The sequence below is a fragment of the Denticeps clupeoides genome, chromosome 11 (genome assembly GCF_900700375.1).
Source record: "Denticeps clupeoides chromosome 11, fDenClu1.1, whole genome shotgun sequence".
Classification (NCBI taxonomy): domain Eukaryota; kingdom Metazoa; phylum Chordata; class Actinopteri; order Clupeiformes; family Denticipitidae; genus Denticeps; species Denticeps clupeoides.
The window spans coordinates 13,151,288-13,439,645 of record NC_041717.1 but is presented as its reverse complement, the minus strand read 5'-3'; the positions used below and the strand labels follow the sequence as shown (position 1 = coordinate 13,439,645).

Genomic DNA, 288,358 nt, shown 5'->3' with positions numbered 1-288,358 from the left:
GATTGGGAGCTGGGTCTATACTATGCAAGCTATTGTGCCGGAGTTAAATGGTTACACTAGACTTATAAGTATATTTCTTCTTTCTTGTGTCTTATGTTCTTATTTTCTAAAGACTTTTATTTTGTTTTTGAGACCCGGTTCAGGTCTCTTGGACACATGGCGTGAGCTGTGAGAGGTGCGTGGGGTTTGTGTGCAAAAAGTTATTTCTTTCATTTTAATTTATGTACATATTAGGAATATTTTGCATGTGTGTCATTTTGTGAATATTTTTTTTATGTTCTTTTAATACTGTATATTGTAGAGAGAGGTGCAGAAAGACACGATGTGTGACGCGATGTTCTGACGTGACCTTGCTTTTTGTACAGGAATGGAAACAGGAGATGAGCCCCTGGTCTAATGCGCCACCTGGCTTGAGAAACCCGTTCTCAAAGACTTACTTTTAGTCATTATTTGGGTAGCACACATATTCTGAATGCCATCGGCAGAATTCAAATGAGCCATTTTAATCTAGATAAATCTAGATAAATCAAAAATATTGATTAATCTAGATTAATTTAGGTTACTCTAGATTAATCTAGATAATCTAGATTAATTTTAACATAGATTTAACATTTAACATAGATTAATTTTCTTAATTAATCTCCAGCCAGGGCTCCATTGTTTACAGCCAAGAACAGCACCGTCCTTCTAGAACACTGTTGTAGGGTATTTTATTCTATTCTGTTCTAGAAGAATATAATTTATTGTTTTTCAATTTCGCTACATGTATACATGGCACGGCTCTGAGCACTCACTATGGAGGTCTAAAGCTAAACAGGTCTTATATGCTCCAAGAGTAATTCCATCTTTAATTCAAGCACAATACATACATGTAAAGCCAATTCATTTCCTCATTTGGATGATTATGAAGACAAAGGGTCACACTTTCCGGGTACAGGGTGTGTTAGCTAGTGTCCCATTCACTTGTTCATCCATTAGGATACTGGTACTTTGGATGTATGTTGTGGAAGTGGAAATTCTATTTGTAATGTTAGAGGTGGACCAGCGGTAAAAGAAGCGGCCCTGTAGTCAGAAGGTTGCCGGTTCGAATTCCGATCTGCCAAAGTGCCACTGAGGTGCCACTGAGCAAAGCACCATCCCCACACACTGCTCCCCGGGCACCTGTCATGGCTGTCCACTGCTTACCAAGGGTGATGGGTTAAATGCAGGGGACAAATTTCACTGTGTGCACCGTGTGCTGTGCTGCTGTGTTTACACAAGCTCCATTACCAGAAATTAAAAGGCTCCATGAACTGAAGCCTTATTTTCATTTTAGTTTGCTTCATTTGTAATAATTTGTAATTATTACACTTTTCATGCTGGTTGCTGGTTTGTCTCCTTGAGCAAAATACTGTCTTTACAGATTGCTTTCCGGTTGCCAACTGCTCATTAAAGCTCAAATACCTTGATCTCTTGACTCCTGGCACAACATTGACTCTCTACAGCACTGAATGACACATTATTTATGTGCAAATAAATAGGCAGATTTTGGGACATTAATGAATATCACATTTTTGCTGTAAAAGAAAATAAGTACCAACTATTTAATACATTTATTTTTAAACCAAACTGAATGGAAAATTATTGAAGGATTATTGCACTGAAAATCAGATTCTTTTTTACCATGAGCTGCGTATTTTGATACAACTGTGAGATGACAAAGCTACATTAACCAAAGCAACGATTGCATGAATTTTCATGTGTGTTGATGTAATAAGAAGGTGGGGAAAAAAGGATAAAAAACAAACAAACTGATGACTGGAACCAGTCAGATCTCAAAAAACAAGGTGCAGCCTGGTCACAACAGTCCTTTTGCTTTGGCATTTCCAGCCTGTCAGCGCCTGCCATGTCCCTCTTAAATCCTGGCCAGAGAGCGGACAGTTGCGCCCTGTCTTGTCACTGCTGGACACAAACCAAGGCACGAACTACTTCTGTCACGAGAGCAGTCCCTTTATCTACCATCTTGGCCAGATTCAGATTCACCCAACACCAGCATGCGCACAGATCAGGTCACGTGTGTTACGGGAAATTATTGCTACACTGCCACTCATTTGAACTCATTGTGTGCTCATCCACACATCATTCTACATTTGTAATCCTTAAAACTACTTAATCTAAACCCAACCCTTTTCCAAGGGATTTATATTCAGATCAGTGTTTTACTAGGTGTGTCTGGTTTTAAAAGCTGATGTTAATAAAAATGTATTAGCCATGCTGCTGTCACGCCGACGTGCTGACGGGGGAAGGAAGCGCAGAGGCAGGACATGCTGGGAAGGGGTTTTATTATAAATGAACAATAAATAAATACAAATAAACAATGGCGCGGTGGCTGAAAAGGGAAATAAAGGGGAACAACAAAAACGAGCCAGCAGGCGTGTGGCGATTGCCAGAACTCAAAACATAGAACAGAAACTCAAGTTTGTGCACCAAGTCCACGAAAATGCCGTAGCTTCTGAAGGGGCGGAAATCTCCGGCTTTTATGTGCGGTCAGGATTGGGTACAGGTGATGAGCCCAGCTGCAGTCAATCCTGACAGCTGCAAAACACTGCAGAGCTTGTCACTTCTTTGTTTAATACCTGGTGCCATTTTCAGCACATATTACAGGGTCACCATAGATATGATGGGCAATATAGTAGGTGTCTGTGTGTTGGTTGGACATGACTGCACATTTTCGGGCCTCTGTGACTCCAGCACTGCAGTAATGAGGGGAGCAACAGCCACAGTTGAGGTGGGTTAAGATGGAACGCAGAAGATGACCAGATGTTGATATGCTGACGGTGCATTTTCAATTGGTTACCTGCAATCTGGGAGACACCGTTTTATTTGTTTATAGCTTTATATAAAACCTCTGCATCATATATTGGGAATCTCTCTCAAAAAAAAAAAAAAAAAAAAGAGTAAAAGAGAACAGGCCAAAGGTGGCAGTACAGTGAAAAAACTGGCCTGGTTAAAGGAGAAGAAACCTTGAGTAAAAGGTGGTAAAAGGATTAACCTCAAAGACGGCGTCTCCATACATAAATGTGTACGTTCTGTTAATATGTTTTGTTTTACTGTAGCATTTGATTAATTAGCAGAACACTTCTTCTGCATCCATAGATAGTTAAAGCTATTGAAGCTATCACATCCTTTGCAAATACAATTACGACAATTGGTATGTTGTAATTTGACGCTGACCATCTTTTTTAATACCATAAGTACTGTCACACAATATTAATTAATACGGGCATATAGAAATCAGTACATGCATAAGTCAACTGTGTTTCATTTAAAAACCTTATCTGCAGCCTACACCGTCAGAAACCAAGGTGAATCTGTGTTTTTGGATTTTTGAAGTCTTTAGAGGGTTATTTTACATGAGTAAGTGAGAGAGTTTTCATGTATGAGTCTGCACCAGGCAGAGTCCATGAAACCTTTCACGCTTTACTCTTCTTTCTGTGGTAGCTTTGTAGAAACATTTGTTGAATCAACATCAATGCAGAATTTCACAAACAAAACCAAAAACAGTAGAATTTGACATGGAGCATAACCATTTCCACGGATGCATACAATCATGCAGTCTTCAATTATAAACATTACAAACATAAGGGCAGGGCGCAGTCCCACCGCAGGGCTCACACCTAGACACACCGTTCACTCACCACACTCACACATACAGACAATTCAGAGTTGCCAATTCAGCTAGTATGCATGCCTCGGGATAGCAGGAGGAAACTGGAGCATCCGGAGGGAATCCACGGCAAACATAGGGAGAGCATGCAAACGTTGTGCATACTAAAAGCCAGATACTGGATTTCATCTTAGATCCCACAGGACTTAGTCTTTTACCTTAATCAGGTGCATATGGATTAATACATTAATAATTCAGAATAAAGATATCGCTTATGTACTTTATTATTAATGGGTTTTTTTTGTTTATTAATGCTATTTGTAAAGCACAGTTCCTGACTGTGGCTAAATATCATTGGAAATATGAAAAAAAATATATTTTGCTTTATTGTTTTTGTTTTATTGGCACACTTGAGTTCTGCCAAGAAAAGTAATGTAAAGTAATGTGTTGTTCAAACCCAATTTAGTTTCTACTGGCACATGTCAGCCCATTTTGACCATTCTAATGCATGAAAATATTAGCCTTATTAAGGAATGTTTTGTAGACAAGGCTCCTCAAGAAACTGACAGGGTCTGTACCAGTCCATGTTCTTCTAGCATAATGTAGAAGGTGATCCTGGCTGGCTCTTACTACATGGACTTGGTATGACATACCAAGAAAAGTCATTTTTCAAAAAAAGAGGCATATGAAATGGCATTGAGGTGATCAAAAAGTGTCACAAAACCAGACTCATGTCTCACAAATGTGCCACTGAATGTCACACATCTCATTAAATCTCAGAGATTTCCACCACAGACGGTAAAAAAATAAATAATTAACCCCATGTCCACCAGTATTGGGGCTGACAGGGGAGTCTAATGGATTTCAGTCGTGTTAACATTACCTATATGGATGATGTGAGCTGTTGGGAGTCATAACTAAATGTGAACTTACAAGGAAACAAAATATTTTGTTACCCTGCTGGACGAGACAAACAGTGTCACTGTGTGCGTTAGTCCTGCAGATTAATGGTCACGACATGGCGTGTCAGGCACTTGCATTTGCACCTTTCCCTGGACTTTGGTGTCTCCATGAAACTTTCTGTCTAGCTCTCTGGCACCATATATTAAACATTTTCATCTGACTGACATGCTGTGTAGAAAAGAATGTGATAGACCTTGTCATTTTCCAAAAAACAAGCAAAAATAACCATGTTCCTAATTTAATCATAAAATGTCTCAAATTTGGCTTCGGTCAGGTTTAACAGTGAAGAGTGAACAATTACTTTACATCGCAAAACCCATTTCCAAAATTATTTCAGGAATGTGAGTCTGCATATATATTAATAGATTAAAAAATAATAAATTATTGTCCTCTGGATGACAAAAATGGAAATCTATTGAAGCAGATTGCTGTTTTTAGCCTACTCTGGAAAGACTATTAGCGCAGGCGACCAAGCACAGCATGAGTCTTCTTCACGAGAAGCATATACTTCAGTTTAATATGTTTTCAATTTCAGAAGCATCCATCCTCAAAATAGGTGCCGCTGCTTATTCAACTTTCTGCCTTGATGTCACAAATCCCTTTTTTTTGTCTTGGCTTATCATGTTTTGAATAGGCATGTAAAGCTGCTTGCTTATCTGCATGGTTGCAGATAAACATTTTAGCTATTTTTGTGACCCAGCAATCTAACAAAAACCTCATGTGCAGATGCCTCTCCTACACTTAAATAGTAGCAAGGAGGTCTAAGTACAGTTCGATCAAAGTGGTTTCCAAAAGGGAACAATGCAAAATGGATTATCTCTCTTGGTTGTAGGAGCACATAGGATAATATCATTACATAAACAATAATTTAGCTCATGCTTTTTTCCTTGAATTTTTTATAATGATACAATCAAATACAATCATATGTATAAATATCAAATGCCATTAATCTGCTTACCTCTAGACCTTTTTTTTAAAAAAAAAATAACATTCCAAAAATAAATGGAATACATCTCAGCATCTACAAGGTGCTTTTGTATTATTTTTAATTTGTCCCGTTATGTGACTATACAGCATGTTTATATTGCTATTTGTTTATAATAAAATACAATTAGCATTTTTTTGTGGCTGGCCCCCAATGCTGGGGTACCTAATTATAGGACAGTTATATTGACATTAAATTTATTATTTCAGCAGTTACAGTGGGTACAGAAAGTAATCAGACCCCCTCAAATTTCACTATTTGTTATATTGCAGCCTTTGCTAAAATCATTTAAGTTCATTTCTTAATAATGTACACACAGCACACCATACTGACATAAAAATAGTTGACATTTTTGAATTATTAACAAAGGAAAACTGAAATATCACATGGTCCTAATTATTCAGATCCTTTGCTGTAACTAATATATTTAACTCAATTTCTTATGATCATCCTTTAGATGGTCCTACACCTTCATTTGAGTCCAGCTATTATACAGACTTGATTAGGAAAGCCACACCCCTGTCTATATAAGACCTTGCAGCTCAAAATGCATGTAAGAGCAAATGAGAATAATGAGGTCAAAGGAACTGCCTGAAGATCTCAGAGACAGAATTGTGGCACAGATCTGGCCATGGTTACGAATAAATTCTGCTGCACTTAAGGTGCGAGAGGTAATGAAGAACCCTGAGCAAAGGGTCTGAATACTTAGGACCATGTGATATTTCAGTTTTTCTTCCTTAATAAATAAACAGCTTTACGTGCTTTTACATATTATTATGAACATATGTGGAAAAATCAGCTGCAAAGCCTGAAAAACTAGAGCTGCAGATTTGGAGTACGTTTGTAGGCATTGTCCACCAGGGCTTGTTTTGGCCTGAGGCAAGGCTCCAATACTGGCTAGTGTGCAGCAGACAACCACAACCACAAGACAAATGACTGGCAGCGAGTGCTATTCCCAGCATGAGCCACTGCTGCCTCCCCACAATATATCCTCTGCAAGCACAACAGGAGTCTTTCTAATAGGTTTAGTGAAATAGACTGGACTGTAGGCTGTAGACTGTGCAATGCAGAGGAAATATGGACAACATGCAGTGTGCAGCAGTACATTTTTTAATGGTAATTGCGTAGAGAACCTACAGGAAGTCAAATTTCAGTTTTCTGTTATCTGAAAAGGAACTCCTGTGTGGTTGGACTAATGAAGCTGTACATGATACCTTGTTGTTGGAATTGACAAAGTAAATTTGCACAAGATAAAGAGCAGGACAGCTGGGTGCCATGATGCACCCTTAAGACAAACTCACAAAGAAAAGGAGAAGGTGAGAATTTACGCGCAACCATTACACTCAGTGTAGTAGAAGATGGCCACTTCCAAGAAACACACAAACTAATATCAGTGTTTTCGTCCAATCTGTGTCATGCCAAGTAGAATGCAGGAGGCACAAGTGCACGACATATTGAATACAATTATGAAGAAGAAGCAAACTGACACAAGGGTCGAACATAAACAGTAATACAGTCTTTGCGTAGTCTACACTAAAAACATCAGGACGCTTTACTGTTGGCACGAGACAGGACTGAAAGTAGCGCTCACCTATTTCCAGATGCCCCAAACAACTGGAAAGGGGCTTCATCAGAGAAAATGACTTTACCCCAGTCCCCAGCAGGAGAGAAGTGGTTTCTTTTACTGCCCTTCTTGACACCAGGCCATCCTCCAAAAGTCTTTGCCTCACTGTGCGTGCAGATGCACTCACACCTGCCTGCTGCTATTTCTGAGCAAGCTCTGCACTGGTTCCACCCTGTTCCCAGAGATGAATCTTTAGAAAAACTTGGTAGACTTTCTTGGGCACCCTAAAGCCTTTTTTAGAACACTTAAACCTCTCACCTAAACCTCTCACCTAATCCTATATATGGTTGATTTAGGTGCAATCTTACCATACCATATTTATTATATTTACTGTAATTACCAGGGGCAGGACAGACAAAATGTTCAGTAAAATTGCAAAAAAACAATAATGCAGCAATTTAAATTAAACAAGAGGTAAAATAAAACATTAAACATTTAACACAAAATAGTAAAAGTTATGAAAGGACTCTGTAAGAACCGCATAAAACACTGCATAAACACCGTATAAGAACCACGTCACACTGGGTTAAAAGCCAGGATGCAAAAGTGAGATTTTAAATGAGATTTAAATGCAGCATTTGATGGGGCCTTCCTGACACTGATAGGTAGGTCATTCCATAAATGTGGGGCAGCCACTGCAAAGGCCCTGTCACCTCTGAGCTTGTAATGTGACCTAGGAACAGACAATAGTCTCTGGTCTGAATACCTGAGAGAATGGGAGGGGTGGAGTATAAGAACAGAGTAGGTCTGCCAAATAGGCTGGAGCAGAGCAATTCAGTGATTTAAAGACAAAAACAAATTTTAAACAGACAAGGAGCCAGTGTAGTGAAGCTAAGAAGTATGTACCTGAAATGACAATAAAGCTCAACTTCAACATGTTAGACAGTACACAGTGAAATGAAACAGTTACATACTGGCAGTGCACATGCATAACATCAACAAACCAAAGTACAAACAAGGGACACAGGCAGTGCAAGAGTGACATTTAACCAAAAAACATATAGACAAAAATGAAATAGACAGCTCTAAACCAGTAAAATGAATAATAAATGTGCAAAGTAAAAAAACGCAAATGCTGCTGTGGAAAATGGAATGGTGTATTAATAGATAGTTACAGATAGATAATATTACTCAATATAACGTAGGTAGTGTGTGTGTGTGTGTGTGTGTGTGTCAGTGCAGAGTGGAAGGTCCCTGAGTATTCAGGTGTCTGATGGCCTGTGGAAAGAAGATATTGCATAGTCTGGCAGTGAGGGCCCCTATGTTTTGGGAGTTTTTTTCCAGATGACAGGTGGGTGAAGAGTGCATGTGAGGTGTGTATAAAGTCCTTCACAATGCTGGTGGCTTTCTGGATGCAGTGTGTGTTGTAAATGAGACTCCAGTGATATTTACAGCTGTCCTCAATATCTGCTGTAGGGTCTTGCGGTCCAATACGGTGCAGCTCCCAAACCAGACAGTGATGTGGGTGGTTAGAATGATCTCAATAGTCCTCATATAGAAGGTTGACCTTACACCAGTCTGTCAGTCATTGCATCTCCTCTCTGTATGCTGACTCACTGTTCTTGCTGATGAGACTCACCACAGTCATGTCATCGGTGAACTTGATGATGTGGTTGGAGCTGTGTATTGCTGCACAGTTGTGGGTCAACAGTGTGAACAGCATTGGACTGAGCATGAAGCCCTGAGGAGCTCCAGTGCTCTAGTGTGGTGGTTCTGGAGAGGCTGTTCCCAATCCCAATCCTGAAGTCTATGAACAGTATTCGTGCATTTGTGTCCTTATTGTCTGGGTGGTGGTGATGGCAACGTTTGTGGAGTGGTTTGGATGATAGGCGAATTGCAGTGGGTCCAGGGTGGAGGGCAGCATATGTTTCATGACCAGCCTCTCTAAGCACTTCATCATTATGGGTGTATGTGCGACGGGACGGTAGTCATTGAGACACGACACTGAAGACTTCTTCAGCATGGACAAGATGGTGGTGGCCTTGAGACACGTTGGAACAAAGGTGGTGCTCAGAGATGTTAAAGATGTTGGTGAGACAATCTGTCAGCTGGTCTGCAGATGGCCAGCTGACCGGCTAAGATTAGCTCTTAGCCTAGCATGGACCCCCCCCCCCTCCCCCCCCTCACATTTACTGCAGCATTTCATTCGGGCTCCGGCATTAGGCGACACTGGTGCGTGGAGAATTTGTTCTCATATGTCATCCTGTAGGTCAGCCGGATAACAAAGCTGGAAGATTCGGAAGTCAAGATCGAGTTTATGTTCTAATTTTGTACTAATTGAAGGCAAGCTAAAGATGTCTGGCTGATGCGAAAAAGCTATGAATTACAAAAGTCAATGTGGATTGTAATCAAAGCATGAATCACTGTTTCCAGATTTCATTTTAAAAGAACTGACTTGAGCTTGACCAGGCTAAGTGAGGTTAATACTACAAAACAGCATACATTCCATCTTACTCATTACATTATTTAGGTTAAGAGGAAGTAAGTACAATGAAAATAAAAGAGGACCCAGAATGGAACCCCGTGGCACCCCCCACAGAAGCACCATTGAGGATGAGAAAGAGTCCTTAATAGAGACACAGATATGTGTCACACAGATATGATTTGAGAGTTGGACCCCTAATACCCAACCAATGGTCCAGTCTTGAAGCAAGAATAATATAATAGCTGCAGTTGAATTGGGAATCACAAGTAATGCAGAGTCCCCAGAATAATTTGCTAAGAAATTCATTAAAGACTCTTAACCGAGCTGATTCTGGATGTCCTCGAATTCCAGATTAGTCCTTGACCATGGCCTTGTCCTAGCAGCACACATAAATATTAAAATCTCCCACGATAATCACTTTATTGTGTGTGGGCATGAAATCTGACAGGAAGTCCAAAAATTCACTTAAAAAGTCCTTATTGTATTTAGGCAGTTGTTCAGAAGATTGAAGGGAATGCCCCATTCTGAAGAGCGAAATTTCCAATGACATAAAAAAGAGGCATGTTTTCGATTGTTTGCAATCGAAATTTAATTTAAATATAGTCACTAAGCCTCCTCCATGACCTCCTCCAAACACTGCAGGGAATTAAAATATAAACTGTCATATGGCAGCAGTTCGGCTGCTGGACTCGCCAGGAGACATTTACTGTAGGCTTCTGTCAAGCAAAGAAAGTCCAGTTTGGGTGAAGCACACAGGCGCAGGTTCTGGTGATCCACTCCCCGCCAACCTTGGGATGGATAGGATGAAGTGAGTGAAAGTGAAGTAATTGTCATTGTGATACAAAGCACAGCACATGGTGACACAACGAAATGTGTCCTCTGCTTTTAACCAATGATCCTTAGTGAGCATTGGACAGCCATGACAGGCTCCCAAGGAGCAGTGTGTGGGGACGGTACCTTGCTCGGTGGCACTGTTACGTCCCTGGTCCAGGGTCAGGGACATAGCAAATGGGAAAAACTAGCAGAAACTCCAAATGATGTGGTTGCAATTAGGGTTACAGTTTATTGCAAAGAAATGTATATTAACAAAGACAAAGCAGTTTTCTTGTCTTCTGGTCACGTTCCTTCACTTCACACCACTTCCTTCTCACTTCACACCGCACTTTCCAGTTGTACCAAACAGACGGCATTTTGAGCCCTTTGCACTATTACAGCCCACCAATCACGACAAAAAGTGGGAGGAGTCCAATCATGGGCTGATGAGAAGCCACCCTGCAACATTACTGAGAGAGAGAGAGAGAGAGAGAGATACAGACACACAAACAGACCAAGCACATACTCCGCCACGGGACATCACTGAAACTTCAGTGGCACCTTGGCAGATCGGTATTTGAATTGTCAACCTTTTGATTACAGGGTCGCTTCCTTAAACACTGAGCGCAGAAGTTGATACACACATCCTAATTACACTTAATGGAGAGCCCCTTTAGGTAATTCGTGGAAACAAAGAAACTGATATGGTGCCACCTGGTGGGCCAGAAGCACCTGAACATTACACTCTGTTGAAAGATGAGTCCATTCTCATCTTTCTCATCTAGGACAAATAATGAAAATAGATTCAGTCCACCACAGTGGGCGGACCCTGCACCTTTTCCCATGGGTGGAACAAGGAAGGAGTAGATTATAGGCAATGTGGTGCATGACTCGAGTCTTGTTCACATATCTTAGGTTAGTGTCCCTAAGTAAAGGTAAGCCATGTATGCCAGCACCACAAGATCTGTGACCTTCTGACCAGCACAGTAGAATGATCCAGCTGGAGGGTAGGTAAAGAGTTCTGGGCTGTTACTCCAGAGGGAGTTTACAGGATTCTTGATCAAGTCTGCAAGACGGATGAGGTCACTTTGGTAATTGATTGGCCAGTGAAGGGCCTGATTGGTTAATTGGTTGAAGCTTTGAGGATCATGATCTGAGGTTTTCCATTTGGAGTATGATGAAAGTGGCCTCAGGGCAGTAACACTGTCCTGGCCAAACTCGGAATGACGGGAGGTCGGATGGCAATGGTGGCTAGACTGATTAGCCAGAGGACCCTCTTTTACTCACCCAATTTACTGTGAGACTTCCAGGCAAACTGGTCTAGCCAGGTCATTCATCAAATCTCAGTAGGTCAGTGGGAATATGGAAATTTTTTTGTGAGTAGTGTATGTGTATATGTTGTAAGATTGGGTGTCGCTGGACCATGCTTTTGTCTTGCATAGCAGCTGTATACAAGAAGATATGTGACATTCCTGTGTCAATGGTTGTGCGTGAAGATTCAAAAACTCTGTTTTACATGCCTTTTGTCTGAGACATTCCTGTGTCAATAGTTGTGCATGAAGATTCAACACCTCTGTTTTACATGCCTTTTGTCTGACGGCAACGTGGGAAGTGTCAGCCGTCAGGACCGCCCACTCTCTTTGTCTTCCCCAAATGGGAGGCACCGGGGGCGTGACATCAGAAACAACAGGTTCTGATTGGTCAGTGACAACTTCCTGTAGGCCAGTGACAACTTCCTGTAGGCCAGGGGTATAAAGGTCTGCTCAGCTTTCTTGCTCAGGGGTTTTTCCATCGGAAGCCAGAAGGCTTCTGAGTCTTTCTCTCTCTCTTTCTCCCCCTTTACTCTTTCTTCTCATTTTTATTTTCTCTGTAACCTTGGTACCTTTTTACATTCAATATTCACATGTAACTACAATAATTATTTACCGGTGTTAATAAATTAGAAACTGTTCATTTTTAACCTTTATTGTGCCATGCCTCTTTCTGCCAGGTAACATCAAGTTGGAGTGGTTGAATACAGTGCTTTTGTGTGGAGGGAGAAAGAGTTTTTCTACACACTCTGTTCTCTCTCACACCACATGGCCTTTTTTACAATGTTAGAACAGAATATTTTGTGTATGTTCAGAGTAGTGGAGAGTTTTGTAGGGTTTCCCGCTCCCCTCCATCTGATGGTCAGTTGGTAGATGGGGACAGTCGGGTCTCATGATGATTAAGAAACTCTGGTGTAGCACTTATGACTGTGATGGGTACAATAACCAGCACGGCTCAGAGAATGGCCAATGGGGTAAATTTGGGTTTTGCAGTGTACCTGAATATGTGTAAGGAGAGTAGACTATATTGAATGTTTTGGTCTTGTATGTGTTTGATCAACGAGGATGGGGAAAATTGTTTCTGGTTATTAAAAAACATCACCTCTGATCCTGACCTTTCCAGTGCTTCTCTCTTCCATCCTCACTCTGCTACCTCACACCATTAACCAATTTCAGAGAAGTTTAGCTAATTTTTTTCAACAACATTTTCCTTGTGTCATTTCAGCAAAAATGGCAACTCCATTCACGTAGAGGAAAAGCTATTGCGCTGTGAATGTTCTTTGGAATGAATTATGTTTGACCTGAAGTGTAAATATCTCTTCCTGACAACTTGTTTGTACCAGGCCTGCACGCAACCTAATTCTTCATGTATTGGCACTGACTCTATGCCAGAAGGAGTTGGGTTACCTTGTGGCTGAAAATGTGAGGAGGAAAGGAGCTTTTAGAGCTTGCAGTGATCCTGACAAAAAAAATTTACAAAAAAGCTAAAGTAAAATACATACCAGCAATATGGATTTGAGGGCAAAAGTGCATTTCAGTTCTTAGAGTGGAAAACAAATAATTGTGATTATGAGAATGAATGTGTATTTCTGTATATGTTTTTTGTATCTGTATTTATAGCTTACTTTTTGTTGAAAGGTCAAATGTCTCTTATCTGTCTAATGTTTAAGCTATTTGCCATGCTCCAGAATGATAGCTGTTCTGTAGTTTCTATTCTGTATGGATGGGCACGGTATTTACTCAGCATTAAAGCAATCAAAGTGAACACCAAGGGTAATCAGCAGTGAAATCACTAGGCCTCACCTCAGTGGAATATGGATAAGCAGTCATCTGTGAAACTGTTTGCCAAACATGTTTATGTAAAGGGCGTTTCAAAGGGCACCAGAGACGCCATCTCCAGAGACTCCCTGCTCTGACTCGCTTTATTGTTCAAAAACACGTGCTCTTTTAACAACAGGGCTTGGAAAAATTTTGCCAGGCCCTAAAGCCTCTGTCAGTTAACTGAGATGCTTGCATTTTCCATTGAAATTTTGCAGAACCAATTTTTAAACTAATAGCATTTATTTTACAGCTTATTACCCAACTACAATTTTTGGATGAATATGGATTAAGATCCGTGTTTATTTGTGCTGTGAGATACAGTGCATCTAGAAAGAATTCACAGCGCATCACTTTTTCCACATTTTGATATGTTACAGACTTATTCTAAAATGGATTAAATTATTTTTTCCCCTCAGATTCCTACACACAACTCCCCATAATGACAACGTGAGAAAAAGTTTTTGAGGTTTGACTAATTTTCTAAAAATAAAAAACATGTACAAAAGTATTTACAGCCTTGAAGCTCTTTCCAGCCTGTTGAGCTGAGGTGCATCCTGCTTCCCTTGATCATCATTGAGATGTTTCTGCAGCCTAACTGGAGTCCAGCTGTGGGGAAAAAAAACAGTAGATTAAACCTAAGTTGGAAAGGCACACACCTTGTATATAAGGTCCACAGCTGGCTGTTCATGGCAGAGCACAAACCAAGCATGAAGTCAAAGGAATTGTCTGTAGACCTCTGAGACAAATCTGGGGAAGGTTACAGAAACATTTCTGCTGCTTTAAAGGCCCCAATAAGCACAGTGACCTCCATCAGCCATAAGTGTAAGAAGTTCAAAACCACCAGGACTCTTTTTAGAACTGGCCGGCCTCGAAAACTGAGCAATTGGGCCAGAAGGGCCTGTGGACACACCACAGCACAGCACACAGTGAAATGTGGTCTCTGCATTTAACTGATCCCCTGAGGGAGCAGTGGGCAGTTTCCCGGGGAGCAGTGTATTTTTCACACACACAGAGAGTTGATTTTCTAGACAATGTTTGTTTTATAATGAGTGTTTTTTTTGCTTATACAGATGTACAACCCCAATCCAAGAAAAGTGGGGATGTTCTTCAAAAAGTTTGAATACACCTGGGCATGAGAAATCTTTAAAATTAGAAACATTGAAAATCTTATTATTATTTTTTTTTTCTGTTTTTTGTCTGTCCTATTTTTCATTGGATGTGGCACCAAAAGTTCTCTTTAAGTGAAAGATCTGAAATGCAGGCAGGTGAATTCAGGACCCAGACACACTGGTTTTGCACTGTCCTGCTCAAATCCTGCTCAAAAGTCTTCCCTGAAATACACATTGTAACAGATGGGGGCAGATGTTACTCTAAAACCGTTATATACCATTACAAACCATTATATAGCATTTATATTTCCTTCCAAAACATGCAAGCTGTCTATACCATTATCCCTTTTGTAACCTCGTACCATCAAGCATTCTAGATTTGAACTGAATGCTGATAACATGCTGGAAGGTCTCCCCAACATGGTGTCTGTGATTTCCAAAAATAATGTTAAATTTAGATTTGTGTTTGGACAGTCGTTTTATGAACTCTTTCACTGCCTTGCCCTACCAGGAAAATCCAAAAAAAGGGATCACTTCCGGTTCACCTTCCTTCACCCCAGGAGACCAATGGAAAAACATTATGAACATGCAAAAAAAATATTTTGCCCAAGTTCATGTTTTACTAAATGCTGAACTTGTTTGCCCACTTTTGAGGCCATATTAGCCTAGAAAATTACATTTTAACATATGGCCTCCATCAAAGCAAGTCAATCAGAGCTGGTAGATTTATTATGCAATGTTGATGGCTGATCCATTATTTATGCTGTCTCCAACGTTTCGCATGCTCTTTAAAGGGCAAGGTCTTGCACTGACCAAGAACATCCATCTCATGGAAATTTAATTTCCATGCTGCCACAAGGTGACCACCACAATTGATACAGAATCCTGTTGATGTTGTAAATCTCTGTGTTCCCAAGGACTGCATTTGTTCTTCATTTTCTTAAATAATTCTCTAGTAAAATTTTGTGTGCTGTCCTTTAGGTCAGCTCTGGCTCCTGTCTTGCCCTTCATAGACACATTAGGGAAGTCTTCACTGTGGACTGTTGGAGGAATGTATGTGAACCCAGGTAGAACATGCAAACTCCTCACCAAGCTGTTCATCCCAGGTCTTCATTGTGCCACCATTCTACCTAATAATAAGAATAAGAACACTGACCCGCAATGTCTCAAACCAAATTAGACAAAATTACTACATTTGCAAAATAAATAAATCTGAAAATTACTAAACATGTAAGATTGGGCGTCGCAGGATCATGCGTTTGTCTTGCATAGCAGCTGTCTACAATAAGAAATGTGACATTCCTGTGCCAATTGTTGTGCATGAAGATTCAACACGTCTGTTTTTCATGCCTTTTGTCGGACGGCAACGTGTGAAGTGTCGGTCGTCAGGACCGCCCACTCTCTTTGTCTTCCCCAGATGGGAGGCACCGGGGGGGCATGACATCAGAAACAACAGGTTCTGATTGGTCTGTGACAACCTCCTGTAGGCCAGTGACAACTTCCTGTAGTCCAGGGGTATAAAGGTCTGCTCACATGTGGGCATTAGGTGTTTGAGTTATTCACTTGAAATCACTAGTATGGTTGTTAATTTATGAGTAGTGTTATTTGTGTTGGTAAGGCGTAGGGCATGGCAAGTTTTTGGGAGACAACAATTAAATGTATGCCTTGGAGACCAAAATATTTTCAAAATATTTCCAGAATTCCATTAAATCCCATGACTGCCACTCCACAGCCGGGCCCACAGGGGGTGAACAGACAACCCAGAAGCAGACAGGTCGGCGTTGGGTATAAAACTTCCTAGTCATCTTGGACGTTGTGAGATCATTGGTTTCTTTGTTAAGGGACCAACTGCCCATGACTCTCCTTTTGAATTGCCCTCATCTGTTCCTATTTTGACTCTGATGCTGCCAACCGATCTCGCTCGTGACCATTCTTCTGCCACAGCCTCTGATTCACCAGTTCTTCCTGTTGCCAACTGCACCCGTTTGACTATTCTTACAACAACACCACGGTAGACCCAGTCTCCTACTCTACACTGTGCATTTCTCCTGCTGCGGTAAAACTGATTCGCACTCCCTCTGGTCCTTCTACCCTGCTGCCTTTCTGCTGCATCACTCAGGCAATCCCTTCTGGCCTCGACACGTGCACCACAGGACGAAGTGTGACTTTCATCAATGCATCATAAAAATATAATCATATTTACATTAATATAAAATGATGTACACTTTATTTGTCTGGATGCACAAGTGCTGCCAGGTCACAGTCTTCCCTGGACATGTGGGCTCAAATCCTATTTCTGCTTTTTGGGCAATGGCGGCCTAGCGGTTAAAGAAGCAGATTCATAACCAAAGGGATGTGGGTTTAAATCCTGAACTGTCAAGGTGCCACTGAGGTTCCCTTAAGCAAGGTACCATCCCCACACACTGCTCCGTGTGCACCTTTCATTGCTGCCCACTGCTCACAATCGTTTAAATGCAGAGGACAAATTTCGTTCTGTGCACCAAGTGCTCTACTCTGCTGTGCATCAGAATGAAAATAACAATCACTTTCGATTTTGAACTTAGAATTTTGGAATAGGGCTCATATATTTGGTATATTTAGCATTTTGCTTCTGCAGTGGTCACAAACATTATATATAAGACCTGACTCTCCAGGGCACTATGGCAGGTGGATTGCCTAGCTGGGCATATGGCGGTGTGGCCTCACCATCTGTGCCAACTGGGTATTTCAGACTGATGATAGAGGGCATGTATTCTTGGCTGATCCTCCAAAGCGACGCACAGGCTGTGAAGAATAAACTTGTTCTTCCCTCGCTGTCTGTCCTTTGTTGTTGTGAATAACCTCACATCCATCACAGTGATGCACGACACCAACAGGCCGTACATGCCTTGATGCCGGGGTAACTACTCTGGATGGCAGCATCCTTAACTGAAGACAAATGCTCTTTAGTCTGTGAGTTTCAGATCAGCAAACACTAAAACACTGGATGTCTGTTAACTGGGCTACAACAATTTTCAAATTAATTCACTTAATAATTTGACTAGCTGCACTTGAGAGAAAAAAAGGATCGGGAGTGGACTTTTTTTTTTTCTTTTTGAGGAAGATTTTTAAAAGGAGAACCTTCTATTCTCGTTTGACACACAACCTACAACTAATTGGCTCACACAATCTAGCATCAGAGTAAGTAAGAACAACCATGTGACAGATGCAGAAAGGAGACAGAGACATGTACCCAGATTCCAGTCAAACAAATGAATGTGTATTTTGTGCAATTTAACAAATGCTATGTATTTTTCCCAAATGCTATGTATTTGCTTAGTGAAATCTAATGCAAATGCTCTCGTGAATAAAATCACATACACATATTTATGTAATAATGATGTAACAATATCGTACTCACTAGATTTTAAAACATATGCCTGCTTTCTATTACCAGGAGACATCCTAATTGTGCCCCATGGCTCAGTATTGAAAGTTTGTGTATATACACACACACACACACACACACACACATTATGCCTTCAGCTGACTCAGTTTCGGGGTCTATTCTTGAGATGTGTCATGGCCAACGCGCCTCCAGGCCGCTAGAGGGCGCCTCACCAGCCTGGGAGACGACGACCCGGAAGAGGAAATGGAACCACGTGACCCGGTCTGCCTCTCTGTCCCCGCCTTCCTGGACCGGCTCCAGACTGTGTTTCAGGGCGAAACCGGGCTGCGCGCTGCGTCGCTGCGCCTCATGTCGCTGCGCCTCATGTCGCTGCGCCAGGGAAATCGGAGCGTAAGTGATTACGCAATTGAATTCCGAACCCTGGCGAGCGACAGTGAGTGGACGGACGCCGCACTCCCCGTCGCGTTCTACCAAGGCATCCGTTCAGAGTCCCCTAGTGAGCACCAAAGCCTCCCCCTGCTCCACCACCCGCTGCTTGTTTCCCATCACCATCTGCTGGAGGACACCCAGACCTGGCCGTTATGAGGGACAAGCCCTGGTGGATTCTGGGGCAGCCATGAATCTAATCGATATCGACCTGGCCACCCAACTCCAGCTCCCGGTCACCCGGTGTAACCCACCACGTGCAGTCAGGGGGCTGGATGGAAGCCCGTTGGGCTCGGGTCCTGTTCCAAACCAAACCCCTACTAATCTGCCTCGAGCCCAACCATATCGAAACCATGACCTTTTATCTGACCATGACTCCCCATGACCCCATCGTGCTGGGTTACCCCTGGCTGACCGCCCACGAACCCCACATTGACTGGACCACAGGCACCATTAAACAGTGGGGACGCCAATGCGTCCGCCACAACCCTCGACATTAATTCCCCCTGTGATAAGATGTGATAAGATGTTATTTAAGATGCACCACCTTGAATGTGTTCAGAAATGTTGGACTTACTTCAATAACAGTGCTAATAATGTTTAATGAACTTTTTAATTTGGTAGTTGATCAGGTCTGGAGATGACAGGCCCTTCATACTTTTTGACCACCCATTTTTTTACTATATAGCAAGCCAAAAAAAAATTATTTATATTACAAAATGTGCAAAAGCTACTAAAAAGCACTGGTGAATGTTTGCTTATCTCAAGTTTCATCAATGCTGCAAACATTGGGAAGACGTTTTGGAAAATGTTTCATAATTCAAGGGGAACTAATAATTTTGGCCTCAACTGTCTATGCAGACTATGCAGAGACATGCTTTCAGTGTTTTCATGTCATTTGCTGCTTTTATGTCTTTCTCTGTGCACTTTTTTCAGCTTGATTGTAATCACTGTTTTCTGTCAGCATTCTGGTTCATTGGATTACTAATGATAGTTTGAATGCTTATCTCCAACGAGGTCTAACTGGGCATCTGTCTGCTGTCAACATTAAGGCTGCAGATGAAAGGGTCATATCACAGAAGACAGCTTCATCCCACATAACCAGGGCCGTCACCAAGAATTCTGTGCCCCTTAGCCTATGTCCTATTAATAGCCTGTTTTGATGTGCCCCTGTCCAGCTGTGGGCCCTTAGCTTCTTTACAACCTTTCACTCATTAGTGTTGGCCCCTGCTCAGCACATCTGCTGTAGAGAGACTATGCCTGGTGTATATTGTACTTTTATTAGCATTTTTAAGATCAAGTTCCCTTAGGAGTAGGGTCAAAAGTCAATGTGAACTCTGAAAAGTGGTGAAAATTAGGTCTTTGATAGAAAAAGTGCTTCAGAATTTTTTTATGTTTTTTTTTATGAGATGAAGATTGCAGGCGTTTGGCAATTGCCAGAAGCTGAAAACATGCATATAGTAAGTCACAAAGTCCACTTCAATGTCGCAGCATTGCCTGCTGCGTTCCAGTTTTATGGATCCCAATCCATTAAGACTAATTGGTCCAGATCCATTAAGCATCATTGGTGGCAGGTGCAATGGACCAGGACTCCCTAATGAGGAACATGGGCACCTGTTGTGACAGCACTCCACCCTCAAGGGTGCAGCGTCGAGGGGACGGCAACCACAGGGCTCCGGCACTGCTGTCGCTAGTGATCCTCCTTCCAACCGGAGGACCTGGATCCTCTGGTTGGCCCCTATATGTCATCCAACATGGCGGCATTAGCCCCTCCAACCTGAACACAAGAACCAGGTACCCTCTGACATTGCTCCCTGCACCTCGCAGGGAGGTGGTCCCAGACCCTCCGGTGACTGCTTAATGTACTGTAGGGAGGTGCCTTCTGAGCATGTGCAGACCCTGCCCCTGCACATCTCTGCTGGTGTTTCCCAGACCCTCCGGCGACTGCTTACCGTACCACAGGGTGGAGCTTTCTGGCAACATGCAGCCCCTGCCACTGTATATACCTGTTGGTGTCCCCAGCTCCTCTCCCTGCAACCACTTAGCCACCTGCAGGGCTGTGCCATCAGGCAACGTGCAGCCCCTGCACACCCCTTCGCCAGACCCCTCATGGCTTAGACCCCATCCCAGCTGGATCCTCATGCCACCCAGGGGACCCATGCCTGGCCCGCCCTGCTTACCGGCTACTGGAGGGTCCAGCACAGTTGCATCCCCACCCACCACCCCCTCAGGAGGTGCCTCCAACCCGTACTGTGCCCCCTCAAAGAAAACCTTTGGAGAGAGCCCTCCTGGCTGGACAAAGGGGTATTTTTGGGGTCATCCACCTCACCCTGGACCAGCACAATTGGGTCAGGAACTTCCTCCCTGGGGTTTTGCTCTGCTGCATTGTCACCATCTGGTGGACACAAAGAAGAGAAGGGAGGGCAACATACGGCCATGACACAAAAACATATAAACAGACAGAGAGACAGATAAAAGAGAGGGTCTTATGGCTCTGTTACAGGGTTCTCCGGGACTTCCCCTGTAGGTGGGATTGTGAGAGTGGGAGCTAGATCCCTCAAGCAATCACCCAGCACTGGTCCCTCCCTTAAATCTGCCACTGTCAGGTGGTGCTGGTATGTGAGGCAGGCGGCTTGGTGTGTCTCTTCAGGTGGTTGGGGTTGAATGTTGGGTGGAGGCAGCAGCAGGCTGCTCCTTCAGCACCCCTGTAGATGGTGGGAGGCAGCTGCGTGGAGCTGGTACCAGTGGCTGCCTGGGAGAATGGGCATTCTCTGCAGCTGGTGGGGGTGCCTGGGCAGAGGGGTGTGGAGTCCAGGCCTGGAACTGGAGGGATGAGTTAACAGTGAGGCAGGATTGGAAGCAAAGGTTGCTGGTTGGCAACTCCCCATCGACATCTTTATCCTCCTTGCTTCTCACCACCTGGAAGTGGTGGGGAAAGACAAAGAACTCCAGTTCCATCAGGAAATGCGCAGTGGGTGGTGCGCATTACGCGCCATTCGCCCACCAATCAGCCTCGTCTTCACTGACGTCTTCTGGGTCTGCATTCTCCCAGTCCACTTGGGTGTAGGCGAGGATCCAGCAGAGGTCCACGCTGGTAAGCACATGCGCAGTGGGGTACGCGTCTCTCTCACTGCTGACAGCATCCTGTCCTTCCAACCACTCACCCACAGCAAACCCCACATCTGGCTGTCTGGGATCACCACGGGGTCAGTCGTGCGTCACAACACGATCCCCTCAAATGGATGGCATCGCTCTGTCTGGTCGCAGGGTTCGTATCCTTGAGGACCACACGGGCATTCCTCCAGCACTCCTTGCTGGCGCCCACACTCACCATGACTGACATTCTCCATTGTCTTCCTCTGCCTTTTAATTCTTCTGGTTAGGGTTGCGACATTGTCACGTCCACGGGCTGATGGGGTAAGGAAGTGCAGAGACGGGACATACGTGTAACTGGGATTTATTAAATATAACAAAGGAAAAATTGCACAAGGTCCAAAAGCATTGGACTGCCTGCTCCATTCTGGTTTTATGGGAGTCCCGATCCAGTAAGCCCAATTGGTGACAGGTGCAATGGATCAGGACCCCATAATCAGGTGCATGGGCACCTGCTATGACAACCCCCTTGTCCATGGGGAATCTCACTCACCATAAAAGCAATTGAAACATTTGGCCAAAATTAATAGAAATGCCAATCAATCTATCCATTGTTTGTTTAATGAAGCATTTTAGGTAGATGACACAGTCTGAAGTCAACACTGAAGACCATGAAAATCTATTGATCTCATAATAATCTCACCAGCTTCTACAACAGCTAAACACAGTAAATGTAGGAGCCTATCCTGGCTCATCAATGAAGTACTCACTTTAGGCGGGGGCCAAAAGTAAGATGATTTAATAATCAACATTACTGGTTCACATATCAATCCTGTTCAATATGTAAGCATGTGATTTCAGTTTAATGTAGTCAAAATTATAGCTTTTGGGGACTATATAGAAGTGATGTAAGTCATATAAGCTAAATGACTCATTTACTCAGGCAGGCTTTATCTAGTGGTGATTCCTAATGTGATACTGAACATTGACAAGTTATATAGGCTTATTAATGTAAGTAGTCAGTCTGTCTACTGTAAAATTGTTTCCAATTATAAAGGCTTAAAAAGGCAGTATATTGAAAAACGAACAGATTAATAGATCATCTTCCGTCCAGAAGCAATTTACACTCAGTCTAGGTCCAGCTGCCAGTCAATGAGACCGTGGGTGTCATTTTAAGACCCGTCAACCTTGGCCTTTATCAGGATGCTTTGAATGCCTTGTCCTTCAATAATAATGTGAGCTTCTGTGGAGTGGTTCACAAAGCAAGCGACCCTGTGCAGAGTTTTGGTAAAAGTAAGGTGGCACATCTATATTTTAAAAGAGTGAAGTTCATGACTGTATCAGGGAACGCACATGTTGGGAGCTATGGATTCAGTGTGCTAAGTATAGACACAGATTTATCCTTGCTTTTAATTTGGCCACTTCCTTTGATAACAGGGCTTCTACTTGTTAATTAAAAGGGCCACAGAGCAGAAAAACTTTGGTAGCATGTTTAGACTAATTTATCCCCCTCAGAACAATGAAATGATAGCAAAAAAAAAAATTATTTGATGAAAAGAGCAGTCGTCATATTCCGGGGTGCTACCCTGACCCAGAATTCTAGGGTTTCTATAGGTCTCTGCCATTTCTTATATTTTTGTTTCGCCTTGTGTGCCCTCCTGAAGCGTTAAAAGACATTCCTGAACTCCACACACGAGCGCATGCACAAATGTAGCAATGACAGCCTCAAGCCTTGCAATGGTGTAGTTGTGTATATTTTACAGGCTGAAAGGAAAATCCTGAGGCGTTTACCCCTCATTGCCATAAATAAAAAATAAAAGATAACAAATCTTAAAAAAATCTTAAAATAGGAGCAGGGATTTGGTCATTTCTATTCAGGAGATATGAGATGTTAGGTAAGATAACCCATTTACTGCCACTGTACCGCTGGGATGCACTCTGTTCTATAAATACCTGAATAATTTCACAGAAATAAGCTCTACTTTTCAGTATCTCCAAAAATCTACCTTGGGGCAATTTACTAATAAATAGACCAAATAAAAAATTCAGCCTGTCTGTCTTGTCAATGGCAGATCTTCAGCTGTGTGTCCTGACCAACTCCTGGCACCCCCAGGTGTTTATAAGGACTTTCCTGTATTCAGTGTTTCTTGTAGCTTTACAGCAGGTCACTTCAGCGGCAATATATTCTCCTCAACCTCTTTGCAGCATTTGATACAGATAACCTCAAGACTTTCCTGTCTCGTCTTCTCTTTTCCTCCCTCAAATGTACATACCGCTTCCAAAATCTCTGCATGTCTAACTGACATTTCCTCTTAGATAAAGTGAAGTGACTGTCATTGTGAAACACTGCAGCACAGCACACGGTGACACGACAAAATGTGTCCTCTGCTTTTAACCATCACCCGTGGTGCAGCAGTGGGCAGCCATGACAGACGCCCGGGGAGCAGTGTGTGGGGACGGTGCTTTGCTCAGTGGATTGGGATTCGAACCGGCAACCTTCTGATTACGGGGCCGCTTCCTTAACTGCTAACCACTACCCCACTGCCCCCCAAAAAAGAAGGCAGCCCATCACCTGAAACTCAGTCTCACCAAAACCAAACTAATATTCATTCTAGCAGATTCTTCCTCACATCATGATCTTACTATCTACTTACACATCTCACAGATCTCTCCGTCTACAACTGCATACAACCTTGGAGCAACTATAGACAACCAACTCTACAAGACTCACATTCCTTCTCTGCAATATCAGACGGATCCGCCCTTATGTGGATTTTTTGTCTTGTAAAACAGATGCCTTACTGAATATTGACTGAACTATTAATAATCACTTTTTACTTCCTGTCCACCATTTGTGGAAAGTTTGAAATATGCATTACAGCAAGATTTAATCTTCAGCATCAATCATGGAACATTTAATGCAATTAATCAGATTATTTATTTACTGCTGACAGGTTTTATCGATTGGCAGTCATTCTTGATTATATTCCTGATTAGTTGTATTAAGTTATTGTGAATGTTTTACGAATGCTCTTCATTACAACATCTATGTACTTGAATGTTCTATGTAGTTTTCATGAAATTTTATAAACATAACACACCAAAAATGCTGAGTTTTAAATTAGTTTTAAAACTGCATTTTACTCCTTTCAAGAAAAAGCTGTTTTTTCCCCTCTGTCTTTCTCTTTCTTGAAGTAATTCACCCAGAAAAGAAGGTCATCACATATCAGGAGCCCTTTAATCCCTCAGCCCAACACAGCATTTTATTCATGGCTTCCCAGGCGGTAGCTTCGCATGGTGGCTGCCCACCGCTGCGCAGGAATGTGTTTGCTGAAGTGCTTGCCCGCGACAAACTTTAATTAATATTGGGATGCCGTGCGATGAGGTGGTGGGGGCATCGGCAGATGGGCGTTTGGGCCGATAACGGCACTGCATGGTGGCTGAGTAGACACGCTAAGCGCCGCCGAGCCACTGCCTCTTCTCCTCCCCTCTGACTCTCCGACTCTCCATTTAGAGTTCCTCACCCTTTGTCCAGCAGGGCAGCAGGCCACAGAGTCTCACAGTCTTCTCCTGTTAACCAAAAGTTCACCCTCAGACAGAACGAACACTGACCAGGTTGCTTCAGGCCTTGAATTCCCTCTTTTGTTATTCCCCCGTTTTCTGTAATTACTTATTCTGTTGTATCATTTTCCGTTCACTTGATTCTATAATATGCCAGGGGATTAGCCTATGCTGAGCAGTAGGTACTTGTGCTATAGTGGATCAGCCTGGTTTCCCAAGGAACTGAAGTGCGTGAATCTCATGCCGGTCAGCTGGCTGTATTATACAAGCTCAAAGCAAGATATTATAAATGGAGATTATTGTATATAAAAGCTGTATAGTTTTTTTATTGAATCTGAGGTTTTTAAAAGGAGATATCAGCACCCTGGCAAACACATATAACAAAAAAGTACATTGTCATTTTTTCTTATATTTTATTGCTCTGTCTTACTAAGTCATGTCTTGTTTTATTAGATTGTTTATTTATGTATTTTTAGCAACTGTCATTGTGATGCACAGCAAACACAAGATATGGTTTACACAATGAAATGTGTCCTCTGCATTTATCACATCACCCTTAGTAAGCAGTGGGCAGCTGTGAAAGGGACCCTGGAAGCAGTGTGTGGCAACAATACCTTGCTCAAAGGCACCTCAATGGTACCTTGACTGTTTGAAAATGAATCCACTTTCTTGCCCACTAGGCCACATGTGACCCTGTGCACCACTTTGGTCAATTAAGGTAATATAAATATGCTCTATAAATGAGACTAAAATAATTTTTTTAATTTTGCAAATGAATATAAACAGTAATTAATCGAATTATCATTTCCCAACGGTCATTGGCTTGTGATGTGAATGTTGACAATTTGTGACAAACTAAAAAAAGCATTTTACATTTTACAAGTACATGATTGCTTGAACCTGTGTAATAATGTGTTATTATACTGTATATGTTTTGATAAACCATATGAGCATGTGTACTACAAACAATGCAGAAACATTTTAATGAGTTTTTCTTTTTTATGTGTTTTCCTACAGCATTAATACATGGTTAATACATATTCACTTATGCCATTGACCCCAGTCTACAGTTCTATGATCATTGTGCATGTAAAGTATTTAAATATAAGCGATATACATGATGTTGTTGATACAATATTATTTCTACATACATTTATAGTTGTGATGTCTGTCTTTGGATATATTCTTTCCATGGATATAAATTTCCTCTGTGTGAGTCTGTAAATGTGTGATGCAGTTTTGCTTTCATTCCAGAGGGGAGATTTGCTGGTAGCTGCTTCTGCTTTCCATTCGCTCTCTCTTCATTGTGCCATACACTCTTTATGCAGAATAAACACAGCACAGACCCAGGAGCTAGTGATCATTCTGTCACTGCAAAGCCCATTCAAAGCAGCAGGAGAGTTCAGGGTCACACCAATGAAAGAAAAAAAAAAAGAAACAAGCGTTTTCTATTTATGCCACCAATGGATGCAGGTGAAAATGTTTCATGGAACGGCCTGCTTTTTGCTGTCAGCTTTAACAGGGCCCCATTTGCATTTTGTGCAATGGGAGCAAATACTGAGCAACTTACAAGCTGTTCTTGTGGTGCACACCAAGGAGGAGAAGAGTTGTCTTCATCTTACCTGATCACACTCCTGAGGATGATTTTGGCTTCTGCATGATTCCTCTTCAAACTGGAGTAGCAGCATTTGACCCCAAACCCAAGGTCACAACACACAAATGCAAGTAAACAGACCAAATTCTCTCAAGACATGATTGCCTAACCAGCAATGAGGAAAATTAAAATATTGGAAATGTTAATCAAGAATAATGTTCACAGGGGGGCTGGTATTGCTGCCCTTTTTCAGGACTTAAAAATTCGGAATCCTCTCTGAGCGTTTTAAATGTTGCTGTGTATCCCTGGAGCTTGGAGCTCTCAGGTTATTTCCCCAGAGGGTTACCGGAAGAGAAAATAAGGGGGGTGGAAATGGAACATTGTGTGCTACCCACACAGTGCTTGACTGTACCATCACTGCCAGGCTGTAGAGATGGGCTGTGGCTGGAAGAGAGGCTGAGAGCCTCTACTCTTCTACCCCCTGCTGTTCTGCAGTGATACAGGGCATGGGGCTTTGCTAATAAACGCATTACCACATCAAGAAATGGCCTGTATTACCTCTATTTTTACCATTTATAGTTGCATTTCCTTTTTATACATATGATGTTACATAATTCTAAAAACATTATCATATAGTATTTCTATTTTTTAGGGTCACTGGATGAGTGTATGGGTACATGACCACCAAGACCCTGAGACCAGTTCTCTTAATCTGCATTTGTACAGTCTATGGAAACGGAAGCACCACCCTATTATTGTCTATAATTAATTTCTTTTGATTTATATTATATTTATAGTATTATCTGATGGTGTTTGAAATGTACCTATACCTTCAAACATAGACAGATCCTATTTCCAATGCACAATTTTGGAATATTCTAATACCAATCTTGCCATTACCACAATTGCACTGTTCTCTTGACCAAATCAGTATCAACCCTGCTCTGAGACATATTGCACGCTGACTCAGTCAGAGTCTTGCCCTTCCAGGACAAACTCCTTCCCAAGATTTCTATTTTTTTTGGTGAAGTTTTTCCCAGTGTGCATAAAAGATTATAATAAAAAAAATTCTCCCTTGGTCACCACTGAATTGTTAACACATATTTATATTTGTGGGTCTCTGCAGCCTATAGAAAGTCTGACCTTATAAGATGATGTCATGATCCGGACCGGACTCCATCTGAACTTGAACTTGCAATGAGCTGCAGTGAACACTGTAGAGGTTGAAGGCCAACGAGGGCCCTCTGAATCCTAGGAGGTGTGGGACAACCAGAATAAGAAACCTGGGCCCAGGGGAAATGCCCACCTGTCAAAGCTGAGCGTGGCTCATAACCATTGCCAAATCATAAGATAATGGCTGGGCGTTCGCAGCCAGAGATTTATTTATGATGATAACTGGTCAATTACATTCAATGAACATACACAGACACTTAAACTTAGTTTTTTCTATGGGTCACACTTTGTATTTTCATGAAAGAGCATATACCAATAAGATATTTGTTGGGTACATATATATTATGAGTACTATATACATACATGCATGTTGAATTTTTGAGCTCTAATACACAATTTGTATACTGTAGTTATTGAAATGTATTATGCTGCCACAGAATGCCTAAGTACAGACATGCACCCAGATGAGACAGGGCCCGGCCTTTCATGGATCATGGGAGAGAAAATAAAGACAAGCGTTAAGACATTTAACACATTTTAATTAGTCATGCAGATGAACATAGATAAACACACACAAACATGCAACCTGGGACAAGAAAGAAAGGATAAACACACACACACACTTATTTGCTTTGGGGCCTAGACAGGTTGAAATGCAATAAACTTCTGTCTACTATACTTTTTTGTTTTTCCTAAACAAATGTCCAGCATCCTCCATGACATAAAATACTGTATGTCATTTAAGCAAAATGTGTGAGTGTTATATGCAAACGTTCTTTAAAATATAAAAATTATCATACTTGTACACATTTATAACTAACACATTCAGCTAGCTCCATCAGATAGCACCATTAGATGGTGCTTTCTTAAATGATGCTGAGAATCTCTGCTAATGAGAGTTATGGTTTGTCTATGGTTTGTCTATTAAAGCACATTGATATTTATCCTCTGATATATCTCATTATCGATGTATGAAAAATCTATCCTTAATAGTCATGCTTTTTTCATGAGTTTGCCCAATTGCCCAACTTTACTTTTATTAAAAGCATATTCAGATCTCAAATAGAGAATGATGATTTTTTATATATATATATTAAAAATGGTTTTCTTTAACTTTAAAAATAATGTGAAGCATCATTCTCTATTAGAGATCTGGATTTGCTTTAAATATATTACAGTTTAGAGAACTCATGAATTAAGGCATCTACAGTGGTCTACTGCAACTTGCTCAGCTACTTGAAAAGTCTAACAAAGCATGAGTTAGAGTTTACCTTCTCAGATGTCTTGTTTGCATTATTCATTATATTCATATCTCCTCTGCATGTTCACCTCTCCACAGTCACAGTTCTCCACTGCTGCAGGACGCTAGCCACTGTGCCATCTCATGCCCATTGTCCAGAACCATTATTATGAATTATTCTGAAAACTCGATACATGCTTGACAAAGCACTGGTTCACAGTCCCCATCTTACTGTACAATTCCTTTTAAAAGAATTTCATATTTTTTAACAAATCCTGGACAGAGTCGAAAGTAATAAATGCCATTACTTTTCATGCCTTTTGTCCATCAAGAATGTCTACAGCAGAATTAGCAAAGAGGCCTATTTCTTTGCAATTCTGCATTCAATTAGTGTTGGAAGGCAACTACTCAAGAACTCAGACCTCAAGATATCAACCTGGAGGGGATGTCATTCGAACTGGACTTCTTCTGTAAATAAGGTAAATATGAACACACTCTCAGTCTGGGATTGGTAGGTCTGTACAGAAAGGTGAGTGTAGGTGAGTCCAGTAGGCTGGGGGTAATCAGGAAGTGCAAAACAACGGATGAGCAGGAGGCTATTCAAACTGCACTGCATAAGCAATTTAAATTGATCCAAGCAACCTTTGCCAACGTTAAGTTGCATTTTCATGTTGGTCATGTTGGTCTCACAGCAAGAATAAGTTGGGTTCTATGATAATCAAAAGCACACTGAATGACCTTTGTTCTATATAATTAAGATGTTTGTCACCTGTGACCACAACACATTATCGCTATTAAGCTCTATAAAGTCGATTTCAAGGTGATCCTGATATAGAGCTGTAGGAAGGGACTAAAATGGCAGTCATGAATGAAGACCCTGAATTTTATTCAGGGTTGGAGTCATCCTCATCATCCTCGACCTCGAGAAAACAGAAGGCATGGGGCTTCATTACGTTGCAACGGGGCCTTCATGGGCTGTCAGCAGTAGATGATGCCATGACTCTGGAAATTCAGGTGTCTTTGACCGACTGTAAAAAGTTCTGCATGGTGACATAAACACCGGGCGGGGTATACAGCAGCATCAGTACTTTACAAGCATCGCATAAACCTGCATGATGTATATGTTTGTGTTTTCCATTTTTACTTCGCTTTTATGAAACTTTATGGAAAAAAACTATTCGAAATTCTGAAGCCTGTCTCCAGAAAAGAAAGAAGACTTTGAAAAGCTCTGCCCTGCTATGTTGCTTTGGTGATTTTTTTTTTGCTTTGGCCCTCTTTAAACACTTTCCCTATCTGATGTTTTACAGCGTTGATGTCACAAGTCCCAGAGGATCAGCTTCTTTGAGATCCAGCCCTGACAGAGTTCCCACTCATGCTTGTTTGAAACGCACTGTGAAAGAATCTCTCCACAGATCGAATACCGAGTTGTCCAAAATTAACCACTCATTAGCTATTTTTTCATTTTCAAAATTTGAGCATCACAGATAACTGTGTCTGACTGGGCTGTTTAAATGGTGATTGCCTTTTAATTGGAATTTCAGCCGTAATGCAACAGTTGCACTCAAGTGGAACTTCACCCAAATCCCAGTTGCATAATAAAAAATTTATAATGTTCTTAAAAGAAGTCAAGGAGCTGAGAGGTGTTTGATTAAAGGTCATTATTATACCCCTTTTCTTTTTTTGTTGTAGAAACAGTTTGCTCAACACCAGGTTCGGGTGATTTTTAACATTGATTGGCACTTGATCAATCTGTTTAATATTAACTAACAATTACTAACAACAACATTGATGTCCTTTGGACTTAACTCCTTTGAAATACATTTAATTGTGCATGATTTGCTTGGGTTAAATTGGATAGTGAGTGTAGACAGCAGACATGTCCTCAGGTAAAGTCTAGCTGGATGATCTCCTGTCTCCTCTTTTCTCCTCAATCCTTTTGTCAGTCTGCTTGTGCTGCAGACATGCCAATTCTGGGTTTAAATATAGTGTCACTTCAGAGGTGATATAGTTTCTCTGCCTTATTTGATACTTTATTTTGTTTCCATAGCTCGTTCTCTGTGAGGCACTGAATGCAAATAGATTATAGCAAACTATAGCAATCATACATTTTATCACCACTTTTGTGAGAATATTATAACGAAAGTAAACTGACTGTCTTTTTGATATACTGCGGCACAGCACATGGTGACACAACGAAATGTGTCCACTGCTTTTATCCTATGAGGGAGCAGTGTGTGGCATTGTTACCTTGCTCAGTGGCACCTTACTGCCCTAATGCACTGCCCTAATGGCATACATAGTATCGAATACGTAAATTTCTAGGATTGTCTATTTGCATCTGTGTATTGTGCAAGATAACACCTCTGCCAGGATGCAAATGTTTTGGTCAAGTTCAATCGGTGAAATGTCAAGGTTGGTATTAAAATAGTCCAAGCTGTTTTCAAACTGCCGCATCTCAAAGACCATGATTCTTTCTTGTTCTATACAGGTATGTAAATTAACAAATGTTGTGACCTTACACTTGTGCAGTTTAGCGCAGTCAATAGTGTAAATATAATCCATCCTGGACCTGAATATCACTGAAATGGGTGGATGTACGATAATGAATAACATCCAACTCTACAATAACTCCAAATGGTACACAGTGTGAGTGACACCAGCATTTTAATTTTGTACAAAGCTACTCACACCAGGATGGGAACAGCAAATATTAATACCAAAAGTAGGCTAGAAGTAGTGAAATGTGCTATGTGGACCAGGATGTAAAATAATATACAATACTAAATCACACCAGCATGCAAACAGTGTTGTTCATTTAGAAGTTGCAGTTGCCTAGCAACCCAATAATAAAAGAAGAAACAGAACTTCAATGATAAATTCAAGTGAAACATACCCACAGGTGTGTAGCTTTTCGAGACCAAATTATTGATTGTGCAGCCATTATCATGCATTCAATAACCTTTAATAGAGGCTTGAACTAATGACTGCTAAAAAACAAAACACAACAGCATCAAATGCTTTCACACCAATTCACTCAAGCAAGTCCATGGCTTATTTACTTTATTCAACACAGAAAGAAAATACTCAAAACTGAAAGCAATCACTGACCTTTGTTAAATAATGATTAACATTTCAATTAGGGGAGCAGTGGTAAATGGAGGCTAGAGAATAAGTACAAAAGTGAATTCTGGCCGGTTCACATGGTGGAAACAAATGTTTCTAAAAGCCCATAGATCAACTTAAATGTTTACATTTACAGCATTTATGAGACCCCCTTATCCAGAGCAACTTACAATCAGTAGTTACAGGGACAGTCCCCCCCTGGAGCAACTTAGGGTTAAGTGTCTTGCTCAGGGACACAATGGTAGTAAGGGGGATTTGAACCTAGCAAGTGTGTTACCCACTAGGCTACTACCACCCCCCGTAAATGTACCTTGAAGATGGACCTTTGAATGCAAATATTGTTGTGCAATAATTAAACAATGGTGGCAAAAAATTCTGAGACAGAGAATTTGCAGATGGAAAGGTTTGATGAACAGATTGACATTTTCATGTAACGGTCAGATTTCTTTTCATCATGCCTCCTGGATGAAAGCAAAACAAACAAAAAAAGACAAATAATCCCAAGGATACTCACATGCATCCTTGAAAAGTATCCAAAAACAAAGGGCTTGGTCAATGGTAACATTTAAAGGATTTCAGATCCTAGAACAGTATTTTGATTGGTTCTGATGACATGGCAACCTTGAAGCACAGCAAAATCCAAGACTCCTTTCCAGCCCAGGTGTTGGTTTTTGGTGCACTGGGAACATTGTTACAGTAGAGGTGGGCCCTAAAATTAGAGGAATGGTAAACGTTGTAATACGTTGAACATTTGAGAGATACAGACACCATAATTACAACCCTGTGTAGCTGGTTAAAAAACTCCACACAGCCACACTAGCTTTACCTGTGTTCATATCATATCATTTATCACTGTTCAGACGTCTGAATTTCCGGGTCATTCTGAGATTGGTGCAAAATAAATCCACATGCAGAATCACATTAGCAACCTTCTGGCACAATTCTTGCTGGACTTTTGACCACTCTTCTTAGGAAACATTAATGGAACATTTTTTTGTCTTTTTCATGTTATACAATCATTCCACCGCAATACAAATTTCATGTTATACGATCATTCCACCGCAGACAAATTCAGATACAATGTAAGACAACTTGAGATTGGAGCAGGAACAAGGTGCAGAAGCAAGGTATTATAATGACCATGACCAAGCTGGCATGAGGGCAGGGACGTGCCATCTGAACATGTGCAGGCCCTGCCCCTGCAGGTTTCTGCTGGATGTTCCAGCTCACCTCCCTGAATTGCACAGGATGGCGGTCCTGGACCACCCAAAGTCCGATACTCATACCACAGGCTTGACGTGTCTGCGTGTGTGCAGCCACTGCACGCTCCATTTTCCGTCTCCAGCCCTCCTCTTTGCTCCATGCATGGAAGCGGTCCCGGATCACCCCGGACACCGTACCGCTGGTCCAAACCTTCCTCCCCTGAGCGGAGCAAGAGACATTCAGGCACGAAGGCCAAAAACAACAGAAAAAGAACAACTGAAACCAATCCAAAGGCGTGTGGCTTTTGCCAGGAACAGAAACATAAACAAGGTACGTCAATGTTGCAGCACCTATTTGATGTAACTGCTTATCAAGGAGTAATCCTGCTTCATTGGCTCAAGCTGAGATTACTCAGGACCCTGTCAATAGGTGCCTTGGCTCCGGCTGTGAGGTCCCAATGGCCCTGGGCCGTCATACTATGACATTTACATCTAGCAGAAACCGTTATCCAGAGCGACTTACAATCAGTACTTACAGGGACAGTCCCCCTGGAGACACTCAGCATTAACAGTCTTGTTTTCGGGAAATCACTGGCATTAAGTGAAGTTTGAAACTGTGAATTTTTGCACATGATGAGTGAATTAAGACATTTGACTGCTCCTGTGGTTCCAACACTTTATTATGACTGTGCTAGAGAGTGAAAAGTAAAACATCTCTGCCATATGATCTTCACATTCACAACCCAAGTGGAACTTGTGCTTAGAGGACATCTGACAATGCAAAAGGATGGATGTGAGGAGCAGATGGCCTGTATAATTGGTTATTATGAAAGTGTGTGTTGCACCGGACACTAAGAAAAAAGCACAAAAATACTTTATAGCCACCATTAGGCAAATTAGGGGCTAGACATTTTAAATGGCATTTGTCGCAGTTCTGACACTCAAACTAATTTACAACACCTCCTGGGTAGAGAAAGAGTATGAAATGAAACCTCTGCCTTCCCACACACACCATCGATAATGTTGGATAAAATTAAATTTCATTATTGGAATAAATGTCACATATTCCCTTTTGATTATCATAGCATTGACTGGATAGCAGGAGCATTCAGGGCTGATTGATAATGCAGGTTGTGCGAGTTACACTGGATATTTGCCAGCACATCACATTCCAAACAATCAGCAATATAGCTTCAGAACAATTTTTGGGGGAGAAGCTGTATCACAGGCTACATCCTCCTATTTCTGCCAAAAATGCAGAAACCAAATATGAACAGAGTCTCCCAGTGGAGTTAGACAAATTTAATGTACAGCTTTAAATCCATCACATCAGGTCACATTCTAATTTCACATTTCATTCTAATGTGGGGGAAAAGCAGACAAGCAGTAATGCAACATTAATTGCAAAACAAAACCAGGCACAACCACGGGCTGATGGGAGAAGGAAGTGCAGAGATGGGACATCTGGGCAAAAGGAATTTATTAAATAATACAAATGCAAAGGCAAAAAAACAGGGAAAAAAAGGGGAAGAACAAAAACATACCTGCAGGTGTGAGGCAATTGCCAGAACTGGAAACAAACCACATGCAGAAAGTGTCCAGAAAACATTGATGCAGCAGCGATGTCTGCGTTGCTCTTCAAGGGTTTAATGGAGTCCTGATTGACATTATTGACAATACAATTTTATATATCACTTTATTTCAATATGTTTTTTCTCAGTATATTTCAGGCAGAACTGAATTTATGCCTGGTTGTTTTCTTTCTACAGTGTGTGCTTTTTCACACTACTCTGATTCAAATGTAGAACATCCAACTGGCCTTTGACTGAACTTTATGTTAGGCCGGTAAAAGCTTAAACCCCTCAGGAAGTATCTTTCAGGAAATTCAGGATCAGTATACTGGCATAACATGTAAGCACATATATAAAGAGTTATGTTGGTGAACATTCATGCATCGTATTGCACAGTCAGTGGTGTTTAAAGCCGAATGCTTCATGCCAACCCCAGAGCCGGCCCTCCTGATCAGCTTTTCCAGACTTGATGAGGTTATTTTTGCTGTGCTGCTCCACCATCACACCACACTGAAAAAATTGTTGACTTGCTTTGGCCCTTTTGTATGAGAGCTGGCTGGTGAAAGTCCAGTCCAGTTTATATTCGACCCACAGAGATACTTGTAGGTGTTGAACACCACCAACTCCTCTCCTTATATCTGAAACGGTCACCTACGAATAGGTGGAGTGTCATGGTGGCCTCATAGAAAAGTTATGTATCATTATTATTATTATTACCAGAGGTGTGGACTCGAGTTACATGACTTGGGCTCGAGTCAGACTCGAGTCATTAATTTTATGACTTTAGACTCGACTTGACAAATTGTAAAGAGACTTGCAACTCGACTTGGACTTTAACATCATTGACTTGTGACTTCACTTGGACTTTTGACTTGACAAGACTTGCTGTTTCCCAGAAAACCCAAATATTAAAACGTATGTTATTACCAAACGCTCTGTATCTTTCAATGTCTGTGTATATGTGTGTATATCTGTGTATATGTCTGTGCGCGTATTTGCTGTTGGCAAGACATCCAATCAAATTAGATCCACGTTGTTTTGAGCCAACAGCATCCATCCAATCAAATTACAGGACAACCAATGCAGTGGAACTCTCAAATAACGCGCCAGTTAGACAAAATGATACTATCTTTGGTATCATTTTGTCTAACTGGCGCGTTATTTGAGAGTTCGGATATAAAAACTACGAGGTGGTCAACAAAAAAAGAATAGCAGTATGCAAAACATGCGGGTCGAAGATTACAGACGGAGATACAACAACTTCCAACTTCGTTCAACATTTGAAGTTGCACAAAGAACGGTAAGTTCTGAGTGAATGCTAACGCTTATTTGCTAACTTTTCTTTGCTGTGTAGTTAAATCAGTGAGGCTGTAAACTCACTGTTAACGTCGCAACTGGTAATCTGTCCACTGCGAGTTCACTCCCTTAATTTGTACACTTATTAAAGTGATTTTTTAAAACCTGGTAGGATGAGGTACTTATACATAACATAAGTCAATGTACAGTATCGCACACAGTAGACGGCGGTCAGCAGCAACGTGTATTTTAGCCACCAACAAAGACATACAATACATACATATTAGTGGTGGGCCGTTATCGCCGTTAACGTGCTGTGTGAGACTCTTATCGGGTGATAAAAACGTGCTGCGTTAACGTGAGACTCTTATCGGGCAATAAAAAAAAGTATCGCCGTTAATCTATTCACAAAGTTGTGTTGGGAGCTGGATCTATACTATGCAATCTATTGTGCCGGAGTTAAATGGTTAGATTTCTAAGTATATTTCTTCTTTCTTGTGTCTTTTATGTTCTTATTTTCTAAAGACTTTTATTTTGTTTTTGAGACCCGGTTCAGGTCTCTTGGACACATGGCGTGAGCTGTGAGGTGCGTCGGGTTTGTGTGCAAAAAGTTATTTCTTTCATTTTAATTTATGTACATATTAGGAATATTTTGCATGTGTGTTATTTTGTGAATATATTTTTATGTTCTTTTAATACTGTATATTGTAGAGAGAGGTGCAGAAAGACGCGATGTGTGACGCGATGTTCTGACGTGACCTTGCTGTTTGTACAGGAATGCAGTATTGTAAATTGTGAATGCTTTTTTGTTAATGTTCAGTTATCTTGGACACATGGCATGAGTTGTGAGAGAGAAAGTGCAGAAAGACGCGATGTGACGCGACCTTGCTTTTTGTACAGAATACACTTTGCACAGAAAATCTCTTGGGTGTCAGCTCATCATTTGTGGTTCAAGAAACGAAATCAAAAAGTTCCACAGCGCAGAAGAAGAACCGCTACACTATGATGACTTTCACCTTGATATTTTAGCGCGGATGTATACCTAGCCGAATTGCACTGTAGGGGGCGAGAACGAGTCTTCGAACTGTGAAATTACCACATCAAACGTGATGTGGTAACATGGATTGGATGCAGCTATTTAACTGAATAAACAGTTGAGTACAGTACATAAGTACATCTTATTTTCCACTTCCCGCGGTTAAGTCTGTTATGTTCATGTATTTGTTACAGGAGAGGACAAACTGCTGTGGAACTAATTGAAATGCAATATGTCATGGAAATACAACGTTAGCACTTTTTGTTCAAATAATTACAGTTGCACTTGTTTTTTCAGATGCGTTTATTCTGTAAAGCAGTGGTTTAAAATGAAGAATATTCTTAAAAAATATGAGTTAAATGTTAAAAATGAAGTTAATAGTGCAATGTCAGCACTATTTATTTCTGCAGTTTCAATTGCACTTGTTTTAATAAAACAATAGATTTTAAAAGCATACACGATCGGTAAAAATATATTATTATTCTGCGGTTGAAAAGACTTGAAAGGACTCGAAACTCAAACTGCAGGACGTAGGACTTGACTTGAGACTTATCAGTCTTGACTTTGGACTTGACTCGACACTTGCCTGTCTTGACTTGGCACTTGACTTGGGACTTGAGGGCAAAGACTTGAGACTTACTTGTGACTTGAAAAGCAATGACTTTGTCCCACTTCTGATTATTACTCTTTAATAGGCTTTGCTAAGCAGGAACATTTACGTGAGCTTGTTCTTTTCATATAAAAATACATTAATACCAACTACTGATAAGAATAGTGGAATGATACACTTTTTCCCCCTGTTTGTAGCGCTTCCTGGATGGATTGTGCCCTTTGCCTATATTGCCTAAGCCATGGGCTGGCTAGAGTTGAAGCAGGTGTTCAGGTTGAAGAGGAGGGAGACAGCACAGTTCCCTGTGGTGCTCCTGTGCAGCTGACCACAGTGTCAGATGTGTATGAAAATGAATGAAATGAAAATACAGAACAACAAGCAAGGAAAGGCATTCCTGAAGGCAGGTGCTGAAAATGCAAGGGTGTGGTTATGAGGACGACTCGTCAAGCAAATGCAGTGCCATTAGAAATTAATGCAAGCAAACAGGAATATGCTGCCGGGAGGTTAGCTGTATAGTGTACTGCAGTTATGAAGCCTGACAAATTTTTGTGTTTAATTCTGAAGCTCCAGAAGATGCACTGATGTGATGTTATGTGCCCCCCACACTGCATCCTGACCCCAATGCTTCATTTCATGTTTGCAGTCAAAGCTACAAATGGTGGGATGCTAACTGAACTCATAAAAATGCAAGGGCCTGACAAAAGTTAAGCTGTGTTCTGCAGATATGATATCAGTAGTTGCAAATGCAAAAGGATTCCTCGCGGCGTTAATGAGATTGTGCCCTTTAATTGCTTTAAATCGTTTAGACAGCAAGTTTTTATTTAATCAGATCCACAATGCACCCCTGTCATTCCTGTTTTCTACAAGAGGGAGCAGGTTGACCTGAGGCTGAGACAGCACATTATACATTTCACTCACATCACCACGCGTGCCACTGATTCCATTGCTGACTTCTTCGTGTCTAATATCAGCTGCATGTTCAGCTTTCCTCCAGCGGAGACATTTGCTCACACCACAGGCTTCTTTTTTAAGCCGGTGTTTTAAAATTCATTGTTTTGGGCTACCATAAAATCATTAAGAAAAAAAGAGATAGCCTCATATTTTTTGTAAACATTTCCCAGATGTCTTTTTCTTGCACTTTAAAGGTTATCCAGGGAGACATTCTTCCCTTCGGGACTGCATCCATAATTCTCCTGGCAGCACCTTCTTCCAAAATGCTAATATCTCATGCCTCAGAAATATGAACAGTGAGGAATTGGGGGGAGGAGGCAGAAAATTATTGCATTTTTTGCTGGCCTCTTTAAACAGGACTTCTAATGGCATTTTGTGTAAGAAGCAATGGGTAGTGGGCATTTTACACCTTTTTTTTAATCATAATAACACTTCCTGAAAGCACATACAATCTATCTCTGGATGAGGGGACTTTTAACAGTTCTCAAAATTTCTCAGCATCCAAGGGATGAGAAGGCGCAGAAGCAGGACATTATGGAACTCAAAAGTATTTATCATAAATGCAAACAAAAATGACACAAGGGCCAAAAAAGCAGGAAAACAAGGCAGCAACAGAAACTGACCCAAAGGCATGTGGCAATAAGGCCAGGAGCTGAAAGAAAAACAGGTTAGGTTCTGAGTCCACATCAGTGTAGCAGCTATGTCTACTGAGTGCTGCCGACCTGCTTTTCAAGGAGTCCTGAGTAATAACGCTTATGCAGTCCCTAACAAAAGTCTAGTTGCTTGTGTACAAATTGACATGAAAGTGTACAAAGTGCCGCTGAAATTGTCACGTCAGCTAGCTGACGGGGGACGGTGTCGGGACATTCTGGGACAGGGATTTTATTTATAAACACAAAAAAACAGGGCGCGAAACATGGGCGAAAATGGGAAATAAATGGGAATAAACATAAACAAGCCCGCAGGTGTGTGGCGGTTCCAGAACTGAAACTATACACATAAGTTGCCAGATCCAAATATAAGATCAAGTTCACAAAACGAGTAACAGGCTTTTAACAGCTTTCCGGATTGGCTACAGCTAGCAACCTCACCTGGAGCCAATCCTGACAGAGCCCCCCCTCCAAGGGCTACATTCTCTGAACTCCAGCAGTATCATCAGTGGCTCCGGACCCTCTGGCTGGCTCCCAGACGTGGTCCTGCATGGCAGCCCCGGTCCCTCAGGCTGGCTCCCAGACGTGGTCTCATAAATCCCGATGTGCACACATAAATCAGTACTGACCCTTTCGGGTACATGCGGGCCCTATCTCCGCACATCCCCTTTGACGCCTCTTGCGTTGTTCCCTGCCCCGCGCAGGGAGGTGGTCCCGGACCGTGCGGTGGTCCCGGACCGTGCGGTGACTGTTTAATGCACCCCAGGCTGGTGCATTCTGGGGCCATGCAGCCCCTCTTGCTGCACGTCCCCACTGGCAGAGTGGCCAGCTTCTCTCCCTGCTCCATGCAGGGAGGCTGTCCTGGAGCCCCCAGCTCATGGCTCCATCCAGCTAGCTCCATCTGCGTCTGTTGGGACAAGCAGGCCTTCTTCCTGCCTGTTCCTGCTGTGTCCTCATGCCTTCCAGGCGGCTCTATGGTGCTCCACCCCTCTGGAGGCAGACACAGGCCCATGCCTAGCCTGCCCTCCTAACCGGCAACCGGAGGACCCAGCCACCCTCCCCAGCTGTTCGGCTCCGCAGCTGGGTTGCCATCTGGTGGACAAAAAGAGGGGACACATAAGCCACACACACAGAGACAGAGAGAAGAGAGGGTCATCTGGTTCCATCTCTGGGCTCTCCGGGACCTCCTCAGGATCACGGGAGGCGTGACCCTCTCGTCGCCCACCAGTGCTGGGTCTTCATGCACCGGACCCTGACTGGCGCTGGATGTGGTGGTGGGGCAGGGTTCAATCCCTGACTCAGGCTCTGGCTGATCGAGCTCTGCCCTCAGTCTCTCCAGGAAATCCAGAAAACTCAGTCCATCCATCTCCCCCTGCTCCAAAAGGGCTGTGCCCCAGCCCCATGCTGACCCAGTAAGACACGTGAGGATGGTTGTGATCTTCTCTGCATCTGAAAGGGAGGAAAAATCAGCAAAGTCACAAGATGTTATGAAATACTGCCATGTACCTGCTGCTCCACTAAAGGGTCCTGGGACCAGTGGGATGTCCCATATGGGGCTGGGCGCGTAGCTGGAGATGGTGGTGGGCGTGTGGCACTGGTGCTGCACTGTCGTTCAGCTGGGGAACGTCCGGGTAGAGGGAAGGCGGGTCGGCGACGGGAGCTAGAGGTGGATTCCCTGAGAGGCAGTCCTGGCAGCGCAGTTGCTTACCCCCACGTCGCAGTCTTCCTGCTCACTGTCCTCACATCACTGGGAGTGACGTGAGGCTCCACGGACCTTGCGACAATCCTGGACCGCCCAATCTGCATCATTGTCGTAGTCCGTGTCTCCCTCGTCTTCCTCGTACCCCTGGAAGTCACATAGGGCGTCACGAACTTCATGACGAACTCGGATGCCCACGATGGCCGGAGCCATCCCGGCCCCAACCGCCCTCCAATCCAGGTAATCATCGCTCTCGCTGTCTGTGTCCTCCCACTGGCCATCCCGAGGGTCGTCCAACCTTCTGGCATTCTGGACCCAGGGCGCGATCAACTCCCACGGGCAGCACTCCGACCATTCGGTCTTGATCCAGCCCATTTCTCCGCTGTTGGAAGGCCTCCTTTGCCGCTTCAAGGTTTTGCGGGGTCTCCAGGGGTCAACATCATGAAGCGGCGCAGCTCGCCGCTAGACCCCTGTTTCGTCGGAAAGAGAGCGCTCTACCAGATCGGGTGGTTTGTATCCCCATCCCGGCGCATCTCGTTGCAGATCGTCCCGACCCCATGGGTGTCCCTCCAACAAGATCAAGTTCAAAAAATGAGTACACTAAAATGCCATCGCTGCAGAGGGGCAGAGTCACAGGTTTCTAATCAAGAATTTCTTTAAAGAAATGGCTCATTTTATTCCCAACAGCTTTTGTAATAATGTTTCAGTGCTAAACAAAATTGTCAAAAAGCATTCTAATATTCCCGTGGGAGTTGATCGCGCCCTGGGTCCAGAATGCCAGAAGGTTGGACGACCCACGGGATGGCCAGTGGGAGGACACAGACAGCGAGAGCGATGATTACCTGGATTGGAGGGCGGTTGGGGCCGGGATGGCTCCGGCCATCGTGGGCATCCGAGTTCGTCATGAAGTTCGAATGGTAGTAGCCTAGTGGGTAACACACTCGCCTATGAACCAGAAGACCCGGGTTCGAATCCCCCTTACTACCATTGTGTCCCTGAGCAAGACACTTAACCCTAAGTTGCTCCAGGGAGACTGTCCCTGTAACTACTGGTTGTAAGTCGCTCTGGATAAGGGCGTCTGATAAATAATGTAAATGTATTCAGAACTTGGTAAAGCCCATTGAGTCCATTTTTGCAAAGACATAAGTGTTGTCACCTTGTCATATGAGCTTCACCTGTGACTAATAATGGATCAATTAGGTCTCAGGTGTGTATAAAAAGACCCCCAGTACATTTAACCTTCACATCAACTGCAACTAGACCTCTGCAAAAATGCCTAAGTTTCATCTTGAGTCTAAAGTGTTGATTATCAAGAGGCTGAAGACCAGATCCACTGCTGATGTGGCAGACACCTTCAATGTGTCTCAGCATCAAGTACTGAGGATAAATAAAAGATTTGAGGAGACTGGAGACGTTTTTGATAAGCCCAGGTCAGACTGCTTGAGAGGTCCATTTGTTGGCTCAAAAATCCAAGGCCAGCCCATTTTCCACTGCAGCAAAGCTCCATGAGACCTGGTCACCTGAAGTCCCTGTGTCAACCAGACCATTTGTCGGATTCTGTTTTGAAATGGCCTCCATGGTCGAATCAGTGCCCAGAAGGCAGTACTAAACAAAGACAATTGAAAAACTGTGTGGCATTTGCCAAGGCCCAAAGTCTGCTAAAAGGATGGACGCTGGAAAAGTGGCAGAAGGTGGATTTTTCAGATGAATCTTCTGTTGAATTACACCACAGTCACCGCAAATATTGCAGGAGACCTACTGGAGCCCACATGGATCCGAGATTCACCCAGAAAACTGTGAAGTTTGGTGGCAGAAAAATAATGGTTTGGGGTTACATCCAGTATGGGGGTGTGTGAGAGATCTGCAGGGTGGAAGGCAAAATCAACAGTCTGAAATACCAAGAAATCTTAGGTACCTTTTGTATTCCCAACCAAATTCTGCATGGTGCTCAATCACATGGTTCCATCTCCACATCAAAGTTCTTCAAGGCGAAGAAGATCAAGATGCTCCAGGATTGGTCAGTCCAGTCACCAGACATGAACATCATTGAGCATGTGTGGGGTAGGATGAAAGAGGAAGCATGGAAGACGAAACCAAAGAATATTGATGAACTCTGGGAGGCATACAAGACTGCTTTCTTTTCTAGTCCTGATGACTTGTATGAATCTTTGCCAAACTGCATGGATGCAGATCTTCAAGCTCATGGAAGTCATACAAGATATTAAATTTGGATCTCACCTTTCTGTCTTGATAGTGTCTGTCTTTAGCTCTTCATATTAGCTATTTCTAACACCAATTGATTAATTAAAATTCAGGTTAATAGCAGGTTTTTCTACAAAATAAATAAGCGACAAGACTTTTGTCAGGGACTGTATCTCACACACACACATATAATACATATATATTAGAGAGATAATATATATATATATATATATACACACACACACACTTATATATATATATATATATATATATATATATATATATATATATTAGAGAAAAAGAGAGAGGGAGGGAGGGAGGGAGAGGCTGCGCAGCAATGCAGCACAATAGCACGTTTCTAGTCAGCCCCACAAGGCAGAAAAAAAGGTGTAACACAAAATGACAAAGTGCTGCTGTGAACTGAGCTGTGCTCATGCTACAGCAGGGGATTTGATTCAGTGGGAGGCCTTATGCCTTCAGGTAAGAAAAAGAAAAATATATAATAATTGGGGGGGGGGGGCTGAAATATCCCTTGTAAATGTCATCAGTTGTCTGTCCCAGTGTCACACAAAGCAATGGGTAAAGTGCCGTGCGACTGTGGTGTTGCAGGTGCAAAACGCTCATTCCCTAACAGCTCCCCCAGGCTTTCTAGGCACATACATTTTACATTTACTGCATTTATCACATGACCTTATGCAGAGCGACTTACAATTAGTAGTTACAGGGACAGTCCCCCTTGATCAATTTAGGATTAACTGTCTTGAACAGGGAGAAAGACAAAATGGTAGTATGTGGGATTTCAACCTGGGACTTCTGGTTAATAGGCGAGTGTCTTAGCCACGAGGCTGTGTCCAGCTTACAGGCGACTTCAGCTGTGAAGAGGCTCCTCATGCAGTTTGAATAGGGACACTCATTTTTCAAAAAATGACTAAGAATGCAAGAGATCCTGTTCTCCCTTTGGACCTTTGGCCCTAAGCATGTCATAGGAATTAAATTTTGATTCATTAAAATTAAGATATTTTTAATAATAATTGCATATAACTGCATATAACGTCAACTTTTGGACTTTTTTTTTGCACTATTGAAAGGGTAAGATAATAAATAGCCAGACCTTGAGTACTAATGAAGTCATTGTTGCCACTGGTTGGACTATAGAAGAACATATGGAGCTTCAAAAACAACCTTGAAGTATATTGTGAGAATCCCTCCTAATAAAATATTCTCCCTAAAAAGTATTTCAATAATCCCATTCTGGAAAATGTTGTTTAACGGTCTCCTACCCTTGAAATCAGTTTTGAAAAGGAAGTGTTGTTGATCAAGGGGTTTGATCAACGTTCACAAAAAAGTTATAGATCAAGTTATATACATTTTATATTATAATCAACGTATATATATATATATATATATATATATATTTTTTTTTTTTTTTGCATAAGAAAACGGTGTATATATTCAATAAACCATGCATAGAAAATTACACATTTTTCAATTAAATTATTATTTGCACATCGTTGTATGGTATATTTTTTTACCACATTGTATGTTTGTGGGCCTTTGCAGCCTGCGCAAAGTATGCTGAGCTTTTTATGCCCTTTCAATGGAGATCATGTGCTCACATGCACACCTGCAGAAAACTCCCTAGATGTTGGAGGCCAACCAAGGCTTGGGTGGGTATCGGAAGAGCCCCATAAGGCTGACCAGAAGATGGCCGGCTATCATAATCTTAATTGTTCTTAACTGTTAACTGTTTACCAGCCAGGCCTCACAGCCAGGAAATGAATTATGATGAGAAAGAAAAATTAGGTTTTGTTATGGGTCTAACTCTGCGTGTGTGAAGGAGCACAGATAAATAAGATATTTGTTGAAGACTTATATAACACTGTAAGCACTATACATTAAAGCATGTAATATTTTGAACACTTATTTGTAAACTGAAGTTATAGAAATGTAACATGAATTGGTCGTAGTTGTATGCACATGCACACAGAGGAGACAGGGTCTGTGCTTGGTGCCTCCCTGAGCAAATCCCACAAGAATCCTGGGTGTGAACGCAAATCATTTAAACAACCCCCTGACATAGATAACACAAACAATCAAACCTATTATTGAGACAAGAAAAAGGTTAAGCACCCAGACAATTACTTCAGTCTTTTTTGTCTTCTTGGTGTTTTTTATGACGTGACCAAAGATAAGAGAAATGTATAAGAACAAAAGCCTGGATGTGGTGCAGGGCAGTTCTGTTGACTGGCTGGCTGTGTCTTGTTGCATATTGCAATAAAGAAAACTGTCAACAGTAGTTTACAATTTAGGCCTTATCAGGGCTCTTAGTTTTGTAACTCCGAATGTGAATTGCTGGTGTCTTCTCCTTGTAAGTCGCTTTGGATAAAAGTGTCTGCCAAGTAAAGTAAAGTAAAGTACTGTTGATTGAATTTATTTATCAAATCTTCAGCAAATCCTCCACCACAATTGCAGACTCTTATTGCGTATTTAATCACCTGTACTAAAGTGAAGAACCACTCTCCAACACCAGCTCAACAGCCAAGAAAGCCCAATCATGTCTCTCCTTCTTTTGGAGGCTGAGGACCACTATCCATTCTCACCACCTTCTATTGAGGTACTATTGAAGGCATTCGGACCAGCTACTTCACTGTCTGGTTTGGGAACTGAACCACATTGGACTGCCAGACCCCTAAGCGTTCAGGCCCTAACTGCCAGCCTGTGCAACAGCTTCATCCCACAGGATGACGGTTTCATCCCACAGGCCATCTGAAATAACGTTGAACAAAGTCACTATATAACATGTGTTTGGAACATATCTCTATAAAACTTCTACTATAGCAGTTTTGCACATTAATACAGCAGCATTTGCACATTTGTTACTCTGCACTTTCATTACTTATTTTACTGTTTTGGCACGGTCTGTCTTCTTTTATATCTCCTTGTTTTATTTGATGTTACTCCTTCACTGCTGTTTTGCATTACCTGTGTCCCATGTTTTTGACCTTTATGTAGCCGGTTTGTCTATGTCGCACGTGTGCGCTTTATGTCAGTATGTAACTTACTGTACTGCCTTGCATGTATGCATCTGAAATGACAATATGAGCTACAGGGCAATAAACAAACAAAAAAAGTTTTTGTGATAAATGTCTCTAAGACTAATTCAGATGATTAATTGCTCCTGTACTACCAGTGGACTCCAGTGTTTATTAATTTTGACCAAAAGTGAGAAATCTGTTTGTAGTGGGCACTTGACTCAACTGCATTTGAACTTCAGTAAGCTTGGTTCCCTCAGCATTCTGATGCTATCATTATTTCATGCTCATCCTAACTTCAGTGGATCTGACAGAGAAGCTGCTGGCGATGGCCATTAAAGTGTCTACAACACTTTTAACAGGAATTGCAGTAAGTCCTTGCATCATACACTACATTATATAACTCAGTATTGTCTCATGGCACTCAGCTTCAAACTGCTCAGGATTGATAAAAGAGGTGTAATAATGATTAAAATCGTTAAAGAAGATTACAGTGTTTGTTTAATTTAAAAATAATTTTCAAATAGGCAACAATGCTGCTGCCTCCAGCATCTTGTGCTCCACGGCCAAACCCTGGGACTATATTGTTAAGCCAAGGAATGTGGTGAAGCACTGGTAGAAACGCATACACCCACTGTCCCAGCATGTCATGCAGAATGTCGTTGACAAAGTCCAAAGGGGATGAGTAAACTCTCATAATGACCAGTGGGGTGATGAAGGCAGTTTTCCATTTGTCGCCCTCTTTCAGATTGTATGCTGACCTGAGGTCGAGTTTGGTGTAGACCTTGGCACCCAAGAGGGCATCGAGGGAGGTGTTGGTGAGTGGCAGGGGGTTCTGCGAGCGCATTCACGTACACTGCAACCCCCATGGAGGTTGACGCTCGCATAACAAACACAACAGAAAGCAAAGCAGGGTTGAGGAAAGCAGAAGAAAGGATCAGGCTTGCTGGAGATGCAGTGAGTTGGGGTGAGATGAACAATGACTGAGCGCCGGCTGACAGTCAGCGTGCTGATTTAATATGAAACACGTAACCCGGTTCCGCGTTTGTACTATCATATGACCAAAGTCACGTGACACTAACACACTTCAGATTCGTGCATTTTCACCATTGCTACATGGTTACCAGTTTCACATCCTGGGAGATCAAACCAATTTTTTCATCCAATATTAGCAATATTTTTTTACAGGTTCTGGTGAAGATGGATAAGTCACTTCAGATGGATAAGTCACTGCATAGTGTAAATGTGTAAACATTTTTACTTTTCTTGTGTCCTCTGGCCCAGCAACATACAGTACTGTATTTTACAGTAATATCAGAAATCGTACCAAAATGAAGATGTAGTTGCTGGGATTATTATACTCACTTTATTTTGGGTGTGTCATTTTTAAGCAGGGATCTCTGAAAAGGGTTCAGGGTTCCCAGACTGCAAGTTTTCAGATCTCATGATGACAATAGTTTTCTACCAATGACATATGGCAACAGCTTCATTTCATTAACTTTTAGAGTCCCAATGCAGTTTATACACATGTACACAAATATGTTCAATTAAAGCAAGCACAGTCCTTTCTTTCCCTGATGATTCTCCTGATTGTATCTTGATGCAACAGACCCCACATACACATACTGCACCTGCACACTCATATTCATGAGCATGCAGGACTTTGCTCATTTATTGTTTCACATGACTTTGAGCATTAAGCAAACATCAAACTTAACAGGAAATCCACAGAATGTTTGGCTCCTCGCTGAAATTCAGTTTGTTCATCTGTCTAATTGCTTCATGTCTGATATTTTTTCAATTTCGTCAAGTGCTTAATTGAATATTCATGCAAAGAGTATGCATAGAAGCATTAAGAATGCAATCTTCTTTATTTCAAACTAGTTCTGCACAGCTGGACCACTCACAGTCCTCAGACAGCCACATCATTTTCTTTAGCCTTGAGCACATGCATGTTGCTATAAACCAAATCAAAATTACAGCTCTCTGAGGATAAGAATTTGTATTTTTAAATTTTTGGTCCAGTCAATAAATAGAGTGTTTGTAAATATTTTTGAAGATTTGACTTGCTAACATTTTCAGATGAATATTATGAATTTTTCAGATATTTTCTGAAAATTGAACCGTATGCCCCTCCAAGAGGCAAGAAAATGTAATTATTGAAAAATTTAGCTATGTGTGTTTGTGTATGCAGTTAAACGGCTCTTATGGGTAGACTGTCATCTGCAAGAAGCACAATGTTAAGATTAGGAGGACATGTCATAATGAAAATAAAGACATCTGCATGTAACTGTTACAGGGCTATCAAGATGTGACACAGCTACATGAGTCCACCCTCGGGTGTGTCTTTTTCAATATTTACCATCTAGACTGAGCTAGCCATTTGTTCTAAACGTCATTGTCACCTGGCAGGCATGTAATTAGTTTCAGATTATTAGACCATATGTGTGACTGGCCCAGCAATTAGCATCACATTAGACTGGTAACAAACCTAAAAATGGATAGTCAGGAGATTTCTGGACAAAAAGGAGTCAGAACTTGATGGGAGCAAATGAGAGGGCAGTCCCAAATCAACCCAATTCAAACCTAAAACACCTCTGGCCAATTTGGTCAGACAACAACGAATCTGTGCCACCTGGTAAGCCAGTGCCACCGTGGCAATAATGTAAGGTGAAAATTCAAGGTCCATGGCATTTTCTGCTTTTGTCTTTCGTGAAAGACTACTGCTTGTATCTTTGTCACGCCGTGACCTCCCCCAAACAAGAGGTATCAAAAGCCGGCTTGAGGTGTCATGACGAGAAAGACTTGGCAGAGACATCAAAGGACAAATCCTGATTGGTCTGTGGCAACTTTTTTGGGAGTCAGATGTATATGTGGGTTGCTCTTGCTTCATTTCCTTCTCCACCGGGGGCTCTTTTTCCCCTTTCTCTCTCCCTTTTTCTCCTGGACCAGGCGGCCTCTCTGAAGCCTGGTTCCAGGCTTTTCTCTCGCTTTTTTTCTTTATTTCCTTTTATCTCTGTATCATTGGTACCGTTTTTTACATACAGTATTTCCATGTAACTACAATAGTAATCTACTGATGTTAATAAAATTAGAAGCTGTTCATTGTGCCACGCCTCTTTATGTCCAGGTAACATCAGATGAGTGTTTTTTTTTTTTTTTTTTTTCTTTTTACAGCACAATAACTATGCATTGTACCTCTATTTAGAGATTATATAGCATTGGTCTAACAAATAAATGAAGAATAAAAGATAACTTCTCTTATTTTGGTTATTTTGGAGATAAATGTGATGTTTTTTTTTTATTGTTGGATTTGGTAATCTTGATAAGAAACAGGCTATGTATTACTGATGAATAATTTTGGGTGCACTTTTTGGCACTTTGGGAAACTGCACTGCTTTCTGCTGAACTTAATTCTGCAGTAGTAGTAGTTAAATAGTATGACTCTCTCATCAACAGACATCGATAAACAGGTGCAGCCAAGCCCATTTCTGTGAGGTCAGGAAACACTGTTGTTCCTCCAGGATCCCATGTCACTTTTCATCATCTGCACCAGCATGATTGTCATACAGGGAACTCTTGCTGGTGATGCAAAGATGTGCCAGCAGGTTGCTGGAAAGTTTTATTTTTAAAGGGCAAACTATTTTTGGAAGCACTTTGCCAAAGTACATCCCCTGGCACGAATAGTGTAGCTGTGACTGTGATTCTAGAAATGACTGCCTGTAAATGTGCTGAAAAATGAGGGTGTAGCAGAGATTGTACTTTCCGTGCCAAATGAAGGGAAGAACACAAAATATAGCGGCGGCTCCTTGAATTCAGATACAGAGACTGCACCGAGACTACATTTTCTTTCTTCCACAGTTGGCAAGATTCAAACTGCAGTGCATTATTTGTTTTGCCGGAGGATGTAGACTGCCATCTGCCATCTGCCTAGGGTCCACATGATAAACTGGGCATAGAAAGTTCTAGATGGCCGCTTCCTATTCAGGCCAACACCTGTTTAATGAACTTGCCTCAGGAAGTCACTAATTGTCTATTTAGCAGAGAACAAGCTTTCTCAGCTAACTTTTGTTATGTTTTCCCATATGCACTGTGACATAATGACACGATATTTTCCCAATTCTTCTATGTGGCAAATGTTTAGGCCTGGACTCAAATAATACTGATATTTTGTTATTGTAAAAATGCTAAATGCACACCAATTGTGTCAACTGATAAGATTATGGTAGGCTGGGTACCCATTAACCACACTTAAATACCTGAAAAACTGGTGGCCCTGGCTAGCCAGATGCTGCCCATTCACATGAGAGCTTGGTCCTGCTCAATGCATTACTGGTTTACCTCATGTTATGCTGTGCATTTGTGGTGTATGTGAGGAAAAACTATATATCTTTCCAGGAAAACGTATGTTATCCAGGAAAGTATATTTCTGACCACAGTTTCCAAGACCTAGGACTCAGGTCTTATGTAATTTCAGTACAATTCTGTGGGCTTTGTGATCTTATATTGCCACTTTGTGTTTACCCCAGATTTCCAGGAAAGAAACACAATGATTGATTTTCAAAGGAGACCAGGTTCACAAGAAAAGCAAAGTTGAGCAGTGTAGATATTCAAGTGTTCATTTTTCAAATCATATCACATAGTTTACAACTTTTACTGTGAATTTTTACATGCACATTACAATAAACCCAAAAAGTGGAGACCTGGTTTGGGATGAACTGGACTGCAGAGCGAAGGCAAAGGGGACAACAAGTGCTAAAAACCTCTGGGAACTCCTTCAAGACTGTTGGAAAAGCATTTCAGGTGACGACCTCTTGAAGCTCTTTGAGAAAATGCCAGGAGTGTGCAAAGCAGTAATCAGAGCAAAGGGTGTGTGTGTCTATATATGCCACCTGTCATTGTGTACAACATCCTTATAATTTAAGTCTGATGTCATATAACTGCTTTCCTCTAACTCCTACTTCAGAACTTCTGACCAGACATTAAGGACACCAGCATCTCTACATTTAAATGCAGCCCATCATGGCAGCATGGGGATGAAGCATAGCAGCTTCTGTCTGCTGGAGCCGACACAGGGTGATTTGAGGCTCTCTCTGACTTTCATGCCAGGAAGCTCTTCATGTACTCTGAGCTGCTGGCACAGGTGGCCCACCAGTTCTAGCGGCATTGTGCAAGAAGGTGCTCCAGAGCCCCTAGCTTCGAGCCATTTTCCTTTTTTGGCTCTTCAGACCTTTTCTGTCTGATTCTTGGAATTTGGCAGCACGACAAGATGCTTGGTTTACTTTCATCTAGTTAAAAGCATTTCCAAAGAGTGGCAGAGGGCAAAGAAAGTGGTAAAAAAATGAAGAGTTGAGATAAAAATAAAATTAGAGCATCAAAACTATGAAAAATATCAAAAGATTTAACATTTTTAACAAGAATGAAACATATATTCGAGGCCTATAGTTTTGTACACTTTTTAAATGAAACTGTTAATTCATTGTGAGTTTTGAATTTGGAGCTTTTCTTATGTATAGTGGGCCTTATATTTAATTAAATATAGTGACAAAAATATCTGTTGCATGAATATGAATTTTGAGATATTATTGGATACATGCCAGTCAGTAAACTTGAAGGAAATAAATCAAGAAGCAGGTTTCTGTATTTTGGTGTGAGTACACACACCCTCGCCCTTAGGAACAGGATGGTAAATTGCAGTAGGTGACACTCTATTAGTGGTCAAAAATATGAAGAAGGTAACAAGAACCTTTCAAATTCCATTTAACTGACAAATAATGTAAAATCATATGTTGTTTTCATTGCTTGATTGAAACAATCACAGTTTATATTTACATACAATCAGTCCACACATGGGATTTTGTTGCATATGAGATGATTCAATGATATTGAATTTACCCTGTAGAGCTACATTTTAATGAGGCTGTGTTTTGTGATTTCAGTTTACAATACAATGCAGAGTTCTGGATTCATTTGTATGTGTAATAACCCCAATTATGTAATTTATTAAATGATAGAACATTACATATTTCAGGGATACAATTTACAAGGGGCACACAGTGTAAATAGTGAGTGATGTGGTCTCACACCTCCAAGGTTATAAGTTTAAATCCCAGCTCGGTCCTTTGAGTTGCATGCTCTCCCCATGTTTAACATGGCTCCCTCGGGTTCTCCAGGTTCCGCCCACACGCCAAAAGCATGCTCACTAGGTGGATTGGCGAATCTCTGTTGTGTGACTGGATGGAGTGTATCTATGTGCCCTGTACAGGGTTAGTCCCCATCCTGCACCCGGTGTCTGGATGCAGCAATTTACATTGCTATTTGAGCTTGAAAATGAATCACAAATATACCAGTAAGTGTACTCAGCATTGCAGTGCGATTTGCAATTACATTTACAGATATCTTGCTTGCTGTAAACTTACTGATATGAAATGACAGAATTTCTTCTTTAGTGATGTGAGGTGTGGTGCAAACCAGTGCCTGGCTGACTCAGCAGCACATGGAATACCCAAGAGCATCTGCCGAGTCCTCATCTGATGCGTCTCCAGTAGATATCAAGTCTGGACTGCCTTGTCACAAGGAATCTATAGACGTTATGCTCTGCGCATTCTGTTTGAAAGAGCTGGAAAAGACAGTCCATATTTTATGTAAACGTTTTGTCTAAATGTCGCAGTGTCACGTTTGATCCCTTACTTGGTACACATTTTTCTTTGTATCAGTTGCTGCATCCTTTCTAGAAGCTAGATTTATTTTCAATACCTAATCCATGCTGTAGCCTAAAGAATTCTGATCAATGCAGTGCAACAAATTGAAATTGTAAGAGTGTTCAAAATTCCCTCAATGCTGGTAACATGATTAAAATGTAGGCTAAAGTAATCACATCAAGGCCCACTTATTAACCTCAGGTACATGTAGATGTAACGGATGCACACCAGCATCCAATCACCCATGCACATCAGTTGGTGTCAAAAGAGAGATTTTATTTCTGTGGGAACACAGCAGGGTACAGTCAGTGGCTAACGTTCACGCCAGGAGCTGGGGTGGTAGTAGCCCAGTGGTTAACACACTCGCCTATGAACCAGAAGACCCAGGTTCAAATCCCACTGACTACCATTGTGTCCCTGAGCAAGACACTTAACCCTAAATTGCTCCGGGGGGGACTGTCCCTGTAACTACTAATTGTAAGTCGCTCTGGATAAGGGCGTCTGCCAAATGCCTTAAATGTTAAATGTACAAATGTACGCGCGTCACGGCCCTCCTCTCATCCCCTCTCTGCTCCCGCAGCACACTGAGGTAACTGCACGTGAACGTGAGCTATAGAGTGCGCCATTAATGTAACCCTGACCACACAAACAATGTGGAACCAACATTTTCGTTCCCACCCACAAATACACAGAAAAAAACACATGAACCCCGTAGCTTACAATTAAAATAAGTTTTGTTGGAGTTCACGACATACATACAATTATCTTACATACCATCCCGGCCACATAGAGAACGCTGGACAAACTGTTGTGTAGAGATACAGGGCTGAGATCCAGTTGAGAGAGGTGGGAGACAAAGCGGCATTTACTTCTTCAGTCCAATAACGCTCAGTCCTGAAATTTTACCTTCCCTTGGGTGCTGGATGCTGTGATCTGTATAGGACGGGACAAAGTGATTCTATGTGGACAGAACAGTGGAGTCTATAATTATGTTTATGCCGTTTATACTAAACATCATGAAAGGGATAGCCATTTAAAGTCCACATGTGATGACCCTGAAGTCTTCAGCAACTTTAACTGATCCTCTGGCCAATCAGAATATCTCAGATTGTGATTGTGAGATGCAGTTGCAGATCTTGAATGACAGTTTTCATACTACTGCAATTTGTAATAGCATATCATAAAAGTAATAAAACATTTTCTTAGTAGAATGGAGGGAAGAAAGCACTGTGACCCTAGGTGTGGGGTTGAATGTGATAATGCTCTCACTATCAGGATGTGTGGGTGATTCCCACGAATGTGTTCACATTTGCAACTAAACACACATTTTGACATTCTAAATTAATATTTTTCATGAAAATTAAAAGATCTAAACGGTGGAATGCTACCACTAGTGGAACCAGGGCTGCCTCTAGACGTACATCAGAAGACCCTGAGGGAATTCATATTCACATGTGTGTTTAATGTACTGTGCTTATCAACCCTAATGTCTTCGATGTATTAATATCATCACTTGCTATGTGACAGTAAATAAACAGCCAACAATAAGCAAATGGACTACTGTAACTTACTTCTGGCTGATCCTGTCAGGATTGGCTCCAGGTGATGGATACAGCTGAAGCCCATTCTGACAGCCATTAAAAGCCTGTGACTCCGCCCCTCTGCAGGGACGGCATTTTTGTGGACTCTGTGTGTGAATTTGACCTGTTCCTGTGTGTTTTGAGTTCTGGCAATCGCCACACGCCTGCGGGCTTGTTTATGTTCTCCCCTTTATTCCCCTGTTTTCAGTCATTGTGCTGGTTTTGGTTTCAGTTATTAATAAAATCCTTGTTTCAGAATGTCTCGACTTTGCGCGTCCCTCCCCCGTCAGCTCGCCATCATGACAGAATGCCGTCCTACCAAAAGCGAAGAGGAAAAAGGCAGAGAAGGAAGAGCTCAGCCAGGCATGGTAAGCGCAGGTGCCAGCGGGAAGTGCTGGAGGGATGCCTGTGGAGTCGAGATCCGCGGCAAGACGCACCACCCATTCTGGTGGAGAGCTTTCTTACCGGCGAGACATGGCGCGCGGCGCCACTTGATGACGTTGACCCTCCTGGTGGGCTCCTGCCGGATTGGCCAGAGTGCTGCCCATGGGAGCTGATCGCGCCCTTGGTCCGGGATGTCAGCAGGGTGGACGACCCTCGGGATCACCGGTGGGACGACACGGACAACGAAAGCGACAATGACGTAGATTGGTGGGATGGCTCCACCAATCACACGCTTATGAGATCGTCGCAAAGTCTGTGACGGCTCATGTGACTTCTGGGGGTATGAGGAACACAAGGGAGACACGGACGGGATGGCTCTGCCCATCGCACACATCCAGGATTGTCCGTGGAGACCCACGTCACATTCCGAGATGTGTAACAAAAGTGAGGAGGAAGACGGTGATACGGGGGTTAGATGGCGACGGGAACAGGGCGACGGGAGGTCTTCGTGGGGAATCCGCCTCTCCAGCTCCAGTCGCTGACCCGCCTTCCCTCTGCCCGCACGTTCCCCAGCTGAACGGCAGCGCAGCACCAGTGCCCCCGCCTGCTGGAGAGGAGTCCACCACCCCTCAAGCCACACACCCACCACCATCTCCAGCTACGCGCCCAGCCCTGTGTGCGACGCCCCTCTTGTCCCAAGCCCCTTAAGCAGAGCAGCAGGTAAATGCCAGTCATTTATAACATCCTGTGGTGTGTACTTTGCTGCTTTTCCCTCCCTTTCAGACAGAGAAAATCACCAACATCCTCACACGTCTGACTGGGTCAGCATGGGGCTGGTAGCTCTGGCAGCAGGGAGAGATGGATGGAATTGGTTTTTGGGACTTCTTAAAGAGACTGAGGGCAGAGTTTGATCAGCCAGAGATTGAGCCAGGGATCGAACTCTGCCCCACCACCACATCCAGTGCCAGTCAGGATCCGGGGCAAGAAGACCCAGCACTGGCGGGGAATTTTTTGAGGGGGTGCAGTTCGGGTTGGGGGCTCCTCGTGACGGGAGGGTAGGTGGGGATGTGACGAAGCTGGGTCCTCCCATAGCAGGTATGGGTCCATCTCCAGAGGGGCAGTGTGCCATAGAACCCCCTAGTAGGCATGAGGACCCAGCTAGAACAGGCAGGAAGAGGACCTGCTTGACCCAACAGATGTAGAAGGGGCTATCCGGATGGGCTGGCAAAGCCCCCACCTTATCACCAGGGACATGCAGCGAGAGGGGCTGCATGTGGCCAGAAGACATTAGCCAGGGGTGCCTTGAATGGTCGCGGAGGCTCCGGGACTGCCTCCCTGCGCGGTGCAGGGGGAGACGCTGGCCGCTCTGCCAGCGGGGACGTGTAGCGAGAGGGGCTGCATGATCCCAGAAGGCACCAGACAGGGGTGCCGTGAACGGTCGCCAGAGGCTCCGGGGCCTCCTCCATGCCAGACTACGCTGGGGAGCCAGCCCGAGGGACCGGGGCCGACATGTTGGACCTCATCGGGTAGCCAGCCCGAGGGACCAGCAGAGGAGGACACAGCAGGGCAGGAGCCTACTTCAGATCTCTTATCTATCCTCACTCCTCACCTCAATTTTGTTGATCCTCCGGTATAAAAAGTCCACCAGTTGGCCCAAAAATTGAATCCAACTCTGTGAAGAGTGGAAATCAGAGATTGGACTGACCTTGTTAGGCTGACTACATTAATGTAGTCATAATGTAATGTTTAATGTTTAATTCGTCTGATGTTACCTGGACACACAGAGATATATTACAGGAAGTTCCAGGAATGGACAGCTTCTGATTTATTAACACAGGTAGATTATTATTTCATTTACATGAAAATATTGTGTGTAAAATGGTATTAATGTTACAGGAAAAATTTCAGACAATGAGAAAAAGAAAGAGCGAGGAGCAAACCTTTTCTCCTTTATACTGGATATTGGGATCCCAAAAAAACTGGATTGTCGTTAGACATCCTCCCTCCTCAAGACTCTCCTGTTTTGGCACTTCAGGCTATTTGTTGCCCTTTTGGCCACCTAGTGAAAGTCCTTGTTTGTGGGGGAGGCCAGAGCTTGGAGAAAAAGTTAGGGCTTTCATTAAAACATTACGCCATGGACCTGGAATCTCCCATCTTACAGCAGAACTGCTCGACTGGTACAACCATCTCTCTGTACTATGAAAACATTCATCTCGACTCTTCTCCTAGATGGTGGAATGAACTTCCACTGGAGGTTTGAACAGGTGAGTCACTAAAGAGAAGCTAACAAAAGCAAACAAAAAGCAATGGTCTTTGCAGATTGGGTCCTAGTGAACCAAATGATATTTGGGATATCAAAGGGTGGTAGTAGCCTAGTGGGTAACACACTCGCCTATGAACCAGAAGACCCGGGTTCGAATCCCACTTACTACCATTGTGTCCCTGAGCAAGACACTTAACCCTAAGTTGCTCCAGGGAGACTGTCCCCTGTAACTACTGATTGTAAGTCGCTCTGGATAAGGGCGTCTGATAAATGCTGTAAATGTAAATGTAAATGTAAATATCAATGAAAGACATGGATTACAATGATAGACAAAATTGCCTACTCTGCTGCATTTTAATGCAGATCATAATGGCGATACTTCGAGTTTAAGAACATTTAAATTAACATCATATTTTTATTGTTTATTATTATTAATGTTGTTGTTGTTATATATTTATTCAATAGAATTTTTCATGCCAGAATCATCACCCAGTGACAGGAACCTTTACAACTCACCCACAGAAAAAAATATTGGCAGGTGAACATCACATTCTAGAGTCTGTCCCTTAGGCCCAGAGAAGCTGTTCTCCTTCCACAAAATGGAGCAAGAGCAGATGGCATTTTAACTTCAGACCTTTTGGAGCCTGCAGGGTGGAGCAGCATGGCTTTGGTACTCACCAAACCAGAGCCTAATGCATCTTCCAGAATCCTAACAAGATGAGGAAGATTACCCAGGGCAGTGTGTTTGTGTGTGCATGTGTGTGCACATGTGTGATACGTGATGTGTTCAAGTCCAAAGAATAGTTTGAAATGGTACAAAGGTAAGCAGCCAGTCAATAAAAAAAGTTGCTCAAATCTGTAAAATATTTAGAACAAATCCTTTTCAGCCAAAAATAAACATGTTCAAGCGTTAAGCTTTTCTGCAGCAAAAGAGTTTGTTCAAGTCTCTGGTATGCCCCTACTTTGTCACGATTTCATCCTACAGCAAGATAATGACCCAAAACATACAATCCAAGCCATTATCTTTGATGTGAAAAAATGATAAATTGGTAGATAGTAATATTGAAAAGAAAAGTAAACTCACAACAGTGTGGTCTACTCTCAGTGTTACGGCTGCCCTCATCACATAACGAATAATCAAACAAATGTAAAGTAATTATTTAATGGTTGGCATTGTGATAGTTGCTAATGTAGTTTGCTTTAAGGAAATGTATTCAGAATCTTGAAATATTACAAATATTACTAATTTAACAGGCCTGTTCTGCACTGGCTAAACTAAAAAATTGAAGTAATCTGTCAATATTTTAGTGTTGACGTAATGTAAGTAAACCAGGTTAAAGCTACTTTTTTAGTCTATCCTTTGCAAACATGTTTTGACCTTGGCTAATTGTGAACTTTTGAGGGACAACAGCAGCTTGCCTGTTTAATTAATGGCAGATTAGAAACATTTTAAATAAAATCCAGAAAGGGCCATGGCAGTGTTGACTAATTCATCAGCACCACGGCACAGCAGCGTCACCCCAATGGAATGGTAATGCAGCTCCAGATTAATGTGCGCGCAGACATATTACCATTTTCTTAATTGACACACAATGTTTTTCTTAAAGAGAGATGATCAAAAAGCTCATAACTCATAGTTCACACGTACCTGCACACTGAGATTAAACAAGGCATAATTAATAAGCCGGATGACCTCGTGGTAAAAGTTTTCCTTGTTTTTTTTAATCGTTAATTATGCTAACACCATGAGGTGTCTTTTGTGTTACAATTCTCTGCTTCTTCTCAATTTAAAGTCTGATGAGTATCCCACTTACTCTGCTTGTCACATAGTTCCAATATAAATGCAAATTTTAGCACATTGGAGCACTTTTATGAAAGTATGTCTTGAAAAAGTATAGTTCTAGAAAAGTATAAGTTCTTATAATGTGTTTGTATATTTGTGTGTGTATATTTGTTAGTTAGTTGTCAAAGCTGAAATTAATTTGTAATTGAGAATGGAAGATTCCAAGATTATTGTGAATTCATGGTCTGTTTTTACAGAGAGCTGGGATGAGAGTGGCTGAGGATGCACTCACTTTTCATAATTATGAATTAGGCATTTTTCACTGCATTTGTTCCATAAGTGAGTGAGCAGTCCACAAATGTTTATGTTTGTGGAGCTTTTCCCTAAAATATTGAATAACAATTATTACTACTACAAATAATAATAATTTCCCTTGGCTGCTCTACCAAGAGATAAACTGCATCCCTAATAACTGGGTTAATGACTCATAATAATAGTTAACAGCATACAGGCATAAATGATAAAGTTAATACTTTGTTTTAAGTGCAGATTGCAGTAGACCAGTGTAACTACAGAGCTAGTTAATGTAAATGGGAAAACAATATAAAAAAAAACTCTGGCACTGAGCAGAGCTGATGCTATAAAAGAGCTGATGCTTTAAAACTTAACTTTTTTTTATTACAAAATTTCAGTCTCCTTCGTACACCAGGTGAACTGAGCACAGTGCCTCTGGGTGCATGTGCAACTGGTGCCAATATATGGCTGCAGGGATGGAAGAGAGTGTCTCAGATGCCTATCCCTGCATTCCTGTCCCTCACTTACTGAGCTACTGAGTAAGGGGGTTTCCCTCAAACAATAATATTTCTGTTTTTTTTTTGTTGGTTTGTTTACTCAGTTGCAGTATGGGACAACATGTAAATACAAGTTAAGTTAGAGCATGTAAATAGCATAATAACTACGTGTGTGTGTGTTTGTGTTGGATGGAAGGTTTCGCTCAATCAAAAATATTTCTAGTTTGTTTTGTTGGTTTGTTTACTCAGTTGCAGTATGGGACAACATGTAAATATATTTGTTTGGTTTTTATTATTTTCAGTTATTTTATTTGTTTAAAAATGTAAAAAGCATAATAACTGTGTGTGTGTGTCTGTCAAAAGTATTAATTTATTTATTTGGTTGTTTTTGTTGGCTACTTCTAAGCAGAAAAACATTAAATAAAAAACTAAATTCTTAGCAAGAATTAGCAAGCCTCGTTTAGAAATGAACACACTATAACCAGTGAAATACTGGTTCAACTTAAATGACTTACTTTAAAAGCCACAAATTTGTTCAACATAAATGTTTAAGGCAATAAACAAACTTTTTACACTGCAGAAAAATAAAAGATTATATGGTGTGAGTTGTCATCACAAAGAGAAGAGACACTTCAGTCATCTTGCCAGGAACATAAATGGCTTTTTATTGGCACTGGGGCCAACATGTGGCACCAACAGAAACTCCTACTATTCAAATCCACCTCAAATATAACATTAGCATATTATAAATGTTTATAATATTTTTAAAAAAATCTTATTTTATGATAATGTATGTTCAGAAGTGTCAAAAATGTCTCGCCAGGTCTAACTCGGTCACCAAAACCATTAATTAATGGCTAATAAGTGACATTAGCAACCATGTTGCCTGTGGCCATGGTGTAATTAACAAGTGGCTTCCTAATGTGTGTCATGCAGATGAGCCCAGTCACAAATTCAAAACCTCCACATTTCAGTGACTAAGACCACAGCATTTCCACTCTCCTTGTGTGCTTAACAAGGTATCCAACAATTGTTAAAGTCAGGGTTATGAACTCTAACTGTAATTAAATGACCTCACTGAAACCAGCACACATACAGTACAAAGTATAATACTTCTATTATTAATATGCATAAGAACAAGGAGTGAGAAATGAAAACAACAAGGTTTCCAGTTCTGAGGTTTCATCTTTTAAATTGTAAAAGGATGAACTCTCACATATAATGCAGCCTCTTTGACGTGATTAGGGGGAAAATGCACATGGTGAGGCATACGGCGTATATTCACCTCTGCTTTTATCGATCTGGCAGAATTAGCCACTCTGTTCTACAGCTTGTCTCGCTGATTTCAAAATCTCTCCCCTCTCCCTCAGTCTTTGACACAATTTCAATTGCCTCTCCTCTTTAGCACTTGACATTTTGTTTTTCAAATAGATGCTGACACCCCACCACCACCACCACCCCACCCAGCACACTGCTTTCAGGATTTATAGAAAGACACAGACAGCTGGAGTTCAGCCATGTCTATCAGTGGGATCTTACCTGTTCCTGTTTCATCAAAGCGTGACAAGCATTTACACAGAACAAAAAAATCCTGTCTTTCCCAAATTAGACCATTACTTTCTTCAAACAGGGGCACCTTCATATATCAGCGGCAACACTTACACAGATAATGTTCTGCAAAACAATGTTTGATAGTGATTTGATTGACGGAACAGGGAGCGCTCCTGAAATTAAAGTTCTATGCTAAAACCTGTGCCTGGGTCTGTTCTGCTGAGTGAGTCTCCTGCCTGGGTCTTTTCTACTCAGGCACTAGAGAGAAAGGTGTTCTCGCTTTTCTTAGAGAATTTTCTTGTAAGAACACGACGTTGCCAGTTGCCAAAAACTGTGAAAATTTCAAATTTACACAGGTAGACTACTATGGCAGTTACATGTAAATATTGTAGGTAAAATGGTACCAATTTTACAGAAAAATTCAAATTAAAAGAAAAGACATAGAGAGAGAAAGCTGGGAGGGCTGGACTTGGGGAAATAGTGGGGAGCGTCAAAAGCCTGATCTGAGGCGGCACGAGCCCCGATGGAGGAGGCAAAGAAGAGACAGTAACCGTGAAGAGCACCTCTTTTATACCTGACACTTCACTTGAAAAAAGGTTTCCACAGACCAATCAGTTTCCTTTGATGTTTCTGCCTTGTCCATACAGAACTCCTGATACAGGAGCACAGTAGTCTTCCACAAGACTTTCCCGTCATTGCACCTCAGGTCATTTGTTGGCTGTTTGGCCCCCTGCTGATGTCTTCTGCTCACGTACAAAAAGTTACAGCTTGGAGATAAATTGGGGGGGTAATCATTAAAGTTATGGATCTGGAATTCTCTGATGTCCTCCCTGTACCGCTGAAAGTTCCATTGTTCCAGTATTTTACAGCATCTAAGACATGAAAAAATACGTGTTTACCCATATGCAGTGCAGTCTCGCTCATTGCAATGTCCAGGCGCTGCTGGGCTCATTATGATTATGGGATCCTGATCACTCACAGCTTCTGCTTATTAGGCAGAATGTAATGGCAGCTTTTGCATGTAAGAACCTGGAGGACAAAAACATATCGCACCTTTGCATACAGACCTGGTTTTTGAACTGAATAAAATGAACCAGCACACAACTATGTGTGTCATGTTAGAGTATTGATTAACATTTTATCGCAGTTAATAGAAAATGTAAAACTAAGTACAGTACACCAAGTTTATGAGGAGAGTTGTATGAGTTTATGAATGTTTTGTATTTTAATGTGTTTATTTATTTATTATTCTATTCTAATATTCTTTTTGTTTTGCTAGTAGATCTGAAAATGTCATCTTCTCCCATTTGAACCATTAGATGTTTTGACATTTTGTGATATGGGACAAGTAATGACTTTCAATGACTTCAGGCCCAGGCCCATGGCGCACTGCAGTGCACTCTGGGAGAAATGTAGCACAAATTTTAACTTGTTTGTTTTGGGAGACCTTATGATGATAGAATGTCTGCCGTGGCAAGGATAAATTATCCATATTGTGAGTTACGGGCGCCTGCATGAGCTGATTAACCTCAAATGGCTTCAAATGAAAGTTGTTCACAGTCCAATTTATCTGAATGGTAACGGCCTCGATGAGCCGGGAAAGACAGGGGATGGATTTCGGATCGCTCATTATGCGTAATAACACTGAAATTAATTTTGCCCCAATATTTGGGTTAAAAAAAATGTCTTCCTCAGTTCTTTAAGCGACTTTGGCTAAAGCCATAGCTAATCAGCAGAGCGTGCTCGCACGTAGCGTCTCTGTCATTAATTACATATCGCTCGTGTCCGATCGACCGTACTACGGATAATGACAGTCGGGGCTGGAAAATCGAGTGCTGACTTGGTTCCAGCGAGGGCTGATATTTGCAAAAAGGCCCCCTCGGGATCATTGAGGTTATTTTGCCCTTTGTCATTTGTATTTTTAGCTGTAGCATCTACAGCTCTTTAGCTCCTTATTTAAAATCTTATACTGACAGGGGGGGGGAAATAAGCAGTACGAACACTGGATTATTCTTTTTTTTTTCCTGAAATAAACCAAGAGGTCCTGGGACAAAATAAAATTAAAATAAAACCAACCAACCTATCAACCCCAACAACAACTTCATTTCCTGAAGTTGAACGGTGAACATTTATGCGCTACGTTAAGGCAGCCCGGGATCATTTTGGTAACCTTTAACCCGGTGCCGACTCAGGAAAGCTATCTCTTTTTTGTGTGAATTCCCCCCTTCAATTTTTTTTAACCAGCAGTGTGAAGGTCATCCCGCGGTATTTAGACGGTATTAGCCCCCGAACGATATTTTTGAGGCGTGTAGTGATTCCACGGGATGGAATGTGTGAATTACTTTGAGACAGCGCGGGTTCCGTGCAGTGGAGGAAATATGAGGTAACGCCAGTGATCTTTGACTTAAAGTTAATATGTGCTGCCGTAACCTTTGACCCTTGTGAACAAACCCAAAATTGGTACTGCAGTGAGGACAGGAGCCATTATTTGATGCAGTTGGGCTTTGACAATATTCTCCACATGAGGTTGTGAATGTATAATAATATGGAAAAAACTGACAAATTATGTGTTTCATGCTTTTTTCGTGTACCCATGTCAAATGGTAAGATTAACAAATGTCAACCGTGACCTAACCACCTTGATAACACAACGCATTCAACTTGCTGGAGCACTTTTGAGACACGTCGTCTCCTCAGGTATACAGTTAGAAGCCGTCTTTACTTTCCTGTTTCCCGGGAGATGACCAGAGCACTGATGTCTGGTACGGCTGAACAAATAGTGGCTAAGGAAAAATGTGCTTGCAGTGGGCAGCTGGGTGAACGGGTTTATTCCATGCGTTTTGTGGTCAACCTGACCAAAATGGAGCATATTTCATGTAGAGCTCAAAGCACAGACTGCTAGTCAGTGGCCCAGCATGCATTTATGTTACATTTATGTTACATTGGTTCAATGTTTTTGTGTTGTTTTTTCAGTGTTAATTTGGTGTATGTCATGTTTAATATAATTTTTCTGTAATTTAAGAAAAGTAGGCCTTGCAAGTCAACTTGATTCCATGCGTTCACACACAAGTTTTCTCTATTTGAAAATACCGATATATTATTTTGTACGTTTTTGTTTTTGTATAATCAATGAATACAATTTGCGGAATCAGTACCAAACCTACTCATCAAATACATAAATAGTACAAATATATGCATTTGTGTCATGCACATGGCCAAAAAAAAGCAGTCATATTGTGCACTAAAGTCACATGATAATTTCATTTGAAATAGTTTCCATTTGCTCATTCCATTAACATATATATTTATTTTATTTTACACTTTTCATATTTTAGTGAGGCAGCACTAAAAATAGTCTAGACTCCAGTAGAGAGAATTACAACAGAATGCGTGGGAGCTCCAATAGTGTTGCTCCCTGAATTAAGTCATGATCAAGTAAAGCAAGGAGATCATACAAAGTGGATGATTAATCAGATCATTAGATCTGATTGCTTATGAACCTGCTACCCCATATATAAAATCCAGAGCACCCTGCAATGTCAGTCCATGACACATGGACACTATGGCTAATTACTTGTGACTAATTTAAGATTAGTAACAATCTCATTTGGATCCTTGTCAGAAAAAACTTGAACCAAAACTACACCTTGACATGTAGAGGAAATGAGCAGCACGGAAAACAATTTTGAATTTTAAATCCTGAGATTGTATGTTCTGCACCACCCTATATTTTTTTAACCTCTGTTCTGTGGGCTTAAAAAGAAATGCACAGTCACTCCACCACCATTCCCCTTTCCCACCATCTCCCCGACACACACACACACACACATACACACACACACACACACACACACACAGCTAGCGTGAAACTTTAAGCTTATTGTTCCACCAGCTAGACCATCTTGAGTGTTTGGAGCGGGTGATAGATGCACTAATCCATTTCTCCAGCTCCAGATCGAGCCTGCTTTAAAGCTGCCCTCATGGGGTGCCTGGGCAGCAGACACATGGCGTACGTCTCTGCCTGCTCTGTGCTCACATATATATAAAGGATTTGGAGCCAAAACATGGTGTTGGTCCTGGAGAGAGCTGTGAGCCTCGTGATGGGTCCTACACGTGACATATGAAGTGCAGATAATGACATTGAGAGACTGTACTTCACGCAAGCTTTTCTATCCAGATTGAACTGCGATGCCACAAAGCTTATAAAATAAACATGGACTGGTGCTCCTCTGCTGCCAGTTCTGTGTGTAGGTGGAAATAAGAGGTTTGGAAGCATCAGATCTCCTGGGATGAGAGAACATTATATTAACAAAAAATGGTGCTTCATTTAGTTTGTAAATAAAAAAAAATAAAAGTGTTGCAATCAAGTGAATACAACCTCATTAGATTATATAAAATCTGTACATTGGAATTACAGACAATGCAAATGTCTAAACTTATTCCTTGTGAAAGTGAAAAGTGAAGTGATTGTTATTGTGAAACACTGCAGCACAGCACATGGTGACACAACGAAATGTGTCCTCTGCTTTTAACCATCACCCTTGGTGAGCAGTGGGGAGCCATGACAGGCGCCCGGGGAGCAGTGTGTGGGGACGGTGCTTTGCTCAGTTGCACCTCAGTGGCACCTTGGGAGATCGGGATTCAAACCGGCAACTTTCCGATTTGCGGGGCTGCTTCCTTAACCGCTAGGCACCTTTGTGCACATGTGCGTCAAATTGTTAAGATAATATATTATCTAAATTTGAAAAGGCAAAAAATATTTTTGTAGATGCTGGGGTGTAAAGAGTTACTTACTCTAGCACTAAAATGATTCTCATCTGGATAAAAGTTATGGGTAGAGCTTCATCTAAACAAATTTTGGGGCTATTTTTGATGTATTATGTCAGCTTCAAATGCTTTGAATGTAAAATTTTAATCCACCCCTCCAATTTCAGTTTAGGAAGATATGCTGCAATTATTCATTGTCTCACAACAGCTTTATAATGTCATGAAAGATGATTCACTCTTCAGCAGAAGTCATGCAAAATTGAACCGGCCCCTCTGCAAACACCCACCACAGACAGGCTGTCCTGTGAGCTCACGTTCTTCTCTGTCTGATACATTAACCTTCTGCCTTCGAAAGGTCACCTACCACACTATGGAGCAGAGCCGCACTGCTTTTTTCCATGGCCTGGTTCCATCAAGCTACTCACAAAGTCACAACACTCTGACAAACGCGCCTAAGAGTCCCCGATAAGTGAAATAATAACTATCACAGCATTTACGTGACAGACTCTCAGCTTCACAATTCCCTCAAATTGCCTCAAAGTAATTAAATGTGAATGAGTGCATCTGTAAATCTTGGGAAACCTTGAGTGGGCTTTATGCGTCTTGATGGGTTGACATTTACAATCCACAGCAGTGTGTGGAGTCTCTAACCTTTCTCCATAATATATACCACTTATTGATTTTTTTTGCCTCATGTGACTTTGGGGACCAGGAATGTGAGCTATTTTCAGCATTAGTCACAAAAAAAAAAACTCAGCTTTTGCTTTCAGACGCTTAATTTTTGTGATTAATTTTTCACTGACAAACGGCTCTATACATACCGACAAATAAATGGGAAAAAAATACCTGCCTGCATTTTCCTTCACGCTTTGGGAATAAAGCATTTCATTTATGTCAAAAATGTCTCATTAAACAGCAATTTATGGTGCCTTTGGCTTCTCTTTTGGGGGTTTCTTGTCAGTCTGAGGAAGTGTTTCAATGCCCTTAACTGAAATGTGCATGTGCCAGAAAAGGTAAACAGTTCATATTGGCACATTTGTGCAGAAAGTGCGCCTTTCAAACGACTGAAACAATACACAACACTGTGTACATGCTTTTTATTTACACAATCTCAAATAAAATAGATTTATTACAGTTGGCTGAATAAATGTACTACAAAATCACCGTTTATTGAATAACTGAGTAATTGAGTAGCATATTATTTTATTTCTCGTCGTCTCTAAAATTAAACAAAGGAAAAATAAGAACAGTGGGGTTAATTTTGTAACCATTAATGAGAATTTTATAAAAAAAAAAAGCACTGTTTTCAATATCCAGATCAAGTGCTGTACACATGTAAGCACATAGATGCATATTGCAAAATAACTGTTTTAATTAATGTAATTAATACTACTACTACTAATAATAATAATAAAAATAATAATAATAATAATAATAGTCTTTATTCAGTGAAAACACCTATAACACTGGCAGGTTGGTGGTGCCACTCAGGATTTGGATCAGTATACAAATCAGTACTCCTGCCGCGACTAATTGCCTGGCCGCACCCCATTGTCCCCTTCTTTTCTTGTGTATATTCTGTACAAGCCTGCCATTTTTATGTCTGTAATGAACACAACTCTCATCTAATAGAACTGCCCTCACACCATGACACAAATAGTTCAAAAGTGCTACAGATCAGGTCTAATTTGTTGGGCAATCATAATGGATGTTTGTGTGCAAATCAAGTACCACGCAGTCATTTTAGAATGTGTAGCAGTGGCATTAATTTCATTGAAACACATTGAAATCGCAAACACAAATATGTGTGTGTATATATGTCTGTTTTTTGTTGTACACACAAAAACAGCAATCCACGCAAAGTGTTCCGATGAGGTATTAAATCTGGATCAAAGTTTACACCAAATGCATTCGGTTCCCTTTAGCAGAGCACCAATCAGGAGCTCAGCAGGACTTTCAGTGGTGTGTAATTAGGCTCATTGTATTTTTCATCTCAATTAATAGTGTAATTTAAGCATCAGAAGGCTTGAGGGTCCATTTGATTTAGAATATGTTTGAGTCTGAGGCAAAGCACTGTCCCCTGGGTTACCAAGGCACTAAAACAAAAAAGGTACAGGGCAGACAGAAAGTAAGCTTGTATTATTATTACCATGAATAATAATTGAGTACACAACATACCTTGAAATTTTTTTTTCAGTGGGGGGAATTCTGAGTAATTAGACATGCTAACGATTCAATTAGAGATGGATAAGCTAAATAAGAAAATGAGAGCCATTCGTCTGAAAGGCCCTGCCACTTTGGTGCAGCTTTCCGCTTTAACAAATTGCAGAGCTCCAAAAGGGCACCTGAGGTAATTGGCTCGTTGGATCAGACATTGTTTTTGGGGCCAATTTCCGAGGTTTCTTCACCCCTGCCGTCTCCTTGTTTGCATCCAGCCGCACTGGGAATTGGTTTTGCCACGTTAACAGTGTGGCCTTAGTGGCGCTCCAAAGAAACAGAATGACTGGACAGCTCTCAGGTTGTGCTGGACAGAATCTCTCAGCGTTACTCCTAGGGACTGCTTTACAAAATCCAACACCGGTCGCAGGGACTCGCTGAAAGGAAAAACCCACCGGGGAGCTCCGCCGAAAGGCAGATACCAGCATGGGCTGCTTTTTTTTCTGTTTCTGTATTCATACCACCAGCAGGAATGAAGTGATGTAAAAAATAGCCGACAGCTGGTCTAGAAGCATCACAACTACCCAATGAGTAGCAATAGGATAGAGGATAGAAAGATTGGGGCTGTGTGTTGTGGAATGAGTGTTTTTTTTTTTACTACACCACCAGTCTTGGTCATAGCCTTACAAGTTTGAACTGCTGACCACTGTTATTGCATGTGAGACATGAGGAGAAGTAATGTATTGCTGGGCTGGTCAGTTTGTGAATGCACTGGACCAGTCAACAACTTACACTGCTGTCTGGACCAGTTTGCTCAGGTTCCACTTCCACAGTTTACTTGGAGGGTACCTACCATGAAGGAGTGAAAATAATAAGTAAATAAAGTGAAATAAATATTATTTTTCCCCTCAACAGATTAAAGAACAGCGAACCTGTTTCACAACATCTGTCCAGTATCTTACTAATCGTTTCATTATCAATACGCTGTGAATCCCTGAAGCTTCCCGGTTGATTGCATCAAAATGCTTCTTTAAAACATATTTGGTGGTCAGAGGTGTTCTGTAGCATTGGGATCTAATGAATCCAGTTCTGTTCTTTTCTAATATATTGATCTCTATCTCTCTTTATTATTGCATGTGAAAAGTGGACGCCATTGCGGCTTTAGCTGTTTTTATAAAAGATCAAAATAGAAGGAACAGCCGACAGACTTTGAGACGTGTGCTCACATACAAGAACAGCTGCCACAGTGACTTTAGGAGGAGGGGGGGAGGGGGTTGCAGATTTTATGTGACAAAGCCTCCACTCAAATATCACTCAAAGCACCACAGCATGCTTGTTTAACAACTTAGGGTTCAGAGGATTCTGTTTCATTTGCACGATTCAACACACAGCCAGATCTGCGTTCTTCTGGCATAATTAACGATTTGGTTGTCCTTTCCACGCACCATTACTGACAGGTGCCCTTGGTGACTTGCCCAATATTTTTCATCTATAATTAATTTGAAATATGAGGAGCCGCAGCACTAAATATTGCATAGAGGCGTGGGACTGCGGGGGAGACGGTAGCAGCTCTAATTACAAAGGAGCATTTAATGAATAATTATTACAAATGTTGCCACAATCACATATTTAGACATTCAAACTTAAAATTTCTGAGTTCATTATGGACTGAATGGCATTCGTTACTTGGGACTTGCCTTTGAAGCATAAGGCCATTTACTATGCATGACTTTGAAAAATGTAAATATGCCATGCTGCTAGAGAAATCCTTCCAGGCCAGATAGTCATTAGGATGGGTTGGGTTCGACGGATCAGAGTTAGCCAGAGACAGAGATAAGTAAAAGCCCTGCCTCTGACAAGGTCCTCTCCTCCCTCCCCTCCTCCTGCATTATATTCCGGTGCCTCTTCCCCACTCCTCTCCCAGCTGCCAGTGTCACGTTCCAGATCACAGCCCGGGCCAGATGGCTGGAGAACACGGGTCTTTCTCTCGCTCTCTCTCGTTCCCTTTCTAAAGCCCAGAGCTTTGCTGTCAAGTTCTTCCCAGACTCTGCATCCCATCCTTGACACTGGTCTCTTTGGGCAGTTTTTAGGACTCCGGGCCTCTCGTCACTGCGCACCAGTTTTCTTTTCCGAGCCTCATCCCTTCACTGAAATCCAACGCTTGTTCCCAAAAGACTTGCATAACTACATATAGATAGAGCACTATATGACCTCTATGTATAATGTCCAGTAGTTATAATTGAAATAATTTGTCTAGGAAGTAAGGCTGCAACAGCAGAAGCGATGAAGAGGCAAGTGAGGAAAATGCTGTCATCTCCCTGCTTCGCCGAATTCCACACCAGTGAGTCCCTTCACTTCCAGCACCAGTGTGTTTCATTATTCTCTCAGAAAAAAAAAGATTTTCTTGCAAGTGCAGTAATAAAGAATGTAGTCGTATTAGTTGAGGAACGATCAATAAATCATGAGCAATTACTGAGCTTGGTGCCTGAGTTCACTTCTAGTGCCTGTGACGTGCACGTCCGCACCCCTGTATGCAGTTATTAAAGAAAACAGCATTTCGCCATAATTCGTCATCATTCATTGATCTGAAACGAGCCAACATCACCTCTATGTTCAAAAGGCAACATGGGCTAAACATGTTACGCAGAGTAATGCATTAAGTGGAAGAATTTTGAGTAATGATTGTGTGTGAGTTATTGATTGAGGTGTTATTGGGTTCACCCTCCATGTTCTACCTGCCTGTGGAAGGGGACATGGCCACGTTAGTCTTCGTGGTGTCAGAAATAATGACATCAAATAACAAGGGCAGTACGTTCACACTGTAGCACAAATGCAGTTTTTTACGTAGATTAAATTATTTTCCCGACAGTGGGACAGCATGTATTTTTTTATTCTGACATGGGCCATTTACATGGTCTGTACATGGGCATAAACCGGCTACAGATCAGACAACTTTACTCAGAATTCATGCAACTTCTGCATCAATACAGTGATGAACTGTTCACACTGAAATCTGATATTGGCCAGAGTAATGTGACCATGGAGTTGTGTAACTTGCTCCTCTCCAAGATACAGATACTGCTAAAGATAAATTCAATAGACATACTAAATGTGACATTAACAAAACACTACACACCCTCATTGAAGTCACTTTAAAAGCATTAAAAAAAATTCACAGACAAAATTGAATAGAAGAACCCTCACTGATGGGATGTATTCTTTAATGCTGTTCCAAAACATAACCAATTTTTATTTTGTGTGATCAATGAGTCTAGTCCTACAGCAGAAAAAAAATAAATTAAACTGGTCAAGAAACACATTTCTTTGGAGTTAATTAAAACATAACCATTAGGGCATGCTCCACACTGGTCTCAGTTGGAATTAAATTTTAATTGGCTGCCCTTAATTGGCCGACTTAAATAGAGTCAGATAAAATCCAGAGGCAGGTGGTAGTAACTGGGTGGTAGTAAACACACTCTTAACCAACTTAACCAACTGAGATTTATGCTCATCTCTCCTGGGCAGCGGCTCCCGTCTCTTGGCCGCGTGGAGCGGATGTTCTGCGTGTGTTCTTTAATGATCCAGGTTCATCCCACGGGTCCAGCTCTGAGTTAGCAGAGTTCTTTGACTTCAAGCACAGCTGTGCGGTACCTAACGCGGGATCTGAGGGAGACTTGAATAAAACATAAATTGAAGCAGGTCAATTGATCGCACTTTTAAATTAGCCATTAGCCATCCTCATCACCAACAGCAGAGTCTATGACTCTGGATTTGCATAGCCTGCATTCTGACAAATGATGTCAAATTGCAGAAAGACCTACGGGTAAACAGTGATCATTTTGAAAAGCTTTGTGGTACCTGGAGATGTAAACAGGACAGATTCATTTTCCCAAATAAAAAAAAAAGCATTTGAGTGTAAATCTTCAACTATAATAGCTCATGTCCTTTCTTTCACATACCGCTTTAGACATGGTACCCCAAGGACATATGTCTGTCAGTTATTTGTACATTTTAATAGCTTGCCATAACATATTCCTTGGAGACGTTCCAACAAATTTTCTTTTGATTCATCTCTGACAGCACATCAGAAATCTGCTGGCATCCCTTTTGGTTATTTGACATATAATGGGCTAAAGATGGTGCTTGAAGAAAAAAAAGACCCTTAGTTCATGAAAATCAGTAGTTCAGTATAACATGCATGCGGTACATATTCATAGCAAATGAAAATAAATTTATCATCACACCAAGCAATGTGTGTATAATAAACATACAGATACAAATAATGAATTAACATTCAAGTGTTTATTTTACAGGGTGAAATATTTTGTCATATATGTGTGTGTGTGTGTGTGTGTGTGTGTGTGTATATATAACAAAATGGATGCCTTGATGTTATTGGCCCTTTTTTTTGGCCGACCTGATTCTAGTTCTTGAAAAACATTGCACAGCTGAATACTAGTTGCTGCTTCATTGTTTAATTAAAGTAATAGGGTTGTTCATTAGCATAACTTATATCTGCTGAAACTGTATGGTTTGCTCTACAAGGGACCCTGTAAATAGATCAGCCTCAGGAGACGGAGACATCTGTGGACTAATTAGAGAGCTGATCCAAGTTGGTGCCACTTGCCCTTATCTGCAACCTGCTGTTCCTCTGCCTCACAGCAACTTTTAAACACATGGGAACCTTCACCTGCAACAAGCAAAATGGGTACAAGCTACTAAGCAGCAAGCCCTAATTTCACACATGAAAAACATGGAAACATAAAAATTCATCTTTGCATTAAATAACCTCTATTCTGAACTGTACACATTAATCCAATTCCACATACTGTATAGTGCTGCTGCACAGGAGGAAAAAAATTCTTCCTTACGTCCTGTGGGTGGGTCTTTCATTCAAGGCAATCGAGAATAATAGTTTTTAGATATCAGAAGTTGGCAGTATCAAATCGATAACCCTTTTACTCTGATTTACACATTGACAATCAGACTGGTACTTTCTTATATGACAAAATTAATTCTGTATTTGCTCTATTTATTTCTGATCCAGGTAAAAAGAAGCTCTGTCACATTTGTCCTGGGTGATCCATTAGTACCAGCGGGTTAGCACTGAGCAGAGGTGTAATTTAGTTTAAATTGTTCGACAATTAAAATGATTCATCACCACTCTTTCCACTTTGAAGGTTTTGATTTAAGAGATTATTTTAAGATTTTTTGTCAAATAAACTTATATTTTAGCGAAGAGCTGCCACTGCCATTAAAAAGAGACTTTGACAAACAATTTGATTTCTGGAGTTTCCAAATAAGAATGTCCAACTTCCTCAAGCATGCTATGCTGTGGGAGAGCAAAGAGCCAAATATTTTAATCACATCTAAAGGTACAACCATGTGTTATGCCGACAAATTTGCTTGGCTGGTGGATTCCTCCAGTATTCTCACTGATGTGTCCAGACAACAAAAGGTGCAAGCAATGTCATTCATTCCCTCTAAATGTGTTCTTAGATCAAAGGTATGCAAATGCTGCCAATAGTCTATTTTGGATGTACTTGAGATTGAAGTCAATATTACAAAGCACCATGTCTATTTGTTGCACGAGCTGGAGTTCTTCTGTCAGTCCTGCAGCCTATTAGTCATCCCTGGAATTGTCACTTGAGTGTTTGAAAACTTCAGATCGACATGAGAAGAAAACTATTTTTTTGTTGTTGTTGTTTTCACCTGAAATACAATTGAAATAGCAAAATGTAGAATGATTTTTGCAAGTGAAGTGGGAAAGGAACGGAAGAAAGATAAACATTTTAAATTTCTGTTTTTGCTGTTGTCATGGTTGGTTTCTTACCTGCCAGACAACAAAGTTATTCAGCTTCTAAATCAGGCTGAACTTGGAGATTTGGAGATACTTCACACTCAACCACACTCAGTATGAAAACACTTTCAAAAGCACCCCACTGAAGAAGTAAGCCAAAGGCATTAGTCCAAGAGGAGATCTATTTAAGGATGACTAGTTCAATCTTTCCATGCCATCTTTCAGAAGTAATTCTGTGAACAGGGAGATGTGAATTAATACTCTCTGCTGATATATAGTGACACTTTATTTTGATCCATCAATCCATCCTTGTAATTCATCAATAAGCCATCTATCTGTAAATAATATAAAGATGGCAACAGTTTAAAGTTGGCAATATGTCAGAAGACCATCTGTAACATCTTAAGTAGAGCATCTGTCATGAATCACAGCATTGTGTTAATTATTTTTGATGATCCAGGGTTGATTTTGTTGCCATCTCAATCATTACATGCTGTTAAATTAGGATTAAGATGGAGGATGCCGGTCATTTTAATAGGCCGACTCAGGTATCCATTCCACAAAGTAGCCGCATTAATGAAATTTTGCATGGTGTCGATTCCTGAAGTGTTTTAAGGGTTAATAATGGATCATAACCTGATGATGAGCTCAAAGTGCATGGAAAATATAGCTCAAGCATGAAAATTAATGAATGACATGAAACTTGTGTTTGTGTGGATACCAAATTATAGTGAAAAAGCAGAAGTGTTGCCTGGATTGTAGACCTTTGCTTGTTTGAGATCAATTTTAGAGTTGGGAGAGACCAACCTCCAGTTCTTGTGGCACATCTCTAGTAATTATTCTAACTCTAGAGATTATGAACTCTATGAAAGAGTAACCCTTAGGATGTTTCTGCCAAAAACGTTTGCACATTACTATATGCTTTTCCATTACATTCTTCTGTGTTCAAGACCAGTAAATCTTATTAGAGTCACTACAACTTTCATTTATATTTTGCAAAACCTTTCATATTTTGCAAAAGTGTCTGGTGTACCCTTTTAAAGCATTTCAAACACCAAAAAGGTGCTTGAATATTGTGCATACTTGGGTGCAACTGGAGATGGACCTGGGACCAATCTGGAGGGCGGTTATAAGGTGATGTTGAGCAGCCCATCGGCGGCTGCAAAATTTATGTGGACTGTACGACTTACTTGTGTGTACAGTTGTGTGTGTTTAATAAATCACTGTTACCAGAATGTCCTGCCTCTGCGCTTCCTTCCCCCATCAATACTGCTGTTTACATGAAGCCACAACATCAGGCTTTGTGTGTATGTGTCTATGTGTGTGTGTATGTTTATGTGTGTGTAATGAGCAGTGCATTTTTTTCAGCATTTATTTAGCTGCACCCCTATTTTTATTTCAGAGACAAAACTGCCGTTCCCAGGACTCTTCCTTTGAACAGTCAAGTCTATTGGGTCTCTGCTGGGTCCATGCTGGGTCAAAGCCTTCTTCAACAAAGCTGATGGCATCGATGCTTGAGCCTCCAGAGGTTTGCAGATTTCAGTTATAGTCAGTAAACAGGCACGAAGTAACTCAGGCAGGCAGGAATCCACTCCAACAACTTTAAACACACAAAAACATTTTATATGCTTATTGTTATGCTGATACTAAAGTTTTACATTGACCTATGCTGACAACTGGTCTTCAGCATCCTACATGATCAGCTTAGGTGGAACATTAAGCTGATCAAAAATGAGTAGACTGAAAATCAAGTAAGGAGAAGCACATGCCTTAGGGCTAGAGGGGAGCAGAGCAGAGCAGAGCGACACAAACTAATTAACTTGTGTAAGTCTGATGGCAGGAGGTATGGGAGTGGTTTCATTTTTGCTGCATTTTTGATTGCATAATGCAAAACGTCTAAAAACTTAATAAGTTTAATAAATAAATTGTTTTTACAGCCCCTTGATCTTGCAATAAATTGCAAGAGGATGATGTTGTCAGTAGAGATTTTTTACTTTTGGCTCTAAATCAAAATCAACACCGGCCTTTGCTGGAATATCTCCATTGATCCATCAGTCATAATGAAATCCCTTTGGTTGGTATTCAGACCATACTGTCCGAACAAGACAGATCCAGCAGAAAGGCTCTCATATTATAATGCAAAAAAGTGATTCTAAAAACATTCATTGAACATTCAGTCAAATACATAAAATGTATCAGTGTATTTTAAATATGTATAAATTGTATTGAAAAACTGAACCATATTCTGTACCGTAAAATGTTGGGGGCGTTTTTTTCTGACATCAAGTAGATGAAAAAATGGATGCTCCATCTGCACCACAATTCCCCATCCGGAGTTTAACCCAGAAGTGGCAGTGTTTGCTTTCAGAAAAAAACTGTATACCTATGGGATAGCATACACTTCACTCTCAAAATAAGTGTACAGCGTGTATTAAACAGACAGAGCTGTAAAGCTGGACATGTATGTGCCACCAGCTAAACTGTTTGCCTGTTGTTCTGGTCTGTAATGCTAAAAAGTTAAGTAGCTTGGCTGTTTTATGTATTAGCACCTGGATTAATATAACCTAGTCTTTATAGCTATTAAGTGTTAGGGCGGAGTCATGATAAAATGTGCATCATTGAGCCGCGATATAAGCCCCTCCCATAAAGTTTAGTCTTTTCATCTTTTCAGTGCTGATTTTCTGACATGCTAAAGGTGCAAGGGTTAATTACCAATGCTTTACACTCACAGTAAAAGTATACTGACCCTTCACCTTTTTATAGATTTTAATTTCCTTGAAATCTTGAAATGTTACCTGCAAAAAAAGTAAAACTCTTATTGATATCTGTCCACTCATTTTCTATCAGAGCTCTGACTCACTCTTTATCAGCCAGGTCTGGTCTGTACACAATTTAAAAGCAGGGGATCAGCAAGGTGCAAAATGCTATTTGGAAAGAAAAAAAAAGAAATGGCACAAAGGCGGGTGGTGAGGGGGGCGGACAGGCGTGCAGCACCGCAGGACGTCATTACTGACACTGCGTTAAAAAGAGAGGGCAGGTCTGGGGGAGGATGAGCAGGCTGATGGAAGCTCACCTCGGTGTGCTCCTGACAGCATACTCAGCCTGTGCGTTATTGTGTGCTCCGCACCGAGTGAAGGGACTCTTCCCGCCACCGCAGAGGGAACATCAAAACAAGCCACGCGGTTCTCATCTGATACCTGCCAGCAAGAAGGCAACAAACCCTCCAAAAATCCTCCCCCAAGAAAGAAAGCTTAGCGGCTCGGCAAAAAACTAAAACAAGTGGGCATCTAATTAAAAAAAAAAGGATTTCGCTGTTCATGCTTTCTGCTGTGTTTGCTCTTCATTAGGTGGCCTCATAATACAGAGTTCCTGTTGTCCACATGATTCCTCAGTGAAGCTCATTAGCAATTTTCCTCAACCTATTTGACCATTGCACCTATTGCAGGAGCAACATTTCTAATAATTACCTTCACACGCACCACTAACTGTAACATTGTAATTGGCAATTATAAACTCTGTAATACAGATCGTACCTCACACTGTGATGCTGTTATTATTATTATTATTATTATTATTATCATCATCATCATACTATCATATTATGTGATATCACTACTACTATTATTATTATCAATGTATATAAAATACTAAATACATTATATAGACTAAAAATGTCCATTCACTGATATATTTTCATATTGCTGCTACTTGCCCACCTGGTTTGTCTAGTTTGTCTCAGCCTGCACTATATTGTGGGTCAGTGCACAATGTCAATTTCCACAATGTTATTTTTTACAGCATTTATCAGACGGCCTTATCCAGAATGACTTACAATCAGTAGTTACAGGGACAGTCCCCCCTGGGAGCAACTCAGGGTTAAGTGTCTTGCTCAGGGACACAATGGTAGTAAGTGGGATTTGAACCTGGGTCTTCTGGTTCATAGTAGAGTGTGTTACCCACTAGGCTACTACCACCCTTTCCATTTAAACTATGTTTTTTGCACACTTTGAATCCCAGAAGCTTCGCAATCTTGTCTCTGTGTGTACTTGTATATGGTGAGATAACAATAAAGTTGACTATGAGGTAAACTGAACACACAAACACTGCGGTCAGTTTAACATGGTCAGTTCACCTGACCTCCACACAACATGCAAGCTGCACAACATGCATTGCAGTTTCTCAGTGATTGGATGTTTTTTGTTGATGACGTAATTTCTGCGATTACTCACTCAACTTCTATAGGCCGCTGTCCTCCTCGTCATGTCTGTCTCCTCCTCATTAGCATTTACAGACTACAGACACCTAAATGACGTGTCCTGGGGAAATCTCATTGTGGGACTGCCTAAAAAAAGTGCACTACGGCTGAATTTCGGAAAGAGACTTCAGATACACTATTAGGGGACCACTAAGACCTATATAAAAGCAAAAAAAGTTCTGTGTCAGGGGACCTTAAAAATTTTTTATTTTTCCAACTTTCCAATTTTTTGCAGTGCGGAATAAACTATTGCTGAAACTATCTGAATCTAAAGAAATAAGAAAAGACTGTTTTCTGCTTACCAAGTCAGTGATTCTTGTTGGTGTGTAATTATTTCTGAAACCCACTGCATCTTGGGCAGTGGTAGCCCTAGCGGGTAAGCAAGCAGACTCCTAATCAGAAGGTTGCCAGTTCAAATCCCAAACTGCCGAGGTGACACTGAGCAAAATACATGGATTATTACATACAGTAAAAGTCCAACAATAGGGGGTCATTAGAATAGTGGCTGTTAAATGAATCCAATCTCCCCAATAAGTGACTATAAATCCAGGTAATCTTGTCTTTATTTAGGCACATCAAGGCCAGAGACAGTCTGAGAGTTTCTTTCTGTCCTTGTGGAAGATATTAGTTTAATAGCACAGTATACTGTACATGAACTCAGGAGGTAAATTCAAACACAGCCCTTTTCTTCCAGTGTGGCCAACTTGGTGATAAAGTGCCGAGACGCTTGCTGTGCAAAGGCGGAACATAAAAGTGACTCAGTTTATGTAATCGCCTCCATATATCCAGACACGGAAATGACTGAACAAAGGCCCTAAATTACTGTGACTGTATCACAGTTCCTCTGCACTGCAAGCAAAAAAATAAAGAAATTGGTCTTGTGTACTGTACCTTGACTTATGAACACTTATAAATGTATTAAACTACCACAATAAATGACAGGAGTGAAAAAGGGGGGAATTGATTTCTATTAAAAGTGGTGACCGTGAATAAAAGACAAGCCCCGCCTTCCAAACTCTGCTCATTTCTGTGAAAGCCCTTAATTATGGGCCAAAATCTGTGGAGTGCACAAAACACTAATCAATGTGAAGAGCGTTTCAAGAATGAACACATGTTGATAAAACCACCATCAGTCAGCTGAACGCTCCCTCTGGAGGGCTGATGGTGGGTTGTAGCAGGAAATTTATTGCTATGATTTGTCTCAGGCGGCCGCGCCACCCCACTTATTTACATCCAGCCACCTGACCAAAGCGGGATCTGCTGCACCCAATCAATAGGCCTGCAGTCTTCCCCTCGTTTACATCAGGCTTACAGTGTGACTTAATTGCTTTAATGAGCTCTAGAATTAGTGCAATGCCATCTAATTAACCCCCCATAGATCTCCTGAGGGTCGACGCAGTAGGTTTTAAAGCTCGCTGGCAGTTGTCTGATAGGAGACCCTGGTAAAGAGATAATAATGCCAGACATGCAGCCTTGTTTGGGAGGTATTTGAAGGTGCATTTTCAGCAATGTGAATAGTGTTATTGTAGTAGGAAATGCACACAAGTCACCATGCCTTTCAGGACTTGCTACATGACAAGAAAAAAAAAAAAGATTTCTAAATCGACCGCAGCGCATGTGTTTGTTGCTATAGACTGTGATCAGATGGGTGCTGAGAAACGCACTCCATGGTGAGAAGCATAATGTATACGGTGCATGGTGAGAGGTGGCCATTTATTCTGACTGTTTAGTCTGCAGGGAGCCGTTTGCACACAGTGTGCGCATCCTTAATGATATCCCAAAGGACAAAGGTACAGGCCAACTAACATGAAATGGGAGGCTTTTTTCTTTATTTCACTGTCTCTTATAGATCCTGTCCCTGAGTGTGATGGCCCAGAATACACTGACAGAACAGTACGCCTTGACGAAAGCCAGTTGTAGGAAACAGAGCAACTTGTTCTCTCTTTGCAAAATGAAAAATGGAGTTTTACTTTGCTTTTTTGTCTTTTCCACTAATGGGTGAGGCAAGATATTAAACTTTGTGTAAAGCTGGCAAAAAATGTTTTTATCAGGTTTTGTCAGGTATGTCTTTACGTTTCGTCAGTGGATAAATTATTTTTTAGGCTGTGATAGAAAATTCTTCTGAGCAAAATAAATAAAATTAAATAAAAATGATCTGACCCGAAGAAACTGGTGCTCACGTCAAAGCCTCATTTTAAGGTTTCCTTGATATGTATTACCTTGAATAAGAATGCATCTTATCCTTGATTAAAAAGTGAGTTTTCCCTAATTAATACCCCATCAAGTCTCTGTTTGCTTTATTCATTTTTTATATGTTATGAATTTGACTTTTTAGGGCAATCGTCTGAGGCTGAGCAGATGATTTAAGAACCACAAGTTTAAAATAAAAAGTATGCCTGCCTTGTGCTGTTCATCTCATAAATGACACATTAATTGCACACGAAAGGATCTGCAGCCCTTTACTACTTCTGAGAAGAAGTTGGTGAGGACCTTTTTTTAAAGAAGCTGATATCATCTTGTTTTTCATCGAATTACTTGTGTTCATCCCAAACACATAATTTCTATCATATCAACGGTGATACCGTCAGGCAATATTACAGGATTACGAAGTTCCTGGCAAGTTCATTGTATCTTGCTCGCTTCAATGTCAGTTAATATACTTCATGAGAAGTGTGCTGGTGCTGCAATGCCACGAGCAATAAGTCAAAGGTATCTTCCAGGAATCTTGCAGCTTCTATAAATCAGCATTCCTTGTCTGTGCATTATAGCAGAACAGGCGGTGGCAGTCACGGCTTGGGGACTCTGATAAAGGCATTGTGTTGTATTGTTTTTAATAAGAGCCCTCCTATGCAGTGGTCACATTTCAGCTCTTGGAGCCAAAACAGAAGCACTTTAAGTGTCACTTGAGAACCGATTCCCTGTGAAATCAAGAGCAAAGACCAGTCAGCTTGGTAGCAGCGAAATGGGTGCTGGTTGCATCAGTCATGACTGAAGGACAAGGAAGTGAGTGAAATCCTCACTTTATTACTTTTTCAATTGCGATCATTCAAAAAAGGGCCCAGTCTTTCTACAAATGTGGAAAATTTGTATCAGTGGGCACGGAAATCGAATGAATATTAACGTGCGACGTCTTACACTGAGCAGAATCCTGCTACTTCAAGTATTCAGAACACAGAAATGCTTTCTGTCTGGCAGTAAATCTATACCTCGCTCCAGTAGCTCCTTCAGCAGAGACAGCAGACTCCTGCATACATCACCAAACCTCCAAGCACAGGTCTGTGAGCAGTGACTGAAACCTTCAGGGTTTTTTTTTTTTTCTTCTTTTGCAGAGTAAATGCATTCCACCGGCAAACATTTCAGTCATTTAGATCTGTAATCACTGCACTTTCCTTTACCCTGAGCCACTGTCTGCACTCTTATAGCCATCCTGTTACATGACATTATCGAATTCACTGTCAGGGACGTTCTATAGAATGTCTGTTTGTCTTTGCACCTTGCACTTTGCTCCCTGTTGTGGTGGTGTGTGCAGAATATTAGTTTATTAAATGTCAGGAATGCTATTTTTGTGGGGGTTCTAAATAACTAGCCATCTTGTAGTAGTTGAAAGCAAAGCTGCCATTATTGTTTCAACCCATGATTATTCAGAAAATTCCAAAGTACCCAGAAAACTGGTAGGTATTTGGTAGGTATGATGGGTATTCTATGTCACAAATACTTATTATAATTAAATCAGAAAAAAAAAAAAATTCTCATTGAATCAAATTCAAACTCATCCCAACCTGTAATTTGAAGAGAAGGTTCTTTCTCTTTTCTTACCTCCTGAATTATTTTTCGCATTTTAATTAGGAAGCCAAATATGTAAAATATGTTTTCAGCACTACTAAATCTTACAATTGTGGATGTAACCAATGCACTACATGGTGTAGCCCAGTGTGTAACCCATATGTTCTGCAAATGCTAGGAGTTTTTCTTTGATCCGGAGGACCTGACTCATGGAAGGTTATTTGACTTTGAAAAACACCCATGGACTGAAACAAGACCAAAATAGATATGGCTTAAACCAATCAGTAATTTCTTTTGGTCATGACTGATTGTACCAATTTCCTGGCCTGTTTCTGGATCTTTACTCAATGGATTTGTGAATTTCACCACGCCTCCTCCACTACATTTCTGCTTTCCATGTTCCATTTGGGACACTTTTTAACCCGCTAACCTCTCAAGGCTCTGCATTCTCTGCTATTCTGAGTAATCACTTCTGAAAATCCAATGTGCAATAAAGAGGTGCTCTGTATTCTATTGATCCATGGATGTTAAGGGGTTAAGTGCTTTTCGTTGTGCACCATGTTAAGTTTGACCTTAGATCAATACTTTTTGCATTGTGCTTATAAGCAAAGTGACCTGAACTGACAGGTCATCCGATTCTCTTGTTCAACAACAGCAGGAAATGTAACTTCTGGAAATATTTTCCCGCTTTACCTATTCCCTAAATCCCCCAATTATTGGAGAGTTGACAACATTCCTCAACGCCAAATGTCAACAGATTTCTCCATGCAAGATGTCATTCCACAGCACTTGTGAATATCTTGATTTGAATATCCATTTGGACATTTTATAGAGTGCAGTCTTTTCACATCGAGTGGTGGACATGAAATCCATCCATCAAAGAACAATACTTCTCCTACAGGTGAATAGGTACTTTCTGAATTCACAATGGCGTTAGAGGTGGCCATGACCAGTAGGTCTGTGCATGTGTGTGCTTTTATAAGAGACAAAATATCTTCTGAAAACTCTTTGCTTCTGGGTGAAACGTCTTTTGTCTTGTTCACATCCCGCTGGTGAGGCTTTCACCTCCTTTCAAAGTTGTATTTTATTTGACTGCATTTCTTTAAATGCCCATTGAAAGACTAAACATTCACTCTTAATATTTTTCTTTGATAGACTTTGATAGAGAATCTGCATTATAAAATTATTCATATAATTATGCTACATTTCTGTTTTATTTTGTTTTATTAAAATATTTTTTAAAGAAATTTCAGTTTTGGGGCCATGCAGGTTATATATGGACTACAAGTTCTAGCAGAAGGAACAGAAGGTCTGCAGGGCTCAGAAATAAGCGGAAATTCAGCACCATGATATTGTAGTGAAATGACACACTGTTATTGTATATTATGATAAAGCTATTTATCCTGAAAAATGCTTATTAACACAAAACTGACTCGTAATGAGAATGCATAGTGCTACAGTGTCAGACAAAGCCAATTCTTAACCAAATTCAAGTTAACTAACAGAGAGAGTAATATTTTTTATACATACATTTTAAGCAAAATAGGTTTGGTATACGAATAGGACAACTATTTATTTTGCTTTATAGAACTGCTCTGCTGAAAAGATGTTAGCGGCTAGTTTGTTGCCTTAAATTCTGCTTTTCTTTTAGTCTGCGTCTTTAAATGTGGGCTGCTCTTGAAAGGCTGAGCTTACATCAGCTCTGAAAATGCATTTGTGTGGCAATAAAAAGCATGGGGATAAAAGCATCTGGGCCAGATGCAGCACCAAGGACATCTGGCCTGCAAAGATGTGCCAAAGAGGCAGACTGGGGCCAAGGGCAGCCCTTGGGTTATGGCCATAGCAGCAGAACCTGCCAAGGTCGGGTACCAGATCCACTCAGGAACAAAGAACAATAGATGAGTGGCGAGGCTCGAAACAGAATGGCGGACAGAGAAGCGTGGGCCACTTGAGTTTATGTGATGCATACTTTCACTGACTTAAAATGAACGGTCAATGTCACCCTGTATCTTCTATCATGTATCAACATGAGAATATAAATGTACAGGTCCCAATTCATGTGTTTAACCATACGCCTGTATAACCTGTACAATCTTATACACATATATTTTAATAATTGAATAATCAGTGTAAAATGTATGCACAATATTTAAAGCACATTTTCAACAAATGCAATGTGTTGACAACTGTCCAAGGAAATAACAATGGCTGACGGAAGGTACCACTCATCACTTGTGGCAAAGCTCCTATATATGGTCCAATATTGTATGCATTGCAGTAAAGGTCCTACCGCTCACCCTGAAAACACACAAGCTCATGCTCGCCCTCATGATCTCCATCTGAACCAAAGCCAGATGTCTGCCTGTCAGAGTTATAATGGTAGTGGCCTAGTGGGTAACAGAAAAAGCCGCAGGAATAGGTACAGCAGGCATATTAATACACAATAAGATAACATGCACAACACAAGAATATACTGAGAGTATATCATAGGTGGCATTTTGGGTGAGATATGAATATACAGATATAAAATGAATGTTACTGATGAGATATTCTGCAGAATGAACCCAAGTACATTCATAATTAATGTATAGCTATTTAGAGATTGAAATCATATCACAGTTGGAGATCCAAGTTATAGAAATGTACCCATCTGGTTCTCACCCCTTCCTACAGAAGATATTACTGAAATATTTTAAAAGGTGCATTTGGCCACCTACTGATTTCACAGGATTAACAACTGTCAGCATTTGTGTGTCACCATCTCTTGTTCGCACAGACCCCTGGCTTTATCTACTATACATGGGAAAAAAACTATCAATCAGACTTTACTCATATGGTGCAGTTACAGGGGAAATGGCGATCGGCGTGGCAGGAACAGGAAGCAGGACCCATCGGTTGATTTGGTGTAGACAAGGGGATTTAATATAAAACAAAGGCATGTCATACAGAACTTCATCAACACAGACAGACAATGGCTCGGCAAAGACTAGACACAGTAGGATTACTTAAATACAAGCAGCAATATTGGTGAATATCGACAAACATCGACACCTGAAATCTCTGCTCCGGCACATGGATCCGGAGACCATAAAGTCACCACCGTGACAAGTTCATGTGGCGATGCTAGAATGAAGCAAATAAAATACAGTATGTTATCTGCGGAGTTAAGAACACATACTGTATAGGAAGTAAATAAAATCAAATAAACAGAGAAGATACAAAAGTAGAGAAGAAAAATGGATCCTTTTTCAAAGGCAGGGAGCACAGGCAGTAAACGCTGCCTCTCCATGCGTTATGAATAATTAGGAGGCTGGTGTTAGAGGACTTGAATGACCTAAATGGCTTATACTCTACAGGCATGTCTGATATGTGTTCTGATAGAACATTACACAGTATATTTGCTGCTAAATTTCTTCTTTTTTTCTTCACAGTTCATAATGTTTCTTCTAACAGCAAGAGGGAGGGTGTTGAACGTTTTCTATTTTTATAGTTTGTACACGCTGCCCATTAGAGAATAAACTTAACGTGGGATTCTGCAGGTCCCTGCTGACATGGCTGCAAACCAGAGCTGCATGTTTGATTTACAACGTTATTGTACCTGATAATTACTCGCTCACTTTATGTGTCACGATAGCATCATAGATATACAGCTCAAGTGTATTGTACTCCTGCACTTGTGTAGGATATTGTCATTTTTGAAGCCCAACCACAGGTAATTTTGTGTTCAGTATGTTTAGAGTAATTAGGTGCTTGGCCATTTTCAGGACAATGTAAGATCTGTCCTCAAACCTTATTTTCCAGTTAAATGACTTCATTAGGCAGTGGTGGCCTAGCGGTTAAGGAAGCGGCCCCATAATCAGAAGGTTGCCGGTTCGAATCCCGATCCGCCAAGGTACCACTGAGGTGCCACTGAGCAAAGCACCGTCCCCACACACTGCTCCCCGGGCGCCGATCATGGCTGCCCACTGCTCACTCAGGGTGATGGGTTAAATGCAGAGGACAAATTTCACTGTGTTCACTGTGTGCTGTGCTGCTGTGTATCACATGTGACAATCACTTCACTTTTATTTTTTTTATTTTTTATTCATTATAAGCGCTGGATCTAGCACATTCTACAGCAGAGTGGTCATACACGGTTTCCTTAAGCGCCCTGCAGAGTTTATGCACAGAACCAAGCAGCCTAGAGCAAGGGGGGAATAAGGCGAAACACTTGCTGGCATGCATAAGTCTGGTGCTTCAGTGATCCAAAATATTCCATCGAACAAAATTACAGCTTCTCATCGACACGTTCCAGCCAATGACCGTACACCAATGGCAAAATTAGAGCACTGTTCTGGACAGTTGGCCACGATTTCTAGCAGATTTGTAATTACACAGAGCACAGACATCCAGTCAGTCAGAACTGACTGTGGCCATTATCACTCTGGTCAAAAAGTTACGTTTAATAGCGGAGTGAAAGTCAGCTCACAATCGTACAATTTCGCCTTAGAATCACCTTAAATGCATTCTTTGACATAACATTGACTTTAATACTCAGAGCTACACTTAGTGTCAGTACATTTTATGAGCAATTGCATATAAATTGAAACTATGGCATGTGCGCGTTGCATATTTGAAATATATATATATATATATGGAGGAGTAACAAAGAGGAAAAAAGGGCTTTATATTGACTTGACCTCAAATATGAATATTCCAATGGGAACCTCATGGGGATCATGGGGATACAAACACAACAAGTCTGAATGATAAAATTGGCCATCACAGAAACATTCAAGATTATGAATTCCATCTTAGTCCATCAACTTGGGAAAAACATACATGCTCCATCAACCTGATGCTGTAAAATAATGATGGATCAAGTATCAACCTGTATCAGACTACAAGCATGAGACAAATGACACAGGAAATATTTTGCCACGTCCAATGCAGATGGCAAATGAACCAGCAGTAGTACTTATGAATCAGCTGTAAATTATCCTCAAATGAAGACTGGTATTTTGGACACAAAAAAGACAATCTTTCTGTCATGACAACAAGCAAGGGCAAGACTACGGCGTAGGTGCTTTACACAAAAAATTATTTTAATTAAATACAGGACAAATCAACATCTGCTTGGTGAAAAGGAATGAGGAAAGTGTCTTTTTTGCTCTTTTTTTCTCTCTCTCTCTCTCTCTCTCTCGCTAAACTAAATCAACACTCCCCCAAAATAATACACAAGTTAAACATTCATTATAACAACACAGAAAACAAAACCACAAAGTTCACACCCCAAAATATGTACAAGCATATGCTAATCACACACAAAAAAAAAGTAACAAAAGCCCCTCATCAAAACCTTCATGTACTCAATCGACACCCAAACAGTGAAAAACAGCCAAGATTTAAACATGGCTGCAGACGGCCACTTGCGTACTCTAAGCGTGACTCCGTGACAGTGAGGCTCAAGCGCGCGGGGAGCACACTCATACTGCACGAACTTGCGCCCACTCGCTCCACCGGAAAATATCCAGACTCCAGAATCCCACCGACTCTGACGTGGCATGTGGGCGAGGTGTGCTCAGGGTCTGCCTGGTAGCCCTGCCGGCTCACTGACCAGACGCGGTAAAGCCGCTGCCCTGAGACTGCGCCAGCCCACTGACCACACGCACACAACTCACATTATGCACTTTCATACCATGCACACACAGTGACGGACAAACAACAAAGCCGGACCCAGAACACCGGTGCAGGAAAAACCGGAAGGGGTGGGGCCTGAACTACATGCATATTATTCCTTGTGGATCATTCTGTATGACTCAAATAAAAAGGGTGGTCATAGCCTAGTGGGTAAGACACTCACCTGTGGACAAGAAGACCACAAAGTCACAGGTTCAAACCCCACTTAAAACTATTTGGGCCCCTGAGCAGGACACTTAACCCTGAGTGTCCCTGTAATGACTGATTGTGAGGCACTCTGGGAAAGGGTGTGTGCTAAACTCCTTAAACGTAAATGTAAGGGCCCATAATGAAGTGGTGTCATGGGCCTTTTGCTTCATTCATTTGGAAGACGTAAAGGAACCAGCAAGCGAAAGATATGGAGATGAGGATAAAAGTTGCGTTAGATTGCAGTGAGATGTTTCTGTGGCCTGTCAAATGTAATGAAATTTTGAGCGACAAACTCATGTGGATGTTTATGTACCCTATGTCTCCAGTAGATTAGCATTTGAATAATGCATGTGTATATTGTCCACTGTGATTGACATGATTGATTGGGTTCCTTTTGCGAGTAAAATGTAATCTGCCACAGAAGACACTGTCTGATCACTGTTTCCTGATTAGGAAAGGGTGCATCAGAAAGAATTTGTCAAAAGTCACCCCTTATCTTAATATGACTTTGACAAAAGACTATTAGCTTAACTTTTATAGCTAAAGAAGCTTTTGTGCATCATGATATTTCAGTCCATGAAGGAAGAAGAGACCTCTGGTTTAATCACAGCACACTCCTGTTCTTGGAGACCCCCGTGACGTTGTTCCCTGCTTTCAACCTGCCACATGCATATTGAGATTGTTATTGGCAATGGTTTGGACGAGTATATGTTTCAGGAACAGGAACGGTAACTGCTGTACCAATAACTCCAGCCATTACCATTCCATAAATGGCAACTGTCAAACAATAACTTTGTTAAGAGTGACTTATATCTACTGATGTATGATGAAGATATAATGAAACAATTAATAAAAGAAATATCACAACATCCCCTGCACCACTTTAACACACGAAAGACTCTTTTTTTTTTATCTCATGGTGTTTCAGTCAGCCTGGTGGCATCACATGCCTCCCTCACTCTCCCTCCATTAGCACTGTCCTCCAAGGGCTTTGTGTTTCTGCCCCCCTATGCTTCAGCCTCCATCACACAAGACTACTGACGCCTTGGCCCTGCAGCTGCCACGCATCTGGGCCCTCATGAATTTTTTAAAGGCCGTTTGAGGGCACCCCACAGAGTTTTTAGGTCGGGTGGTTAAAGAAATTATTTATAAATAAAAACCCTTGTCTGAAATGTCTACAAAGACTCATGGGGCATACTGGTGCTGTGTTACTGCCTCACAACAAGAGGAATCTGGGGTTCAAGACCCAGGACTATTTTATTCTATGAGATTCCATGTTCATTACAAGAGTTTTTAATGAGTTTGTCTTATGTTTAATATGTTTCATGCCACATGGTGCCTCCATAAACCTGGCCTGGTGCCAATTCCCAAAGTCTACCATTTACTGATCATGAATGGCTTGTGATAGTGGTCTGTTTGAGGGTTTGAATCACCTTTATGGACAGATAAAACTATTAGCAAATAAAGTGAACATGAACTAGTTCATTTTGAAACTGTGAATAAACCACACATGATCTGCACTTTAAATCATTTTTGGTATGAACTATCACAATGATGGTCACAGCTTGTTTTTACTAGGTCAGGTTGAGAATGTGCAACAAATTACGGGCTTATACCAGTGGAGTTATATTTTATCCCTTTGTGTCAGAATTTAGATTATAGGCTGTTGGGCCAATCAGATATTTTAATTAAATGACAATGAGAATTGACAGCAAAATCCAATATACAAAATCTACAAAGAAGCGTCTAAAATGAGCGTTGTCAAAATGCAAATGACAGTTGTGTTTATCTCTGAGAGAACTCATTATTTACAAATTAACAAATTTAGCCATGAAAGGTCTTAATTATGGGAAAGATAAGAAAATATATAAATAAATAAAGCCGTTTACTGGAGAATTGCCTGGAGAGGGTGGTTTCTAGCCACCACCACTGGTTGAACAGAATCAATTCATTATTAAATGATGGATCATTTAAATGTCTTTCACGTATCTTTATAATACAGAATCATTCAGTGCTGCATTCTGCTATTTCACTTTTCTTAATTCCACCCCATATCATTTAGCCTCAATATGCTAAAATACGTTTATTTATTACAGTATTTTTGAGCTTTCACTCAGAAGAGAGCTGCGTGCTAAGCTCTGGGATAATTTGTCTGTGTCCAACTTTCAGGGAAAAAGACAGCGGGGAAAAAAGTCTACAATGTGGTCGCCACAGTTCAGGATTTTTTTGTCAAAAAATAAAGGGAACATATAAACAAGGAGAAGCAGTGACCTATTTCAGACATTCTTTGTCACCATACTCTGAATTTCTCTGCTAAGAAAACAGCTGAGGTCTTGCTGTAGGATGGGTTCATTGTGTGGCTCCTCACCCTCTGTTTTTTGCCCGTTGCCATCAGTGTCAGCAGGGGTCCAAGTTAAAGCTGCAGTCTTGGTGCCAATTTTTAGCCCTGCAAAATGCAATCATTCTAAAGACTTCAGGACCACTTCAGTTGTATTAGTCCTGTCTGCCAGATACAGCCCACGCTGCGGTGCGCTTGTGTCTGGTTGAAATGACGCAATCTTTCCTGGTTTTAATGAACACCTTACAAAAGACTTTCCTCTCTTAGACTGACTGTCCTTGTCACTTCATGCCATCGTTTGTCTAAGGAAGCATAGCCTTCTGTAGCATTTCTTACTTACACAATCCATAGTCTAGCACTCTTATTGGCTCTTGACTGAGGGATTTAACTCATTCTCGGGGGTCGAGTTGTCACGTTGCCTGACATCTTCCTTCCATTAGTCTTGGTCCAGCATTATCCCTTTTCCTGGGAGCCTGGCAGCGCTCGAATGGCAGTCATGCTGTCCCTGAGGGACTGTTAAAACCCTGGACTCTTCTCAGTAGTTGTCATCATCAGGTCATCTGGCTTTTGTTTGTTCTCATTCATGGTAAATTATTACAGTTTGTTTAGTAAGAGTTTATGGCAAAAAAAAAAAAAAACTTGAACAGAAGTGAACAAAATTCAAGCAATCAAATGACAATTTTGTTTCATCAGGTAATTTACAAATTCTTGTGAAGATCTTGGGATACCAACAAACTGGTAATATGACTAAGTAATATGACTTTTTTATGGCATTGTGCTTGGCAGATAGCTAGGGCTCTGTTGAGAGCTATCAGAATCCTTGGTTTATTTATGGCCCAAAATGTGATTTTTAGTCTCAAATCTCTCCCCAAAGTGGGTGCAAGTCCAGCTATTGTATTCATTTTAATTTTAATAAAGCATAATTATGCATAGCAAAAGCAAAATTGCAAGCTCACACAACAGCATTTGCACATTTCCCCTGAGACAATTTAAACCACCCCAGTAATAATAAATGTAGTGCCTTTAAAATGTTGGGGCCTAACCCATCTAGAGCAAAAGCAAATTAGATGCACACTGGCACTTCCAGTGAGGTTTATTGGTAATGGTGGTCTGTAGATTGCCTGATTTGTGCTTTTAAATGTCAATGCTTCCCCACAGCGCTTCACTGAGCACTGCTAGCACATCTGGGGGTAAAGCTCTCCTGCCATTTACAGCATCAAATTGTCTTTCAATAGGTTCCAACCACCCACTTGCCTGATTTTCAGTCCTATGGTATGGATCGGACCAGACTAATACATCAGGACTGATAGTGTTTTTTTCGATTTATTTATTTTACCTAGCGACGGTCTGTCCTCCCCTAGCATCTACCATTGCCATAGTACACCATTCAAAGGTTTATGGTCATTTTCAAAGTGCCCTAGTTTTTTCATAGAATAAAGTTGTCCATTAAAAACAACAGTTGTGTATCAAAGGGTTAACTTAAAAAAAGTAAAAAAAAGTGTTTATTTTACTAGTACAACTTGTACAAGTGGGAAATTTACTAGTGTTACTTGTAAATTTCCATCTTATGGGACTAATAAACGATCTGTCATCTTATCTTTATAATTGTGAAACAACATTCTCAGTATAACACGTACATGGGATACTAGAGATTGGTCACGTGTGTAGTCAATGTTCACGTTTTACTTCATTTTTTTGTGAGAAAACAAGGCCTTACGTAGTGTTTTGGTTGAGTTTTTCTGTTTTAGTTGTGTGTGTACACATGCGTGCTACAATGAGCTAACCCAGTTCAGAATGCACAGGGGGCCTGCTGCCTGGTCTGGACATCCAAGGATCACAAAAAAATACTATCGTGCAGTATTCTGAAATGCAAACCTGGGAACATCAGCAGCATTTCATATGCATAAGCAATTTAATGCATGATGTTGACAGTCACAAAATAACAATGCCCCAAGGTGTGCCTTCCCAAATGTCATGTTAAAATCTGTTACATAACATATTGTGTAATCTGTGTCGCCGCCGCTTCAATGTTCTCTAAGGATCATGTGCAATAAAGCTTTGTCGTGCATCAGACACACCCCAGCTCTGGCGACAAGATATCCCAACGATCACATATTTCTTCCTGAGAAAATGGGGAAATTGGTGAGCTGTGCGCCAGCTCCCTCGTTTGTCACACTGCACTTATGGAGAATATGCAGTGTGAACTGCAGGCTGTGAAATCAAACACATGCTAAGAGGAAAACGATGCAAGCTGTCCTTCAGCTGTCTGTCGAATCCAGCCAAGGGAAGACTCGTGATTGGTGGGATCAACTTCTATTACTGACCCGGCAATGTGAAGATGGTGGCACGGTTTGTAATCCCACTGAGATTCAGGTTTCAAGATACAAGAGAGGATTTGCTCAGCTTCAATTCAATACTTCCACACTGGTGACATGTGTGTATATGAACATTTTAGACACACTTGGCACACACAGGCATCGACAGTTAACATCCTTGATTTATTTACTAGTGCATCAATTTCGTCAACCCTTCGGTCCCAACTAAATATTGACTGTAAATGAAGTTGGACGTTTCTGTATTGTGACTCCATTTTTGATTAATTTGAGAAACAGGATTACACAATTATCCATCATAACTATCAACATTAAATTGTGTAATACAATATTTTCAACATGCACTAAATTCAATATTTTACTGAATACATAGTGAGTTCATGTTCATGAATTATATCTAGGGTCATATTATTTTCTGGCCCATTTGGTAAATTACCTTTTTTAGTATTATTTTCAGTAGTAGTAGTAACCAAGCCATTGGGGGCGCAAGTGACAGAATATTTCTTGGTGCCGATCCCAAGGCAGTCCAAAACATTTGTTTATGTGGACCAAACAGGGGAACTCCCCTCGCTAGAATTCAACCATATCAAATTTTCACTGCCACCACATAAGATCCCCAGAAAACACAATTGGGTCTCCATATGCTCTCTTGTCTCAGAATCCTGATAGACAATGCTCATACTTCTAGGATTCTGCAAGTCATCATGATAAAGAACTGGAGACGTTTGCAGCAGAGCTGTGGTGTTCTGTTTTGCACTAAAATGAGACTAGTCAGTTCTCCTGTGACCTTTCTTGCTTGAACTAGCTACCTATCTATATTTATAGACAACACTTTGTTTACCTCAATGTGTTTGAAGTATTCTAAGAATGCACTAATAACCTGTTCTTCTATGTATGCAGGACTTTTCTATTGCACTCTGTCATTGTCTGTCCTTCGTCCAGCTTCCCTGGCTGGTGCTGAACCCTTATAAATGGGTCGCATGTTTGGTTTTCTGTACCTTAATCCTCCTGAAGATTCTGTGGTTGAGAACACACCCCTCGTTTTTCTTTTTCCTTCCTGTTCAGTGAAGAAGCAGTGACGCTGATGAATATTTGATCACCATGCGGTTGGACTATGTCTGGAAAATAATGAAGTCTTCCCACTGCTACCTAACCCCTGGCAGAGTTGAAAGAGACATTAATCGCAGCGTCCTCTAACTGTTAATATATGATCACAGGGTGGACATAGCAGCATTAACAGCGTGCGCACAGCTGGGGGACATTTAATTAAACAAGCCCTTTATTCCATTAAAAGAATCTATATGAAGTCCGGTTTTAACCATTATAATTAGGAATACCTGTTTCTACTCTCAGGGTTGACAATGTGATGCGCAACGTAGTATCCATTTCATCAGAGGTCACTAGGATCCATTTTCAGCTCCCGTTTGTGCCAATGAGGAGCAGTCATGACCACCTCACACTGTCATTAACCTACAGTTTGGCTAATTGCTTCACCACGACTCTCGTTTTATAATGAAAAGCATGCATTGCATAATTTATTTTTTAATCGCATAATCCAGGGATTTTTTTCACTTGATCCCCTGCTGTGATAAACATGAAGTACCTGAATGTTTTGAGGCATGCATAATAATGTCACATCATTCATCTACATATATTATTTGTTTGTTCAGTTTGCAAACTTGTTTTTTAACCTTTCCTGAAGTGGCTGACTTCTTTGAGCACCTATTTGTTGCCCATTCCTATTTTAGAAGATGACTAAAGAGTGCAGAGACTTTAAAAAAAAAAAATTTGCCTGAAGGCTTAATTGTTGGTTTTATTGAACATGTGCTAGATGATTGGCAAGATTTTGCATACTCCATTCGGCTTTGTTATTACTGAGGCACATGTTATTATGCCATTAGTACTGAAGGAGCATTTTATTATTCCGTAAAGGTGAAAGATATGCATACAAGATATCCCACTACAATGAGCAGCCTGAGTCACCTCTTTTTTTATGACGCCATAAAAATCCCCTCATTTCTAATTACACTTAGCATTTTGATGGGACTCTGGGCCTAAAAGTCCTTGCTGGGCCCATAAATATACATTGTATATATTTTAAAAATCCCACTGTTGAAATTATAGGCATGGCTTGCAAAGGACATGACAGTAAATTTACAGAAAATAAGCGATCGTCTAATAGGCAATATGTTATCTTGTAGTTTTGCTATCATGTAATATTTACAATATATAAACTGATGCTTTATACTTATTGATACTTGATACATTTTGTTATGCCCCAGTGCAGTAGTGTTGTACCCAGTGGTCTACACACTTGCCTCTGAACCAAAATACCCAGGTTCAAACCCCACTTACCTAAACCCCATTGTGTCCCTGATCAAGACACTTAACCCTGTCAAGTGTCTCCAGTGGGATTGTCTTTTTAACTATTGATTTAAAGTTACTCTGGATAAGGCCGTCTGATAAATGCCATAAATGTAAATGCGGTAAATTCTCATACAAAAGTGATGCTGATTATGTATTATACATTTCAGCAGGACGAGGTTCAGTATCATTTTTTTTTTATTATTATTCTTTTTTTTCATTGTCCTAAACCAAGTTTCACCTTTATCAGCTTTTTGTTTTGTGTCTGAATGAACTAAGAGTCAAAAGCTTTGATTCACCTTCTCTATCATGTTTTCTGGCTGTATTCACTCCAAAGATAAACATTTTGTATTTTAGGCATTTCACAGCAGTGAAACTTTTCACTTTTCTTACTTTTGACAACAGAAATTCATATTAGGAATAAAATTCCATCTAGTTAAATTTGCCTCAGTGCTGGTACTAACAGAAAGCGAAAGGTTTTACCATCCGTTTTTTTAAGGTCCTTCCAAACTGTGCCTACCACACAGTACACACGCTTGTTCGATATATTCAAACCAGTCGATGTGGTTTAGTACCTTGTCTCACCTCTGAAATAAAAATGAATTCTTCAATCTGCCTCTATTCAGGTGTGGACATTTTGTGTTATTTCCCCACCTTCCTCCCCGGTTGACTGAGCCTCGAAGACCAAGTGACACCTCAGTCCCTTCCCTGTCATCCCGATCATCCAGTGTGCTCTGATGGACATGTATATTTATTATCCCTGTAGTGCCATGCGTTATTCGGATTGGCTAGTCATTCTGCGTGTTAGCGTTGTTGCTTGGGGTCTTGATCTGAACAGATACCTAGTTTGTTGAGCAAGGGTTGCTTCTTTCTTTCTGAGGCAAAACTTTACATCAATACTGAAAACGTGCATTGTTTAACATGAGGGTTTCCCATTTAAGTGTATGAAACCCTACTGAATGAGACTCACATTACAATATGTGTCTATCTATATATAGCTTTTATGAATAAAAGGTTTCTTGCTGGTGATAACGATTTGCTCTCTCTTAAACCGTTGGTGAATTCATAATTACATAAAAAAAAAATCAATTCAGATTTTCATGGCCAGACTCATTTGTCCTGGTACCTTATAAGGGATAACTAAAGCACTTTATTATTTCTCATGAAGAACCATTTGAAAGAGAATGAGTCCTATCCTAATCCTTTCTGCCAACTTTTTTCCTTCACAGAAGAACACTGAGTAACTTGACGTGTCTGTAGAACATGTCGATGCTGCCGTAATTATATAAGCTGGTAAGAGTAGGTACAGGCTCAGTAGTGGAGAAAAGACCTTGATGTTAAAGTAGCAAGAACTGACGTTGACAAAGAGCTTCACTGTCACAATCTGCATCTACAGTCTACTTCTCTTCCTCCGCCAGTGTCTCAGCAGGACATTGATCTGTCACAGAACCTAGCAGAAGATGGCCATTTTTTATACACTTAAAACCTGCCTTAATGTTTCTGTTCCTGCTCTTTCTGACATATGGAACAGAAGCTTGCAGACGGTTGCCGAGCCCCTCTCCATGGTCCTGAAAAGGCTGTAACTAAGACACTAGATACTGAAAAAGAGCTGCTTTCAGTGAGCAGACGTTCAAGCAGGGGTGGTCTGTGTTCCTTACAGGGTTTGTGGTATGGAATTAACCATATTAAAATATGACAATAATATAAAACGGCCTGCAGAATGAATGGAAATGTTCCAGGGCAATTTATGAAATCCACTGTGGCAAAGGTGGAATGAATGCTGTATATCACTGTCCGGCTCTGCAGAAACTCCTGCCTTGTGCTGATGACGTAGGACTTTCTGTTTTCTCCCGGAACTCGTGGTGCCACCTCCCTTTTTCTTGTCTTCTAATATATTCACTACAAGGTATATAATTTTGTTTATTCCAACAAGATTCTTTGCTTATTCACTTTTGATAAATTTAACATTGAGGTTAAAGTTTAACAATTTTAATTTTACTTTCTTTTGAATGTATGGGGGGGGATGCAGATGAATGGGAAAGTTTTATGAGTAGCTGAATATGAGTAAAGCCCCAGACAAAACCATTTTGATGTCAAAGCAGCACTAAAATGAAAGGCATGATTCTGATAAGTTTGTTGTCTTGACAAGACTGGAAAGAAAAATCATTTTATGTTTCTAATGAAGGATCTTACTCAGAGCACCTCCATTAGCTAAAGAGCTGATGTTTGATTGCCTTTGATATAAAAACATGAATCAGCCTCGCTGAATGCAGACCGCGCCTGTCTGCGTTGTTAAAGAGAGCATCAAATTCAAAGGGATCTTTGACATGATTGTCTCCTCGTCAAATCACAAATTTTGTCGACATGGAAATGAATGGATCCTGTGTTTACGACTAACGTTGCATTAGCTCGATTTTTCTCTTTAAGCCGTGATGTTTTCATCATGGTTTTAAAAGCAGGTGACTAATGGCTTTAAAGAAGGCTTTTTATTTACTGATAAATAGCATGAGTCATACTGAATGTATGAGCACCCCCTGTGAAGTTATCAGTGGTAATACGTTCTTGCATCAAGACATTCATATGGAAGGCCTAATAGGCCATTCATTTGCATGTTTTGTTAAGTGCATTTCTGGAGATAATGGGCCTTGTTTATCAATATGATCATATATATATATATATGTGTGTGTGTGTGTGTGTGTGTACATGGGTTTTATGTGTGATTCATGCAACAGGTGCATTCAATGTGATCATTGTGTAGCAAACGTTCGTGTTGATAAATCCGGTGGCTGCAGCCAGCGTAATTTACATTTACGTCATTACAACCGAGGTAGAGCTGACTTCTACTATTACTATTGCACGGAAAGCACAAAAATAATTAAGACGTTAATTTATTCAGGTGGGAAGGAATAAAATGCTGCTGTTTGGCAGCTTAGAAAGGGTGGTGATAAATCGCATTAGGGGTGATAAAGCAACCTTCCTCCAGCTGGTCTTATACATTGCTCTACTGTGACCCATGTCTTATTCTCTCAGTGCATGCCTTGAGGGGCAGATGTCTAGGTTGTCATGGACTTTAGGATTATGACACAAAATTACATGTGTGGATGCATTGTGACCATTTTTCTGTGTTTTCATAATGTGAACAGATCTACATACACACACATATTTGTACAATTTGTACAATGTCTTGGAAGGAATGTGCTTGAAATGCCAATGCCTTAAAAGTTTGGGGAAAATTCTTTTCCCAGGTATCGACTGGCAGTACCCGCAATCTGTTTCATTGGTAATGAATGGGGAGAAACCTCTCTTGAGCGAGTGTGTCTAGTCACAGCATAATGGTTCCTTTATTAATCAGGGTCAAATGGGCAATTCCAGCTTAATCTGCATGCCTTGTAATTAGTTCCAGCAGTTTAAGCAAGAAGTTCTATTTTATGGCAGGGGCTGATCAAAGCATTGCCCATAGGACTGATTTTGCATATCAATAAAATAAGGTTAGGGAACCAAATAAAAGCTGACGCTCATTCGTTCTCAAAGCTCCATCCCGCAGCAGCACCATTCTTTTAAGATATGTGTGTGTTGGTTGGGAGGGGAGGGTGCACCGTAACGTTTCAGACGTTACGGCATCAGCAGGGCAGCATCTGGTTTGAAAGATTTTATATAGAAAGCCAAATGACAGGTTCAGGGAACACTTCTTTAACATTCCTGATCACAAAGCATCCCACAGGCTCTGCTATCGAGTTCTCAGGCAAAAGGGAGCAAGAGAATAGCAATGCATCCCATTATGTTTTGAAATGGGAGAGAAGAAAGACATAGTGACTTCCAGCTCCTATTGGTCTGAAAGGCAGCAGGATTCATTCTAAAACTGTCCCAGAAGATATAACATGTGACTGAAAAAAAATATTATTATCATCATCATGCATATTTCTTGCGATTTCAGTGCAGATCGAAGATATAGAGTACTATGATATTTCTGTGCTCTGTGACATAGTTCCAAAAACTGAAATGTTTTACACTAACATGCACTAACATTGGATACACTACTGTTTAGGGTAAAAAAAAATTGTTTTGTCCAATTAAAATAACATCAAATTGAATTTGACTACAAAACTGACTACAAAATAATTAGTTCTATTTAATCTCATTTCAAACAAGGACATTTCAAAATGAAACTAATGAACAGCAGGATATGCATGTTTTCATTCTGCACATTTCTCATAACCAGAGTAATCGATCCTTAATCTCCCTCCATTGGAGCATTGTGGTCTTCAGCACATACGCCATGTGGGACAGTAGAATGGATTCAAATGATCTGCATTCAATTTATATGACTGTAAAGGCATTATTATCAATTTTGAATCAGCAGATGAAACAGAAGTAAAGGACGTTTCATTGGTGTGAAGGGGTGCCTATTGCATCAATATAGCAAACTTACCATATATTTAAATAAATATCTCATTCATCACATGAAAAGTGACTGTGGCATCTCGTATAAAGAGGGCTGATTCATTCGATTATTTACACAGGGAAGAGAAAGATGCAATCCGCCAGCAGGGTTTCCTCATTCAGCTCCAGGGCCACACACGCCCTAGAGAGCGAGGGGAGTGAAAATTAGACTGGGACAAGGAGAGTGGCTCTACTCCGGTCCGGAATGTTCAAGGGGGATGGAGGGGGATGTGTGGCATCCAGCCTAGAAAGCAACAAGGGCTAAGTCCCTCATTCCAAACAGACAGGGCAATTCTTATGGGCAAAGAGGCTCTCGGAATGCCAGATGAGCCTGACGCGCCGCACTCCTTCCCACAGCAGCCTTTGTTTCTTGGAGAATCCTACCCACCACTCCCCCTCACTTTCACTGCAGTCCCACGGGTCCCACTTTCACTGAACGCAAAGGATTTATTTTTTCTACTTTCTCTCTTCTAGAAGAAATACTTGAACATTTTGAATGTTTGGCATCAAAGACATTGATTTCGACTTTTGAATGTTCACTTACCAGTCTGAAACTGTACTCAACGAGGACGGCTTGAGAAATCGCAGAACAGTAGGCTCTCATTCTGCACTTTCAATTAAAATGTTTGCCACTGAATGCCACCACACCAGCTCTATGCAGCACATAAAGGCAGTGCGCTTTTATATCCTGCCAGACATCATGCTATGGGATTTTATAGACTGTGTGTGTGTGTGTGTGTGTGTGTGTGTGTGTGTGTGTGTGTGTGTGTGGGATGGTATAGCAGGATCGGGAGCAGCTGCAGATGAAGCACACAAAAGACCTTTGATATTGTGAGGGAGCACCTGTATACAGTTCGCTGACATGTGCAGCTTCCTCACGAAGCATCCTCAGCAGCTTCACGTTCATCGAGACGATGTGTGCAGGCCCCGCCCCCCCTTTCAGTTTCACATCACGCCTACGCACACTCTTCATTCAAGGTGCATGCATGCTAGCAACATTAACCTTTTCTTGGGAAGCCAGTGACCAGTGAAGATTTCCTTTAATGGCAAATATGAGCCGGTGGGGCATGAGACACCCTGCAAAGAGAACTTCCGAAATGTCAAATGAGTGACGTTCATGTGAATAATTTTATCTCATGAAGATGTGGATGTGCAACAGTGAATGGGTCTAAATGTGTTTCATGCTTGATTTGCTTGTGAATCCCGCAGTCGGAAAATTGTTCGTGATATTACATACCCAGTGCTCTACTATGCAAATACAGTATAATTGGGTTTATGGCATATGGGACAGGAAGCCAATCACCGAGCTTATCCCACTGTGACAGTGACAATGGCATGAGGAGAGATGGAAAAATCTGAACTTTTGATGAGAGCCTCCGATACAGCGTCACTGGAAAATGCCAATGAACCACATACTGCCAGGATCAAGGGGAATTAGATAAGACTGCTGATGTCCCTCAAACAGTAAAATACAAGAAACAATACAGCAAAGGGTGAATACACCAGTTTACACAGATTATTAGACAAAATGATATGTACTTATTCACAAGAACAAAATTTCATTAAGACCATCATCATCATTTGTCTTTTTTTGGAGGGAATTCAGATGTATGAACAGAGGTAGGTCCATGCGATGACATGGCAGTTAGCAACATGGCCTCACATCTCCAGGGTCCTGGACCATGAGTTCTGCATGCTTTCCCCATGCTGTTGCAGGTTTCCTCATGTTTCTCCAGATTCCTCCTGCTGGTGAATTGGCAACTCTTCTGTGGGTGTGAATGTATGCTGTGTGTGTTTGCGCCCCATCCTACACTCAATGTCCCGGGATGGGGCTCTGGCAGCCCATTTATCCTCTGTGAAGCATCTCCAGCCAATTTTTTGAGACTTGATTGATTTACATTATTTGGGGTGAGGTTGTTGACTTGAGACTGACTTAGGTTGATTTGGGTTGTGTGAAATCCATAGACTCACTCACTCATTATTCGTAACCGCTATCTTCTGTTCCTCAGGGTCTTGGCTGCCGTAGCCCATCCCGGGACTGAGTGGGTTTCACTCAACAGGCACCAGACCACTGCATACACACACCGCTCACTCACACTTATGGCCAATTTGGAGACGCCAATCCACCTACTGTATATGCCTTTAGATGGCTGGACACAATCTGAGAATCCGGTTAAAACCCACCTCATACTTCAAATACACATTGAAGATGCTGGATCTCAAGTTCAATTTGTGTCAATTTCTTTCAAGATGCATTTGATTGGTAATTTGTATTTGCTATGATTTGCTTCCAAATTTTGGGAGTGATGGGAAATTTGATGTATATACCTTAATCTTAAAAATGCATAATATAAATCTGACATAATATAAAAAATCATATTAATACAATAACCAGGTGTTTAGGTAAATTCCTTTAAAAGTAAAAGTATGTTGCAATCTTAAATTTCTATTCAATTTAGCAATGTCTTACAAGAGTTATGTATTTTTGTTTCTGTGACATACGTACAACCCCAAATCAGGAAAAGTTGGGACAGGGTGGAAAATGTGAATAAAAAAATAATGCAGTAATTCACAAATTTCCCTTAACTTTTATTTCATTGCAGACAGTATGAACACAAGATATTTCATGTTTTTTTTTTTGGTCAACATCCATTCTTGCCATTCAGGCTTGCACATTAAAAAAGTTGGGATGGAGGTGTAGTAATGAGGTATAATATCTAAATAATGATGTGATTTGAAACTGGAGATGTTAACAGGTGATTTGTTCCAAAAGCAGCATCAAGGAAAGGCCGACTCCTTTAGGAGCAAAGTTGGGCAGAGGATCGCCAGTTTGCCACCAAGTGCAGGCAAAAATCTTTGAAATGATGAAGAAAAAATTTTCTCAAAGACAGATAGGAAGAGATTTTGGCATTCCTCCCTCTACAGTGCATAACATAGTGAAAAGAATCAGGGAATCTGGAGAAATTACCATGCACAAAGGCCAAGGGCACAAGCCTAAACTGAATGGCCGTGATCTCCGAGCCCTCAGACGGCACTGCATTAAAAACCGTCATTCATCAATAAGTGATATAACTGCGTGGGCTCAGGACTTCTTCAGGAAGTCAGTCTCAAGTGCTACAGTACATAGTTACATTAGGAAATGCCAGCTAAATCTACTGTGCCAAAAGGAAGCCCTACATAAATAAGGTCCAGAAGAGCTGCCGACTTCTCTGGGCTTGGAGGCATCTGGGATGGCACATCTTTTTTTGGAATGAATGGACACCGTGTGCCATCCAGACTGTTACCAGTTACAAGTCCAAAACCCAGGGTCTGTCATGGTATGGGGTTGTGTCAGTGCCTTCAGTAAACGTAACTTGCACTTCTGCGATGGCACCATCAATGCTGAGAAGTATATCTCAGTTTTGGAGGAACAAATGCTTCCAAGGACGCCCATGCTTATTTCAGCAAGACAATGCAAAACCACATACGGCGCGCATAACAAAGGCATGGCTGCATAAGATGAGGGTGACTGGCCTGCCTGCAGCCCTGATTTGTCTCTTATAGGAAATGTTTGCCGCATTTTGAAACAAAAAATGCATCAACGAAGACCCCGTACTGTTGACCAAGATAAAACATGAATTATCTTGTGTTCATACTGTCTGCAATTAAATAAAATTTGAGGAAAATGTATTACTTGCTTTTTCCTTTTTTTATTCACATTTTTCACCCTGTCCCAACTTCTTCTGATTTTGGGTTGTAGAATTTGTGATGAGTTATGGCTTTGTCTTATTTATTACTTCTGTCACTCAACAGTTACATAAGAATTGGCAAAGGTAAATAAAGAGAACAATCATTTCAGCTGATGTGATTTGTGCAACCCCAGTGATTCCGACATTCATCATTTTAATTCAGTTTGAAACCTCAGTGGCCTGGAAATTTTTGTTCAGATGTACATCCGAAAGTATCCTTATGGGAGACAGTGTCACATAGTGTGTGTTCTTGAAGAAGAGCGCTGAGAAGCCCTGGCTGAGTCTGACAGCTGTGACTGTTTGACATGGGTGGAAGTTTCATCCCAGAGAATAACTTCCTCCCAGAGAATAACTGATAAATGCCACCATATTTTACAAATTAATCTCTGAAATCTTGCATCGCACAGGGGGGGGAAGATAAGCTTGAATATTAGTTCACTGTGTCAGTCCTGTAGCTCAAGCAGAACAAGTCAATGCCTCTCTTTGATTAGAGTGTTTGTCGTGGCCAGGAGCACACACATACACACACACACATACAAAGAAAAAACTCTTCTGACTTTTAGCTCCTGTCATTGTCTGGAGCATAAGAAATAGATGTGGTTCATTTAGAAGCCTGTAATATCTTCAGGGGTAACCGTTCCCCAGGGGCGATGTGTGCAGTATTAAAACTGTCCATCCTCTCGTTGGTCACGTCTATGCCTCAGCATGAGCCCCCCGGGGGGCGGGAGGGAATTCATATTGCATGGCTATCTTCCCCCAAGCACTGGAGAAGAATGGCGCATGGCAAGTGCACTGCCTGACACCGAAAGCGCTCGTCTGCAGTGTCAATCATTACAGACATGATCAGCCAGACACACGTGGGTAAAAAACAATATACCAAAAAAAAAAAAATAAACACAGCATGTCCATGATCTTATGGACACCCAGGATTGAATGTTATTTTCTTTATTCAGTTATACTTTAGGAAAGGGCTCTTTGCTCTTTCAGTGAAATAGATTTTTTTATTCGAAATTTTACATTTGGGGTCTGTGTAAAACAGCATTTCAAGTCAAAATGTGTCCTCTGCTTTTAACCAATCACACTTAGTGACTAATGGGCCGCCATGAAAGGCGAGCAGTGTGTGGGGACAGTGCTTTGCTCAGTGGCGCCTTGGCAGATAAGGATTCAAACCAGCAAACTTCTGATTGTCACGGTCCATGGAACCAGAAGGTGAGCGTGTGTAGGAGGAGATGAGGAACCCCAGTGTGGTGTGCCGCAAGTAGGCAGGTAAGTTCCCTCCGGATTATTATGCAAACGCGAACCAGCGTGAGCCGCAACACCACACGGATGTTGTCATTAGGAACAAGTTGAGAAGAGAGGAGAAGACTAGGAACGGTCTTACTTTGAAATGAAGGATAGGAGCTGAGTCTTGTTTGATGGGTGTCAATCAATGACTGAGCAGTGGCAGTGGCCATCTTGGCAATTTATAGTAGTCACGTTATCTCATTTCCGTGTTGCTCCCAGTCACATGGATGGAATCATGTGACAGTACCTCCCCCTCCAGGGCCGACCCTTGACTGCCCCGGAGCAGAATCGCTATGCTGCCGGATCCGGAGCCGAGGGATGAATAGATGACCTGATTAAGGGCTTCAGCTTGCTGACATGAAATAGTGGATGGGAATGGACAGTGGGTGGGAGTTGGAGACGGTAGGCGAGGGGACATCGATACATTGGCCCGATGTACCGAGGGGACAGTTTGTGGCACTCTGTCCTGAGACTAAAATCTTGGGTGGACAGCCACAGTCCCACTCGGAAGTGCAGTCAGTATGTGTGCCAGCAGTCATGTTGGGTTTACGTCCTGCGGGTGGTGGTGATGAGGGCCAACCATGTTATTCTCTAGGCATTTCGGCAGCCACTGACGGGCCAAAGGGACCCCACCTGCGGGCAAGATGGCGGGTTGAAAGCCGTAACAGACCTCAAATGGACTATGTCCGGTGGCGGAGGAAACCTGCAGGTTATGGACCAGCTCCGCCCAAAGAGGGTAACCGGGCCAGGTGCGTTGATGGTCCGATGCAAAGCACTGCAGGTATCATCCCAGCTGTTGGTTGGTTCTCTCCACCTGGCCATTGGTCTGAGGGTGGTAGCCAGAGGAGAGACTGCAGGTGGAACCAATGAGGCAGCAGAAGACCTTCCACACAGCTGAGACAAATTGAGGTCCCCAATCGGAGACAAGTTCCTAGGGGAACCCATGAAGGCGGATGACGTGTTGGAGCACAAGGTCAGCAGTTGTGGCAGAGGACAGTAGGCCGGGCAGGGCGACCAAGTGGACCGCCTTGGAGAACCCGTGGGAAATTGGCAGAGCCAGGGTCGGACGTCTGGGCAGCCTGGACCCTAGTCTCCAGGGACCATCGGAGAGGACCTAAGATGCGGTGAGGTGGAAGAATGGGTTCGGGGTCAGAAGATGAGGAACCTGGAGCGTGCTGTCGGGACAGGGCGCCTGCTTTTTGGTTCCTGTAACCGGGACAGTAAGACAGATGGAAGTTGAACAGTTCAAAGAAAATGGCCCACCTCGCCTGACGGGGATTGAGTTGTTTGGAAGTTTTGATTAGGTTTTGATGATTGGTCCAGACCAGAAAGGGGGTGTAAAACTGTGGAGAATGGTTATAAACTCTCTCTCTACACAAAAAAACACTGTATTCAAACCACGTCAATTTGATGTTACCTGGCAGAAAGAGGATGAACAGTTTCTAATTTATTAACACCAGCAGATTATTATTGCAGTTACATGTAAATATTGTATGTAAAAAAGGTACCAATGTTACAGAGAGAACCAAAATGAAAGACAGGAGGAATAGATAGAAAAAAGACAGAAAAGCCTGAACCAAGCTTCAGAGACATCACCTGATCCAGGAGAAAAATGGGTAGAGAGAAGACTTGAAAACTGGAAGGCCCAGTTCCGATGGAAAAGAAGCTGAGAAAAAAAGTACCCCGCTACCACACGTGAACATCCTTTATACATTTGACCCACAGGAAGTTGTCACAGACCAATCAGAATTAGTTGTTTCTGTCGTCACGCCCTCAGAGTCTCCCGTCTGGGGCAGACAAAGAGAGCAGGCAATCTCAAAAACATGGCTGGCGCTTCCCACCTATTATTTACTAAATAATCACAAGAACAAGGAACAGGAGATTGACCCCCATGGACCATCGCCACCAAATTTTCACAAGGAAAAAGAGGTGTTTGCCTCTCCACAAGGCAAAGTTGCAGAAGTATCGTGGTCCTGCAGAATGCCCCATCTTACAGGGGTGTCACAGCTTTGAAGCCAGTGTCGCCACTCCTCGAGTGCCCACTTGACTGTTAGCAGCTCACGGTCCCCCACCCCGTAACGCTGCTGTGTCAGAGTGAACTTCCGTGAGAAGAAGCAACATAGGTGCAGTTTCTGGTCTGGGCCACGTTGGGAGAAAACAGTGCCAGCACCCACCTCTGACGCATCCACTTCCACAGACAAACGGAAGGGTCTGGATGTTGAAGGACAGGAGCGGTGGTGAAACAAAGGCACAGGGACTTGGATGGCATCTGTGATCAGGTGAAAAGGGCGTGTAGAAGGCTTGGTGAGAGCAGTGAGTGGTGCTGCGACTGTACTGTTACCACGGATGAAGCGACGATAGAAATTCGCAAACCCAAGAAACTGTTGCAGCTGTTTCAGCATCGTGGGTAGGGGCCACGATGCCACTGCTTCTAGCTTCTTGGGCTCCATGGCCACACCCTGGGGCGAGATGGTAAAACCCATGAACGTGGTGGAGTGATGGTGGAAGGTGCATTTTTCCAACTTACAGTACAGTCTGTGGGTGAGCAATCGCTTTAGGACTGCTCTCACATGTTGTATGTGGGTTTCCAAGGTGGGCGAGTAGATGATGACGTCATCCAGGTAAGCATACATCCACCGTCCCAGCATGTCCTGGAGAGCATCATTAATGAACTGCTGAAAGACGGTGGGTGCATTGCACAGTCCAAAGGGGATGACTAACGACTTGAAGTGACCAGTGGGTTTATCCTCATTGGTGAGGGCTGCCCGCCCAAGCTGCATGAGTTCCCCCCGATTGTCTGGAGGAGTGACGGTGGTTTGAGGTGGTGAAAACAAAGGTCGGGGAGTCCAGTGCATAATTGGAGTTGGAGCCGCAGTTTTCAGGTGAGCTAGCAGGCGGCAGTCAATCTGAAGAGCCAGTTGGATCAAGGCTTCGTATGTTGCTGGCATCTCCTGGCTGACCAACTCGCTGCGGATTTGCGGTGCCAGCCCTTCATAATAAATCATCCAGAGGGCGTGGACATCCAGCGGAGTTTTGGCAGCCAGGGTCTGGAATTGTGTGGTGAACTGACTGACGGACCTTGGCGCAGATGATACAGCTGCGACGCAATGTCTTCCATGCCGTCTAGATGGCAGAATGTATTTTATTTCCTCCACAAAGGCTGGATAGGTCAGCGATGTGGAAGCGGGGGTGTTCAGCCACGTGGCCGGCCACTCCGCAGCGGGATCAGTCAGCAGTGAGCGGAGCAGCGTGATCTGCGATCGGGAAGTGGGGTAGCCGGTCCCTCGGTCCCGTTCCAGCACTCCGGGAGCGCTAGACGGGAGTCAGGAACCGTGGGAGGGAGAAAACCTTGAGCCACGCTCGCCGTGTCAAGCTAACGGCACCCGGCAGCCACTTCATGTAAACGCTGCCACAGTTGGCGAACCTCCTGCGACAAACATTCAATGAGATTCGACTGGTGTGAACACATAAAGCAGCGAAATCCGCAGGATTCACAGTGGGCTTATTCATTCTGTCATGGTCCACAGAACCGGAACTTTCAGATGAAGGAGAGGAGTCGAGTCTAGTTTGACGGGTGTCAATCAATGACTGAGCGGCTGGCAGTGGCCATCTTGCCAATTTATAGGAGTCACATTACCTCGTTCCGGTTGTATTGACAATTACCCTCTCTTAAATCTTGAATCCAACAGTGACCCTGCACGCCACTAGCCATGCACAGATTAGATCTTCCCCAGATCCACCATTCCTGATTTAACTCACTGACTGGGTGATGATATGCCACCAGAGAGAAATGGGCAAAAATTGTAGGACAAGTGCCCTCCAGGATTAGCCCATTTTTGTGTGACAACTACACAAGTAACATTATTAAGCTGTCCCATATTTCTGAATTAGTTTTATTTTGCATTGTATGTTTGCTAAATAATTAAGAGCGACTGGCTGAAATGCCGGAAGAAATGTTGTTGGTAGTAGCCTAGTGGGTAACACACTCGCCTATGAACCAGAAGACCCGGGTTCGAATCCCACTTACTACCATTGTGTCCCTGAGCAAGACACTTAACCCTAAGTTGCTCCAGGGAGACTGTCCCTGTAAATACTGATTGTAAGTCGCTCTGGATAAGGGCGTCTGATAAATGCTGTAAATGTAAATTTAAAATTGGGGATTCTGCACTGCTCTCTAGTGGATGTGCTGCTTAACAGTGATGCCAAGATTAAGGTTCATGCCATTTAGCTTTATTTATTTGAATTTGTAATGGTTTCTGTTATTTGTGCCCCTTATTTGTGTGTAGATTGGTTTTAGGGTGGAGTTTAGTTTGTAGTCTACATTATGCTTCATACACACTTGGGTGACCAAGGTGTTTACATCCTCCCTGTGTCCACACCTTCTTGCCTGGATTGGACAGATTCAGACCAGACTGATGATGACAGCTTTGAATGGGAGGGTTCATAGAACAAAATGGAAGAAAGTAAGTTTGAGGACCCACAGGGCATGTCCAGGGAGCCAGAGGACGACAAAGATGACTGGTGGAGACCAGAAGTGAGCAAGGTTTTCAGGGAGGACAAGTGTTGGTTCGGCAGCCCTTCTGGCATTGCTACAACCAGAAAGAACACCAGTTGCTCCATCGTCGCCACCCATGCCAAGTTTGATGCCAACACACTTGCCTATGATACCCAGGTTCAAATCCTGCTTACTACCATTGTGTCCCTAAGCAAGACACTTAACCTTAAGTTGCTCCAGGGGGGACTGTCCCTGTAACTACTTATTGTAAGTCGCTCTGGATAAGGGAATCTGTATAAATACCATAATTGTAAATGTAATTTGGCCACCCGACTTTAGATGCCAACCATGCACATTCACCCCAGGCTGTCATGGGGTTGGACCAACGGCCCCTTGGGTCAGGACAGATGCTCCTCCAGACCAAACCACTGAGGCTGTGCATCAGCAACAATCACAAAGAGGACATGGGGCTGTATCTCACCATAACCCCCCCCCATGACCCACTGGGTTAGACCTGGTTAACGTGTCCATGAACCTCATGAACCACCATCCTCCACTGGGGAGATCAATGCTCAGCCCATCTGTCAGGGCCTTCCCCACCCACCACAGGATCCGGTCACCCCCACAAAATCACACATCCCATGCCAAGCCATGCCCTAGCCCAGAAAAGCCATGCCCTTGACCAGCCAAATCAAGCCATGTGAAGCCACACCCACGCCATATTAGGTCATGCCCATGTAAAGTCGAGCCGAGCCATGCCCCTTCTGGCTTACCATCCCAAGCACCTACAGGGCTTTCCTGCTTGTTACCATGACCTCGACAATGTCCTCGATAAGGACAGAACTGCTGCGCTGTCACCCCACAGGCCATATGGTCTGCTGATCAACCTCCTCCCCAGGGGGGCAGTGGTGACCTAGCGGTTAAGGAAGTGGCATCGTAATCAGAAGGTTGACGGTTCGAATCCCGATCCGCCAAGATGCCACTGAGGTGCCGCTGAGCAAAGCACCGTCCCCACACACTACTCCCCGGGCGCCTGTCATGGCTGCCCACTGCTCACTAAGGGTGATGGGTTAGGGTTAGGGTTAGAGAACACATGCAGACGACACATTTCAGTGTGTGCATCGTGTGCTGTGCTGCTGTGTATCACAATGACAATCACTTCCCCAGCTCTAATCCCTCTCGGTAAGAGAAGGGTGGACCATGGAGGAGTACATCGCTTCTTCTCTTCTACTTGCCAGTGGAATAATCCATCTCTCCATGTCCCCAGCTTCTTTGTGGGGAAGAAGGACTGGGGCTTCAGGGTGGCTGAGGTCCCTCACTATCTTCCTGGCCCTGGTCGGTCCTCTCCTGCTTGGTACTAAAGTCCACTATTAACTCCTTTGTCTTGCTGACATTCAGGTGAAGATTGTTACTCTGGCACCAATTCTCCAGATTTCCAACCTCCTCCAGGTAGGCTGTCTTGTCATTGTCAGAGTCATTGTCAGGCCCACCACGATAGTGTTGTCAGCAAACTTAATGATGGATGTGGAGTTTGTAGTGGCTGTACAGTCGTGGGTGTACAGAGAGTACAGCAGGGGGCTCAAAACACAGCCCTGGTGGGCTCCAGCGCTGAGAGTGATGGTGGCTGAGACATGTCCGCCCATTCTTACTGCCTGTGGTCTCCCAGTTAGGAAGTTGGAGATTCACTGACAGAGAGATGAGCCGAGTCCCAGGTGTTCCAGCTTGGTGGTGAGTGTACTAACTGATCACAAGAACGTGACTCACCTACATGTCGGTTGAACCTCCACCATGATTGCGGGCAGCACTGCTCCAGACCACAACACATGTCCTCCCTGTCCTTCCTGCACATGGCCGCATCACAGCTGCATCCTTCACTCGCCGCACATGTGCCCGTGAATCTCAATTCTGACACAATATCATAATCATTCCTCATAATCAAAACTACAAAAAGAACAAATCAATAGATGGGGTGATCTATGAGTATTCTCTGTTATCAATTATGTATTATTTATTTTTTAATGACTTGGATGATATATTATAAAAATAAAGCCTCTTCTCAACATGAAAGATGTGTGGGAACCTCTGAAAAGGCTCCATTCACCTCCACAGGTACTTTTTCCCTTTTTTTTTTTGCAGATGCCCCGTTGCTCAGGAGTTCACAGCAGCACTCCAGACTCAGTGCTGTGTAGTTGGATTTTTTTTTACAGTCTCTTTTTGTCTTGAGCAATTTTCCCACTGAGTAATGAATAACATTTGATGCTCATCTATAACTCGTGTAGCTGCCCTAAAAATGTCATCCGAGCACCATCATTTCTCCCCAGGGCCAGTCTCCGTTTCTCACTAAAGCAGTTTCACCCACAATCTTCTTCTTGCTATTCCTTCCACTGTTTTATCCAGGTTTAGATTACACGATGCAACTTACATGCAATTTTAGGTGCATGACACACCTGAATGACAGCATTTCATTACGAACAGCAGCCTCAGTTTAAATATTGCTGGAACACATAGTTGGCATTGACCCTCACTTTCTCAATCACTTGCTATGCATAACCATTTAATCTTACTCTGGGTCATATCTGCTGGACACTAGGCACAGGGAGGGGACTCATGCAGGGCACACACACCACTCACTCTAATACTCACACCGATGGACAATTCAAAGTCTCCAATCCAGCTAGTGTACTTGCCTTTGGAAGGTAGGAGGAAACCAGAGAATCTGGAGGAAACACTGGTAGAGCATGCAAACACTTTCCTAACAAGTTCCAAGAGGGGATTCTTGGATTGCTTTGATCCTATTAAAGTAAAAAAGTTTAATGAAAAAATATTCAAATGGGTTAGTCGTCCCTGCTAGATCTGAGAAAAAAAAAGCAGTAGGTGAAATCAAAGATTTTCGGCGCTTTTATGTAACTCAAAAGCAGGCTGGTCATTCGAATAGGACATTAAGAAAATCATTATTAGAGTATTAACTATATATTGCATGTCATAATTGTATCATTACAATATCTATGATCAATCTCAATATTAAACCCTATGTTCAAAGGTACTCAGTTAGGCTACTTCATACTGCATAGAGCTGATTGTGACACAACACTGCAATTCACTCTAATATAAGTGCACTTTGTCACACAAAATGCATACAAGTATCATGATATTCACCCCTGTGAATGCTTGGAACTATAGTGGAATTTATTTAGTACAAAATGAATTCCCTCAAAGAGTTTTTAAGGTATATTTTATTCTTAACACATGAGAACTGTGGATTATACTCACACAAGGGGATAAATGAGTCACAGAGTCCACCCTCATTATGTAAATGTACATAATAATGGACATGTTCAACTACTATTATTAAACATAGCAAAGGCGTGTACACAATCTTAAGTTGTAACTAAATTGTAATCATCAATCTAAACTGTATGTAATTGTAATCATGAATCGTAACTGGAATTTCATTTTCCTCCAGTAACTGAAACAGATTTCAATTGTGTTACATGTATCTCATTACTTGCCAACACTGGTGGTAAATTAAATGATGTGCTCTAATCAGTTTCATAAAAAAAAAGTTAGACAGGTGAATGCAATTGCTTTACAGGTATTAATTTTCCTCAAATAACCTCTGCATTAACCTTGTTTCCTGGCAAAGCACCTAAGCACTGCAGGTTTTGGAGAAGTTGTTGTCAGAAACGTAAACAAGGTACAGTGACCCTAACACAGACTCCTGATTCCGAATCCCGATCCGCCAAGGTGCCACTGAGGTACCACTGAGCAAAGCACCGTCCCCACACACTGCTCCCCAGGCGCCTTTAATTGCTGCCCACTGCTCACTCAGGGTGATGGTTAAAAGCAGAGAACACATTTCGTTGTGTATCACAATGACAATCACTTCACTTTCTTACTTTATGACATTTCCATGCATTCTGTGCATTTCCTTGTTTCTTACAGTAGGACTTGACAGCGTTATGAAGTTATACTTGTTTGATATGAATATATTGTTGAGTATAACATCCAACACCTTGCTCATTTTAGGGCAATTACTGGTTTTGTTTTACCGATTGCCCTGAGAAAATGCTGTGTTAATTTCAACTGCAGTCTGCATACTACAAGTATATTGATGTTCACTTATGTTAATGATGATCATTTAGACAAAATGTTGATAACTAATGCAGTAATGGGATAAATAAAAAAAGAATAAATTATTCACATCCAAGTACAACACATTGTAAAGTAGCCACTCTTAATGGTTATAAACATTGCAGTACAGTATGTTAGATAGATCATTCAAGAAGCTTTGCTTATCATATACTGTACAATGAGCTGTCGTTTAGAGCAGCAGATACACAGTAAGATGAAGATACACGTATGAAGATACACCTTCACAGAAAGCATTAACAACATGAGCACTGCCAGGCCACATCCTGGCCACATCCTGAGGCGGTCTCAGCTTTAGAAGAGTCTGGGTTCCAAAGAAGAACATTGCCAAGTCATTCCCAGCTGTCTGAAATGGAGCAAGTCTGGACTGCCTACCTCACAACTGCCTGAGCCTCTCGGGTATCAGTGAAACAGACATCAGAGTGAAAGCAGAGACCTTGAGCCACAAACAAATAAACAAGGCCTTCACCAACTCTGGAAAGTCCATCACGTCCCCCATCTGACTGGGAGGTATCAGATTCACACTGCACAATCCTGCAGCATTAATAGGACTCTTCGCTGCAAGGTTTAGCACATGATCAAACCAGTTTTAATCACGATGCCTAGCTGGGGATTTGACTCTCCGTTATGTGTAATCACAAGGAAACAGCCCTGATCTTTATTGGCCCAAGGGAAGGGGTGGGCAACTCATGAAATGCTCCCTGTATGATTTATGATATGGAAATGAAGGTATAATTATTGATTGCTGTTGGTAATAGTGTCTCATAAATATCATAAAATACCACCAAGGTTAAGTGTTTTTTTTTTTTATCTGTATAAGCTGCATTTGTGGTGCTTCCATTACCAGAGTAACGGCCCGTGAATCAGTCCCTCCTGGTCGTCAGCCGTCACGCCACCTTGTTATCTGGGCTACAACCGCTGCCCGGTGTCCCCTTCCTTCTTTTTTTATTAGCCATCGCGGCTGCACATCTTGCAGCTGTCAGTGGGAGAAGGCCACTCTAAAGCCTGCTGAGTCCACTGGCTGAGCAGCTCGGGGAGTGATGGCTGGCAGGGAGCTTTTCTCGTCTGCCCAGATAATCAGGTCTCCCCCATAACGCTGCACGACTCAAAGGCCCAGCCTGGCACCACGGTTCCCATCTTGGTGCGGTGAGAACCTGGCCGATGTTTCGTTTCCCGGCCACCGTTACCTTTTTGAAAGCCTCTTAAGCAGCAAACATGTTGCTGTTTTTTATTTCTTCATGTTCTAGCGTGGCGGGTCTGGCGGACGATACCGGGGGTGTACGCTGAGTTCCCGGAGAGGAAGGATCAGATGGAGGATCACCTCCCTGTTGTGCTGATTTTTATTTTTTTTTGTTTCTTGACAGATCTGCTCCCTGGGCATAATCCTGCACCGCAAAGGCTCCAAACTGTCTTCCATTCTCTTCCATTCTCTTTTCTCTCTTTATTTCTTTCACATTTACTTGGATTCAAAACGCAACATGGTCAGTTCACCAAGCTATTAGCATAATTTGTTTTAATAGGATGCGCCATCCAATTTGTGTTTAATTATTCAATGTTTGCTGTAGCACATGTATCATAATAACCTAATTGTCATGTATTTTTTTCACTGGCCTTTTGAAAGCTTTAATTTGCCATCTGCTGAAAAAGGCTTTGCACTGTTGGACGAGGAAAATAAAACATTCATCAGGAGAAGGCTCAAATGCATATTCAACGGAAAATCAATAAGCTGGAGATGGACTGGTAACCAGAGAGGGATCATTTTAAAAATCAGTGCTTTGATCATTACACTTCAGACCAAAAAAGTAATTGTGGTGTAACATGAGGCATTTGCCAAATATAATGGCCTTCGCTCTCTGCCCAATTTTGTGCAATCATACATAATCTATGATTGTCTATGCTCTTATCTTATCTTTCTGCTGTGACAATGTAAATTTCCCACTCGTGGTACTAATTAAGGGTCATCTTGTCTCATATTCACGATCATTGTAATGGTTGTTTTATGTTTAAATAAAATGATGGGTGTTTTAATGGGTAAAGATGTGTCAGTTTACACAGATCGATCATATGTTTTCCACATTCACCACTTAAATTCATTTAAAGTGTTACGCAGCATAATTTCTTCAGTGGATCTAAGCCACTTTACATTTGAGGACTTTTAAATGCGATTAATAATTTTTCCTGCTTTAATATATAATCACACAAATCACACAAACCTGTTAATGGTTCACATTGCTTTTACTATGAATCTGTTTTACATTTTCGGTAAACTATGTAGGTCCTCCATCATTCTGCATAGTTAGTTTAACCTTAGGGAATTTATATGTAAAAGTCTGCCTTTTTAGTTTCAGAGATATTCACAGAGATAAACACAAAGAGCTACAACTAAATGTTATTTTGTTTCTTGTGTTTAACAATTAAAAGTTGCTGATAAGACAAATTAAACACACCACTAGTTTACAATTATGCAACATAATCCTGACCTGCATTCAAATCGGCTTTTATCATAGGGGGTTTGTTGTTGAGACATCTTAAGATAATAACTTTCTTAACAGAAACTTGTGTTTTATGTCTGCATATTACATTATTACAAACCATGCAAAAATCTATTTGCATGTTTGTGGTTTTGATCATCTTTGTTCTCAGTTCAAAATGAACCAAAATCAACAATTTTTTTTCAGCGGCCCCTGCAGAAAAGGCCTATCTCCGATTAAGCGTATACCTCCTGATCCCAAGAAGGCTTCTTAAATGAAGAGAGCCTAATTATCATTATTAACCATGGACAGATTAACTAGTAGCTATTTGCTGGAGACTTCCTTCATTCAACGAGCAGCGTGAGGTCGACAGCAGCATTCTTCAAGCCCTGCTGTTATCTGATAACAGCTCCTCAATTAATCTGCATTAAATGTTTTAATTGCCACCAATTAAATGCACAGAGAATGCCTGTTGGCGATGTGTCACAGGTTGCGATTATTAGAGCTTGGCGTCTGCTGCCCCTGAGTTTGACATTCCTTGCTTAGCCCCCTTCCAACCAGCGCTGTACTTTGTTGAAACTCCGGGTCCTCGCTATAAAAAAAACATTCCACCCGCTGCACTGGTGGTTATACTTTCCCAGGAGGGAAAGCAATATGTGGTGCAATGATGATCTTGAAGTCTGCAGATGTGTGATATGTAATTAGAGCAGTAATAATGGTACTAGGAATCTCTACATGTGCTCTGTAGTGTGTAAACAACAAAACTCTCTAGTATCTGTGTTACATGATGATATGTCAAGTAAACCACTATTAGAATGATGGTAAAGATAAAGAATAGGAAAAAAAAGTCCTATTTAGCATAATGTATATAAAAATAGGGTACAGTAAGGTTCCAATAATCTAGCGTCAAATTATTATATTACAGCAGGGGTGGGTGGTGCTAAATTCAGGCGGGGAATTTGACTCAATCCAGTGGAGTGAGAGGCTCATTTTTGCCATCACCACTGATGTTTGTCGGGTCGACTGCAGGTCAGGCCATCAGGAAATGCCCCATTGCCCACTGGGCAATGAAAATAACTGTTTAAATTGCATTTTCATGTACAAGCAGGCAGGTCATTCATTGCTGTGCTAGTCCATTGCAGAAGCAGAAGTACAGTGATTTTTTTTAGCTGAGCTCTTAATTAAGGCATTCACTCAGCTAATCAATCAGCTCCCTTAATTAGCATAGCAATTATTAATTGCAGGAATTTAAACCCTACATTCAGGGCCTTTTGCAGATAAGTCTAACCCATGTCTACCCCATGTTCCCGATACCGGAAATTTTTTTTGCATGGGCAAAAACATTGAATAAAAAATAACTAAAAACATGAATAACGTGGCTGCATTGTCTTCTAATAAGATCGAATAAAAAATTCCTGCATCACATTGTCAAATCTGGAAGCAGAATGTGCACAAACGAGACAGGCTTCTCCAGTTGCTTCTCTTCCTCCTCCTCCTAAACCCCCAAGGTGACCCAGCTCCATCACCAGAGGTTTGGGGTGGGGGGGGGTCCTGCCACTGCACGCCCCTATAGTTGGTGTGGGGGCTGGAAGATGGGACGTCGCAGGAACATGATGTTTCTGTGCTTTTGTTTTGCATGGCGATTCAACACCTCCGTTTTCCATATCTTTGTCAAATGGCAAGAGGTGTGAAATGCCTGCCACAGGTTCTTGTGATACCCCGCCCTGCTCCCTTTGTCTTCCCCAGACGTCAGGTCTGTGACAGCTTCCTGTAGGCCAGGTGTATAAAGGATTGTTCACGTGTGGTAGCGGGACTTGACTTTCTTTCTCAGCTGCTTTTCCATCGGAAGCCTTCCGGCTTTCGAGTCTTCTCTCTCCTCCCATTTTTCTCCTGGATCGGGTGATGTCTCTGAAGCTTGGTTCAGTCTTTTTCTATCTTTTCCTCCTGTCTTTTATTTTGGTTTTCTCTGTAACATTGGTACCCATTTTACTTATAATATTCACATGTAACTGCAATAATAATCTGCTGGTGTAAATAAATTAGAAACTGTTCATCCTTTTAACCTCTACTGTGCCATGCCTCTTTCTGCCAGGTAACATCAAGTTGGAGTGACTTGAATATAGTGCTTTTGTGTGTAGAGAGAGAGTTTTTTACTCTGTTCTACCCAGTTTTATAGGGCTTTGCCGGACCGCCCCCGGTTCAGCCACTCTTTTGTCCGAGTATGCCCTATCCCTTCCCGTCCTGGCCGGAACCTCTTGCCTACCTGGAGACTCTTCAGAGCTGAGCCCCCTTTGAGGCGGGCCAGGCGCGGGCCTCATTACTGGTTATCTGAGGTTCCAGCCCAGTCGCTTCCCTGCCCACAGAGGACAGGATGCAGCGCTGTTGACGTTGGTGGGCGAGCGATGGTGGTGGCAGGCGACCCCTGTGGACTCAAGGTGATGGTGGTAGGCGTGAGCGGGAAGCAGGTGCCAAGAGGAGGAGATGTTCTCTGCGGCGTCTGGAGCGCTGACCCAGCGCTGCCCGCCTGCGGGGGGAACATGAGTTCAGAGGGAGAATGAGTGTATGAATGACGCCTGAGAGGCAGAGTTACCTCAAGGCAGGATCTGGTTGGCCATGACCCATCGCACTCTTCGCCCAGCGAAAAACTCCTCCTCCTCACTGTCTTCCCCACTCTCGTCATCCCCGTGCACCAGGAATTCGTGTGGGCCTGGACCGCACTGGCCATGTTCCAGGAACAACGCTGTGGGAGTTGCCCACCAGCTGGCCTCATCCTCACTCTCATCGCCATCGGTGTCATCAAGATCTCCAGGGAGGCACATCCATGGTGAGCATGGTGGGCGGGGGCCACTCCACTTCCTTACCAGCCTCCTCTCCACTCTGCCCACTCACCTGCAGATCGTGCTACTACCAGGTGTCATAGACCACTTCAGGAGCTCCTGGATCGTTCCCTGATGATGTCTCTCAGAGCCAGGGCGTGGCCATCTTCCACGGGCAGTAATCCGGCCAACACTGGCCTGTGGGCAGTGAGTCCGCCCATATTACCACCGAAAGAACACGTTTTTCTCCGGTGATGTTGTTCTCCTCTGCTTACGGCATCTGTCTTGCGCGTTCGATGGTGGCTACATTCTGTCATGACCATGGGCTGAACGGGGGACACAAGGGCCAAAAAAGGGTGAGAAAACAACAGGAACAGGGACAAACTAAACCTGACCCGAAGCCGTGTGGCGATTGGCAGAACTGAGAAAACTGCACATCAATATCAGAGTCCACATAAACGTTGCCACGTCCTAGAGTGGTTTGTCCTCCGTATTTAACAGGGCCTAATCGTCCCCACTCATCGAGCTTCAGCGGAGAAAGGTTAGGCCCCGTTAATCAACCGTGTGCATGGCAGCTGCGGGCGCTTACGCCAAACTGGGGCGCCAGGCCTGGTTTCACTTTTTAAAGCATGTACATGTATTTTAAGGGTGAAGGGGTGGAGCAGATAAAATGTTCCATACAGGACCCGACTCAGACAGGCCTCATCTTTCTTGGCTTTGCCTTGCCTGCTGTTACTAATGCATCGTTTCCAGCTTGGTTTGTTTAATAAATTACACAATATGAACCCCCACCTGCACGGAAGACAATTCTTCATAACTTAACCGGTGAAAGTCACTAGAGAAAATTTGCGCTTAATGTTTAATTCTTAACTGGATTTTCATGAAATTTATACTACAGAGTTACATTTATTGTCTCTGATATTCTGAATGGTTCTCAAGTAAACGTACTGTCACAATGGCTGGACATGGCGAGGAAGGAGGACACATACGCACAACGTCATGAGACAGGGGTTTAATACATAGCAGACAAGACAAGGCAAACATCACCAAACAATGACCCGACGATGAACAAACACGAACAGGATAGCTTTATACAATTATACACAGGTGATAACAATCAGGAAACATAACACAGGACCAACATGAAACTCCGGTCCGAACTCCGGACCCGGAGTAACCCCTGCCAGACCGGACCATGACACTAACTTATGTGGATGGAATCACAGTAAAAATCCACAATAATTTCTTTTCAGGGCTCTATTTGTCTCTCACTTCATTGTTACCATATGCTACTTAATGCTCCTCGAGCTCCTTCAGTTCTGCTCAATGTTTTAGCTTTTATTGTTCCATCAGTGACCTGGCATCTAAAGCTTTTTTGACACACCAGGTGAATCTGGGATGAAATTAAAGTTTTGGAATGCAAGGAAAACCTAGTTTGGTACCCAGCATTGTGCTCATAATCTGATGTGCATTCAGGTGCTTGAAAGCTCCCTGTTGAAGGTTTGCCCGGCTTTTCAGTTTGAAAATATGACATTTGAAATTCATATTGCCTCGCTCCCACCTCTGACATACAAGCATGGCAGTGAGTTGAAAGTGCTTTGCCGGCAGTAGAATCCATGGCATTGTGCTAAACTTCCTGTGACACGTTTCAAGCCAGAGTCAGGGTGGATTTAATGCTGCACTTCTTCTCAACACTTTTAATGCTGTTAGTATTATCCAGATGCATAACTTATTAATAGCCCATATCCAAATGGAGCTCATTTCACATTGGAATAAAATCACATTCAGTCTAATGCCATGCACTGGAAAACATTTCCCCAAGGGTGGCTTGAAATATTGCTCTTTCAAAATCTCATAAGTTACATGAGAAAAATACCATAACTGTAAATCTCGGCACACAGAGATGCATTCATTTTTTTTTTTTTTTTTTTATCACTGTAAGCCTTTGCCTATGACAAATTCCTTGTTCTTTACAGAGATGTATTAGCACCAGATTGTGCTTATCAGCATAACCCAGATACATGAGGTACAAGTACAAGGTGGGTCTTATTTAATTCCAAAGGCTCATCCAGCATTACAAAGGGATGCATCAGTCTTCACTTAACATGTAAACATATATTTACTTTGCACACACACACACATATATATGTAGCACCCTCTCAGGTGCACTGATATTATTTGTATTATTTTTGTTAATATCTGTACAGCAAGTGTGTTTTTGTTTCATTATATGCTCATATAATATGTTTATATCTTGTTTAAACTGTGTAATGGTATGCAGTTTATTTTGTGCTGTCCTATCATAGAGGGGGATGGAGAGCATGTGACAGGAAGAGTTGGGAGAGAAGCGACAGGAGACAGCGTTTTTTCTTAGTTTTAATTTAATTAGTGAAGTTACACGCTTTTGGTTAAAATAGCAAATGCATTCACATGCATTTATGTTGTACTAGTTTGGGAGTTAAATATTTTTCATGCATAAGGGTGCATAGTGCATGACGGAGGTTCGCTGACTTCCAGAAAAATAGCAATTGCTATAAAGGGTAGAAGTGCACAGACTTCGGTGGGAACTCTGCACGCGGCGGAGACCGGGAGACCAGCGCGACGCGGGACGGCCCGGTGCTGTGGAGGCGTTGGACCACGCGAGGAGCGTTCATTCTACGTTAGGAGCTGCACCGACGAAAGTTTTGTTCTGCAGACGGCAGAAGTGCAGCGGATCGTGGGGACAATACTGGAAGAAGTAGTGAGTAGACTCAACACACCAGTTTGAGCTCCATCAAGCGCGCCAACGATATTACAAGGTACCTAGACGGTGAACATTTAAAACCCGGGTATTTTATTTTATTTGTGTTATTGTTTAAATGTTTATGTGCTGTGGGTTTTCCCCTGTATAATTGTTGGGGGTGGAAATAAATGTTCAGTTGTAATATATAGTTCTATTGTACCTGTGTTGTCATGTGTTGTGGTTTTATGGGAATTATAAATTAGTGCAAGGGAGGTGAATCGCATACAGCTATAGCCATTCCAACAGGCTAGCCTGAGCTCTTCGACACACTGCGAGATCATAACCCTAGACAGAAATTAAATGTACTTGGTAACTTCCACTTAAACTCCTCCCTTGCATCATATATAGGTGAATCTGGTGGTGGGTTCTTTAAAATGTCATCATGGTAAAAACAAGTTTAGTGGGAGTGTTACATATATATATATATCTGTGCTGTTAGTTATAGTCATATCAGTGAGGTCATGACCTCAGTGAACCCTTCAGCATGTTTAGGAGGAATTTAAGATGACTGTGTTCCCAGACTTGTAGAGTCCTTCACAATGCTAGTGGCTTTCCTCATGCAGTGTGTGTTGTAAATATCTGTTACGAGACAATGATGATCGTCTCAGCTGTCCTCACTATCCACTGTAGGGTCTTGCGGTCCGATACGGTGCAGTTCCCAAACCAGACAGTAATGCAGCTGGTCAGAATGCTCTCAATAGTCCCTCTATAGAAGGTGGTGAGGATGGGTGGTGGAAGTTGAGACGCAGCTGGGCTTTCTTGGCTGCTTAGCTGGTGTTGATAAACACTGAGGAACTTTGTGATGATCTCCACACAAGATCTGTCGATGTTAAGTAAAGAGTGGTCTTTCTGTTCTCTTCTGAAGTCAACAATCATCTCTTTTGTTTTGTCCATGTACAGAAATAGATAGTTGACCTTACACCATTGCACTGTTGACTTTACACCGTTGTCAGTCATTGCACCTCTCTATAGGCTGGCTGATTGTTATTGCTGATAAGACCCACCACGGTCATGTCGCTGCACTGTCGTGGGTCAGCAGGGTGAACAGCATTGGACTGAGGAGCTCCAGTGCACAGTGTGGTGGTGCTGGAAATATTGTTCCCGATCCGGACAGGCTTGCAATGAATTGTCCGTTTAGTGGGTCAAGTGTAGGCAAATTGCAGTGGGTCCAGGGTTAAGGGCAGTAGGGTCTTCATGTGTTTCATGACCTACCTCTCAAAGCATTTCCTCATGATGGGACATGACACTGAAGATTTCTTAGGCACAGGCACGATGGTGGTGATCTTGGGACACGTTGGCACAATCGGGGTGCTCACCATCTTCCAGGATGTTGTCAGCCTTTTGTGAGTTCACAACACAGCACCTGATTACCGGAAGGAGGGTTGGGTTTGCTCGCAGTCACGATGTTCTGTGTGTCAACTCCTGCATAGAAGTCATTCATTGCATCTAGTAGGGAGGGGTCCCTGTCACAGGCTACTCCTGTAGTTTGTGACGGCCTGGATGCCCTGCCACATGCGGCGTGTGTCACCGCTGTCCTTAAAGTGGCTGTGGATTTTCTGTCCTTTGCTGCTCTAATAGCTTGAGACAGTTTGGCCCTCGCTGTCCTTAGGGCCACCTCCTTACCCTTTCTGAACACGGAGTCTCTGGCTTTGTGCAGTTCACGTACCTCTGCAGTCATCCACAGCTTGTTGTTTTGTCTTGTGGTGATGGACTTGAAGTCATTTGCTGATGTAGATATTCACCGATGTTGTGTACCCCTCCAAGTTGATGGTGTTGTCCCCGTTGGTTGCATCCTCACTAAAAATGTGCCAGTCAGTGCACTCAAAGCATTTACATTTACATTTAAGGCATTTGGCAGACTCTCTTATCCAGAGCGACTTACAACGTGCTTTCAAGTTACCATCGATTGAAAGTGATCAGTTCCAGTTCACTAGGACCCCCAACTATGAATACAATCTTTTTATTCACTCTGTTGTAGATTCTGTACACAAGTTCGACAATAAGAAAATTACAAGTTAATCTAAATAGTCTCTAAAGAGGAAGGTCTTGAGCTGCCGTTTGAAAATACTCAGTGACTGAGATGTTCTGACCTCGAGGGGAAGGTCATTCCACCACCGAGGGGACAAGATGGAGAGAGTCTAGATGAGGAACTTTGTGCTCTTGCAGTCTTGAAGAGCAGAAATGGCTCCTGTTGGCCAGGTTCTCAAGTGCGTCAGAACAAAATTTGAGTTTTTCCCTCTTGTCGCATGGTGATGGAATTTAGGGAGAACTGACTTGAACTGTATGGTTGAAATCTCTGGTGACAACAGTCTGTCAGGGTGTACATTCTGGAGATCGCTAATAGCTACGTACAGCACACAGAGCACCTCCTTCCCATTAGCGCTTGGTTATGACGAACACCAAGGTGAATTCCAGTAATAGATAAAAAGGTCTCCCTCTCACAGTCACAAACTCCACCAGCAATGTGCAACGAGTTAGAGACTAGCACAGAGTTCTCACAAGTCGCCGCCATGGGTCTTACCACTCAGCGCTGCATTCTTGTCGGCACGAAACTTGGTGAGCTCATCCAGCTGAATGGCAGCGTCCAAAATTCTGTCGCTGAGACATGTTTCTGTAAAAACAAAGATGCAGCGGTCCGCTGAAGAGTCCAGTTTATCGTCCAGCGAACAGACGATGGAGAGTAAGTCGGTTAGTTCTTAGCCTAGCACGGACCATCCCTCCCCATCCGTTTTTCTGCGCTTCCAGATTGTCGTGCACTGCTTGCGTTGCCATTTCCCCCGGGCACCATCATCAGGGGGTTCCTGCTCCCCACAGCAGTCCAAGAGCGTCCGAAGGTCATCATGTTGGTTTGCTGCAGATGGTTTGATTGTTTTCTCCAATGTCCATGTGTCTTTATGGCACGCCGAAAGACAAAAAAAGTCCGCAAAAGCACCATTTTGTGTCCGGAGAGGCCAAGATCTTTTTGCTGAGGACAGCTTGTTTATAGGTCGCAGACAGTTGTTCTTAATTGGGAAAAATGTCGTGAGTGAGCCATTGTGTCCAGGCTGTCTGTATAACACATCATCACCTTTTAGTACAGCAGCAGCTCACAGTGACATTGCACGAAAGCCAAAAAGCATGATTCCCTGATGGAAAATGACACACTGAAGGCTCTTTCCTCTCAAAATCCTGTCTTGGAAGGTACAGTAATCCCAGTAACAAGCACAGTGAGGCCTTTAAAAAAAAGAAAAGAAGAAAATGTCTGCAACTAGTTCTCTGCAAAATAACTTCTAAAGGAGATCTGCTGGAACATCAAAAGGAACCTGATTGGATAAAAAATCCACAGTTCCAGGGAGGATTTTAATATATGCCACCCCATCCCACACTTTTACTCACCCTCCCCATCTTAAATAAGCAGCCACACCGAGAGCTGGCAGCTAGCGCGCCTGTGAAACGAGTGGAGATAATGAAATGAAAACAATGGCGTGTAAATTTGCCCCTATTGATGCCGATCCAGCTGATAAATCCCTCCCTATGGGCAGCGGCATCCTGCAGTGTGGGGCCCGGGCCCTGACTACTCCGGAGGATATGGAGTTATCGGTTTAAAACAGTAAATTCTCTCTGAAGCGTCGACAGTGGTGGTGAGATATCAATACTGCTGCTTACAGTGACACAGCGGTGCCAAAGGAACATTAACGACAGCCCCCCTCCCTGAAAAGCCAATTCTACCAGCACCAAACGCCATGAATGCTGCTGATGATGCAAGTCGGTGTGCATTTTTAATGAACCATGCCACAATAACATTTAATTTTTTTAAATATATTTTATTATTATATTTGCTAGTGCTAATGTCCTTTCTTTAAAAACACAATTAAGATAGTGATACTACCAGAGACAGTTAATGGACCATAAATATAGTTCTTGTCATTTTAGCATTTTGTGCGGAAAAAAAAGGATGTATAAAAAAAAAGATCTAAAAAAAAGATCTATTGGCTTAAAATGTCATTTGTTAACAAATTAAACTTCATTCATTAGATATGTTTTCTCTCTTGTACCTCTGGAATACAGCAGCTGAATGTTACTTGACAACCTATCTCCAATGTCTCAGAGATGCTATCTGGTTGAGTTAACAACGTTACAGCTGTTGCTTAATGGATCCAAATACACATTTTTAATGCAGAGGAACAGTTAAACATTTCATTTTGCATTCCTTCGGTTATATCATCATTTAGTCTGGCTTGGTGGCTGCCTGTGAAGTGGCATCAACACTGCAACTTTGTCCTTCGCAGCCATGTCCCTCTGAGCCTGCGTATGAGTAACACTTATGTTGATGAAACACTTGTCAGCGAGGTTGGTCTGACACCCTCATGTGGCTTTGGGTCCAATTAATGCTGGGCCACGTTTTTCTTTGTACCATTATCTTTAGATTCTGCTCACTGCTGATACCCTACTCAGCTAGATTCACTTGTGGATTTGGAGTCTTGGCATGTTTTGACTGTGTTATGACCCTTTGACCTGAATTTTATTGGCACTAAGCCCAATGCAAGTTACATGAACACTTTGGATCAATATCTGCGAAATCAATTTCGTATGTACCTACCTGTTCTTCTAGAGAGGAAGAGAAGGTAATGAGATGACGGTATTGCACAGATGTTGTCACAGACATTTAATTTTAGACATATGTAGGATCACGTCTCCAGAGAAAGATATGCAGTTTGAATTTATTTTTTATAAAGACATTTGATACATATCGATATTTTAATAACATTTCTTCATTTACTTTCGTAAAGGCATTTGATAACTACCGTGAGTTCACACTAATAAGATATGCCATGAAGTCAATTCTTTCATTTATATACACTCACAGAGTGAGTCACACCAGACTGGGCTAAAGATGAAATGGATCTCTGTTTGTAGTTGTACGAGAATTAATGTTCTCTTTCAGAAAGGACAGGCATACACACACACACAATCATGAAATGTGGAGCCATTCTTGGAAATATACAAGACAAACACATTTCTAAATAAAGTTAAGCATTAACTTTACATTATCTTAATAAGTTGTAAGGGGAGTGAAATTAATGTCCTTACGGCTTTAAAAATGAAAGGCGTGAGACAAACATCCAAAACTATCCAAAAATTTCTAAAGAAATTGAGAATATGTGATAAACTGTTATCATCCACAGCTGTCTGTCTGAATGCCATGCTGCCATTTGCTACATTACTCCGCTAACCTGTGCCATATGATAGTAAGTAGAATAGCCTATATATACTTGATTTCATTTATTTTATCAGTGTGCTAATTTGTAAATTAAAACTAATTACATAATTTATGTTTGTAATGTTAAGGACTTGTTGCACATTTTCACAGTTTTGGATAGTTTGTTTCATTATTATTGATATTTTCTCTTTTTTTATTGTAATGATTGAGTTGGTCCATAATTTGGCATTTTTGTGGCCAGCTCTCACTTTTGTGGCCAGGTCTCATGACATAAAAAAATGGACTTTGTGAGATCATTTAACATTAATACGAGTTCCCCTTGCCTGTCTATGGTCTTGCAGTGGCTAGAAATGGTGATAGGTGTCAAGAATGCTTGAATGGTTATTCTGCTACACCTTTCAGAGACCGGCAGCTCAGACAGTCGGCTCTGGAATGTTTCCCCTTATGTCATCACTGATCATCATGGCTTCCAAATTAGCAAAGCATTGCAGTTGCTCGGTGATTGTATGTAAAAATGAGCATTGATATATTTTTTAGTTTGGTCATTCGAGCCTCTGAAGAACCATTGAGTTAATTTTATTTATTTATTTATTTATTTATTTATTTATTTTAGATGCCGACATGAGTTCCTGTCTGTTCCAAACATTGTGGTTGCTGATGACATCATAGGGTGGTAGTAGCCTAGTGGGTAACACACTCGCCTATGAACCAGAAGACCCGGGTTCGAATCCCACTTACTACCATTGTGTCCCTGAGCAAGACACTTAACCCTAAGTTGCTCCAGGGGGACTGTCCCTGTAACTACTGATTGTAAGTCGCTCTGGATAAGGGCGTCTGATAAATGCTGTAAATGTAAATGTAATATGATGTCATCCCTGTCCGCCATTGTGCCACTGAGGTGCCACTGAGCAAAGTACCGTCCCCACACACTGCTCTCCGGGCGCCTGTCATGGCTGCTCACCAAGGGTGATGGTTAAATACAGAGGACACATTTTGTTGTGTCATCGTGTGCTGTGCTGCAGTGCATCACAATTAAAAAATCACTTCACTTTCACTTCACTCTAGCTTTCACTTGTTTGCCCCCTAACGTCTATAGGCCTTTCTCTTCCTCACTCCAACACACCTCATTATCATTTAAAGCTACAGACACCGAAAAGATGTATATTAAGTAGAGTACTTAATTAAATTTTTTCAGTACTTTTGGTTATTATACTCACGTTATTATACCACACGAACAGTGTCAAACTGTGGTCTTCACCATGGTTTCCATCATGACAAGTGGAAAAGTGTCACATGACACAGCAGACTTTCTACAAATTCTTTGATCTGTCAAAAAGCATATCTGTTCTAAAGCACTGGTGGAGGGTGGAGAATATAAAGAGGCAAGCCGGTCTTCTCTTATGCAATGCCTTGTAAGGATTATTCTTTCTTATCCATGGGGCAGTGGTGGCGCAGCGGTTAAGGAAGCGGCCCAGTAATCAGAAGGTTGACTGTTCGAATTCCGATCCCCACACACTGCTCCCCGGGCGCCTGTCATGGCAGAGGACAAATTTCACTGTGTGCACCGTGTGCTGTGCTGCTGTGTATCACAAGTGACAATCACTTCACTTGACTTTTTCCGACATCATGGGCAACTCTATGGGCAGCTAAACAAACTCTGTTTTCAAATCTAACCGCTGTTTATGACATTTGTCCAACATTTCCTAGAACTTTTCAGGAAAAAGAAGGTCAACAATGTAAGTGTATGCATATGCATATTTAACCCTAAATTTGCTCCAGGGGGGACTGTCCCTGTAACTACTGATTGTAAGTCGCTCTGGATAAGGGCGTCTGATAAATGCTTTAAATGTAAATGTATCTGTAAGTCTATGCATATGCGTTGTAAGTCAATGGAAGACATAAAATTAAAGAAATTCCTGGAAAGGAAAACATTCATGTCACTACTCTCAACCTTTTCACTTTATGCTTCTACATTTACTAAAATTGATTTCTTTTAAAGCTGCTGAACTTCATCTGAGTGCAATATTGCTTGTGGCTGCCACAATAATTCCCAGCCCCCGAAGATCATCACTTGCAACTATATGTCAGTGTATTTGCCAAAATATTTCTCACTACACTTTTTAAGTTCTTTATTTAAAAAATATATGGAACTGAAATATAGGTTTGCTATATATAATCTATATCATACATATGAGTAGGTTTTCTATTTCATATTTAAAGCATGTATGAATTCAGGTGTGTTATTTCTCCACAAATCGCTAAGAATTTACTGCTGAGAATTTACATTTTGCACACACCCTATAAAATCCTCTCATGGATCCGAGCAGCAACTAATGTGGTAATTACACAGATTCTTCCTGCATTGAAGGGGAACGGTCACTCTTCCTAAGAGCCAAAAGTGCTCCAAAATGGCTAAAATAATGCAAGACATGGTAGAATAATTCTAGAATAATTCACAATTTGGTTCATCTATGTTATATAACAAAACAACAAACATTATATTTCCCACTGTTATCCTGCAGCTAAAATAAGTGCATTGTGTATGTTCACTAGATTCACTGGTTCCCTCTTTAGAATGCATTTCAATTAAAACACAGAAGATATTCTGTGCATGAATGAAGAGTTCTGTAACCTAGTGCTGGAACAAATGAATCCCAACCTCAGAAAGCGCAGCTCTACAATATGGTTCCACAATAACTGTATGATTTTACAGTAAAATGAAGCCTGAAGTCTGACCTTGTGGTGGCTGTTATTATATTATCTTTATTTCATTTATCAGTTCTAATAATTCATGTATTGAAAGTAGTTTGGAAGTAGTCAATGTTTAATACTGCTATATAATGTGAATTAATATTTTCTCAAATATTCATTCATAAGTGACATCAACAACTAATCCAATTAGTTACTTTTTTAAGTTAACTTGTAATTCTAACAAATTACATTTCCAAAGCAAACTTCCCAACACTGGTTCCTGGATTTGTTCTAATTACCCCCACAATGGGCATACGTATAAGAGGCTCTGATAAAAGCATACTTCAGAAGCTGTTGGAAGCTCCAGGCAGTCATATGGTGTCATTGACTGTTGATAGACCTGATCAATATCTAGTCCATCTAGTTCCAGATCAGACCACTAACCACCTTGTAACTTTGATGGTGAGTTTGGGAAAATTTTTCCATGATGTATATTTAAAAATGTAAAAAAATATTAAAATTACATTTGTGTTCAAGCACACTGTTTAGTTTTATAGACCATTGTTCTGTGGGTATTAAAGAAAAACATTGTGTATTGTTAATGCAGTTATAACTCTTTGTTATATTGCAGCCATTTGCTAAAATCAGTTAATTTAATTTTTTCCTCATTAATGTACACACATTGACCATATTGACACCCCATAAACACAGAATTGTGGAGTTTTTTTGCAGATTTATTAATAAAGCAAAACTGAAATAACACATGGTCCTAAGTATTCAGGCACTTTAAGAACAGTCACAAAGTTGTTCATTATTTTAGCTGTGTGCTTAGGCTCATTGTCTTGTTGGAAGGTAAACCTTCAGCCCAGTCTGAGGTCCTGAGCACTCTGGAGAAGGATTTTGTCCAGGATATTGGACTGTATTGGACAGGTGATGAGCAATGCCTGTTTTTCTTCACTCATACCACTTAGAATTAAGGCAACAAAGTTCTGTTTTGGTTTCATCAGACCAGAGAATCGTATTTCTCACCATCTTGGAGTCCTTCAGGTTTTTTATAGCAAACTCCATGCAGGCTTTCATGTGTCTTGCAATGAGCAGAGCCTTCTTGTCAGCCATAAAGCCCCAACTGGTGAAGACTGCAGTGATTGTTGACTTTCTACAACTTTCTTTCATCTCCCGACTGCATCTCTAGATTCTTCTAGGTTCTCTAGGTTCTTCTTTACATCTCTCACCAAGGCTCTTCTCCTTCGATAGCTCAGTTGGGCCAAGCGGGATGACTTCTGGTCATCCCAAACATCTTCCATTAAAGGATTATGGAGGCCACTGTGCTCTTTGGAACTTTAAGAGCAGCAGAAAGTTTTTGTAATCATGGCCAGATCTGTGCCTTGCCACAGTTCTGTCTCTGGTTTCTTCAGGCAGTTCTTTTGACCTCATGATTTTCATTTGCTCTGAAATCCATTGTGAGCTATAAGGTGATATTTCAATTTTTCTATGTTAATACATTTTCAAAATTGTCAACAATTCTGTGTTTCTTTTTTTTTTTTTTAATATTGGGTGCTGTGTGTACATTATTGAAAAAATGAACTTAAATGATTTCAGTAATTGACTGAAATATAACAAAGAGTGAAAAATTTAATAGAATGTGAATACTTTTTTGCCAACTGTATGTAAATTGATACACTAATAGGGAAACTTCAGAGCGGTGATACATTCAAAGTGCTATACTGTAAGAAATCAACACTGTTGTGAAGTGGTTACTGATCAATGAGTTACAAACATGTAATAATTCAAATGAAATGGCACTTTATGAATAAATAAGAACTCAATGACAACAAAACGCTACCATTTTATAGATTATACTAACCACCCACTCAGCACTTCTAGCCACAAAACAGTACAGGAGATCCTTCCTACTTAAATTAGACTTTTTAACACTTCCCCCAACACATGTCCATATAGCAACCTGAAATATGCTACCAAGGGGATAAAAAGAACTTGTTTTGGATTATTCTTTCAAATATTTAATGTATCTGCATTAAATCATAATTGCAGACAATATTGCATATATTTTTTCATCAGTGCTGCTACAGTTCTACAGTTTCCAAAACCGAACACATTGCTCTTTCATGCTTGTAGTACCAAGTCAACAGCTATAGAATATATAATGGATTTGTTTATGTGATTTTCCCTGTGGCTGCACTTGGTTGCTGCTCCCCATAAAAAGAACGATAACCATTAATATAAATAATCTGCCCACACCTGTGAATACATTAGAAAACATTTAATTCTGCAGTTTTGTGAAATCATTCTGACAGGATCTAATCAATGAGGAGATCCTGAGAAAATAGTCTCTTATCTTCCAGTCACAAAGTCTGTTGCCTCAGAACACATTGATTTAAAAAATGAAAGCTGAAAAGAGTGAACAAGAAAAAAGTAAAGACTTTGAGTTCTGAAGTTTTATTGGCTGTCACATTTTTGTTCGTGGAGGTATTATTTCATTAGCATGTTTACTCATTTTGTCCATTTCAAATAAGGCCCATCCTGGCGCTGCCTGTCCCGGTGTGAGCACTTTGCTTTTGCAGCTCTTGCATTTTGATGGTTTTCCTCTAAACTTGAATAAATGAATGCCTATGCATCTCTGTTGCTGTTTCATCTCCAGCGAGGTCAAAGAGGACAGTGACACATGAATAGAGTTCTTTGAACTCTACAATAACTCTTTATGGGTACTAGTGTTGGGTGAGTTGATGTAAGTCTGTCAGGAAGGCCACTGTGAATTATTTATGGCCGTGTGCCACACCATCAATTTCCTATTGCCATTTTGTTTTGCTTTTACGTGAAATCTGATTTTATCCTAGATGTAATTCAAACTTCGCTCCACGCTGCAAGCAGGGGGATTACGTTGGCTTTGCTTGATGGTGGGGCTCACTTCTGGAATGTGAAAAGCCTTCAGAAAATAAAATCCACTCAGATTTTTATTTGCCAAACAGTCATGACTTAAAAGTTTTACTATGATTAATCATTTCAATTATTAGTGAAAATGTAACTGCATGTACCGCATGCTAGCGCAATGCAAACAAACATGCCAGTCCCTTCAAGACCTATGTGTGTATATGTGTGTGTAAGTGTTGGTCACTCTTCCTCTAAATAATGCAAACACATGTAAAACTCCCTGGAAAATGTCATCGATTTTCATCCATAAGTGAATGTCATCTGGCCATAGCAGTCTGTGTTGATGTTTATTATGTGTCTTGGGTTGTCACGGGTTGCCTCCATATGTATTTGCCTAAGTGGATTCTGAGTGGGGTTTCAAATAGGCCTGCCCACATGTCAAACTTAATGCCAGGCATCACAACAATTCCATCACAGAGGATGCTGTACGTTTTAAGTTAAAACCAACAAAACCCAGATTCAGCCCAAATTGGGTCCACATAGACTTGGTTGTGTTTTTTCTACATGGGATTTTTTTTTTTCGTACATAAACAAATTATTAGCACTTAAGTGCGAATGGTCATATTTAGATTAAAAAGAAAAAAACTCAAGGAATCATAAGCTCAATGCTTATTTATCAAAAGTATCAAGAATGACTATATAGGGCACCTTTTTAATTAATTTTATGTTTTATTAAGTATTGATGTCCTCTTGTAGGCCCCACATTGTCTGATGGTGCCCATAACTGTTAATAACAGGGTCGGAACTGGACAATACAAGGCACCTGCTAACTGCCTTTTCTGGGTGATACATGATGCATGTCATTGTTAATAATTCCACTGAGAAGGTGATTTGTTCAGCGGGTTCTGCAGAAAGAGTTCAGTGACCACTGCTGTATAAAATACAAATGCAACACAGAATTAAACATGACAGGGCTATATTAAAATACACATATCCTCATCTCTCTGAGTCATGACATGCTGAAAAACATATAACACAGCATGTAGCACTATACAGTACAGGCCAAAGGTTTGGACACACCTTCTCATTCAATGTGTTTTCTTTATTTTCATGACCATTTACGTTGGTACATTCTCACTGAAGGCATCAAAACTATGAATGAACACATGTTGAGTTATGTACTTTCCCAGAGGTGTTTAGCACTTGTTGGCCCCTTTACTTTCGCAGTCGAGCTCACCCCGAACCATCTCGATTGAGTTCCTGTCCGGTGACTGTGGAGGCCAGGTCTCCACTTTTAGTTAAGTACATAACTCCACATGTGTTCATTCAAAGTTTTCAGTGAGAATCTACCAATGTAAATGGTCATGAATGAGAAGGTGTGTCCTAACTTTTGGCCTGAACTGTACGAATAAGATAACTTTATAACTTTATCCACAACTTACAGGTTGAAATTAAAATAGTAGAAAATACAGGTTGTAATTAAAATAGTACTTTCTTCAATAATAACAGATTGCAGTAGGAGCATTTTCTTCCAACAGCAGAACTGCACAAAAGCATGTCCAACCAGAGCAATCATGGAACAGGCAGAGATATATTTTTAAAAGTTTCTGGACATCTTGCTCAGCAATTGTTTTCAAAGGTTTATCAGAAGAAGAAAAAAAGAAAAAGAGTGAAATGCTGTGTCTGTCAGCGATAAGAAATGCACTGACAAATAACTGGGCCGGCTGCCATTTGGAAGCAGCTTGGCTGACAGGGTGGAGATAAGGCCTGTTGTCTCTTCCACCGGTCCTGTGCATCAATGGGCAGGACAATGAATTGCACGGGTGAGAAACTCGGGCGGAGAACGGCACCCGGGTATCAATTTGCTTAAGTTGACCTACCCCACCTCACAGGTCAGAGTTTTTAAGGTAAGGGTCGTAAATCAAGTCGCGTTCTCGTGTTTCACCTATAAGTATCAGCAAACACACTTTTTAAACATAGAATTTTTCATAAATCAGCCAAACCCACCCCCCCCATTCCTTTCAACCTCAGGAATAATTCCGACTCATATTAATATCACAGGATATCTCAGATATCTATACAACCATGCCATACATATCAAGATATCTATGGCATGGTTGTCCTAATAAGCTTCACAAATATGATGCAACACTGAAGAATAATTTTGTAGTGGGTCAGACGAACATCCGGGATATTTCAAACTACCCACACCGACTTGGCCTCAGCAGGGTGTAACATGAACGATTGTCAAACTTCCCTCCGCATTGTGCTAAGATTAGAGTACGACGAGGTTCTACACACGGATTAGCCATGTGTACGGCATGAGGGATCAGTGTAATTAGCCCCTAATTTATTCCGCTGCTCTCGTGCAAGCAGGCCGTGCCTCACCGAGAAATTAGCGGGCGCCGGTGCACTATTACGAAACAATCTGCCAAAGAACCAGAAGCATGCGTGCGCTGCAGATATTAGCAGTGCTAATCCCTGATTATGCTAATGATAAATTGCCTTGTGTTTTCCACTATGTGTCGTGCTTTGCGGATTGTGATATTTGCATACATTTGCCCAAGTGAGTTTTGAGTGACGACGGCCTCACAGGCTTTCGCTGTCCTTCATAATTGCCAGTATGCAGGAAAAAGATTAAAAAAATCATAAAAACACCAACACTCCTATGCCAACAGTCATTCATCATCTGTCGTTATCGGGGGTATTTCATGACAAACTGACGGTGGATGAACCTTTTTTTAAACGTGACATAATGAGGCACAGCATTCAATTTTTGCTCAAATAAATACTGCCAGCCAGCGCGATTGAGAGTGAAACGGAGCGGAGACGTCAAAAGACAAATAGACTGGTCGGCACCGCGTTTCTGCATCTATTTATTTCCTGGCAATCACTTAGCAGTCTAATTCTTTATTAATTCATGTGTTCTTTTTTCAGTGCAGTATGAATAATGGCTATTATTATGGACACGCATAAATCTCGCGGCGCCCTTCCCCCGGCGTTGCAGCTGCAGAGCACTGGAGAGCTGCAGGTTGGCATCGCTCTCTGATGTGTGTGGGGTTTTTTGTTTTGTTTTTTTTTATGGATTTTGAGGTTCGTGAGATAAACACACACACACACACACACACACACATTCGGTTAGAGCATTCCACTTTCTATTCCTCAATGGAAATTCAGCTTGACTCTCCGGCCTGTCAATTAGTGCGTGTGTTCCCCTCACCGGGCATGCCTAGCCCGCGGAGCATGGCGCGCTCATTATGCAGTTTAGACTGCTAAAATAAAGCAGGCACTGAGGAGAACCGATGTGTGTGCCAGAGCATCTGCACTTTGCCGTGTGTCAGTGCAAGTAGGAGGCTGCACAGCCCTGGAAAGGGGGTTAGGGCCTCCGCGACAGCTCTTAGAGCCCCTGCTACAACCCCCCCCACCTACCAAGAGGACCAAGGAATACAGGAATCTGATGCCACTCGCTCTGCCGGCCCCTGCACACGTGGCTGCAGCTTTGGTGAGAGCCAGGTCCTGACCCCATAGGTGGAGCTTTAATGGCAGCAGGCTTGAACGTTATACAGTGATAGGTGCACAGCCACATCCCATGCCTCTTGGTTTCATACATACATGCATGAGGATCCAGGAATTTATATAAAAATGCACAAACATGCAGACACACGTCCTTTCAGGAATATAAAGAGAGGCACAGGAATGTACAGATAAACACACAAATGCATAAAAGCCTAGACTGTCAAATGTGCACACGTGTGCTCATGGGGAGCATACAGATATGTGCTGCCCAGGCACACATACAATTATGTTCACACATGCTATGCGCAGAGGTGTGACCACATTTATTCATTGCAACTCCATGGCAACTTCACTGTAATCAAGTGAGACGAATGGGAGTCAAACCTCCAGCCTTATTTATTGGTTTACGTATGTAATGAGAAATCGCCATCATGACACTGAATCCATATTAAGAATGAGAAAGGGCTGCATGCCTGGGGACTGTGGGAGGAAACCAGAAGACCCAGAGGAAATCCATGTGCAAATTTGACTTAAGGAGCATCCAGGAATTAAACCCAGGTATTCCATGTTACAAGACAGCATTGCTATCCACAATGCATCCTTAAGGGTAATAAATCCACCAAACAAAGAGTCTCAAAATAAATCCCATGTGGCATATTTAAGATTCAAGGAACACTTATTGACATTTGTACCACATTGAGGGTTGTTGACAGCAAGCCTGAACACATATAGTGAGGCAGCAGAGGAAATAAAAGCAACAGTAGGGTGCTTATAGTATATAAACCTGCCTTAAATCACAATGGGTGCTAAAGGACAAATGTTGTCATTGAGTTTAAAGTGGCAGTAATGAACTAATAGGGAGGAAAACTGATTGAACGTGACAGTATGGTTTTAACAGGGAGGTAAAAACATCTTAAAGGGACCTAAGGGAAATAGGGGCGAGGTAAACGTTCGATTGAAAAAAGAAAGATTTAAAATTGTTTAAGCCACAGTAGGGTAAGGTAATAAATAAGGATGTAAATGAGATTACCAAAGGCAACAAGCAACAGTAAACCCCTCATGTTTCCCTTTCATCTTGACACCCGAAATGTCAGTTTGGCAAAACGCTCCAGGCATTCACCAACTGCATATCAACAAATGTACAAAAAGTATCAAAAATATATATCTGATTTTGTGTGTTTGTGTGTGTGTGCCCTGCCTTTTTTTTTACAGAGAACCTCTCTTCATCCAGTGCACACTTGGTCTGAGGTCTGAGATGACCTGCAGGATCAGGGGTCTGGAGCGCAGTCTGCCATGTCTGTACTCTGGCCATGCCCCAGCTGACACCACTCATGCCCCCTTCCCCTAAAACTGTGGCCGGAGCCAGCTGAGCAGAATAAGTAAGTGTCTCATGGTTCTTTCCCCCTGTCCCTTTTATTTAACCCACCATCTCTCTCCCTCCTTCCTGACAAGCTTAGTGTCTGGCTCCCTCTTATCTTCAGTCTCCATGTAGTGACGCCAACCATGACAAAACACTGGGACTTAAATTTCTCCTGGCTGGCTGCTGTGCTCGCTCGCCCCATCCAGATCCTCCACCGGCCCACTCCACTACTCCTCCTCCCCTCCACCATCCTCCACAACCAACAGACTAGAGCCGTCTCCCTCCAGGTGCCAGGCTGGCCAGGAACATGGAACTGACGTCGAAGGGCAGCTTTAGCTCTCCTTGAGTGGGATTCAGTTCTGCTCCTCCTCCTCCCTCATTGAGTTCAATTCTTGCTAAAGGCTGGGTGCGTAGCTTCTTTTCAACAGATCGTGTGACAAATTAAAGGGAAAAGCGGAGTAAATGAGTGCTGGCATGGTTTGGTGCTAAGTACAGCTATTTGATATAAGTATTTACATAATCGATAAAACATGTAGTTGGTAGTTGAACATAACTTGACGAAGAGAAACTGCCCTTCTTGTTGTAGTGTAATTAATTCTGTCACCCAGAACATTTAAACCCAAGCCCATCAACTGGTCACATGGGCAAACATATCCAAATATGCAGTAGAAGCAATGACCTTCAGCCCAACTCAGCCCATGTTGACACTTATAACCTCATCCATACTACACAATACTGAGCCACATTTCAAGGTCACACAGCAAAATCCCCAAACAGATTCAAATTGGCAGTTCATTGCCAATCGGCAAATGCTATCGACATGTTAATGTGGTCAACGACGATTGCAGATTCCATGGAAATATCTAGCAAACAAGCTTCAGATAACAAGAATGCAGGACATGCCAATTATTACTCCATAATTTCTTTTTGTCAGACTGATCATTGCACAAATAACTCTCACACTTTTAAAACTCTTGTTTCATGAGAGGGTCACTTCTGTAAAAAACAATATTGTGTCATGGTTTTCTGTCCTTCCCTGGGGCAATCAGTCAGGTAGTATGATCCCTTAGTCTGAATACCATGCAGTGTAAACTGTGCAGTGAACTAATGATTTTGACGTATTATACAACCCTAGAGCGACTTACAATCTGCAATGAGGGAAAGTGAAACTGTTTTAGTGACTCGCCTAATCACTTTATGTTGTCTAATTAGTCCCCCATGAACAACCTATGATGTACACTGGAAAAATGCATCCTATACATTCAGATCCACCACAATGCTGCAAGGCAAGCCTTTGTGTTCATAGTGCATGCACTGAGACACAAAAGTAAATTTTATTTATGGCATTCCCTCGTTTTCCTGGTCTGTAGGTGGAAGCTAATGGACCTCCTATGTCTAAACTAATTAAAGGTAAGCCCTTGAAATCTGCGGGCATGTCAGCCACATCTGCACTGGGGAGATTCACAACAAGGCACTTTGTTGGCAACACTTTGTAGTCTGAGACCCGGCGAAACCTTTTCAAGGCTGTCAGAATGGAGATATAATTATGACTCCCACGCGGTGACATTGTTGCCACCTCCCTTTTTCTAATACACCAAAACACTGAGAACCACGCGTGTAAATAATAAACAATACCAGCTTCAATAAAGTCTTGCTGTGCTCCACCTGGAAGCCATAAATAATTCAATCTCCTTGGCTTATCTGAGTCTTTACTGCCATCTAGGGATGGAGAGAGTGAACTGCAGACACTCCTGGGGGGAGGCTGGTGGTCGCCAAGCTTGACTGGGCCATGAAGGAGTCCAGGGGAATGCGCTGGCCCAATGGGCTGCGCTCGCGGCTCGCGGGGCTTCGCGGCCCCCGGTGGCAGGAGAGGCGTGCGGGGGCTCTCACCGGCCCCTGAGGCTGGCAGCTGCCGAGGCTCCAGATGGTCCCCAGAATAATGAGTAGACAGGTCGGCCTTCCAGCCCGCCACCCCTGACGACGCGTGAAGCCATGTGTGGAGTTTTATCAGCTTGTCTACACCAGCAAAGTGATTATCCCTCGGCGCATTGGACGGCGCTGCGGATTGATTTTCTTTTTTTTTTTCTCACCCTACAACTTACAGGCTGTTCTCCACCCCTCCTCCACCAGTGCATCAGCGCTTCCTGTTTACTTTCAAGCACTGTAGGCCCGTCAGTACCTTTTTCCACTGCAGTTTTTTTTTATTCGGTTCCAGAGCAGAACTTCGGGAGCCCCTTGGCCCCGGCTGTCTTGTTCGAGCCGACGGGGCAGTGGTGGCCTGGTGGGTAAGGAAGAAGAAAGACAGAAAGAAGAAAGTGAAGTGATTCCTGTTTAATGGGAAGGTTGCTGAATCCCGAAACGCCACTGAGCAAAGCACCGTCCCCACACACTGCTCCCTGGGCGCCTGTCATGGCTGCCCACTGCTCACCAAGAGTGATGGTTAAATACAGAGGACACATTTTGTTGTGTGCACCGCGTGCTGTGCTGCAGGCTTTCACAATGCCAATCACTTCATTTTCATCTTCACAAGACTTTCCCCATGTTTTTTCGAGGACTTTTTCGAAACTGGCGTTTCCACTGTATCTCGCGTTCTCTGTTTACAGTACTTTGGGAAACGTTTGGCGGCAAAATCGCCGCACATTCCTCTCAGCATTCGCCAGGAGAGTGTCACTTGTCGCTCAGTGTCGTGTATTTCGCCTTTCCTTTTATCTGCGAGGTGCATCTGAGAATGCAGTTTCTCACAATGCAACCTGTTAGAAGCCCAGCTGTGGGAGTTTTGGGCGGATTTGAGCCAAACAAGCTAACGCAAGATTAATTGCTCAAGCAAGATTATTCATGGGTGTGCCTTGTTTACACTTTCATTTGACAAGCACAAAGCCAAGGTGGGCTTTGTTCAGCTGCGACTGGTTATATTTTTCAGGTCTGTGTGACTTTCATGCGTGATAGCGCGTTAGCCGTTAGCCTCCCCGCCGACTGCATTGATCATTGTTTAGAGATAATTGATTTAGCTCTCTCCACCAGGCGCCTGAAGCATTAATGCTAAATGGCGGGGGGAGCCGGGACCTGAAACGGTGGCGAGATTAGGCACAGCTTGCATCCGCGGGCTTCCGTCACCAACATCTAAAGTCTCCCGGCGATAAAAGAAAAGAAAAAAAACTAAAAACAGGCTGTAAATGGGGGAGATCCTGCGGTTGTTAGCGTGAGCGCCGGGCTCAGTTATGAAATGTGACACGGCAATTTAATTACATCTCCAGCAAGGCTGCCGCATAATCTTGCCTTAAATTAAAAAAATTAGAATGTGGGTCTGGGGGTGTGTGTGTGTGTGTGTGTGTGTGTGTGTGGGCAGCAGGGGGGGGGGTGTCTGTGTCTCTTTCTTTCCGGCTTCTACATCTCTCCCTCCCTCCTTCTCCCTGCTTTCACTTTGTATTCCACAAACATGGACAGGCACATGCTGTGTGGTGGGATCCATCAACGCCGGGCGGCTCGCTGCTGCAGCGGTCGGGGCTGACAGTCGAAGCGACCGTGGCGCAGCCGGCTGGAAAGCAAACCCCCCGTCCGCTTTAATGACCTCAACAACAGAGGCTGGATTTACATGGCATTAAGCCTCATGAAATTAAAATGGAGCCTCTTGGGGTGAACCTCGGCACACTTTTCCAAAATGGCCTGGGTTTAGGGCCGGACCCCCCCCCCGGGGAAGGCATTCGGGCTCGCTTAACCCATTTAAACCGTGTAGACCCATACACCCAACATATGGGCAAGTGCAAACCAAGAACCAAACTGAGGAGTCTACGCACGTGTTGTGGGGACGGGTAGAAAGCAAGTGCAAGGATGCCCCCTCATGCAAATACGGAAGTGTTTTTACTATTACTTCAAAATGTGTCGATGGCCAATTCATATTCTGCATGTAGTGCGACTAAAATACGTTTTTTTTTTTTTTAAAAACATAATAAGCTTAAACACATAAGCTTGATTGGGTCCTCGCTGAGGCTTAATGCATTATTGTGTGTGTATCAGACTAGTGAAAAAATGCCTGCTAATATATGAGGCGTGTTTGTCCAAAAAGTGGATGTTTATTCATCCACTCTCGCCGATTAGCAGAGGCACAGACCTCTCTCGCTGACATTTAACCACAAGGGTACCAATTATGCACTTGCAGTTAAATGAGACGACCCGATCGAGTGTGTGTTTGAATAAATATAATCAGCCTTGAATTGCTGGATGATCCTCATCCTGATGACTTGCCTTACTTATCGGCGGAGGGGCGGGGGCTGAGATTACGTATTTATTTACGGATTTTCAGGTGACTTTACGAGGATACCCTGCTCCTCACATGTCCTCCCACCGAATAAGGCTGTCAACCAATTGTCTCCAAGGCCCAGAATCCACATTGCGAGCACCGCGCTCGCGCTAGTTGTTGCGCGGCAGCCCGAGACAGGGTGTCAGGTAGTGGCATGCAGACACGATGTTAATGCCATGTCAACACTACCGAGGCGGCGCCGTGGAGGGACCCTGTCTTCGGATTAATCTGGCTGACAATGCAGGAGGTCAGGAGGGCCTGAACAGAGACACCCCCCCCCCGCCTCCTTTCGCACACACGTAATGAAATGACAGCAGTGACGAGCAGGCCGAGTGAATATTACAGGAATTTGGAAATGAATATTACAAAAATGTTCCTTTTTTCCTTCTTCTTACCCGCTGTCTCTTTCTCCGTGCTCCTTTTTCCTTGTGAATGATTCATGCGTTATGAATATATTAGCAGCAAAGAGAAAGACAGAGAAGAAGGGCCTTGCAGGACTTCATTCAGCGACGTTATGAGACCTTTGGGACATCTTCTAGCAAATTACACGTTTCCCTGTTGATTTTCATTACCTCCAAGGTCTTTTTCAAAGGTTACATTTGACGCCTTGATTGCAGACATTGAAGAGGGTCTTCAGAAATAAATTTTCATTGTCTGCCTCCTTAATCCTTAATCATGCCTGAAGACTCACCAGCCATAATTTTGTCCTAGACCACTGTAACCCAAGGAACATAAAAAATGAATATATAAGTAAACAGACTTTCTCTCTGCTTTGGTGCGCAATGTGGGAATAGGTCTGATTAAATTTGTCTAGCCCAGCCAAGCGCGCGGTCTGTGCACAGTGGCGCACTTTGCATTTTAAAAGGTCCTCCTCCTCCACCTCTGCCGGCAGATGAGAAAGGCATGTGCGAGTCTGTTGGATGTCCTTTAAATGTGCGAGACACATAAAAGGAGTACATTTCTCCGGCATTAGACGTTTCCGCCGTGTTCTTTAAATAGGACAGGGCAATGGAGCGGAAGTGCCGACCCTAGCGGCGTACAGGTCTTTTTTGGAATGAGGCTCTCCGGGTCTTCATGTCGAATATATTTTTAAAAGAGTGAAAGGCTCCAAGGACATCGAGCTGTAAGAATAAGAAAGGGAAAAAAGCAGTGGTTCTCTGAACTGGACAAAATTGAAAACGCGATTGTGTTGGTAAAAAGAGCGTGCTGAACCTTGATAAATATTTCATTGTTCAATTTGGAGGTGACGACTGCGTCAGGGCCAGTGATCTGTAGCGAAAAACAGGCCCCCACTCGGTTCAGCGTGCACGTAACGTGATGAGCTGCGGTGGCGCACTTGTGACCACAGTGTGGAGGAAACCATATGCGTTTAGCCCTTCAGACGGTCCTCTGATATTAAAAAGAGATGCAATAATGTCTGAACATGCCAACTCAATGAAGACGTTCTAAAGAAGCCCTCCAGAGGCGCCCATAAATGCACAGGCTCATTTAAATCTTAATTCCCTCATATCACGACACCCCAGAACCACATAACTGTGCTTCCCCAGCCCGCCCGAGGCTAGTCTAAACATGGTGGGACGTGATATCGTCCGTGCAAAACTGGGCGGCAGCTCACAAAAAAATTGGTCTCTGGGCCAGGTCCGGCCCAGGAAGCGTATCCGTGAGGTAATGAAGCTCTCCACGTCTCTGAGCCTTCAGCTAACAGGGCGCGCGTCTGCCACCCGGCCCCAAGCAGCTTGTTTGCCAGACGCATGGCGGCTCAGCTGTAATATCTGTTTGCCTCCTTCCAAATCCCCCCCAGTGCCTCCCCGTGCAGGGAGAGGAGGCAGTGGACGGAGCCCCTTTTAATTATGCAGCCAGCTGCCAGGAGGTGAAGTGGCAGTGGAGCATAATTCTGCTGGATTGGCAGATACTGATGGAGAAAAGGTGATTTGAAGTAACCAACAGGTGCTATGAAATCCTTCGTAGTGACAGAAGCTTCGCTAAGGCACTGTTAGTCCTGAATTAATTTCTCACTTATATTCAGCAACATGTGCTGTATTATGGCAAAAAGCCACACAAAGCAGTGACTTACAGCTTCATTAATATATTTGCATTTACAGTGTAGCACAATTAAATAAGAATATCAAGCTTTTTTAACAGTCACTCCATATACATTGTCCAACAACAACACATCTTCGTCAACACAATGAGCTGCTCATTAGACAAACAGTGGAACCAAAAAGTTTTGAACTATTGGTGTTGACCTTACTTTTACATATATTATGTCATTGTTTTCATCATTGTGATACACAGCATAGCACATGGTGTGCACAATGAAATGCGTCCTCTGCATTTAACTCTTAGTGAAAATTAAGTTATTGTCTTTGTGAAACACCGACATGTGTGGGGACGGTGTCTTGCTCAAGGGGGCCTCAGTGGCACCTTGGCAGTTCTGAATTTGAACCCGCAACCCTTCAGTTATGAGTCCCCTTCCTTACCTGCAAGCAAAGCATGAACCAGCCTAGAATCTTCTATATGGTAGTCAGGTGCACCATCCAATAAGCCTTTTAACTTTTTAACTATAACAAATAGTTAAATAATAATGGCATTAATTAGCAGAATTAATCTGGATGCTGGTACAGCATACTGGTGCTATGTAAGATACAACCCATGAAAGGAAGGCTAGCAGAATCAATAAATTAATAAAAGATATTGTTTATAAACACATTTATAAAATGCCTTTCTACTCCAATCCTCACCTGTGTGAAATGTTACTATGAATATTATTATAATGTAAATCTAAAGGAGTTCCACACTGGGGATGTCCCATCTTCCCTTCATGGGTCACATGAAATAATAATTTTCTCTGTTTTATCTTATCTTATCCTGGAGGAACACTTGATTTAAAAGTGCTTTCATTGGCCAAATTTTCCTTCGTGGCAACAGCCATGTTCTGAAATAAACCTACTCAATGAATTATGAGTAGATCAGACCACAAAGGATTCATCAAATGAATCCTGTTAACAGGGGACAGAAAATGAAGGACCCTCCAAATTGAAAAAGACTTGTCAGGCTGCTTATGTCACATGTAAGCATGTCAAATGCGTTCTCTGAAGGATTCGGTCCCTGAATTAAGACATACCCACCAGAGCCACACCCTGTAAAACCAATTCCTGTTCTTCTTTTCTTGTATTTTCAGTACTGTTAGGTGACAGGACTGGGGCATTGTTGGTGTGGGTATTTTCTGCAGAGCTTTATTAGAAAAAAAATTAGAAAAGGGACAATTTAATGCTGAAACCACAGTTTGTTCTAGAACCTCTGTTGCTTTGAGATTCATGACCCAAATCTCTATAAACAATCTTTGCAGCAATGGCCACTGTCTATCTATTAAAAAAAACTATGCTGAATTGGTCACACAGATGTTTCCTGTTCCTTATGTTGGTAGAAACGTGATTATCCAGCTAGGAAGCATTTGTGTCCAACTCTTGCAGATTGAGATGTTGCTAAACTCCCCCTAGAACCCATACAGGGAGGATAAAAAAAAACAACTGCTTATCAAGACAGGAGGCTCCACGTGTCAGACGAGACCATCTGGTGGAGGAAATTGCATTTCTACCAAGTCCTGCCTTTTCAAGATGCCACTCACAGCTGGCATGGGACAATTCAGCACGCAATTCCAACTTAACTGCTGAGTCAACTCTAAAGCCATGCTTGTCCATTTATTTAGTCAGGCTGGTTTTCTTTTTTCTTCCCCCCTCCCCTCGGAGCCCACAGAACTAATACCACTTTAATGGAGCATGTTTTTCACCAAGAATCAATTTCGAAGGGTGCCACCCCAACGCGCTGAGCTGCGACAGCGTGTAAGACAAGCAGCATTGATAAAGATGTTGTCCCGAATGACTAACTGAGCTCCGACTAATCACGCTGACTGCAGTTCACTTACGCACAGTGAGGCCTTCTCCGCCGCGAATTGCCACGGCCTCCTGTTTTAATGGACGTAAAAACAGAAAAGGCTTTGTCCTAAGCCCGCTAGAAAATCTTTATTGAAGTAAACACATGACTTGGAAGAGACGGATGCTGTCTCTTTATCCTTTCTTCTTATCTTACAAAAGAGGTGAGGCTGTTTGAAGTGTGAAAAAGCTTATAATAAAGAATAATAAAACGCATTATCCAAATAAATGAAGCCAAGCTTAACTTGTGACAGAACAAATGACAAGATGAAGCAATACAGCTCAGTCACGTGTGGATTTATTGATTGCTAGCTTGACCTGAGGAATGGCGGCAGTATTAATGTTATTGGCATTTGACAAGAAACCCCCTGGAGCTCTGTCAAATCTCGAGGAAGCTGTAACCCTGTTTTTGTGCTGGCATCACAGTTTAGCGCGCAGCCTCCGTCTCGTATAACTCTTTTAAACTGCCCAATTACGCTAATGTTATGAGTGTTCAGGTAAGGAGTCCAATCAATCTTGCATTGTCTGATCCCTTAGAATCTCTAGGAACCGTTTCAGGCAGCGAATTAATCAAAAGGACACCGCTTGCCAAATTACAGACAGTGACTTAGAGATGAATGGGCCCTCGGTGATGTCTACTGACAGCCCAGAGAGCAATTAATTTCGCTCTCCAACGATGATTGGCATGGATCGCAAACCAAAGATCATATATCACCATGGGCTTCCGGGGTTTTTCCGGCATCCAGATGTCCCCCCGCTGCCATTAGGCAGGCAAGTGTAGTCCCTTCACCACGTCTGCCTAGAAGGAGACTAGAGACATCTTAAAGAAAATACAGATCGATGGCAAAACACGTTTCCGGGGACTTCAGTTTAAGCATTGGCAGGATTGAGGTATGCAGTCACTGTCCTGTCAAAGGCAATAAGCACATGAGAGACAAAAAGCCGGAGGATTTTTTTCTCCTGTAGTCTCACAATACGACAGAATACCCAGAGCAGATCAGTCATTTGGCTGGAAGAGTTTATTAATAACAGCATGTTGCTAATGGTTGGACCAATATGCAATATTCTGTCAATATGTCTGACCAGGTGTATCCAAATAAAAATAAATGGGTCAATAATAGAAAAACCCAATAATTAAAATGCCATGCAGGTGTATAAGTGAGGAGGCTCAACACTGATTTTATTTATTTTTTTGATATTCTAATAAAAAAAAAAAAAAAAAACATGGCATGGTGGTCTGAAAACAGAATTTAAAAAAATCCCGATCTGCCAAGGTGCCACTGAGCAAAGCACCGTCCCTTCACACTGCTCCCCGAGCGCCTGTCATGGCTGCCCACTGCTCACCAAGGGTGATGGTTAAAAGCAGAGGACACATTTTGTTGTGTCACCGTGTGCTGTGCTGCAGTGTTTCACAATGACAATCACTTCAAGTTTCACTTTAAAAGAATGTAATGTGGATAGATGAGACCCTCACCCTCTTTTTGAAACCCTAGAGCCCCAAAGAAATGGCTTTAATCATGCGCGCACCCTCACTGTCTCTGGTAACGGACATGCTCTGTCGACGCACTGCAATTTTATTTCTTTTAAATTGCAGGCACAGTCCTGTTTCATCATTCACTACACTTCACTCACATCATTCGTTACCTGTTGCAACTCACTGCCTTTTTTTTTTTGGTTTGTCACCCCACTACGGTCCCCGCACGTTCTCATAATTCTGACATTTTCTACTGATTGCACGTACACTTTTAGTATGAGTTCTGCGCAAAGTTTTACAAATGAGACCCAAGGTGAGGAAGGTACATAGTATGTGTGCGTATGAGAGAGAGAGATAGTTTGATTTAATGCATTTGTATGCAATGCACATGCAAGCCATTACAAAAGCAAGTGATGGTTAGAGGGTAAAAATGTCAGCATATCGATATGAGCAGACCTAAGGCTTGCCTCGTCATTACCATCGCATGACGTAGGCTACTAATAATCACAAATGCTAGTGCCAGTGTTTAAATTAGATAGCAGCATTAACTAGCATCAACTTTTACCTTACCCTGCAGAGGCTCCACTTGATGAACTGCAGCTATAGTGCGGATGCTTTCGTTTCAAGTGTTGGAGCATTGACAAAGTATTTTTGAGTTATGCCAGGTCAGTTTTACAGTGTGCACACTTGACATCTTTGGTTGCGCCCCCCATTTTTAACAATCCATTTGAAACACAAAAGAAATATGCTGTTTAATGCAATTGTAAGATGGGAGATTCCATGTTTATGACTTTTCATGCGTTAATGAAGACCTCCACTTCATCTCCAAGCTGTGTCCTTCCTCTCATAAACACGTATCACAAACAAAAATGTTTTTCTGTAACATTGGTATCATTTTTACATGGAAAGTGTACAAATGATTGTTTCAGTCCTACTTTCATGTCCTCAAACCTCCCTTCTCCCACGTCAGGGAGAACACTTTGAACAACAAGCAGATGAGTCTTTACATCTAGGCTGAAAAAAAAAACACAGAAAGATAAAACTACAAATCCTATCCTAATCCTATAATGATGTGCACTGACAAATCTGCTCAAGGATGTTTTGAGGTGCAAGATTCAAGGTGTTGATTTGGCCTCCCGTTTCCATAGATATCAATCAGGGGTGTCCTGGAAAAAGTTCTTAGACGGCTCCACATCAGACTGGCAGGAAGTGGTTTATTGGTAAAAACTGTTGTGGTAGTGCAACCTAGTGTTAGGAAGGTGGTTCTAAATATTGTGCCTGAGCGGTTTGTAATATGTCTGTCTTCAGGGCTTGATCCTTTGGACAACGCTGTGTTCCAATAACACAGTTAGTTCCAATAACACAGTTAGTATTGACTTTCATAGAGCAACTGCTGGATCCTTTGGTAAAACAGGAAAAGAGTTTGCACCGTCTTCTTCCATGAATCCCCTTTACTGACTAATTTGCACTGTGGTCCTGGGGGAAATGTTATCTTGTTCTACTGTAGATTCTGAATGGCCTGTATTGGCCCCTTGATGTGACTATACATCTTTCTTTTATGGGTTTGTTTGTCTGTGTCAAGGTGGCAAAAGGAAATGGGAAAGGGGAAGCCTTTTGCCCTGAAATAAATCTCCTTTCAGCGGTCAGAATCTGTAAGAATCTGAATACGACTCCGGGAAAGAGAACCAGCCAGCAGTCTTGATACAGGTCAACACCATCAAAGAGCACACAACCCAACAAATAAATTAGCGAGGCAGAGGGAGGTGGCGATCCACAACTTTCATCAACCACTCTGCCTCCGTGGCCATTCATATCTCCTCTGAAGTGGGAAGATCAATGCAGGTGGGACAAATATATATCCATTATCTGCCTTCGTGTTTATTGCACAGTTAATATTGCAGCCAAAGCCCTTGTTGGCATGGAAACTAGCCACAGAAAGAAAAAAAAAAAGTTAAACCTCCCGAGTCGCATACAAATGCAAAAGTATCATTATCAGGGTATTATCGCCACCAATAATGCTGAGGGCAATGGCTTCAGGTTTCACAGTGTTGCCAAATGAACACGGTCATTTTTCAACAAGCTCGGTTTTTGGTGGTCAGCGAAATAAGGTTTAACTTCCCATGAGCCTTTACAAGACAGCGTTGCTTTATGGCCCATAAATTGAACCGTCTGGTCTTCTCTGATGAAACTTATTGGGAGCTTCGCCAGGCATACAGTGCAGCCTCACCCATTTGCCTGACTGTTAGGTTTGTGTCAGACATAGGTACATTGCGCAATGCTTTACAATCCCCATTGCAGGTCACTGACATTATACAACCCCAACACTACAGCTATAACTAGCAGTCAGTTGGGGTGGGAAGCGACATTTACCATCCTCCAGGAGACCGCGGTAACAGACCAGTGCCATTGGTTAGTTGTGGGTGTCTCTGTGCGATGACTCACAGCAGCTCAGGGCTTCCTATTCATATTTACAGTCAGTAGACACCACAGAATTAAAGAAGAAGAAATATAAATGTATATGTTTTTTTTTTATTGTGTAGGCAAAGCTGAGTTTCATATTTTTTTTACCACTTTAAGGCAGCAGATGAGGCTTTATCAATCCCCTGGCTCTCCCTGTTCTTTTTCTATAAACTCCAAAATACCACACACAAACACACACACATACACACAGTTGGTTATGCCTCTCAAAGATTTCCCAGAACCTGAGGCATGAAAGAATTTCTTTCATTCAGCACCTCCTAAGATTTCAAAAGAATGGGCTGAGGATTGGGATCCTCTCTGATGCTACCGATGCAGCAGGAACTCCTTGCTTCGCCAAACTTTAATTAAAATCTGGGACTGCATTCCCACAGGGAGCAAATGCAACCGAAGAGGATATGTTTCCTGTCACATTTCCAGCCATGAATATTTCATCGGCTGCCACTTTTGTTTTACATCCGGATGGCGTGCCATTAATTTTCCGTTTGCATTCTGTTGGCTCCCAGCATTGACCATCGTTTAATTTCAGCTCTGGCCAGGGCCACTTGTCAGTGTTTCCAATGAAATGTATAAAGGGCCAGGGCACACTGAAAAGACCTTCATGTCCTACAAATCTGGCCACAATTTCTTTGGGTGCTTTCAAGTCATTTAATCCAAATCAGAAAGTGTGAAAATGAGTTTGAGGGATACACAAGGTGTTTTGGATCACCGAACAACCGTACTAAAACCATCTGGAGGAGGTGGAATGAGATTTGGAATGAGGTTGAACTTGCAGTACAGTTGGTACAGGAGAAAAAACAGAATGTCTGTACACATTCAGTTAAATTCAATTATATGTGTCCCTCTCATGATGACATCATTCATGTCGCTGGTAAGCTGCACGTCTGTAAATTCCATATTGGTAATGAGGAAAAGACACTTCACAAAAATTAACACGATTTGTAGAGACAGACCCTGCTTTTTGCACTTATATCTGAGGCTTTATACCTGATTAAAGTAAAGTGATTGTCACATGTGATATACAGCACAGCACACACAGTGAAATTTGTCCTGAAATTTAACCCATCACCCTGAGTGAGCAGTGGGCAGCCATGACAGGCGCCCGGGGAGCAGTGTGTGGGGACGGTGCTTTGCTCAGTGGCACCTTGGCAGATCAGGATTCGAACCGGCAACCTTCTGATTATGGGGGCGCTTAGACATTGTGAAAGCACAAGCAAGAAGGAAAAGGTGATACGCCAAGGTCCCGATCACAGTTACTGTTTTCCACATCCTTTACACATCCCTTTATATAACCAATAATTCTCAAATTATAAGAAACATGAATATATCTAGAATAATGTCACCTGCTGTGTCAGGATACACTGCCATTCTGAGGAAATCTGCAGAAATGGGAACAAAAGGAACACAACCGGCACGGGGATGGACTGGGCACGGAATGCAATATAAGAAAACGTATGAAACATATGATAAATCCATGGCGATGGAGGCGGAGTCCCTTCACAGTGTATGCGAGATTGACCCGTGCTTGATCAAATCAGTGCAGAGCGCAGTTCGATCCATATTCATGGAGAACACAACTGGCAGCACATTCAAAAAAAAATACGTAAAGCTGAACTCCCTGCAGTAGCCCCACACTTGTTGCTTGGATATACAGGCACCCCTTGGTCACGTCACGAAAGAACCACGACATAAACATGCCTCTTACTTTCCGGATATTCCTTTCTGATAAATAACAGACGTAAGCCAAGTTTCAGAGAGATGGTTTTACATTAATGCCATGCACATTATGAAAACAAGGCCAGTTTGGGAGTCTTTTGTAATTCATAAGCATGCTTTTCACCTTTCTAGTTTTTCACCTTTCCCTCTTCTTCAGAGCAGATTTTGTTGGCTGATTACAGTCACTTCCAGGGTTGCTCACGCACCGTTTTGAGCACAGTAGTTGCATGACTATGTGCTGTATGCATGCAACCCATATTACTATATTCATTATGTGCTGTACCATCATATTTATAACACAGAACTTTTATGGACAACATGACAGTTAGAATTGAAACCGAACTGAGCAGATCACATTAGATATTTGGAGGATATATTCTTAGCTAATTATATGACTTATTATCATTCAAGCCCTAAAATCAATAGTTGATATCCAGCCTGTAGCTGTACACCCCAATACAGGTCTCCAATATATGTCTGGTGCCTGTAGGTTAAAAAGTAAATGAATGAATGAAGTCCTGTGTTAATCTTCTTTTGCCGATGCCAGCAGGAGGAGAGAAAACCGCTGTCGTTGTTTTTCGAGTATGGAATCGGATCGTGCCGCACCTTGCTTACTTCGGAGCCACATGTTTCCATCTCATCTCTCCGGGCGCTGCGGTCCAAGACAATTTCTTCCTGCCATGCTGCTGTACCTCTGCCACTACATTTTTCGCCTACATCTCTCCCCCTTCCCTTTCAGACTCAATTTCAAAGCGTCCCTGGAGACGTAGGAGGCCTCGGAATTGGTCGATCACGTTTTCCCATTAATTTGGAGGCACTATAGATGCCTCCTGATTAGGGCATGAATAATAAATAGGGCTGGGGTGTCCCTGCGGTAGGTGGGCGGGTGGCATTTCTGTTTAATTCACTCTCCATCTACATGTATTAAGGAAATGACTCCTCTACCGTGGCAACCTGAATGCGTGACACTGTTGCTCCTGACTTAATAAACAACCAGTCAGCTCTTGTTACCACGGGATTTTCCTCCAGTCTTGGAGAATAGGATGTGGAGAAAAAAAAAATCCCTGCAGTGTTGCACAGTGAATTTTGCATCAGAAAAACAACCAGCATCTTCTTCACACGAGCACGCAGACGCTTGGGTTTTCCGTTTCCATCAGTGCCACTCCTGCTCATCCCCACGCATACGAGGCATTAATCCAGACTCCTTTGCTATCGCTCTACAAAATTACATCCAAAACTTGATTTAATTGTGATACTCTAATCAATTTAGAGCACCCACACGAGGGAGAACAAAATATTTACAGTGACAAAATGAGACAACCTTCCATCAAGTGTCTTGGTAAGGTGGCAGGTCACCATGAGAACAGAGTCGGAGCTCTCTGTTGGACACAATTATTTTTTCCATGCTCATCATACAGTCAGGGTTCTTACACATTCTTACACATTTTTTTCTTCAATTCATGGCCATTTGTTCTCTGACATTTCTGTGAATAAGTGGAAAAACTAAAATCACAAAAAGTCAAATTTACCAGAAAATTGGTAAACTAAACTTGTGACAACCCTGAAAAGCTAAACTTAAACAAAAGTGTTTCTTCCTCCAAGTTCGCGTGAGCCTGAGTAAAATGGGCTCCATCATGTTCTGACCTAGATCATCAGCTGTAGTTTTTAAAGGAGACACGCTGCTGCAGAGGTAGATTCTCACTGAAGGCATCAAAGCTATGAATGAACACATGTGGAGTTATGTACTTAACAAAAAGTGGAGACCTGACCTCCACAGTCACCGGACCTGAACCCAATCCAGATGGTTTGGGGTGAGCTGGACCGCGAAAGTAAAGGGGCCAACAAGTGCTAAACACCTCTGGGAACTCCTTCAAGACTGTTGGAAAACCATTTCAGGTGACGACCTTTTGAAGCTCATCGAGAGAATGCCAAGAGTGTGCAAAGCAGTAATCAGAGCAAAGGGCGGCTATTTTGAAGAAACTAGAATATAAAACATGTTTTCAGTTATTTCACCTTTTTTTACATAAGTACATAACTCCACATGTGTTGATTCATAGTTTTGATGCCTTCAGTGAGAATCTACCAATGTAAATGGTCATGAAAATAAAGAAAACACATTGAATGACAAGGTGTGTCCAAACCTTTGGCCTGTACTGTATGTACTTTGTTATACATTCATGTGTCAATGACTTTTCCACAACTTCATGTTTATTTTGGATTAAAACACTTTTCAAGACCTGGAAAATTCTATTTTCAAAGTCCATAACTTTTCCAGGTTTTTAATGACCGTAGGAACCCTGTACAGGGTGGCCCATGCCCTGTAGCTGGGGACCTGGAAGAGGCCACTCCCATCAGGACGGTGTTACCCAATCAGCGCACAACACATCACAACACATGCTGAATTCATGTACAGCGCCTGTCTTTGTCCTCCAACTCACGTTTCTTAGGTAACGTGCTTCCCTCTACAGTTTACACATGGTCCTACATCTGTGGCCGTAAGCACGGGTGTGAGCGCGCACACACACGAGAAGGCCATTACTCTGAAGTGAATTCTTGTATAATTCAGTTTATCTTTCATTATGAGAAATAGCCCAACTGGCAACGATGAGATTATCGGCCAGGACAAATTCAATAATTGTGAGATTTGGCTTCACACAGTCACATTAATGATGTAATTTTCAATAAATTGCTCGGTCTGTTTGAGGCGTGGAAACAGATTACTGGTCCTTATGCTTCCATTCGTATGAGCCGTACCATCAATACTAATTAAAAAGGGTTAAATCACTCCAATCTTCATCTTATGACATGCTGTGTCACATGGTATAAAAACCATGTGACACAGCATTTGCCCATGTTCCATGTTATGGTAACATAGATATGAACCAATATTTATTTATAATGTACATTTTTAATTAAATAAATATGAGCCACCTGGCCCTTGTTTGTCCTATAAGCATTCAATCATCTTTTCTTTAATCTTCTCCTCGATGTTGGCAAAGTATTTCATTTGGGCGAGAAGGGTCTTGCTTGTTTGAAGGTCTCCTGAGACAAAAGAATGGTCATACCGTCACACACCAACAGACGTAAACAGCCGCGCAACTTTATTTCTGCACGGTAAGGAAAGAAATGGCAGGCGTGCTGGGGGACATTACAACTTCACAGCACGTTCATCTGAAAACGGAGCTGTCAGAGCGCGGGAGACGCGGAGAAGAAAGAAAGAAAAGAATAAGATTGTGGCCAAGCATGCTACCTTTGTTCAGCGCCGTGTTTATATGTTCCGTCAGGGCCTTCATTCTCTCTGGAAGTGTGGGGAGGGAAAGAACAAGAGAAACGGTCTATTGTTTCCTTCCCGTCTAGAGTTACGTTTTCAGACATATAATGTGTGGATGTGGGTTCTCCGTGGACAACCTCCCACGGAGTGACCGATGGACTCCATCTCGCGCCGGCTCCTCGTCTCGGCCAGGGTCTCATTGATCGCCATGACTTCAAGGAGAAAGCCGGGCTCCGCCGTGCTGTCGGTCCCCTCGGCCAGGTGCTCGCCCCGGAGCTGCAGCTGAAATAAATCCATCAAAATAACCAGAATGAGGGCGAAAAAAACCTGGATGCACCACAACGATTCCACAAATAACGATTATGATACCATGTTCCAGGAAATCATCTTAAAAAAAAAAAAATACAGGCCAATAAAGCAAAGACTAATTTGGTGCCGTGAGCAAAGATTACATCAGGATATGCAAATTGCCCCCATTTATGTGGAATATAAAAGTATAGGAATAATTCAGGGTCTTTCTTACCATGTACAGCCCACGACTCAGGGGTTTGAGCAGAGTCCTATACGCCGTGTTTACCAGGGCAGACTGGTCTGCTGAAAACTCTTGTTCTTTCTGTCCCAAAAAAAAAAAAAAAAAATTTTTTATATATAAATATATAATATGATACGAATAGACCTATAAAAAGCACTGATTGGGGGTAATTGCAGGAGCCAGGACTCGTTTGGTGATACTGTGATATTGCCATAGAAGCACAGACTGCATCACACTCAAATCACTATCAAATTGGTCAGCAAAAAAAGTATTTACATCCACCAGCTCGATTTTCAGACATTTTCTAGAATGATAGTAGATTTATGAAGAGCCGTTTAGCACGCTCCCCTGCCGCTCCGCCTGTTGTTTTGCGCACTTGCCTGCGAGGAAGCTGCTTTCAGGTATGACAAGACTAGGGTGACGATAATAATTGGATTTTTTCGACAGATCCCTAACTTTTTTTTTTAACATAGAAGAAGCCTCGAATCTGTCAGGGGACACAGGCGTAAGGAATACATGGCAGGTGGAATAATGCGAGGGGGAGGGAATAGGTGGAAAATCTTGTGCGTTTTTCGGGCTGTCAGGCCTGTCAAATCGGAAAGAAAAAAAAAAAATCAATAGCCTCCAGTGGTGGCATCTGGAGCGCTCGCTGTCGAGAGTTCCTCGCGGAAAGCAACCGATTGGACAGGAACGCTTTGCGGGATTAAGCCTGTTCATCTAACGTGGAGGCCCCTTATTAACACAACAGCCAGAGGTATTAATTAATGCTGCCTCTGTGCGCTGGTGAAACGGTTTGGTGGTGATCAAAGAAGGCTTTAGCTCCTTCAGCTGCCTTTGCCTTTAGTGAACTGTAATGAAACAAGGGCTCCATGTCAATTAGTCTCCAGATGTCTCCCGGCTCATCAAAAATCGGAGGCTAAAAATAAAATATCAGCCACTGAAATGGGGATGCTACAGAGACTACGGGCTGAATGTTCTCCGCGCTACGTAACACACAGTGCATGGGGCATGTGCATTAAATGTCACATTCTGAAGCTCGCCCATCAGAATGCTTATGCAGAATGTCTGTATGGTTTGCAGTGTTTAAACTGTATTTAAAAACAATATGCTGTAATTTGTGTATATTATTACAATGTTCAGACTGAATATTATCAGATTTTGAGAGACATAAATCAGGAGGTATTTCAGACGGAGTTTCCCCACTTCCAGGTTTTGTGGGCGTGGTGCTGAGACATCTACATCAGTCCACATTTGCGACGTCCACCATCACACACTATGTAACAGAGAAAACGAGAGGAGACGAACGCCACGTTACACCTGGGCGTGTGGTGTATTGACAGAGAGAGTCAGTTATTAAAATGATTACATATTAATGATTAAAGTATGTGAAAGTGAATAGATTGTCATTGTGAAACACTGCAGCACAGCACACAATGACACAACAAAATGTGTCCTCTGCTTTTAACCATCACTCTTGGTGAGCAGTGGGCAACCATGACAGGCGCCCGGGGAGCAGTGTGTGGGGACGGTGCTTTGCTCAGTGGCACCTTGGTGGATCGGGATTCAAACCGGCAACTTCTGACTGGCGGTTTCCTTAACCTCTCGGCTACCACTGCTACCATGTCTTTTGGTTATTTATGTGTATGTGCTGGGTCATTAATTAAACCCCAAAAAAGGACTTAGTGGTTATGAAAGATTATAATAATACCAGAGTTCTCTGGCTGAAATTGTCTGGATGCAGTGAACGCTGAAGCTGCATGTACGTCCGCTGAAGCTTTTGCGTGTCCAAAGCAAACGACTGTTCACTGTAAGGACAGAAAAAGACAAAAAAAAAATGGACATTATGATTGTGCAGACAACATGTATGTATTTATATGTATTTATTATTGACTTCTTGGACAGAAAGTCCACTTTCAGTAGAATTGCCCATATATCTGGTATATGGTTATGCTATACGTTGATGTATCTTTAAAAAAAGTTTATTATACAACTTCCTGCCGCAGTGCTTTTGCTATGGACACACGTTACTCTTTTAAAAACAGCTACAATTAAATTGACTGCTTGGAGGTCTTATTGGAAATGAACTATATGATGTAATAGTCATAATATACAAGGCCATGTTCCTTGACGTCTATGTTGATGTAGTTACACCAGTCATGTTCAACTATTATTAATAATACATCAGGAATGGGCCCAAGATAATGGAGTTACTCTTGAACTGTTTTATTGGCTCAAGTCATATAAAATAACAACAATAGCGATATTAATTAAAAGCTTATGCTTTACCTGTCTAATTCAGGTTAATGACAGGCCTAACTGGGTCTCTCACCAGTCCATGATCTGGAAGTAAGAGGCGGCCGCATCGGGCGGCTGCACCGCTCGGCAGGACGGGCAGAGGAAGGAGGGCGCCGGCGAGCCGCAGCTCCAGCAGGCGCGGCGCGGGCTCCGCCCAGACTCGTGTCTCCTGAAGGTGACCGGCGCCGCGCCCCGAGACCTGGACACGCGTGGAGGGCTCGCCACGAGTCGACGCGGGCCGAAAAGACGGCGAAGCGCCTGATTCATATCCCGACGTAGTCAGAAGCGCGCAGAATTCGGCGTGGTGCTTCGCCACACAAACCCACGCCGGCTTCCTACTTCCGGTGTGGGGGGGGGGAATGCTTCAAAATGATTCATACATGATGGGCATCTATCTGGTTCAATGATCACCTGTTACGTTTAGTGAAATATTCTCGATTGTAAATAGTAATAGACAGTTATTCATGCCAGTCTGGTGGGGACTTTTAGTTTATAAATCCACGGACGTTCATGGGTACTACATTTCCCATCATCCTCAGCGCCGCTTCTTATTGGCCAAGTTCGTAAAACGTATATTGCGCTGATTTCGTGTGATGTGTCCGGACAGAACCCGGCAAATTTGGCACGTGCTCTCCCTCTTTTTCATTTCCGTGAGATTACGGTAGGTTAAATATCGATACCCTTTACCGCCGTACGCGCTGGGACTGACTGTAAAGTTGTAGAATCACCCAAACATGCTTTTTTTCTGTTTGTTTGTTTTTAATACTTTTAATACGACATTCTGACCGTCCACTCAGTGGCAGGAACAGCAAGTCTAAGCTTGTAATTGTGAGTAGAACTAAATTAAATATCATTTCACGCATTGTATATCAGTGGGAACTGCATTTTAAGACATCTAGTCTCTAGGGTCTTGCTGGGCTCTGCAGAGAATTGCACATTATGAGATATCATCATTAATCAAGACATTTATGCATAAATAATCAGTATTGAAGAATCGAATGCTGGTACGTACTCCATTTAGATGACTGTAATGAAATAATTGCATGTAGTGTCAGACAAATTTCTCTGCTCAATCATCTTTCCTGCACTTTAACACACTACTTAATTTAAATTGTAAATTGTGAGTGTAAGTGTGAAACACTACAGCGCAGCACACGGTGATGCAACGAAATGTGTCCTCTGCTTTTAACCATCACCCTTGGTGAACATGACAGGCGCCTGGGGAGCAGTCTGTGGGGACGTTGCACCTCAGTGGCACCTTGGCAGATCGGGATTCGAACCGGCAACCTTCTGACACCGGGGCCGCTTCCTTAACCGTTAGGCCACCACTCCCTGTAGTGGTGTATCTGTATGTTCTTGTATAATGACGTAAAGGCAAATATCTGTCTATCTAAAGGAAGGGGAGACTACTGTGTCTTTAAGTGATTTCTGTTGATTAGTAAATAGCATGCTGATGTGTTCTATTATTTCTCCCGCCCTCTCCTTTTAAAGGCAACAGCATGTCTCAGGACCCCGCTTCTGGTAGTCAGTCTCAGACACAATCTCAGCCCCAGACACAGTCTCAAGGAGGCTCCAGCTCCTCTGGTCCAGGCTCAACCAGCCAGTCGTCCTCGTCCGGCTCCGGCACACTCAGCTCGGTAGAAACCATCCCTGTCAAAGACCTTGCCTCCATACCAGAGGAGGAACCCGAACCCGAGCCGTGGGGACGTCTACTACCCTTGGTGAAAGGATTCAGACTGCACAGTAAGAGCCCATGGTCCTGTGTCTGGGAGAGACAAGTGCCAGGTTTGGTTTAAAACGGCATCAAATGACTTCAGTTGACCGCAATGTTGATGAGTGATCACTGGCATCAGAATCAGTCAAACATTTACATTAACAGCATTTATCAGACTCCCTTACAATCAGTAGTTACAGGGACAGTCCCCCCTGGAGCAATTTAGGGTTAAGTGTCTTGCTCAGGGACACAGTGGTAGTAAGTGGGATTTGAACCTGGGTCTTCTGGTTCATAGGCGAGTGTGTTACCCACTAGGCTACTAGCGCCCCAATCACAGAGAGGGGGCTGAGATTTCTTTGTTTACTTGCTTATAAGACTGTTACAACTTTAAGAAGAATAAATCCATATGCATTGGGGAGAAAAATAATTTGTGAGATTCACAACATTAGTGATAAAATGTGTTCACCTTTTAACAGCTTCACTTTTCTTTATATTTGGGAGTTGGGGAGTCTTTTGTAACTTTGCAGTTAAATGACATATTTTGTTGCTGAAATTAAGTGAAAATGAAATACTGCAGCACAACACAGAGTGACACAAAGAAATGCTTCCTCTGCATTTAACCATCATCCTTGTTGAGCAGTGGGCAGCCATGACAGGCGCCCGGGGAGCAGTGTGTGGGGACGGTGCTTTGCTCAGTGGCACCTTGGCAAGCTAGCAAACTTCCGAATAAGGGACCCTCTCCTTGAACGTGAGGCCACCACTGCTTGGTGCTAAAAGCCAATGTATCTCATCAGAAATGCCTGCAAAGGAAGAAATCAGCAGGCTCGGGTCAAAGGTCAGTCCCTGGCAAAGAATAAATTTCATGCTTTTGCGTTGGCAGACTGCGTGGAGGATGAGTATTGGTTTGGCAGAGACCACAAGTGCCAATATGCCTTTGATGATCCCCAGATTCTGATGTCACCTTTGTACAAGACGTACAGTAAGCGCCATTTCCGCATTTTCAGGGTAGGTCTTGTTTGTTAGCCAATGCTTTGTTGCATTGACGGCTGAGAAGAATGACCACATTTTTTTCTCTTTTTCCCAGGAAAACAATATTGTATTCATAGAGGATAACAGCGGAAACGGCACTTTTCTTGATGGAATATTAATAGGACGTGGCAAAAGGGTTCCCCTGGCAAATACAGCAGAGCTGGCACTTGCAGAGCAAGGGAACAAAGGTGAGATGATCAGACTATTATTCAAATACACATGAGGGTTTCTGTGAGTGCTAAAAAAGTATAAAATCGATATTCAGAATCATTGGCCCTACAAATTCTTAAATCTTGACCATTTTTTCTACCTTAGTGCAGCTGTGTATTAACACCATAATGTGTTATTAATGTTTATTATGGAAATTTTACTTTGTGAAATTATTTAACATTAATACAAGTTCCCCTAGCCTGTGTATGGTCCTTTCGTGCTTTGGCTATTCTGCTTTGCTGTTCAGCGATGCTTTTGCTTTTTCAGGCCAGAAAATTTCCCACCCTTCTCCTAAACAGTATGACTTTCAAACGTGTGAAGCACTGCCCAGTGATTGGATGTAAAAATGAGCACGAATGTTTGCTTTTTTTTTTTTTTTTTTTGTTAGTTCTGTCAAGGAATACTTGAAGAATCAGTTGGTTAATTAAATATTTTTCTGGAATAATGCTGACACAACTTCCTGTCTGTGCCAAACATTGTCGTGGGTGAATGGTGTTGATCATTTCCACGAATGGCCGCTCTCCTCCTCGTCCCGCCTCTCTCCTCCTCCTCATTTGCAGTTAAAGCTACCGACAACAAAACGACGCATCCTGGGGAAATCTCATTGTGTGACTGGATAAAAGTGGCTGTGATTCTGCACCAAGGCTGAATTTTAGAAAGAGACTTTCAGATACAGAACAATATTGCCTATATAGAATCAAAAAACATAATACTGGACCTTTAAGTTAGACTTTTACAGTTACAGCATTTATCAAATGCATTTATCTAGAGCGACTTACAAGCCGTAGTTACAGGAACAGTGCCACTGCAGGCACGCTGCTAGTAAGTGGGGTTTGAACCTGGGTCTTCTGGTTCATAGGCAATGAAAATTCTGCAAATGGACAGTCAGGTCCGGTGTGTCTTTATGTGCAGGGAAAACATACAAGTGAATTTGAGTGACTTTTGACAATGACCAACTTCTCCAACAGTAGAAGAAGAAAGAAGTGAAGTGATTGTCACATGTGATACACAGCAGCACAGCACACGGTGCACACAGTGAAATTTGTCCTCTGCATTTAACCCATCACCCTGAGTGAGCAGTGGGCAGCCATGACAGGCGCCCGGGGAGCAGTGTGTGGGGACGGTGCTTTGCTCAGTGGCACCTCAGTGGCACCTTGGCGGATCGGGATTCGAACCGACAACCTTCTGATTACGGGGCCGCTTCCTTAACCGCTAGGCCACCACTATCCCAGTAGACTTGATACCAGATGCCACAGGAGACCTAAAGAGGTCTTGTCTCATGTCTCAGCTACATGATGTTTGGAAGATGCTTTGTTGTGGCTGGTCGTTGGATGTTCGGAGGCACGGTTTATAATCTGGGTTTCACGTGTGATTCCAGTGTTTGTGTTCATCGACTTGACAAAAGACGACCAGGCAAACTTCCCAAAAGAATTTCACCAGAAATACATGATTACCCGAAAGATTGGGGTGTAAGTACTGAATTTGATGTTTATTTACATTATCCAAGTTCCATTTACTTCATTTTTGTTTATGCAAAATTATGAATTAATTGCTGAGTTTATGTGTTTATGACTTTGCAGTGGTGTTTGTGGCGAAGTGAAGTTGGCATTTGAACGAGAAACATGCAAGAAAGTTGCCATTAAAACAATTAACAAAAAGGACTTTCCTTCCGAGGGGGTAAAGAACTGCTTCTGTTCTAGTTCTTATTGGCCGTAGTGCATTGACCTTATAAATATTATTTTCATGCTTGATGTTTCAGACGGCCACAAGAAATGCTGAGCGAGAAATTGAAATCTTAAAAAGAATCGATCATGTAAGCATGAATTTATGCAAAACATATGTAAATTAAAACCGATCTGTCTAGTTTTTCATATCTATTTATTTATTTAGTGGATCTTTATTGTTAATCATTTTACTTTTTGTCAGATTTTTTTTTATAGAACATTAGTTTCCATGTAAATATTAGATTTGATATATGTAATTTGGCCACATTTGAATATAATGTATTTATAATGTATAATATATTTTTTTCCTGCCTTACAGCCCTGCCTTATAAAAACTGAAGACTTTTTCCAAACAGATGATTCGTACTACATTGTTTTGGAGTAGTAAGTGCACAAAATATCTTTTTAGGGCATACATAATTTAATACCTGTGCATTAAAAGATATGAGCATGTTACGTTTCTGAATTTCCAAATAGAAAATTAATTTTTCTACCATAATGAATGTGTGACCTCTTTCTCATTACTTCATGAGGATATCAATTGTATTCGGGGTGTGGTACTCTATTTTGTGACCAAACATCAACTTGAGGTTAAAGCAATCACATTTTTTTATTAAAACAAGATGCCTTTTGTCTGTGGGATAATGAAACTATTAATAAGTACCTCTGGCAGTAGGATGCCGTAAATCACATCCAGCACTTCCACTCGCTCTTCAGGCAGCCATTTGAGAAGATAAAAGGAGAACTGGAGCACCCCACACGGCAAATAAACCAGCTTCAGGCCCTAAAACACACGTTTTTTTTACCGAATGACTGTTTGTAGCCCGCCTCGTATCTGCCGCGATTTGGTGGTAGACGATCGATGAACTCTGATGTTGAGGAATCCCAAACACACCCGAGTGCCGCAGAGCCCATCTCAGACGTCTTGTTTAAACCTCCACTAACCACAGTGGACTGTCTTTCAGCATGGAAGGTGGGGAGCTTCTAGACCGAATCAAGGGGAAAGGTCAGCTGGACGAGACATACGCCAAGTTATACTTTTACCAAATGCTGAGGGGCATGGAGGTGGGTTCATTTGTTCACCCTTTTTCATATTTTGGCCATTGGTTAGTAACTGATTCCTTTTTTGTGTATGTGTTTCAGTACCTCCACCAAAACGATATTATTCACAGAGACTTAAAACCAGAAAATGTGCTCCTCTCCTCCCATGATGACGTCTGCCTTGTTAAAGTCAGTGGAGGAAAGCTTTCTTTGTTGTTTGACGTGTCCGTCCAAGCTTAATGCAGAATTGAACTTTCATCACCACCATATTTCCCGTCCTCGTTTTTCCAGATAACTGACTTCAATCAGTCTAAGATTCTGGAGGAGACGTCTCTGATGAGGACACTTTGTGGGACGCCGTCCTACCTGGCCCCCGAGGTGTTCCTCAACGCTGCTACGGTGGGCTACACCGGCGCTGTGGACTGCTGGAGTTTGGGGGTGCTGCTGTTTGTTTGGTAGGAGGAGCATTTTACAACCTATATGAACGTTGCATAACTGGTGTAATTATGCGAGTACATTAATGATCAAACAAGATTTTAGTTGGGAAACTATTTTTTGATTTATAGGAATCTTATATACATATACATAGGAATATATATATACATATTTTCTTTCATGCTGTTGCCTTTTCTTTAAATGCATGTGGTGTCACACAAATGTCATGTTTTGTGTGCCTGTAGCTTACATTGTTTTATTTCCTTTCCATTGCTTAAAAAGGGCTGTAGACTATCACAAAGCCAGGAGTCATTAGCCAATAGCAATCAAACATGTCACCATAGTTACCCAAGTGACCCCCATTTTTTTTTTTTTTTTTTTTATGAACATAGGGAGGGGACCGTAGGGAATGTAGACCGTGAATATTGCTGATCCAATTCTTGCCTTCTGAGGAACCAGTCAGTCAGGTTTCTGGTGGTGCCCTCCACACATGTGGAGTTCTTCTTCACTGAGACACTCACACACCGACGCTGCCATTTCTGTGTCGTATTAGGCTCTGGTGGCCCTGTCCTCGTTCACAGCACTGTAGCTTGTGGGCATGTAGCCTGGAGCCATGTCACCCATATGTAACTGATAACCAGTACAAAAGTTTGCCTGTGGCACTCATTTAATGTCACATTTTGCAGATTTGTGTCTTCAGTGACAGGTCTGTATTAGGCTTGCAAGGGTACTCTGTTAAATACCAAACTACACCGTTTGGGCCGCACTGAATGGTCCATACACCCTTATGGACTAATTTTGAAACTGTTGAAACCAAGTCACTCGAGTTGCTGCTCCTCGCCGGCACCGCCATCTTTGTTTTGGAACCAACAGTTTTGAATACTTTGGCTTTTAGGATAAAACAAAAGAAAATAACCCACACATTGTTCGCTTTATGCAAAAAGAACATGCTGAAAACTAACCGAAACCAGTGTATAGTGTATTAACTTATTGTTAAACTTCATCGCTAAAGGTATGGTTCTTTACTGTTGAAGTTGAGCTTTATTGTCATTATGTGATTTGTCATTTATTGTTATTGAAATAATGTTTCTCCGGAACCTGGTGCTACATGTAACATTTCAACAATTAGACAAAGTTGCATACTGACAAAAAGTGCACGTGTGCGACACAGACAAACTGGGCTACATAAAGTGTAAACAGGGGACACGGGCAGTGCAAGAATAACATTTAACTAAAACATGTAGACAACAATGAGACAGACTGTGCTAAACAAGTGACTGGACCACTTCCTCAGGCTTTTGGGGCAGTGGCGGCCTGGCAGTTAAGGAAGCGTCCCCATAATCGGAAGGTGCCACCTAGCAAAGCACAGTCCCCACACACTGCTCCCCGGGCGCCTGTCATGGCTGCCCACTGCTCACTAAGGGTGATGGTTAAAAGCAGAGGACACATTTCGTTGTGTCACCGTGTGCTGTGCTGCAGTGTCTCACAATGACAATCACTTTTTTTTTTCATTTTCACTTAGGCATACAATCTCGCTGCTCCAGCCTCTCTTTACTTTGAACACCTTTCTTTGTATTATTTACAGTTTGAGTGGTTACCCGCCTTTCCACCAAAGCCTGGGCGATTTGCCTGTGCAGGAACAGATAACTCGGGGACAATACACACTTGTACCTTCAAGGTGGAAGAAAGTCTCAGAAGAAGGTTAACTCTATACTTCACTTGTTTTGCAAATGGTCATATTCTGTATTCTTGATTTGGTCCCATATCAATAATGCACATTTATTGTAATTTATTTGTTAAATAATGCAGAACTCACTCACCATATTTTTATTTTGAGATAAGATTACACAAATTCTAGAGTGGTTTTTAGCATTTTGTCCTGTTGCTAAAATGAAATAAATATGATTTTTATGTGTGCTTTTTATGCCCCCTTATGCTTTGCAGCCAAAGACATGGTGCGAAAGCTCCTCGTCGTTGATCCTATGGAACGCTTGACCGTTGAGCAGGCATTGGCGCATCCTTGGCTGGAGGTTAGAGCCACTTATTAGTGTGATCAGTAAGAATAATTCATTTGGATGTTTTATGCCATGTCACCTCTGTTTTGTTTTTACTTATTTATTTTCAAGGATCCTGGCATGAGGCAACGCTCATACCAGATCATGTATCCTCATTCTTCTGCTGCATTGGATGATGTGCAGGTAATAAAATATTTTCTAGTGCACAGCATGTAGCCCACAATGATTAATTCTGCATCAGAACCATTACATGACCACATATCTAATTGAATTCTGCTGCCATCGCAACCCAACTTTAAATAAAAGGATGTCTTTTTTTTTTTTTTTTTAAGCCCTCCACCAGTCATAAACGCAAGCGTGAAGATGAAGACACAGAAGAACAGCCTGCAAAACGTGGATCACAAGAATCCAAATGACTACGACTGTATCAAGTCTTTGTGTGCCACTGGATTTGCATGTTGTCCTTCACTTTTATCATATTAAATTCGAGTGTTTGTTAAGGCCGTCCATCATGTAGCATTCTGTCGTTCTGTACATAGTCCACCCCTGCTCCAGACCACTTTGTAAATAAGAGTTTATAGTAAAAGTCATGAAATAAATGTTATGATTTTTATTATTTTGACTTCCTTTTTCCAGTTTGTTTATTGCTTGACTAACCTCTGAACTCCAAAAATGGCAACTTTATGTAACAGGTTACATAATGCAATTAAAAAAAAATTGAATCCTGAACATTTATTGTAGGAAAAAGTTATTATTAAATTAGTTACTTATTGGAGGGTTCATGATTACAATTTCTGCTGTAATCATGGGACTAGTATTCAGGGATGTAGTAGCCTAGTGGGTAACACTCTCGCCTATGAACCAGATGACCACAAAGTCACAGGGTCACTTAGCATCATTGTGTCCCCGAGCAAGACAGGGGTGTAAATACTGATGTAAAAGTGTAAATCCTCATTGTGATTCGCTCTGATAAGGGCACCTGATAAATACTGAGTGCATGTCTCAGCACTCAGTTCCTGCGGACTGTAAAAATCCCTGTGAAGCAGACAAGTCGCCAGTCCCGACATTGAACCTGTTTGTTTGGATGTTGGACCTGGACTGTCCACACACTGTATCCTGCCACCGAAAGCCACCACTGTAGGATCTTTCTCGTGTGATTTCTTTCCTTCCTTCCTATTTCTATTCAGCCTCCATCATTATAAAGTAAATGTATTTCTTTTGATAGTGTCCGCCATAAAAAGACACCTCATTGTTGCAATATTAAATAATTGCCATTTAGAAATAACACACAGCTATTAATAGACAGTACTCTTACGTAGAGGCAATGCGTGGGATTGTGGGGGATTTATGGAAAGCAAGTGGGAGACAGTGAGGAGTCTCCAACCCTATGTCCAGTAAATGAGCCTGAACCACGCCCAGGTTCCACCCAGTCTCTTGATGCTGGACACTGCTGAGCCGGTTTCGACCTGAACAGCATCCAGTGAAAGCGCCGTTCTTGGCGTGGTGAACACCATCACTGCATGCACCAGCCTCACAACCCCACAGAACCATGGTCAAGGTTGAATTTGAACTTTGACAGAGAATCCAAGATGGTTGATTTAATTTGATCATCTTACCATGACAACATATATGAAACAGAAATAGCATGTGTTCGCTATAGATCTACTTTTCAGTTTGTTAACTGAAATAACGAGGTATAGTTACTAAAAAGCATCATGTGTTGGTAGCAGCCTAGTGGGTAACACACCCAAAGTCCACAGAACAACCATCCACATTGTTCAATGCCCTTGAATGTAATGTATTTGATTTAGCAGCGCTGCTCATTTTTAAAACTTTATAACTGTATCATCTCACAGCAAAATTAAGTTTAGCCTAAAGTTTGACTTTATGGTGGCTGTTATTATATTATCTTTATTAAAATTGATAAATTATAATGAGTTAATTCATGAATTGAAAGGAGTTTGACGGTAGTGACATTAAGTACTGCTGTAAGGTAAACACTGCCAACTTACAACATTTCTAAATTATTAACAGTTAAGAATACTTTTGGAAATTATGATTGAATAATCAAATGTAATTCGTTACATTACTTTTATGTAGTGATTGAAACTTCTACACTACTACTACGTTTTAAATAGCGTAACTTGTAATTATAATGAATTACATTTCCAAAGTAATCTTCCCAACACTGACTATAGTCAAAGGCCACTGTATGTATTTTCATATGCAAAAATTTAAAACACCATGAATAGTAAGTCCAGTCATTAGGCAGTAATTAACATTTAAAATGTTTCCCTTATATAAAATAAGTATATATTATTTCCATTGTTATTTTGACAATCATTTTTAAAAATCTATGTTAACTTAACATTTCAATTTACCGTTTATCATTGTAACAACAGAATCTCCCTGCTTTTATATATTGACATTTGCTCATGAGAATTCAACATTTTAATTAGATCTTAAGAATTAGTATTATTATTTCAGCCCCTGCTTTTGGAGGCTAAATTGATCAGAGATTGCTGAAGCAAAATCACATCTGGGTTGTAGTTATTTTTTTTTTTTACAGTTTTGGTTTGGCTTTGTCCCTTAATCTGTAGAGCACTGAATGAGCTTCGTCAAAAGAACCCTTCAGAGCTGACTGCACTCTGCTTCTCCAGGTCAGGAGCTGGGGATGATCCTGAAGAATATCTCTGCCTCCACCAAAGGGCTGAAAAACATAACAGCAGCATTACAAATATATATCTGCGTTCAAGTGCATTTAACTTTGTGTTCGTGCCCATCTTTACTCTTCGGCAGCTGTGCTCACCTGCATAAGTTCACAGATACAGAGCAGGTCAGCCAGGGTGATGTCATCTCCGCAGAGGAAAGGCTGTCTCTTCAGGAACATGGCCTCCAGTTTCTCTAGAGTGTCCCCGAGCTCCACCAACGCTTTCTCTATCTTTGCTGGTTCTGTTGGCTGTCCGGTCATACGAGGGAGCAGCACCTGCGCAAACCATCGTCCGTCTGATTGTTAGAAGGAAATGTCTGGCTGCTCCATACAAAAAAAGGAAAGCAAATGGGGAAAAAGAAAATGTGTGTGTGCCGGAGAGATGTGGTTACACTAGATGTGTATTTCTCTAAATGTTTGCTTTGTGTCTTTTATTTTCTAAAGACTTTTATTTTGGTTACCTGTATAGGGTGGTAGTAGCCTAGTGGGTAACACACTCGCCTAAGAACCAGAAGACCCAGGTTCAAATCCCGCTTACTACCATTGTGTCCCTGAGCAAGACACTTAACCCTAAATTGCTCCAGGGGGGGACTGTCCCTGTAACTACTGATTGTAAGTCGCTCTGGATAAGAGCGTCAGATAAATGCCATAAATGTAAATGTATTCTGGTGAGGGTAAGGGAATTATTGTGACAACCTGGGTTAATTGTGGAATATCTAAGTGTGTTAGTGTTGCTGGTTATATCAAATATGTTTCTGTACTTTCTGTTTGTTTAATTCATGGTTACTGTGAAAAGCTATGTGAGTTATAAACCTCTGATCACCCCCCAAAAATTGTATGGTAGCGCCTATGCCCTTGGGTTAGTGGGTCGGAGACCTGGTTCCGTTCTCTTGAACACATGGCGTGGGGTTGGTGCAAAGAATGTTGTTTTTTTAATTATAAATGATGTACATATTAGGAATATTCTGTGTGTGCATGTTCTTAGAATACTGTATATTGTAGGCGCAGGAAGGAGGGAGACGCGATGTTCTGATGCGACTTTGCTTTTTGTGCAGAAAAACACACATGGTTAAGCAATCTCTTGGTGTCATCTCGTCATTTGCTGTTCGAGAAGCAAAATAAAAATACACAAAACAGAACAAGAACCGCTACATCTGCAATTATTGTACTTATGAATTGTATTGCAGTAGCAGGTATCTGCGGTGATGACGTTACGATGGAAGTGAAAGCCAATGGACATTCTCCACGAGTATTACAGTGAGGTCGGAGCTCACCTCCAGGATGAAGACCTTGGCAGCGTGTGGTCGAGTGTAGCTATGATGCCAGGCAGTGTATTCGTCCACCTTTGCCCTCCTCTCCGGTTGCCGAGGGTACCAGTGCTCCGGGGCGTTGTAGGTGTTGGCCAGATATTTCAGTATGGCGTCGCTGAGCAATGACAAATACCCAAGTTTATTCGACTGGTCCGTGCTAACTTGAATTCGACTGTGGTGGTACTTTTTTTTTTTTTTTTTTTACCTTTCGGTCAGAACAAAGCCATTGTCAACCATCACCGGGACTTTCTTCATTGGGTTAAGTTTGGCGAACTCGGGCGTCTGGTGTTCGCCTGTTGGTGGGTGAGTAGTTTACATTTACATTTACATTTACAGCAGCATTTATCAGACGCCCTTATCCAGAGCAACTTACAATCAGTAGTTACAGGGACAGTCACCCTGGAGCAATTTAGGGTTAAGTGTCTTGCTCAGGGACACAATGGTAGTAAGTGGGATTTGAACCTGGGTCTTCTGGTTCATAGTCGAGTGTCTAACCCACTAGGCCACTGTAGTTAACAGTTTGAGCGTGAAATATATCTTTAAAAAATATGTTATTCCAACAGCAACAACGTTTCAGCCCTCTGTTGTAGAGGGCTTTCTCACGTCTGACCTTTTTTGAGATAACCATGACCTGGATGATTGAGACCCTTCACAGTATAATACTGAGCGTTGAAATATTCCTGCCGCTAGATGGCGCTGCGCTGTCGGCAGCGGGCTCGGCTTTATTTATGTGTTGCAGTAGGTGAAGGTTCAGTCTCAGCGCTGCTTTATGCTGCTCTTATCTGCAAGTGACCCTCCACCTTGAACTAGTGTATTATATAACTTCCATCTTCTCACGTATTTATTCAGAAACTAATAATTACAACTGGACATATTTACTGGCAAGTGAATGAATTGCATGAGTCGTGCACGTTTTATTAATGCAAACATATTGACGTGTATTTGAAGTGGCCTTTATACGCACCTTTTCCCATATAAACTGTGCAGACAGGACTGTGTGACCTTGCTTGAGCTTCGAATAGTGATAGTAAACCGACTCACCTTTGCGCAGGGCTACCATTTTCACCGTGTGCGGTATTTTAGTCGACCTCAGAAATATCTGCACTGCCCTGCACGGCTGTGAGAGTAAATCGAGGTAAACCTCCACTGCTTTCCTCGCAGCCATGGCGAACCTCGGGGCGTCCTCGGGGATCGATTAGTCTGTGGTCACCTAGCCAGGCAAGAGCAATCAGACGCCGAATTCTCGTCATCACTAAGAACCTAAAACTGGCCTGTTTTACATAAATATGTCATTTCTGCCGCTCTGTCCCTGATACCAGATTATAATGTTGCGTTTTATAATTCACTTAAATAATTTAATTGTGTGTTATATTACATGCATTTTTTTCCACCTTAAGTTATAATCAGAGTGTATTAAACATTTACATTGCCTCAGAACAATACAATGCAACATTTTAATATTTATTCATTAAATGAACACAAAAGAATAAATCAGTGTAGACAATAGGTGATCAACTGATCAACTGAATGTTGTTGCAGCACAGTACATACCATACCATACCATATTTCTTTATAAAGCACTTTAACACAACAAAGGAGCTGACCAAAGAGCTGTACATTAAAATACAAATTAAAAAATTAAATTACCAGGGTCAGGACCGACATGGACAAAAAGTTCACTAAAAATAAAGAATAAAAAGAAAATAGAATAAAATAAGAGAGAACATGCAGAAATTTGAATTAAAAAAGACCTAAAATACTGCATAAGAACACCGTATAAGAACCATGTCACACTGGGTTCAAAGCCAGGGTGTAAAAGTGAGTTTTTAAATGAGATTTAAACGCAGTGATTGATGGATTGACACTGATTGGCAGGTCATTCCATAGAAGTGGGGTGGCCACCACAAAGGCCCTGTCGCCTCTGAGGAACAGACTGAAGACCTGAGAGAACGGGGTAGGTCTGACAAATAGGCTGGAGCTGAGCCATTCAGCGATTTAAAGGAATTTTAAAATGAACTATAGGACTAAAATATTATATAGGCCCTATTGATATGAAAGGTTTGCATTGAATTGATATAAACAGCTGCGATATGTGTTTCTTTCAACTAAAAGTTTGAATTTACAGTACATACTCTTTTGCATATATTTTGCATTACAAATGAACCTACAGGACCAGTTTGTTTTAAGTACTAGACACTCCACTATTTCAGATTTCCATTTGCATAGGAACTTAAAAGAACATCTGTTGACACTGGCTGCTGTGATCCCTCTTCATGATCTGCAATAGGAACATAGCAGTTTACACTTGAGCAGCAGGTATTCAACCAATCGTAAATGAACGTTAACTCCATGACAGTTACGTGCTGAAAAATAGTGAGTCTAAATAGTTGTTATCAGCGGTGCCACGGCTCCGTGTGCATCATCTTTACCGAGCTTCTTTTTCAGCTCCCTGGACTGGAACTCTGCGTGGATTTCGAGGAACGTCTTGTTCTTGGTTTCCGGAACAATAAAGAATATGTACGTGGCCACCAGGACACAAACAGTCAGAAAGACGAGGAAGCAGTACTGCTGAAGCCCATTCTGAGCAACAAAAAGTGACAAACGTGAAACTCACTTTAATGCAACAGAAATATAAACGTTGTGTGTGCTGAGTTGAGTCCACCTACCACAATAAACGGGAATGCCATGCCAATGAAGAAGAAACTGAGCCAGTTCACTGAGCCGGAGATCATATAAGCAGCAGGACGTGCACTTTGGATGAAGAGCTCTGTGGTTAAAATGTTAGTTACACCACCTGAAACAAACAGAATTGGGTGCATCACACTTCGTTATGGAAGATGCTTGCGCTAATAATATAATGAAATACACGTTACCAGACCTGGTCCTAAACCAAAGCTCAGGATGAAAGCGAAAACACACACCATGCTCAGGTATGGCACCCATGGACTGGCATTCTAGGAACAAACAAAAACATGACATTGGCTATACTTTTCCCTCACCTATAAGCTCATAAATTTTTTTTGAAAGGCTGCAGATAAAGCGCTGTACTTGAAAGGTGAGTGTGAGGGTGAAGCAGATGCACCACACGGCCATCAGGGAATAGCCGCCCATGATCAGCACTCTTCTGCCAAGAGACTCGATCAGCAGGCCCTGGAAGACATGGTGCCTCACATGACATTCCGCCAGACCAGCCGTGGAGAAATAATGTGACTTCTGACCATATCCATATCCTGCTCACTGCAAGATCTTTTGAAGAAAGCAGCCCTTATTCTCATGAGACTGGAAAGGCCACTGAAGCGCTTGGCCACTCACCACATTGGCTCGTCCTTCATAATAATTTTCCATTTATGGCAATATTACAAAAACCAGGACCATCACCAGAAAAACTAGGACCCTATATTCAACATTCCATTCACACCCTATGTCAAAGCCCTATGGAATTATTACAACCTTTCACATAATACAGTGAAATGATGAAACATGACAAGCTTACACAAGTAAGAGCAGTAAGGCATTCGCAAGCACCAGTGCCCACTGTAACGTACGGGATCTTATCTTCTGGAATCCCAGCCTGGCTGAAAACGTAGTCTGCGTAGAAGTAGATCTGAGCGGAAGTAGAAAGGCAGGTTTAGTAACTAATCATCAACAATGTATGTGCGGAATATAATATTGTGTACAATGAGCTATATGTTACATTTATTGTACATATTCATACAGCTATTCCCTGCAGAGCATAAATGAATAAAACAGAATGACCATCTTAAACTGGTTATTCTGTCTGACACATAGTTCACATAGTTTAGCCAGAACTTTGGTCATTTCTTTTTTTTAAGTTTCTTTTAATCATACCAATGTATTTGTTAATATTGTAATGTTATATTTATAAGGAAATAATACGAATGTGACCGATTGCCACTGATATTTAATTACAGCCCTAGTCATGTGCTGTGTGAGGGCCGATTTAAAAGCAGATAACGTGTGAAGCGTACAGCATTAATGCCATTGAGCTGCTGGAACACGCCCAGCAGGATGACCGTGATCAGCTGCCAGCGGAGGCTCCGGTCGCCGAAAAGCTCCCAGGGCTTCTTGGGTTTGACACCCATGGCGCTGAGTCTCTCCCGCTCTATGTCCTCCCGTTCTTGGCTGTATTTGTCCACGCCGTGGAGCTGCTTGAGAGCTGGTGAAACATGGGACATCCTCATCCTCGGCAAAAAAATCCTCAACTAACAATTTCTTTCTGCTCAATTGATCTGTTCTGGCAGGGCTGGGTCAGAACCAAACACACACATGGTCTCAACTGCTCATTAACCTTTCCAGACATACTAATATTTGGTTGGGTGCCAGTGTCGGGGTAAATTTGAAGTAATCTTCATGAAATGGAGCGAAAGAATTCACAAATCCAATTCAATCCTACAGTACTACATTTGCAAGGATTCTGGCATAGACTGAATATTGTATGTTGTTAATATTTGTTAAAATGGAAAAAGGAATCTGAACAGTTGGTTTGAAGCATATCCATCATCAGCTTTTAGTCCACAGTCGGAAAGGTAGCTTGTCACTTTAGGGTGGGTAAACTGAGGTAAATGAGGTATCCTGAGGCCAATCCCAATGCCAACTGGGAGCACCATCTTACCCTGGTTACAGGCCTGGTCGTCGCCCCTGTCGATGAGCAAAAAGCGTGGGCTTTCAGGGAACCAGGGCAGAATGAGGAGCTGGAGCACTGCTGGGATGCAGGTGGTGGACAACAGGATGGGCCAGTAGTCATCCCTCCCCAGGAGCTCACTGGGGGGCACGAAAACAGTATACCGTCATCATCAGGTCTACTTAATCTATTCAAATCTATTCAATTCTATCTATCTATAAAGATGTGTTATTAAGCAGTAGAATTTGCCATTTTGGGGAACATGAAACAATTGGGAAGTATGTGCCAAAAAAAAGGCATGCCTGCATCTTATGACTTTTCAAAAGCCTGGAGGCGATGTTGGCCTTATGATCTCTCTGTATTTAGGCACACAGAGTTTTGGTGTGAATAATAAAAAAAAAGTTCCAAATCAGTTGCCAAAATAGCCTGTTTCAGAAGTGAATCAAATTTCTTTTTCTCTATTCGTCTGTGTTTGGCACCCACCCCAGAACAGCCCACAGGCACGACGAACCCACACAGGCATACACAGCCACACACACACACATACCAGGGCCAATCTGGCCCCCACAGTCATATGGAAACCTACCAACAACGCAAGCATAATCCACACTGGGTCCAACACTGGTTCTGGTTCCAGTCGTGCACCTCCAATCCATACACACTGACATCCACATGACCCAGGCTGCTTAATTACTTACTCCAGTCCAATCACTTGGCCAGTAAGGATGCCCCCCGTGATGAAAATGGACGTCCCCATGGCCATTGCCCCTCGCAGTGCCCGCGGGGCAATTTCCCCGAGATACAGTGGCTGCACGCATAGAGCGATGCCTGTCAAGCACCAGCAGGCCATGGCGGCTCAGTTAGAACGTCACTTCACTTCGCATTGCAGTTATTAATTTGTTTGCTTATTAATTACTTACCTGCATTTACCCCTGTCAAAAATCGTCCGGCTATGAGCAGCTCAAACAATCCAGTGGGATAACTGGTGCCCATCAAAACAGCAGCCAGTAATGCAAATATGTTATTAATCAGGAGTGTCCCTTTTCTGTGAACAGAGAGAAACCAAGTCATAAGTTCCAAACAACGGTCCCAACGGTTATTTATGGGCTGAAGAGGTCCCTGTCATCCATAACTGGTCTGGGCAGATCAGGTACATGACAAAGGATTCTTTACGTCCATATACTTCTGTATCATATCCATGAACTGGTAAAAAACAGTTTAAATAACACTTGCATGCACATTGTCTAACAAATTATGCACAGAATCCATTGCTTGTATTAGTAGGCAGGTTAGTCTGTAGTCTGTCTGTACCTCCCATATCTGATGGCCAAAGTTCCACCAACTGATGAGCCCACAAGTCCACCGATTGTAAAAATGGAGACTATGGTGGACCAGAAAAGAGTAAGAACTTGTTTTGATATGTCAGTATTGTAACGCTCTGTCCAGGTTTGGTTGATGAACTTCTGGATGGCCTGAACATGGGGAGAAAGAGGCACAAGCAGATTCTAAAGCTGAATGATTCAAATTCAAATTCAAATTTTATTTGTCACATACACAGTCATACACGGTATGATGTGCAGTGAAAAGTTTTTTGCGACTGCTACAGACCACAGTATTGCAAATGTTGCAAGTAAACAATGAACCAATATGCAAATATTGCAAACATAACCAAATATTACACTTTTACGTCTTTAACATAAAATATGTGTAAGTGGTAGGGTGAAGGTGTGCAAATGAGTTACAGTTTTTTTTACAATGTTTAAAGAAAAGAGAAAAAGAGCCATAAAAAAAAGAGCAGTCAGGTAAAAAGCGAATGATGCTGTAATCAATGATATATGTAATCACTGTATCCACTGCAGGACTTCACTACTAAATAAAAAGAAGAAGACCCGCCCCATCCCATCCCATCCCTTACCGTAGTGGGTGCATTTATAATGGAGATGTTATAACCATACTGGAACGTTCCTCCAATGCAAGCTGCCCAGACAGCCAGCAGCAGGGATTTACTGGGAACCTGGAACCAAGGTTTTACAAAAAACCACAGTCAGTCGGCATCCATATTTCAGCAGGTTCTCTAGCATCACGTAAACACTCGCACACACATCTGAATTCAGTAGTTTCACAAAATACCTTAATTTGCCTCGGACTTTCCTGGAAGTCTTTCAGCAAAGGCTCCAACTCGGACGCGTCCCGGTTTTCTTTAGGCATGTCTGACTGCTGCGATGATGCGCTTTTCTACGGTTTTTGGACGAGAGGGTCGAGGCTACTCTTGCCTGCTCGTCCTCTGCGCCCTCTGAGAAAACGCCACATGGGAGCCACGCTTATAAAAGCACCAGACAATCGCGCAGTTGTCCCAACAATCCGGAACGACGCGAAATTATATCTCAACCCAAACCGTGACCCCCATCTCTCCCGCGGGATAATCACGCCGGCCGCCTGGTTCACCGATTAACCGATTATTCCGGTTTCGGTTCGGTGACATCACCGCGCGTCGGCGATGAATCGCTTCCATTCATTAAATCTCCATCTACAAGACAACGAGTTCATCTTTACCTTTCTGGGCAAATCTGGAGCCTCGTCGCGGCCGCTGTTCATTTCAAACGATTTTGTGTGTGCGCGTGATGAATTGAGTAAAATATGAGATATTAAATGATGATCACCTGCCAGCGAGTACCGCGGTTCTCTATTTAACGAGGGTGTGTGTGTGTGTGTTAGTGTGTGTGCACTTTGATTTGATCTCACTCCCCCTTTTTTCACCCCCCCTTCCCTTCTGGGTTTTTATATGATGTTCAGCTAGCGTGTTGAATATTGTTAAGCAAGAAAAAAAAAAGTTCACCAGATTTTAAACTGCTTAGAGTTCTGTTCGTGCTCGTATTTGTCATTTTTTGGTATTGGCTTACTTTGATCACAAAGACCTCGTTGTTGTTTTTTTTTTTTTTGGTTTTTTTTTTTGTGGGGGTGGTTTAATCAAGTGACCTGAAAAGCTTTTAAGCCTCTTTTATTCCTGAGTAACTGTTGTTGAATGGATGAAATGCTTCAAATGGTGAATTATATTTCTTCTCCTCTCATGAAGGCATGGAAAATGTATCATGTTTTACGCATAATAAGTTTCAGCCATGCCTATACTATACAAACAATTTTAAACACATTTACCCCCATTCTAAATAATTATAATAACACAGGAACGATTTGGCAGTAAAAACATGATGAAATTGGAGGGCTCAGACCACAGCTGGGCATGAGCTGGCACTTTTATAAAAACAAAAGAAAGAGAGAATATTTGATGTTTATTTAATTTGACAGATATTTGGTTAATTTTAGCTTACATTACACATTTAATGCTATTGTACAGGTCTATGGAAATAAAAGATACTACCTAAGAAACATAAACTAAAACATGACAAATCATAAAATAAAGTAGCTGCCACCATTAAAGTAATCTTTTGATTTATGAAATAGACATTTTAAGAATGATCTTGACTTATCACAGCAATGTGGTATGTTAATAATAATACAATGATGTTGTTATTAATAAAACCACTAATATCGTGTTCTTTAAATTTTAAGTGCTGTTCACAACCAATTTAGTAATAATAACAATATTATTATTGTGGTTGTTGTCATTATTGCATCGTGCAGCTGCAGCGAATCGTCGCCAGAGGGCGCCAGAGGGCGCCGGTGTCACACCGTAAACGTTCCCCCCGTTTCTAGTTGGCGTGAAGGGAATTACTCCACCATGTCGGGCGGTAGGAAGCCGCGGACGGTGGCGAACCCGCTGGAATCCGCGACAGCGACGCCGAGCGAGCGAGTCTTACAAGAATGCCACGGTTTATACACCGACACCGACCACGGTAAAGTCCCGAGCGACCGCGCGCCTCCGGTCGCTGTTCGTCACGCTACAAAGTAGCGCCAGTGTCGACACCGCGCCGGTCCGCTGCTGCTTTTCAACCGGACGGGGCTTTTTTATATGTTATTGTAGCGGTGGGCCTCGCGGACCAATCAGAATGCGCGGCGGCCGCTTAACCAAACTTAACCTAGACGTCAATTCTCAAGGCTTCTGAACCGCCTTAAAGAACGCAGATCGATTACTCTGAAACGTAATCGTATTTGGTTGCGTAGAAATGAAAAAAAAAAAAGTGTTACTTTTGATAACCTGCTCAGGCGACTGTAAAGGTACAGTACAGGCCAAAAGTTTGGACACACCTTCTCATTCAATGTGTTTTCTTTATTTTCATGACCATTTACGTTGGTAGATTCTCACTGAAGGCATCAAAACTATGAATGAACACATGTGGAGTTATGTACTTAACAAAAAGTGGAGACCTGACCTCCACAGTCACCGGACCTGAACCCAATCCAGATGGTTTGGGGTGAGCTGGACCCCAACAAGTGCTAAACACCTCTGGGAACTCCTTCAAGACTGTTGGAGAACCATTTCAGGTGACGACCTCTTGAAGCTCATCGAGAGAATGCCAAGAGTGAGCAAAGCAGTAATCAGAGCAAAGAAACTAGAATATAAAACATGTTTTCAGTAACTACACCTTTTTTTGTTAAGTACATAACGTCACATGTGTTCATTCATAGTTTTGATGCCTTCAGTGAGAATCTACCAACGTAAATGGTCATGAAAATAAAGAAAACACATTAAAATAGAAGGTGTGTACATACTTTTGGCCTGTAATGTGTATATATAATTACTTGGCACTGGACAAACTGGTGCTGTGATTAATATGAGCCCACATGTTAATATGGAATATGACACACCCATACCTCTGGATTCCTCTGCTGAGAGCTCCTGCGTTTAATGGCTCTCGCACAGGATTGGTTTCCCGCTAAACAGTGGGAATGATTAGAGATTAGCCTGTTATTTGTAGTTCATTGGATTCAGAGTGGAAAGACCGTTTTCGTAAGTCCTTTTAATGCTGCCGCTGTAACCAAGGCCTGACTCCTGGCCCTCTATGTATAGTGTCTTAAGCAGATATTGTAATGACAGACGGAAACTCTTTATCTTGTGTGTCTGACCGACTGTTGGACTGGGGTCAGCTGACCTAACATACTGTGACAAATCTTGTAATGGTATGCAAATCTTTAGTCAATGGAGGATACTCTCTAGGACAAGCATTAACCTGTGTGGCCGTCTTCAGACTGCGTTTACGGCCTTGTTTAGATGTCTGTGCTATTTTCTCACATTGTGTGTGTGTGTGTGTGTGTTTATGCTGCAGGTCTTGTGAAGATTGCAGATGGTCTTGGCCTCAGGCTGCTGCCTCCTCAGAAGAAGATCATTGTGATGATAATGGGGAACCACTCTGCAGGAAAGAGCTCTTTTATCAATTGGTAATATCCTGCCCCTCTCTCCTCTGGGACTAGAGAGGGAGACCCGGACGCTGAACGTGTTGCAGAAATCCGGCTGTCCCTATGCTGTCCCTCTGGGACTGCAGACAATATCGTCGTTCTGGCGAAAAATTTACCTTTGGCACAGAATGATTAGGCATCGCATACAGTACCAGTCCAAAGTTTGGATGCACCTTCTCTGTGGCCTTCAGTACCTTTGAAAACCATCAGTGCTGTCTAACATAATGTGGTAAATAGAAGCCAAGAGTGTGAAATCATGCCATCATAGTAAAAGGGGCAGTGGTGGGTATGGCAACGAACATGTAAACGAACACACTGCTCCCTGGGCGCCTGTCATGGCTGCCCACAGCTCACCAAGGGTGATGGTTAAAAGCAGAGGACACATTGCGTTGTGTCACAGTTTGCTGCGCTCCATTGTTTTACAATGACAATCAATTCACTTCCACTATCAAAAGCTCCCTTCTTTGCTCTTTTTTTACATAACCTTGCATGTGTTATTATATAGTCCCATAGTCCCCTTCAGTTTTGTTGTATAATATGAGAAAGCAAGACCCATAGGTGAGTATGTGTGTAAAATGCTTGGAGGGTTGGAAACTGTCAAAAATGATTTATAGTGCAGGAACACAATACAAAATCCATGGCTTTTATTCTGTATGCTTATGCAAACAGTTTATGTGTAGTATTTCAAGGAAACCTAACATTTTGTGAAGCTGCCAGTGCCCATCACTGAATTTTATATTTTTCAAAAATACCACCTTTATTTCATTTTTACATTGTAATAGTGTGTTATTACAATGCATATTTCATCACACTCATAGTCTGCCAATAGTCATCCAACAGTACCCGACATCTGATATGAATATATTTACTCAGTTCAATGTTGGGATTATTGTGACAGTATTGATTACGGCAGAGACGGTAGTCTCATGAGATAACTGTAGCCGCAGATACTGTATCCTTAATACATTAATCAGGGGAACGTTACACATGCTACACATGCTTCACAGTGTTGAGGGTTTTTAAAACAGCAGGCTCCACACCAGAGTGAAATCGTGTAGGCTACACACAACCGTAGCCTTAATGAGAAACACGGATACGGTGCGGCAAAAAAAGTAAAAAAGTAAAGCCACCAATTGTGCAAGCCATCTCACTTAAAAAGATGAGAGGTCTGTAATTTTCATCACACTTCAACTGTGAGAGAGAGAATGGTTTAAAAAAAAAAAGAAAAGAAGTATTTGGTCAATAGCAAAAGTTCAGCTCAATTCTTTGTAATGTAACCTTGGTTGACAATGACAGAGGTCAAACATTTCCTGAAGGTGGCTGTGTCACAGTTCTGACTGTGGGGGCACTCCGGACAGGGGTTTTGTGGTGTCAATGTTGTCTGGCTGAAAAATTCCAAATTCGTTTTGTATCTATTCCTTGTATGTCCGTATGCATTTGCTAGTTGCTTTAGCAAATACATAAGGAAGCTGTGCGTATGCGTCCTGTTTCCTGTCTGCCACACCAAATGCCGTTCCCCCGTGACAAGCTGGTATTTTGGTCCAGATCTTCTCAAGAGCTTTGATGTTTTGGGTCTGTCGCTAAGCAAAGATTCTCTATTGGAGACTGGTTAGGCCACTCCAGAACCTTGTAATGCTTTTATGTGGCCACTCCTTCAGTTCCTGGGTGGTGTGTTTGGAATCATTGTCATGCTTCTCAATGATGGAAGGAGTTTTTTGCACAAAATCTCACGATACATGGCCCCATTCATCCTTTCCTTAATACGGTTCACTCGTCCTGTCTTCTTTGCAGAAAAGCAGCCCCTAAACATAATGTTTCCACCCCCATGTTTCACAGTGGGTATGGTGTTCTTGGGATGCAACTCAGCATTCTTCCCCCTCCAAACACAAGTTCCATTTTGGTCTCATCTGACTACATAACATTCTCCCAATCCTCCTCTGGATCATCCAGGTCTCTGGCAAACTTTAGACAGGCCTGGACATGTGCTGGTTTAAGCAGGGGGACGTTTCAAGCTCTGCAGGATTAAAATTCATGACTACGTAGTGTGTTACTAATAGTAACCGTTCTTACTGTGGTCCCAGTTTTCTTCAGGCCATTGACCAATTCCCCACGTGTAGTTCTGGGCTGTTTCCTCACTCTTGTCAAGATCATTTGTACCCCACAAGGTGAGATCTTGCATGGAGCCCCAGGTCGAGGGAGATTGTAGGTGATCTTGTATAATAATTGCTTGTATAATTATTATACTTAATAATTATATCATAATAATTGCTCCAACAGTGAATCTCTTCTGACCAAGCTGCTTGCCTGTTGTAGATTGGCTCATCCCAGTCTCGTCCAGGTGTACAATCTTGTCCCTGGTGTCTTTAGATAGCTCTCTGGTCGTGGCCACGGTGGAGGTCTTTTATACAGATAACCAATTTAAACAGATTCCATGAATACAGGTAACGAGTGAAAGAAGAAGAAGTAACAGGTCTGTGAGGGCCATAATTCTTGCTTGTTTGTAGGTGCTAAATACTATTTTTCTGCACCATATACAAATAAATCCTTATTATACAATGTGATTTTCTGGATTTATTTTTACATTCTGTCCCTCACCATTGAAGTGCCCTCTGACATCTTACAAACCTCTCTCATCTTTTTTAAGTGGGGCAACTTACACAACCTGTGGCTGCCAAATACTTTTTTGCCCTACTGTATCTTGATACGAAATAATCAGGTTGTTGTATGCTAACCCCGTAGTCAAGGGGGGAGGCATTTTGTAATTTGCACAAAACACTGTTTCAAATGATCGTAAAACATTTTCTCTTACACTTCAAGACATTGTCCACTGTACACTGTAGGTCGCCCTGCAGCTTCTCATGAGTCTGGAGGAACATCAGGATCAATGTGCATTGATTCCTGTGATTTCCCTTGTGATACAAGATATGTCTAAATGTAAATGGGAGGGATGTTTTTGTGCGAAGGTCAGAATATCAAGTGACCGCCACAATGTCTCTCCCACTTGCAGGTACGTGGAGGAACACATTCAGAAAACAGGGGTTGCGATAGAAACACAGGGCTTTACATTTATCACCAGCGGAAGAAGGCGGGAGTCTCTCACGGTAAGAACGCCTTCCAGAAATCATACCACAGTGTGTCTTCTGTTGTTACGTAACAGTTATGTTCCGGCCGTGTAAAAGATTTTCCTTCGTAAAATGGCTCCTTGCCTGTGAGACATGCAGCGACGACGCAACTAGTTTGGCATCAACTCAATAATGCATGCAGGAGAGGACACTCCGTCAGCGTCCCTGGGGTTATGCTAACTGTACTGTACGAATAATTCTGTGTACACCAAGTGTAAATGCACAAACAAAAAATGGTGGCTGTAGGAGCGCTCCCCGCGTCCAGAGGCGCCGAGCCAGCATACATCATACGTGAGCTGAGAAGGGTTATGCGCTTGTTAGGAAGACTGCAGGACCCAGGATGGATGCCCAGTATGTCTAAACCCCTGAAATGTTTCTCTATGTATTTAAATGCCAGTCCGGTAAGACTCTATGTCAGGAAAGTGCACGACTCCAGGGAAACAGACAGGGATTTAATACGATGTGATGCATACACATACACACACATTGACTAGAGATACGCAGGAATGGGTGGCGACAGTCAAAGGAAAACAAAAGAACATGGAACATCAGGAAGACCAGGTTCGGACCATGACTCTATCTGTGATGCTGTTATATTCAGTCATGTTTTGCACGGCCATATCTATAGAGAACATATGCAATTACGCCGACGTGGTTCATACATCTATATGGGTGCGTACATGCCCGTTTCTGTCCATTGCCCCATCCCGCTATGCATCAGTCCATCTAAATGCTGTCAACCAATACTGACATAACCCACACACAGTCCCAGGTCACCAATACTCAACAATATTTCCCGGATCTTTCAGACAGCAGCAGGCGACGAGAAGTGACTATGCGCCTGTGTGGTCACCAGAATATTGTGCATCTTTAGCATAGTGCACTGGGAGTGTATCAGAGAGAGAGAGAGGGAGTGAGTGGGAGAGGGAGAGAGAGAGGGAGGCTGTAGTTCGCTGTGTTAGAGGAGGCTGTTCTATAGAGTGGCTGTCGTCTGTGCCGCACACACCGGCAGGCGGGCGCTGTCTTCCTTTCTATCCACCGCTCCGTCATCCTCACTCTGTACCTGCTCTGGTAAAAGAAGATGAGGAGGAATAATGTAATTAGAGGGAAGGACCCGGCGCAGACGGATTATCTGCCACGTACAGGAAGAGCTTAGAGCCGACGCCCGGCGAAGTGTGTGAGCCGCTGAAAAGCCTCTGGCTCGACCAGACAGCAGGAAGCGAGGGAGGCTCATTTTAACCCGGGCCTCGCCCGCCTGGCACCTGCAGCCTCATCTATTTCCACTCATCCTGCCGTCCTTTTCCCTCTTACCGCACCTCTGACGTTCCCTCTCTTCCTCTTTCCCCCCATTCAGGGCAATGCAACGCTGCACCTCTACCCCCATTTCCGACCTCCGCTGGAGTTTAAAGGTAGGGACCCACCCGCGATTCCAGGGCTGGGCGTCTCTCGCCAACTCTTCTTCTCGGGCTGCTCGTGCATTTTGAAGCGCTTCATTTCTGTGCAGTCCGCAGGTCAGTGTGTGGATAAATCATGCATCGGGTTCCGGTTTTAGACTGAGCGTGAGCGTGTGTGTGTGTGTGTGTGAGTGTGTTTTTTTATTTCTTTCCCCTCCCAGTGAGACAGGCGCTCGTGTTTCACAGCCATGATTAATGCTCACCTCTGAGTCATAGCCCGCAGTTTTCACCAGAGTCATCACCTCACAGTGGGAACACTCTTTCCCATGTTCTCTCTTGCGTTTGTGTGTGTGCTTTGCGTTGTGCCGGGGGGGGGGGTGGAATTGGAACACGTTGAACGTCCTGACGAGCATCCTGGCTGTGATAACATGCCCACCCACCTTTCACCAAAAGGTCAGGGATCACGTCTGCATGTACTGTGGCTTTCCTAGTGCCACCACGATTCCGGAAGAACGCGTGGTTCTGCGTGTTCGGCCCTCATGCAGGCGTTTGGAACGTCAGAGACGTTCTTTTGAGCCGCTGGCACTATGGATTGGCACTATGGATCAGTGGGGGGAGTGAGTCACCACTCCCATTGACAGCAGTGCAGAGAGCTCCGTCTGCGCAAATGTCACATCCATTAAAGATGATCGGCCGATGACCCCAGTGTCACCGCTGGGCAGGATGTGCCAGCGCTAGGGCTGTCTGCGTATATTGATAAAACGACGCCTCGCCACTCTCCTAAAGCCTCGACGTGCCACGGGGCGTCAGCGGATGACTCATCAAATCGCGGCTTCGAATGACCCAGTATACCGTGCTCATTTACATCGTTGTCGGGTGGGGGGTATTTTTGGTGCCAGCAAATGGGTGTTCTCAATTTTCTAAAACCAGAGGCTTAAAGGAGACTGAGCATAGAGGAAATGCGACAAAAACCTTTTCATGGTGTGGGTGTGGCTGCCTATGTTTCTTGGGCTTTTTTTCATGTGTGTGTGTGTGTGTGTGTGTGTGTGTGTGTACCTCAAATAGAGATCCTATAATGGAGATCCCACAATTTCAACCTGCGATTAGATTAGGAACTGGCACCCCAAACCGATTTAATATAATCACTATAATGGATTCAATCTGAAGAGGATGTGAGGTTTGTTCTATTGCAACTGGAAGTGAGTTCTTTGGCCAGACTGCTGGAATTGCTAGACGTTACGGGGGGGTGTCTGGGAAAGCGAGCAAGCGAGCATCATGATGGATTGGCAATGGAGATGCATTGATGGTGAAGGGACTGTACGAATGCTAATGACGATGTTGGGAGAAGCACAAGGATGGGGTTTGTACTGACCCGTGAACACCTGCTGATGTGATGAAAGCGTCTCAGTATAAACCAGTTGCCAGTCCCCATCCCCAAGAGCGGGAAGGGAGGGTGGAGGAGGTTTGTCTTCAAGGAGATGGAGGAGGGCCTCAAGAATGGAGCATTTTTGTGACAATTATTTGCTCTGTACGCAAATGGTGGCCCTCCACTTATGACGGGGTTATTTCACTGTGAGTTACTTCACAGTCGTTCTTCACTGGCTAGCTTTATGTGCCTCTGACCTAAAGCTGCCAGTTGAAGAGCTGTTGTGGGTGACCATGACAACATGATAGAGGTTGTAATGTACATCACAGTTCTACAAATCGTATATATTCATTAAAATGAAAAATTCATTTAAAAATCGGCACAAAAGTAGATTAAGAGCTTATTTCTGAGGTCATATCATGAGGAATGTGAATTATAACTTAATTCACAGAATTCACAATTTTTGAGAAAAACTATATAATATTATATAATATTAGATGACTAATAATCTTAAGCCTCCTTTGAAGTATAAAGAGTTAAAAGCCAGGCTAAGCATTATGCAGCAATTTGGTGGCATTTGTGATTTACTAATTACAATCTGGCCAGGAGCTGTGTTAATGCGATCCTGATGAGATATTGACTTTTGACTGGGCTCTTGCGTTGATTACGGGGCGTGTCCCAATGCGTCCATCGACCAGAAACGGATGCCGGGTATTGCATCAGATTGCCATCATTAAGCGAGTGATTAATCTAGCACTTCCTCGGTTCACGTTTATGTATAGATGCAGTTCTGTATTGTAGGTGTCTCGGACTACCTCTCTGCGGAAATCTCCACCTCCAAGCAGAAAAAGTTCAACCTGGTCACCTTCGTGGACACGCCTGGGCTGGTGGACGGAGACATGATCTACCCGTTTGATGTCAACAGTGCGATCACATGGTTTGGTAAGAGTCAACATTATCAAAGAGTAACAATAGTGGCCCTGTCGGTGCCGCAGTTTTGTAAGATTTGGTTGATATAATAAAACTGAATAGATTAATCATGTGATTAAAGTAGTTTTAACCCATCCTCTTTAGGTTAAGTCGGTCTTAGACCAATTAGCTGCAGGATTGGAAGAAGGCGAGCCAGCAGAGGCAGTGTGATAATCTGGCCAATGTTCTTCTCTGAAAACCTTGGGTGCTACATTCATGTCCATGGGACTTACGGCTTGCAGACCCATTTATGACAACACTGTTGCCTCTTGACTCTGGTCTTTTTTTTTTTAGCTGGCTAATGTGACCAGCCGCACAGCATAAATGGCTCATTGAACAAGTTTGTGGAACATCAGGGGCTGGCTTGGTCTCCAAATTTTCTTTATCGCTTATATTTTGAGGAAAAAAAGTCTGATTCAGAAAGCCTCAGGTCTCAATTTTCAGATGATGCTATTATAAAGGTTCAAGATGCAAAGGATGCCATTGGTCCTGCAGAGTCCATTGCAGAGCTGCTGAATGAAATTCGTGTGTTGGTTTTAATGTTGGGCAGATTGTATAATAGTTTACAGAAAAACTTATACAGAATATAAACATTATTTTTTAAAAAAGTCTAAAAATCAGAAATAGGAAAAGGGAATAGCAGGTGTCTGCCTGAGTGTTGCGGCTGCCAGTGTTTGCAACTGTCGGGTTTGGGCCACAGATTTTTATGGCCATAGTCTGGTTGAGGCTCGGACTTGGACTGAGGTCAGACAGAAATATAGCCCCACACCGAGAACATGCCGGGTATGTGAGACAGTAAATCTGATGAATTTACTTTTAGTGAAAACATGCAAATATATGTAAGTACCTTCAGGGTTTGACAAAATTGCAGCCAATTCTTGTGACTTTTTCAATTTTGTCCAGTCAGCATAACTTTCCTACAGATTTGGCCCATGTTGAATACATGTCCTTTATGTCCCTTTTACTGTATTAAAAATGTAAGCTCTTGTCGGCTGGTTGTGTTCACACACATTTCAGGCAGCCACTTGTGAGAAATGAATTCCAACAATCTCACTGGAGGCTGCGGTTTTCACTGCACCAAAACACCTGCAAGAAACTTGCATTGCAATGTTTTGGGCATAAGGCTAAAACAACTCTCATCCCCTTAAAATTGTGTGCAAGACATGTATTTTAAGGCTTTTGGATGCTGTGTTTCTGTTTCTTGCTCCAGGGGAGCAGGCGGACCTGATTTTCGTGTTCTTCGACCCCATGGGCCAGGCTCTGTGCAAGCGTACGCTTAACATTGTGGAGAAACTGAGTGAGAAATGTGGAGACAAGCTGCTCTTCTACCTCAGCAAGGCAGACGAGGCAGGAAACGAGACTGATAGACAGGTTTGAATATTTCTCTCACACACACGCCGTAAGTTTGATTCATTCGAACAGTTAGGTTGGCTGATTTCACTATTATGTTACACACAATTATGGTCTGTCTCCTCCATTGCCTCAAAGTTTTCATGTATTAACCAATTATCTAATTACACACTGAACTAATGGGTTTGAGTTAAAAGCCAGTTATTGTCGTATTTCTTTTGGATATCAGGGCTGCCATTTACTTGTTAATAGTGCATGTGATCAATCTTTTTGGGCCCACAAACCATCTTTCTTTCCATAAAATTCCAGCAAATAACTATGAGTATTGTGTCATTCTGTCTTAGCTTGCAGTTGTATAAACTGCTACAATACACTTATTCTGAATGTCTCTGTCTCCTTTCATCATTTGTTCTTTTTTTATAATGAATAGAGAGTGATGATGCAGATCGTGCAGGAGCTGTGTCGTCGGCCAGGCCTCAACAAGTGCGGATTCGAGATGCCCACAATCTTTATCCCCAACCCACAGAAGGTGAGAAACGTCACATTGAATGTGTTTAGGGGTAAGATGTCTGCATCTGAGAAGGTACAAATTTTGATGCCTAGACGGCCGGGTCACAGTATCACAGTACCACTAAGGCTGCTGCTTTTGTGAGACATTGTGAGATGAGTGCTTCAGGGGTCTATTGGAGTCCTGGCCTCACCATTCAGGGTGGGTTTGGCAACAAAAGTGGGACCCTCTCAATTTTTGATGGATGGTGGTATTTCTAGACTTTTGTCAAGTACGGCATTTCATTTTCTCCAAACTACAATTTTGTCACATATTCATATATAATTCTGTTCCCACTGATAGCCTAATATCTTTTTTTCGTGTTTAATGAATTAAAAGTCATGACAGTGATGCCTCTTTCTGGCTGCCAGCCTTTTGCACACGTATCGGGGCTACAGGCTAGGCACCCTGCTTCCCCACGCCGGATGAAATGAAGTGGAATTTCAGAGCAGACGGAGGGATGCTGGTCTGTTGCTCAGTTGAAGACGAGCGGCTCAGGGTGTTTGACGGCTGCAGGAGACATATTGCCACTCCCAAGGGGCTAGAGGCAGTAAAACTCGGCTACCTGATCGGCCACAGTTGACAACAGCAGGTTCAGTCATGACTAATTGGTCCGGCATCCTGCAACGCTGTGTCAGGCTGGGGGGGATTGATGACCCTCGGCGTGATTGTTTGTTTTCCAGCAAAAATTGAGGAGATCCAGCCTGCCTCCAAAACCCCAAAAGTACACAGCCTTGCAATTGGATCTTACTTTACACAACGTCTGCAGCATTTTAGGACGTGGGATGTGGAATGGAAACTTGAGGGGAAAATGGTGTCCAATATTTCAGGATTGCCTTAATTAAAAAAATCTTACCTATCCTACTCATAACGTGGTCACTTTCCAAAAGTACTTAATAACTGTTAATGATTAATTGTTACATGTTGATCAGTATATGATCATATTTATCTAGAGCAAGATTTACATAAGGGATTAAGATGTCTATCACTGAAAATCCCTGATTTAATAACTCAGTACCCTGCCCTTTGTATTCATATATATGTATCTATAAGAGCCTTATATGATCTAAGTATTACCTAAAAAGGAAGGTACACTGGAAATCATAGGGATTATTATTATAATTGAATAATTATAATAATAAATTATAATTAGTCACATTGACTAACACAGTCACTGACAGAACTTTTTGAAGAGAGATTTGTTTGTCATGTTCCACATCTGAATTGATCGTGTTCCAGAAAAATGAGTTCGAATTTTTATATATATTCTTGATTAGTCACTGCTGTTTTTTTGCTGTGCAATTATTACAATTGTACTTAAAAAAAAGTTGGAGGGAAAAAAAACATTTTATGAAGTTAACATTTTATCAGGTTAGAGATGATAAGCAATTCCAGCTAATAATAATGCAGTCCAATAATACATTTCTCAAACACCAAAGCAACATGTCTTCGTTCAGCTTTTACAAATGTAAATATGAAGTACACATGTACATCGCCCCCTTGTGGTTTCCGACAATTACAAACTGAATTAAAATTACAGTCATTTATGTACACATGGCCTCAAAAACATATCCATAATGTAACCTTCTCATCAGCTAATATTTCATTTCTGTAAAATTGAATGGACAAACAATTGGGCATGAAGAAAATGAGATAAATCAGAGATGACTGGCTGTCCCAGGAGACATTTTGTTCCGAGCAATGGCACCTTGCTTCAGTTTGACCCTTTGTTTTGTCTCCCAGCCAAGCCGATGCGTGAATCAGATCGACGGAGTCTGCCAGACCATAGAGAAAACCATTAACCAAGCCGTCCAGAAAACACTCAACCAGCTGGAGAAGGACTGTGACCTCATCTGCTCCACAATTAGCAGTAAACTTGCACAAGACAGGTATGGCTATCTCCTCCTTGTGTATTTTATGGCCTGTGTGAGGAAAATGAAATTGAGTTTGGGACCTACAGCATAATATGAAGGTTGAACTGTTAACAGGGCCTAGTTGAGGCAAATTTGATTCCAGAATTTTTGTATTTACAAAATTTTCACATCTTGTCTTTTTATTTATTTGTGTGTGTGTTTGTGTGTGTGTTTGCACACTGTAGACACTTAATACTTGCTCTGTAGAATAATCATGTAATAAATACATACAAAGTTCACCCTTATAGTTTTGTTATTTTCAGAGAAATAGAGATGACATGTTCAATATAACCACTATTAATATTATGTAGTAGAAGTGAACTGTAGTGCTGTTGCATTTTCTGCTCCGGCAGGGAGAACGTGCAACACAAGAGAAGTGCGCGGTTCCACTCCTTCATCTGTGCAGCAGCAGGCCTCTTCCTCCCACTGCTTTTCGTCCTGAGCTTTTTGGTGAACGCTTTCTTCTCCGAAGAGGAGCTGCACACCCTGGTGGGAGAGGGAGTGGCCAGGGCCCTGTTGATGTGTACAGTACGTTATTTCCGGTCCATCTGATAAACCCGCATATCCCTAACTGCATAGCCCTACTGATGCCATTGTCACTGAGCAAGACACATCATGCCACATGATTTAGCAAATTGTGCATTTATGTGTCCTGTAACATATATTTTATATGCCTAATTGCAAATGGCAAAAGACACTGTCTTCAGTTTATTATACAGTCAGCTATGCAAATCATGTTTTTAATATGTCATGTCACAATTTGTCCACAGGGAGTCATGCTTTTCCTTTGGGACTTGATTCCAGAAGACAGCCAGTTATTGTCTGTCGTAATTTTTGGATCTCTGTGCTATTTGTTGTTCTTACTTGCCAAGTATTTTGCTCGGTAAGTGACAGCGTAAAATGCCTGTATATAACCTGCGGTCAGGTGAGATGTACTCAGACTCTTTATTTATGTCCTTAGACAGCGATATAAGACACTTACAAAGAAGGAGAAAAGGATTTTGGCCGAGTTCAATGAGTATGTCCATGAAGTGGTACAAACCAAAAAGGTGGGTCCCCTTCACATTGGTTCATACATCATCTTCTCCGTACAAAAATTACAATTTTACTTTTCCTCTTCCAACAGCGGAAGCTCTATGAAGACTATCTACAGCAGTGTGCAGCCGAATATGATTTTTAATCTAAGAAAGTCCTCAGCATGTAGGGTGTTGTGTTGTGTTGTTGGCTCCTTAGTGGGCAAAAAAAAATTTCTGAGTAGTGATGATTTGCAGCAGATTTGTATGTATGTACAGTACAGGCAAAAGTTTGGACACACCTTCTCACTCAATGTGTTTTCTTTATTTTCATGACCATTTACATTGGTACATTCTCACTGAAAACTATGAATGAACACATGTGGAGTTACGCATTTAATAAAAAAAGGTGAAATAACTGAAACATGTTTTACATTCTAGTTTCTTCAAAATAGCCGCCCTTTGCTCTGGTTACAGCTTTGCACACTCTTGGCATTCTCTCGATGAGCTTCAAGAGGTCGTCACCTGAAATGTTTGAAGGAGTTCCCAGAGGTGTTTAGCACTTGTTGGCCCCTTTGCCTTCACTCTGCGGTCCAGCTCACCCCAAACCATCTGGATTGGGTTCAGGTCCGGTGACTGTGGAGGCCAGGTCTCCACTTTTTGTTAAGTACATAACTCCACATGTGAGTGAGAATCAACCAATGTCATGAAAATAGAGAAAACGCATTGAATGAGAAGGTGTGTCCAAACTTTTGGCCTGTAATGTATGTATGTATATATGTATGTATGTATGTATGTGTACAACACATATACAGTCATATATACAGGGCTATGTTATATCTGTATTGTGCATAATATTATATGTTTATATACAGCACTGTGCAAAAGTTCTGGCCAGTAGTGAAGTTAACAGAAGGGACAATAAAAGTGTAAAACAAAAATAATAATTATATATAAAGTGAAAGTAGCAATAATTTCCTCAGATTTGAGAACAACTGTTGACATGTAAAGATGTGCTACAAGAACTGACGGTCGGTGTCTCCCACCTCTGTAAACTAATGAATGAGCTACCAGCAAACGTCTACAGATGTAGAACAATATTGTGTTGCTGCTCAGAGAACAAAAGGCAGATGCACACATAATATCATTGTGTAATGAATTCTGCAAACGGTTGAGGTTTCTGCTATGCAGCTCAGGTGAATGACTTTTGCACAGCTCTGTATTCATTTGCATATATAAACTATATGAGGTGTGTTCCATATAGTCTGCCTAGAAATGACTAAGCTGACACATAGTGCCTTCCTAGTATAATGTGAATAGGAAAAATGTGATTGTACATACAAGCATATGAGCTTGAATTGGGTGATTTGTTTTAAAGCCAGCTATTTTATATGTTGTAATGTATTTAAATCGGTTTACAGCGCAGCAGTTTTTCAGCGACTCCTTAAATAACGCAGAACCTTTTTTTTGTTTTGTTTTTTTTTCTGTTCGTCATTAGTATTGTGTCAAAATGTGCCATCCGATGTGCAGAGGCATGTAAATGTGTTACGTGTGTTTGTGACATATTTTAGGTATTAGCATTTGGGTTATGTAACTGTAAGCACAAAGAAATCCCCAAAAAATCAACACTGTGCACCAGTTGGTCATGACTGTTAATTATGGATATGAGCAACCATTAATACTCCTGATGGTGCTGAATGTAGCGGTGTGTGAACCGTATGGTGTAAGATCAATCTTTTTTAGACGTCCATTTGAACTGCTGCAGCAGCAGCTGCACCCACTGTCTGCAGTGACCTCATTCGAGTCCTCCTTTTGCCTTATATGCTACTGATTTTTTTTTTAGTTTTTTTTTATCAATATTGATACACAAAGACTTTAATGAGGAACATGTACATGCACTTAATATAGAGTTTTATGGAATGTAGGGTTGATCATATTCACTTCTCCCTGTTTATGATTCTTTCTCAGTAATAATATGTCAGTGTTATGGTGCTCTTTACAGATCTTGTGTGCTCTGTCTGTGTACAACAGCGAATGTCAACCTTTCATGTCCAAACTAGTTTTAATTTCCAGCCTGAAACTGTGACTACCCTTGCTTAAAGTTTATAGGGTGGAAAAAAACGTTCTGGTTTTGTGCATCTCTTAAACAAAATTATTAATAAAAAGTCTCTTTCTGATGTTAATTGGGATTGTTCTGCTGTCTACCTGCAATTCTTAGAAATGGCATTCACTGCATTATACATATAAACACAATAACGGCAATCTTGAAAATATTGGGGTAATAAGGAAAATAATCCGGAATCAACACCAGTCTTTTTTTTTTTTTTCATTTGGTAGAAAATAAAAGCAAATTTATTTTTGCAGTAGGACCAATCCCAATATAACCAGGCCACAAACCTCAGCTCCCTGAGTTAGTAACAGAATAAGAGAGGACATCTACCAAAAAATAGCATTCAGGAATTATTGCATACCATCTAGAAAAAAAAGAAAGAATCATTTAAAGAAATGTCAGAAAATACAAGCCTATTTCATTTTATCCCACTATCATTAATATAGATAACGTCTATTTTTAAATATTAATTTGTGCAATTGACTAGCAAGGCAACAAGGGTCACCCTTAGCAAGAGGTAAATTGTATTCCTTGCAGGAGCATTATGCTAGAAACATCAACGTCCAAGGCGTGGATTTCATGCAGTTCTGTGAAAACAAGATGGTACCTTCTGTAATCACAAACTGAATTAACATCTTTTTGTTATATTTGCGTTCATCTGATGAAAACTTTGTTGTGCAAATGAATGTTTACATATGCGTGGTGCTTCCAGAATCTCTGAAAAATGAATACTGTATCTGAGCAATATTTGGCCATGACAGATGTACACATTTGTCAGAATGCACAGCAGTCATTAAATCAAACACTAATCAGCCACAACATTAACACCAGGCAGGTCCCCAGTGGTCTACCCAATACAGTTCTGACCCTCCGAGACCCCTGTTGTTTGCTTCAGTTGAGGTCTGAGGAGCTTGAAGGCCAAGCCAACACCTTGAGCTCTTTTTCTTTGTTCATGAAACCTCTCCTGAACTATTTGAGTGGCTATGAACCTGCCACCAGTTACCTGGCCAGGCCACCGTTTACCCCCGCATACAGGGAACACCCACACAAGATCTGCTGTTCTGGAGATGCTCTGACCCAGTTGTCTTGTATCGCTGTTTAGCCCTTTGTTGCTTGGATGCTTATATCTGAGCATTTTTTACTTCTATCACATCAAGATCAGCCTGTCCTCGTCTCCACCCCTTGACATTATAACAGATATCAAGGTAATCAATACACTTTGCCTCTCACTGTGTTTGTTGCCTCAGTTTAGTGTATAACTTTATGATAAATTTCTCTCCTATGCAATGAAAAAAATCCAAAAGATTCTGTAGGATCTGTATGGTCCATCAGGTCATCGCTATATACAAATTGCATGTACAAAAAAGAGAAAAATGGGGAAAAAAGCAATACCCTTATTGGCCCCAAAATATAAACAATGTGTACAGGTAGATACATCATGCCCAGGCAAATTCAAAGCTCTGTATTGTTTTGATGCCAATTTGGACAGAACCATAAAATGCCATACAGTTATGTTTTTTTTTTGTTAGTTTTTTTTTTTTAATGGGGGTGCTTGGAGATCCGCTTATGGCTCATTCAGCTGCAGTCCTTGAAGGATGAACTTTTTTACATGTCCATAGCATCCACAGCCCACAGATTCAGTAGAACTCAGATGTCCATAGCAACCAGGTTGGCTCTTCAACAACTCAGCAGCGTGAGCGTCTCTTTTCATGCATCCTGCTGTGGTTTTTAAAACCTGACTTTCAAATCAGGTCACCATGCTCATTGTGAGCCCTTGTCTATTAACCAAGACATGTCCCCTGTCCTGCAGGAGAAGAGAGGTGACAAAAATCAGTGTCAACATCCACTAGAGTGCCACAAGCAAGAATCGCTTATTTCGCTCAAGTGCCAACAAAAGTTCGCTTGAGATGACGTGACATTGCAGACTTTTTCAGCCATTTTCTTTTCCCAATTTAAAATGTGCCCAGCTCAACTAAAAGCTTTTCAGCAAGGCTTTTTCAAATTTAGAAATGTATGGTTTCATACTTGCCAAGTCGAGTAAACATCCTTTGTGTGTGCAGAACAAGACAAATACAAGTACATTGGATCAATAGAAGTAAAATCATGCATTACTGCTAATACCTTATTGCTTTATGTAAGTAATTACACTTGTCTAATACCAATAGTTTTTTCCCTGCATTTGAATGAAAAACGTATTTTTCTCTATTGTCAAGTTATACTAATGTTGATAGCTAACAATAACTAATATCAGAGATGCTGACAAAATATAGCATGTTGCATTCTATTGAGCACATCATATTATTCATGGCACAATGGTCAGAATTCAAAATATAGTAGCTTTGGTGCCAGAGCTAGCACTTACTCCACATCGCGTTTCTTAATCGTCTTTCCAGAGCCAAACACCTCCGCCACACGCGACACTATAGGGTCATAGTTCATGCTTGCCACAGCAACCACCTCCTCACTCCTACAGGGAACAAAAAGAAGCTCATAACGCTCAGACGCACTAACTCAGCCGAGGCTATGCACACATCATAGGGCAGGTTAGGATAATGGTTCTCTCCATACTTAGTGTAAAACGCCACAAACTTCAGGTCATCCAAATCGCCCTGGATGACGACGTCATCAAAGCCATCACCGTATCCTTGATGAAAAATAACAATAGACTTTAAAACCATAATACTACCTTTTATACTGAATTATTCAATTTTGTAAATATTGCTGGAGAACACAGGAGAACTTTATTTTTTTGTCAGGCAATCATATTACTGCGTCTGACGTTTGAGCCAAAATTTAATGGGAAAGATCCCTTGACAACAGTACTTAAAAGGGTCTAAACTTTTTCCCAGGCATCAACAATCAATCATCAGACTCCTCCCATTTTAGGGGACAAAACTGAAGCTTGTTTTATGAATGACAGGGTCAGTTAGTTGCTCTTCTATGAGATCCCGATAACTACCAAGCTGTTGTGTCCTGTTTTATCTATTTATGTAAATCCTGAAGAAACCCTTGATTTTACACTGGCGAACAAGCCCCAAACTTTGAAATCAGTATCTGCAAAGACTTAGAACTCATGTTGGTCATTAAAATCTATTAGATTAATGCATTTTTGCCCTATTTTCTCAGAACAGTAAGGAAACATAGTACCTGCATAGCGAATGCTTTTCCCAAACATGGCCGTCCAGAAATAAGGCACTGTTTTAATCTCAACAGACCTTCCCATCATGCCAAGTGCCGCCACCCGCCCTTTGGGAAAGAAAGGATGCGGAGATGAAACCAAAGTGATTGGGTGAGAAACTGCAGCGGGGTTTTCTGCGTGAATCTTCACATCTCTTACCGTGCACATGAGCCATTTGCCAGTGAGGAATGTTCACCTTCTTATTGCTGCGCAGCAACAGCGGGAATGCGGTCACATCTCCTCCAGCAAAGACGCCTTCCACATTGGTTTGCATTGTCTGAAGTGACATCAGAAAAAATGAAAACCGTCAAAATAGTTGACTGGACACGTCCAGCTAGTAATGCTTTCAATGTCCAACACAAAAGTTACAGTGGGTGCGTAAAGTATTCAAACCCCCTTAAAGTTTTCACTCCGTGTTATATTGTAGCCATTTGATAAAATCCTCATTAATGTACACACAGTTTTTCTGTCATCAATTCTGTGTTTTTCTGCCAATATGGGGTGCTGTGTGTACATTAATGATGCAAAAAATAACTTAAATGATTTTAGCAAATGGCTGCAATATAACAGAGTGAAATATTTTAGGGGTCTGAAAACTTTCCGTACCCACTATATGCAAAGTAAGATACACTTCCATTCAAAAGTTTTGGGTCATTTGAGAATTACTTTTTCCATGAAAATAGCTTGAATAGACATTATTACTGATTATTACAATATTTAATAGACATACATTTTTGCAATGTTCTTTTTTAGTCAGATTTGTCCAAATTTGTAGAAATTTGCCAATGTGCAAATATCCATCTTGAACACAGGTGGTGTGTTCTGAACTCACACTGAATCACACACTGTCACTCTCTCAACCACTTGATCCACAGGATGTCACCCAGGGTGGGGCACCAGCCCATCTAAGGCTGCACATGCTAAGGCTAAGCCCATCTAAGGCTGCACCAACCCACCTAAAGTCCCAACGTGGGGAGAGCATGCATGTATTCAAACACCCTGTCCTGGAAATGCAATGCAATTCCCGCTCTGCCACCATAGATGCTAAATCATTTTGAGTTTAAATTGTTACATTTGTCAACAGCCATTTTCTGCACCAAAAATAAAGGACCCAGGTGCTCAGCATAAACACTCCAAGAAGAGGAAAAGGAGTACTGGCACGCCTGAAAATTTAATTTGCAGCCTGACAGTTCCCGAATGCTGCATGCATTGCACAGATTACATTAAATGCCGACTACAGTACCTTGTTGACAGTGATAAAGCCCTTAGAGTCCATGTGCACCCCACTTTGCTTCAGGAATGAAGTGGCTGGGCCTGATCCTACAACAACACAATCCATTATGCAGAGACTTCATTCACAGTGTACAGAATTTGATGTACTCTTTTCTGCTTCTGCTGATAAACCCCATATTGTATTCCTTATACTACTTATACATTTAAAAAAGTAAATGTACTGTTCGCCCATAATACAGACATAGACCGAGCCATGGATTGCAAAATATAGGTTAAAGCTGAGATGTGGGTCAAGCATAAAACCTGACATCAGAATAGAGCTCACCTGTGCCGAGGATGCACACATCTGCCCTTAAGACCTTGCCACTTTTAAGGACCACTTCTTTTAACTACAGGAATCAGATATGCAGACACAAAAGATCACACATATATCAATATTCATGCTTCAATATATAATGCTGCACAAGACCAGATTTTTGAGTAGAGAAATTGATCATTGGCGTGCATCACTAATCATCACAATAGAATAAACTGCAGGAGCTCCGCAACATTTTTAATCATAGGGTCTGAGTCTTTCAGAATAAGTAGTAACATTTATCTGATGAGCGCAAACGTACGCACATATGTTTCATTTATTTCTGCGGCCACTGGGTGAGCTGTGACGCTCATGGAGACGTAGGTGGCCTTATGCCGGCATGCTTACAAACTTAACTGCCTGATGCTTCTGGGGGTCACAACTATCCCCTAACTGAATGGTTGATGGCACTAACCATTATTGTGATAAGGTTTTTGTGTTGGTGGTTTGCTGTAGGGGCTTTTAGTATTTTTGCATGAAGAATTTGCTTTGAAAATATTCATGTATTTTCGTGTGTGGTTTCCTGTGTTTTTGTTTGATTGTGAAATGATGCATGATGAGTATCGATATTTTTTGCTGAGTGTTGGTTTGACCCAGAAGGAGGGGCTACAGGAGGTGTGAGCCTGTATTATGCCTGGAGGATCCTTCAACCAGGGCAGCTGAGGCCGGAGGGAGACGGAGCAGCTGGTGTGACATTTCACTGTGGAGACTAGCGAGGTCTCAGTATTGATGCATGTTTTCTGTCCTTTTCACTTTGTATATTCTTTTTAAATATTTGCACGTTTTTCGATTTCACTTTTTGGGAAAAGAAAAAATATATATATTTCATTTGGAACCTCCACCAGGGATCTTGCAACAGCTGCCAGCCCACTGAATTTATTTATGTTCTGTTATATTGTTTATCTATAAATCTGTATTTTTGTTAATACATGCATCAATAAAACTCAGATGTTTAGTATGAGACACATTTTCTGTCACACTTTGCTTTATCTAAAAACAGTCTGTCTATAGTTATGCTGTATGTAAACATAATAAATTAATTTTAATAAATTACAATAAATTACATTTTAAGACCAATTTCAAGTACACACTTGAAAACAAAGGAAAAGCTGAGTTTATTCACATTTACCAAATAAAAAACATATAAAACCACCCGATTTCTCTGCTAACCCTCCAGCTAAAAATAATGTGAAGTGGGTTGTAAAATTTACATCTATACACTGTTACACCAAAACAGTTAAGTACACACACATTTCATTTCAGACATAAACATTAGCTATTTAAAAGCTATACAATAAATTTTTAATGAATTTTTAAGGCCTTAAATTCAGATTTTGAAATTTTGGAGTTTTGAGAAAATTTCGGCACGCCAAGCCGGTTCTCTCACTTTCTGGGTACCTGTCCGTGATGCCCGCACATCTCCGAGACCTCGTTCAGCATGTAGAACTTCACCCTGTTCGTCTCGAATAACTGCAGACACAGAAAGGGACACAAATGCATCTCATGGTTTAAAATAAGTGACAATTGAATTGGGTATAATTTAAATTCTGTGTCAGTGGGTGGTAGAAGAATGGGAAGAATTCAGATTTTGTGTCTGATAGTCATTGTCTTTACTATTCAGTACCATGAATGAAAATGTTACTGCATTGGGGGAACTACGGCCAAATACAAGCAACAATCAATATCTCAGTCCATTTCTGATCAGTCCAAAAACTGACTAAACATCTAGATATTTCCTGATAAAGTTCATATTTGAGTGTAAAAATCAAATGATTTGTTGATTTTATGTTTCAGGTCTCAGGATGATACAGTACACTGCACATGTCCACTTGAATTCACCATATGAGTTTCTTTGAATGAGGACAGTTCTTTCTTCCATTCTACACCCAAAATGCCCCTTAATGCTTCACTCCCGTACCTTCATTATAGCTTTTCCCACCTTCTCGCCCAGAACTTTGCGGAAGGGGACAGCCTCGACCCCGATGACAGAGACAGAGTGGGCCTTGTCTGTGAGAGCAGCTGCCACCTCCATACCTGAGCACATGCACAATACAGAAAAATATATTACATTACCACCATCCATCAGAAGCTTGTTAAAAATAAATAAATGAAAACAAATGTTTTCATGATATGAAATGAGTTGGTATGAATGGCCATGTCTCTGACCGATGAAGGATGTTCCCACAATGACGGCATTTTTATTGCTGGCTAGCTGGGCTATTCTGTTGGCATCCTCGGGGGTCCTGAGATGAAACACGTTCCCCACGTCCTTGCCTTTGTAGTTCAATGGCTTTGGCCTTCAAAGAAAAAAAGAAAGGCATAAGCACAACAAAGAATGACATTATGGCCTAAGAGCAAGGGCAAAGCGTTCTGGAGGGGCAAACAAAATCTTACTTGCTCCCTGTAGCAATAAGAAGTTTACGGTATTCCATTTTAAAGTCATCATGAAAAGTCACCGTCCTCGTCTTGACATCCAAAGACACAACCTGGCAGATGCAAATGTCCACAAGCATTTTACAGCATCTTCAGCAGTTCTTGTTGACAGGGTAGGTGTAAGGAAATGGTAAAGCGTTTCATGCAGATGCAAACCCACCTCCTTCTCTGTCAGCAGCTCAATGTCATGGGCCTGGAAGAACTCAGCTGGGCGAAGCCGAAGTTGCTCTGCTGTGCTCTCTAGGGACTGAGGAGCAGGACTTTTGTTCAGCATCAATAAAGCACACTTTGAATGATTCAGGTTATTTATAAGTCACAATGGTGCTGATTCTATACTATTTTAAAGTGTGCCAAGGTACTTTGTCAGTCACATGCATTTTTAATATATTAATACGGAGGAAAGCCTAATTAAGATAGGTCTGCAATATTAAATCACTGGGTTCTGTTGATGGGTGTGGTATGGAAAAAAAGCCAAATCCAGGATAAAAGGTCTAGTCAGCGCAAGATTTCTAATTAATTAGATCATAAATATATGTGTATGGATTAAATGACTCTTTCTGATCATTTCATTAGGTCCTATGCACTTTAAGCAGCTCACCTGTGTTAGAAAAGGGCAATGTATGCTAACATTCACTCACATCAATCACATTGTCCACTATAGTGTGAAATTAACCAGCAGAATACAAACAGGAAATGCAGACTTCTATGATCTGAATATTAAATTACATAATAAAAATCTGATTTATGTGATTTATGGAAAAGAAGGCATGTAAAAGTGATAAAATATGTCACAAAATATGTCCTGACATTTATGACACATATATACAGTGGGGCTAAAAAGGAATTGGCAGCCACCAATTGTGCAAGTTGGCCCACTTAAAAAAGGTCTGTAACACTTCAACTGTGAGAGGCAGAATGTAAAAAAAAAAACAGGAAATCACATTTGTATGATATCTAAATTATTTATTTCTATATGGGGCAGAAAAAAAGTATTTAGCACCTACAAACAAACAAGAATTTATTATCTGTATTGAACTTGTTATCTGTATAAAAGACATCTGTTCACACCTTCGAAAAGTCAGACCCCAACCTCCACCATGGCCAAGAACAGAGAGCGGTCTAAGGACACCAGGGACAATATTGTACACCTGCACAAGACTGCTTGGTGAGGGGAGATCAACTGTTTGAGCAATGATTAAAAATGTAATAAATCAGTGATCAATCTCCCTTAACCTGGGGCTCCATTCAAGATCTCACAGTGTGGGATACAAGAAGAGTAAGGAAACAGCCCAGAACTATGGTCATGGCCAAAGGTTTTGAGAATGACCCAAATAATTTTTTCACAAAGTTTGCTGCTTAGGTTTTTATTATGGAATGTTATGAAGAGTGATCAGATAAATTGCAAAGTCCCTCTTTTACCATGAAAATGAACTTAATCCCCCCAAAAATCTAATTTTCACTGCATTTTAGCCCCACAGCAAAAGAACCTGCCGAGATCGTTTCAGTGATCCTACTACACAAGTGCTGTACAAGGCTGGAGATCATTCTGTCATGAATGACTGATGAAGCATGCTGATTGAGTTAGAATAGCGGACTGGGTGCTTTTCAAATCCCTTTTTTTAAAAAGGGTGATGCTTGAAATCATTGTTCTTCCTGTTACATGGTTACGTCCAAGGAAACACTGGCAAGGATATTGCTGCGACTAAGATTGCACATAAATGAACCATTTACTGGATCGTTAAAAACTTCAAGGATAGAGATTCAAGTGTTCAAGCCTTAGGGTGCCCAAGAAAGCCCAGCAAGCATCAGGACCATCTCCTAAAGATGATCGGGGTGCCACCAGAGCAGAGGAATGGCAGCAGGCAGCCATGAGTACATCTGTATGCACAGTGAGGCCAAGACTTTTGGAGGATGGCCTGGTGTAAAGAAGGGCAGCAAAGAAACCACTTCTGTCCAAGAAAAACATCAAGGATTGAATGAAATTCTGCAAAAAGTACAGGGATTGGACTGAATAGGACTGGGGTAAAGTCACTTTCTCTGATAAAACCCATTTCTGATTCTTTGTGGCATCAGGAAAATGGTTGTCCCGAGAAGAAAAGCTGAGTGCTACCATCAGTCTTGTCTCGTGCCAACAGTAAAGCATCCTGAGACCATTCATGTGTGGGGCTGGTTCTCATCCAAGGGAGTAGGCTCACTCATAATTCTGTCTAAGAACACAGCCATGAATAAAGAATGGTACCAAAACATCCCCTGACAGCTACTTCTCCCAACCATCCGAGAACAGATTGGTGCAGAGTTATTTGATAACTAAGTAGCTTGGGGAACAAAACATGTTTAACTTAATCCTGTTGAGAAGTTGTCATCAACCCTCAAGGTGGGTGAACAAACAAAAACCCACATTTTCTGACCATCTCCAAGCATTGATAATGAAGGAATGGGTCGCCATCAGTCAGGATTTGGCCCAGAACTTTATTGACAGCATGCCAGGAGAGATGGTCTTGAAAAAAGGGCCAACACTGCAAATATTGACCCTTTGCATACACTTGATGTAATTATCAATTAAAACTTGTTTGTAATTATACTTAAATATACCACAGAAACAACAGACAAAATATCTAAAAACACTGAAGCAGCAAACTTTGTGAAAAGTTTGAAAGTGTGGCATGTGGTCAGATGAAACCAAAATGGAGCTTATGTTTAGAGGGGGAAGAATGCTGAGTTGCATCCCAAGAACACCATACCCACTGTGAAGCATGGATGAACATTATGCTTTGGTGCTGCTTTTCTGCAAACAGGATCCATATAAGGGAAGGGACGATTGGAAAGGACAAACACACTGCTCGGGCAATGAAGGATTGGCTATGTAAAAAGCATTTCAAGGCTCTGGAGTGGCCTTACCAGTCTCCAGACCTCGTTCCAATAGAGAATCTTTGCCCAGCAATAGCTCTAAAACATCACAGCTTTTGAAAAGATTTGCATGGAAGAATGGACCAAAATATTAGCGACAAACCTTTTGAAGATTTGACCTCTGTCATTTTCCAACCATGGTTACATTACAAAGTATTGAGGTGAACTTTTGCTATTGACCAAATACTTATTTTCTGCACCATTAAAAATCATTACAATGTGATTTCCTGGATTTTTTACATTCTGTTTCTAACAGTTGCAGTGTACCTATGATGAAAATTACTGACCTTTCTCATCTTTTTAAGTGGGACATATATATATATATATATGCACCTAGCATTCTGAAATATTTATGGAATGGCTCTGCCCCACTAGTTGTGTTAAGAGACTGTGAGAATGGAACCTCAAGGGAAATCATGAGTATAAGAAGCAAATATGAAGCAAAGTCAAACACTTTCCTCCATTGAGTTGAGGGCTCTGTACAAACCTTACTCAGTTTAGGTCTGTCATATGGAAAATGTTTCTCCATAGTACACATGACGATGCGATCAGTGAAGCCCTCCTGTCTTAAAGTCTCAGCACAAACTAGCCCGGCTGGGCCTGAGCATAACAAAAACAGAGATGTGTCAAAGTGTGCAAGAAGAAACTGATTTCAGGTTGTAAAGGCAAAATGAGGACATGCAAATGAGATTTAATTTCCCACCTGTTCCAATGATGAGAATGTGGCTGAAGCCTGTGTTGGAGTTTATGACGGCGGAACACTTGGACATGATCTTTGTCCGTCTTTGTGTTTGCAGGGCCTAAGAACAAAAATATATGCGTGTGTGAGGATTTTTGCTATGTGAGGGTTTTTGTCACTTCCTCAGAATTCACATTTTACCTGTTTGTTTGCCCGAATGATTACCTTGTCCTTTTCCACTCTAACCTGAACCAAAAAGAGAAAGAGATACTTTAATATCAGTTCAGAGCATCTTTACACATGAGAATGACATCTGATGAAGAAGGACGGTCACCTGGAAGGTGGGCAAGCTGTCATGGCCTGGAAAGTCCTCAATGTCACCTGTGGCGATACTAAAACAAGCGCCATGCCAGGGACACCTTACATGTCCTTTGGACAAAACACCTGGGAGTGACATAATAAGCTTTAAATGTCATTAAATGTCAATAAAAATACCTTCCTAAATCTAATATGCCTTGCTTTCTTTCATGTCAGGTATTCAAGTCAGGATGTTTGAGGAACAGTATGAACATAAAATTCCAGTTGGCATTTCACAAATGAATTAGACAAAAAAAGTGTTGATATTTCCCACTATAACCCCTTAATTTGTGCATCTTTTAACACTACTATCCTCACAAATGATCTTACCCTTTACAAGTGGTGCCCCGTAGTGTGGACACTTGTGCCCAATGGCTGAGAATTCGCCATGTTCCTTAATTAGGAGAGCCCTGCCAGCACCCAGGTCCACTTCTCGCATCCTATGTGAAGAACAGGTTCATGTTGAGTTTAACCTCCATTTTAAATGAAAAATCCCAATATTTAAGTTTAAGTAAACTTGTCATATTGCCATAATGTGTTTGAAACTAACTGTTGTTAATATGTAGGGCTTTGCACATAGTCCTTGATGTGCAAATTTGTCTCCTGTCGCAGAATAGAATCATGGGTAATTAAATGTGAGGGCTGCAGTGTCCCTTGCAGTGCAGTGACTTACTGTCCGTTTTCCAAGTCTTTAACGTGGCACACTGTGGCCTCCACATAGTCCCTGGGTTTGTGGGAGGGTCTGAAGGTGGCCGAGGCATCCTCATCTGGGGAGTGACCCAGCGCACCATTGGGTCTACAGTCAGTGAAGGGACTGGCTTTCCCATTCGGAGACATCACATCAGCCTCTTTTTCTTTCTCCAGAAGGCCGAGCTCCACCTTGACCTCTACTAAACAACATTGACAAGAAACAAAAGAAATACTGCTCTTATTACAGTTACAAAACATATCAATAAATCTAAATTATTCTAAATTTTGTAATTCTTCCATTTGTTCACAAGCAGAAATATGAATGTATAATCCGTTATCCAGCATTAGATCCATCAGTAAACCAAGAGCTTGTTGACAGTACACCAAGAAGATAGAGGTATTTGCATTTTGGAACAAATCTGTATTGATTGTGGTAGTGGAAGATGTTTTTGTTATTTCTGTATGTTGATGGTGGTGGAAAATGCTGTCAGACAATTGCAGGATGCTGGTGATCTCCTCAGCTATGCTTCTCGTGAAGTGTCAGCATGTTTCAGGACAGGTTTCATAACTGACGTCTCAAGCAATGATTCTTCACTCTTATCACCCAAAACACGGCTCCCTGAACTTCTTCAGGCTCTGTGAAATGGGCCTCGCTCAGCATTTTCACACAAAAGTTGTTCCATTGATCGTGAGCTCAATTGGATACTCACGAATGGCTCCTTTAAAATAATCATTTCTGAATGTACAGGTCTTTTATGTGATTTTTTTAAGCATATTGCAGGGCATGTGCAGATCCAAATGAGCAATTGAGTGTCTGGATATTCAACTGATATTACCAAAAACATAAGCTCTTTCATTCATATATTGATGTTTTATAATGTCAATGAACAACTAAAATTCACACAAACCAATTTGTTATTTCTAATGCACCAATATATACTTATACAGTACTGTACTGCTCTGCCCAGATTCCCAGGTTTGAGTAATGAAGAGAATGCTGTAATGGAAACAAAGATGAACCAAAAACATATATAAAAAAGACTCCTTATGGTCACATGTTGTGCTATGGGGGATTCTGAAGAATTATATGTTACCAATCAATATAAGACAAACAAATTACACAGGAGTAAAGATGAGCCCATTCTGTCGTTTCTAGCAGAGGAGGTTGTTGTGGAAACACATGCCTCAAGAGGTTTTGCTTCCTCCGTGCACAAAGGTGGTTGTGTAACCATTTTTACTGCAGTTAGGAGAGAACCAGCTCCATCTATCCACTTGGAAATATGTGCTGACCGTCCAGTTATTAGGCCTTAATCTGCCCGGAATGTTCACCTGCTGAGTGGCTCTTAATTAAATTGAATGGAAAATCATAAGAAAGTCTGCAGACTCAGGCCAGGAAATGAGAGAGAAAACACCATCATGCACTCATGTTTTTAACAGATTTGTGTTTGAAACGATACAGAAGCATATGTAATAGGAACGCCCACTACTGAATGTTGACTGCTTTTAATTACATGCCAGCATTCGTTTGTTTACACACTGGCAAGACTTCTCAAACCTTCTAACTCCTTAAAGCATTAAGGACCAATTTTCAATTACATATTCTTCACTAATGACATAGGGAAGAATGACTAATGTCCAATGACCAATTAAGTTAGTAAGAATAAGTTTCTTTCCAATAACTTATGTAAGCCATTTGAGAATTAAAAATAACCCTTGGTGACATCTGACAGAGTGACCCTCTTGATTGTGCTGACGAATGTCACAGGATTCACTGGCTATGCCTTTCCTACCTATTCAGCTGATCCTATCAGGTGACCTTATGGCCTCACGTTTCCAAACCATGGCACATCAAAACAGGTGTTCCACAAGGCTCAGTGCTGAGACCACTTTTTTTCACGCTATACCCCTTCACTCCAACTGATTATCATCAGAGGGTCAAACTGTTACCCTTGACACACTGGCACTTCTTAAAGTGATCGCTTAGCAGGCCATCATCAACATTTTCAATACATTGCAGTCTGACTAATACATGATACCCAGACATTTTCATTTAGCATTTTCATTGATATGCATGAAATATATATATTCCTGATGTCCTGGCATCAGTATAGTTTGCACTGAATACTTAAACCTGTGTGTAACTGTGTTTTTTTCTGGGAGCAATCTTTTTCCCAGATAACAATGGAGTAATATGTATACTTCAAAAAACTTCAATTTTAAAGACATTTTCAATGGATCATTGACAACTAAAATACACAGATTAGCATTAAAATCAATAAAATTGAAAAAAAATACTTGTAGTCTTGGACTAGGTTTAATCTATGAACTGGTATCTGACTTAATTATATGATCAAACATTAGTTAAATATCAGACATATTCATATGAGTAATGGTATGCATAGCATGAAATGAAATTCTGATCTCATTATACAACAGGAGAACAATAAGCAATACTGGTAAGCAATGCACGGAATAACATTTTTATTAGAAAAGAAATCTACCTCCCGGTCAAAAAATCAGCCCTTTGTGCAACTTTTCCTCTGGGCTCTTGCAGTCTGCATGTCAAGAGTTTTTATTTAACATATTCCACTCTAAACTGGACTTCTAAGCTGCTCAATTTTCTATAGATCCCCCCTGCTACGCCATTCCTCCACTCTCCTCTCACCCTTGTGAGAGCATAAAACACCAAAGGCGATGATATAAAAAATCACATTCGGATCCAAGCTGCCATTTCATCAAAAAGGGGCAGTTCAGTGCATTGTGCAATGTTAGGAGCCATATTCATATTTTACCACGTAATCTTCTTGACTACACTTGCAGTAGAGAGCATTAAAATTCCTCCCACACAAGGCTGTCAGCAGAGTCGTTCGTGTGACCTATATATAGCTGGCAAACAAGTGCCAATTATTACAGGATTTGAAAGGAGGGAGGACTTAGTGATCGGGTTGTGTTCAGGGGGCTAGCCATGGTCACCTGGTTTGGGTTTGGAGAGGCATCCTCCCATCGTGGGCCCAGAGTGAAGCCAGCAGGACCAGTTTGAAGGAAGGCCTGGGGAGGAGGAGCGAGGGTTGGGTCAGATCTTCAGGATGGCTCTCTGGACGTGAGGGTTATGCCTGGAATGCTGGAAGGGTGGTACGGGTGCCTGGAGGTGAGGGTTGGCCATTGCCAAGATCAGCTGGTCCACATTGCCTGCATATGCAAAACCAAGAAGTATTTTATTTAGTACTACATATCTACATGGCATTGCAAAAGACCAGGAAAGAAATGTTGAATTCACAAATGCAAATAACAGCTTATAATTATGCCATTATGCAACCTAACCAAACATAACACAAGAAAATAGAAAACGAAATAAATAAATAAATAAAAATATAAACCCCACTCATGTCACTATCAGTAATTTATGGATAAATAAGCTATCAAGCACTTTTGAGTCTTTGCCTCTGTGGCATTGTATGGCCTTTTCTATATTCTGTATTTTCTATATTTAAAAATAAAAATACTATGTAATTGTTGTTTCAGACAAGACATTATGTCAACCAATGAGTATGAGTGGGCAGGGCATCATTCCGTTTCATAAAACGGCACCCCAAAAACATTTGGGGTGCTGGGATCACGGGAAAGATTAATGGTGATGAAAGGAATGATAAAATAAACGTTTTTACACAGTATTTAGATTATTTCAGTGGTATGAATTACAATAGGTAATCAGTATGAAAGGACAAGAGTACGTGGTAAAAAGAGAAGTGTGTGTAGTGTTTCATACACCGTTGGTACAGGCAGGGGTCCAGATGAGGTTTAAACCCATTAACTGGGTTACAGCCTTGAGAACGGTTGCTTCAGGTAATACCCAGAAATTTCATAGCAGGTCATCATTTGAGTAATTCAGAGGATTGCATTTCAAAACACCACACTTATTCATTTTTTTTAGCTAAAACTACAATAGGTAATCCACAGGTCTGAGTCTGCAAGTGGCAGCAAGTCACATTTTACCAACAGGAGAGCAAAAAAACAAACAAAAAAAAAAACTTTGATCTGAGTTTGAGTTCTGGTTTAAAATGTTCAAAAATATATTTGATGACTGTGTTTACTACAGTTTTTTTTTAGCACCAACTGCTTCTGTGTGTACAATGTTAAGTAATATATATTTTGTTTAATAACTAAAAAAAAAGATATGTATTAGTTTCCTTTTGCCCAAATATGTTTCTCACTCCTCATCTTGTAATGAATTAGTCCTGTTATTCAGGGTGAACGCTGCCGGAGCCCACCACAGGGCACAAACACACACACACACACACACACACACCTACAGTCAATTCAGAGTCACCAATCCACCTAGTGTAGATGCCTCTGGACGGCGGCAGGAAACCGGAGAACCCGGAGAAACACGGGGAGAGCGTCTCTGCTGGACGATTGCACCAGCAGCTATGCGGTGTTTGACTGTAAATATTTATGGAATGCGGTTGTGCGCCAGCTAAACAGCTAAGACCTGGGCTGACTATGAGAGAGACTACGCTGGCTGCAGGGGTGCACACCCGCAACTTGAGTGATGCATCTAAGGAGGCAGTCGTGTGGGGTGGACACGGAGGAGCGAATGTGTTTGTCCTGCTAAATAATGAATAGCTGAACTGACTGACTAGTTCAGCTGAAAACGTACACTGCTGATCGATGGTGGTTAATATGTGGTGCAAACATACTTATTTATGAACATAACTCATTCAAGTATAAAAAATTACAGTACAGTCCCTGACAAAAGTCTTGTCGCTTGTGTACAAATTGACCTCAAGTGCCGCTGAAATATATTTCTAATCAAGATTTCTTTTTAAAGAAATGGCTCATTTTATTCCCAACAGCTTTTGTAATAATGTTTCAGTGCAAAACGTAACTGTCAAAAAATATTCTAATATTCAAAGCTTGGAAAAGCCCATTGAGTCCATTTTTGCAAAGACATAAGTGTTGTCGCCTTGTCATATGAGCTTCAATGGTGACTAATAATGGATCAATTAGGTCTCAGGTGTGTATAAAAAGAAGCCCAGTCCACTAGACCTTCACATCAACTGCAACTAGACCTCTGCAAACATGCAGATTCACCCTGAGACTAAAGTGTTGATTATCAAGAGGCTGAAGACCAGATCCACTGCTGATGTGGCAGACACCTCCAATGTGTCTCAGCGTCAAGTACAGAGGATTAAAAAAAAGATTTAAGGAGACTGGAGACGTTTTTGACAAGCCCAGGTCAGGCAGACCCCGCAAGACAACCGCTCAAGAGGACCATTTGTTGGCTCGAAAATCCAAGGCCAGCCCGTTTTCCACTGCAGCAGAGCTCCACGAGACCTGGTCACCTGAAGCCCCTGTGTCAACCAGAACAGTTTGTCGGATTCTGTTTTGAAATGGCCTCCATGGTCGAATCAGTGCCCAGAAGCCAGAACTAAACAAAAGACAATTGAAAAACCGTGTGGCATTTGCCAAGGCTGGACGCTGAAAACGTGACAGAAGGTGGATTTTTCAGATGAATCTTGTGTTGAATTCCACCACAGTCACTGCAAATATTGCAGGAGACCTACTGGAGCCCACATGGATCCGAGATTCAGCCAGAAAACAGTGAAGTTTGGTGGCAGAAAAATCATGGTCTGGGGTTACATCCAGTATGGGGGTGTGCGAGAGATCTGCAGGGTGGAAGGCAAAATCAATAGTCTGAAATACCAACAAATCTTAGGTACCTTTCATAATCCCAACCATAAAAGAGGCCAAATTCCGCAGCAGGATGGTGCTTCATCACAAACTTTCATCTCCACATCAAAGTTCCTCAAGGCGAAGAAGATCAAGATGCTCCAGGATTGGCCAGCCCAGTCACCAGAGCATGTGTGGGGTAGGATGAAAGAGGAAGCTTGGAAGACGAAACCAAAGAATATTGATGAACATGCAAGGCATGCAAGACTGCTTTCTTTTCTATTCCTGATGACTTCATCAACAAATCCTTGGCCTATGAATCCTTGCCAAACTGCATGGATGAAGTCCTTCAAGCTCATGGAAGTCATACAAGATATTAAATTTGGATCTCACAGCACCACTACTTAACTTGCTGACATAATGGGTGGTAGTAGCCTAGTGGGTAACACACTTGCCTAAGAACCAGAAGACTCAGGTTCAAATCCCACTTACTACCATTGTGTCCCTGAGCAAGACACTTAACCCTAAGTTGCTCCAGGGGGTGACTGTCCCTGTAACTACTGATTGTAAGTTGCTCTGGATAACGGCGTCTGATAAATGCTGTAAATGTAAACATTTTTGTATTTGCAGTAAATTTGTTCCATTTCTGTATAGGTGACAAAACTTTTGTCTTGCCGAAATTTGACCTTTCTGTCTTGATTAAATGATAAATATTTTTTCAGTGAAACTGATTCATTTCAATGCATTATGCATCAATTGTTAGGGTTTTAGCATTTCATGTGATCTATTTCTCACACCAATTGATTCATTAAAAGTCAGGTTAATAGCATGTGTTTCTACAAAATAGATAAGCAACAAGACTTTGTCAGGGACTGTATTTAGTAGTTATATTTATTCTATTTCTGACAGCACTCCTATTTTAGCAGCATGTCATGACGAACAGGCGTGAGGCTTTGGCTTAACTGACCCCTTATGCAGTTGCTCCGGGTTTTATAATCATGCCGATACATACTGATATATTAATACAAATATGGGCTGCCCTCATTTTCATTGGTTTAATATATTTTAACAAAAACATAAACAACTGATTATATGAAAGAAATGATACAAAAGTAATAAAATAATTTTCAGAATAGTTATATTCTGGAATTGTAACGATTAAGAACAATTACACGAGAACACATGAAGAAGGAGAAAAAGAAAAAGGAGGAGGACAATAAAACTTATGGGCAGCCATGGGGAGCAATGCTCAAAGGAACCTCAGTGTCATCTTGGCAGTTTGGACCCGCAACATTTTGGTCCATTTTCTTACCCGCTAGGCCACCACTGCCTAGGCACAACTAAATTCTAACCTAGAGAGGTTATTTCAAGAAGCAACACACCTCAAATATTGCTTTATTTGTCCCAAAAGGAGATTTGCTGTGTTGGGTTAAAAATCATACACTTCCTGCCAGAAAAATGTCTTCTTGTGTCTGAATGTTGATTTCCTAACAATCACAATGAGAAGCAATGCATCAGCCTGCCAAGCCTGCTTTCCTCTTGATAGAAACATCTTTGTATGTGTGTGTAGGTGTATGCAATATTGCCAAATAAACTGCTTTTACACACAAAACCCAATCATATATAACGTAAATAAAAGAGTTTAGATATATTTTCAATCCTTCTGTTCTTCTAAGTACCTGATGTTGAAAAGATACATTTTCACATACTAGTGCATCTTCAAAAATATTTGAATATCTGGAAAAGCTGGTCATTTGCTTTCATATTTTAATTCAAAAAGGTAAGCCTTCAAGCCCTTCAGCCCCGTATAAATGAAGCTTGACATTTGCATGTTGTGACTTGATTTCTGTCTAATTTTTTGTACATTTTTTAATAATTTGAGATACTGGATTTCCATGAGCAACACTAATGTATGTGTTATAAATGATTAACATGAAGCATACATGAAGGCTTGGCTTTCAGAATGGACTGTTAGTTCTATTATTTTGAGATGCACTAGTAGTCATCAAATGATGCCTGGAGTCATGTCAGAAGATGCTGATATGATATCAGAATGGCCGGAACAAGAATAATGGTATTTCTCACAATTCCCACACCATAACGAGGAAGGGTGGCAAATAAGCGGCTTTCAGTGTGAGCGGGAATGGCTAATCTGACACGTTTCCCATGTTCCCAGTGACAATTCTGTTTAAACATTAACATCATTTACATGTTGACCTGGCCACAGTGTTCAGACAAAGCCCAACAAAACGCTCGCATTGTGCAGCTACACTGAAGAATCTCACCCACACATCCATGCATCACGTTGCTATAGGTCACGGGACCAGCCTTGATGGGAAATCGCCCAAACAAGGAAGGTGACATGTGGCGCCAGAGCGGTGTACGTGTCACTAAAGGGGGGAAAAGGGGGTTTCATTTGCCATGGATCTTTTGAAGCCAATTGATATTCACATCACAGCACAGTTGCCTGTAAAGTGAAAAAGGAGCGTCCGACAATGCGCCCACAAACTAAACGAAACGAGGAGCGCAGCAGCCCCTGCCAGCCCTGAATGCATTTCAGGCACCACACAGCTTGTTGCAGTGGCTGTTGGAAGGGTCTCATGTCCTCGACAGAGCAGCCAGGGAAAATCAACGTGCGAGATACTACATTGCATTACTATATTTTTACAGTACAAGCTCTATGTGAGACAACGTAGCAAATTTTTTAACTTAAAACCTCTACTCTTGGCAGAAGTAGACATCGCTGTCTTTGATGCACAGTTTATGGAAATCTCCATAGCAACTGTGGGTCCCTTCTTACAAGTTCCTTATACTGCACTGGCGTATTCCGGTTTTGGTTGAAGAGAGGGAAAAGGGAGATCACAGAACAGGATTACACTCAGCAATGCAGATCTATACATTAGTGCTTAAATCATATGGCAGTTATGGTTTAATCCCCTGGAGCTGACGAGTTTTGGGTGAAGAGCAGTAAAGTGAAACGGAGGGAGGGTGCAACGTGGGTGGTCAACGTGGGTTTAGCAGTTTTTGTTGAAAGAAGCCCACGTAGGATCAAAAAAAGGCTGCTTTCACGGCAAGTCAAAGATTTTTCACTTGCACCCCAAAGTAGGTTAAGCAGATTTGGTCTTCACAACATATGACGCAGGTCCCCTGTCTCCCCGCAGGGGCCTGTCCCTGAACATGGCTAATAACCCCCTCCCCGACAGACTCACTTACGTTGGCCTAAACGCGAAGTTTCCCTGAGGAGCAGACCTGGAGTACAGTTAACAGGGTAAAGTGGGCGGAGACGCACCAAATAAACTATACAGTTTTCCATAATTACCATGGATAATGTCATATTTTAATTCTTCAACCTTTATATATTCCTGACATATAAAGTGCAGTATTTTGTGTTTTGTGCAGATGATCATGGCTGGTAGGCTGGTAGCCACAATTTAATAGTGTATTACCTTCACAATATTGTTTTAATTTATACAGTCTGCACTTGATTGGGGCTGAAGGTTATGACATTTATAATTTAATTATGAATACAAATTATCTTTTTTCACAATACCCTAAAGTCTTACATGCAATATAGCATCCATATTGTGATACAAAGATATTTGCTCCACAATAATCGTCAAAACACTAAACTGACCACCCACCATGCTGTGTTAGCCTTTAGTCTGTTGGAATTATCGTATAATATAATAATATCATAAAAAAATCTCATGATCCCATTTGTAGATGCTGCCTTAGTTGCTTGACTTGAAAGCAGAATTTACAACGTGGGTTGGGAAGGACAGTAAATCGTTCTGCAGATACCACAGGTAAAAGTTCTACACCCCAGCCATCATTGTGGTCCAACAGCCCACATCAGACGATTGCTTTAACGACTTTGATCGTTGAGCTCGGGAGATAAGGACACTTCAGACCAATCTTTAGTTATGGCCTTTAGTGAGTGGATAGATTTTTGAAAGAAAAATCTTCCTACATCATCCTACAAGGTGTTAGTGGGAGATGCTAATGAAGTCGGCACCCTGCTCTGTTTAAAATCCTGACAGGATGAGGGCCCATTAAAGGGTGCTTAGGGCCTGCCTGTGGCCCTCAGAAGTAGGTACTGGGCTTTTAATGGCCCTGATCACTGACTTGCAGAGGGCATGGTGTGTTCTCAGTATTCAGACATCTGTTCCACAGGTAAATGAACCTTTGGTTAAATATTAGAATCTTTCTGTCATGCGGATCTGATAAGAACAGAAAAAAAGAACATGAAAAAAACAACAATCTATTTTTTATGTTTTCCATCCACCTTTTTCCCACATCCCTTCCACAGCCTCCCATTATAAGTCTTTGTATTCAACAATGAACCTGAAACTGGAGTCTGGTGATTCCCTGTGAATTGCAAAATGCTCAAAGATTTCAGTTAAAGCATGCAGTGCAGTTGAGGTTGTGACCCTGGTTTTGCTAGATTTCACAATTTCATATTTTATAGTGACAAATTATTATATGTCAGTTATTTTCATGACGCATGGCATTATTGCCCTATTCTAAAGAGAATTGGCCCTTTAAGCCAATTAAGAGTCTCTATGATAATAAGTAATGATTGACCGCGGCTGTATGGGGCACTGGAGCCTGTTGTGGAAATGAGTTAAGGCAGGAAAACCACGTGGTTTGAATAGAACATTATTTCTATTCAAAAACTTTTTCAGGATACTGTGAACGTGCATAAAATGTTTAACAACCGTTCTACTATTTAGATACTAAAGGTTTACGTCGTGACCATTTCAGCTGTAAGTTCCCTTCCCTGACCCGTTGCTGTAGTCGGATGATGTGCGTGCGTGTGTCTGAGCTAGAACCGAGAAGCACGTGAAAGCGTCCGTCCGCGGCCACCACTGCGCGGCTGAGAGTGGTCGTCATCTGGCAACCCGGCATCTGCGCAGGGACAAGCGGCCGTGTTGCCAGATGATGACAGGAGGAGGAGAAGGAGCGGAGCGCCCAGCTCGTCCCAGGCTGGACGGGGGGGAAGAGGTGCAGCTTACCCCAGCTTGTTCGAAAGCAGGTGCGCTGAGTTCCCGAGCCAATCCCGAGGCTCTAACACACATTCCCGTCCGACAGAAATCCCGGTTGTTTCCCTCAAAAGTATTTCCGATTTTCTTTCCGCCCATCGGCTCCCCCTCTCCCTCTCTCTCTCCCTCTCTCTCTCTCTCTCTCTGACTGCAGCAGATGCAGTAGGTCCAGCACCACTGAGTAAATGGAACAGTGCAGCAGCGGCAGGCAGTCAGAGGTGGTCGTGTAAGCCGTTCCCTCCTGCACCCTGCACTCTCTCTCTCCCTCTCTCTATCCCTCCCTCCCTCTCTCTCTCTCTCTCTCTCTCTCTCTCTCTCTCCCTCTCTCTCTCACTCCCTCGCCCTGCCAAAGCCCGCCAATGCAGCACCGGGGATGCTTGCCAGTTTCTCAGCTATACGCAGTATTGATGGGGTTGCTGTGGGATGCTAACACAGCATGAATTCCCCCAGAGGTCCACTTTCCCCTCCCTCCAAACACACACACTCACACACACACACGCACACACACTTTCACTCCATCTCTCTCTCTCTCTCTCTCTCTCTCTCTCTCTTTCCCCCTCCCAGATTTGCTGCGAGATGTCAGAGACCCGACTCACCAGTTAATCCTGATCAAAGACCTGCTCCGCTCCCCTACTGATGCCCTCTCTGCTCCTGCTCCTGAATACGAGCGCTGCCGGCCATCAGCCTGTCCCTGGGTCGCCGTCCCTCAGTCCTGCCTCTGTGCCATCGGCAGGGGCCCGCGGCAGGCCTGCAGGTCGTGGGGAGCTCTGGCCGCAGGACAGGCTGTCATCAGCGAGGAGACGTCTCTCCTTTCATGTTCACGGCTGATGCAGTCAGCAGAAGGAAGATCGCACTTCCACACAAAGCTTTGCTTTCATCCCCCCAGCGCTGTTAGATGAATAGAGTACGGTCGGTGCATTAATCAGGAGCACTTTTCTTTTGTTTCTTTTCCTTTTCACACAATAAGTGGGGTGTGAGTTCTCAACATGGCCAGTTAACTTTATCAAGTAGACAACTAAAGTTCTATATTTAGCATAAATTACCAGGTAAAAAAAAAACAGGTAAAAAGTACCTGGTTAAGGTTATGGTCGCTTTTAACATAAGGGAGAAGTTCCATTTTTAAACACTGATAAGAAACTTCCTATCTAGTTTCTCACACTCACTCACTTATTTATAAGCAGGGTCGTGGATCTATTTGATTAAAAGTCATAATAATAAATGTTAATTTATGTTAATTGGCTAAATTTGTTCAGATTCATTACAAATATTTGCAGTTGCACCTTTCATAAAACTAGTTTGTTGGCTTCCTCCTTGCTCCATTTAAGTTTTCTGTGAAAACTGAATGTTCAAAAAAAGCATTTATAGCGCCCCCAAGAGGCCTAACATCAAAAAATGTGGAGCATCCTTAGTATAACAGGGAGAGCATTTCTCAACAGCAGTATGTTTGGAATGGGGACAAAGGTTTGGAGGGAAATGTTGAAGCATTATTAATTAAAGACAAAGAAAAGTCACCATTACTCCCACACAGTACAAGCCAAATCCTAAGTATTGCAAGTATTCTAACTGGAACAAGAACATTTCAACACATCACACTGATTCTGTCCTCACTTCACATAGACTATTAAATTATTTTAGTGACATGCAAATATATAGACAATATAGACTGGTCCCTGATTGCCCGAGTGACCTGTTAACCGAGTACTGCCCTTACAGTCACACATTCTCAGCAAGTGGACGAGCTTCCTGCTACAGAGCTCCAATATTTATTTCAATATTTAAGTCCATATGTTTTTTTAGCCAAGCACTCCATAACAGTTAAAGCATGCATGAAAGTGAAGTGAAAGTGATTTAGTTGTCACATGTGACACACCGCAGCACGGCACCCAGTGCACCCAGTGAAATGTGGTCTCTGCATTTAACCCATCCCCTGAGGGAGCTGTGGGCAGCCATGACACGTGCCCAGGGAGCGGTGTGTGTGGAGACGGCACCAGTGGCACCGGACCGATTACGGGTCCGCTAGGCCATCACTGCCCCCATATACTACTGCATATACTGTGATTTTCATCTCAGCTAGGCTGTCCTAGATGGTCCACCAGGGCCATTGTTGCACTCGACATGTACACAGGCATGTACACCTTAACCATTCAGTCCCAGCCACCCCGGATTATTTCTCTAGAAAAGTAAACTTTAGATCCTGGTTCCTGGCATTCAGCTGCTGACGAGACGTACCAGCATGAAATGTACCAGAGGGTTACCACAGCCACCAACACCCTAACGGCTGAATCTTCAGAAATCTTCAAATGGACCAGAATGGACATGCAGTGTGGACCATGACACTGAACTAAAACATACTCTGTACTGTCCAGAACCTCCAACATGGACTGTTCCTCTTTACTGTACAACCTTACAGCTATACCTATTGGACTGCTCTCTTTTTTATCTTGGTGGAGTTTTATCTTGTGAGCAGAAAGGGTCAAAATGTGTGGAGTGTCAACTGTACGGTCTGTCAAAGCGCATTGAGACATACTGTATGTTATTTTGGGCTAAATAAGAAATCAATGTTGTTGTTGGTCCCAATTACTCATAAAAGTGCTTATGATAAAACTGAAAATCTCTAATCCATCCAGTGTACGCATTTAATGAAAATGAATTGCAACTGAAGCCTTTCATAAACATTAAACATTACATTTAAACACAAAACAACACACACATCATTCATCTCAGGTACAGCATTTACAGCATTTATCAGACGCCCTTATCCAGAGCGACTTACAATCAGTAGTGACAGGAGCAACTTAGGGTTAAGTGTCTTGCTCAGGGACACAATGGTAGTAAGTGGGATTTGAACCTGGGTCTTCTGGTTCATAGGCGAGTGTGTTACCCACTAGGCTACTACCACCCCCCACACAGTTGTCTTATTAATCTCTTTAGGTCTTAAATATTAATGGTTTGAATATTGACCATAACTTTTCTTCTATCTTTCAGCCTTTTCATCCTCATTTAAACCTGAGATGTCATGTCTTAGTGTTAAGAACACAAGACAAAACGCAGCAAATGTTTTTCAGTAGATAATTTGTTCTGAATTCCTATGAATGAGCTTTAGGTGGCGCTGGTGCAATCTGCATCAGGGTGGCAGCATAAGAGCCAAATAATGTTTCAGTATTTCGCTTCTGAATAATGATATACCATCAACACACAGACCCATATTTTTTTAAAATCAAGATTCTTGACACAGCTTTAAATATATTTAACATACTACTGATATTGTGACGACCCCCTACGCCCCTTCAAGCACGGGCAGGACTTATTGATTATACAGTGCATCCAGATTTCCCACATTTTGTTAGGTTGTAACTTTATTCCCAAATTGATTAAATTCATTTTTTTCCTCAGAGTTCTACACTCAACAACCCATAATGACAAGGTGAAAAAAAAGTTTATTTGAGGTTTTGGCAAATTTATTAAAAGAACGAATGGAGTAGAACGACGTCATAAAGCAGCTATTCCCAGCCAAAGTATTCTTCCTGATTCAGCTGCCGGTGCTCCCAGCCTGACACATCCAGGTAAATGGTGATCACCTTTATTGCTTCCATCTCAGGGGTATGGAAACATCTGCTCTGGATACAGAGTTGTTAAAGCACCACAAGCCCACCCCTGCTGACTGATTATGCTGTACAAGGGTAAAAGGACAGGAATTTAACATGCATCAAGCAGACATGTCGGCCAGTTTAATTTAATTACAGGGGCGCTTCTTCACCCACGAGCCGGTGAAGCGTCCAAGATGCACCACTGAAGATTGAAGGAGACTGGCTCTGGAGTGAATAATTCATGGACATGAACAGGTTGTTTAAATGCTAATGTCAGCACTCTGCAATGGGCTTTATTCCCCACACGCACACACACACACACACACAAATTTAGTCAGCGCATGACAATGGGCTCTTCAACGGTTCTAATAACTCAGCGACAATGGAATGTCCATGTAATTCAATGACTTGTAGTGACACCAGACCAGATAACCGCTGACCACACAAGACGGCAAAAAACTGAATGAAACTATTTTTAGCTTGAGGTGACTACTAGGGTGAATGAAGGCTGCCGTACCGACTGACTGACAGACTGGCAGCCGAGCTAAATAGGTGCACTGAAGATGGGTAAACTCTGCTGGACACTGGTGAAATAGTGGATGTAAAAATATTGGTTGGTTGCCATAGAGGTTGGCAGGTTGCCATAGAGACAATGCTGCAGCTCCCATCAAGCTGCCTCCAGAGGAAGATGGTCAAAGGTTATGAGCAACATGAGCAACAATGAACGTACACAGTCATTATAACTATTGCATCTTGGTAACCAATAATAGGACTTAGTGAGAAAGCTAAAGGCAACAGTGGCAAGGAACAGAGAAATAGGAAGAAAGAGAGGGACCCAGGCTCGGAAAGGGGAACCCATCCTCCTCTGGTCAGCACTGAATTACCTTCATGCCACAGTTCCAGTGAAGTGTGAGATTCCGGCATATTGAGATTGTTGAAGTCTAGTTTTGTGTTGCAGAAGTTCAGTAATTAAGGTGGTATTTTAGAGCATTTTTTTCCTAGTTTTGAGCCTGTGTGAATTTTGGAATATCGAAAAATTATTTTAGAAGGTGGCAGAAGTGTAGTCTGCATGTGATGAAACGTCATGGCCTGATGACTCCGAGAGGAAGATCAGCGTAGTTGTATAGCTGAGGTTGAACCTAAGCTACTGAGGATAGAGAGTCTGTGCACTTTCAGTTCCGTCTCTTTCTTTCCGCTGCTTTTTTTCCCTGCTTTTTCCAGCCAAGAGTTACATTAAAAACGCAGGACTTGTAAAATCAAAATCATTTAGATCATGTTTCATTTTAAAAACAGCCAGCCAATCCTTAGTGTGGATTAATAGATTTATATTCTGGAATGAAAATTATAGACCACTTCCCAAGATGGCTTTTCGAGTTCATTATATTTATGAACAGGGAAAGGATCAGATTTATTACTGTGGAATATTGTATGTAGTATTTGCTGTTGAAATTGTATTATTATATTATTTAATGAGAATAAACTTGTTGAGTTAGTTGTTTTGTATTGCTGTAACTTTTTTGTCTTTTGTCTATTATGATGACAAACGTAACTTCAAGGCCATCAGCTGAAAAAGAAAATGTTATTTGGTCTTAATTTACTTGCAGAAACCAATTCAGTGTATTTATTCCGTGTAGGTAGTACATTCATATAAAACTAGTAAATGATAAAAGAGAAGCTCTCTTAGGTTACAGCTCCTTGGTATAACAACGTTTCACCCATCATACAAAAATATCTATGATTGAATTGAAAAAAAACAACAACAAACAACAAACACCAGACAAACATATTTAATCTGTCGTTTATTGGAAAAGTAGCATTTCGAGTACCAACGGGTGTCTGTTTTTTAAGAGCATGTGAAAAACAATTGTTACAGCTGATGATCCATGAATACTATCATCCATTGTAGGTTTTGAGGGATAATTTCACTAGGCTGCTTTGCCAGTGTCAAGTAGCAAAATCAGGCAGAGTGTCTCTCAGACGTCTGAAAGGTTGTGCGCATGTCCTGAAGTGACACCAGAACAAGTTGTTAGCTTAGATTCATGTAACCCTAATTGACCACGTATCCCTAATTATCCACAATTAGAACACAAAAAAACTAATGAGCTATTCTGTTTCAGAAGGAGAACCCAGTGCTCTAAAATGTGTGACCTCCTGTAAGCATTATGGATTTTTTTCTCAGATGCTTATCACACCAGCATTTCAACAGCAGAGAATAAAGCTATAGGACCTCTGTCTTTAAGTAGTGCAATGTCCTTGGTATCTCCTCTGGCAAAGAGGTACGGGCCTCCTTCTCGGCCTTGTGATCCCCCATGCATACGGCGACAAAGAGAAAAGAGCCACCGACCACCAGGAGCAGCCCAGAGATCCACCCTGAGAACATGGCTTCGCCAAACTCCCAGCGGGGCACCACGTCAGGAATGTTCTCGTCCCAGAACTCCACCACGGTCACATAGGCCACCAGGGAGACAGGTGCTAGAGTGGTGAGGCCAGAGACCCAGGATAGGACCCCGCCCATGATGAGCAGGCCCCTTTTTGCCCTTTTCTGGCCTGTGAAGGGCTTCACACCATCCAGTCCGAAGAAGGCGGCCAGCACCCCTAAAGACCCAGTGCCTATGGACACAAACATGAGCACCCTTGACACCAGCTTGTCCACAGGAAGAGCCAAGAAGGACTCAAAGGCCTTGCAGTGCAGCCCCACTTCCTCTGTGAAGATGCAGATGTGCCACAGCCCTTCGTACCAGTTCTCCATCTCGTTCAGGTCCGAGTTCAGCGTCTTCCACAGAGGCAGGAAGAAAGTGATGAAGGAGGTGACCAGTCCGCCGAAAGACAGGAACAGCGATGCTCGCTGCATAAGCCGAGTGGTAAGGAACGCCATCCTTCCTCCTGCCACTCTCTCCCTCCTGCTCGCTCAACTGCAGACCCCTGACAGACGCTCACCTGCACCCGCAAGGTCCATCCCCCTCGTCCTCGTCCAGCCCAGCTTGGCACACCTCGTCCAGCATTTTAATAAAAATGCACTTGATTACCGGCAGATAATCCAGGCTCCTCGAGGAAACACAACAGACACTCTGTTTCATCACACTGGTGGATATGGTCTGTGGGGAACAATGGCTGCTCTTTTTAGATGAAAGCGGACACGTCCAGCACTGAGCTGGCCAGAGTCTCCAGAGACGTAAAAGTTGAGCAGAATAAGGACAGGAATTTTTTTCTTTTCAAAGGCTACTTCAAATTGTGAGCGCAATCTGATTTTTAAAAAAATGCGTGGACATTGAGACACCAATAACCAAATTGGTCCTTAATTAAAAAAGAAATGGCAGCAAAGGGCTGGCTCATGTTTCAGGGCTGTGAGAGACAACTTGTACTCCAAGCTCCACTGCTTAACAAAGAGCTCAATACTTGGCGAGCTGCTGCCTGCAGTTTAAGTAGACACTAGCTCGATACAACCTGGGAATAGGACACACAATTAGGCAAACAGAGCCATGTTCAGCAGCGCCTTTCACAGGTTCCCATTGGCTCGACTCTCAAAAGCACATCTTCTTTATTACAGCACGATACATGATTCATTACAACATTGTGGAACACACAAAAGGAGCTCGGAAAATTATGTCTTCAGACATCTTTTCCTTGACTAGTGCTGCAACTTAAATTTCCCTACATTTAAATACAGTAAAACTACAGTTATACTAATGTGTCATTGTGATGGGGTCCTAATCACTCACATATTCAGGAAAAAAAAACTAGTTATAAATTAATTAGCATTTTCATGAATGAAATAAGTATTTGATCCCTTTTGCTAAACTTGGCAAAACCCTCAGAGGTTTCTTGTATTGGGCCACAAGGTTTGTACATATCTCAGGGGGATTTTGTTCCACCCCTCCAGCAGAACCTCTCCAAGCCCTGGCATTCAATGCCCTGGCTGAGTGAAGGAGGTTCCCACCCAAGATTTGATAGGCAGCAATGGCCTCATCCATCCTCCCTTTGATGCAGTGTAGTCGTCCTGTCCCCCTTGCCAGAAAAACACCCTCAAAGCATAATTTTCACCTCCATGTTTGACGGTGGGGATGGTGTCCTTGGAGTCATAGGCAGCATTCCTCCTCCTCCAAACATGGCAAGTTGAGTTCATGCCAAAGAGCGTGATTTTTTCCATTTGTTAACAATCACACCAACTGTTGTCACCTTGTCACCCATGTACTTGGTCTTGTAGCCCAGTCCAGCCTTGTGTAGGTCCACAATCTTGTCCCTGACATTGTTCAAAAGCTCTTTGGTCTTGGGCACTTTGCAGAGTTTGGAATCTGGATATATTGATTGTTTCTATGAATATGTGTCTTTTATACAGGGTAACAATTTGGGAAGTTCAAAGTCACCTCCGTACCTGTATAAAATCCAACGGGAAGCCAGAAATCTTACTTATTGATATTTATTTCATTTATGCAAAGGCAAAATAATTTCTAACTTTTTTGAAATGCATTATTTGGGATGTTTTTGTTATTATTCTACCATTGAAATTACTGATTATTTCTTTGAAAGTGGGCAAACTTACAAAATAATCATAATCATGTTGTTGAAGGGTCTCCTTTATTTCAGTTACTGCACTCCGAGCATTCTTATTAAGCCTGGGAGTGACAAAAAGAATCCAGTGTGAAGAGTCCAGGCAGCTATACTGTTAGAAAATGAATTAATATGCTTAATAGTTATAGATTCCAATAGGCTAGTATGACCTTTAATATACGTGTTTCAACGCGGGCACTAGATTGCCTCCCGAGCTGAAGCTTTTTCTGAGAGATTGGACAGACCAACTGGTCAGGGTCCAGTTGCAGGACCTGGCCAGAGATGCTTGGGGTGTCTGTTTTAAAGAGAATGGGGGGCATTGTGCAGGAAGCTGCAGCCAATCTCCTCCTCGTCTCTTAGATTTCAGGTCAAACTAGGGTTGTTTTGTGTGCATGCGTGACAGACATGTTGCAGTCCTGTAGTACCAAATTGACTCCACATTATTCCTCCTAGACATGTGGTGACTCAATGTGGAAATGTTTCATATGATGAGTGTGGAAGACAGGCTTGAAAGAGTCATATTTCATTTGGGTGATGCAGGTCCCACATGCGTCTGAGAAGCAACAGATCCAGGTTATGAAACATCATGATCTGGTTATCAGGTGTTCTGGGAACCCAGAAGCAGGAGTGGTGGAACTGCTGAAGCCCTCATAACAATGATACAGACAGTTAGGAACATCCTTGTTTTTTTGTTTATCATTGGCAGCAGACATTTAAATGCTGGTGGGGGCTCTGCATTCACAGCATGATTATGTGGCAAACTACACCATGGTGTTGACATCCCACAGAGTAGCTTGATGCACCATTGACTCAAACACATCATCTGACTAAGATTTTTGACTCAAAAAGCAAATCTGACTGAGTTGAAAATCATTTAATCAGTTTGAGTTTAAACACTGGCAAGATTAAAGGACATAATACCACTGTTAGTGTGACAGATTTATTGAGGCATGTCTTGGGAGGATTTTTTTTGGAGGCGCATATATATATATATGAGAGAGAGAGAGAGAGAGAGAGAGAGAGAGATGGACAAAAGGAGTGGAAGTCACTATAAAAACAGCTGTAGCAAAGCTGTACAGTTTATTATAGCTTACCATTAGAAAAATGCACAGTAAACTGAAGAAATAAAAAACATGGCTTATTTACACAAGTTAAATGTTTAGTCATACATTTTGGGGAAAAGAAGCTTAAACATTTCAGTAAATACAGAAAAACATACAAATGATATTCAGCCATTCCCAGAGATCAACAGATGTCCCTCTTAACAAAGACCTTCATTCCATCTACTGTAAGGCTCAACAGGAGATATGTGGGACTTTTGAAACCCCCCGCCCAGAGATCAATTTTCTTGAAAAATATCTGCTTTATATCAGTGTCATTTATTATTCATCTAATTCAATGTGATAGACTTCAAACAATGTGCTTTGGCACCACCTAGCCTACAGCACCATCAACACCTTAACCAAGCACAGACAGGCCTAGCCAAGTTTTCAAGATGTACAAACACTGAAGGGCTAAAGAAACGGTGCATGCCACATACACTAAATGGCAGGAGAGCGGAGAAATAAATGAAGGGAGGAAGGCGAGTGGCTTGTGAAGAACGAAGGTGGGTGAGCGAGGGAGGGAGAGTCCATGCCTAAATGTCCGAGCTCATCTCTGCACACTGCTTATCTGATATGTGGGTGGCCAGGGAGTCGATGATGTCCAGCAACAGCAGCTGGCTCAGAGAACGCAGGTTGGGCAGCTTGGACACCTTCAGAAAATAAGAAAAATGGAGGAGAGCAAAAAAACAATAAATAATAATAAAATAAAATAAAAAAAAACAACACGAAGAAGCAAAGCTGAGGCAGACATGCAGGAAAGACAAATGAAATTAAAAAGCATTAAAACGTTTTGGATACTGACAGAATGGAGCAGTACCAAAAGTTCAAGAGGCACAGACAAAATGCCAATACATAGGTTATGCAAAATGGTAAAATGTTGTTAACATCTGTATGATGTCATTTTGCGCAGTGACAGAAAATCTATGCATAACAGCTGTGAGGTGGCCGAGCCAGAATTAAAACATACACTTAAACCGTAGCACGCGCCCTCTAGTGGATGGATAGCTTTACAACGACAGCATCATTAATCACATACAGATGTATTTGGATGGTGTAAGTTGAAAAGTCTGCTGAGATGGATTTTTGTACGTGTATGCAGCATAAACGAGTCTGAAGTCTATCATTTCGTAGCTCAGTGTGGTAGCGGCCTACTGGTCAATGAACTGGCTGACTGATTTGAACCAAACTAATCCTGATAATACCATTCTAGGCACTTAACTTGATTACTCCTGAAGGGTGTGTTTTGGCAAACCCCCAGGTGAATGTATACAGGAGTGCTCAGCCCTTTTGGGGGAGCCAGCATACCCCCAGCACGGCAGAGAAGAGCACACCCACCTTGGTGAACTGATGGACGATTATATGCAGGCAGTGCTTCTTCATGTCCAGAGCCTGCGTTTTATCAGCAGCCTCCAGGATCTGTGGAGTAACATTCATGAAGAGAAGCACAGAGCAACAGTTAGTAACAAGTGTACTGCGGTGCTGATGAAGCAGTACAGACCAAAGGTGATACCCACCTGCAGCACGTTCTCCACTGTGACGTTCATCTCCAGGTTCTGTTTGCAGTAGGCCTGAAGCCTGTTGTTGGAGAAGCCATAATAATATGGTGCAGCAAACAGGTAACTGTGCTCAAGCTAAGGAACTTTAAAAAGAAGTTATTATTTTGATATTATGTTCCAGCATCTAATTCCTCCGATGTCTTTCTACTACAACAAGTTACGCTCAGAACATGGAGACATGTGGCACCTGACATAAAACTGGCAGAAAAAGGATACAGGGAGTCTTCGGGTGGCATATTAACATCTCCGTAGTAAATGTAGCGCAGCATGGACTCGAAAGCCTGTTTGCTGGGCACCATCTCTCCAATGGACACGTTCACCTGACCATCCTCAGGCATGAAGGAGCGGAACATCGCCTCAAAGTAGCTGTTTCAGATGCACAGGTCAAACACAGCGCATCATCGTTACGCCTATTAATGTCTAGGATTCCCTGGAATTCAGGGACCAAGTCCAATGTTCTAGGAATATAAAGATGAACGCATGTGTAGCCCTTCACATATAAGAGAAATAAAAACAGTTACTAAGCAAACCTTTGAGAGTCACAACTAATCTGCAAGTGAACTTTAAAGTCCTACCTAGAACGGGCAGCGAGAATGGCTTTGTGTGCAGGACGTGGGTGACCATCGAGGAGCAGCGTGATGTCACAGAACTCCCGGCCGGCTCCTTCAAGGTAGGCCCTCATGTCCTGTACCAGGGACGTACCTGTGTTGACACACAGACGCACAGCGGACCAACAGAACAGGATTACAACACAGAGAACATCGCTGAGAGACATGAAAGTGAAAAAGTGAAAGTGAAGTGATTGTCATCGTGAGACACTGCAGCGCAGCACAGCACACGGTGAACACAACGAAATGTTTCCTGTGCTTTTAACCAATCACCCATGAAACGCACCCGGGGAGCAGTGTGTGGGGAAGGTGCTTTGCTCAGTGGCACCTCAGTGTTACGTGCTCTCACTGTGAAGAAATGATTACCTATATCCACAGGCTGGTCTGAATACACTCTGGGAGGCGGTTGCTGCTTCCGGCGAACAATTTCCACTATGAGCTGGGTGGATAGGTGCTCAAACTCTTTGGTCATAATGACTTGGTTGAAATGAGTCTCCTTCACCACAAAGTTAAGGCAGTGCTCCTGTGAAAATGATCAAAGGGAACAGAAAGGTGAGATCCTGCTGGAGGCCTCTATCCTTGATGATAACATGACACCACGAAACTCTAGGGATGTCCCCCAACCTTGAGCTGGTCCAGCTGCAGCTTGTTGGCGTTCTCGCACACGCTTAGTACGTTCTGCAGGTCGACAGAGGCCTCGATGTACTGCACACACAGCTGCTCCAGCCGCGAGAGCTTAAAACTGAGGGCCAGCTTATAAACATCCATAATCAGGAGCACGTCCTGGACGTGGCCTGAGGGTAACAAACACAAAATAATAATCATGAACATGACAATAAGTGTATATGAATGCATAATACTCAGATCTGGTGCAGATGTAATCAATGAGTGCTTTTTTAAATATTTATCTTCAATAGTCTTATTTAATACGCTCAATTTTGCTATATTTTATCCAGCAAACAGCAATACACAGAACGTGGCTTTACCTGAGCTACACACACTTATTTAGCACATGCATATTTATACATGTACATCATGCAGCGAAATTAATAATCAATAATTTTACAGACTGTGCAATGTTCTAGAACCTGTTACCTCTACGTGGGTACTGGATCTTGTCCGTGTACAGAAACTGCATTAGCACTTCGAAGGGCTGGGCTTCGGCCTCGCGGATGAACACCTCCAGCATGGTATGGGACCCCGAGGGCCACCTGGTGGCTGGGTTCTCCTTGTTACTGCACGTTCCTCCCTCCTCACTCTCCTCACCCACCTCCTGCTTGCACTTCTACAACCAACAACAAAGCATACCTTGCAGTGGTGCCTTGTGATGATGGAGACCACACACACACACACACACACACACACACACACACACACACACACCTGTTTCTGCCGGTCCCTAGCTTGCAAAATCTTTTTCTTTAGCCACTGGCACCGTGCGGTCACTATGGCAATATGACCCAGAACCTTCTCCTCTCTCTGTGCATTCAGGAAAAAAAAATGTATGAGGTTAAAAATCCACCAAGAGCGCTCAGTCTTCCCTGCTGGACTGAAACTCACTTCTCCCAGTATAAACTCCACATCACAAAACTGACGATTCTCCCACAGTTTTCCATAGTCCTCGTGGAGTGTGCATTTGGGGTAACAAGAGAACTGGGGGGTTAACAAAAAAAAAAAAAAAAAACAGTATTAAAGAAAGAAGTGTGGAAAGTAAAAGTTTGCTATGTGTTCAAAACATTTGAGCGAATTAGAGCAAAGTGAATGAGACAGAAATAAGCAAACCTGAAATCGGTACATCTCTCCACTGCGTACATTGTTGTCAACGGTCCCACCGAAGATGTACATGGCATCATGGATCACAGCGGCAGCGTGAAAGAGTCTCCCGCTGGGCATCTGGAAAGCGTGCACAGGATGCTATACTTCACAAATAACTCGAGCCACAGCAGACAAGACACACATAATTTCTTATTTTTTAACAAGATAAGCATCCGAGAGATACGATATCTGTACAGTATTACATTACATTTCCCTGTTGAGGGAGGTTTTTTCTGTTTGGTATGCCCACTAGGGGCCTTGAGCACTGTTCTAATGTGGGGCACTTTCTGCCAATGTAGAAAGCGGCGCTCAGATAAGAGAGAGAGAGAGAGACTGATTCACAGATCTAGATGTTCCTTTTATCCAGAGTCTTTTCTCTCTTCAGACTAGGAATCATGATTTTTGCAAAACACATAAAACTTTTGATTTGGGAATAAAAAGATACGTTTCTGGTGTGAATCCCACCTCGCTGTCTGTACTGGGATGGATGACCTCCCATGTTTGGGAGTCCACATCATAGCAGTGGAGCTCATTGGGTAAAGTGTTGTCAGCTGCCCCTCCAAAAACATACAGGTGTCGGTCGAAGGCTACCATGGTGTGGCCATAACGTCTCTGTGGAGGTGGAGGTGACCCCCGCAGCAGATGCTCTGTAGGTATTCGGGTCCATCTGTTTGGTGAAAGTAAAGGTAAATTCCCCTATTTAAATAAGAAAAAAAAAGGTACATGTCAGTGTGTTGTGCAGCTCTCTGCCTACTTACATGTGACCTTTGAACTCGAACTGGAAGAGGTTGTTGGTGATCTTGGCTCCACTCTGACCAGAAAACACAAACATCTTGTCCCTGCAGACGGCCACGGGAAAGTTACAGCAGGAAGGGGGGATCTCCCCGCTCTGTTCAATCTGCCAAACAGAAAGGGCAAGATCAGCTACAGGGAGCGTGGGGAGAAATTAGCGCTCACAAGATGTCAACCCGAGACCGCCATTCAAATCATCTACGTCACAAAGGGAATTCAAATAATGACGGTTAGCACCTGTGTACAGCTGCTGTTCTGCAGTCACATTCGTTAAATGTTTGACGTACAGACATTAAAAAAAAAAAAAAGGAAGAATCGTTAAATAGTTTACCAACCTCCACCCAACACGCCTGGTCCCGATCCTGAAGACCAATGGTCCACATGTCATTCAGACTTGAGGGGAGAGTAAAAAAAAAAAAAAAAAAAAAGTCATTACTGCAATCCCTTGTATGTTGGGCTCTCTCATTTGCAGTTGGCTCAGTATGTAGCAGCCAGAGCCGGTACCAGGGAAAGGGAGCGTCTGGATTCTACTTTGGTGAGGTTTGGAACTGGTTTTAACTGTAAGCCTGGCATGGGGCACGCCTCGGAACACTGGTTCACTGCACCAAGGTCTCTCAAGGTCCACTAGAAAACCTTTGCCAACAGTGCCCAGGACTTGACTAAGGTCTCGAGGTGAGAGGGCCTTTTCAGTGGTCAAGCAAAGACTCTGGAATGACCTCCCCTTTATTTATCCTCTTTAAAAACATTAAAAGCATTTCAGTGTGACTATGTGATAAAAATGCCAGCCTTTCTAATGCTTTTGTATGGTGTTTTTTTTTTTTTTTATTATAATACTTTTATTATTTTCATGGGGCAGTGGTGGCCTAGCAGGTAAAGGAACGGACCTGTAATAAGAAGGTTCTCGGTTCCCAAACCGCCAAGGTGCCAAACCGCAAAAGCACCATCCCCACACACTGCTACCCAGGCGCCTGTCATGGCTGCCCACTGCTCACCAAGGGTGACGGTTAAAAGCAGAGGACTCATTTCGTTGTGTCACCGTGTGCTGGGTTTCACAATTACAATCATTTTGATTTCACTTTTTACTTATTATACTGCATCATAACCAAAACAACCACGTAAAGCTCACCGGGCATTCCCATCATATCCAGCAAAAATCCACAGCTTGTCGTTGTAGACCGTGGCACCGTGTGCTGACCTCGCCACCAACCTAAAATGACAAATAGAAAGTAAGGCTTGCCTTGCATTTCTACATTACACTGTGTGGGAGTCAAGGGTTGCATTTAGACAACTGGTTTCATGAAGACAACTTAAAAAGCACCCTCTAGAAATCCGCCGTGCCATTACCTGCCCTCCACCTTCCACTCAGTCCACTGCCCTGTGGCAAACTTGTATTCAAAGAGGTCATTTTTGTTCTTCAGGTTGGAGTTTGAATAAATATCACCAGTGTAGCCACCTGCGTCAGTCAGACACACAAGTTTCACATTATTTCACATTAATGTCACCTGCTGAGCAACAACATGGGCAAAAAAATAAATAATAAATCGAACACAATGCCAAGACACGATCTGGCGCTCACCAAAAACAAACATGCTGCTGCCGTAGACGACCGCAGAGTGATGATATCGGGGCGCCGGCGGCGTGCCGGTGGTGAAAGCCCTGTGCACAGAGAGCAAGCTGGTACAAAATGCCACCTGCTGCCAACCAGTCGGGAGAAGCCTAGATCGGCACTCACCGACACCACGAGCAGTCTTTCACGTCAAAGCGCAGCAGGTCATTCAGCATGTTCTTCCTGCACGGTGGGGGGAAAAAAGTGGACAGTGTCGGTTGAAGGGTCGTGTGTTCGCCCCGGAGAACTGCAGCACTCACCCATTGTCCCCTCCGAAGACGTAAATGGCATCTCTGTATGCCACCACTGTGTGCTTGCTGCGCCTGAGAACAACGAGAGACAATACATTTACATTTACAGCATTTATCAGACGCCCTTATCCAGAGCGACGTACAATCGGTAGTTACAGGGACAGTCCCCCCGGAGACACTTAAATGTCTTGCTCAGGGACACAATGGTAGTAAGTGGGATTTGAACATGGGTCTCCTGGTTCATAGGCGAGTGTGTTACCCACTAGGCTACTACCACCCAGTACAAACAAGCAGAACACGAATTCTGTAGTAAATGCCAAACGTTGATTATTAGCGGGCATAGCAGAAGCACAGACCGAGTCGCGCATTTACCTCGCCCCCACAAACTCGTCGCAGGGCGGCAGGCGCCTCCAGCGATGGACGGTCTCGAACGGTCCGAAGTTGAGGGTCAGGTACTCGACGCTGTCCGAGCAGCTGTGGTCAAAGTCGACACTCGGTGCCACTTTGGATTTACAAGACATGGCTCCAGGAAACCATGACATTCAACCCGGTCATAACACTGGCACCCAGTCAGCAGAGAATGCGGTGCGTCCAGCGGGGCGGCAAGGCTAGGCGGCCGCTAACACCGGCACGAAGGAAAGGAAAGGGGGAAATAAACGAACGACACGATCATTGCTAGATCACGATTAACATCGTTACTCGACAAGAGCTAATGTTAGTCGGCAACCAGCGGAACAGAAATTGTCATGAAGCAGCCGTTCTTTAAACGTGACTACTAAGTGAAAAATTAAACATCATCAACAAAAGCAAATAACAAAACACCACAGCCTTTAACTTGTGGTAGAGAAGTATTGGACACCCCAGCTGCTTTGCGCAGGTCCTTCACGCCCTTTCCGGCTCATGGTTATTGTAGTTTTTATCACATCAGCGTTTACAGTCATTGAGGAACCTTAAAACTACATTTCCCATAAGCCCTTTAGCAAACGCACCAATAATGCAGCGTCTTGCGATACACATGATACACGTTTTTTGTTTTCTCTTTCAAAATTAACCTTTTATTTAGTGTTACAAAATACAAGGCACATTTACATGATACACATGTTCACACTACAAAATGTTAAATAGCTAAATTTAACAGTAATATATTGTATAGTAAAGTAAATATAGTTTAATATAGGTATATATTATATAGTAAAACGATGATAGAGATCATATGGTCAGTGGTTGTCGCCTGATCTTTCTAGAGAAAAGACGTTTGTACATTTTTATGACGCATTTTATACGTTGCTCGTTAATGGCCGTTCTGTTTTGGGCAATCGTGCACACGTAAGGGATTAATTAATATGCTGAAAAAAATAAGTTTGTTTAAAAAAAAAAACAATATCTGCGACATTGAGACGGTCTTTTTTTTGGTACTGGACCAAGTGACCTGCACTCATCGTCAGATGAATTCATAAACCCCCTATGGCGTGCATGCTGGGTGTGAATCAGCAAGTGAGTTCAGATGTATACCATCTGAACTGTGTGGAGTATATCCAGAAAGTATTCACAGCTCATCACTTTTTCCACTTTTTTTTTTTACAGCCTTATTCCAAAATGGATTAAATGCATTTTCCCTCAGAATTCTACACACCACTCCCCATAATGACAACGTGAAAGACGTTTACTTGTTTTTTTGAAAATCTATTTTCAAAACATTTACATAAGTATTCACAGCATTTGCCATGAAACTCAATATTGAGCTCAGGTGCATCCTTCACCTGATCATCCTTGAGATGTTTCTGCAGCTTAAATGGAGTCCATCTGTGGATAAAACAGTTGAATATGATTTGGAAAGACACACACCTGTATATTTAAGGTTCCACAGTTGACAGCTCATGTCAGAGCACAAACCAAGCATGAAGCTAGAGGAATAGTCTGTAGACCTCAGAGACAGGATTATCTTGAGGCACAAATCTGGGGAAGGTTACAGAAAATTTTCTGCCGCTTTGAAGGTCCCAATTAGCACAGTGGCTTCCATCACAGTGGATGCTCTATTAGTGGAAGTTCAAAACCACCAGGACTCTTCCTAGAGCTGTCTGGCCACTGAGCGATCAGGGGAGAAGGGCCTTAGTCAAGGATGTGACTAAAAATAGAGGTTAAAAAATGAACAGTTTCTAATTTATTAACACCATTAAATTATTATTGCAGTTACATGTGAATATTGTATGTAAAAAGGTACCAATGTTACAGAGAAAACAAAAATGAAAAGAAAGTGTAAAGAGAGCGAGAGAGAGAAAAGCCAGGAGAAAAATGAGGAAGGAGGAAGGAGCAGACTCAAAAACCAGAAAATCCGGTTTTGATGGAAAGGCAGCTGGGAAAGAAAGTGAAGCCCCTTCCCCACATGTGAACAGATCTTTATACACCTGGCCTACAGGAAGCTGTCACAGACCAATCAGAACCTGTTGTTTCTGACATCACGCCCCCGGTGCCTCCCGTCTGGGGAAGACAAAGAGGGTAGGTGGTCCCGACGGCCGGCACCTCACACGTTTGGCTCGGGGGATGTTGCAATGCCGTTCGACAAAGACATGCAAAAACTGAGGTGTTGAATCTCTATGCACAACAAAGGCAAAGGAATGTCATAGCTCTGCGACGTCCCATCTTACATCACTCTGTCAGAGGTCCTCTGTGGACAGAGGAGAACCTTCTAGAAGCACAGTCATCTCTGCATCAATCTACCAATCAGGTCTGTAGGTTAGAGTGGCCAAAAGCAGTGGCCAAAAGCAGGCCCTTTTTTCTCTGGTCTGATTGAACTCTTTGGTGTGAATGACAGTCAGATACTAGTCAGGATAGAGGGAAAGATGACTGCAGCAATCCTGGATGAAATCCAGATCTCTGGAGAGATCTTAAAATGGCTGTGCACCAACGCTTCCCATCCAACCTGATGGAGCAAAGAGGAATAGGCCAAACTGGCCAAGGATAGGTGCGGCAAGCTTATGGCATTGTATTCAAAAAGAATTGAGGATGTAATTGCTGCCAAAGGTTCATTAACAAAGTATTGAGCAAAGGCTGTAAACACTTATGTACATGTGATTTCTCTTTTTTTATTTTTAATAAATCTGGCACAACCTCAAGTAAAGTTAAGAGGTAAATCCATTTTGGAATGAGGCTGTAAAATAACAATATGTAGAAAAAGTGATGTGTTGTGAATAGTTTTTGGATGTACTGAAACTGAACTTGATTTATAGAGAATCTGGATGAGCAGAGTCTTAATCAAATCACTGTATAAATACACTAGGCAGTGATTTCACATTTCCCATTTTATTAATATGTAAATGTGAAGAAATGTGTAATGAATCAGTGAAGAACAAGAAACACATATTTATATATATATATATATATATATATATATATATATATATATATATATATATATATATATATATATATATATATATATATATATATATATATATATATATATATATATATGGATGAAAACAACAGACAGTACAAGACAACTGTCACAAATGCTACTTGACATTTTAAAAACATGAAACTTGAAGAATTCAATAATGAATCCTCCTAAATACTGTGGTGAAGTTAGCTCAGTCAAAAGGACAACATTATTCACATGCCAACCAACCCCCTCAACCTTAATACATTCCAATCCTGATGCATTACACCCAGTTTCAAACCTAGAAAAATTACATTGTTCAACAGTCACATGCCAGTTTATAGCTAAAAAGAATGTCTTATATGGTTTTGTTTATCTCCTTACTTTTCGCTACACAAGCATCATTTAACATAGGCAGAGAGCATACAAATACTTTTTTTTTAAATTCAGCTAACTACAACTTCAGTTCAGTGTAGTTATGCATGATTTTTTAAAAATGAAACAATAGCAGGGTGGGTCGTTATTCATAATTTATGAATGAAGATTCAAAATTCAGTGAAAGGATACCTGATAGCTGGAGCAGGGTTGGTGACTACAGACAATAAGCATGGTTTGTGGCCCAAACAAAGTATGTAATTATACATAAAAATTCAACATTCAATGTGTAATGCTTTGCACACATTACATTTCCGATTGTAATTTTGTAGCAATCATAACATAAAAATGTTCATTTCGATCCGACAAGTGGACCTTTCTTGTTGCCAGTCTGTCATTTTAAAGATGTTTTATCATGCCTGGTCTTCATCAGTCTAGCTGGCTGACGAATTGATTTATTCACTCCATCAGGATTGCCATACATTAATCATTTCAGGCCACCCTATATAAATTTGGTTGATTAGGCAGGATTGGCATTCATCCCATCTTAGTTTCGAATCCCAGCCCTTAAACTTTTTCTGAGCAAACTACTTTTACAAAATTAAATAAGTATACTAAATAAGTATACTAAAATGCAAAATGAGGTTACTGTTGCAAATTGTTGAGATCATTTCCTTTCCATATCACATTAACAGTCAATAAATAGGATCAATTTATTGATCAATCTAGTGATGTTATACCATTGGCACCTTTTAACAACTTCAGAAATCACAAAACAGGTACCTTGGATGGTAGCATCCATTTGATGTAACATTTCCTCAGTACATCACAGTAACATTTTGCCAACACTGGTAAGAAGTAAAATTAAATAAAATGCACCATGCAAACTCAGAACATTGTAAACTTGCTAGGTGGTCTCTATGAGTACATTCGTGTTAAGTGACTATGCGATTCCCCTCTATGCCTCACCAGTTAATAACATCTCTTATGTAGCCCCACAGTTTTGTGATCCACAGGTTGACCCCAAGCTCACTAAGATACTGCAGCTCTGGAGTCAGCATCTTGCGGCAGAGCTTCCTGTGAGCCTTGTCCACGTTCTTTTTCAGATTGTATCCCAGGATAGACTTCTCCCCGATGGGCTGCCAGGGCTGCATGGATGTGTCCTGGATGCTCCCAGCCTCTACAGCCTGGCCTCCTTCGATACAGATGGTAGCCATCTCCTTATTTCGCCTCCGGATCTCGGCCACATCCCGAGCCATTCGCTCTCGTCCGTAGATGTCCACCTTTTTCCAGAAAGTAGCATTGAAGTGCTGGTAGAGTCTCCAGTCTATGCCGTTCCACTCAAGGGCTTTGGCCCTCAGCTCCAGAGGCAGCTTTGACACCGTGGAGTCTTTGCGAGCATTGAGTTTGAAAAACAGCAGATCGTTCATCTCCCAGCAGAGGGCGTCTTTGAGCAGGATGAGTGACTCCTCGAAGTACTCAACCAGCATGACCAGCTGGAAGCGTGCAGCAATACTCAGAATGCCTTCTTCGACCCGGGGGTCATTTGGCTCCAAATTATTGTCCTGCCCGAAGTCAAAAAACAGCAGGTTCTTGAGGTAGAAAGAGTTGAAGCCCTCTGGGTCATAATAATATTTAGGATTTCTTAGAAACTCAGCCAGCTTGTCCTCTGCTGAGATCTTCCAAGTCAAGGGCACCAGACGGCCAAAATAGTGGAAAGAGGACTCAAAGAGCTCAGCTGGGTCCCGTAGGATTGTGATATAGGCAGTGTCTGCCGGTAGCACCTTGGCCACCTCTGGTGCATTGAACCTCATATGGTTGCAGATGATGTTGAAGCACATTCCAGGTCTGTAGTCCTTGACCTGTGAGCGCTGAAATGATGCAGGGTAGAAGAAGTCATTTCTGCTGTTGGGAAAGGCGAATTTGAGGCGGTGCTTCTCCCCAAACCGAAAGAGGATATTCAGGAGTGTGCTGCTTGCAGTCTTGTGGGTTTTCATGAACATGACGTCCACCCTTGGGGTGCATATGTCTGCTTGTTGGGAAACATTTTTTGGGTGGGGAACAGAGTGTGCTGGAGCCGGTCGATGGGCACATGAGTAGGGCACCGGAACACTGGAAACAGAAATAATCAATTTAACATAACTATATGACAAGAATATCCACAGTTAGCCAAGAACATACATAGACAAAGAGATAAAGTGTGACCTACTCTGGCAGACTGTGCTGGATCTGCGGGTTGGACAGGCAGTAGAAGAGGATCATGCAGCTGGTAAGCAGAGTGCCCAACACAAGCCCTTTGCAGACTGACCTCCATTGCCTCCCCTGCTTGCCGACCATGGTCCCAGGTACAGAGCTTGCTGGAACATAATCATTCATCATTACTGATCAGTGAATCATTAATATTCCAATCACATAAATTGTCAGATTTGGTTTGTTGATGATCCTGGATTTAAATAAACTAAAGTAAAATGCTGCAGTCAACCATGCAAACTCGTCCAGAAAAGGTTAATTTAATCATAACAAATGTAATATATAATATTTATTATCTGTATAGCTAAGTGTCAGTCAGAACATTGGCTTGCTAGTGAAGAGCATGGGATACATTTCTGAAAAAAGCTCTGTTATCTTTTTCACAAAGTTATTAGAACGCTAGAATGCTGTACCAAGTGGCTTCAAAAAAGGGCTTTTACAAATGCTCTAGTTGACAAAGATTATGGAACAACTCGGAAAAAAAAATATTGATGTATGAGATTTTTATGGCAGATTTTGGTGCATGTATATTTTTGGCCTCAAAGGGTGTTGAGAGGCATGATTTAACACTACTCAAAAAATAAAATTCAATGAAATCAATTTTGGTTTTGATCTTTGACATGTCCTAGACTATAATTACAACCACCGCCTCACCCACCTACTATTTATTATATGAAAAATAATTATTTTTTAATGGATTTTTAAAAGAAATAATCAATAACACAAACGTTTAAATTGGCATTTAAGGGGTTAAAATCCTGAAAAATATTGAATGATCATTTTGTAAAGGGCTCAAGCTGACCAAGTGATTTTAACATAAATAAAATTGCATACCCATAGTATATACCCATAGTATGGATGACTAAGAGTACTAAACACTGGATTTAAAATATTTATATTATATAAATAATATCATTTTATTACATATTAAAAGGTAACTCTCTATCTTGTTTTGTGAGTTTATATAAATTAATATATTAGTAAAAAAAAAAATGATTTTGAATTTGAACAATTCTAGTATTAGCCGCCCATCCAGTGAGCTCCTCACTACAACCTCTGAAAAAGTGACTACTTTTGTCTTGATGATTGATGAATTTCTGCACAAGTTTTTAGTCCTCGGACAAGATTACACATCAGTGTGATGCGAATCTAATTTAAAAATGAGAACCTGATGCAGTGAGACTGTTCTGAAATATTTCATGTCTGTCTGACATGAATAATGCATCGATGCTGAAAGTGATCCTTTCCAAATCCAGCTATTCTCCCCAGGAGTGAGTAATTAGATATCAGCAGTAGACGACCTGCTAGCTACTTCATCATTAAAAAGTAATGTGGACGCTTGTGTAGCAGCTGCCAAATTGTGAAGAAAATTCTCTAAAGAGTCCATTTGTTTAATAAAAAACCTGCCTATGACTGTTGGATAGATGTTTGCCTTAAACAGCATTATGGGACACGCACTGTAATGCATTGGCCATTTCCATTACTACTGCATTCAGTCTTGCTAGTTAGTTAGTTAGTTAGTTAGTTAGTGGCAGGGAGTCGGGAATACTGACTGCAGGGCTCTCCTAGTTCTTGGTGACAACAGTTCACGCTGGACATTTGTGTACTTTTGAAACGTACAAATGTGTTTGCCTTCGAGAACAACCTTTGTGACATATGCAGGGCCCTTTACTTACATATGAAGCATTTCTCCCTTATCTGCAGCTAAAGTGAACACATTACAAGCATAACTACTTCAAAGTTCACTGAAATCCTTGCCCGCTTAGAACAAAGCCACATAAAGTCATTGCATTTAAGTAGATATTGTGCAACAGGTTACGTATGATTAGTAAAAGACTTTACCGGCTTGAGCATAAATCCCGCAGGTCCTGTATCCTCGGCTGGATACTAAAGAAATCTGAAATCTGCTTTCAGACGGGCATGATTGTAAGGGATCGGCCCGCGGGCTCGCTCAACTCTTCCGCCCCATTTCAGTGCTGCTGCTCCTGCTGCTAATGTGGTTGCAAGAAGCCTTCAAAGCATCGCCAGTCGCCAGACATGCTGCCTTCGGTCTGGCAGTCCTCCTCCTATCCGTGGCGCGCTGTTCCCAGGCCCATTCACCTCTCCGTCTTTCTGTGCACCTGATGCCTTGAAACCCCCGCCTCTTCCTCCGCTCTGAGCAGTCAAATTGCACAGCCTGAATAGAGGAGGGCTGAGAACGAGCTTCATTCTGTGGCACTTGTGACGTTACAGGCGCTCACAAGGGACTTGCACTTGCCACTCTGCGGGTGGGTGTGTCAGCGCGAGGGAGGGAGGGAGGAAGAAGGCAGGAGCTCTATTCTCAGAGGACGTTCAAACGCACACACATTCGCTGACACAGAGGGCCATTGACACAGACACAGGAGCTCAGGCTGAAAGTCGATAGAGGGGCCAGTGAATGGCATAAAAGGGGGCAAGTGCAGAATGCCTGACACAGCAAACAAAGATCTTGATTGTGTCACGTTGGCAGAGCGGGGTATTTCTCAAAACTATCGCTCTGAAAATCTACTTGCTGAGCGGCCTATTGGCTTTCTAGGTTTACGTGAAAGCGTAACTTCATCCGCAGGGAGCTGCGCCCATTGGACAATTTTGAAAAATGCTTCAAAAAAAGTGGGCCAGAGCATAAGAGGGTGGGGACAATGACAATGTGGTCCATGTTTGACTGGAACGTTAAAATGGAGTTGAGGAACATGTTATCTTAACTTTACATCAAATAAACTAACAGGAATTAAAATATGTCTAAAATATATCTGAGGATTAAGACTTATGAGAAATATGAGAAAGCCCAACTAAGAGGCTCTTCTTTATGCTCACACTCAGGAAGTGTTTCACAAAGCAGACGTTCTGGAATAGGAATTCCTTCTTATTAAATGAAATATTCCTTATCTGAACTTTACAACGTTCACTGCCTTGTACCTGTCCCCAGGTAAAGGACATGTCAGTATTGGGAATAAAAAAGCCATGTCGCTGATCAACATAATCCATCCCCATATTAATTATATGTGAAGAAAACAAGCTATAGTAATTACATTTGGAATGTTATAGTAGCTATTCCAAAAACACTACAAGAACAGACTGAGCTTTCAATAACCTACACATTATGGAAGACTGTAGGTTTTTTTTTTTTTTTACAGCATTGACGACTTGAGTGTGGGAACACGGCGGTTAACGTCAGAGGAATACTGAACTGACAATCGCTGGGAGTTTACTGGGTCGTGGGAGGTCTCTGGTTGCTGGCCGTCAATCATCGCTGGCATTTCTCTCCCTCACTTGCACTTTCTAATGCTGAGATATCAAGTGGAGGATTATGCAGATCATCCCACCCAACAACCTCCCTCAGCAGTGCCTGCTGCCCAACACTTGGGTCATTGTTGCCTTGTAGCCCCGCCCCGCCGTAGCTCGCCTGCAGTGCCAGGCAGAGCCACGAACTGGGCGGCCAAAGAGGAATGCCACTGGAGTGCTGAAAGAAGGGATTGAAGAAGGGGAAAATGGGGGCTCTGCCAGCCAAGCCGCCCTGCCACGTCTGAGGCACAATCATAGAGCTAAGACATCAAAAATGGTGCTCGCATAATACCACAAATGTACAGCTGTCAGGACCTCCCCGTAAGACAAAAACAAACGCATTTTTCAGTTTTGAATTTCATGGGCTCCCTCAGAAAGCACACTTCAGAATACCATCCCAGAAAATTCCGTAAGAGTACAAGAGGAATGCAAGCATTGTGCCAGCCTACAGAACAACTGCCATTGCTTCTAATTCAGAATAAGTAACGGGACACTGTGGTGCACAGTGCAGAAGGCAGGTGAAACCAGAGTGGCTCGAATGACCCAGCCTTACTGCAACATAATGCGTGAAACCCATATCATTCACCAAACAACCGAAAAAAATAAAAATACTTCCTGGTAAGAAAATATCTCGGGAGAGCAAAAACAAAAACAGAGTATGTGAATCTCTAATTGAAAGATTAATAAAAATGTAAAAAGAAAAACCACTGACACTGGGTTTTATCTTACTAATTTTATTTATGATGGGTGATTTGGTACATTAACAGTTTTCATTTATAAAGTTTCATTAATAAACTTTTTATTGTACTGAAAGACATCATGAAACTATTGAGTACATTCCATACTTATTCCACTCTTCCAAAGACTCACTCATGCAACAGACAAAAACGGGTTTCAAAAGAATGAAAAGATATTTTTTATACATTTTAAAAAAAGAAAAAAAAAAGTCTTTAAATGTAATTTGTGTGAAAGTAGGCACTTTATTGTTTGGTTTTCTTCTTTCGTTTTTCACCTTTGCTGGCTTCGTCATGGGCCTTCCTCTTAGCAGCCAGCTTGTTTGCCTGCAAGGAAGATTAAGAGTTAATGAGAAGGGGAGTTAATGAGCAGTGGAAGGCATGAAGCTGTGACTGAACTAACGTCATGTGCTGCCCCTCCTCAGGGCTCCAACGCTTGACTGGGCTCATTAGCCACTTTATATTACGACAGCACAAAAACAGAGTTGACCATTATGCTCTCTGTTGAGCGCAAGGTCAGGCTGGATGGACTGGAAGGGCATTAAGGAGAAACGATTCACACCTTTACATTAACACTCGACCGCCCCTGCTGCTAAGCCAAGCATACCTCTCTGACTGTTCTCTTCTTGCCAAACATGATTTTGTCGTAGAGGTACTTCTCTTTCTTCTTCATCATCATGATGGCCAGGCGCTTCTCCTCAGCCTTCTCCTCCTGCTCCATGCGAACCTTGTTCTCAGTTTTCATTTTGCCTGGAGTCACCTTTACTGACGATACCTGGGGAAGGGAACCGCCTCGATTACTCAAAATGGCATTAAACAAACATACAAAAAAAGACTAAAGAAATTATTCTAACCTTGTTCTGAGCTCTTTGTTTTTCTATTGTCTTCAGGCTTTCCTCCTCTTTCATTTCCTCCTCATCCATTTCTTCTTCCTCTTCCTCATCATCTTCTTCTTCTTCCTCCTCCTCCTCTTCTTCTTCCTCTTGTTCTGCCACTGCAGAAACATTACATGAACAAACACATGCAACACATCCAGCGACATTTCTCAACCTCTGGATAGATCACCTGGCTTTTCACCACGCTGGAGGGCCATGAGCTTCAGCTTCTCTGGTGGAACGTAGTCGCCGTCCTTCTCTTCCACGAAGGGAGAGAGATGAGGAGGCAGGTTCACCCCAAGAAAGTAGTCCTCCACAGGCAGCAGCATCTTGCAATTGATCGAGTCATACACCCACTGGGGCTGGACGTAGTACCTGATGAGGTAAAAATCCAAGCATACATCCAGTCATGTTCGAAACCTGCAAATTACAGATTTTGTGACCAGTCGCAAAAAGATTACATGTCCACCATAAAGAGGACGTTTGGTCATTCTAAATGGGACTTCGTGCTGGACATCATTGATTAGAACGGTATGAAGCTGACAGCAGTGTAGAGCTGTAATTGGGCCCGATAGAATCAGACCCGAGCCCGACCTGACCAGTACAGATTTTTAAAATCCCAGCTTTCTTTGCATCCGCAAGTGCTAGACCAAGAGGGAAAAGAAAATAGCTTATGATGATATAAATTACTGTTTTTTACAGGATTTGACACTCAGAAAACTGGAGAGAATGGTACAAAGCAAAGCCAATCCTTTTTAGTCCCTTAAGGCCGTCCCCAGGATTCCACATCACCTTAACTTCATGAAGTTTCACTGAAAAGGGCTCAAAGAAAGACATTCCACACTCCAAAAATCCTCTACTACCTTTCAAGAGCAAGCTAACAGCAAGACGACAATGTGCATGCTAATGGGCAAACACGCTACAATCAGAGAATACGTTTTTTCCTCCTCCAAACCAATCAAAGTAGCAATAAAATTCCATTGATTTGTTCACCTGTTGATGTACTGCTTGTCCACAGAAGGTCTGTCCACAATGTGGTGCGTTATTGTCTCATCGGTCACATCATATGTGCTGCCAATACAGTGGGACTTATCCCAGGATACCTGAGCACCAAAACACCTTAGGGAACAAAAAAAAAAAAAAAAGCGCCATTAGCACCTATGCAAGTCAATCAAATTCCTAATGTATACAGGATACATTAAGCCAGCATTCAATGACTGTACCAAATTATGAGGAATAATAGCCATGTTTTCTACACAGATTTAAAAGATAAGCATTAAAAAGTGAAAAAACGTCAATATGTTTGTTTTGTAGGTCATAATAGGGCTGGGTTTCAGTGGAATCTAGAAGTTAGTACATGTTCTGAATGTTCTAGACAAATCTGAATCTACAACAAACAAAATACTGGTTTTTGGACAATAGTGAATGTCTGCAAACATGTTCACTTCAACTACACCAGGACCATGTGCCCTTATCAAATCAGCCAAAATATCTGATATGGCACACACACATGCACACATGCATCCATGGTTCTGACTTTGATGCAGCTCTAAGAATTACAAGTAATTACTAACAATAACAGATTTAGAAATGTGCAAGGCAGGTGAGAATGTAAGACATATAAAACATCAATCAAATTTCCTACAGCTTACCTTAACACAAAGGCCAAGGATTCTCTGGGAACCTCTCTGTTGAGGAAGAATTTCAGGTCCTCAAAGAGCCGCTTGTGTGCATCCTGATCTTTCTGCTCCCTCTCCCTGGCCTCCATCTGCTCCAGATCCACCTGAAACAGATAACAAATAACAGTGTTGCATAATGATGAGATTAAAACCATATGGCATATTTTGTTTATATGTAAACTAGTGCTGCACGATTAATCTAATCGCAATCGTAATCGCGATGTCAGTCTGTGCGATTACATGAACGCAAAAAGCTGCGATTTAAATGATTAGTACATGGATTGGATCGGCAACATATCCGATCCATTCTCTCATTCTCTCAAAGTTTGCGAGCTGACTGAAGTCTCACTTCAGTCGGATGTGACGTGTTTGGTCACATGACTTTTGATTCGGTTCAATGGAGACCTCAGATTCGTGACTGGGTAAACGTTGCATGACGAGCTGCATCGTACGTCAACATCGCCGCCATATTGCGATAGGCTCTGCTGTGGCGTGAAGCATATACATGTCTATGGAGAGAAGTGCATAAAATGCCTCACTCTTGTGCTGCTTGGGGCTGTACAAACCCCTGAACGCTCCAAACCAGATCCCGGGGGATTACATTTCATAGGTAAGGTTGGACAATTGTTTTGAATATATTTGGCCATTATAAAATCCCGTAGGCTAAGCTAGCGAAGCTATGCATTCCTGTGTTCAAGTCAGCCTCCAAACAACGTTTTGGTTAAACTGACCAATAAAAATGACCAATAGAAAAATGTGTAACATGAAATGTTACTTCATGCCTTTCATGAAAAAGTGAAGTGATTGTCATTGTAAAATACAGCACAGCACATGGTGACACAACGAAATATGTCCTCTGCTTTTAACAATCACCCTTGATGAGCAGCGGGCAGCCATGATTGGCGCCCGGGGAGCAGTGTGTGTGTGTGTGTGTGTGTGGACAGTGCTTTGCTCAGTGGAACCTCGGCAGATCAGGACCTTCTGATCACAGAGCCGCTTCCATAACTCCTAGGCCACCACTGCCCCATTATACAAGTAATACAAGTTTTGTATAGCTTAACAGATCCCTACCCCTATTGCATTGACCAAAGCCAGAATTTTGTCTATGCTGATAAAATTCTGTACTAAATAACAAATGTATTATATTATTATTGTTTTTCTTTATATATATATTCATTCATCAATTCAATCTTTTCAAGTGCAGTGAACACAGGTACAATCTACAAAAAAGCATAAGACCTAACAGGTTTCATCATTCACTTTTCACACCTCAAGCACTAAACCATGACAACCTGATCCCATGCCTGACACCTCCTTCGAACAGTGCTAATCCTACAGGAATGGGGTTGTTTGTGCTCCCCTAATATTCTTACATAGGCAATTAGTACAGTAACAGTTACAGTAAAGCCAGTGAGTCATTTCCATTATCATGCACATCTGATTCAACCTTTCACAAACAACAGTTATTTCAAGAGATTTTTTGCTGCCATCCTGTTGAAATAAACATGGTGGAATGTCCCATGTAGAACTCTGATCAGTCAAATTCGGACCTGTTGGTTTATAGCCATTCTAACATCCAAATAATCCAATTTCATTAACCTGTGTACTTCTGTCTCAGGAGACAAGAAAGCCAGAAACCATCTTAATCACAACTTCAATGCTGTATCACAAAAAAGGCCTCACCCCTTCAACTGGAAACTGGTCGATCTGAGCCTCCTCCTCCTCTGCAGTATTGAGGACCCTTGCAAGACTGGCACTCAGTGCAGAGAGTTTCTTTTGGTGGACAAAACAGAACAGGATGCATTTATTTCACATGAGTCTGGAGATTTACATAAGAGAAAAAATTATATGTACCTCCAAGTAACTTTCTGAGTCCATGGCATAGTCCTCCTCGAATTCTCCCTTCAGATCAACCTCTGACCTGCAGTCCAACTACAGATAGTAAAGTTAGAAATCTCTTAAACTACCTGCATAAAGCAAATATGAATAGCCTGAAAATACCTTGGGAGGGTAGACGAGGTTGAGGGTCTGGTAAAGTCGGAAATTCACAAACCCAAAGAGGGTGGTGTACATCTCTGTGAAGGTGGCCATTACCCTGTAATCCACATCTGTTGGGTGCTGCATCACAAATAGGCAACAACAAACATGAGCAACATAATCCTGCAAATCCATTCTTGAGCTTCATTTAAAAGAAAATGGAAACTCAGCTATGTTCCAGAAACTGCATTTAATACCCTCAAATAAATGTAATTGAGGAAACCGAGAATCAAGCTGTAATCTAAGAAAGTGTATGTGGGATTTTACATTTAAGGCATTTGGCAGATGCCCTTGTCCAGAGCTTTCAGGCTACCATCAGTGAAATCGGTTCTGGGACCCTACCTATGAATACAATCAATTTATCCACGCTGCTGTAGTTTCTCTTAAGTTAGTCGACATCCCAAGCCATAAAGCGTTTGAATAAGAATTTTTCCTTCAATTAATTTTGTCGAAAGTAATATATAGATAACTTGTGCAGTAATGGTATAATAATAGTGTGATATAGTAACAATAGAGATAAAACAGTTAAGAGTGGTCTTCTCTGTTCTAGTCACAGCACAGACCTCATGAGTTCATATTGTGCCAGCTTTTCTAAGGGCAAATGAATGATTTTTAGCTATGGCTTTAGAGAGTGTATAATTAAACATTTACTAGAGGATGTGTTTGTCTAACAGGGTCCCCTTAAAAGCAAGACAGCAGGCCAGTTTTTAACATCTGGTAACCAGTCGTCTATTGACTTTTCCAAGGCATTCTCTCCAACATCCAAGCTCAAAATAAAAAGCACTACACTACATTACAGAAACACTTTAGTTTATAGGGTCGTCTGGATGTTCCTATGCAAACAAACCACTAACTAGCAAAGACACCATGAAAAAAAGCCTATAAATATTCAATATCAAATTGTTGTGGTTAGAAAGCAGAATGAGCAAACACTTACATCATGGGCAAACTGATATGGCACAAGCCATGTGACCGTCTGGCCCAGTACCTCTGCCTGGTAGTAAATGCCTTTAATGGAGAGAAAAACCTGATGAAATAGAAAAAACAGCATGTGAGTAACAGCAAGTATCAGGAGGAAAAAAACATTTCAGATTCATACTATAGTGAAAAATTTGACATTTTTCCTTTTTTGCCCAACCCTACCCATTCAAGTTTCATACCTTTCTCAGTGAGCGAGAGGTGACTATGTAGTTCATCCATTCAACTGTTAGACGACGGCAAAGCTGAATGGTCTGAACATGACATTTTCCGGTGCGGGCAAAGGTTGAAAAGAGAAAGCACATAGAAAGGGCATCATCGAGGTCGCGTAGTGCATCAACAAAGCTGGGGTACCTGAAGAAAAGAAAGGGGAGGACAAAATAAAGAGAAAGACAGGTTTGGCTTCACACCAAATCATAAATATGCATAAAAATGCTGGAAATCTGCAGCAAATCTTACCGCTCTTTGATGACATGGTCCAATTTGTAACTTGGCTTGTTCTCTTTCAACCTTCCTACTGAAGTCCATTCTGCTTTGCCATAAGCCTTCCGGAGCTTCCTCACAAATATCTGCAATTGAAATGCAATGTCAATTTGCTTAAAGATCAGTTAAAGAGAATGAGATAACATTAAATTCCCAAAGGGCGCTTAAGTAGAAATAATTCTTGAACACCTTAACTTGCCTTATATTCTCGGAACTTTCCCACAATGGGCTCATGCATGAGAAAGCGAATGTCTTTGAGCAGGTAGAAGGTGCGTGGGGCTGTGGATCCCTTGTTGACCTTCTTCTTGTGTTTTGGCTCATGAGGGTATATTCCTTTCAAAATGCACAAGCGCCTGAAAAGGCAAGGTCAGAAAATTTTCAAATGATTGTTTCAATTGAACACCTTTCTTTTACTTGTTTTTTACTTTTGTTGGACTAATACCACTCACACCAAGTGGACAAAACATCCAAAAATTCATTTACCTGAAATCAGCCAAGCTCAGCTGTAACTTTTTGCGTGCCTTGTTCCTGGTGATGTAGTTAGTGGCAGATCCACTTTCATACTAGGAAGAGGGGGAAAAAGGTGTTTTCACCAATACTCCTTGTTTTAGCCTGGAAATATGGACTGACTGTCTTTAACAGTTTCCCAATTGCAAAAAAGTTGCATAAATCGCTTCTCTTTACATTCATTACGTCACCACAACAAGCATCATGAGACGTTCACTCTAACGCTTTAGGAACTGTTGGAAAACCACCTCAGAAAAAATAAGAATCTGAGAGTGAAACTCTGTCACAGCAAAGGGTTGCTACTATGAATAGCATTAAATATTTTTTAACTACATAACCTACATAACCTGTTATTCAAGATGGCTTCTTTTTCACATTTTCTGGTCCACCTAAACATGCTGAAGTTACACTAAGCAACCAGTAACTCAGTTTTTGTACTTGCTACATTAAATTCAGAACAATTCATGACTAATGGCATATTTTATTACCATTGAATGTCACACATTGTCACCACATGCAATTAGCAATATTGTGCATTTCCTTCTAATTGCTTATGCTGTAAAAATAAATATGGGCTTGCTGCCCTTCATAATTCCTTAGACACCAGACCATTTATTTCAAAATGTCTAGAAAATCTGCTAATCACAGTTTTTGTTGAATTCAACTGTGGAATTGTTAAATTATCTGCCTCATTTTGAAATGTCAAGAGAACCTGATAGCAAAAGAACCAGAATACAGAATTTTACTGGCATTTTTAAATAATTTTTAAATTATGACCCCTGGAAAAAGCCAGAACAGGAAATAGAGTCTTTGTTTCCACCACAATTCCTATAGTTCCAGGTGATTTATTTCAAAATGTCTAAGAATCAAAAGTTGATTATGTTTATGACAGTATACAGAATACAGATTTATGTGTGGAATATTACTCTAGCAATTTTTAATTATGGTCCTCGGAATATGCTCCATGTGTCAACAGAGACATCTAATTCTTGAGCTTTTTTGTCTGGAGTCTATATTTGAAATTAAAGAAAAGGACCAATAATACTTTAATCTGAATCAAACTATTATTGGTATAATAACATATTATAGTAAAATATTACATTATATAAGTAAAATATTACATTATTGCTCAACATACATGAGCAAGTACAAATACCTGCTTCGGCCTCTTATATTACTGCGTAGTTATTGGAGCTACAGTTTTATTACAAAATGTTAAATTAACAAACATTTTCACATTTCACAAGAGTGTGCAAGTCAGTGTGCAACCCGTGTGTGCAAGTCATGGGGTGGTAGTAGCCTAGTTGTTAACACACTCGCCTATGAACCAGGTTCTAATCCCTCTTACAACCACTGTGTCCCTGAGCAAGACACTTAACCCTGAGTGTCTCCAGGGGGACTGTCCCTGTAACTACTGATTGTAAGTCGCTCTGGATAAGGGCGTCTGATAAATGCTGTGAATGTAAATGTGATGCACGCAAATAAACCTACAGGTTAAAATCGACGCAACTACACTTACCATAGCTAAGAAATTAGAACATCTCGAATATAGGTAACTTATCACAATACAGCAGTCTAAAAAAAACATTCTGTTTTTAATATGTGCGCTTCGATTACAAGCCTGCAATAGAATGTCACGAAAAATAAAACGTGTACAAGCAAACGCTTAGCCTAGCTAAACTGCTAACTGGACTGTGCCGATTCTTTCACGTCGTTTTCTAATAACACTATCAACTGCTCTTCTACTTACCTTCTTTTTCTGCAAGCCCCCCATTCCAAGGACAAAATGGCCTTTTAAATGTATTTACAATGTGAATAAAATTTCAACTGGACCACCAGCGTGTCCACAGGCTCGAGATGGTGGCACGTGTGTGTTGTGCTACGCAAATCAGGACCCCGGTGGGTGGCCGTGCAACTGCCTGACGAAAAAAAGTGAACTCAACGCGGGCAATGTTTTATTATTACAGTAAACGGCATGTCACTGGGGCGATGAATTATGTCTATATTTACAGTATTAAACGAGGCAAAACCCTCGTGAACCCTCAGCATCCTTTACAGATGTTGATAAAGTGTTAGTCAACTTGTTGCTGTGGATGACAGTGAAAAAGAACTAACACTTAAATTTTATATCTGTATCTAATTTGCATACATATATTTCTAGACCAGTCATGTAGATGCAGATATGCAAACATGTATAAACAAACAAATAATGGCACAGCACAGCTGTATTACACATGCATTCCAGGTCTGAATTTATTTGTAATAACAATTAATAAAACACATAACTAATTAATCATTATTAATAATTAATAAAAAAATCGGTATCACACCATTCCACTACCACAACGATGCACACCAACAAAACGAAATTTAAGCAAAAAAAAAAGTAGCAATAATGCCCCCCGATGAATATGTAAAATTCACAATAATGTTTTTTTTTTATTAATTGGTTTGAAAGGTACAGCCTCAGCAGCAGGTTCGTAATGAGATGATGGAGACCGTGTCGCGGTATATATTTTTTAAATAAAGCTATCATTTTCTCTTTTTATTCCCCCTTAGCTTGATAGTTTGTTCGCGTTGCCCTGTGAGGAGGAATTCGTTCAATAAACGAGCCGCGCAACAGCGCTCGATTCTGCAGCTTTATTTTAAAAATCACCATCTTAAGGAAATGGCAATATTCTTGGAGGGATTTCATTCAGATTCATTAATAAGATGTTGCGAGCGGTGGACGGAAGAGATGACGCCGGTGATGATGAGGATGATGATGATGGGCGACGGCTGCTGAGGAGAGACAGGTGAAGACGTCGTGTGAAATGGAGAGAGGAGCCAAGTGAAGAGCCTCCTCATCATCATCATCTGAGCTCGTCTTCGGCGAGGGAGTCGACAGGTGCGTCGTCAAAATGGGAATAAAGGAGTTAATAAAGGATTACTTCGTTGGATTCTGGGACTATGAAACGCCAAAGATCATGGTTGTGAAGAACAGGACTCTGGGCGTCATATACCGCGGCGTGCAGTTTTTGGTGATCACCTACTTCATTTGGTAAGAAGCGTGCTGTTCAAATCTGTAATCTGTAATCTCTAAATACTGAAGATGATATTTTGCTGTTGATATCATGGGATATCATGTAAATGAATCACCACATAGTTGCTGTGATAAAAAAAGAACTATTTTAATAGTTTTATTCGTAGTTATTTGTTGCTGCCTTGTTACAGGTTACGTTGTTACGACTGACATGCCATAAATGCTTATCATGCACAGTGTACATTACTTATTTTCACAGGCTATGCATACATCTAATTTAATTTTTTATTAATTTGTGATTTACAATTTTTAAAAAAAAATTAAAATCTTGAATGAGCCTTCTGCTTGAGAAAGTGCCGGGCAGACAGGCATCTTCTGTAATTATTCTCTTATGGAAGATGAACAATAATTGATTCCACATGTTAAAATGTGTGATTGAGGACCACTCACGTCAACAGGATGCACGATTTCCCTGGTCATTAAAAGCCATCAGTGTGTAATGCAATATAAGTGGACCCATTTTTGTAATGTCCAGTTTCCAAATTATGTTTAAACGGTCTTCAGATGCCTGGAGATTTAGTAATATCTTTCCTTTAAAGTTCTCCGTTATGATAAACAACCTATGTTTAGGGAAATTGACATCGCAAAAAAGTCCATCAGAAGTAACAACTAAAAATACATTTTGAAATCTCTATTTGTGGACTTATTGTGGACTTCAGCTTTTTATATATATGAAGACTGATTAGTGCTTTGTAAAACTGCATTAAAAAAACGACTTCATGTTCTCCTTAAAGGTATGTCTTTATTAGCCAAAAGGCGTATCAAGATAGCGAGACTCGCCCCGAGAGCTCGGTGTACACTATGATGAGAGGCGTGGCACTGCAGGGGGACCGTGTGCAGGATATGGTGGAATACGTCCAGCCCTCTGAGGTAAAATTTCACACTTGCTGGACTGACGAAAGATGATCTTAAATGGCCGGGACTTTGGACAGAAAAGGTTCAACTTTAACTTGCATTGCATTTCGTGTGCATGAACCATGGTGTGCCTTCATTTTGCAGGGTGGTGATGTAATCAGCACAATTCTGAGAAGAGAGGTCACCCAGGATCAGAAGCAAGGGACATGTCCAGAGGTGAGTCCTCTCTGAAGTCCTACATATCCAGGCAAAATGGCAGTATTATTCAGTTAATTTAAGAAGTGCTCGATAATCAGCTAATTGATTGGTTGAAATGAATTGAATTGAATCAGTCCCGTTTTTATTTTTCCTGATAGCACTTCTCAGTTGCCAAAGCCAACTGCACTAAAGACTCTGACTGCATTGCAGGAGAAATAGACTTTGATGGCAATGGTAAGGTGGTTCCAAGTCATTTCATTTTCCATTTTCATTAAACTGTGGAGATTCAGCAAACACATGCAATTAATCCAATATCAAGTCCAGATCAATATAAGCATGAACATCTGGACCCTGGGTGTTTTAAGGACGTTTTAAAGAGGGTGTTATCTGTAGGTCAGAGGACTGGACGCTGCGTGCTCTACTACAATCAAACCTTCAAGACGTGTGAAATCAGGAGCTGGTGTCCCACCGAGGCCCATGCTGCTCTCAGGTAAAATGTGCATGAAATTGTGTGAAAATCTGCTGTGTTGACATCATAATGAAGACATTCCTCCATTTCCAACAGCATTTTGCATGAGAAAACAGCATTTTGGTGAAATGGTTATGAGGTAACATCACTCAAATGAAATCTTTTTTTTTATTTAATTTATATTTATTTGTCACAATGAAAGTAAGTAGCCTGTGTGTATTTTATTTATGATAATAAAAGTGTCAAAAAGTGCAAATAAACTTCTAACACAAGTCTTAGACCTCAAATATAAGACGACATCTTAAATTCAGACCAATACGGTACTTGTAGTATTACAGATGTACATATAGGGAATACACAGGTCTACAAACAAGTAAGGACTGAGGGAAGAAAGGCATATGCGCACACTACTCTTAATTACACATAATGGAGCACACATGGACGTAATAGGGGAGAGGAAGACAGTCAGTGAAGAGGGCCACCTGACCGTTACACTTTGTCCCTTTAGATTTGTATTCGGGAAATACAAAAAGTACAAAAAAGATTTGTATTCAGGAAATAGACAGGGTCTCGCTGTCTCACTTTTGTTCTTTCTTTCTTCTGTTCCCACAGGGAACCTGCACTGACCGAGGCCATCAACTTTACCCTTTACATCAAGAACACCATCCACTTTCCTAAATTTAAAGTCCTGAGGTGAGTAACAAATGTATAATCTGTTGATGAAAAATTAGCATGTGGTGAATATGCAAATAGGATGTAACATAAACTGTAAAATACGTCTTTGCTGTTGTTATGATGCATATACTGCTTGGGTTTTGAGAGATAAATATGAACAAGAAATGTCTGGCCTGGTTGTTAGTTGTACCTGGGACAGAATGATCAAACAGTGTGGGAAAGGTAGTAGCCTAGTGGGTAAAACACTCACCTATGAACCCAAAGTCACAGCTTCAAACCCACTTACTACCATCTTGTCCCTGAGCAAGACACTTCCCTGCGTGTTACCTATCAGACATTCCCTGTAACTACTGATTGTAATAAATGCCATAAATGTAACAACCCAGAAGACACGATGAAAACTAATGTGTCATCTGTACAGGTCTTAGCAATGATTCCCAATGTAATCACTACATCAGTCCTTAATTTAATCAGATGTGCATGAACATGAGCAACGAATACAGAAATGAAATTACAGTTTAACTTTGTTTTATACAGGGGGAATGTGAAACCTAGAAAAGGGTTCAAATATCTGAACAAATGCCATTATAACGAAGAGACCCACCCATACTGTCCCGTGTTCCGGCTGGGCTACATTGCAGAACAGGCCAGGGAGAAGTTCAGTGAGCTGTGCAGGACCGTGAGTGCCCCGTTTTTGCATTGTTTCTTTACCATGATCTTTTTATATATGTTACATATGTTCTTGTATTAGAAACGTTCTAATGTTCCAAAAAAGGTCAGTTAGAGATAACCCTTTGAGCCTACACTTAGTCAAGTTCATACATGACGTTCAAATGAATGTTTATGACTTGAAATTGGGTGTTAAGGGTTCATACTACATGACGGAACAGTGATTGGGCGATGGAGGTCACGCACTAGATAATCTTTCACAACCTGACTGGTCCATCAGGTCTCCAAAACAATGTTCTGTCAAGAAAAGATATGTGAGAAGTGAAATGGGAAATGACAACCGCATTTTTAAAAACCAACAAATGCTGGAAAAATGCTTTTTTCATTAAACAAACACGTAAGAGGTAAAATACCTGCGTATGGAAGGTTCCCATCGATTTGTGTCATCCTATGTTTTGTGCTCTCATTGGTGCTTCGACACATGAACTAATGAGCTCTTTTCTTTAAAGGGGGGAGTAATTGGCGTCTTCATAAACTGGAAGTGTGACTTTGACCTTGACCCTTCGGACTGTGCCCCCTTTTACTCGTTCAGGCGGCTGGACGTGCGGAAGAACTTGCCCAGTTCAGGATACCATTACAGGCACGTTAAACCTCCTTAACCACGGTCAATATATTACGGAAGCAATTTGCTGTATGGAAATAAATAAATAAATAAATAAATGAACCATTCTAAATCCTTTTCGCACAGGTTTGCAAAGTACTACAGCAAAAATGGACAAGAGTACCGAACACTGATCAAGGCTTTTGGGATTCGCTTGGATATCATAGTCCATGGACACGTAAGCTGATGCAGTACAGTGAAGCTGTCTGTGGCCAGTGTGGTAATATATTGATTCACTGTCCATAAATATGACAGCATGCATGGACTTGCCCTACACAAACATTTTGCTCTGGTCTTTGTTATTACCTACAAATTTTATGGTTATTTTAAAAGAAATGCATTGCATTGATTGTATTGACCTCTGTTCTGTATTGTGCAAATGGGTACAAATATTTTTTTTACAAATATTTTTGGTAGGCAGGAAAATTCAGTTTGATACCAACTATTATCAACACTGTGACTGCCATGACATCTGTCGGAATTGTAAGTTTACCAGTTTTTTTTTGTGTGTGTATGGATATGGAAGAAGGAGGCTAGAAAGACAAATGAATGTGTAAATTAACTTTGCTTATTCCAGTGCACCATCATTTGTGACTGGATCATGCTGACGTTCATCGACAAACATGAGCTCTACAGCGAGAAAAAGTTTGACAATGTAAATGGGTGGAATACTTGATCAGTCTTTATCTTGGAGTAAACAGTTATTAATAGTTTTACTTTGTTGTGTATAATTTTGTGCCATTTTTCCTCTTGTGTACTACTAAGGCGAGTGCGGACGCTAAACAGACCATGGCTCCAAACATCAGCGTGACAAGCTACGGCTCCAACCTCTCAGACATTTCGGAGGGAGTGGCCCTGTGATCAGCCACACCCATTAAGCCCCCTGGTGTGAATGGCAATAGAATGGACCATCAGAATGGCTCCACCGAGGGACGGTCGACCAGGGCATTATGAAAAGACTTATACTCCAGTAAAAAGTACTGTACGAAAAGAAGAAAAGAATCTCAGCACAGACTGGAATACTCGAGTCCTGGATGGTCCTGTAACCCAGCACACGGCTTCAACTTATACAGCTTCCACCTACAGACCCCACCCAGTGTTACAACTCACGTACTATACATTATTCCAAACCCCTCACCTTTCACAACTGTGTAAACTATGCCTCAAATAAACTTTTTGAAGATAATAGAACCTTTTTCAGTTGAATATCGTCTCTGTGCGATAAGACAGCCGTGCTGGAAGTGCTCAGTGTTAGAAATACATTGTGGTTTTTACTGTTCCCGCGTCGGTAAATGGCGTAATAAAATTGTGGGGAAGAACTAATCCCAGGGCAGGAAAGATTAATAGCACTGGGAACGCTGGCCAAGTCTGAGGCATTATGGATTTGTCTCTTGATGCAGTACTCTAGACAGAAATTTAAAACCAACAAAATTAGCTCTTTAAAAAAATAAGATTTCTAACTACTTATTTTTCCTGTCAGTCAGAATATGAGCACACTTCAGCAAAGTGTCAAGCATTATGACTGAAAATGCTCAGATAAAATGTGGGCATTGATTTCATGCTTTTGAGGGAAAAAAACGTCTATTTTCAAATCCATATTTCATAAGTATATCTTATTGCATGACATAAGTATATCTTATTGCATGACATAACTATAGATTTAGATAAAGTAAGATGGTGTCAATAGTTATCTTTGTTATAATTAATATAAAAAAAACTGTACACATTTTTCAGAAAATTAGAAATGATCTCTTACCACAGAGGAAAAATACGCACTATGTTTTCCTGACATTCCAGTTAACAGCATAACAGGAACCAGGAACGAAATAACAGCTCTGCTCGGCACCATTATGAAGCTACATAAAACGATTTGGTGCAGACTCCTCACGACGAATTCCTTCATCTGACGCCTGAAGGCCCACTAGCCTGGCCTACAGGAAGAGCTGATGTGATGAGAATCGAATTGTCTACAGTGAAATAGGATTTGGACGACTCGAGAGATGCCCATTAGCTCTCTGCAAGTCATCAGATAGATCCACTCATGGGCGGGACAACAAAGTTAGCTTGGTGGACTTTTAAAAGCTTCACGCTTCAGATTACGTCATCAAAGGATCAGCAAATGAAGGCTGAATGTGGTAGGACATCACCAACTCGTGCACCAGTACAGGATTCATGGCAATTAGCAAAAATCTGACATTAATTAAAATCAAAGCAAGAATGTTGGTTAATTCAGATAAACAAAAAGCACACAGCCCTGTACAGGGTTCTGAAATATTTTACTAAAGAATGTCCATGACTGCTCAATTAGTCTAAGGGACATTTTCATGACCATATGTTCTCTGAAATTCCTTCAAATCAAATTTATCGTTTATAGTTTTAAATGTAGACTATAGAAAACTAGGAGAATATTGTTCTAGTTTTAAACGGTGTAGTTTCTCAGTCTTACAGGAACTATGTACTTCAATATAAATTCATGTGTCAATCAAATTTCAATGACTTTTCCAAAACTTATATATATATATTTTTCAGGTTTGACTTTAAGAACCCTGCCTGTGTGTGTGTGTATATATATATGTGTGTGTGTGTGTGCTTGTATTACTGGGGGAGGCAGGTGCAGGGAAATGATAGTGAGATTTACACTAATGCAGTTGCTTGTGATACTTTAGACTAGCTGAGCCCAAACATAATTTGTCACCTTGGAATCAAGCAATACAACATACTCTTCAGCACATATAAAAATATTTAATTTATTAACAAAAGACAGTAGTGAAATATCAATTAATTCAGTTATAGGTAACTTATACCTATAAAGAACTCCAATCTGTAAATTTGTATGTTTTTCGGCACATCACTTCACACATGGACATTTAGTCTGAAATCAGACTAGTCATTAGCGCAGAAGGAGCAACTCAGGCTAGCTGTGGACTCATCAGCAACAACCAGTCGATCGTTTCCTGTAGGAAGTGCATGTTGTAGTGGGCGGCAATATTCCGGAAAACTTTGATCTGTTCCGAGAAGCTCTGAAAGTGGAAAAACGAGCACCAGTCACATTCACAATCTTAAAAAATAAATATATTAAATACTACATTTACTAGACAATTCTAATTTGGTTAAAAACCTTGACTGAGAAGGTGAGCTCAAAATCTCCTGCACAGCTACAGTAGAGGGGCATGTTCGCTTCCTTTATCCCTTTACATTTGGCACATATCTATATGGGAGAGAAATGCACACTTAGTCCTGATAGGTCTAGAGCATGTATTGAGTTTGTGAACAACACAATGCTCCTTTAGAAGAAAAGTCTTTATTACAGGATGCATGAACTCAGGAGCAAAATTAGTAGACACTCAAGGTGCAAATGGCAAGCTGAATGCAAGAGAGCGGTCGCTCACCAGGTCCTGCAGTGTGTAACTCATGAGCTTCTTCTGCAGAGCCTCCACCAGAGCCATCTCTATGAACTCCGTCTCATATTGGGCCTGGCAGTTAGAGCAGAACCACTGGGGTAGAACTAAGCCATCCTGTGTAGAAACATGTTCAGAAAAATTGGAACCTAATTTGACCTTGAAGAAGTTACAGTGCACAGATTCAGTGTGAATTTTTACAGTGGTCCAGCCAACCTGTCCCATAGAGGGGTCCTTGCAGAGGTCAAGATCACGGCAAAAGTTGCAGTGGTGGCAGATGACCTCTGGGAGAATGTAGGAGTTGCAGGGGTCGCGAAACTGGGCATCCTCTGAGAACTCCCCAACGTCCACCAGCCTCAGCAGGTCACGTTTCACCTTGTTCACCTGGTTCACTATGTTACCATCCAGAGAAAGCACCTGGGGGAGCATCATTCCAACAGTCATTTGAACACAAGGTTAATTCTAGAGCTATAGAAAATAACTGTTCCATTCAACAGAAAAATAAAAAAAATTAAAAAATCACCTGACAGACATATTTGATGAACTCAAGAGCAGGGTTGTTAAGAATTAAGTGGGATCCTGGTAGGACGGGGAACATCTCAGAAGGAAGTGTCACATTACGTGTCCCGGTTACTTTTTTCTGGATCTTCTGGGTGATTGTGAAGATGTTTTGGGTCAGCTCACCTGACACGTATTCCTGGGAGAAGGTGATCATGCCTGAAATTTTTTGATGAGTCAGTGACCATTATTTACATTAAGAATAACTAGTGCATGTCAAAACAAACAAACGAACACCACATTCTTCATTTTAGGGTAGACCACTACAGACCTGCTCTCAACATAGCCATAAACACTGGCATGATGAGGAATGTTGTGTTATACAGTACAGGCCAAAAGTTTGGACACACCTTCTCATTCAATGTGTTTTCTTTATTTTCATGACCATTTACATTGGTAGATTCTCACTGAAGGCATCAAAACTATGAATGAACACATGTGGATGCGGCAGTGTTGTATTACTCGAATAAAGTTATTCCAGCTCATACAAGGAATACAGCTCTTACCGGGAAGGGCACTGCTATCTCCTGCTGCCTGCTGGGAAGCCTGGGTTCCTTTGTGCCTCTTTATGGGTGTGGCTCCAGGAGCATTTCGTCTCAGCTCCTCCCTCATGCTGTGATAAACAGCAGCGATGTAAGCTGCAGAAGACAAGTAAGAGAAAACAAGAGTAAGGTATGATGAGTCAAAAACTTGCGGTTATGCAGTTAAAGGTCATGGGTTGTAAATCAATTTAAATATTAAATTGAGATCCTACACCATTCCACATAACACAGACAATTACCAGAAATTATCATTAAAAAGTATTTCTGGCAGGATGCCGTCTGGGGAAGATACTGCATGATGTTCCAGTTGCTTTCAATCAAGTCCTCGACTTCCTCTTCTCCATTTCCATCGTCCTCCTCTTCTCCGGCCACTTCATCCTCATCTTCACTTCCCTCCCCTTCCTCTGCCCCATCCGCATTCTGTTTCCTTCCCCTCTTTCCGTCCTGTAAACACAAAACAAGTATAAGGTGAGTAGGTACAATTTCACAACTGTGAATAGAAAAAATAAATGATACCGGGTTTGTTTCAACACACCTCTCCATAGAGAACGTTGGACGGCAGCTTGCCCTTCACCCCTCCAAAGTTGGCTGGGTCCATCCAGAGCAGAAATTCCCAGCAGCGGGAGAAAGTGATTGAGAGGGAGTGGAAAATCTCTCGGGAGTGGATGCTAACAATGAGAACAATCGAGACATGCTAATATAGGTCTGAATTTTGAATTTGAATATGTAACATGATGTGCGTTGTGAACAATGCTGCTTTTGTGTGAAGAGGGCCTTTCACAGAAGTATCTAACCTGTTTGTGATGTACTCTACATAGGCAATGGCATCCTCAATCCGCCGTTTCTTGGTGCAGAGAATGATTCGGTTGAAGTTCCCATAGACGACAGTGGAGCCCAGCCGTTTAAATTCTGCCACAAGCCTGTGACACAGAGGTCCTGTCAGTCAGTCTTTGATATCACAGTACAATGAGCATGATCTGGAGAAGTGAGGAGATGTGTAAAGGGGTTCAGAAGGGCACTGACTGTAGGAAGAGCTTCTTCATCATGTTGTGCAGAGTGCGGTGCATAGCCGGGTCGAACAGCAGAGAGCTGGGTGAACGGAGCCAGCGGTAGAAGTGCATCACCTGATTATCGGCGTAGACATTGTGGTACTGTGTGATCTCCCTCACCCAACCCACAACCATGCTTTTCATGATCCTGCGTGAACATTTCAGAAATCCAAACAATGTGTAAATACATGTAATAAAAACAAGACTTTAACAAACACAAGAACAACTACGCAAACCTGAAGGTGTTGGAACAGAGTGCAGTCTCGTCATAGCTTGCCACAGCATTGGCTGCCTGGTTGCCGGACATCATGTCCTCCAGGGAAGTCTGCTGGATGACATCAAAGCTGATGCCCATACTGGCTCCGCCCTCCATGTCGTTGATATGCTGCGACTGTAGGATTGTGTTCACTGCCAGGCTCTGTATGTCCAGCTCCACACACACTTATCAGAGACAGTGGGACAGATTTGCCAAGTCAGGCATCTTACTCACGTTTGCACACTGAACACTTGGCCTGAGAGCGTATAGAGAAGTGCAATAATGAATGTTTTTCCACCTGTGGAATAGCAGCCTGGAACATTGATCTCCACTGAGCCCCTCTCATCGTTCTCCATCACCAGACGGCTGTCATCTGCCTCCTTTCCACCCAGGTCTGGACGGGCGGTAGGCGAGAGCCATAGAAGGTGGTTGTGCTTGTGCAGGTGTCTAGCCAAGAAAAGGTCAGAGCCAAATATGGACACGTCCTGAGGAAGGTTCCCCACTGGCAGGTGGAAGTACCTGAATAGGCAGCGAGGGAAGAACAAACCCACACAAACCTTTCAAATTTCTACATTAGTACTCCGTTATCAGAAACATCACAGGACAAATGACAAAATGGCAGATGTATGGTAATACCCACCTGGCCATGTCAAACGCCTGCGAGAGGCAGCTGTCCAGGTTGAGGTAGTGGCGTATCATGCGACGGGCACCATGACGCTGCCAGTCCAGCACACTGTAGTTGATCTCATCAGGAACATGCACCGGAACTACGGGGAACTCCTCCAAAACCGGCATTCCAGCAGCCAAGCGGCGTAGATCCCAGTTGGAGTGAACTGCAATCAGCGTTGGACCCCGTCGCTCCTCCTGAACACATGAACACAGACTTATTAAAACATTCTCCACTGACAGTGTCATTATGTGCTCAGTTTCAAATTACATCACACACACACACACACACACACACACACACACACACACACACACACACACACGTAGTGTTACGGTACCTTGTAACTGAGCAGTGTACGCTGCACAGCTCTGTAGATGGCCTTCGCGTCGCTCTCGGCGCGCACCTCAAACGCATGTTTCTCAGGAGGCAGCAGCTCCTCGCTGGTCTTCTCCAGCAGGGCGGTGCGCTCTGCCTCATAAAGATTGCTCAGGTTGGGCATCTGGTTACTTCTTACCTGCAACAGGGTTAGACCAGTGTTTACTACTGATTTACCATGTAAAGACTACTGTGTGTCGGTGTTATATGGGGTGTTGGAGGATTCATTACAGGGCTATTAAGTGAAAGTGATGTGACTGTCATTGTGAGACACTGCAGCACAGCACACGATGCACACAAGGAAATGTGTCCTCTGCTTTTAACCATCACCCTTGGTGAGCAGTGGGCAGCCATGACAGGCGCACGGGGAGCAGTGTGTGGGGACCAAACTACTTACAGTGACATGAACATCATAATTTAGATACAAAGGGAATTACCGCAGTGAGTGCATTTTTTCCCAAATACGAAAGAACAAGTTGGGGGAAGAAGTCTTCCTCTTAAGGAGTATATGATTAAGCTGGTAACATGAACAAACAAAATTATCACAACAGCACTACTATGGTTGGCATAGAGGGTAAGGAACCCATCATTGGAAGGTTGTCGGTTTGAATCTGAGCAAAGTACACAAAGGCACCCCTGGTGACTTTCATGGCTGCCCACTGCTCCCTCAGGGGATGGGTTAAATGCAGAGACCACATTTCCACTGTGTGAGCTGTTCTGTGCTGTGGTTTGTTCACTTATTTTCATCCACTTACCGTGTCCAGAATGAACACACTGGCCTTGCGCTGGGACGGTATGAAGAGGCCAAACAGAGCTTTGTGGCCCTGGTTGTGATGATAAAGGTAGATGTGCCTGACACTACCTATATATATATAAATCAAAAAAGATAATTGTTATTGCAAACAAACTCACAGTGGCTACAATGTTCACCACAGAATTTGGAGCCTACCCGGCTCCAGGTAGCTGAACTGAGCCAGCGATCTCATCTCCAGGTGCTCCAAGTCAAAGGTATCTGCCTCTCTGCCGACGAGTTGCCTGACTAGTTGCTTATTCACCATGCAGATGCATCCGAGCTGCACCAGTGCTCGGAACAGCAGAGGAACCTTCCGAATGGAGTCAATAACTATAATTACCAAACTGTTTGAATAAAGAATTTTTTGGAGCGGAAACACCCTCAACCCTGGAACTAATGTTCAACTAACCTGTGTTTCGTAGACTCCTTCAATGTCAGGTGCAGAGAGATCTGCGTTGATCTCATTGATATGCTCCTGGTACATGTCCTCAGGGACTGCATATCGGTACAGGTAGTGGACCACATTGGAACGTGGAAGCATACGGTTTACCTGTGAGAAACATAGTGAAATCGTATTGTTTATAAACACCGATGTAGCAAAAAAAATTAAATACTATTGGCATTGTAAGGCCATAAAAATAACATGAGCAAAAGTCAGATGATAGACCTTTTATATGTTGGTCCCTCATCTTGCTTGGGGACTCTCTGATTGACAAAGAAGACTCTTGGGATGTTGAGTTTCATGCAGTGGAGGTCATTGCCAATCACAGCCCACAGCTTGTACAGACCTGGTTGACTCGTCTCTGCAATCTAGACGATGTACAAAAACTGTAAGAGAACTAATTCACCTGAAGATACATTTTCAAGAATAGTTATGGTGAATTCAAGTCATACATAAATAAAAACCACAATGGCTGTATTGTGTGAAAATAGCACTTATTTTAAAAATACCTTTTATTTAAGGGAGAGTTTTTCAATTCTATGTATTGCTTTGGTACAATCCTGTGCAATTACTGTGTGTGTACTTGCTTTATTACTGATCAAAAAAATAGGACAACAGACCTGCACGATCTGCCATGGCATGTCCAGGATACTGCGTGCTGTCTTGCGCAGGAAGTTACCAAGTCCAGTGGCTGGTCCATCTCTAATGATGCCACCACCAGTGGGATGTGCCTCGCCATCAACAAGGCGTCGCCTCTTGCCACGCTCCTTCCTCTGGCGCAGCTGCAGCTCCCATTTCTTTTTATGGTAGCGAAGCCAGACCAAAATCTCCTCCTTTAGATAAATAAGACAAAAACATGTGTCCTACAGCCAAATCAAAATGGAGATACAAAGTGTCAAATCACTGCCAATCACAGCACACTACAGCAAAATGCTGCATTCTTGAACTAGGAGCTGTATGTGCTTACCCAAAAAGACTAATGCAAAACAAGTACCATAGAAAATTATTCAGAAACCCAAATTAACCTACTACTATACATAACAGAAAATGTTTCTTAGATGAAGTGTGTATGCAGTACCTTAGTTTTGCCCATAGGGGGTGGCGGACCCAGAACCTCTCTCCAGGACTGACTGAGTAACAGCTCTTGAGACTCGGCCTGGCTATCCTCTCCTTGTGAGGAGCGCTTGCGCTTGGTGCTGATAAGGACGGCCGGCTGCAGGGGTTTTGGCACTCCAAAGTCCTCCATGTCTCCAGGCTGTGCCTGCTGACAAGCCACCTGAGAGAACACAGTGAGGCTTACAATATAGTCATGAATGTACTATGGGGTACAGGTATCCCACGGCAAGTGATGTATGCATGTTATGTTAATAATAATGTAGATTAAATAAATGTTACAGAAATAACTATGGTTTGTTTTTAAAACCCGAATCACCAAGGTGCTCTAGATCAAGGTACCGTCCCCACACACTGTTTCCTGGGCGCCTGTCATGGCTCTTCACTAGTGGTCTTTTTTTTCACATCTGTGTATGTGAATTGCACTTCCAGTTCAGCTCCAGTTGAACTGGAGTGGGTGGAGGCACAACAGTGATTGGACATATGAGAGAAGAGGGCCTTTGCCCACTGGCGCACTCCTTGTGAATTAATGCCTAAATCACTAGACATTTCAAGACCTATTTAAAAATGAATCTCAAAACGAAAATCCAATGGTCCGGAAGGGCGTATTGGCACCGTGCAGGGCAGACCAAACAATTCAATATTTTACAGAGAACCATTGCACCCCTACAGAGTACATGATCCAGGTCCTGCACCTGTCTTTTCCCTTCACTGGTAAACAGCTCACTGATCTTCTTCTGTTTGTAAATGTCGTTCTTTTCCAGCAGCTTCTTATGCAGCCAGTCAGGATGGCGGACTCTGGGCACAGGGTTCTTCACCTGTAGGGAGAAGGGACACAGTTTTAACGCTAGTCTGAAGACCGAAAACAAGGCAAATTAAAAGTAGACATTCTTTAATTAGGATACCTGCTGAAGAGCTGCTGGGATGGTGATAATCTTCTGTATGGCACTCCCCAACCTCTCAATGTAGTAGCCCCAATCCAGGATCTACAAAGTGATGTATGCATGTTATAATAATAATAATAATGCAGATTAAATAAATGTTACAGAAATAACTATGGTTTGTTTTTAAAAAAAATCAACTTGGTGAAATGTCCAGGAGGCCCCAGTTATAACAATCCATTTTTTTATGTAGCACTATTGCTTGGCCCATGAAACCAATGAAAGGACACCGCAAAAAAATAAAATAAAAATTTGAACTTACTGATCGGATGTCTAAGTCATGAAGACTTGGTGCCTTTAACCATTTGCGCAAGAAATGCTTCTTGACTCCAGCTTCAGCTTGAAAAATGGCTAAAGGTATAGCCCTACAAGAACCAGGAAAATATATTATTTATAATCATTTTAGTGGTTTCATCAAAAGAAAACATCTGAATGCAGTCATGCATTGTACCTCTCAGTAACTGGAGAACCCTCTGGTTTTCGTGAAATGACATATCGGCAGCTCAAACCGGCATCTTTAACCATCTGGTCACCCAAGAACTCCGCAAGGCGCTTGGCTGTGCTGATGGAGGTGGACTTCTGTTCACCATAGTCCTCCAGCTTACGAGACATGGAGCGGTTCTCAGAGATCAGCTCGAAAAGCTCAGAATCAGGCATGTTGGCAGCCTGGAGGAAAAAAGGAATTTTACTTGAGAGCATTAATATGAAAATAAACAATAATTTGCAGGGTCCACAATTCACATGTTAATTTAAAATGGCTATTTCTTGGCTTCTAATTGCAAAAATAAATTAAACCCGTTTAGATTGAGATTTGAACCTGTGTTGTCTGAATCAATGACAGCCTTTGATACCTTGCTGTAAAGCACATCCAGCCAGTAGTCCGCCACTTTAGCCACAGAGGCGTAGACCTCTTCAAGTGTGGTGCCCTTCAAGAAGGCCTCAAACACAGAAGACTGGAAGATCTTAATGAGTTGCAGTTCTCCTCTGCGCTTCACCTCAAAGCCCTTCAACTCAGCCAAAGAGCCGTCCTCATTAAACACGGCATACCTGCAAGCATTTTAGTACTTAATTTCTGCAGACACTCATGAAACTATTAGATTAGATTCATTGACCTAAAAATTACCTACCTCTTCTTCAGCTTTTTGCCTTCCTCTTTTGAGGCTGGTAGGATCATAGCCAGGTATGGTCCATCCACCTCAAAGAAGATGCTGTTCTCAGCACGTGTCTCATAGGTAAGTGACGCTGGATCCACCAGTTCCTGGTACTGATGATTTGTGAAGCCCTCCTATTCACAGAAATAGATAAATGATTAGGTAATAAACAAACAATAAACCATTTTTTGGGTTATTTGATTTTGGCATAGGAGGTCATACCTTAACCATAATGTTAAGCATGGCCCCGGGATATGAAACGATCACCTTGGGCTTCTTCTCATTGGTTGTTTTAATGATAAAATTTTCAGGGAATGTGTTTGGGAGGACACACCAAATCCCATCAGTGTCCAGTTCCAGAGGCCTGCTGCACTCATATAACAACAGAGATGAGTTTGGCGTCTTTTCTACAGGCAAACTGGATAACATTGAACCAAAATGTTCATGTGAAAGTGCATAGTAACTAACTCAAACTCTTACCCAATCTGTTCTATGATTTCTCTCGCCTGGGTGATTATATTGGCTCCTGTGTAGCACACAATTCCTGCCATCTCCATTGAGTACCAGCGAGCTCTTAAAACAAAGACGTAGACGGTAAAATGACTAGGAATAACAACTGACCAGAGACCCAGAAAGGCATGATTTAGGAGATTCATGTGGAAAAAAAACTGATAAACATATTAACATTCATAATTTTTTACCTTTTATAAAGGCAAAGCTAGAGAGCGAGACAGTTAGAGATTCCAGAAGAGTCCCTACCCTTTCCTCATTACATATCCATAAAAGGAGTTGAGGATGCACTTGTGGGCGAGCTGCAGGGACTCGTACAGAATCTCCATGTTCTTGCAGCGTTTCACCTCTGCTGCATCCCCATTTTCCTGTGCCGAAGACAACTTTTTCTTCCACACCTGAAGAAGAATGGCGTGGTCAAAACACGTGCTTTAATTAAAACATAGGGAGTACAACAGATCACATGACCCGTTATCATGTCTTGTTCTAACAAGGGGCATTATGGAAGAATGGAGGGAGGTGATGGACACTGTACTACATCTGGTCATGTGACATATTGACAGACAATTGTTCAAATAGTTCAGAATGAGGAAGAAGGTTGCAAAAACATCTTTTTGTGAAAGCAAGATTGTTATTTTCTCCTGTGTTTACGTCTTATTTATCACTGGAAAAATACAGAAAGAAACAAAAAATGAAAGCTGTCTATTCTACAGTACACAGACCAAACCAAGGAAAAAAATAGCACTGAAATGTGTATTAAATGCCTACTTAATTTACCTTGTGAAGACCCTTGAACTCATATCTCCGATCTCTGAAGGCTCGCACGGTATCCACATAGAAAGAGTTTTCTCTCTGGCAGATGGTGGTGACCTTCTCCTCCAACTTGGTGTGATGTACCTTCTTGTAAGCCTTCCTACAGTAATCTAGCATCAACATGACAATAAATACACATTAAAAAACTATAAAAATCAATTGTGGCTTTTTGGACATGTGCATATTTGAAGAAAAGGCTGGGATGATGGAGACTCCACTCACCCGTCAGACGCTTCTTCTCATGGCGGGCCTGCTCCTCCCGATCGAGTTCATGGAAGGCGCGAGGCCGTCCATTGGGGAAAAAAGGAGGGAACTTTTCCGACTCCAGCTGCTGCTGTATGCGGTGGAACTCACTTCGACTGGCCGGCACTGTGTGCAACAGGACAGATTAGATTGGCTAGGTGAAACGGACTTGTGTCTTGATGTATATTTGCATTGCATGAAATGGTTACAGTTTAATTTGTCCTTATAACTAGTGAATATAACCGGTTCTGGACTGGACTGTAAGAGAAGGAAATGTCTTACTTATCTCCCCTCTCCACTGCCAGGTCATCCTCCGCTGGCAGTTAGCTCCTGGTTTGTTGAAGTCACAGGCTGCGCAAGTGGCTTCATCAACCATTGCAGATGGCTACAGTAAAGAACAAGGGGGGGGTTAAATTAAAATGGTTTTACATGGGTAAGTCAATCGCTTTTTAACTGCAACCACAGAAATGACCTGAAGGCGGTTTGTGAGGATAATGTTGGGGTACATGGCCCCAACGTCAAGATGGTAGATAAGTGGACATTCTATTCTGTTTGGCACTTCCTTCAGGGACCTCAGCTTCTTTTTGATTTCCTCACACACCTGACAAAATAACGAGGGCTGTCATATAGCATTACAACAGGCAACAAGGAACCAACAGCGCTATTCAGAACTGGGTTCAAATGTGACTGACTTCATTGAAGTTGGTGATCTGCTCCAATGGAATCTTTTCTTCTTCTTCAATGGCATGCCGAAGAGTCCTTTCCACCCTCTGAAGGAGGAAGTCAAATGCTGCAGGGTTCTGCATTAAAAAAGGAACCCCAATCATTTAGTAGTACAACATTATTATGTTAAGAAAAACTACTGTCCAAAGAGCTGGGTGGTACCATTTTAAATCGACAGGGGATGTCACTGCGGAATACTCCAGACTCCAGGGCTTCCACATGGCCACCCACATAAGTCTCAGAGTCGACTACATGGCCGTCACTGGTCAACTTGTTAAAGACCTGTTCCTGCTTGTTGGGGAAAATAATGTTGGCATGGAATGCCTGGACCATCAGAAGAGCTTCACACAGAGTACCGGAGCCTTTACGCAGAACCTGAGATTAAAACAGATATACAATCACTGACCATAAACATTTATAAATAACTTTCACATTTACCATTACAAAGATGCTAAGGTAATACATAATAGATATGTCCCACAAAATGTAATTTACAGCTGTACAGATTTTTTAGTGGGAATCAGTAATAGTTACCTCATCAGGCTCCATTGGAATAATTGTGCATAATGCAAAGATGAAAGGATGGACATACTTCATGTACAGGTAATACGTTGCCACTGCATCTGACACTGAATACGTAGCTAGCGTCTGTGGAAAGAAAGGGTGCATTACTGCAAATTCTGCGATAATTACATTAACCTACATTACAATTTATTGCTCTATTTTCGATGGATTATTATTATTTTTTATATAAAAAGACAAGCACACCTGTGGCTCCTCTGTGGCCATGCGACACATGTCTTCAGGATCCAGCTCAACAGGGTCATAGCTCAGCTTCGCCTTTGCGGCAGCCTTTAAGTTATGGCTGCCCACTGGCAGGTAACTGTCTCTCTTTACCCACCTGAAATTAACAGCAGGTATGACAATTGGGTTTGCATTAGCATGAAAAAAAAAGCATACGCTTTCACATGGGGAAAAATAAATACAAGATGAGGTCTACCTAAGACAGTCCATGTGAATGGCCTGACTGGATTTATATTCTCCCTGGCTGTCCTTCTGAAAGCCAATCTCCCTATACATACTGAAGCCATGTTGAGCTGCACGGGTCTCTACAAACGGCCTAAAGAAACAGAGAAATTAAACAATTAAAAAAAAAAAAAAAAAAAAAAAAACACACACAATTTGAAAGAAATATGATCTGCATATACCAGTCAAAAAAGTCTCCGTTGTATGTTACAAAGATGTTCGGCTTTGTCTCGTGGATGTGTTCAAACCACCTCTGAATGAGAGAAGCCTGCATGCAAGAAAAAAAATTTTAAATCTTGGATAGTGGCAGTTGCAGTATAATAAATCTGTAACTGAGGTCAATTTAAGCCACATATCTCCTTCTCACTAACCTCATCAGGCTCATTGAAGACTGAGAATGGCCCCTCATACTCTGGCTTCGGGGTGAACTCAAAGTCCTCAATGTCCTCAGAGACAATCTCTCGATTTGTGATCAGAAATCCCTAGAAAGCAAGAACAGCAGATGAAGGTTAACGCTGCATAATTTAGGGTATTAAAATGAAAATCTGGGTGGTGAACTGACCTGTCCGTCTATCATGTACGAGATCATCATGATTTGGTCGGTCTCTGCATCAGGGAATTTCAGAGGTAGCTTGGTGGTTTCAATGTCAAATGCCAGCACAACTGGATCCTATTAAAAACATGAACATTTTCAAACCATTTGAGTATAATTAGAATTAGACTTTAATAATAGCGACTAAGAAGGGAACATTTTAAAGTAATAAACACAACAAAACTCCCTTTTTGGGTAAATACTTGGTAAATCTGGATTCTGTCCCAGAATCACTTAAACATATACATGCGGCACAGTAATTGAGTTATACATTTAGGGTGCATTAAGTTAACAAACCGGTCGCTCAACGAGGTCATCCCGCCGCACAATCTCAGGAGGGTAGGCGCTGCCACGGAATCGGATGTTGTACCAGTGAGCCTGGAGCACATTCACAAGGTTCACAACATTTCAAACAACCACTCAAACACATGCAAAACTTGGCAGATCGAGAAGGATTTTATCCTTACCACGTGGATTTTGAGGTCAATGGACAGACGAACATGGTACGGCACATCATATTCTCTTATGTCCACTATGTTGTCCATCTGGTCTGACATCTTCTTAGAAGGTCCTTCTTCATCTCCGCCCATTACATTGCCTCCAACCAGTGCACTGGTGGTATTAAAACTGGCTTTAATACAGGATGGTTTATGAACACTAAGTGCATGTAAAGCAAGAATACCTGGAGAGCATATTTGTGTAGGTGTCGTTGGATTTCTCTCGCTCTCGGTTCTTTCGCACAGCTGGGGAGATCTCCCGCTTCACCTTGATCAGATCATCCACGGTGTTAAATGAGAGCTTGATGTAGTTTCTCTTCAGTCCCACCAGATGGTTTGGCTATGGGAACACAATGACAGGACGTTCAGAAAAAATGTTCATTAAACCCCCAGCTGCTGTCTATTGATTCAGAGAACTAAAAGCTTAATTGCAATTGCAGGAAATGCAAAGAAAGAGTCATTTGCCTCACCAAGTCAAGATCTTCTTTGGGGACGATTTCAAGCTTTGCCACTTTCCCCTGGAATTTCCTTGACAGGAAGGAGATGACTTCTCGCTCACAGTTCTGCAGCACATACTCAAACTTAGCAAGGCGTCACCATGTCACGACCAACCAAAAAAGGAAAAGATTTCGTACCTTTCTAACCGCAACATAAAAATAGGGATGATACGGAAGCGCAACCTGTATTAAATTAACAATTTTGTTAAAGACGACACGCTGACATTAACGAACACTCGTTTATTAACGACAACACACCTTGAATCTGTTGCCGTCTTCCTGAATAAAGTAATAATCCACAGCACTGACCATCCTTTTGTCGTCATCCAGGATTTCTGTCTGTTGACAAGTCATGATTACGCGGTTAAAAAAAATCCTCGAAGTTGCACGTACACGGCGCCACGTACGAGGCATACCGGGTGCATGTTGATCAGCCAGCCGGTTCTCTCCCCCGGCTCCTTCATCCTCTCGAAGCCGAACCGCGCGTCCATCTCGTCGGTGAAGTGGCTGCGCTCCAGGCGCTTGACGGCCGAGACAGAAGACGAGTCATCCCTGCAAAAAAAAAGGGCCGAGCGGGGTTACCACGAAGAAACGACAACGGGCACGAAGCAAAGCGGGTCGAGTCTGAATGCAAAGTAGCAGACGCACAAATAAAATGAACGAGCGTTAAGGAAACGGAACAACTCACTGCTGGTTTTCAGAGTCGCCTCCCCTGTCTGCTCTGTATCGCCCACTGTTCTGTAGAACCATTTTGGAAAAGGTGTTGCAAAGCGAGCACGGCGGCTGGCTAAGTCGCTAGCAGAGTAAAAATACAAGCGTCTTCCACACAGGTGTCTGCGCCAAGAACCTCGGGGCGACAAAAAAAACGTAAATGTGCTAGCTTAAAAGAGCGCGCGTTACGTGAAATAACAGAAACGGGCGCTCGCCATCCTCAGGCTGTCACTATCCGCCATGGGGTAGAAGTCAGAATTTGGCGCGCTCTGCGGTGTTACCGCGAGAACGACGTCCTTACACGAGATTTTCTTTTGCCCGCCCACATTTCCATATACGGATGCAAACCATCCATACAAACACAGAATACACATTTTTTACTTATTTTAATAATTTTTCATTAAAATTAAAAGGTTTGTTTTTTTTTCCTTCGTTCTAAACGATTTTAATAATAAAATAAAATGAACTGCGGATTTTTGAAAATTTTTACATACAATGAAAATGTTGACAATTGAGCACATTTGTCTTTGAATTAACAAGTAAAGGCGACCTGACGTCCGAAATAAAATGTAATAAGGATGTTGCGTAAAACTGGGTACCTGGTTCCGAATTTGAGTGCCCTCGTTGGAGGAAAGTGAGTATTAAATTCCCAATCATTTAAAATAGTTTAACTTTAAGGGAAACCTAATTTATTTTTTACAACTTATTTATTACAGTTGGATTGGTGGCAGAGGCACTGTACTGCATGCAGAGTAATATTATTCAATTTTATAAATAATATTGAATGGTTGTATGTAATATGTTTAAATAGATTCTTAATATTGTCTGAAAACAATATTTTTTGTCAAAAATATGTCATCTTGTCCAATGTCATTGTCCTATGCCAACTAATGTGATTATAAACATAAGCATGACATGATTTACACCGCAATGAAAATGTATAGAGTGTTCCAACTATATTTTTCAGGAACTTTACCTCCAACAGGGAGTTTACTAAATGAAACGAAACGAAATATACTATAGGAACTATATGTATTATGAATATAGACATAGCAATATATTAAAAGTCAAAAGTGGTTATTCAATATTATAATAACCAAAATAATAATAGTATAATAATTCCCCGTCGGTGATGGGCAGATTGGTGATGGGTCTCCATTGTACTGTGTGCAGCCGGTTTTCGATTGAGGTCAAGGCAAACTACTGCAGACGCGACTGGTTTCCTCCAAATATTCCTCCAGCCTTCCCATAGTCTGCCAGGTCACATGTCCGTTCGGGAATAATGGCTGCACAGGAACCGTCGCCACCATCTTCACTAGAAGGCAACAAGCCCGGATTCCCCAAGAAGATACTGGCCAACAAGCTCGAGGACAAGCACTTGTGCAACATCTGCCAGAAGATTCTACGCAAGCCTTTCCAAGCCCAGTGCGGCCACCGCTTCTGCTCGTACTGCTTCAACAAAACTGTGAGGTGAGTCGAGATGCTCGTGTGCTAGCCTCGGTGGCTAACGCCAGCTAGCCCTGTCGCCTTTAGCCTGGCCATTTTATCAACACTGCACATCGCAATTGTCCGTTCCGGCGGGGTTAGAATGTGTCTGACTTTAGCGGAGTGGCTTTAAACTTATTTAGCGCATATCTAAAGGGGGGAAATTAAACCTTTAAACCTGGGGCAGGGTGGATAAAATCTGTGCTGTGTTGCCATTCAGGCAGGCTGGTGTGGCTTTTCTGCGGGTTGCCAGCTGCGAGTGACGAAATGTTATTTAGATGATCTGTATATAAAAATGCATTTTACAGTATTCAGTTATTGGTTGCAAGAATGACATTTTTCATTATTATTATTATTTCCTCTTGTCTACAAAAAGTGGCGGACCACAAAAGTGCAATGCCTGTATTAAAGAAGAACTATTTGAAGACTCAACTTCAATTTTAAAGCAAGGCTGTGTAAGTACTGGATGACAGGTTTTCACCAGTGTGTGGGCATTATGATGGTAGTGGAATGATAATTTCTTCTAACTCAGGAGTTGCATTGAATATGAAAGACATATCTCAAGACCTTTGTTTTTTTTTCCCAACTATGCAAATTTTGAAGCAGCCGTTCACTGCATGCAAATCTATGTAAATACTGCTTGTTCAGTAACTACCTGTACTTTTGGGTGCAGTGTATGTATCGCAACACATATAGTGAACCTTAAATGCCACATAACATTGTTACTAGGCCTTTCCTGATAATGCTGCAAGAAGAGAAATAGAAGCTCTTGCTGCAGTTTGTCCCAATGAAGGATGCTCTTGGACCGGAACTATCAAGGAATATGAGGTACAAATGTTTGAGATGTTATGGGATTGATGAGTCCTTTTGAGTTATTTAGATGCTTTCATGATATTTTCATAATATTTTGCATCCTCAGCTTAACCATGAAGGAAAGTGTGACTACATGATTATTCCCTGTCCAGCCTGTAAAGAACTTTTAAGGTCTAATGAGATGGAACGGCACAACGAACGGGAATGTCCTGAAAGAACTCTGAACTGCAAGTACTGCAAAGAGCCGTTTCAGTTTAAAAATATTAAGGTAATGAAATCCTGCATTGCCTACATTAAATGAAGCCTTGAGTGGCCTGTGTGTTTTTTGCATAACATATTTAGGGCTATCATATATTAGGAACAATTAACTATGAAATATGATATATTTCAAATATATATTTTCTAACATGCTTTTTAGGCCCACGATGAAATTTGTCCAAAGTACCCAATGATTTGTGAAGGATGTGCCAAGAAGAAAATTCCCAGAGAAAAGGTTAGTAACCTTGTTACATGAAGATTATACTCATTCAAACTTCAGAACTATAACAGTAAATATAGTTCAAACAAATAAAAAAAACTGTACATTAGACTCCAGTCTCAATTCTGCATAGTATTAATATTGTAAGTAGTTCTTTATGCAACCTACATAATCAGAACGGGCCATTTAAGCAATTACATTACGGGAGCAGATGAGAAGATTCACTGTTTGGCTTGAGCGGCTAAGCAGATGGCCAACACTCAGACTCAGCCTTGAGCAGCGAAAATGAATTTGCCTGTCACAGCCAAGAGAAATACAGCATTATTCACTGTTAAAGCCACAACAACACTCTGCAGTGCTGTATAACTGCAATTGGTTGTTTCCGGGCTGGCGATCCTTTCTGTTGCCGAGTTAAGTTTTTCTATGATTAGAAATTGAGACAATTGTAATAAAGAGTGGGTTGATCTTGAAGATGTTATGCTTTTGTGTGTCATGTCATTTTTTTTTCTTTCACAGTATGTAGACCACATCAAGCTCTGTACTAAATTTAGAGCACCCTGCAGATTTCACGTCGTGGGCTGTGATATGTCAGTAAGTAATGCTTTTGACGAAGATATTTATATTTTTAAGTGAACAATCTGGATATAATGTCCTGATGTCCTGGGGGAAACATTGCTTTTATTAACGTTTCAACAGTCTCTGTCTAGTAGCTCACAGTAAACCAGTTGTGATGCACATTTGTCTTGCCAGCTTTCCACCAACTGCTCAGTTTCAGCACTAATCTTTAGAAAAAATTAATAAAGAGAAGTCTGGTTTTGCAGAATGTGCAAGAACCCTTTTAAAACTCTGTTTCCTGTATCTTCTATTGTGGTCTCCTGTTGTTTCTTGTTCTTTCTTATGTTTCCGTCTTCTCCATCAGGTGGAAAAAGAAAAGATCCACGAACATGAGCGAGCGTGTTCCTACGAGCACCTAAACCTGCTGCTGCACTTCATCATGGGCATCAAGGTGAACTTGGAGAGTCTGCAGCCCCAGAGCCTGGAGCTGGCCAGCCACAAGATTCACGAGCTGCACCAGTCACTGCGGGACCTGGAGATGAAGATGGGCCAGCTGAGTGTGGGGGCTCCCGTGCAGGGCGCCTGCGCACCCACCACTCTCTCCACTTCCTTCACCCCGCTGCCCACCGGCGTGGGCGCGGCTCTGGAGCTCCAGCTGCACAGCGAGAAGACCAAGGTGGTAGAGCTGAGCCGCCGCTGCCAGGAGCTGGAGCTGAAGGTGAGCACGTTCGAGAACATCGTCTGCGTGCTCAACCGTGAGATGGAGCGCTCAGCCACCACCATGGAAGCCTACAACCGCCAACACCGACTGGACCAGGACAAAATCGAGATACTCAGCAACAAGGTGAACACTGCCACATGTGCACGGGTGGACACGCTGCTGTTTTGCCTGCCGGGTCATTTCACATTCCATCAACCATATCACTTTCCCACCTAAATCAAGGAGTCAGTAGTGAACACACCTGCACACTCCTACCCGTGATCCACTCCAGTTCAAATCACACTTTCCTTTCTGGTCCTTGTGTTCATCTCTCCCAGTGTAAGTAGTTTTCTTTTCTCCTTTTTTTGGTGATCCCTTAAAAGGAAATAGTTCACCCTGTAACAAACTACTATTCCAGTTAAAAGGTTAAGTTTCATTTAGAAGTATCCTTTAACAGACATGGTTCTTTATGCAAATGACTATGGAAGCTGGAAATGGCTCTTAATATATGGAAAAGTAGTTTTGTAAGTGGTACAAAAAATTTGAATGGCATTGTATGTTGGCAGGCCGATTTTTCTATTGCATTGATAGAAGATGTTAAAAGTACCCACTAAAAACCATATCATATTTCATTATATGGTGCACAGAGTGGGCTCTCTTTTGGGAGTACTTATTTATGGACACAGCTCAGACACTTCCATGAATAAATAACCATTTTGTTTGGTGAACTATTTCTTCAAACTTGTAGTAACCATTTGTGATCTCCAATAGCTCTTCAGAATCCATCCATTTTGACTGGTATCTGTAATAAACATGTATTTTCTGTGAATATCCAAGAGTGGTTAGCTTTGAGTGGCTTGGTGTTCAGGTGCGTCAGCTGGAGAGGACGGTGGGCCTGAGGGATCTCTCCATCGTGGAGATGGAGGGGAAGATGCGGGAGATGTCTGCGGCAACGTATGATGGCGTCTTTGTGTGGAAGATCTCAGACTTCAGTAAGAAGAGGCAGGATGCCATCGCTGGTCGGGCCCCAGCCATGTTCTCGCCTGGTAACATTCACTTACCACAATTTGAAGGCAGCATCAAAACACCCTGACTGTGAAGGAGTCATCAGACCAGCTTCTTTCAGATTATAGTGAGGCAGCCATCCTGTCATGTCTTCTGTGTAGTTCTATCAAACTTTTAATCAAAGTTGGACGGCCTTGTCGGAGCTGCAGATATTATAAAGTCACATGGATTAAACAGACTATTTGCAGATGTATTTCAGTCTTCACTCTTGCGGCCTTATTCGTTGTAGTCAGGGTGGTGCAATGCAGCCATAACCTGTTAATCAGGAGCTGTCTATGGTGCTGAATTAATACAGTAACAAAGTTAACAATACAATAAAATTAGTGGGAATCTATTGGCTGAAATTGTGCATGTACACTACCAATCACAATGTTTAATGTTGATGAGGATTGTCTTCCCACATATAACCAACATATAATTTTGTTGGCTGCTTTTTCTCTGCTTTTTTTAAATTGCTTATGCCAAAGACAGTAGTGTGCAGAGCAGTCATGATGGTAGAAAGAAGACACAACAATCACACTTTGTTTTCCCTCTTATTTCTAGCATTTTATACAAGTAAATATGGCTACAAGATGTGTTTGCGCATCTACCTGAACGGGGACGGGACAGGACGTGGGACTCACTTGTCTCTGTTCTTCGTGGTGATGAGAGGACACAGTGATGCCCTGCTTAAGTGGCCCTTTAACCAGAAGGTTGGTTGGTGCCCATTTAAAGAAATTACGCTGTGAAGATCTGTAAATCTAATGCTTGTGGTTTTCTAATGAACGTCATGTCTCAGTAACAGAACTGTGCATTTTGGAATCAAGAGCCAAATGTGACTCTTTAGTTCATGTTGTCTCAGGTAACACTGATGCTTCTGGACCAGAACAATCGAGAGCACATCATTGACGCATTTCGACCCGACATTTCATCCTCGTCTTTCCAGCGGCCTGTCAGTGACATGAACATCGCCAGCGGCTGTCCGCTCTTCTGCCCGCTGCCCAAGCTCGACTCCAAGAACTCCTACATCCGAGACGACACCATATTCATCAAGGCCATAGTGGACCTGACGGGTCTGTAGGTGGCTGCCTGTCCCCTGTTGCCTTTTTCCTGTTTTCAGTTTTGGCCTGGGCTTCTTCGTCTCTTGCTTTACCTGAGTTGCAGGGTGCTGATGGTGGAGGAGCACCGCGCGTTATAGCAGAGGTCAACACCATGCTGCATGCTTCAGTCACCGACCAAAATTCAGTCCCGGGTTTGAGCAGGGGCTGTCAGGGACTATCCCTGTTTGGTTGGGGGAGGTGGGGAACCAGGGCTGGGGTTAGCTGTCGGCTGTGATTGTAATGTACAGAAACTTTCTCTATGCCTGTGCCATGTTTAAGGCACAATGCCTTTTTTTTATAGAGATTCAAGACTTCTTATCTTTTTTATTTTTACCCTCCCCTTAGATCTGGGCTTGTGTAGCTGCCAGCGTCGGCCATTTGACCTTGATTTCACTTCCTAAGCTGAGTTTCATTAAAAATTTTGAACTTTTTTTTTTATTTTGCAGACGTGGAGTTACAAGAACAATAAACAATGCCCATAAGTTTGCCTTCTGCATCTTGAATCTGCTTTGTACAATAACTGCTGATCTAGCTAAAGCGTATGCATCGAAAGTCTTCTGACATTCCTCTTTAGCATCGTGTGCCTCTATTCTCAAGTTGTGTGTTCATTGGTGATTATATGTAGTGGTGGACATTGCTTGGATTCCATGAAGTCCCCCCCGCAAAAAAAAAAAAAGCAGAGCCCACAGGCTTGGGGATATTTTTCGATGATGCGGTTGAAGTGTGTTTGTGAGCGTTGGATTTTCTCCTCTCATTTGGTTTCCATTTGCTGGTGCCCTTCGCTTAGTTTGCATGTTGGATCTGTGGAAGATACATTCGAGTTTAGCAACAGATCAGGTTTTCTCAATGACCTGAGGAGCTGAGATGAACTTCTACCCCCATTCCCCCATTAAAAACCCCATTCCCTATCATCACACAAATAAAATAAATTAGAGATGATGACTCACCTCTCAGCATCTAAATCGATCATCTAATTTCCAGCCAATGGGAAAAAAATGGTCTTAAAGGGTACAGGGTTCTACTTGAACTGGTACAGGGTTAGATGCACTGAATCCAGGAGGCGATCGAAGGAGCAGTCAGGGGGATACAGGGGTTTTTGCTTTTGGTCTGTGTTGGTGAAGCGCCAATGATGATTTTTTGCGTGTTCCGTGCTCCTGTTGTAGGTGTTCTGTTAATGTTGTGCTGCTTTGGGCTTCTTACAGATGCCTTTAAAACAAATCTGCATCTGTAGACCCCTGCCTTTTTATTGGCAGGTGTATGCCGACTATATTTAACCAATGAATGTATGTTTCAGAACCATTAATGAGATTCTTCTTGGACATTAGTATGTGCTGTGAAACGTCAGAACCGAGAACCACTGGGTCGCACCGGATTTATTGAGGTGATTAGAATGATCTGTTTTGTGCGTTCGTGTTTTGTAATAAGCATGGAGTCCAGTGGAGTGTGTTTAGAGTGTAGCTATGTAATTTCTAGATGTGTACGGACGTCACGTAGGACAAACTAAGCGTTGACAAATGAGTCATTCCTCAGAAAGGGCTTATCTGTCTTCCACAGTGGGGATTTCTGTTCAAGACCTGTTCCATTCTGTTTCATAGTAATGTCTTCGGGTTCGAGATGCCTTTATGGAACACGCAGACCCAGCCTATTTTCAAACCACTCTCGATAGATATTGAAATCTCTCTGTGCATGAGACATTTCAATAGAAAAAAGCAACAACAGGGAGGGGGGGGGAATCAAAATGCATATTGTAAAGTATTGGTTTACTTTGTAGACCAAACATTTAATTTGTATTTGTATTCCTTTTTTATGTTTTATTACTGAATGAAAAATGCTATATGGTGGTTATAAATGTGTGTGTGTGCTTATATTGCTTTAATTATTAATAGATATATTATGCAGTACACACTGCTTTAGGTGTGTGCTGTGACTATTACATAATAATTATATATCTATAAAGTAATTATAGATTCTATTAATATATAATACATGTATTTAACGTTGGGATGGTTTCAAAATATGTTTGGGCTTTAATGGACATTTCCCTTTTACACATTTATTAGGAAAAAAAAAAAACATAAAAAGCGCAAAGCTCATCTGTGTTGCCCTAAAGAGATTTTTGTACATATGCATATTTGCTGTGAACCTTTAGTGTTGCTAAACAATAGGCTAGAATTACTACAAGCTAGCTGTCTGCATGTGTTGCAGTTGTTGACCTCTCTTATATTTAGCTGCGGTCGAATGACTGGCATTTATTGTATGCGAAAAGCCAGACATTTGGTTTGCCTTTTTAGATAGACTTAATTTTTGTTCTCATATATGCCATTTGAGATCCATATAATATTATAAAAGTGACCTTCTTACTAAGTATGAATTTTGTTTGATTAAGTATGAGGGCAAAAAATAAAAGAGAAACAAGTTGTGTAATGCTGTCTGATTGAATGTGAAGGTTTCTGTTTAATTCCATGTTGATCTTAGACTTTGATACTCTACATTGCAAAAATAAAGTTCATAAAGAATGAGAACTAGCAAGTTCATGTTTGTAGATGATTGATTACTTCTACAAATGTTTGGTGTACTGGGATTCTGGTATTGTTGTTAAAATTGTGTAGTTCAGATGGAAAACTTGATTGTGGCGTTCTTTTAACATTTGACAATGACTGGTTCTAGTCTACATTTGCGAACAATTTCAGTGACAGTGCTATTTACTTCAAAATGAATAAAAAAAAGCAAATAGAAAAAAGATGATGCATAATAGTTTAAAAATATTTTCTCTAAATTCATTATATCATTACTTAATTGAGGTATGATTTTGTGAAGCATGGTTGGTTTATTCATTCACCTTATTTATAAAGTAGCATTTCTTTCATATTTGAATAATTCTATACAATAGGGCTATGTATTTCTTAAGCTTTATTTCATAGGCAGTTTTAGCCATTGTGTGTAATAAGGACAACAACAGAACACCATAAAACAACAATTTGACGGTTACAAATCTTATAAAATTGTGATGCATCCCAGTGTGCCAGCATAGTCTGCTGTAGCATTTGCCCCACAGTTCATAACAAATACCTGCACTGGGAGAATCTCTAGCTGTATAGGTACAACCTTAACTGTATCCCACTTTCTTTAAGTAGCTTTCTTTTAATGCAAAGCCTTCAAAAATGATCTATTCAGAAATTTGTAATAAGTTTTTTTGTGAGTGTGTGATTATGAAACTATGGATGATGAACAATTAAAGATTGTGTTGAAGGAAAAACTAGTTTGTGTCATGAAAGTGTCCTTGGGGAGATTACTCTTTTATCTCACATTGATGTCCACATACATTTCTCGAGTTTAAAAACCAACAAGAGACAAAGGAACCAACTGAGTTCGGATTTACAGCCACATTTTCCTGATGATAATTAACATGCGGCATTGTGTCATGTCTTATATATCAATCATACTTATTATTTTATCACTATTTAGATAAAAGTATGTCTTCTGAGTTTTGTAAAAAAAAAAAAATACACCCAAGTCAAAGGTAGGTTGGTGGTTGGCGGTTTACTCCATAGATATTGATAATATTCCATTTTGGGGGGAAAAAAAATCTGAAAATGAAAATCTGAGTTCTCCTTGCACAAATTTCTTTTGGAATTGGGTGGTTCTCTGTCCTTGCCACACGAGTGCGCTGTCTCACTGTGTTTAGACAGGCACTCATGTATGTGTCATTGGTTTATCTGGCACCTCTTTTATTACTCAGTAATGGAGCTGATAGGCTACATTTCAGATGCACACGCATTGTCTGGCACTAGACCGAGACTTGTACATTAATCCAAGTCTGTTCCTTCCATCAGCTAACGGAGATCCACACACACAACTCCCATGATGAGCTCGCCTGTCCTGTTTCCTGCACCCCCCTACACACACACACACACACACACACGGACTGAACAACATTGCCTCCCAAGAGCGGGTGCACAGGAAATGAGGACTGTCTGAAAGCCCTTCTTCCTCCAAGCTAATAGGTTTCACAGATCCCAGTCGAGTGAATCCTCTTCATCTCTCTGCAGGAAGTCGCGCTCTCGTCTGACTGGGAGAGATTATGTGTGAGTGATCTGGGATCAGGGACAGCCACGGCTTAAAGTCCTTCTCTACCTCCACAAAGGGCATCTTGTCATCTTATCTGAAAAATGACATTTAGCATTACTATTATTCTTTTAGTAATATAATATTAAACCCTGAAGTACATATGACCTCATTTTTTATCTTTCTCTGATATAAGTGGTTTAACTATGTTTTTAAGATGTGTTATGAAACTGGTAGAAAATTACATTAAAATCCATCGGAAGGGTGAGAAGGAAATCAGTTCTGTGTCTGCCCGGATCCAAGCAACACATAATTTATGATGAAAAGTACTGAATTACTTGGAGTTCAAGACTCCTCCTGTTTCCCAACAATTTATTTAATGAGAAGAAAAATAACCTTTTTTCAAAAATCATTCACTCACACAAATCACGTGTGTGTGTTTGTGTGTGTGTGTGTGCATGGGCAAGACCAAAAGCTGTCTAAGGACAGCAGGGGCAAAATTATTTACATGCTCTTTTTTCACATCAAACTGGTGCAATTAATACTGGTAATGAGTAGGGGATAGGAGGATGAACTATCAGTTTTGCGAGAGCCATATTTCTTGATGGTTGGTGGGTGATCAAATACTATGAAATATTCATGCAATAAAAAGCTAAATAATTATTTCAAAATCATACAATGTGATCTTTTTTTTTGGGGGGGGGGCTTATTTTCCCCACTGTACTTATGTAACTGCTAAAAACATGACAGCTGACTACTTTAAATTTGGATAAACATGAACAAGGGACTAAGGGACCCAGAATAATAAGGGGGTGAGAGAAATGGCTTCAGGCTCCGTATTAGCCTGTATTAGTCTGCTAGAGAGTTCACGGGATCCCCCTTCAGGGCAGATCCCAGACCTTGTATCTCAGCAGACAGACAGCCACTAATTCATGGGATTAACAAAAGGAAAGTACTTAAACTGGGGGCAGTGGGGGCTTTCCTCTGTACACGCTCCCCTGACAGTGTGCGTGTTTTATAAGGGGGCTGTAATGGGGGATGCATGTGGTTTGGGCACATGCATGGGAAAACACGCTCACTGTGTGGCAAAAAAAACAAAAAAAAAACACACTCTGTGATCCATTTGAAACGCAATATTGATTTGTGCTGCTTGATTTATATCTGAAGTGCACATGGTAATATTAGCACGAGCCAGGGGTTAACATCTGTTGAGGAGACAATATTTACATCCCCCGCACGTCGATCCAACATTTCGGACAGATAACAAAGCACAAAGTTTGCTGTCGGCCTTTGATCTTTAAAAAAAAGATAATTTTTTTTTAAACCCAAAATGATGTCATACGCCCCGGGGATGGTTTTTAGTCGATGCTGGGAGAAATGAAAAGGATAAGTGTTGTCATGTGTGTTAACCACAAAAAAGGCAGCTCACAGCCATGCGAGGAGGCCTTTAAAAAGATTTTCCAGAGAGTGCTGTGGAAAAGAGTGAAGGTTGTCGTGAGTCAAGATGTTCTTCTGAGGAATGAAGAACATTAGAGTGCTTCAACTCGGAACACCACCATAGTATTGGTATTTAAAAAAAAGCCTCCCTTTGGTCTGGCTTTTATTGCGGCTGTGTTGTACTATTGATATCGTTAATAATACTATTAATATGTACTATTAATATAATTCCTGACAACACACTCACACCGGTTTACCTGGTCTTATGCCGGTCAATGATCTTACACTGGCAGATGCCGAAAAACAAATGAAACAAACAAAAAGTACCTTATGGCAGTATCTTAAGATGGCCAAGATGTTTCTTTTCAGTAGGGAACTAATGCAGCACAGCACACCCTGACCCAATGAAGTGTGTCATCTGCTTTTAACCATCACCGTTGGTGAGCAGTGGGCAGCCATGACAGGCACCTGGGGAGCAGTGTGTGGGGACGGTGTTTTGATCAGTGGCACCTCAGTGGAACCTTGGCGGATCGGGATTCGATAAATAAATAATGTTCTTGGGATGTGCATGAGATGAACATTATCTGACAATATTTACACTTCTGGAAAATACTTAACCTGTTCCAGTCCAGAAGAGCTTGTGAATTGCATCACTGAATTTGTGATGTATTACAGGTAACCTGACAATATACAATTCTGACTAGATGTTTCCAGACTGTGGACCCTCACCTCACGCCCAAAAAGAACATTGGACTAAAGCAGATGTTTTCTGCAGTTAGTTCATGCACACTTGCTACCTCTGAAAGATTTTGATGAATATGGGGTTGATTACCACTTTTCTCCTCTTCCTTCTAAGATATGATCTCACTCTAACCATTTCCTCAGCATCTTGTTTCTCCCATTTCCTTACTGCCTTGGGCCTTGGAGAACAGCTTCTCTCTGGTTTCTTCTCAGGGAACACCACGTATCCCCTACCGCACTGTCTACCTAAAGCAAACACCGCCTCGGTCCTCTAAGCCCTTAGCTAAGTAGATTTATTATGCAGTCTGGACAGACTGGCTGTTTGAACCTCTGGTTTTAACGATACTGGCGAGTGGTCCAGCCTGAGGTCCCATCTTGAAAGTTTGCCTTGGACTGCCTTTTGCTATTCATCAAAGCAGTGGTGGTGTGCAGCCTCACGTTGCTTGCGTTGAAATTATTAGCTCAAGGGAAACTTTTAGAGCTGGTACTGGCACAACTCTGGCCTAAGCTCTCTTTATGACGTGTGCTAGTGGAGAACATACGTGTTATTGAGTAAAAACCATGTATCACCAGCTTCCGGTACTTTGCTTCTACTAAATCTTGGACGATCACAGACATTGTTTCATTACACTTAGTCCTGAGCAGGGTCCATTCCAGAACATTGGGCACAGGGAATGGGCTCACCTCACCACAGGGCACAGATACACACACCTCATTCAGTCACACAGTCAAACACTCCAAATTTTGAGCAATTGGAATCTAAGAACCTAAGCAGTGAATAAAATAGATGTATTCATAGTTGGGGGTCCTAGTGAACCGGAATTGATCTCTTCATCGATGGTAACTTGAAAGCACATTGTAAGTCGCTCTGGATAAGGGCGTCTGCCAAATGCCGTAAATGTAAATGTAAATGTAAATGTAAATGTAAATGTAAGCAGAGCATGCAAACTCCCATCACCCACCGCTGCACCACTGTGTGGGCTTCCTTATGCTCAGAAGATGCATATTTAATATACACATTATAAATACTGAAGAATGTATGTGCTTTTGGAAACATATTTGTGTTTGGCTTTCTTAAGCGATCATCATCTGCCTGTACGTCATGTACTGGCCCCCAGCTGTCGCTAAGGGACACAGGACTAGACACTGGCAGATTTTGAGCTAAATTGTCTCCCCGGTATTACATTTCACTCTTTATTTGGTTGTGTAGACCTCTCATTCAAACTTCCAAACAGTCTTGTTCTGTTTTGTATTATTTGGTTTGATGAATAACTGCACTTCAGATATGAAAGTTTAACTTTTTCACAATATCCTACATTTCGGATATACACTAGTAGAATTGCATTTTATGGTCAATTGTATGTAACAGTAATGCGTCATGTAAAATCAGATCATATATTTTACTGATGGATTTGACTGGATTTACTTTTACTTTATTTATAATTTTAGATATATTTGTGGGAATCCATGGAAACCCCTGGTTTTGAATGGCCAATTAGTATTCCTGTAATGACGGTATAATTTAGAGGGCGGTTCTTTTGTCCCCACTGAACTGTAATTATAAGAGACGCATGGCTGGACGGTGAATCAGTTGGAAAGCATGGATTCCCCACAAAACCCACGATGAAAGCTTTCATGTGGTGCTTCCAGGAATCGAACACAAACTCCCTTTTTCAAAGCCACCTTGGACAAGGAACTTGTCATGTGGTTCCACCACACATTTAGGTTAGGTTCATGTCTCATAATCACCGTGGCCTGATCCCCACATGCTTTCATGAAATATTGACTGCTACATGCATTACAGTCTGCTGATAAAAGGTTACTGTCTTTGACTGTCTTACTAGTCGGAAAAAAGCCTCTAAACTCACTTCCATGATTGATAGAACCATTGATGTAGAACCATTGTAGGGTATTTAAGCATTGACTTCTTGTGATTCTAATACAAAAAAGAAGACATTTCTTTATGAACGACTTTGCCTTAACAATCTTCCTTATGGAGCAGTGCACAGAAAGAAATTAATTTAACAAAGAAAACATTAATTACCAATTACTGCCAGTGTGCACAGACTGCCAATCTGCAACATGTCTTTAAACATGTCTTAAATGAATTTTAGTTTCATTTAATGATCTCTAGCAGTATGTGCCTTGTTATTGAATTGAATCAGACACTGGTGTCATGAAGAAAATAAACCCCCAATTCTGGGATTCATTATTTATCATTATATTTTCTACACCAATATCAGAATTTGACTCATTCAGAATGGGTTTCCATTTGGATTAAAGAAGACTAAAGATATGAAAATTATTGGATCTTATGCCATAGAAAAAAACTGCAACTCTTTCACACACCACTTGGAGGAGCTTGTTTCAAGCCTTAAAAATAGTGCCCGTCTGAGCACAGGAGTGAGCTGAAGAGCAAGATGCTGTTTCTGGCAGAATTAAGACCTGGTTGTCCTTGTGTGTCCTTGTGTGAAAGTGAGGTGATTTTCATTGTGAAACACAGCACAGCACATGGTCCACACAATTAAATGTGCCCTCAGCTTTAGCCCATCACTTTTGGTGAGCAGTGGTGTGTGGGGATTGTGATTTGCTCAGTGGCACCTTGGAGGTTCGAGTCTCAAACCAGCAACCTTCTGATTACGGGTCTCTTTCTTACCCTCTAGGCCAACCACTAGGCCATCTTTGTGGATGTGGAGTACAGTACCAGTTGAGGTGTAAAATGTTCAATGGAGGAGATGCTTGTTATGTGCCTGCCTGAAAGTATTTCCAAAAACGTCATGTCAACAACGCTGTGTCAATAAAAGCCGACAACCATAGGTCACTGTCAGAGGTCAGACCCTGTTCCCCAGAGGATCAGACGACCAGTCCAGTTTGGGAACTGTAGTAAGGCATTAATTAGGCTCTAAAGTTTTTCTGCTTCACCCCCACACACATATTCACGTAGGCTGACAGGTGGTAAAGGTTGCGTGTGTGGGGAGTTTGGGATCAGGGGTCCTGTCTGTTTTTTTCTGCTCAGAGGGAGGGCCAACTCCTCCCAACATCTGATTGATGGCAGAGGCCCTGGCTGCCGTCCTTTGCACCATATGTGCACCAGTCCAGTCAAGTATCCTTTACCATTTATTTGGTTAAGCACTATAGGCACACAAACATCAGTGAGTTACAATAAATAATATTCTCCCCAAAACTGCAATGTGACTTGCAGCTTTGTGAATTACCATAATAAAAGCTTACATGTCACTTACATTCCCTGTTCACTTAAACAGCCAATCAATTTCCTAATCATGCTACATGCCACTTCCTGTTTCACTTTTATTGTTTTACGGTGTTTTCATGCTCTTATCTTAACAGCATGAGTCTTTTCATGTGTAGATAGAGTGCTTACACTACAAGTGTCTTCTTAGAGGGAACATCATTCATCTAAAGTGCAATTTGAATCAAGTTGATTGCTGGCTATGAAGTTGTTGCTCATTATACTTAAAAACAGGTAGGTTAGCCTCAGAGGAAGAAAACCAATTCATTCTGAGGTCACATCTGGTACGTACTGCGCCTACCAGCCAGAGCAACAAATCAAGAGTTGTTCCACAATCCCAGCATCCTATGGGAAAACCACGAGGAGACTGGCATGAATTAGTATTGGAAAATATGTGAATCTGTGAATACATCAAATTTTTATTTGATGTATTGCAGCAGGGTTCTTTGAAATGGGTTGGCATTATATCGGCCGGATTTCTCAGCTTACCCTGAGGTGAGCAGTATTTTTAGTTCAGTTTCTAGGTAACATGGCGCATGCCTTTCTGGGTTAAGATGTACCACCGGGAAATCTAAATCTATGACGTTCAGTTTGCAGTCTGTTTTCTTACAGGCTACTTGATATAGATTAAAGGTCAATTATGTTAGATGCAGATGCCAAAAAAAAAAATTGTTATTGTATGATTCTTGCATGATGCCAATGGAAGGGCAAAGATGACTGCATCCGGCTCAAATGAAGCCAGGCGACCATGTTTTTCCTCATCATTTTCAAGTATCTCTGAGGGAACAGAGCTCATCAGACTAGCACACTATTCCCATCACAATTCCAGAGGTGCACCACCAGGGCCAAAAGAGGTTAGCCAATCACGTTTTCCCAAACCCAGGAAGGAATGACAATCAAATTTCAAGCTACACTCAATCTGACAGAATAAAAAAATGCACACATGACATTCAATAAAAAAATGTCTCTTGACCTAGCTGAGAAATATGGCCTTTTATATTTGTAGCAAAAATTATTCCACTTGCACTCCCGGGTGGGGGTGGGGTAGGGATTTTGCTAGTGGAACTAGGGAATAGGTGTCCACAACGTGACAAATGTTTAAGCAGCTAAAAAACCCAGAGAACTCTAAAAACC

General features: G+C 41.8%; 13 protein-coding genes and 1 long non-coding RNA gene across 24 annotated transcripts; 5 read left to right on the top strand and 9 right to left on the bottom strand.

The window, feature by feature from the left end:
• Positions 1–120,855: 120,855 nt before the first annotated feature.
• On the top strand, positions 120,856–138,716 carry LOC114799885 (uncharacterized). The gene is made up of 3 exons (XR_003751285.1): positions 120,856–121,384; positions 136,935–137,101; positions 137,204–138,716. It is a non-coding gene; the product is annotated as an uncharacterized LOC114799885 (long non-coding RNA).
• A 14,453-nt stretch (positions 138,717–153,169) lies between these two features.
• hscb (HscB mitochondrial iron-sulfur cluster cochaperone) lies at positions 153,170–157,417 on the bottom strand. The gene is made up of 6 exons (XM_028995857.1): positions 157,112–157,417; positions 156,491–156,587; positions 154,774–154,863; positions 154,388–154,532; positions 154,230–154,277; positions 153,170–154,021 (listed from the first exon to the last, which is right to left on the bottom strand). Exons 1-6 carry the CDS (start codon positions 157,342–157,344, stop codon positions 153,927–153,929), a joined length of 708 nt encoding a protein of 235 aa, XP_028851690.1. The 5' UTR covers positions 157,345–157,417; the 3' UTR covers positions 153,170–153,926.
• On the top strand, positions 157,333–165,867 carry chek2 (checkpoint kinase 2). 3 transcript variants are annotated; one of them, XM_028995854.1, is made up of 16 exons: positions 157,333–157,738; positions 157,875–157,905; positions 158,569–158,820; positions 159,672–159,796; positions 159,876–160,008; positions 161,409–161,499; positions 161,611–161,707; positions 161,790–161,843; positions 162,074–162,138; positions 162,705–162,819; positions 162,898–162,984; positions 163,087–163,250; positions 164,816–164,931; positions 165,175–165,260; positions 165,357–165,428; positions 165,578–165,867. In XM_028995854.1, exons 3-16 carry the CDS (start codon positions 158,577–158,579, stop codon positions 165,659–165,661), a joined length of 1,533 nt encoding a protein of 510 aa, XP_028851687.1. In that variant the 5' UTR covers positions 157,333–157,738; positions 157,875–157,905; positions 158,569–158,576; the 3' UTR covers positions 165,662–165,867. The 3 variants fall into 3 exon arrangements, with proteins under 3 accessions (XP_028851687.1, XP_028851689.1, XP_028851686.1); XM_028995856.1 differs by having other exon boundaries at positions 157,333–157,905; positions 162,720–162,819; XM_028995853.1 differs by having other exon boundaries at positions 157,333–157,905.
• Positions 165,868–167,438: 1,571 nt separating this feature from the next.
• gstt2 (glutathione S-transferase theta 2) lies at positions 167,439–170,470 on the bottom strand. Its single transcript, XM_028996371.1, has 5 exons — positions 170,307–170,470; positions 169,471–169,558; positions 169,230–169,380; positions 168,055–168,231; positions 167,439–167,955 (listed from the first exon to the last, which is right to left on the bottom strand). Exons 1-5 carry the CDS (start codon positions 170,428–170,430, stop codon positions 167,809–167,811), a joined length of 687 nt encoding a protein of 228 aa, XP_028852204.1. The 5' UTR covers positions 170,431–170,470; the 3' UTR covers positions 167,439–167,808.
• Positions 170,471–170,705: 235 nt separating this feature from the next.
• Positions 170,706–176,593, bottom strand: slc2a11b (solute carrier family 2 member 11b). 2 transcript variants are annotated; one of them, XM_028995927.1, is made up of 14 exons: positions 176,461–176,593; positions 176,038–176,200; positions 175,823–175,921; positions 175,219–175,379; positions 174,828–174,952; positions 174,606–174,735; positions 173,899–174,047; positions 173,255–173,442; positions 172,759–172,869; positions 172,314–172,415; positions 172,144–172,219; positions 171,932–172,059; positions 171,695–171,845; positions 170,706–171,543 (listed from the first exon to the last, which is right to left on the bottom strand). In XM_028995927.1, exons 2-14 carry the CDS (start codon positions 176,113–176,115, stop codon positions 171,467–171,469), a joined length of 1,575 nt encoding a protein of 524 aa, XP_028851760.1. In that variant the 5' UTR covers positions 176,116–176,200; positions 176,461–176,593; the 3' UTR covers positions 170,706–171,466. The 2 variants fall into 2 exon arrangements, with proteins under 2 accessions (XP_028851760.1, XP_028851761.1); XM_028995928.1 differs by lacking the exon at positions 176,038–176,200 and having other exon boundaries at positions 176,461–176,588.
• Positions 176,594–177,643: 1,050 nt separating this feature from the next.
• Positions 177,644–191,322, top strand: LOC114800011 (EH domain-containing protein 1). The gene is made up of 12 exons (XM_028997061.1): positions 177,644–177,758; positions 179,130–179,241; positions 182,267–182,360; positions 183,736–183,790; positions 185,943–186,083; positions 187,321–187,481; positions 187,891–187,989; positions 189,751–189,896; positions 190,274–190,448; positions 190,691–190,803; positions 190,882–190,969; positions 191,047–191,322. Exons 1-12 carry the CDS (start codon positions 177,644–177,646, stop codon positions 191,098–191,100), a joined length of 1,353 nt encoding a protein of 450 aa, XP_028852894.1. The 3' UTR covers positions 191,101–191,322.
• A 2,005-nt stretch (positions 191,323–193,327) lies between these two features.
• Positions 193,328–216,456, bottom strand: aifm3 (AIF family member 3). Of its 7 annotated transcripts, none has more exons than XR_003751216.1 (21): positions 215,561–215,820; positions 207,849–208,064; positions 204,859–205,075; positions 204,516–204,625; positions 204,163–204,272; positions 204,030–204,074; positions 203,853–203,949; positions 203,637–203,749; positions 200,403–200,489; positions 200,204–200,295; positions 199,976–200,106; positions 199,728–199,843; positions 199,208–199,279; positions 197,780–197,843; positions 197,465–197,541; positions 196,381–196,498; positions 196,191–196,289; positions 195,612–195,687; positions 195,379–195,510; positions 195,069–195,301; positions 193,328–194,847 (listed from the first exon to the last, which is right to left on the bottom strand). XR_003751216.1 is itself a non-coding variant. In XM_028995891.1 (21 exons), the coding sequence occupies exons 2-21, from the start codon at positions 207,877–207,879 to the stop codon at positions 194,805–194,807; spliced, it is 1,824 nt and encodes a 607-aa protein (XP_028851724.1). In that variant the 5' UTR covers positions 207,880–208,064; positions 216,184–216,456; the 3' UTR covers positions 193,328–194,804. The 7 variants fall into 7 exon arrangements, 6 of the variants coding, with proteins under 6 accessions (XP_028851724.1, XP_028851723.1, XP_028851726.1 ...); XM_028995891.1 differs by lacking the exon at positions 215,561–215,820 and adding an exon at positions 216,184–216,456 and having other exon boundaries at positions 195,069–195,089; positions 195,406–195,510; XM_028995890.1 differs by having other exon boundaries at positions 195,069–195,089; positions 195,406–195,510.
• A 4,783-nt stretch (positions 216,457–221,239) lies between these two features.
• cldn26 (claudin 26) lies at positions 221,240–222,049 on the bottom strand. Its single transcript, XM_028996942.1, has one exon. The coding sequence runs from the start codon at positions 222,047–222,049 to the stop codon at positions 221,393–221,395; it is 657 nt and encodes a 218-aa protein (XP_028852775.1). The 3' UTR covers positions 221,240–221,392.
• A 2,599-nt stretch (positions 222,050–224,648) lies between these two features.
• lztr1 (leucine zipper like post translational regulator 1) lies at positions 224,649–232,341 on the bottom strand. The gene is made up of 20 exons (XM_028997068.1): positions 231,826–232,341; positions 231,463–231,525; positions 231,329–231,385; positions 231,173–231,252; positions 230,941–231,049; positions 230,723–230,803; positions 229,932–229,989; positions 229,563–229,702; positions 229,270–229,471; positions 228,772–228,882; positions 228,550–228,642; positions 228,373–228,468; positions 228,085–228,274; positions 227,614–227,783; positions 227,356–227,512; positions 226,957–227,083; positions 226,598–226,747; positions 226,340–226,445; positions 226,161–226,241; positions 224,649–225,475 (listed from the first exon to the last, which is right to left on the bottom strand). Exons 1-20 carry the CDS (start codon positions 231,993–231,995, stop codon positions 225,359–225,361), a joined length of 2,358 nt encoding a protein of 785 aa, XP_028852901.1. The 5' UTR covers positions 231,996–232,341; the 3' UTR covers positions 224,649–225,358.
• A 2,629-nt stretch (positions 232,342–234,970) lies between these two features.
• On the bottom strand, positions 234,971–239,662 carry gal3st1a (galactose-3-O-sulfotransferase 1a). The gene is made up of 3 exons (XM_028997069.1): positions 239,297–239,662; positions 237,414–237,561; positions 234,971–237,316 (listed from the first exon to the last, which is right to left on the bottom strand). Exons 2-3 carry the CDS (start codon positions 237,539–237,541, stop codon positions 236,170–236,172), a joined length of 1,275 nt encoding a protein of 424 aa, XP_028852902.1. The 5' UTR covers positions 237,542–237,561; positions 239,297–239,662; the 3' UTR covers positions 234,971–236,169.
• Positions 239,663–241,472: 1,810 nt separating this feature from the next.
• pes (pescadillo) lies at positions 241,473–249,932 on the bottom strand. Its single transcript, XM_028996194.1, has 15 exons — positions 249,798–249,932; positions 248,024–248,103; positions 247,740–247,893; positions 247,517–247,626; positions 247,240–247,411; positions 247,017–247,106; positions 246,044–246,160; positions 245,897–245,974; positions 245,726–245,815; positions 244,016–244,146; positions 243,357–243,482; positions 242,554–242,738; positions 242,343–242,482; positions 242,096–242,263; positions 241,473–241,815 (listed from the first exon to the last, which is right to left on the bottom strand). Exons 1-15 carry the CDS (start codon positions 249,819–249,821, stop codon positions 241,735–241,737), a joined length of 1,746 nt encoding a protein of 581 aa, XP_028852027.1. The 5' UTR covers positions 249,822–249,932; the 3' UTR covers positions 241,473–241,734.
• A 782-nt stretch (positions 249,933–250,714) lies between these two features.
• Positions 250,715–255,813, top strand: p2rx2 (purinergic receptor P2X, ligand-gated ion channel, 2). The gene is made up of 12 exons (XM_028996598.1): positions 250,715–251,087; positions 251,864–251,999; positions 252,129–252,200; positions 252,341–252,416; positions 252,576–252,672; positions 253,264–253,344; positions 253,864–254,005; positions 254,505–254,635; positions 254,744–254,834; positions 255,074–255,139; positions 255,234–255,311; positions 255,422–255,813. Exons 1-12 carry the CDS (start codon positions 250,948–250,950, stop codon positions 255,515–255,517), a joined length of 1,206 nt encoding a protein of 401 aa, XP_028852431.1. The 5' UTR covers positions 250,715–250,947; the 3' UTR covers positions 255,518–255,813.
• A 1,569-nt stretch (positions 255,814–257,382) lies between these two features.
• Positions 257,383–271,792, bottom strand: pole (polymerase (DNA directed), epsilon). 2 transcript variants are annotated; one of them, XM_028995999.1, is made up of 49 exons: positions 271,534–271,792; positions 271,262–271,397; positions 271,104–271,184; positions 270,984–271,028; positions 270,819–270,911; positions 270,534–270,688; positions 270,319–270,463; positions 270,149–270,229; positions 269,822–269,929; positions 269,631–269,741; positions 269,442–269,527; positions 269,234–269,353; positions 269,002–269,134; positions 268,768–268,881; positions 268,396–268,608; positions 268,203–268,310; positions 267,983–268,111; positions 267,793–267,895; positions 267,490–267,636; positions 267,232–267,377; positions 266,704–266,852; positions 266,425–266,517; positions 266,167–266,311; positions 265,921–266,078; positions 265,645–265,840; positions 265,245–265,459; positions 265,056–265,158; positions 264,758–264,838; positions 264,548–264,670; positions 263,818–264,015; positions 263,360–263,572; positions 262,966–263,107; positions 262,707–262,849; positions 262,454–262,607; positions 262,260–262,366; positions 261,467–261,643; positions 261,100–261,323; positions 260,758–260,978; positions 260,440–260,644; positions 260,178–260,351; positions 259,949–260,074; positions 259,690–259,822; positions 259,394–259,598; positions 259,119–259,250; positions 258,578–258,771; positions 258,271–258,471; positions 258,046–258,171; positions 257,775–257,864; positions 257,383–257,676 (listed from the first exon to the last, which is right to left on the bottom strand). In XM_028995999.1, exons 1-49 carry the CDS (start codon positions 271,593–271,595, stop codon positions 257,566–257,568), a joined length of 6,855 nt encoding a protein of 2,284 aa, XP_028851832.1. In that variant the 5' UTR covers positions 271,596–271,792; the 3' UTR covers positions 257,383–257,565. The 2 variants fall into 2 exon arrangements, with proteins under 2 accessions (XP_028851832.1, XP_028851833.1); XM_028996000.1 differs by lacking the exons at positions 257,383–257,676; positions 257,775–257,864; positions 258,046–258,171; positions 258,271–258,471 and having other exon boundaries at positions 258,596–258,751.
• Positions 271,793–272,793: 1,001 nt separating this feature from the next.
• Positions 272,794–279,572, top strand: traf2a (Tnf receptor-associated factor 2a). The gene is made up of 10 exons (XM_028996930.1): positions 272,794–273,026; positions 273,418–273,496; positions 273,771–273,869; positions 273,961–274,122; positions 274,273–274,347; positions 274,849–274,923; positions 275,252–275,731; positions 276,456–276,633; positions 277,196–277,344; positions 277,494–279,572. The coding sequence occupies exons 1-10, from the start codon at positions 272,839–272,841 to the stop codon at positions 277,710–277,712; spliced, it is 1,704 nt and encodes a 567-aa protein (XP_028852763.1). The 5' UTR covers positions 272,794–272,838; the 3' UTR covers positions 277,713–279,572.
• Positions 279,573–288,358: the final 8,786 nt, after the last annotated feature.

Bases quoted from the DNA above. Each gene is read 5' to 3' on its own strand.
- LOC114800011 (XM_028997061.1), top strand. From the start codon at position 177,644: ATGTCGGGCGGTAGGAAGCCGCGGACGGTGGCGAACCCGCTGGAATCC. The intron at 187,990-189,750 runs GTGAGAAACGTC...TTTGTCTCCCAG, and splicing joins TTATCCCCAACCCACAGAAG to CCAAGCCGATGCGTGAATCA. The intron at 190,804-190,881 runs GTAAGTGACAGC...TTATGTCCTTAG, and splicing joins CTTGCCAAGTATTTTGCTCG to ACAGCGATATAAGACACTTA.
- cldn26 (XM_028996942.1), bottom strand. From the start codon at position 222,049: ATGGCGTTCCTTACCACTCGGCTTATGCAGCGAGCATCGCTGTTCCTG.
- slc2a11b (XM_028995927.1), bottom strand. From the start codon at position 176,115: ATGCCTAAAGAAAACCGGGACGCGTCCGAGTTGGAGCCTTTGCTGAAA. The intron at 175,380-175,822 runs GTAAGGGATGGG...CCCCATGTTCAG, and splicing joins TTATAAATGCACCCACTACG to GCCATCCAGAAGTTCATCAA. The intron at 174,048-174,605 runs GTAAGTAATTAA...CGTGCCCCCCAG, and splicing joins GGCCAAGTGATTGGACTGGA to TGAGCTCCTGGGGAGGGATG.
- pole (XM_028995999.1), bottom strand. From the start codon at position 271,595: ATGGTTCTACAGAACAGTGGGCGATACAGAGCAGACAGGGGAGGCGAC. The intron at 269,354-269,441 runs GTATATGCAGAT...CTGTTTCTTTAG, and splicing joins AACGGAGACTTTTTTGACTG to GCCGTTTGTAGAGACCCGTG. The intron at 263,108-263,359 runs GTCTGTTGTCCT...TACATCGTCTAG, and splicing joins TGCCATGGCAGATCGTGCAG to ATTGCAGAGACGAGTCAACC.
- hscb (XM_028995857.1), bottom strand. From the start codon at position 157,344: ATGAATCAGGCGCTTCGCCGTCTTTTCGGCCCGCGTCGACTCGTGGCG. The intron at 156,588-157,111 runs GTGAGAGACCCA...CTGTCCTTACAG, and splicing joins TACTTCCAGATCATGGACTG to TGAACAGTCGTTTGCTTTGG. The intron at 154,864-156,490 runs GTATTATTATAA...TTTTTGGGACAG, and splicing joins ATTTCAGCCAGAGAACTCTG to AAAGAACAAGAGTTTTCAGC.
- gstt2 (XM_028996371.1), bottom strand. From the start codon at position 170,430: ATGGCTGCGAGGAAAGCAGTGGAGGTTTACCTCGATTTACTCTCACAG. The intron at 169,559-170,306 runs GTGAGTCGGTTT...ACCCACCAACAG, and splicing joins AATGGTAGCCCTGCGCAAAG to GCGAACACCAGACGCCCGAG. The intron at 167,956-168,054 runs GTGAGCACAGCT...TATGTTTTTCAG, and splicing joins GTATCTGTGAACTTATGCAG to CCCTTTGGTGGAGGCAGAGA.
- aifm3 (XM_028995891.1), bottom strand. From the start codon at position 207,879: ATGGGAGGATGCCTCTCCAAACCCAAACCAG. The intron at 203,950-204,029 runs GTAAAATGTGAA...TTTTGTTCTTAG, and splicing joins TCATTCGGGCAAACAAACAG to GCCCTGCAAACACAAAGACG. The intron at 195,688-196,190 runs GTACTATGTTTC...TTTTTCATCAAG, and splicing joins GAAAAGCATTCGCTATGCAG to GATACGGTGATGGCTTTGAT.
- lztr1 (XM_028997068.1), bottom strand. From the start codon at position 231,995: ATGTCATGGTTTCCTGGAGCCATGTCTTGTAAATCCAAAGTGGCACCG. The intron at 229,990-230,722 runs GTGAGCTTTACG...TCTCCCCTCAAG, and splicing joins GGATATGATGGGAATGCCCG to TCTGAATGACATGTGGACCA. The intron at 225,476-226,160 runs GTGGGTGTGCTC...TATTTTCTGAAG, and splicing joins TCGTCCATCAGTTCACCAAG to GTGTCCAAGCTGCCCAACCT.
- pes (XM_028996194.1), bottom strand. From the start codon at position 249,821: ATGGGGGGCTTGCAGAAAAAGAAG. The intron at 247,412-247,516 runs GTAAGATTTGCT...TCTTTTCTTCAG, and splicing joins GACCATGTCATCAAAGAGCG to GTACCCCAGCTTTGTTGATG. The intron at 243,483-244,015 runs GTAAGCTGTAGG...TTGTTCCCTAAG, and splicing joins TCCTTGGCCTTTGTGTTAAG to GTGTTTTGGTGCTCAGGTAT.
- p2rx2 (XM_028996598.1), top strand. From the start codon at position 250,948: ATGGGAATAAAGGAGTTAATAAAGGATTACTTCGTTGGATTCTGGGAC. The intron at 253,345-253,863 runs GTGAGTAACAAA...TGTTTTATACAG, and splicing joins CCTAAATTTAAAGTCCTGAG to GGGGAATGTGAAACCTAGAA. The intron at 255,140-255,233 runs GTAAGTTTACCA...TGCTTATTCCAG, and splicing joins CCATGACATCTGTCGGAATT to TGCACCATCATTTGTGACTG.
- chek2 (XM_028995854.1), top strand. From the start codon at position 158,577: ATGTCTCAGGACCCCGCTTCTGGTAGTCAGTCTCAGACACAATCTCAG. The intron at 158,821-159,671 runs GTAAGAGCCCAT...TTGCGTTGGCAG, and splicing joins GAAAGGATTCAGACTGCACA to ACTGCGTGGAGGATGAGTAT. The intron at 161,708-161,789 runs GTAAAGAACTGC...TTGATGTTTCAG, and splicing joins AGGACTTTCCTTCCGAGGGG to ACGGCCACAAGAAATGCTGA.
- gal3st1a (XM_028997069.1), bottom strand. From the start codon at position 237,541: ATGGTCGGCAAGCAGGGGAGGCAATGGAGGTCAGTCTGCAAAGGGCTT. The intron at 237,317-237,413 runs GTAGGTCACACT...TTCTGTTTCCAG, and splicing joins ATCCAGCACAGTCTGCCAGA to TGTTCCGGTGCCCTACTCAT.
- traf2a (XM_028996930.1), top strand. From the start codon at position 272,839: ATGGCTGCACAGGAACCGTCGCCACCATCTTCACTAGAAGGCAACAAG. The intron at 274,348-274,848 runs GTTAGTAACCTT...TTTCTTTCACAG, and splicing joins AGAAAATTCCCAGAGAAAAG to TATGTAGACCACATCAAGCT. The intron at 275,732-276,455 runs GTGAACACTGCC...CTTGGTGTTCAG, and splicing joins TCGAGATACTCAGCAACAAG to GTGCGTCAGCTGGAGAGGAC.